This window comes from Aptenodytes patagonicus, chromosome 3, assembly GCF_965638725.1.
Source record: "Aptenodytes patagonicus chromosome 3, bAptPat1.pri.cur, whole genome shotgun sequence".
In the NCBI taxonomy this organism is placed as follows: domain Eukaryota; kingdom Metazoa; phylum Chordata; class Aves; order Sphenisciformes; family Spheniscidae; genus Aptenodytes; species Aptenodytes patagonicus.
The window spans coordinates 27,565,402-27,826,077 of NC_134951.1; the positions used below are offsets into that span (position 1 = coordinate 27,565,402).

Genomic DNA, 260,676 nt, shown 5'->3' on the forward strand with positions numbered 1-260,676 from the left:
AAATATCAAAAACTGAAGAGAGCATTTAAATGGTTCTGGATTAAGGCAACTGAGAATGTATGAAAGCAGGGAAAAGCCAGAGACTGGAATATGAGAAAATTGAACCCAATTGGAAATGCAGAGGAAGTTACCAAAGGGATTCAACAACAAAGGTAATGGGGGACAGATAAGACAATTTTATGGCAGCATTTTGGAGACTGGATTCTAAAAGGCAAGAAATTGCTGTAACATGGGACCACAATAGGTCCATGTAGTAAGGGTAATGAAGAATGTAGGGATATTTTTATGGGTAATCAAGTGTAACACATAACTCAAATGTTTTGGCAGAGTTTACTTTGCAATTAAATTACGATTCTCATACATGCTAGGGAAGCTTGAGTATTGCCTTCAAGCAGATATAAAAGCACATATTTTATTTGTTGTGAATCTTAAACATTAAGATTTTATTTAACAATTAACTTAACCGTTAACCTTTTCATTATTCAGAGAAAAAATACTACTTTCCAATTTACTTTTAAAAAATGCCAGGAATGCAAGTGACGGGTCCACAATTAATATGAATATGTGTGTGCATCCGAAATTTCTAAGGACTGCCCTAAAAAGCATTTGACAATCAAGCAACCATGTAACTGAAGGCTTGCATGAGGCAAGTAGATTACAAGAAGATATACAACACTATACTCCGAGGAAATGACTCATAAGTAGTCCATAAGCAATATTACAATAAAAGAATATCAATTAGTGAGCAAGATCAAAACTCATTCACACAGAAAAATAAGTTTACTGAGTAACTTACACCAGTCTAGTGGGTTATCTGTTTGTATATATCTACTTTAATGAAAAACTAACATCTCTACCTTTTCTTTCTCCTTTATGAGGGACAAACACAGCTACAGATCTTTCTGCAATAGAATTTTTTGAGGGCCCAGCATAAGGAGCAAATGCCCGAGAGAGAGGTGGGAGTCCACAGTGGCTCATCACTACAACACAGAGAAATAATGAGGTGGATCAAGAGAATACAGAAAGAAGGTAAGAGAGCTTGCAGCTTCTAAATAGGCAGTATCACAGGCAGTGGCAATGTGAGACGGAGAGGAGATAATAAGTAAAGCAGAAGACCCCATAGCAGCATTCAGAGGTCTTGAATAAACTGTTAACAAACTGCGCAAAAGGCAGAAGCATGAACATATGAGGAGGGAGGATGCTAAATAAATAGTAAAATAATGTAGGCAAAAAATGCAGAAAAGATATGGTTTAAGATCTACTTATCAAGGCACAAAGAAAGCAATATGAAAAGAAAGCACATTATATTTCATTAGGAGTAAGCTGAGGGAAAATATAGATCAATTATTTAAGAGGGAGTGTGAATAAATAATGAATAATACTAATAAAGTCAAAATATTTACTGCCTTTTCGGTGTGAGCCTTTGGACAAAAAGATTAATAGCAACCATGCGTGTAACACAAACTTTATAATAGGGTAGCTCAGGCCAGCAGAGGAAAGAACAGGTTACAGAATACTTAGAACAATGAGACATATTCAAGACAGTAAATGGGATGGATTTCAATCCACAGTTTTAAAGGAAGGAGCAAAAGTGATCCCTGAATCATTTGCAATTAATTGTCTAAGAGAACTCAAGGGGAGAGAGACAGAGGTGACAGTAAACACTGGAAGACTGGAGAACAGTAAATACAGTCTTTTTTCTTCAGAATGAGGAAAAAGTAGAACTGTACATAATGAACCCAGAAAGTTGTTGTGGAAAAGTATTAAACAATCATTTCATTAGCCCCTGAAGGAAATATGATAGGAAACATCTCAAAAATAAGTATAAAAGCATACCCTGTCAAAATCATCTCATCTTCTTTGTCAGTATAGAGTCAACAGGGAAAGCAAAAGATATTTCATATCTTTACTACGCAAATGCACCACAGCTAAAATTATCTTACAATAGTGAAAAGACTGGACAAAAAAAAAACCTGATCAAAGTGTAGCATTCAGTAGTTTCTGGCTATCTTTGGAGGCTCTACCTATCAAATTCTTTTATAGGCTTGTTCTGGGTTTTCACTAATAGCTTGAATGCTGGAGGAGAAAGCACATAAAATATCTGCACTAACAGCAAGCTGTGTAAGTAGGAAGCACTTTAGGATAGGCAACTACCTTCAGAATTGTTTTCCTCAATTGAAGAAACAATCTGAAGTTAGTAAGATAAAATAAAACTAAAAAGAAAAAAAACCAGAAAATGGGGACTAACTTGGCTAGGAAGAAGCTCTACAGAAAACCTTGAGGCTAATAATGTGTTGTACGTATAATAGGAGGCTAAAAGTAGTTCAATATTTTAATCTAATGTAAAACAGTCATGCCATTGTAAGAAAGAGTCTTGCTCTCCTGCTGCCACATCCTCCTCCCTTTTGCCATGGAAAAACACTGGTATAGCTATCCTGTAAATCATATCAAAGAAGCAACGCAGGTGACAAATTTTTTTGGCAGATTAGTTTTCAGCTCAGAGGAGAGAGCTGTGGACATACACAGATGAAGGCTGCAGCAGGACTGACTTATTCTTAGTTAAAGTTTATTCACATTTTAAGCTGGGTTCACAATGTGACACTTTTTGAAAAAAGTGATGTGGGATGTCCTGAGAGGAACACTGGATGTAGGATACCAGAGACAGAAAGGCATCTGCTCTCCAGCCCTCCACTGCAGTTCAGGAAAGCACAGGATGGCCCATCTAAGAAAGAGGCAGATGATATGGAAGGACTCCAGAGGAGTGCAGTGAAGATAAGAGTCTTTGAAAGGACTGAGGATCTTCTAGTGTTGATGGGGTTGGGGCTTGTTGTAGTTTAACCCCAGATGGCAGCTGAGCACCACACAGCCACTCACTCACTCCCCCCCGGTGGGATCGGGGAGAGAATTGGAAGGGTAAAAGTGAGAAAACTTGTGGGTTGAGATAAAGTCAGTATAATAGGTGAAGCAAAAGCTGCGCACGCAAGCAAAGCAAAACAAGGAATTCATTCACTGCTTCCCATGGGCAGGCAGGTGTTCAGCCATCTCCAGGAAAGCAGGGCTCCATCACACGTAACCGTTATTTGGGAAGACAAATGCCATCACTCTGAACGTCACCCCCTTCTTTCTTCTTCCCCCAGCTTTATATGCTGAGCATGACATCACATGGTATGGAATATCCCTTTGGTCAGTTGGGGTCAGCTGTCCCAGCTGTGTCCCCTCCCAACTTCTTGTGCACCCCCAGCCTACTCGCTGGTGGGGTGGGGTGAGGAGCAGAAAAGGCCTTGACTCTGCGTAAGCGCTGCTCAGCGATAACCAAAACATCCCTGTATTATCAACACTGTTTCCAGCACAAATCCAAAACATAGCCCCATACTAGCTACTGTGAAGAAAATTAACTCTATCCCAGCCAAAACCAGCACAGACTGGATCAGCATCTTACAGTCTTGGTATGCTGGATCCTGTTTCAAGTTCCTCAGGTTCCTTCTAGGCATGTATTTTATAATTTTAAAATGGTTTGGGGTTTTTTGAAAAAATACCTTCATTTTTTAATTTACAAAAACTATATACATGCTTTATCATGTCCTGTTATCTCCATTCTGTGTAACTCAGCAATGTCCACCAACTGTCCAGGCAGCTATGAGTTACATTCTAGTAGTCTGTAGAAATAACTTAATCTTATATATGCTTCTTCATTTCCTGAATGCTTTTGCAAAGGTTTCACATAAAAAACCTAATCACTTTAATACAGAATTTAAGCTATTTTCAAATCAGGCTGGTTTTAAGTGTTTTTAACAACAGAGGTGCTGGCAAAAGTTCCATAACTAAGATCTGAAAATGACAGACTTTAACAGCAGAGTTACCAGAAAGCTTCAGGGAAGACAGTGGTATGGACAGAATCGTGACATTTTGACTTTTGCAGGTGCTAAGAGTAGATTCAAAAGTCTGGTGAAACAATGGCTCCAAAATTCCACTGAAAGGTAGTCTGCTGCCACCGAATAAACTTCTTGGGTAAAAAATCACTAGCAGCTGCCTGGAAAGATTTTTCTGTGAAACCTGTGTAATTAACTTTTAGTTTGCTGTTCTTAGTCCTTTTGTGGGACGTATGGGAAAGACAAAAAGAAGGAGAAGGCCTTTGACATGGTCCGCCACAACATCCTTCTCTCTAAACTGGAGAGGTATGGATTTGATGGGTGGACTGTCCGATGGGTGAGGAATTGGTTAGATGGTCGCATCCAGCGGGTAGTGGTCAACAGCTCAATGTCCAGATAGAGATCAGTGATGAGTGGCGTCCCACAGGGGTCCATATTGGGACTGGTACTGTTTAATATCTTCATCAATGACATAGACAGTGAGATCAAGTGCACCCTCAGCAAGTTTGCAGATGACACCAAGCTGAGTGGTGCGGTTGACACGCCAGAGGGACGGGATGCCATCCAGAGAGACCTGGACAAGCTCAAGAAGTGGGCCTGTGTAAACCTCATGAGGTTTAACAAGACTAAGTGCAAGGTCCTCCACATGGGTCAGGGCAACCCCCGGTATCAATCCAGGCTGGGGGATGAAGGGATTGAGAGCAGCCCTGCCGAGAAGGACTTGGGGGTGCTGGTGGATGAAAAGCTGGACATGAGCCAGCAATGTGCGCTCGCAGCCCAGAAGGCCAACTGTATCCTGGGCTGCATCCAAAGAAGCGTGGCCAGCAGGTCGAGGGAGGTGATTCTGCCCCTCTGCTCTGCTCTGGTGAGACCCCACCTGGAGTACTGCGTCCAGCTCTGGAGCCCTCAGCACAGGAAAGACATGGACCTGTTGGAGCGGGTCCAGAAGAGGGCCACAAAAATGATCAGGGGGATGGAACAGCTCTCCTCTGAAAAAAGGCTGAGGGAGTTGGGGTTGTTCAGCCTAGAGAAGAGAAGGCTTTGGGGAGACCTTCTTGCAGCCTATCAGTACTTCAAGGGGGCTTATAAGAAAGATGGGGACAGACTTTTTAGTAGGGCCTCTAGCGATAGGACAAGGGGTAATGATTCTACGCTAAAGGGGGGTAGATATAGACTAGATCTAAGGAAGAAATTTTTTACGTTGAGGGTGGTGAAACACTGGCAGAGGTTGCCCAGAGAGGTGGTGGATGCCCCATCCCTGGAAACATTCAAGGTCAGGTTGGACGGGGCTCTGAGCAACCTGATCTAGTTGAAGATGTCCCTGCCCATGGCAGGGGGGTTGGACTAGATGACCTTTAAAGGTCCTTTCCAACCCAAAGTATTCTATGATTCTATGATTCTATGAGAATGCTATAGGGCCTCCTAGGGCTGAGATGTGGCAGGGAGGGCTGGGAGGAACAGTTTGGGGTCTTGGGAACAGCCATCCTGTCATCTCTTCATGCATACTGTAAAAACTGGATTGATTCACGTAAGGAACACATACAAGTTACCGATGAATCTGAAGTGAAAATGAAGTGGTTGCCTGCTATGGAAGAGATTCCCTTCAAATGCCACTGTTTTAACAGTACATGGACACTAAGGTTCGGGTATGCCTAAGACTAAAGTACAATCTTTTCATACTTCATAATGAAGAGACTGAAAAATGTTTAAATTAATGATGTGACATACATTTATCTCACACGATTACCATGCCATCTCAGCAGTTAGTGTGTGGAGAGTGCAGTAAATGATGCTTGTTCTGGCCTGCAAATCTATTGTTAACCTTCTTAGTGTCTCAAAGAAATCCCTTCTTTTTTTAAGAGACTATTGCAGTTTTAAATTCAAACAGAAAAAAAATAGTTATTCCTTGCTGGTTTCACTTCAAATAATGATTTAGGCCACTGTAAACATAGAAAATGCCTATCATTTCCTCTAATCCTCAAAGAATATTCATTTTAAATGTTGGGTTTGCTCTTTTGGAGACTCATCACTGTAAAAGCCTGTCCTTTAAGAACTGCCTACATGGGGAACACATTATTATGCATCTTAGCTGAGTCTTGATAGAGTCCAGTGATGTCTATTTGGTACTTTGCTATAGAATATGCAGAAAATGCGTATGAAACAATAATCTAATACTTGAGTCTTTTATGCCAGTCTGCATGCAGCAATTCTAGACTAGGTTGCTACCAGTCCTGGTTCCAATTTCACACTTTAATTTACCTCCACTAAGATCCAAAGTTTGGCATAGCAGGGTGGAAAGAAAACATGGTGTCCTGGTTTTGGCTGGGATGGAGTTCTTCCTAGTAGCTGGTACAGTGCTGTGTTTTGGATTTAGCATGAGAACCATGTGATAACACACCGATGTTTTAGTTGTTGCTAAGCAGTGTTTATACTAAGTCAAGGACTTTTCAGCTTCCCATACTCTGCCAGCGAAGAGGTGCACAAGAGGCTGGGAGGGAGTATAGCCAGGACAGCTGACCCAAACTGGCCAAAGGGATATTCCGTACCATATGACATCACGCTCAGTACATAAGCTGGGGGGAGTTGGCCAGGGGGCAGCGACCGCTGCTCAGAGACTGGCTGGGCATCGGTCAACAGGTGGTAGGCAATTGCTATTCTTCTATTGTTGTTGTTGTTGTTGTTGTTGTTGTTGTTGTTATTATTACTATTTTACTTTATTTTATTTCAATTATTAAACTGTTCTTATCTCAACCCACGAGTTTTCTCACTTTTACTCTTCCAATTCTCTCCCCCATCCCACCGGGGGGGACTGAGCGAGTGGCTGTGTGGTGCTTAGTTGCCAGCTGAGGTTAAACCATGACACATGGTTTCCCAAATTCGTTGCTTCAAGCATCCTTACCTCACAGAGATTAACAGATTTGCAGAACAATATAACTTTTACTTTGACCCAGCTGTTTTCAAATGAACTAATTCATTCCTCAGTAATCCTTGGCATTTTTCATTTTATTTGTTTTACAGCTAATAGCAATTTTTCCCCTCCTTACACTTTTGGATAGGTACTAAGTAAGTTTGTATTTTTCTGGTGTATGCAAGAACCAGCAATTCATCTCTGATAACAAATGATCAACCTCAGTTTATCATGTTAAATATTTTATTGGATCTTGCTATCTTCTAAATTTCTTTGCTAAGTGTATAGAACTGATTTCAAACTTTTAGTGCTTACATAAGACACCAAAAAATAGAAGAAATCATAAATTTGCACGATACTCCAGATGTATGGAATGAATGGACTGTGAAGTCCCAGGAGTACAGAATTCTAGTTTTGATCATCCTTAATTGCTTTCTATTTTATTTTCCTTAAACTTTAAAAAATAAAATAAAAATCTACTAACATTGGCCTTGGAAATGTCCTCTATGGATCATACAAAAATTCTGAAATTTTCTAAAATTTTAAGATAGTGCCATACGCCCACTATAGCCAATGACTTTTCCTAATAAATTTGAATTCAACTTTTCACAGCATCAGTAACCACTTCTTCTGGGGTGGTAAGCAATCAAGGCTTTCACATAAAATGTGTCAGAAGTCATAAGTAAATGGACGCCTAGCTTTGCCAGTTAGTGTTTATTATACCTTTTAGCATGAGGGAGACTGTGAGGTGGTTCAGAAATGTTCAAATCAATTGCAAACCTCTCTGGTTATCAGCTGAAAGAAGCTCTTACTGTCCTTTCCTCTTACATACTCTGCTAAAGAAAAAAAAATGTTCCATACTCCCACCCTTTGGCTAATTTTAAAAGACAACATGCCATAATGGAATTACTTCTCTACTCATTATCTCAGCATCCCACTTCAGCATAACATAGTTATGTTCAACTTAACTGGCTTTGATGGCTAAAATTCTGGGAAATCTGTACTCTCTTTTGTGAGGGGAAAAAAAAAGGAAAGGAAAAAAAAAAGAAAAGAAATGCTTATGATCTTCCCTAAGGAAAAGAGACAGAAAAATAGTGAATCACATCTTCCACTTCACTACAAAGTGCAGCGGATAAGTATATTTCAAGGGTTCGGTCTCCAATTCCCATTTCTGTAATTTTAACTTCGAAGTACAGGAAAAGTAACTTCAGCGATGCCAAATGTAAAATGTGTGCTCAGTCATGGAAGACAGTTCAATGCTTTTTCGGCTATTGTTGACAACTCTGCAACAAGCTATTCTGTTGGCAACTGTTAGGGCTGGATCAATAATTATCTTTCTACTAATGCTTTGCTTAGATGGAAGCAGAATGAAGAGTCATTCTTGCCTCTTCAATGAAGAAAACAGTGAAACAAATTGAAGGAAAAACAGAAATTTTATTAATCATAAATATTTATCATGCTGTTGATTACCATAGTACTGTCGAGTATTATAATAGTATTAAATCTTTTCACTGGAGGGTCGCTGGGATTTTGGAGAGATGTTGATAGGGAGAAAGGCCTCTCACTCTTTTCCACCACAAAATCTCTTCCTGCCCGGATGATCTCACTGGGGGAGCCCTCTCTCTGAGGGTAAAGGAAGCCACATGAAGGGAGCTACAGAGCGAGGTGCTGGCGGACCCCAGAAACCCCCCCCTCCTGCCATGAGCACCAACCCCTCCGTGAGACCTCGTTAGTGGGACAGCTCTGCTCTGCCATTTTGTGCTGGCGCTTTCTCTCAGTAGGGGCAGGGAAGAGAGCTGGGAAAACAGAGGGGGAAGAAAGAGGTGAAAGCACAACATGGCGGCTAATAACTATTTCACACTAAAGGAAGGTTGTCTTGGATCTGTGCAGGTAGTTCACAGGTTCACTCTCCCTTTAGTAAAGGGAGTGTGAGTGATTTTGAGTTAGCAGTTCTGCACCATTTCTCTGTGACTGCTCTCAGCTGAGCTGGAAAAAGCAAAATGTAGTTCAAATGCTCATGAGTTTGAAATGCTGTCCAGTTCCCGAGGGCAGTAATGGGCCTGACTGTCCCTGCCCAAAACCCCAGGGCTCCCCCACCCTGCCCATGGCCCAGGACCCCATTTCAGCCCCCCCGGGGCCGTCAGCCTCTGCCCCAGTGCTGGCTAAGCAAGACCCATCTCCAGCTCTCCACAGCCCTGCTCTGCCCACCCATGGGCCCACATCCCACCCCGGCCCCAGCCGGCCCCAGGGAGACGCCCAATGCCTGGGGCTGTGACTGCCCTGGTGCCCCCCAGCTGCCCTGCTCCTGGCTGGGACAGTGGGATGGGCCCCGGCTGCCGGACCCTACCTGTACTGACGAGGTCTCCATTGACTCCCAAGGGAACTTAGAGACCTTTACCTCACAGGTATGTGGACAGCTGCATTGCAGGCACCTAAATGCAGATGTCTCAATCCAAAGCTACCTCCCATCCCTGGAGGTCATTCCAAGAAAATGTCGGGTATAAGGCTTCCTGGACAAAAAGTAGCTTCGACACAGACTTCTGAATCATTCAGCAAGATGAGTAACACAACCCTGTCAATCAGTTTTGTATCTTCTAAAAATCCATAAAAGTTTATTAAACTTGTGAAAGGCAATAGTTGCTCTCTAATTCCAGCAGAGGCTTTGTTGCTCTGAAGTGACCAGCAAGAATACTGGAGCAGATGTATCTTAGAGATACAGCTGAAGTAATAAATGGATAATGATGACTTTTGTGTGATCTCCCATGTTTTCCGGCAAGTTTCTGCAATGTTCTTCTTTTAAGACTATAAGAGTCCTGTATTTCAGTTGATACTGTTTGTGTTCCTTTGCATGGAATTAGTTTATAAAATAATGATCTTATCTGGGTGCCACAGCCTGCTCTCAAAATGCATTGACTCTTGGGCAGAAATAGACCTAACATATAGTCTACAATCTGCATGACAAGGGCTTTGCTAGCATTTTATTAGGAATAGATAAAAGACAGCATTGACAATTTTCAGTCTGACATGTCACCCTTTTTCTTGTGTAGAATAGTAATTGTACCACTATAATCAACTGGTGTGGTCTTATATTCCCAAATGGATACAAATCACAGTTTATGCCCGTGAATAAATGCTGCAGCACCATAATTAAGAGGAGCAAGAGGCAATGCCTTTATGGTCTGGTGAGTGGTAACTTGAGCTGATGTACAGCTTTTTGATTTCTTCTGAAGATGGTGCTGCTGCTAGCACTTGAATTGTTTCTGCCTTTTTTTTTTCCTCAATTGCCCTCTGTAGAAGGTTAATAGTAGGTTTAGAATGCCAAAGTTTTCTAGCCAGTGAATCACAATTTCAGATTTGTCAGTCAGTGATGTGAAACCAGCTGCTATTTAAAGTGGAACACTTACACTTCCCCCCCGCCTCACTCCACAGATGCTCCTCAGTTGTATGAAGAAATTGATCATTTTGTCTCTTCTGCAAGTCTTCAGAATGTCACTAATTTCTTATTTACCACAAATTTTTCATCTTGCGTAAGTTACACTGTAGAAGCGTTACAGCTACCCTATATGCTCTGCACTGATCTCACAGCTGGATAATGAAAGAATAAATTATATCCAGCACAGAATTAAAATTCATAAGTATGGAACTTGTCATAAACATGAAACTGCATCCTGTCTGTAAATATCCTGTAATGATGCTGTGAATTAGTATACTTAAGTTATTTCCAGGTTAAAAATTCATTACTCCTGCTATGAAGAACAACTTACAGACAGATTAGTAAAACCAAGCTGATTTCACAATTATTATTTTCTTCTGACAGTCATGCTATTTATGTTTTGTGTTTCCCTCGGCCTAGACAACTTTTATTACCAAATGTCAGCCCGAAGCAGCTGCAGAGAGTCAGCAGCTCAGATTTGCATTGGTTTCTTTACATCTTCTGGGGTTTTTCTGCTCTCTGCTGCACATTACAAATATTTGCATAAAGGAGAAAGATTAAGTTTTAGACATTTTGATCATCCTCAGGAGAAGTCACTGTGAACAGGATTTGGCCAAAACCTTTCTATTCTCAGACCAAAGAGGGAAAAGCCTGTCACTACAAAATACTGACATTTTTAAGCCTGCTTGCTCATCTTTTTTTTCACCCTCATCATTACGATACTACATCATATATGCTCCTCTGATCTCCAGGTTCCTTCTGCCCACAGATAATACTACATTCAGCTTCTGATAAGTCATTGTATCAGTGTGGAATACGGTCATAGTTCAGCAGCTGCAAAAGTGTTATTTTTATAAGTAATGGAAACACAGCTACTTTAAAATAAGATCTGACCACAAAAAGAGCCATCATTTAACTGGTTAATTGAGGAAAATGTGAAAATGTGTTCCCAAAATTCTAATTAAAAAATGATGGCTTTTAGTTAGCTTCTTCATGCTTCAGAAACTTATAACCAGTTGCTCAGCCTGAAATAAGTCTCTGCACTGTGTGAGGAAAAAAAGATCTTGTAAGCGGTAAGATCCATGTACTGTGTTTCAAATGTTGCTACCTCTTACCTTGTGTTCCAAACTGTGTACCAGTAGCAAGTAGTTGAAGCCCATTATAGGTCCCTTCCAACTGAAATATTCTATTCTGTTCTGTTCTGTTCTGTTCATCAGCTTAGAGATTTTAAAGTATCTTTCCAAATAGAGTCCAGATTTCAAGGATCCACTGTTGATGCCCTGCAAGTCAATAGAAGAGCTAGAGAATATACATTTCTGTCTTACATCCATCACTGTGGTACCTAATATCGTAAGAAAAATATCATAGTTAAAATTTCTAATTCAACCTGAAGACATCTTTGCTAAATTTTAAATGCTTAACAATGCCAAATAACAGGAAATTGAACTTCTCCCCCTTTCATGCAAAATTAACTCTGATAAAGGCTAGTTAAAAAATAATCAAACTAGTATTAGCCACTTCCCACTGCATAATTATATATTCTGTTTATTGAGACCGACACATCTTTGAGCTCTGAATAAAATGTTATTTATACATAATACTAGCACAGGAATATAATTTGCCCCAGCTAAAGATCATTTGGTATAAAAAGAGTTAGGCTAGTCATTTCATGAAGCTTGAGAATTTCCAAAAAAAGTCCTACATACTTTTTAAAAGTGAATAGAACCACCAGATACATCAAAGTAGTATTTGAGCAAGATAAAACAAGTATCTGATTTCTTTTTACACCTGGCATAGATTAATTCAGTGCAGGAATCCTTGTCACTGGTATTGATGAGGGATAGATATCCAAAAGCCATTGGATTGATTCTCCATTTTAGAATCAGCATTTATGGTGTTTTTTCATTATTTCTTAAGTTTTCCAATTTGGACTAGTAAGGAAGTATTATTAAAAATAGACTTTTGGAGAAACTCTTACCTGTATATCATCTTTTTTTTTTTTTTCCCCCCATCCTCATAGACCCTCAAAGTACAGAGGTAGATGAAATAGCCAAGAATAAAGTTTTCTGAACCTTAAGAATGTTTTGTCTGGATCTGATTCAAGGTTAGGACTGATTCTTATTTCATACAAATGAGTTCATTCCTCTCAATATACCATGTCTGGCAATGTAATACACATCCTAATGGAGACACATACTTTAAAAATATTGACGTGTAAATTAGTAATACACTCTACATAAATAGTTACTGTGGGGAGGGGGAGGGAATATTATGTATCACCTACCAGAAGAATCTGAGATACGGTATGAAGAACATGTGGCTGATCTGCAATGATTTATTAATACTCTATATTGCCTAGTTGTGGGATGGTATGGCTGTATTAGCTTGTTAGAATGTTTACTATACACATATGTTGATTTACTTTTATAAGAGAGTAGTTAGAAAACTGCCAAGAAGGCAAAATAAAGATTCTCAATAAATATCCTGCTGGTAAACATTTCAAAGGCACTATGAAACAATACCTGAATTATTAAGCTATTCCAGGGACCAGCCAGGTCATTTCTTTTGCTAAGACTAAGAGCAATAAGATTAGAACAGTAACATGGTAAAACAGTCACTCTAGAAGGAGGAGGGAAGCTTTATAATGCAAGATTAAACTTCGAGCTTCTGACAGTGATAAAAAGAGGCAAAATCTCTAGACAAAAACTTTCTACTAAGCATTTTAGCTCCACTGAGGATATAACTGTCCATAATTAGCTTTTTCATGGTTAAATTAACACTGTGAAAGGTGTTGAATCCTGACCTTATTTGGTACAGACACTGAAGAAAAAATATCACATCTAAACTCCCCTTTACAAATCAAAGCCATTTTTAAATGAAGGTCAAACACATGAGTACATGCAGACAATGGCTTTTGGAATGCATTTTGTTCTTTCTGGCTTAAGTGATCACTAAGACTGATGACCAGTAAAAACAAATTGCACTGCAATATGAAAGGAGACACATTTTTTCTGGTTTTGCATTGTTACTTTTTTCCCTCCCTGCTATTTGTATTACACTCTCCAAAGCTTAAAAAGGAAAACTGCGGTCATGGATTTAATGTCTTTCCATGTTCAGACTTCCCCCTTTGTGAAGCAGATTGCCAAACAACATTACTGCCCTCAAACTTTGATACGATGGAACTGAATTTTATTGAGTTAGCGTTCATAAGATTTTTTTCTCAACACACAGAAGTTCTAACAAATGCCTGGACCACAGTTAAAATACAGGGATAGGAGCCACTCAAAATCCTGTAATTAGCAGCCACAGCATCTCTGTACACAGGTAATGTCAAAGGAATCAGAAGCAAGCAAACATGAAATAGTAAAAACAAGTGGCTTCAGTGACAAGTAATCAGCATCACAATAGGGAATATGCAGGAAACAAACAGAATTAATTTTGAAAGCTCCAGTCCTTTAGACCAGCAAAACTATCCACACACTTCTGCATACGCTTACATTTACGTGTGTGAGGAGTAGCAAGTTGACTAGAAAAGTGCTGAAAGTTAAAGAAAACTTGCAAACATTTCCAGGAGCTGCACTGATGTTCCAGTGATAACAACATCAAACAAGCATGCAGATTCTGGGAATAAAGTCTGGCACAGTTAGCATGGGTACACTTCAAATCAGAAGGAGTCTTTACTAAGTGCATAGGGACAGAAAACCAGGTTCAGTAATAGTAGAGTCAAAACAAAGGAAATTAAAAGACCTAATACTCTACAGTGACTTTCTGAAGTGCTGTGTAGCACTGTCACGGGAGGTAGGCACAACCCTGTGTAAAAGAAGAACAGAAAGGCAAAAAAAGTCCCAAACACCAAAGTATTGCTTAGTAAGGAAGTCATTCTGGCCAGAGAGCAGAAATCAAAGCTCTATGAAGGCAACCAACATGAAAGTAGCAGATAGGTCATGAGGTGTCAAAATATGTACATTAATTAAACAGTTTGTAAGCTTGAGAGAAAAACGGGTATGGAAAAGATATATCCAAAAGTCCTTTGGGATTTTATAGGAGACTACAGTATTCTTATCTCTGTCAAAATTAGTGCTGCTGGTTTCACAAGCAAACAAATAGTAGGAAACTCACACTGATGACAACTTCATTAGAGTAGGGTCTCATCACTGAGAACAAGAGGGACTTTGACTGCAAAAGCAGTATCATCTGAAAGCATATGAATAAGGTAATTTAAAACTCAAAGGGAGATACCTGAAAGGTTCAACTGAGACTGTCATGCAGTATTTCAGCAGCTTTCTGTACTGCATATTGTACTGACCTGCATTAACTTTGGTTTTTACTTTGTCCTGTATGATTTCTCCTGAGGAAGCATGACACACATGCAGAATAAGCAGTTGTTTCTATATGAAAAAACTGAGCAAGGTCACCCCATACTGTGTTGAAAGAGGCATTAATGGCATCTCAGTGTCTTCCAATAACAAACCCATTTATGTATGTCATCACAGTAAAGTACTACAGTCACAGCACTACAGCAAAATTAATCAATATGCAATGTACTGGACTCCGGGCAAAATTTTAGTGCTGTTTTTAAAGGTACATTGTGGTATGTTTTGGCAAATGATAACTTGCTAAAGGTAGCCTGAAACCATAACAACAGGATAAGCACGCTTGCTTAATTTTCTTTTCAAAAGACTAAAGTATAAAATAGAAAAACATCTATCATGCTTTACCTAAGCAACAATATCCTTTTGCGGATGACAAAATACATGGAAGGTGTTTCTTAAACTTAAGTTGCCTGCAGTCAAATATACATAGAAAATGAATTGTCTGCAACTTGCTCACAAAGGGAATAATTTCCATTAGGTTAGCCTAATGTGATGCCCCTGTTGACTTACAGGTTATACTTTAAAAATATCTCCTATTTCTTGAACTAATTTCAGGCTTTTGAATATAAGCACATAGTGGGAGCAAGTGTGAGGACATTGGCTAGAGGACACAGCAACTTTTTCCAGGAATGCCACTTTTTAGTAAAACTGTATGGGACCCAAACAGGACGTGTGTTCAGGGTAGACTGAGTATTTGATCCCAGTCTGACCATGCATGTAGATATAGTGCATATAAATATATGTTTTCCCTTTCTTTTCTGTCCTATTAAATTGTCTTTATCTCAACTGTTGTGGTTTAACCCGGCAGGCAGCTAAACACCACACAGCTGTCTGCTCACTACCCACCCCAGTGGGATGGGGGAGAGAATCAAGAAAAAAAAAAAGAGTAAAATTCATGGGTTGAGATAAAGACAGTTTAGTAGGACAGAAAAGGAAGGGAAAATAATAATAATAATAATAATAATAATAATAATAATAATAATAATAATAATAATAATAATAATAGAATATACAAAATAAGTGATGCACAATGCAATTGCTCACCACCTGCCAACCGATGCCCAGCCAGTTCCCAGGCAGCAGTCACTGCTCCCCCGGCCAACTCCCCCCCCAGTTTATGTACTGAGCATGACGTCACATGGTATGGAATATCCCTTTGGCCAGTTTGGGTCAGCTGTCCTGGCTGTGCCCCCTCCCAGCTTCTCACTGGCAGGGCACAGGAAGCTGAAAAGCCCTTGACTAGTGTAAGCACTTCTTAGCAACAACTAAAACATCGGTGTGTTATCAACATTGTTCTCATACTAAATCCAAAACACAGCACCGTACCAGCTACTAGGAAGAAAATTAACTCTATCCCAGCCAAAACCAGGACATCAACCCACGAGTTTTACCTTTTTTATTTCAATTCTCTTCCCCCATCCCACTGGGGGGGGGAATGAGCGAACAGCTGTGTGGTCTTTGGCTGCCTGCCGGGTTAAACCACAACAATAGTATATATATAAATATGCACTATATTACATTTAAATATGACACTAGTCCTATTGAAACAATGGAGTTATCAGTGCGCCTAATCACTTTACTGTACTGGACACAGAGTAATCCTTTTTTTCCCAATAGTTGACATCCTCCTGCTATTTTCTGAGGGCCAAATGCAACATATCTGGAGGTACATAGAGTTCTTCTGCTAGAGCACTTGCTTCACATTTAGCTTTATCCTACCTTTTGTACGGGTAGCTCATGCTATAAATTTCTTTAGCAGGCATGAGAAGTGTTGCACAATTCAAATTCCTCATGTCCCATTCCCCTTTTCTCTAAATGCCTAGAGGAATCCTACTGGTTTTCATCAGGTTTAGACCAGGATGCCTCAGGACACCCTGTTTCTGTCACACAGCCCCATGCAGTTTTTGAATGGGCATTGATAAGCATGTGTTTTACTGAAAGACACCAGGCCTTTGCTTCAAGTTCAGTATCATACTTACACCCTTTGAGTAAGTATGACTTACTAACTTATTCACTGACAATTACTGATTTATTCACTGATAATTACCCCTCATGAGATGCTCTGCAGTAATTTGCTATCTTCCAATCTTCCTCTTTCCCCTTTTCCTACTCCCAGGAGTTTGTTTGGGTTCCCACACTCTCTGTATGATATCCAAAACTATTCTCCCAGAGCCCTAGGATATCTGTCTAGTCCTGAGCCATAGGAAAGGCAGGTATCTCTCCCAACATTAGACTGGAGAGTCAGGGCTTCAGGAGACAACTCAATCCACACAGAATCCAGGTTCTGGGATCTTCCCTGGGACTGGGTAAAGAGGCTATTCAGTTTAGGTCTCTGGCTTCAGTAATTACTATAAATAGTATGTTAGGTGACACCACTACCATTAAAAAACAAGCACACAAACAAACAAATTTCTTTTTGAAAGAATAATGGCAGATATCTATTGACAAGGCATTGTAGTTGAGAACTGGAACAGAGAGAAAAACTTGGCTTTTTTTGAATGCTGAAAAAGGATGTCAGCAAGAACTGTGCTTTAGGGAGACACTGATACCTTTGGGTAGGATGTTGGGGTTTTTTGTCCATTGCTTAGTATTCCCCGCACACTTAACTGGAGACAGAAGCCTAAGTCTGGGATGCAGATTCCTTTCAGGAAGCCACAATAGCCTCTGATTTCCGACGCACTTAGGTCTTTTATTTGGTTAAATCCCTACCTGTAGACACTATCATGAAAATTGTCCAAAATAGAAAGGCAAATAACCTCTATTTTGTCCTTGTTTATGTGAAAAAGAGGGGTTTTATCTTACTCAATTGTATTTTATTAATTCAAAATCTGAAGCAGCAGTTTTACCCTGTCACTTTATGTGTCATGTACACTGGACACAGCACATTTAAACACCTTCAGGGGTTTATTGGCTGATAAGCAACAATGTCAATATAGTCATGATACTCTTCACAATTTAAATTCACTTAAACTTGGGAAATAAAGGCAGGCAAAGAACATGAAATGGGAGCAATTAAAACAGCAGGCAAACAAGTAGCAGACTCTACTTAGGGGGAGCTGCCAGGCTGCTTTCTCTTGCTTTCTGCACTTTCCTTTCTTCAAGGACTACTGACTTATTATCTAGGCAGCTTCTCTCATTGTGTCAACAAGCTCACTTAGCTTTTCAGGGCTTTCATCCTCTCTTCAGCAAAACACTAGCATTTTTTACTCATTAAATGTTCAAGGACTAGTAACTTAAGCACAGTTTTTCTGTTTAAACAACAGAAACTGGGTCCCCAGCTAAATTTCAAAATCTGACTAATAAAGAGATAAAGGATTCACCTTTATCAAACAAAAGGTTTGTTTGACCATTAGGGAATAGAGAAAAAAGTTAAGAATCTAAGCTAAAGGTACATGAAAGGAAGGGAAAAGATGGAAGAAAAGAGGAGGGAGGTAAGAGAAACATAACCTTTGCAAATGTTCTGGGTTCTTTCTAAAGCACAGTATAAAGCACTGTATTCATTTGGGCCCCATCAGTTTGAATAACCCAACTGTGATCAAAATGATTATTCACAAGAATTAAGTCAAATGCACACAGAAGTGTTTGCAGCATAAGAGCTGTTGTTGCAACAAGATGACAGAAATTACTAGCCAGAGTCAAGAAAAGCACGGCTTCAGCAACTGTTTGAATTTTTAAAAGGAAAATTTGTACTGCAGTAACTAGTGAGGAATCAATATTTTCCTCACTGAATCCTTCCTTTGTAATTTTGCATGTGTTATATCACTAATATTTCCTTTTAACACAATAAATGGTGAAAACTTTCAACTGTAATTTTAATGTCATTGACTCTCTCATAACGGGGGGGAGAAACGTCAAATACTAGTTCACAAAAAAATTAATAAACCTGCAGCCAAAATCATTAAGACAAACATTGCAGGCTGACAAATTCCACAAAGAAAAGATGTGATATCCTGCTCTCCTCGAGACAACAACTGCAATGGCAAGGTCACTAAAAGTGCCTCTGAGTGGCTTAAGAAATATGTAATCAATAACTTTTAAATTTAATATTAAATTTAAAGTGAAAACACTGAGGGATCTAGAGAAAAGCAGTACTGTGGTTTAGTAATTTGGAATAAAGTAATAAATTGTGAAGAAGCATTTGGACTAAGTATACTCCTAACATCAGCATAAGCACATTCTTTGAGTATACTAAGATTAACATTGTCAGACTAAAACATCATCACTCTGGCAATGGAATATAAATGGTTTCTCTCCAGCAGGGTTCTTTAAGTGATAAACCCATCTCTCATCAGAATAGATACGTTACTTTTAGTCTTTAAAATAAAGACATTGATCCAAAAAAAATGTTGAGATCTTTAAGTGCACAAAGAACACTGGACTATTAAATTACATGGTGCAGAAGGGGTTGTTGCAAGCTTGTGCCATGAGATAATTAGTTTTACTTCCATCTCCTTCAAATTCATTTTAAAATTAAGGTGTTCGGTTCTGAATTTCTGCCAAACACTGCGACAAAACATAGGCTGCAGCTGAAGCATCAGGAAAGAGAGAGAGGGAGCTGGGAGCCATCAGCAAAGCAGAAGAACATTATACTGTGATGGTGAAAAATTGAAGTAGGAGATAGCATATAAAAAGAAGAAAACATAATGGTTGTTATACAGAGCCCTGGGATAGAGCCATTCCACATCTAGCAGAATAAAAAGGAAAAAGAGGAGGGAAGAATTTGGTCAACAATCTAATGATGGTCTCAAAGATTTTAACATAGCCTTGCTAAGGCTACAAACAGTTGCCAAAGCAGCAGCAAAATATGGTTCAGCAGCACAGAATATGAATTATGGCACTGACTGGAAGGTCTGATTCAGAGATGCATATGCCATGAGAAATAAGTAACTACAATGAGAAAGAAGAGAAATAGGACCTCCAGGAGAGTATAAACAATGTCTCAGCAATGATCTGAAAATGAGAAAAATGGTGGTTTTCTCTTTCCTCATTGGTGCGGAAAGGATCTGTCCCATTTACAGATATAGAACGCAAAACAAATCAAAGACAACAGACAGCACATAACATCAGAAAAGTTAGCCTACAGGTGGCTTGCCACTGCTCGGTACCCACTGGTGTAAGAGCTATGTTGACACAAATTCCTAACAGTCACAAGACAACATCCCAAAGTCAACAGAGGGAATTTGTAGTCATTAGTTCGTTATGCTTGTAGTCAGGGTCAGAAAAGAATGAAGACTAAATGGACATTGAAAATTGAGCAGCCCTTTCGCTCTTGCGGCAGTATGTGTGAATGAAGAATGCAGCACGTAAACAAAAGCAATAAGAAGAATCCAGCACTCCTGTTGACTGCAAGATTCTCACTTGTGCATAATGCAAGATGGATGGTCGGGCAAGCACCCTGCAAAATACGGCATTTTTATTTTATTTTACAAATTTATTTTAAAAGGTTTGCAAAGGACTAGGTTGTAGGAAGATTAACAAATACCAGCTACCAACACCAAAGTCATCTCATCAGCACGCAATTGAAGGATAAAAGTGTCATTCTTACTGAATCTTACTAGGAGGTAGAGAGCTGTAAGGTCCTTGAAGGATTTTATATTTAGATCCAGCAAAGGACTTGCAGGAAGGCCAGTTAAATATCACAAACATTTGTGCTGAGAACAGACCCCAGAGCTAGTGAATGACAGACTGGCTCCCCCATGCAGCCTACACTGAGCAGGACTCACTCTTCTCTTGGTTGTTCACAGGGGCACTTGATGGCTCCACAGCACTGGAGATGGTGCTCATCTGGGGTAGGGAACCCTAAATTCAGTGTCTTTCTTATCTGACTGTCCTACTGTCTTACCAAAAGTACTTGTTGCGTGTACATGCTTCTTTTATCTGTGAGGGCAGTCACATCAAAAAGAAGCTAAAGCGAAACAACAGTGCACAGTATCACTGCAGGGAATGGTAGGAGGGAAAGAGAGACTGCACCCTAGGGGATGAACTGGAAGGTGTGGGCTCTTTCACTTAGCAGTTTTTCAGTTTGGGGGGGGTAGTTTTGGGGTTTTTTCCAATAAAATTTGGGAAAAAATCAAATAATAAAAATCTAATTATAAACACTTCTGCCAGGATATAGGACATGTGGAGTTAGTGCCCTCTCCAAAGCAACAGAAAATTAAGGGTCACGTTAGTGGGCTGGCACTCTAATCATGAAGCTATCGCATGAGGTGGGCACTGCTACCCATATGCTGATAGTGCGTGGCATAAAGACTTTGCAAATGCCTATCAAACCAGGTCCTTTGAGGACTTTGCAATCAGTTCAACCCATTTCTGGATCCTAATCACACTTAGCCTTAAGGTACATACTGACCTGCTCAGCACAGTGCAGTTCTACACGTGCTCAGAAGATGAACGGTCAGTGCCTAAAGAACTACAGGTATGAGGATAGAACACACAGTGCATTTAAAACTTAGTAGGAACTGTATCTTACAGCAAGAACAAACATGTTGCAAATGCATAGTAACACAGCCTGGGTTACTGCAGAATTAAAGAAGTCATCAGCCAGTTCATTTTCTTTGTTTTGTTATAAATTGCCCCAAAACCTTTAACATCAGCACTTCAAAAAAAGTAGGCTTATAAAGCAAATTTTGAGTGTTGATTAAGTTAAATAAAATCATCAAGCAAGTGTGTGTCTTCTCTAAAAGAACATAGAAATAAATAAAAATTATATAAATATATATAAAACAAAGCAGATGGCTGCACAAAAGACTGATCCCAAAGAGTGAGACCTGCTTTTGTAAGTCATACATTGCAGGGCACACAAACCAAGATGGAATTTAGAGGGAATGTGTTCTCCAGTTCAGGTGAAGAAACATAATGAAAACTATTTTACCTGGGTCAAACAATGTCTGCACTTTAACATCCAGAGCAACAAGCATCAGAACTCAAATGGAATCAGTTGTGTCTTGAAATAGATTACTTGCATGTTCCTACAGATATGGTTACTATTAACAAATGGAAGTGTAGGATTTCATGAGCTGTCAAAAGTACATATATCTTGTCAGAAGATCTTGAAGGTGACCTAAGCAAAACTTATCTGTTCTTTTCAGAAAGTATAAGTGAGAACAGATTCCAGAATCATATCTTCAGCTACAGAATAAAGTAAAAAATTAAAGTATTAGCCTAGTCAATGTTTGTTTACAGCACTAATGTTCATGTCTCATTTATATTATTATCAATTTATTATCATTATCAATTAATCAGAGAAGCATAAAATCATAGAATAGTTTGGGTTGGAAGGGACCTTTAAAGGTCATCTAGTCCAACCCCCCTGCCATGGGCAGGGACATCTTCAACTAGATCAGGTTGCTCAGAGCCCCGTCCAACCTGACCTTGAAGGTTTCCAGGGATGGGGCATCCACCACCTCTCTGGGCAACCTCTGCCAGTGCCTCACCACCCTCAGCGTAAACAATTTCTTCCTTAGATCTAGTCTCAATCTACCCCCCTTTAGTTTAAAGCCATTCCCCCTTGTCCTGTTGCAACAGACCCTGCTAAAAAGTTTGCCTCCATCTTTTTTTTATAGCCCCCTTGAAGTACTGATAGGCTGCAATAAGGTCTCCCCAAAGCCTTCTCTTCTCTAGGCTGAACAACCCCAACTCTCTCAGCCTTTCTTCATAGGAGAGCTGTTCCATCCCCCTGATCATTTTTGTGACCATCCTCTGGACCCGCTCCAACAGGTCCATGTCTTTCCTGTGCTGAGGGCTCCAGAGCTGGACGCAGTACTCCAGGTGGGGTCTCACCAGAGCAGAGCAGAGGGGCAGAATCACCTCCCTCGACCTGCTGGCCACGCTTCTTTGGATGCAGCCCAGGATACAGTTGGCCTTCTGGGCTGCGAGCGCACATTGCTGGCTCATGTCCAGCTTTTCATCCACCAGCACCCCCAAGTCCTTCTCGGCAGGGCTGCTCTCAATCCCTCCATCCCCCAGCCTGGATTGATACTGGGTGTTGCCCCGACCCAGGAGCAGGACCTTGCACTTGGCCTTGTTAAACCTCACGAGGTTCACACGGGCCCAGTTCTCAAGCTTGTCCAGGTCCCTCTGCATGGCATCCCATCCCTCTGGCGTGTCGACTGCACCACTCAGCTTGGTGTCATCTGCAAACTTGCTGAGGGTGCACTCGATCCCACTGTCTATGGCATTGATGAAGATATTAATCAGTACCAGTCCCAATACGGACCCCTGCGGGACGCCACTCGTCACCAATCTCCATCTGGACATTGAGCCGTTGACCACTACCCTCTGGATGCAACCATCTAACCAATTCCTCACCCACCGGACAGTCCACCCATCAAATCCATACCTCTCCAGTTTAGAGAGAAGGATGTTGTGGGGGACCGTGTCAAAGGCCTTACAGAGGTCCAGACAGACAACATCTGTAGCCCTTCCTGTGTCCACTGATGTAGTCACTCCATCATAGAAGGCCACTAGGTTAGTCAGGCAGGACTTGCCCTTGGTGAAGCCATGCTGGCTGTCTCAAATCACCTCCCTGTCCTCCATGTGCCTTAGCATAGCTTCCAGGAGGATCTGTTCCATCATCTTCCCAGGCACAGACGTGACACTGACTGGCCTGTAGTTCCCCGGGTCTTCCTTATTTCCGTTTTTAAAAATGGGAGTTATGTTTCCCCTTTTCCAGTCAGTGGGAACTTCACCGGACTGCCACGACTTCTCAAATACGATGGATAGTGGCTTAGCAACTTCATCCGCCAGTTCCTTCAGGACCCACGGTTGGATCTCATTGGGTCCCATGGACTTGTGCACCTTCAGGTGCTTTAGATGGTCTTAACCTGATGTTCCACCACAGTGGGCGGCTCTTCATTCTCCCAGTCCCCGCCTTTGCCTTCTGTGGCGGTGAGGCTCAAGCACTTGCCAGTGAAGACCGAGGCAAAAAAGTCGTTGAGTACCTCTGCCTTCTCCATGTCCCGGGTAACCAGGTCTCCCATTTTGTTCTGGAGAGGGCCCACATTTTCCCTCATCTTCCTTTTATCCCTGACATACCTACAGAATCTTTTCTTGTTGCCCTTGATGTCCCTGGCCAGATTTAATTCTATCAGGGCTTTAGCTTTCCTAACCTGATCCCTGGCTGCTCGGACAATTTCCCTGTATTCCTCCCAGGCTACCTGTCCTTGCTTCCACCCTCTGTAGGCTTCCTTTTTGTGTTTGAGTTTGTCCAGGAGCTCCTTGTTCGTCCCTGCAGGCCTCCTGGCGTTTTTGCCGGACTTCCTCTTTGTTGGGATGCATCGCTCCTGAGCTTGGAGGAGGTGATCCTTGAATATTAACCAGCTTTCTTGGGCCCCTCTTCCCTCCAGGGCTTTGGCCCATGGCACTCTGCCAAGCAGATCCCTGAAGAAGCCAAAGTCTGCTCTCCTGAAGGCCAGGGTAGTGAGCTTGCTATGCGCCCTCCTCGGTGCCCTCAGGATCTTGAACTCCACCATTTCATGGTCACTGCAGCCCAGGCTGCCCTTGAGCTTCACATTCCCCACCAGCCCTTCCTTGTTGGTGAGAACAAGGTCCAGCGTAGCACCTCTCCTCGTTGGCTCCTCTACCACTTGGAGAAGGAAGTTATCATTGACGCATTCCAGGAACCTCCCAGACTGCTTATGCCCTGCTGTGTTGTCCCTCCAACAGATGTCGGGGTGGTTGAAGTCCCCCATGAGGACCAGGGCTTGTGAGTGTGAGGCTGCTCCTGTCTGTAGAGGGCCTCATCCACTCGGTCTTCCTGGTCAGGTGGCCTGTAGCAGACCCCCACCGTAATGTCACCTGTCCCTGCCTTCCCTTTAGTTCTGACCCATAAGCTCTCGGTTGGCCTCTCATTCACCCCCAGGCAGAGCTCCGTGCACTCCAGCTGGTCACTGACATAGAAGGTGACACCCCCTCCTCGTCTCCCCTGCCTGTCCTTCCTAAAGAGCCTGTATCCCTCCATCCCAACACTCCAATCATAGGAGCCATCCCACCACGTCTCCGTGATGCCAATAAGGTCACAGCCCTGCAGGCGTGCGCACATCTCTAACTCCTCTTGTTAATTCCCCAGGCTACGTGCGTTTGCACAGAGGCATTTAAGTTGGGCCCCCGATGAAGCTGTCTTACTGGCTGGAGTTCCTTTGTGCTGCTCTTCAGGCGCTCTCCTGCTGACCTGTGATCCTTCTCCAGGCTCTGGGCATCTATTGCTGGCCCTGGCATCAAACTGGTAGGGGTGGGATGGATTGAGGTTCCCGTCCCCCGGCATCTCTAGTTTAAATCCCTCTTCAGCAGCTTGGCAAGCCTATGACTGAAGATGCTCTTCCCCTTCTCTGACAGATGGACCCTGTCAGCCCCCAGTAGACCAGGTTTCTCAAAGCGAGTCCCATCATCTAAGTAGCCGAACCCCTGGCTGTGGCACTAGTCCCGTAACCATTTGTTGACTCACCAGATTCGACTGTCCCTTTCAAACCCCTTCCCTTTGACCGGCAGGATTGATGAAAAAACTACCTGCGCTCCCAAGTCCCTTCCCACCCCTCCCAGGGCTCTGTAGTCCTTCTTGATAGTCCTCAGACTGCTCCTGGCTGTGTCACTGGTGCCCACGTGAAACAGCAGCAGCAGATAATAGTCAGTGGACTGTACGAGGCTTGGTAGACTCTCGGTGACATCCCTGATGCGAGCCCCCGGTAAGCAGCACACCTCTCCAGAGAGTGCGTCCGGTCAGCAAATGGGTGCCTCCGTACCTCTCAGAAGAGAGTCGCCTACTACTATCACCCGTCGCCTTTTCTTAGTTGCACTGGTTGTTATATGGGGGCAGATCGGGCTGCATTACTCAGCTCCAGCGCTTCTCCTGGTGTGACAGGACTTTCCTCTTCGGCCTGCAGAGTGGTGAAGCAGTTCTGCAAGGGCACCTCAGGCTTCGGGGCAAGTCTCTTCCTCCTGTTGGTCCTTGCCTTTGCAACTGTCCATTCTTCTGCGTTCTTGGCCCCCTGGCTCCCTTCTGCATGTGCCACTGGGGGAGTTTTTGGTTGTTTGGCCGTGGGCTGCAGGTCCACTGCAGACTGCACTTGGAACCAGCTATCTAGCTCCTTCTCTGCCTCCCTGATGTTACGCAGTCCTCTCACCGCCTCCTGCAGCTCAGCCACCTGCTGCAGGAGGTCCTCGACCTGGGCAATATAGTAATATTATTATTATCATTGTTGTTGCTATAGTTATTATCACTTATTCTGAAAAAGCACTGGAAAATTTGGCCTCACAATATGTATACAATTCTGTCCTAAATTATTGCTTGGAGAAACAGGACTGTGTATGTTGATACCATATGAAACACAAGCAATGCGCATTCTGCAAGTAGGGTGTTCAACCTGACTCGAAGCAATAATCTTAAAAAAGGATACTTCAGAGCTAAAGAAGGAATTATCTAAATGTGAAAACTTTATTTTACTACATGCAGGGGCACAAATCAAAATTAAATAAAATTTAAATTGTATTAAAAATGCCTTTTGTGAAAACAAGCTCTAATAAGAAACTGGGCAGCTGATTTTTAGGGTAGAATTTATCTTCCATAAGTTTAAATATCTACAGAGTGGACATTTACATCTGAGCTTCTCACCCTGGCCTTCCCATATAATCGATGTAAAGCAACAGGCACATTCAAGGAGTCATTCATCTGATCTACTTCCAACGTGTACTGTAGGATAACATACATCACACCTGGGGAGGCCTATTTCTCTGCAATGACTGTAGAGGGAGCTTCAGGTGACTAATTCACGAAGTACTATAGGTATCTACATTTGTTCAGATTAAACCTACTCTAAATGTGTTCTTGAAGAGGAATATGATGTATTTTAATGCAAAGAGAATTATGCAGAAAAAGAAGAACATATTGAGGAAGTAGGTTAGAAGAAGAATTTAAATTTCCAGGATCAGTTGCTAAGAAATTACCATAATAAAATCTCCCATAAGTTCTGAACTATGTCTCGTTATATTATAAAAAATCAACTTTAAAAATGAACTTATTAGCTTATGCTGGCAGCCATGACCTGGTAAAATGTATGGAGACAACCTGGAATGGTAAGTCAGAATCCATAAGGATTAACCACTGTACATACATCCAGGTATGAGAAATAAAGACCACATACCAGAAAGGGCAGGGACACTTGCTTCTTTGAAGACTGTGTAAAGAAAGGCTTTTACATTGCTAAAGATATCAAACGCATTCTTTGACTTTCCCCAGCTCTGTTAGGCCAGCATAAACAAATCCTGAACCTTTCTATAATATAAATATAAATTTTAGTGAAGTACTTCAGGACAAGACAAATAAATTTGTACATGAATGGTACACATGTATTTAGTAAAAGGTAGGCAGTGCATGAATGCCTGTTGGTTAGGATCTATTCATCTGCTGCGGGTGGGACATTCATTTAGCGGGTAAGGAGGAGCTATGAGGACAGCCAAGCAGTGGAGGAAGTTGCCCAGAGGAGTTGTGCTATCTCTGGTTTTGGAGGTTTTCAAGACTTGATGGGACTAAATAAACTTTCACAGTCCCTTCCAACCTATATGATTCTATGATTCTGTGTGCATGTTTGTCTCTCAAATACACACACATATATAAAACTATTCTGATTTATAAATTGTGCCAACATAAATTTCTGATTTTCAAGGAACAATGCATAGTACAAATCTTCTAAATGAAACAGGGATAAAAATGTAATCAACTATGGCTAAATGAATATTAAAACTCTCTCTGACACTGTACCTTTCCTTTTCTCTAAAAGTGATATTGCCAAAAAGGACTAAAACATCATGCCACCATGCTTCTGTTGCACGTCCACACACAAAGTCAAAATAGAAGACATTTCAACTACTTACAAGCTGTGAGTAATCTCTATTTCTGTTCTTCAGAGAGCTGGTCCTCAAGCCAGAATTTAATTTATAGCTACTTTTATTGGAACTACCAAAATTTTATAAGAATTGTCCTGATTAGGTTTATTTCTCTTCTACTTACTTCTTTTAGGTTATCTTTCTTGCCATTTTTCCAAAAGGACAGAAAATGCAAGGAAAAATCCATATCCAATTTACATTCCTGTATACAACTGCTACTTACTCAAAAGGTAAAATCTTGAGCTCAGGCTAATTAGTCATCTGAAGACTATAAAAAAAGAATATAAAACACAAGTCTTGTAAGTACACTAAAAATTTGCCAGTAACTTCGTTCAAGAGTAGCAACATTTTGTTTTGTAAAGTTTATAGATTATACATAGACAAAATCTAACACACTTGTCTATATTTCATTTGGCAGTCTAGGATTAATGAAACATATAATGCTTTTCTCGATTTGAAAACAGGTATATAGTGTAAATAATTATATGGAATGACAGCAATGAAATTAAAGTATATCTTTAAACATACTTGATCAATTAAGGGTTTTTATGAGAACAGTAGTAACAGTAGTGGGTTTTGGGGTTTTTTAAGTGTGTATAATTTCACGGATCATTGCTCTGTACTAACAAATAGTAAGTCATAAAATTCTGTAAACTCATAGAAAGGAATTTGCATTTTATCATTGGAGTTGGGAATATTTTCTGTGGGATCTGATTCTGACTTCATACCGCCCACTACCACTGTAGTTAAACTAACTTCACTGGTATTGCTCTTGATATTTTTCAGTATGCTAACAAAATCAGCTCCTAAACAATTGCATTCATGGTGGTCCAGTAGTCAAATCTGAGAGCCAGATTCCACTGACCATTTATTTCAAAGGTAAAAATCTTTCTGAGGCAACTGGTTTAACATTTACTCCAGCTTAACCCCTACAGATAATTTTGATCATTGTGGGTAGAATTCCTCCACTTCATTTTAGATTTCTGAGAAGTAATCCAGGTGTCTAAACATGGGTGTCTAGAGCCATTTTAGATCGTCTAGGATATCTAAGCCACCTACATGGAGTTAGCAGGAATGACGCAGAATCTACTGGAGACCCATATCTTTCCTTACTAGCAACTGGAGAAGGGGATATCCTGCACCCTTGAGGTGACATTCAACACCTAAGTTTAGGCAACAGAATTCCATTTTGAAAAATATGTATTAGTATTACCATTAGCACTGGTATTATTTAAGTCTGAACTAGTTTCATTAGTCATTAGAACTAGTCCCTTCATAGTGAATGGGAAGTAAACTCTTCAGGATATAATTCTTATTAATTATTTTGCATATCTACACCCAGGTCAAACAACATACTGGAAGCAGTCATTTCTTTGCACTAAGTATAAAGGAAACCCTGGTAATTGCCTGGCCTTCTGTACTTTCAATCACTTTTACATCTACTGAACATATAACAACTTAATGCATTATGATATATACGTATGAATCATATATCATATGATTCAAATAACTTGCTTTCTTCTACCTAATCTAAATGGCCTGGCCATTAGTTACTATGGCACTGCATGGTGAACATAGAGGAAAAGAGTAGAGAGGTAGTTAAGAGATGTCTGCTTTACACTGATAGCACACTTGAAGAGACAGAGAGAAGATTCATAACAACGATGAAGGATGTATTTATTCTGCTTCACCATGTGTTACACAGAAGCATAATCACAATGATATTACCAACATAAAATCCATCAACAAATGCATGGTATCTCCAGGTGCAGAGTAAATGCAAGAGTGTGATACATGAGACAACTGATAGTCTCAAGTGTACCTCTCAAAAGGGGTTATTCTGCTCCTAGATGAACCATTTGTGATCACATGCTGTTTTGTAAATGGTTTACATTGAAAGATTTGTAGATTAGCATTTTAATACAAGACACTTTTTCCATCAAAGACCTTCATTCAAATCTTGGTTTAAATAAGTTGCGTTTGGTATGTCACCCTAAACCTCTGTGGATAGCGACTACATCACGTGCTAGAAAATTGCCACCACTGGCAATCCAACAAGGGAAGTCAAGCTCTGCTGATGAGTCAGGGATGAGGTTCGGTGAGATAAAATGAACAGTACAGGCTCAGCTCAGGACACTGATTCCATTCTGCCATCAGATGTACATTATTGATCTCAGCAGTTTGAAAGAAGAGCATGTATTTGATGTAGCTGGCAGCAGCCTTCCAGTTAAATTGCTCTTCAGCTGGCAGACTATTCTGTGAGCTTTGCTACAGAGCAGATCAGTAAATGCACACGTTTTTTGTATTTCTCACAGTAGCTAAGACAGTGAGTAATCTGAACAACTATTTAAACATTTTCAGTCACTGCCTTAAACAGGTGTAAATGGAGCCTGCATGCGTGGATCTCGCTGTTTGCCAATGAATGGTCAGGAAGAATTCACCGCACCAAGTGTGGTCTTCCGTTCAGTCCAACAAGATGTGTCAGAGAACATGCTATAGAGAAAATCAGTGAGTCCATCACAGATTCGGGCCTAAAGTGCTCAGGAAAAAAGTCTTTGGGGATGGCATATTATTGATATGTGATATACTTTGGCCCAGATGGTTCATAAATAGATTTCCACTGTTAAAGATGCAGTCTTCTTCCTTTCTTTTTCTTGTCAATCAAGGAAATTAAGGAGAAGAAAGGGGAGAAGACAGAGACAAGAAAGCTTTTCCTAAAAATGTAGAAATGTAAAATATTGCCAGAAAAGGATTATGAAAGAGGTATATCTAAAACTTAAAGATACTTCTGTGCATCTATTTGTACCTGCTCCTTACAAAACCACTCCTGCCTCACATGTTGTTAATATAGTATGTGTAAAGAAATTAAAGCATGGGCTTGTATGAAATTATCCCATTATTCCCTAAAAGAATTCCCAGCTGAGGTCTGAAGAATGAGATCACAAACAGCTAAAATCTGAGGGAAAGCTGAGAGGAGGGAAATACAAGGGCTATGCGGAAAAGGTATTTGTCCAAGGAGAGACGGAGAGGGTGAAGAGGCTGAGAAGAAAAGCAGCAGTTAGGAGTAGCCTCTGAGAAGCAAAAGCCCAAAAGACAGAAATAGCTCTTAGAAAAGGGAATGGGAGCCCAGCCAGGAGGAGGAACAGCACTTGTACAAACTCTCTAATGAGGGCATACTTCAGGTGTCTATAAGAGATTTTCTAGCAGGAAGAGCTTACTGGATAGAGAAGGAATCCATTGATGGAGACAAATACAGGTAGTGTCAAATGAATCTCCAGGGCATAACACTACCGCTCCTACAAAGAACTCCCTTTGAAGTTGTAGGTACATTTGTTAACACAGCCTACCTGGCTATCTGAGCAGAGACCAATGGCGTTTTTTGTGTATATATAACATCCCACACAGGGGCCCTGATCACTAGGTAGACCCTCTCAGTGTTAACATGATACCAGCGATAACTAACAGGATCAAATGCAGTCAGCAACTGAATGGCAGGAGAAAGGGGGGGACGAGATGGCTGTACAGACATTCTCCATCCAAGCACACCATAACAAAGAAGGACTAAATGGGAGGAGTTTTACTGTCGCCCCTTACAGCTCCTTCCTGGTCCAGGAAAGCCACACCTAAACAACAGCAAATGTTATTGCAATAGCAGAAGGGTTTTTCCCACCCACTTCACCTGTTGGGTAGGAATTAGCACAGTGATGTGCCACATGTTTCTAAGTGCTCATAAGATGATTATAAATATAAGAAAGTAAACAGCATGATTATGTCATAAATCACTGTACTTTGCAGAAAAGCAAGCTGAACTCAGATAACTTAGGAGCCAATTTTCATGTATGCTTACCACTGTAAGTATATGTGCTTTCAATTGTTCCTCTGCAGAAGGCTGAAACCTTCACAAGCAGGGTCTAAAAGTTTGGGCTATTCTGATTATATCATTTCCAAATTTGTTGTGCAGCCACTGCTGTTAACTGGCTGACATGATGCATGACCCCACCGGATGATAATAGCTCAGCATGCTGCATGAAGCCCACTTGAACTGTTCTGGCAAGAACAAGTGAGTCATTAATTATCCCACAGCTGAATCTATTGAAGACTTATTAACACTAATTCACAAGAAAGGGGCTTGTTTGATTCCCAGCAGGGATGGAGAAGCTGAATTAGACTGTTATTAAAATGCACCAAATATTAAGGCAGTACTTCCCAAAGTAATGCGATTTTAAAGTGATATTAGTAATATCATCTGAAATATCCTTGACTTCTCTATAAATATTACTATTGCATTACTATGCAATTACTGTTCATTGCCAAACCAAACTTTCCTTAACTATGACATTTAGAATAACCTTTAGAGCACCAAAAATTATCTGAACTTATTCCAGTTATTCACAGCCAAAAGCTAAGTCTGCCTGTTAGGATTTCTTTAATGGTTATTTTAGATATTCAAACTGATTACCATATAGAAATCTGTCATGAATTAATTCAGAAGGAATTAAAGAACATGTGCAAAGTAATTCAAGGAATGATCAAATACTTACAAAAATTACTATCACTGGCAATTTAAAAATTGCTGTCATAGGAAACCAGAAAGTAGAACTGATATTAATTATATTGACGATAGTTAAGAATTTTTCTGGACTATGGAAACCAACAGTAAATAAAAGCTCTAGGCTGAAACTGCAAACAGAAGCTGGAAATATATTTTGTATTCCTTTAGGAAGTTTAAAAACCCAACAAAACACTACAAAGTTATGTTTACTTGTATATTTGCATAAAAATAGCAGTTTCCATTCTAGTTGCACCTGTTTCATCTGTGTAAATCTACACGCAGGCATTATTTTGAGATAAAAGCACCTTTAAATGGTTTTTTATTCAATAAAAATGAATCAACAAGAATGATATAGCAACTTGGAAGTCTATAATGAGCTACATTTTCAATTATTTGAAAATATATCTTTAGACTATTAATTTAAAATACATTTTTAAATATTTAATAATAAAAATACCTTAATTTTACTTTGAAAATTAGTCATTGCTTAAACAAACTTTACACTTTTAACTTAAATATTCCCTGCCATGATTCTTTAATACAGTCTGGTGCCTGTTGGCATGTGTTGAGAACAGCTGGAGCGTCTAAAATAGTTAGCTGAAAGTTGCGGTCCTGAAAACCGTGTGGATGATGCACAGTCATAAAATTGCAAAATCCTAAAGAATTGTCTATGCACCTCACGTTTTAATTAAAAGTTTCCTGAATTATTTTTCTGGCCATGATCTTTAGCATTTCATTCAGTCTTATGAACAGCCTGGTACAAAGCTCATGCCTGACAATGAAGCATTCCTTTGGCTATATTCATTAACAAAGTATTCTCAGGGTGTACTTAAATGTAGTTTAGGAATAGAGTATCTATCTATATACAGTGCATTTTTTTTTCTTCTTCAAAATCCTGAAGAAAAAAATGGTCCCCAGAAGAGGATGGGATTCAGACACTTAAACCCTTCTGGTTTCTCATACTTCTTGTGCTCCTTCAGAGAAGCATTAGCCTACTAAGCACACCATTTCCTGGAATCCTGTCCTGCGATGCCTAACCCCTGCCCTGCTCCGCTCAGGGAGCCTTCATGCCTGACACACAGCTCTGGGGTCCACTTCAGGGAGCAGGCTAAAAGTCAAGCTCTTCAAAACTCACTGACTCAGTTCTTTTTGTTTTTAAGTCAGATCATTTGCCTGACAAAAGGAAAATGTTCATTGTAGGATGAAATAACTTTGTCATTTGAATGACAGTTTTCTTCGTATCCAGACAGAAAAGATTTCATAAAGATTTTTATCATACCAAAAATGTGGACAAACACTGCAGTTGGCAGCTGGATTGACATAATGCTGTATTATGGTACGTGGAGTCAATACTCTGTAACACTCAAAGCACTATTTATATAGTGGAAGGCTGTGGTTCTCTAAGAGAGACAGAATGATCACTTTTTAAATGTGAATAAATGGTTAGAGAACAACAAAGCTTTCTCGGAGCTGTTAGGAGAGCCTCATAATAAAGTGATTATGTCTGGTTGTCTATTATAAAATCTTCCTGTTACTGAACCACTTTTAATATTTCCTACTGGAGCTGCACACTCAGGATCTGCAAGCATTTCCAAAAGTGGCCATGAATTTTCAAACTGATTATAGCAACCTGACAGAAACGTTTTTAAAAGCTTGACCCAGCAAAGTGCTGAGCAGTTTTCTAAGGTGTTGGACAGCCTCAAACACAATTGTTTTTAGGGAGAGCTGTGGCTACTCACTGAATTTTAGGAATACTCAGCATTTTGCAAGATTTAACTCTGAAGATCCTAACTGAAAGTCAATGAGAGTTAGTTTCCTAAAACTCAGCACCTGTAAGATATTTCAGTACTTGAAATCAATGGCATCAGCTCCCTAAGTGCCTTTGAAGCTCAGAGTTTTCATTTTGCAGAGTGCAGTGCCATGATGCCTGGCTCCAGCATAAGTGTCCATAATATCTGAAGGATATACTGATGGATCTGCATGTCTGCCATCTTCTGCAACATATCTATAACTGCCAAGGAAACAATAAGTTGGGGGGCGGGGGGGGGGGTGGGGGGGGTGGAACAGCCCTTAGTAATAAGCCCAGACAATTAATCTTTTATGCGTGCCATTTGTAGAAGAGATATCACCATTTTGCAGTGTTAAAGGAAAGTAGAATGGAAAAAAGGAAATAAAGTTGACATTGAAAGATGTTAGAGAAACAGTTTGGCTGTTAGTCTGATTGCCTCTGATCAACTGCCGTGCCCCACACCGAGACACCAAGAGCACTGGCCTTGCTGGAGCCCCAGCCCTGGCGGGGCTGCCCTCCTCAGCTGTGTCTTTGTGGAGAACCTGTTCAGGAGCAAGAAGCAGACAGAAGCCAGCTGAAGTTATGAGTTTGCAATGTTTTTTCTCTTTACAAAAGCAGAGTTTAGCACTACAGTTTTGGATTAATTTGGGGAAGGCATTTTGTCATGCAATTAAAATGCAATTAGACCACTGTCCTTTTGCAATATTGATTTTATTTATACTCTGCTGCTTAAGTCAAATTGTTTTAATATGGTCTCTCTCTTGACTCTTTCTCCAAATAATACTTTTTATTACCACATGTATTTTAGAAGACATTTAATCTCATTTTAAATAAAAGGAAAAGAAAAAGTGAGTATAACCATTTATGCAGTAAAACTAATCAAGGTACAATCAGGATGACCTCAATAGCTATATTAGGAGCATATCAAGTGTTGTCCTACATGGTTACATGTGGTTTGTTTCTGTCCCCCAAATCTTAGCATCTGGACAAAAATGAACATAGTCTATGCTCTCAGCAAATAAAACCCAGAGCACTCAAAAACAGCAGAAATGCTTGGACATTCACTCCAGAGCAAAGGATTGAAGCTATGGTTCCACCTGCCCTACCTCGTCAGCCCGTAGAGCATGGTACTCACTGTGAAGGGTTGTGGCAGCTGTCACTGCTCTGTTCTTTCCTTTGCATTTGATTTCAGACAATGCTTCCATCAGCTGCCACAAGAGCTTCTCTTCACACAATGTATAGCAACCTGGAAAAGTTGTAAAGTTATTGATAAGTTTATTGATAAGTATTTGTGAGCTTAGGTCTCAGCTGAAGATGATGAGTCAAATGAACCATAATGGGTGAATCTCATTGCTTTATAATCCCAGCCTATGACCAGTGATATCTAGGTCTGCTACATACGCTTGGGATTCACCACACAAATCTCACCAGCTCAAGCTATACCTCACCTTGCAGCCTCAAGTGGTTAGGAATTAGGGCAGGAAAGAACTCAAAACTTCAGTCTAATTGTCTGAACTTTGACCTCAGCTAGCTCCACTTCCCTTTCACTTTTAAAAGCAGGAACAAATTTTTCTAATCAATTTAGAGATACTATTGAGGATTTCCATTCTCTAGTATAAATAATTCATGGTGGAGCACGTAGTTGTGTACTGAAGTAATATCCTTAATACGTCCACTTCTATTCATCCTTTTTTCATATGTACAGTTCAAAATATTTATGTAATACAAAGACAACTAAAAAAAAATCCAACTGCATACATTTCCAGTTTACCTCAGTACGTGATAGTCTTTAAATAAGCATACATACTTTGTATATACAACTAAGCTAAGCTAAATCTGAAAAGCTTACTGGTTTGGGAAAAACAGAACAATTTTTATTGCTCTCTCTTATTTTTTTGAAATTATTTGAACAAAGCAGTTCTCTTGTTGGTATTTATTTATACAGTGTCCAAAAGTGTGCTATCTGCTCTTCAGTTGCTTGTCAATATGTTTGTTTATTTAAAAATCAATCTTTTCACCATTACTGTTGATGACAGATTTTGTACACGTAATAGTGTAGTTTTAATGTTGCTTATGTATTTTTCAGGAAAAAAACAGCCATCTCGTATTGTTGTAACCACCTTAGTGTCATCTTCTACATAAAGTATTTTTAATAAAACATGTCTTAAGGGTGGTTTGAATCACATGGGATCAGCAGGCAGTTCACTGTGATGCCTGTGAAGAGATATCTAGTACACATTGATTTTAACTTCTGCAGTAATAAACACAGTAAAGATCCTGACTGTTAAAAGCCAGGATACAACAGAAAAAAAAAAAAGAAAATAAAGTTTAAAAACTAGTTATAGATTTTTCAAGGGTAGAGTTCCTTGTTTCTGGCATCAAACACATTCCACCATCCAAAGAAGTTTCACTCCTACTTTACCTGTCAGCAAAAATCATGTCTAATGGCTTCTACAGACTCAGGTAGCAAATGTAAGACTCTGCGTTCCTAAACAAGCACGTCACATTACAAGAAGGAGTAGAGAGCCTTGATCAAGCAGTGACTGAGGCTGAGGTAGCTGCAGAGAAACCGAAAGGAAAAAAGCAGAAACAGAGAAACAGGAGTGAAAATTCAAGGAAATAAAATGTTCATCCATCTGAATGGTGTTGGTGTTAAATGAAAGGAGAATATCTTCAGAAATGCCCTTGGTAGATGGATCCCCATGCTTTAAATAAAGCCATAAAACATATTACACAGTGAAAAGTGTTGAGGGGGCAGCTGAAGCAGCAAACTATTCCCAATGTTGCTCATGAGAAATATATTTTCAGAATTGAACACAGAAGGCTCAAAATGTTACACATGCCTTTTTGTATTAGCAAGTGATATCTGGTGTTAGATTTACCCCTAAACTATGTCAAAAAAATTCACAGATTTTTTGAAGGATTACCTGATAAAATCCTAACTGATAACAAAGACAAATTCTGCAGGGAGCTAGAAGTCACATAGCACAACACTCCGAAAACTGGTCTAATAGAATATATTTATCTCAGGCATAATATGAGCTGTGGAAGCCGATAATCAGGCCACCAAATTAGATGCCAGGATTACAGCTGCCAATCCCTAACCATCAAAGACTGCAAATATTGGCCTTTGTCTGTAGTACCACCTAGTGTCAAAAACTCATCTCTGAGCTGAAAAGAACTGGATTGAACTCCAGCTATTCTCCTTTATTTCCTCGCTCCAAAACAACACCAGACTATGCAGGAACGGTGCCCAGAGGGCCTCTTTCATGATGGCGAGCCCAAGGAAGGGTCTTTCATACTTTTGTTTGCTTTATGGAAACAGAATTTTGGGCCTAAAAGTAGTTTGCATTTTTGGCACATCAGACGAAAATTCCCCCAATATTATGCACAATTTTAAGCACGGTTAATTTTTTCCACAGTATAAAGCAGCAGAAATTATGTAGGGCTTCTCTGCACTGGAAGTGAGAGAAACCCTACAGTGAGCTAGGCTGTGGTGGCACAGTCCACGCACTGTTTTGCATTTGTGGGCAAGCCCCAAAGTGGGATCAGAGAACTCTCAAAGAGAGGCACTCTGCCTGCATGCCAAGGGAGTCCTCGTGAAGAACAAAACAGAGCCAGCAACACGCTGAAAATTCATCCTCCTGCTCTCCATGTGTTAATTGGCCCGTGTACATTTTCTTTCAAAAACAAAATGTTCTCCTGGAGATCCCAGGTTCCCAGATTGCCTAGGGAGGTGGCCACGTGGGGAGCCTGCCTCCTCCCTGCCTATCTGGCAGGGAAGTCTGCGCAGCACAGGAGCAGGCGAGCTGGGCAGCCCAGGAGCCAAAGCGCCTGCCTGCCTGCCTGCCTGCCAAAGCTGGGCACCCAGCAGTCCCTCCAGAGCTGGGAGCTCCCAGGCAGCTGGCAGGCTGCAGGAGCAGGGCAGCCCCGTGTCCCTGGAGCCCCAGGGCCGGAGGAGCGGGAAGCAGAGGAAGCTGGACTTGGTGGCCACCCACTCTGGGGGCTGCCAAGGAGTTGGGCAGCTCCTGAGCCTGGCAGCTGGGAACCAGTCAGGCGGGCAAGGTGGCAGGTTGCACCTCACCCAACCTAACCAAGACTTTTTGGATCTCTCCCCACAAAACCTTTCTAATGGAAACCGGTTTTGCCCCAGAATTTCTTACCTGCTTTATGTGGGACTTCCCAAAGCACGGTATCTAGAAGAAAAGTTCATAAAGTGACTGTGGGCACAGAAAGCTCACAACATGAATTCAAATTAAGCTAGAACAGATACAGCAAATGTGAAAGAATACACAGCAGGCACATCTACTAAACCAGAACGGGTATGTCGACTGTGAACTCCCTGGAGATACAGCCAGCCTATGTACGTGGGCCTCTAGTTACAATTCCTGTGACTAATGAGTAACTGCCATGGCAGCTTCATGTAGAGTTTGTAGATTTACTTATAAATTTAATACAAGAGCAGGCCAGAGAAACAAGATGAAGATTAAATGTATAACAAAAATTTGTAGCAACATCAGCTAATTGCATAGCTGAGGCAGGAGGTGTTAATTACAATTATAGATGAGCCAGCTAGTAATTCACATTAGTGAGCATAGAGCAATTATCAACCTGCTGGTTTTCTTGCTACTCATAATATACATGTTTTCCCATTTTTGATGGAACATAATAGTTGTGTTGAACAATGTAACAGAACAGTAATGGATATAATGCCTATTTAGGTAACCTACAGCTGTGATGTGCAATATTATCACAAAGATATTCTGTTTCATTTGGAATAAGTCACTATCCAGAGAGCTAAGTATTTCTACTGCTAGACTTGAGTAGAAAAAACGTCATGGGCATTTCACAGATGGACAGACACACTTTGTTTTTTGCATTAGGATTCGCAAATACAAATTAACCTTGACTGGACTTGAGGCAAAAGTACAGTTTAAATTATGCACTAGTAAAAAATTAAATCTAAGAGTATCAACATCAGTATATCTGTTTCTAAGTGATAAATTGGAAGAATTTCGCTAACATTCAATTGAAGAAATATAGTCTCCGAGCCTGGCAAATATATTATTCCTATGAGCTTCCAACTGACTTGTTTAACATGGCTCACCCAGGAAAGACTATGTCATCATTGTGTTAGCAGCCTTATCATATAACACATCATCGTATGGGGTACTAGAAAGAAGGCATTAAAGACAAGGTGACCTTCTCAGGAATAGGTCACAAGAGGGCTTTGTGCTTACAAGCCATACCCATGCTCTTTACCATGCATCAATTACAGTGGCAAGGCACTGGATGCACTGTTAGTGTACAGCTTCCCAGGGGAAGGCAGAATGCTAGTATAGCTCAAAAGTCCTGTAGATAGGGGACTGGCAAAATTATCCATTCTCCATTTACAGGAAGGCATGGCGCTTTACAGCTAGCCTGGCTATTTTACTCTGCCAATGGTTTGTGCTTTGCACTATGTACACACTACAGTGAAAAACCTTTTCAGGCAAAGGGGAGTTACTCATCTCCAACCAGACTTCTTTGGGATGAACTCTGCACATTCATACTTACAGCATGCTCCACTGGTATGTTCCTGGCAGTGCCTTGCCCTCAATCACTCAAGCCTTAAATGTTAAAAAACACTAGTTACTTCATACTGAAGCAGAACGAGTCACATTTTGAACATGTAACACTGTCATTTCACATGCTTTCCATATATTTATGCCATTAGTTCAGTCACACTGAAATTCAATACAAGGATATCAAGCAACTATGCAATTTTTGTCTGAAAATTAGTATCTTTCTGAGCAGATGTTTATCAATTAACAGGTACAACTGGGATATTATAACTAAGCTACACATTTTCTGCTTGTTTAATAATAGCTGAAGCTGAATTCAGTATTGTATGTGTATTGAGAGAAAATGAAATTCTTCCTAGGTTAATGTACAAAACAAAACTTCACAACATTAGCAACATAATTTTCTTACTATTCATGGTTTGAAGTATTTGTAAACTTCAATAGAAGGAATAATGGCTAGAACCAACTAAATATTTTTAACAAATTCCATGACTGTTTGCTCAAATTTTAGAAGAAATTTGTTTTGAGTTGCATCTGCACCACTTCTGTGTTTCATTTCTGGATTACATTCAGCAAAACCACCTGCCCAGCAGAAGATTTGTGTATTAAATAAGTCAACATAGCTGCTATTTTGAGAGCTTAGCTGAGATATAAAGGGAGCATACCCTTCATACTTTCTATGCAGCAATAAATATACCTAGAAATATGATATATCTATATGTGCTTCTTCCTCCAAGTATATATAGGTTATTACCCATCTTAATCTGGGATTTTTTGATCAGCGTGATTGAAAGGAACTGATCAAATAGTTCTGACATTATGTATCATCCTGGAATTCCTAGGTCCCTGAAGGTCTTACAGTGGAATGGGGATCACATTAGTGCTATAAGCTGCTAAATACTTATGGACAACTGTTAAATATCCAGCAAGATCTTGATACCAAAATTTTCTGTGAACTTGAAAAATGATTGTTCATAGACACACTGTGTGTTTTTCTCTCAAGAAATTTCCAGATGGGGCACTAGCATTTTCAAACCTTTGAGTCTAAATGTGTTTCAAAGCACATTTCCATCATCTTTGTGCTGAAATTCTCAGGATCTCTATGATGGTGCCAGGACTCGTGTGACGCCAGAGCAGAGGGCTACAAATGGATTATGATTTTCATCTCCACCTCTTCCCTCTCTAACACTCAGAATTAGCAATGTTTTTACTTTCTTTGTGGTTGTTGAAAGAGAATTTTCTCGACAATAACTATAACTGCATACGTCTCAAGCATTGTAGATACTATATTCTTAACCCAAGAAATAATTTCAAGTGTAACCTCACTCTATCAACCCCCATAAGTCAAACCCCTCTACATTACATTTCACCTCAGATGAGTGATCTGTTAGAGAATGTGAGTGAAATTCAAGTACCGTTGTTGCTAGAGATGGTAAAGGCATGGAGACCCTGGGCTACTAAAGCAAAACCTCATTGCTGCCTGAGTACCACTTTCACTGGAGACAGATGAAGACAGAGGAGTTGTCTTACTCTTAGGTAACCCCAGGTAACTCAAGCTTGCACTAAAGACAAGTCTGAAGTTTAGAGGTACATGAGAAAGGTCCTGGCTGGCCAGAGGAAGAAAACTGGAAATTTGCCAAGTGTAACAGCTCTCTCAGGATAACTAAACAGGTATTCAACACACTTAAATACTGAAGAAGAGGACTTCATGGAGTTTAAGTGTGAAGTGCTCTTCCTATGTGAGTCACTGGAAAATTCTTCACTGACTTCAGTAGAAGCAATATTTTTATCATCTTTTGTACTCATGCTTGATATAGATGCACCTACATGTTCTACAGAGACTCACGAACAACTAAAATATAAGGAAACTTTCAAATTTTAAATGTTATTAAGACAAAATAGAATAAACTTTAGAAGTAATACTTTGGGATATTTGTTATTGATAATCAAGCATCAGAGATGATCAAATATAAATAGAGTTTAGAGATTAGTATTAGCTATAGCTCAGATGTAAGTATCTTCCTCTGTATCTGAGCATCATCACTGCCGGTCACTGGAAATCAAACCCCACATCGATATATGTAACACAGGAATCATTTGTTACTTTTTCCTTGCTGCCTGTTCAGGTAGGAGTTACAGCTTCCAAGGTATTTTATAGTGAATGAGGTTAACTTTAGCATCCTTGGACTACTCCCTCCCTTGAAGAAATTATGATGCTTATAACTATGCCAGCTGAGCACTTTTTGACTGGAAAGCTTCTGAAGCAGTCACCACACTGACAATGCTGCACTCACTCCTGTGTGAAGTGCTGTAGGACTTATTTTTATAGGAAAAATCCAAAATAGATTTTAAACTATATATTCAGAAAAAGATAATAGATAGAGAATCCAGTCCTGCAAAAGAATCAGCCAGGTTTCACTTTTGTTTGTAGCTGCGCTGCAATCACCAAATACTATCACAATGCGAGTCAGATATATTGTTCCTTTAGCTGATTTTAATTACTACTAATACTTCTCTTCAATAACCTTACTTAACTAAATCTAACATTTATAAACATTTTCACTAATAACAATGAAAAACTAATGCATATAGCTTTGCGTACAAGAAACAATGAAATTTTTCAAACAAAATTATTTCTTGCACATAATGATTTACACAGACAGCATTGCATCAGGACTGTCTTTGTAAGCATAAGATCTAGCAGAATGGAGATTTGATCTTAAGCACAGATATCATCTTTTATAGTTATTTATTTTTAATAAAATAATTCAGAAGATGCACTGAATTAAAAAATAGATGCAAATATAACAATATGCCTTTTGTAATCTAATTGTCATCACTACTCCTAAAGCCTGGTTTAGAGGAGTTCATGAGCACTGAACATCAGTTTCTAGTAATATACCCAGGCAGAAATACCTTGGTGTCTAAACAATAAGTTCCTTCTCAATTCAAGCTTGCTTTCTTGCTCCAAACCTTGTCATCCACCAAAAAATTCCTCATCCTCAAGCACAACTTGGACTTTCTTTGGGTTCCAGACACACAACCATATGAGCTGCTACTAGCCTGTCCACCCCAGCCATGAGTTCCTTAATGACATTCCCAACAGCTTCTTGTTCCCCTGTCTTTCAGTCCTGTGTAAACTTTTGCCTCCTGTTCCCCTGAAGCTGACAGGCACTTCATATTGCTGTGTTCTGTTCCCAGTTCTATTTAGCTTTGCAGACCACCAGATAGTCCTAATTCTACCCAGGTGAGGATGTGGCCCCAAACACAGCTTTTAAGACCACAATACTCACATCCTAGCATGTACGTGGAAGGAAATAGTTTAAGAACCATGAGTCTGATACATAATTGTAATGCCATCCTAGGACAACAACTAAGTAGACCATCTAATGGGTCCTTAGTTTGACCATATAGCACAAACTCTTTGAGGAACTTCTGGAGGAAAAAAGCAGTAATGGAGCCAATGAAGAAAAGCTAGTTCTCCATAATAGACAAATTCCTAAAAGCTTTCCATTCTGTGTGTTGCTGTGATTCAGTTCCAGAAATTCTAGACATAAATTCCAGAGCAAGCGTAGATGTCATCAGAGGGTGATGTGTGAGAAGCGAGAGAGTGCAGAGTCATAGGGGAACATTCACACAGGCTCTGAGTCATAACACATGGGTAGCTTTCACTTGTGAACATCACACAAATACTGGCAAAATTATTGTTGCTTTTTTAAATTATTGTTGCTTTTTTGGGGGTAGGAAGACATTCATTGTTAAGGATAGGTCCAGTGTAATTCTCATGCTGTGACATCACAGATGACCCCAACCTGTGGGAGATGATAGTCATCATTTGTATTTTGTTTGTCTAGGCACAGTTGCGTTTGGCTTAGCATTGCTAAATGTTATAAAAAGAAGTAGTCCAATAGCAAGAATCTATACCATACCTGAGGAGTGATTTGAGGTAGCTGAAACACTGAGCACAACTCACTTCCAAACAGGAATTGCCTGTGTTGGGGAATTTTTATGGTACCCCTTGAGGCGAATTAAACACGTCTGTGCTTAAATAGAAAAGAAAAATTTAATGAACAATGCATTGGGCAGAGTCCTACCACAGTACACGGTTCTACGTGGAATCTGCAAAGATGCGTCACAAGCAGATTCCTTATATACACCTGTACCAGTACCAATCCCAAAAGCGGTTGCATGGGGCATCTCAGCCTGCCAGGGGCCCATCCCCCAGCCCAGCTCTGCTGCCCAAAGGTGGCCCTGAGCTTGGGCCCCTGAGCGTTCCCATTCCAGGATGGCTACAAGACAATGCTGAGGCTGTTTCTTATCACCAAGGGAAACTTCACTCCCTTGCAAGGAGTCCGTTCTGTCTCTGGCATTCCTGCTTCCAGCCAGTTTAACCCCGTCTTGCAGTTGGACCTTCTTGCCCTCCATGCCCTTCACCTGGATGTGCTAGGAAGGCAGACTCTGAGACACAAAGCAAAACTCTAGGTAACCCCTTCTAATTCTGACTCTCTGCTTTATTTAGTTCATTTGTACTAGAACTCAAATTTAGCATTCCTAGAAGACATCTGTGGAAGATTGAAATCAAGCTCAATGTAAACATAAAGCATAAAAATACCATACAAAAATGGTCTGAATATCATCATAATAGCATTCACTCAAATCAGAAGACCCGCTGTCTTCTAAACCTAGAAGATACAAACAAGAAACAAATTAAAGCTGGCCAGAAACCTGTATAGCTATAATCAGACCATGCAGAACACGCTTCCTGTGTAAGCATAAAAAGGTTTTGACATTTTGAATCTATGTCTTGACATAGGAGTAGTACTGCAAGCACATATCAAGCAGGCACAGCAGGTCAGTGCTGTTTAGATGAATGGAAAAAGAGGAACACAAAATGCATTACGGAGAAAATTAGGGCAGAATACACCAGAATGCTTTTAAAGAAATTAGTAGGAAAAAAAACCTGATCACAAGACAACAAAAGAGGTAATTTTAAGACTTATTTGTATCTCCTAGTCACAAAATACAGCACAAACTCAAGAGTTACTAACCAGCCTCTTGGAGCCCTTGGTGGTTGAGGTTACAAGTGCATCCCTGTAGTGATCCTGCCCAGAAGACCACTGTACCTTGAGGAATTAGTGATCCAAATAACAGTTAACCTGAGTGGGTGTGGGCCTGTGCTGTGCTATCGTGTACACAGAGCCTGGCCTTCAGGTTATCCCTTGGCCACAGGATAACCTCATTGTAACAGAGGAGCCTGTGGGCAGCTCCCACGCAGTACCAGCAATTACACCACCTGCCTGACCTTGCCTTTATCTAACAGTGCAGCAAGAAGTTCTCATGTGAACATCCTTTTTGTCTGACTGTAGAAATTATGAATAAAATTGTTTTCTTTTAAGAAAACCCTGTAAGATCTCAGATGACCAAAAAGGAGTAACCTTTCCACGGATGCGATCCACACAGTGTGCTGTGCCCTGGTTGGAGACCTGTTTGATGCCGTGCAACTAGAGGCTCCCAGCATCTGAAAGGACATAAGATTATCTACGTTATCCTCTTTTCCTTTATAGTGTTAACACCAAAAAATGGGATCTTAAGTGATACTTTACAGACTTCTGGTGCAAAACAATACCACACTTTCTTTCTATAGCCTGTGGTAGGAAAGTAGGACTGTTTTTCATTTGTCTAAGTTTATGGGCCTTCATTTTGCTTCATTTTCAAACCTCCTAAAATGTACCAGAAGCTAGTTACTGGAATAAGTCAGGTGTTAAGGGAGACAGTGGTCATCGGTGTTTTCTGAGCATCCAAGCTTCAGTTTTGCCAGCACTAGGAAATAGAAATGTCATTTTGTTTTAGCTCCTTGGCACTTATGATCACAGCATGTCCAATTGCTGTCAGAAAGACAGGCAACTGAAAAGCCCTGACACACTCTAGTACAGGCATCCATCATTATGTCACCTTTCGCTTTCACCTTTTATTAAAAACTAAATTAGAAGACTGACTTAAATGTTATTAAATTTGGTCAAAAGCTAACCTCTGGCCACAGATCTTGCATGCAAATTTTGAAGTAGAAAGAACAATTTCTAAAGATTTCTTAGGATAAGACATGGAAGGTAGGCTTATAATGAAAAACTACTACCCCTCTTCAGTAAGTGACAGTGGTGTGAAGCATTATTAACAGCTCTATTTATACTATGGGGAAAAAGTAGACCAAAAAAAGAAGATGCAGGAAATTTCAAATAAAAGCTAACATGAGTTTTGTACCTAGGATAGCTATTTCACTCCAAAAATTTAAAACTTGAAGTTAAAAGTGGCTGCTAAAATAGGTATTCTTTTGATATAAGACAGGGTGAGAGAAAAGATCTAAAGTAAAACATATATTCAGATTTTCTGGAGCTTACCATGGTATCATTTTCACTATTAATAACTATTCAGAGATGCACAGGACAGTCACTGAACCCCTAAGCACTTGACTGAGTGTGCAGAAGAGCATAAACACCATGTCTCAAGTTATTCTCTTTCCTTCTCTCCTAGTTCATGGGAGAAAGAAAATGAGATCTACTCTGGACCATCATCAGTAGCAGACTATTAGCCCTTGAGATATTTGCTCAGCCGTTCCAGGTAGGGCTTTGCAGCCAGAGATAAGACTCTGACTTGTAAGACAGAGCCCCTGCCCCTACTGCTGTGCTTACAATACTGAAGTAAAACTCCATGACCATTAGTGTAAGTCCAATTGTTTGGCCCAGGTAGTTTAACAAAGCAGGTCTGAAAGAAAGGCTTTTTTTTTTTTTTATTTTACACATTTCCTTATAGAAAAGTCTGACTGTGACATAAAACACTCAGACTGTTTCAGAAACAGCTTCCATCAATCATTGGTGTTTGGTGGGGAGCGTTTTTTCGCAGCTTTTTTTTTAATTATTAGTTTTAAAAATAAATAGAAATTTCACTTTTAAAAAAAAACTTAAAAGCCCTAGAAATCAAAACACTTGTGCTCCTGACTCTTTTCTGATGCTCTGCAAAATCAGTGAGAAAGGCAGTAACAGAATGGACGCCATCACATCTCTCTGGGGTGTGCGTCATCTAACCAAAGGAAGAATGGAAAATCTGCAGACTGGTTATTTTCCTTGTACTCATGGTGTAGTTACATGTTTACGTATGTGGTTAACTGTCACATTTGACTAACACACTGGTTAGTTAACCACGCTTTTACATGCAAAGTTACCTGTACTTTGAAGTGGGCTACTGGACCACAGCCTAAGGTTCTGTACCTTTAAATTAAAGCAGAGTAGGGATCAGGTGTGCCCTGGAGATGACAGCCATTACCCAGTACCAAGAAATCACTTTGATGTGCTAGCAATAAAAGTTAATAATAAAGAACCGAAAAATGATCTTTTCACTAATATGCTCTCCTTCCAAATAATTAAATCCACTTTTTTTGAAACAAAAAGAAAAAATTTTATCTACAAAAATTAAGCCAGCATTTGTAGGCGCTCATTAGTTTTCCTCAATCCCTGGAAGCATACAAAGTTTAATGACCTATGAAACATTAGGCAACAGGAAAAGTTGAAAGACGAAGTCCATGTTGGTCTTCGTTATTCCCATCTCCTTCAATATAATGCACACACTTTATGTAAAATAATTAATAGTGACTACTTCCTCCAAAGGTCCTAATGACAGCAAGAGAAAAGGCTTGCTATTGTCTTATGTTGCTATAAGTAACTGTTCAATCTATAAGCAATTCTAAAAATGGTCTGCTTAGAGGAACTGCTCCTACCATCTAGTAGTGTGTACTATGCACAGGTCCTGCCCCTATCTGGAATGCTACAAATCAGATATGAGGCTAAGAAATGTGCTTTTTTTCTAAATTGAGCACACAAAGCAACTAAAGTCACTGAAGGCAATCTATATTGTCCTTGTGCTATCACAGAGAGCACTTTCAAAATGACCCATTCAGAAAGCTAATGTTCCCTATAGTACAGGGAAGAGAAAATATAATGAATTGGAACCCTATAAAACATTCTGATAAATATCTCATTTATTAGACCACTTCAGCAGGATCAATCTTATCAGAAATCAGACTGCTTTCAGAATTGGCTGGAACTGCCATTACCTGGCCACCAAGCAGTGAGAAACAGACTATGTTCATTTAAGCATAAAGCGTCCATCAGCTTCTCTGTATTTACTATAAATATGACCTGAGCTTTCCAAGAGAGCTTCAACCATTGTTTCACTAAGAAAAGAGCAAACAGAAGATAGATTCTCATACGGCTGGTGATACTACTGAAGGACCTGTTATGTGGCATGCTGCTTGGCCTGTAATGTGTGATAAGCAGCTTCTTTTTACAGCAGCAATGCCTCCAGATTATGTTTTAGGACAGGTTTTTTCTTGCTGAAGGCTGCTCTGTTTTGCAGACTCTGTACCATCATAGCTACCATCATAGCTATACTGGCACAACTGCATCGGAAACCAATCCCCTTCCAAAGGAGACACAAAAACTATGTCCACATTAGCAACTCTTTAAGACAACAGGAGAAGATCTGCAGAGTGAAACAGTTAGTGGTAGGGACTGGATATCCATGGCTTTATATTGGACTTGCCTTAATCTGGTCCCATTGCCCAAATGCTCATTTGCAGCTGGATCTTATCTTCCTGGTTTTATTTCATCTAAAATCCAATTCGTGTGTACTAAGGCCACACCACAGTGTGAGCTGAAGAAAGCAATTGCGGCATGTCAGGAGATTCACTTTGAAAGTTCACTCCTGATCTGAAATGAAATACTATTGTCCATATGCCCAGGATGTAAAAACAGAAGTTTTCCTGCTGGTGTAAATTTACTTCCTCTCTAAATAACGTAAAGTCCATTACGTTCTTTTCTGCTCATACAAGATCTGAGATTTTTCACGCCCATATTCAAAGCCAACTCACTTGTACTGGCAAAAGTCTATTTCCTAAACGTGGTATACGAGTAACATCAAAGGCAAATGAGCACAAAGTATTTCTAAACATGAGACAAAGATTCCTGCATGTATATTGCTCTTGTAAAAATGATAGATACATTCATCATGCCATAGACAAGCAGAGTTGCTGACACTTAATGCCATCTCTGTATTTTCTGAATTTATTAACATTATGTAAAATGCAGCATCAACCATTCAATGTATAAAATTTTTATTTGTTGGACATTCAGGAGAAAAAATGCATAGAGAACACAAAGCCTCTATATGTATGCGTATGTACATAATCCTTTAAACTATGGTTTGCACACCAACTATCATTAATTTTAGAAGTCATCCAGTCATATTCTTCCACAAAACTTTGAGAGTTAAGAGGAAGCTCACATGTACACGAGAATGATAAATGTATTCCTCTGCCTCACAGATATTATTTATATTCACCAGTGCAGTGCCCATCATTTTTATGTAATGCAATGCATTGTAATGACTTCTAAGTAAATAAATACTTTAAAATAAAATAAATCAGAGAACTTCAGGCAAGAGCTTTTTGGAATTTTTCAGTGAAACTTTTATTGTTTGGGAGAGCCCATTTATCAAATGTTTTTGTGGGATTAGCATGAATGCACTTACTGGGAAAGACTTCTGTTACCTAATATGCTAGAAATACAGAAAGAAATGCAGGCAACAGAAGCACTTGCAATCACAGGACGTCTTTCTATGTAGCAGACTCTTAGGAGCCCTTCTTTCTCATGATACTTTTTTTCTGTGGGTGGTACTTTTCTTATATTTGCAATTAACTGTTTGTTAGTCTAGAGAGAAAGAAAGGCTATCACACATATACTAGAGCAGTGGTCTCCAAACTGTTTTGATTGTGCACCCCTATCAGTAAAAAATTTGTGAACACATATACCCAATATATCTTTATTTATTTATAAATTATATACATTTACTCCTGTACTAATATATTACATATATTATAAAACATGCACAAAAATAGAAATTAAAAAGTATGAGATAAAGATAAAATAAACACGATTTTTAATTTTTTTTTTATTTATTAATGGTACAAAAAATATTTTCTTCCTGCACCCCAATGGATTGTCTCGAGCACCCCTGAGATGTGCGCACACCCTACTTTGGAGACCACTGAGCTAGAGTACTCATCTCGAAGGCACGAATCCAACTCCCTCATCTAAATCTAAAAGGGCAGGGACTTGCTTTCCCACAGAAACTTCTTCCAAGGAGCCTTGACTTTTCTATGACAGTTAAGATGGTAGTACCACATTCCTTTTGTCCAAATTCTTCTCTCACACCACTGGAAGGAACATGTGTTGTCATTTCAGCTATCATGAGTCTTGATCATTTGCAAGACAACTCACTAGATTTTCAGTATGAAGTAGTAATGACGTCTATATTCAGTAAAACTGCCATTATGCAACAGAATGACTCAAAAAGAGTTATGTCTGTACTTCTGTAAGAGCATCAGAGTTACTCTCAAATTATTATTACCCAGCCACCTTTTATACATACTCAAATAACTCTCAAACATAGATGATCATTCTTAAAGTTGCACACAAGAGAGCTTATTCAGTCTTGTTTAAACTCAGACATAATTGCTTAATACCCATTTCAAAGTCCCAAACAGAAAGTCCCCAAAAGCACACCAGTCTTTCTTTACTGGATGCCTGTCTCTGCTTGCCTGATTTCCTAGATGCTCCATTCAAGTCACTAATACATCTGCCTTTTCCAGAGAGATATGCACCTCTCTTTTCCCTAATGGGCCATTGATAACCAGGTTTTGCACGCGGGAACCCAATCTCTACCCATCCTATGGGAAGCCTGAAAAATTAGTTGCAGTCAGCAATACAACTAATTTCATCTGCTGTGATGGTAGATTGTACACCATTTGTATAATGACTAGCTGTTAGAGAACTCACCCAATGGTTAGAAAATAGAGCAGCCTGAGGTCATCCCAGGAGATGTGGGATTAACCATCTGGCTTTCAGTTATTGTGAGGTGGAAGATATGCCATCTGCCTTCAAAACTGATCTGCTGAAAACAGAAAATAGTCAGAAGGTGGGCCAGGCTAGGCCTGCTCTCTAATGGCTAGACAATTCATGGAACAAAGGCATTTAAAACTCTGAAAATGGTCTGGAGCCATGACTCAGAAGTCTCTTTTTAACTAACAAGTGTTCTCACTACTACAACCAGACTTACCCCTGCTGGGTCTTTATCTGGTCCTGTGATACTTTTCATTATGTAAGTGTTCAAGATGCAAGCGAAGGCATGGAAAGTTCATTTATTCATATTGGAAAAGAAAATAATGCTACTTTTAGTCAGTAAATTTTAAGTCATGCAATACATGAATACGAAAAATTACTGATGAGACCATAACTATAGCTACTTTTTTAATACATCATTGTGAAATCCCAGATATGATGCAAAGTCATAATTTAATCATGGCAGTAATAACATTACCTTTGGTAATCAATTAACACAATGAATTTTACATTGCTGATATAAAATCATTAATATATCTTGTCATTCCAGTGCATCAGCAAGTAGTTCATTTTGCTGTAAAGTAGAGTCATCCTATTGTACCAGCTAAGAGGAAGGCTGATCCAGGGCTGTATTGTTCATATGGGATTCTTGCTCCCAATGGAGAGACTGGTTCCAGTCAGGTACTGAGTACCCTGCCTCCCTCTTAGGTACGTAAAATTGTAGAGTTTTAGCTTGAAATACAGAAAAATGGTGCTATTTAGAAATTAAATTCTGCTTCACACAAGTTCACATTGCTTTTACAACTGCCTTTTCTGAACATTTGGGTAAGCAAAGCTTCATCTATATAAATGCCCACAGAAAGCCATTTCTGCATCCATAAAATCCATGTATTTTAGTTTGGTGCCAAAACAATAATTGTCTTCAGTGGAATTAGAAGTGGATACTGTTTATATGCTTCAGAGTGAATCAGAAACAGTAAGATAGGGTTTGGCTGACCAGTCATAGCTTGCATATGATTCTAGTCCTACGCAAACTGATATGATCACCTGCTCTTTGACCACTCTGAAATGTGAAGAATTATGTTGAAAAACATTGGCATGTACAACGGATAAGTCATGAACAGGCGAACTGTGCCCTGTTTGCCCTCCCAGAACTCCCAATAATAAATAATCCAGAATTCATTCTCTGCCACAGAATCTTGTCTAGAGTATTATCATGCAGAAACCCCTGGAGAAGTATTTTTAGAACAAGGATGACTTTGGATTACACTTCTTCCATACCTGACTTCCTGAGGCCCCAGGAGAGTACAAGAAGAGATGGCTAATGGCCAGTTGTATCACACAGCTCTCCCTATCCAAAAGCACTTAATAAACATAAATCAATCACTTCTGACACCAACAGAGTGTAGCAGTATACAGGCCAAATTTGGGGAAAACATTTAAGTGTCTGTATATTGTCTATCTACAATATTGCAATTAACCTCATTATATTCATATATATGGATACTTACATTAATTTGCATATGAAGCTCTTGCTTATCCTGCTTGCATTCATTCTATGCATTTATTCAATGTAACTCATTCATCATTCACTGAACACTCAGTTTCAATACATAAAAGCTTTCTTCCACTGACACAATATGCATGTATGTTTTCTTGCCACAACTGCCTCCAACCGCTTACCCCATTCACTCCACCTCTCGCATCCACATGCCCCTTGAAGCCAGTCTCTGTCTCTGATCTTCCTCATGCCTGTCTCTGATCCTCCTTAAGTAACTAAAGTTCTGATTCCTTCCTCCCCAAGGGCTATGGGGCAGACAATGAACATGGGATTTCCAAACACTGGAGGCAGGAAGGACCAGCAAGAAGGAAATCAAAAACATGCAAAGGATTCAGAAGATCATGGAAAGGAAGAGCGTGCAGCAGGTGAACTGCAAAGTATCAAGGATAATCAGGAGTTTATTTTCTAAGCATACAAATTTTCAGAAATAAAAAGTTATGTATTAGTTGCTTTCAGAGTAGATCTCTCGGACTATTCAAAATACATATACATATAGATTCCTTTCTTCAGGGCAGGAAGCAGATTTGCTTTACATTCTGTGAAGCTCAAAGAAATCCTCAGTGCTGAGAAAACAAAAGTACCTATTGACACAATTGTGTCTAGCTGGTCTCTAGGCTTGGTTTCACTGACTGCAGTAGCAGCCTTTACTGAAGAACTGCTAAGAATTCTAAACGTAAGACAAACCCCTGGTTTGCCAAAAATGAACATGGAGGGAACAGGGAAAACAAAGACAGCAGGCACAAGCAGCAGACCACTGCTTTAGCCCTCTCCTGAGCACTCAGAAAGACAGCTAATAACTTTGCCAGTACACCTCAAGCCTAGACTTGAAAACGTCCATAGCCCCTGTATTATGTGAGTGCAGATACTGGTGACAGTTTTTTGAACCTGTTCAGGGATATGTCTCCTAATACGGTCTCCTCAAACTTTCATGGTTAAAATGTTCCATAATACTAAAGTCAGAATATGTTACATGTTATTTCCATTTGTAATGTCGAAGTTACACAATAAACCAAAATGACATTTTTCTGTTTTAAAATATTTCTCCAGTAGCAAGCCACAGATCTGCTATAGTAACTGGCACTGCAATTTTTTTTTTTTTTTTAGATCCATTTGCAGAAAATTAAATATGTGTTTTATATCCACTTTTACGCTTAACATAACAGCAGCTACATCAAAAAGTTAGTATAGCTCTGGTCCAAGCTTTCATAGGTTATTCTCCAGATGACTGAACCAAGTTCCACAGAAATGTTTTCAAATAAATATAAACATTTATTTAAAGTAGTTACTCACAGGACAGGGTTTTTTTTTTCCCCCAGAAATATTACCTGCAGTCTGTTTCTGGAAGCAACACCTTTGCTTTAAGTGGTTTCTGTAGCGTTTGCAAACTCTTCAGACATACAGTCCACTGAGAATACAACTGAAACTGCATGTTGTCTCACCCTATACCAGTTTGTAATATTGCCTACAAACAAAAGTAAAAGCCAGACCAATTATGGCTTGAACACTACCAGTGTCACACTGATAACTGACTACCCTTCTTCATTCCTGTATTTTTCTAACACCTCAAGCATGGGATATGCTTCCCTTTCAAGCTCCAGCCTGTTCCTGACCTAACAGCTCTCATACAGTTTGGAAATTATAACTCTCACCTCCATTTGTTCCATGAGGTCAGCCTCCACTGTCCACTTACTCAATTTTCTAACAACATTTTCACCTTGTCCCATGCCAAATTCATGTAGAATTTTCACTAAGCATTTGCAAAGACTTTCTTTCTCCTCCTTCAAGTCACTTGTTGAAACTTTGATTTACAGCTAAGAACACTGTCAATCATGCTAACCAATATTTCATTGTGTCTTTATGCTCACCCATTTTAAGCATCCTTTCTCCTATCCTGTGCACAGACTGTAAATTGCTTAGGAAGTATTTTTTTGATCTGGGTTTGTAAACTACCTGACACGCAGATTATGACTAGCATTCCTATGTGCAGATAGGAGATAAAAAATAGTAATTTTTCTGAGGAACATCAAGAAGAGAGGCATTTGTAGGAGAAGAGCAGTACTTCATAACGCCCCACCAAGGCTTTTGATCAGTATCTACCCAGAAAGAAGAATGCCATCCACTAAGCTGGTAATACAGATGAGTCATTAAAAGTCTTTTTACGGTAATCATTTGACTTAGGTCAGGCAAATCTACATAATATGAAGGGGAAAAAAGTTCAAGATAGCAAGGCAGAAGAAACAAAGGAATGGAAAGGTATTTTAAAAACAATTATTTTGTTTATCTAACACAGAGCTACACCATAAGAATCTGAATTTTTCCACAATGGTTATCCCACATTCACATCAAATGACTTGGAACATTAAGAGCTCATTTAATACAGTCATTGTTTACAGTGTTTAAAAATTCATGAACTCACTGTATAAGCCCACTTGCTGAGATTCATGCTAAATATTCTTCCCTGAAAACAGCGCCACACCTGCATAAAAGAAAATTGGGTATAAATTGGGAAAAAAAGGTGCAAAAAATTATGTGCAGAACTATTTCTGTACAATATTACCTGTCTCAGCTTGCACTGAAGAAAATACTATAATTAAATAACTATGGAGCTTACCAGAGCAATTTATTTTATAACATTAATGTGTATCAGCCATATGGTGGTACAAAACAAGAAGCAGGATGTGCCACAATGCTTACTTCCCATGAGTCTTAGTTTGCATGTATGCTATACAGATTGTTCTACAGAAATAATAGAATAGATTCGTTGTTTGTTTGCTTTTTTTCTAAATGGAGCACTCTAAATATCAAGCATTCTTTACAGAAAGCATAAAGTTAAAATAATATTTGAGGGCAGCATTAGAGAGGAATGATCAATGGGAAGAATAACAGTTTTTGTCTTTTATTTATTATGGTAGCATTTGGGGACCCCACACTTGGACCAGAAAACCATTGTGCTTGGAACTGTGCAAGAATATAAAAAAAAAAAAAAAAGAGAAGAAAACATTGCTGATCCTGTACTAAACCCCAACTTCATCGTGACTTGATTTTGATTTTATAACACGTAGGTATACTGAGCTTTGTACTCCACTCTGAATGCAAAGCACAGATGCGCTTTGTAGTCAAGTGCATTTTTTTTGCTTTATTCAAGCTATAATAGGAAAGGTCTGCTTATACGTACAAGCACTTCCAAAAGGTTTAGATAAAAGCATCTCTCTTAGGTAATTCATAATACTTTTTACACAACAAGATGAAGATGAAAGAAGTTTGCTTCCTAAAATTGAGACAGAACATCAAGAAAGCATGTAGATATGGTTCTGTATGCAACCTGAACAATTTTTCAATATTAAAAGTCATGAAAATCTTGAAAATCTCTGTTACATTAAAAATATCAGGGTATGTCAACAGTCTTTATTTGGAACACATTATTACAAGAAATTCCAGCTGTGGTGGACCTTTAACTTTGTGATGATATAGCAAAAATATTGAAAAAATAATGGTATGGCACCAACCTCAATGTATTATTGTCTACAGACATCAAATTTGTTAAATACAAATAAGCCTCGGGTTTGCATGATGGCAGAAATATTTAAGAAAAGAAGAATGTAAACATATGAGGTAAGATAGTCATTGTGTTAGACTGAAAAAGTCCTCCAGAAGTTTCATCAGGAACGCTGTTTGCTAAAACATCTGCCAAAATGAGAGGCTTCATCTCCTTGGAGCTTTGCCTACTCTATGCCTGAATGACTCCAGGAAAACAAGATTCTCTGCTTAACTATCTCAGAGAGCAGAAAGCATGCAAAAAAGTTATTTTAATTACCACCCAATAAAAATTAATATTCAATTTTGTTGAGGTTTTCTTCATGCTCGCAATACTCTGATGGCAAATACTACTCTGTCTTATGTACCAAATGTCTTCTTTTTCTTGCCTGTATAAATATTATGTTCAGTCTGGCCACAAAGAGGAACTGGCATTAACTTCAGTAAATAACTTACCACCAATAAAATAGTTGCTTTCTGGAATTTGGCAGAGCAAAACATTGAAAACATAATCCTCTGCAGTGGTCATAACCTGAATCAGAAAGCACCATACAGATGTAAACATACATGCTAAATTTATGGCATGTTTATCATTTTATTCACACGCTCAGCATAGGAAACCATGCACAGTTGTTCAGTTCCCTCTTGTATGTGATCGGGCAAAACTATAAACCTGAACTTGTGATATTATGCATTATTTTAATGATCATGTTAACAGAGTTATGATTAGGACATTATTTAACTCAATACAATCTGTCCACTTGCCTACACACTAACTGGGGGGGAAAGGTAGAAGTAATTGTGGTGAAAAGTACCACAGATAAAAGGAGAATGCAAAACTACTTCAAAATCATGGAAGTTCCAATAGTCACATGTTATTGCTTCTGAGTTATTGATTTCCAAAAGCAGCGTTTGTGATGCATGATGCTGCAATACCGTCTCCTTGAGGGTTAGGAGATTGGTTATTAGTTTTCTGGTTAAATCAACCAGTCAAGTCTGCAAACAGCAAATCTTTCTTTCTTGCTGCTAGTCTCCCTTGTCACCTTATCTTGCCACATTTCCCTTTCCCCTCCTAGCCAGCAGCTATTTGAATAGCATACTATTGCGAATGCCAGTGAGGGTTGTTTTAAACTTTTCCAAAGGTGTTTCTCATTTTTCTTTTGCTGGTCAAACAAGTTAATTTGCAAATTTCTAATAAACAATTTAAGCAAGATGGGAGAATAATTGAAAAAAGAAATCAAGTGCTAATAGTGTGATTAGTTCTGATACACAGTATTCAAGACAAACCAATTTCTTTCTTCACACTCTGTGGGACTGATTGGATATACAGAAGGTTAAGATACCAATATGGTTGTTTTGGTCAAGACTCTTCCTTTGGAGCTGGTAATGACACTCACTGATACATTCCCAACATCAGCTGGGATGGCTCCCAAGGTATCAGCAAAAAGGTTGCGACACACTCTCTGCTGGCCTCATTCCACTAGCAAATGGGAGTTTCTGTCACACAGCTTTCTCCCTAGTATGAAACCCAAATGAAGCTGTGGTAGCAGTGCTTCTTAGCAAGGTACTTCTCTGGGGTACAGGAAAAGGCAATTTTTGCCTTATGAATATGCTATAGCGTCTTTTCCAAACTGAGTTCTTTAGGTTTAGTTGAGAATGCCTCCAATGTCTATCCACTGTGCTTCTTTAGGTGCCATGGTCCAAGGCAGGAGGAGAAGGCATATGGAGGCACAGCAGAACCCTCTTCTCACCCAGAAAGCCATCTCCGATGGCTCCCCCTTTGCACATGGATAAAGAGAGGCAGAATGGCTGGATCACTTATAGTTGCATACTTTGACAAAATTATCCAGGCAATGAAGCCTCTAAGAAATGTGTGGACAACAGTGGATAAGTTAATCTTTTGGATGAATCAAAGCTATACATTATAAGCTGCTCAGTGAATGCAAACTGAATGCAGGCTGAATACAAGCTGAATGGTCAGTGAATACATCAGTTAGTTAAATGAGTTTCACTTGAAATGCATATTCCTCAACTGACCTATCAGTATCAAAGAATTTTGTGAATGGTTTTCTTAAACCTCTTGTGAAAGTATTGCTTCCTATTTCGGATTACTTCTCATCCCTGATTTACATCTTCTGTAGTTGCTAACCAAAATAACTCTGGGGAGTTTTAAATATTGCAAAGATGTTTTTAATTCAGAATTACCAGTGTCTCTCTTTCCTTGCCTCTTTTGCTGTAAGACTCTTTCACTGTCATGTATCAAATATCTGTTGTGACCATTTACACAAAAACTGCATTAGCTATTGCTTTCATTTGCCCTTCATTTTCCTGTACTTCACGAATTTACAAGGACAGATGTGTTAGGGAGCAGGCAAAGGCATATATCTGGCATATCTATTTCTCTTTGGCTCATGTTAGGAGTGGGGAGCCAGGAACTCAGTGATAAGCATTAAAAATACTGCATCTGAAAGATCATTTTTTGAAAGCAGAAAATTAAAAACTTCAGCTGGAGTTGTGAAGCTTTTGAATGGGTGTCAGAAATCGGACCATACAGCCCTCACTAGTACTTTATTTTATTTTGCTCTTTCTAAAGATATGCTGCTCAATCCATCCTCCCATGCACAATCACACACACACACACACAAAAATGTATTCTAGCCCAATGATGGAGTAAATCCCATGGCTAAAAAACCCAATATACAGCTGTGAGCAAGTAATAAAGCTACCTGCCAGCTCAGCTGTAAAGGCATGTAGGGGAGTTTTTTTCATCCCTCTGGAACAATGTGAATAGTGTTGTGAGTGCTACCTGTGGAGTTTTATCACATAAAGCAAAATGCCCGTGTTGTGTTGCAACATTTCATCAGTGTCTCATCACTCTTTATTGGATATGTAATGACAGTTCAAAACTGCATGGCAATCTTCCTTTGAAATATGATGATGTCAGGAAGCCTGACACCATGTTAGTTCCTCCCTCCTTTTAAACCAAAAGCCCAGTCCTGCAGAAATTTCATGTGAAAAATTCCGAATCCAAAGCAAGGGTTTTGTCAAAAAATGCTGATTCACTGAAATAAAAATATTTTGTACAAGCATCTTGGTTTCAGCTGTTTAAAAGGATTCCAAAGGAGGATCTCGCCAGTGCACTGTACAATGGCACTAATACTCACCTTTCTCTACTGGAAATACTTTACCAGATACATCCTTGGGTTACCTGCCCTTTTCACTGACTTGCCCTATTGTCACACCCCGGCTGACCCAGATCATTCTCCTTTGTTGTCACTTCCAACTGATCAGCTCCCAGCTTCTGGAAGAAATTCTTGTTATTAGTCCCTAAATGCATGACCTGGCACTTTTCATTATTAAATGTAATACTATTCTATTACTGCAGTCCTTGAGGTCATCCAATTTCTTCTTTGTATTGATAATACTTCCCAAATTCTGTCATCAGCAAATTTCATTACCACATTCCTACTACTTCTGCCAAGATCATTAATTAAACTATTATATGAGATCAACCTCCAAAACCAATCCTTGAGGAAGCCTATAGGAAATCTCTTTCCATCACAATTCTTCTATCAACCAACGTGTTGTCATATTGTCTTTAGCCAGTTCTCCCCTCAGCTCCTGTATTTCTATCCATTTTCACTATTCTTCATTTTAAACAATATCTTCCCAAATGGTGGTGTGCTGAATGCTCAGATGAAGATCAGACAGAATGTATTGAATTTCCATTACTTTCCAAATCATCTATGAGTGATAAAGAGCTTTACATTGGCATGGCTCATAGTCAGGACTCTTAAACTGGTTAGTTGGCAAACCTAGTATGATTTATGTTCACATAACAAACACTAGGACAGTAGGGAAATTTCAGAAGAATAAATATGTGATCATCTCAGGTAATGTCTTTAAAGAAATAAATGTTTTAGGCATCTGAATAACCAGGTTGTCATCAAAACCAAGCGAAATTGTGGAGAAACCCAGAAATGCTGATAAAGGATTTCTCCAAAAACTTAAGATAGGAATACAATTAATGTCAGGAATTTTGATTTTATGGAATACAGATCTCATCAAACAAAAGTGATTTCATTCTTTCGTAAGACTGATGAATGGAATTATAAACAATATATAGACTTGGAAAGCACTTGATGTGCACTGCACTACACTGTGATTAATAAATGGTAAATAGGTTAAAAGCTACTATGGATAGTATATACACTGAATCTTGGGCTCACCTTGGAGTCACACAAAAGGATGCGCACTGCCCTTTCTGGTCTGTATTATACATTGTACCCGCCAGCAAAGCCACCCAGGTTATGGGGCAGCTTTTCTTTTCTTTTTTTTTTTTTTTTTTTATATTTCAGGGAGTGGAATCAGAGAAATGAAGAGAGATGAAGTAGCACGCAAAAATGCGAGAAAGCATTGTTATCTGGAAACTTTTAATACTCAAAGCTTGCATATGCAAGTGAGCTTGAAATACCTTTTGAAAATGTATGAACTTATTAAGCAAGCAAAGTCAGATTCATCCTGGAAATTCAAGAGAGCCTCTGAAGTGGAGCTGGACCATCCCTGTGATCAAGCTAAAAGACTGACAGACAAGGAAGGCTGAGAACTTGGACCCAAGGGAAATCTGGTTAACAACCAGTATAAGATGCTACGTTACTGAAATATCTTCAAGAACTGTTGTCACTGAAAAGTTTTCCATTGACTGGGAGTGTTTTTCAGGCAGTCCCAAAGGAACTGATTCAAGGCGCGATACTATTCAACATTTTCATCAGCAAGCTAGTTAAAAATTATTACACATGACGATACAGTTAGTAGAGTGATAAATAATGATAAGGAAAAGGAATCATGCAGAACAATCTGTCTCACTTGCTAAGTTTGGCCTCTATTTAAACAGCATATAATTTTGTAATGCAAAATGCAAAGTTATATTTGTAGAAAACAAGAATAGACGTAAAACCTACAAGTATGGCAGACTGTGTCCTGAAAAGCAGTGACTGAAAAGCATCTAAGAATCATAGTAGACTAGCATAAACTCCTGGTGCATTGCTATCATTGTGCTCTATAGAGTACCAGTGAGAGTATCCAAGGAGATTGCATCTAGGTCTAGGAGTTACGTCTAGAAAAAGCTGTTGAAAATTCAGCAGCATAGAAAAGAACACAGAATAATTTGAGGGTTGTAGAAAATGCCTTTCAGTGAGGGACAAAATACATCCATCCAGTTTTATCAAAAAGATGAAGCTATGAGATGATTACAGAATATAAGTGCATTTGCAGGGAGAAAACACCAGGTCCTAAGGCTGTTTAATCTAGCAGGAGAGAGCAAAGCAGGAACCAGTGGCTTGGAGTTGAATCCACAGATATTCATGTGAAACCTAAGGCACAAAATTTCAGTGATGAGCATGTGTAACCATTGAATTTTCCCATTATTGACAAAAAGCTTCAGTTACAGATTTGATCTATTTTCAAAAAATGTGCCTTAGAAAAACAATGTGAAATGCAATGACCTGTTATGAGCAACTAGATGATCTAGCAATTTTGGCCTTAAATTTATGCGTGTCAAACAAATGACAACATAATCTCTCCATCATCTGTCAGACATCCTCTGTATTTCTTAGACTTTACCAAAAAAGACTATGTAAATATTTTTTGTATTTAAGAAATATTATTAGTGTCACTTTCATCTTTCTCCAGCAGTAAAATAAATCCTCTAATAACAGGAGTATAACTGTGCAGACATCTAAAGAAGAGTGAAAAGATCACTAACACATTGTAGAAATGTAATAATTAAATATAAATTGCTTTTTCACACATAATATGACAAGTGCAAGGTCTGATATTTCAGCAATGGCATGACTGATAGAAAGTACTGCACACATTCCATTTCCTTTCCAATGATCTGCCCTGCCAATGGTATACAGCTCCCATTTCTACACCGATGGATCACGAAATACTGGATCTTAATCCTGTCACTGGTACATTACAGAATATTGCCTTTCCTGGGCTTCAGGCCATATTGAAAGAAATTCAGCATTTGTGGTGGAAGCAGGAAGAGTGAAATATTTCTCTAGCAAGATTTTTTTTTTCCCTGCTTTTCAAAAGAGAAGGTGCATCTTAAAACTAATCAGTAGCTTAGAATGTTAAAAGAAATCCCAGCAGAACTTTATTGGCCAAGTGGAGTAACAGAAATATCAGATGGATATTACAACCACGTCATCATCTGTGGTATATGGAAGACTTACGAAAATATGTGTTTAGACCTTAAAAGAAAGCCAGTGGAAACATCTGAAGTGCAAATGAAGTACAGAATTACTATTGATAGCAACATTTAGAATAGAATAGAATAGAATAGAATAGAATAGAATAGAATAGAATAGAATAGAATAGAATAGACTATTTCAGTTGGAAGGGACCTACAATCTTCATCTAGTCCAACTGCCTGACCACTTCAGGACTGACCAAAAATTAAAGCAAATTATTAAGAGCATCGTCCAAATGCCTCTTAAACACTGACAGGCTTGGGGCATTGACCACCTCTCTAGGAAGCCTGTTCCAGTGTCTGACCACCCTCTCGGTAAAGAAATGCTTCCTAATGTCCAGTCTAAACCTCCCCTGGCGCAGCTTTGAACCATTCCCACGTATCCTGTCACTGGATACCAGGGAGACGAGCTCAGCACCTCCCTCTCCACTTCCCCTCCTCAGGAAGCCGTAGAGAGCAATGAGGTCGCCCCTCAGCCTCCTTTTCTCCACACTAGACAAACCTAAGGTCCTTAGCTGCTCCTCATAGGACATTCCTTCCAGCCCTTCCACCAGCTTTGTTGCCCTCCTCTGGATGCATTCAAGGACCTTCACATCCTTCTTAAATTGTGGGCCCCAGAACTGCGCACAGTACTCCAGGGGAGGCCGCACCAATGCTGAATACAGCGGGATAATCACCTCTTTTGACCGGCTGGTTGTACTGTGTTTGATGCACCCCATCATATTTGTTATATGATGCAAAAAATTACATAGATTGTGTCATTTATGCCAGATGTGGGATGGATATTCATACAAGTTATTTAGAAAAAATGCAACAGATTATGATGGGATCCACTCCTGAGGGGGATGGCAGACAAACTTAACACAAAGGACTGCCTTACTAATCTTCTCTTGAAAATCCTTAGTTCAGTCCTTGACACTGTACTTACAAGGACAGATAATGTTTGGAAGCAAATGACATGAACGCTTATTTGCAAAGTCACTCTAGGAAGCTAGAACTAGTTGTGGAAAGCACTTGCCACTGGTTAGAGGTCTTCAGGACTCATGTTCAAGGAATACTTTATACCAAATATTAATACTCCACAAAAAAGCATATGTGCCTCGAGCTTCTGTTGGAATGGATTAAAAGACATTAAGACACTGTAAAAACTTACAGATGTACTTTTACGTTTCTCATGAAAATTCCTCTTCAATTAAATGCTTTATAATGGATAAATGAAAGGCTATTTTTGTTTCTTTTTCTAAAGTTAATGTTTGGGGTTTTTTCTGACAGGTTCACGTGCACAAAGATTAGCAGGGTCTGTATCAAAGGCATATAGCAAACTTAACAGCAAAAGATACTTTTGGGGAAAACTGAAAATGAAAGGGGGGGGGAGGAGAGACAGAGAAAGGGAAAGGGGAAGGGAAGACTCCCCAGCGGCCAACTGAGAAGAGAAGTGATGGGAGTTCCCAGGCAAGCGTCCTCCCCTAGGAGGTGTCCAGCAACTTGGTTGAAAGTTTACAGAGCTGCAAGTGAAAAGCGGACAACAGAAATGGAAAGAGAAGGCCCTTAGCACTACAAAGGCTAAGGGACCTAAGGCACTATGCGACATCACCAACACATGCCAACATTAAATTCTAGGAAAAAAAAATCTCAGTAATTGTGAGGAGCAACAGAATTTGAACTCAAAGAAAGATTCTTGGGTTTATCAATTAATTCAACAATTCCAGTCATTGGAGGAAAATGTGTCTTTTCATTTGGCTTCTCAGGTGCTAATCAATTCTTAATTATCTTTAACCGTATTGACCTGCTCCCACTGTTTGTGCCATATAGATTAATGAATGACATTCTAAAGAACACAGTATCACACTTGGAGAGCAAGGGATTCATGTATTATTCACTCTACATAAATATATACTGTTACCCCTTTTTGACCTAAGCAGTTAGCCAAACTTTGGGGCTGGCAGGTTTTTTGTGTGAGGAGACGCTGATAATGCAATCTTGTTTATTTACATCAACATTAAAAAAATACAAAATCCTTTTTCTGTGAAGACAGAAAGAAATAAGCCTCTTAGTTTACAGCTCTGCCCCGGAGTTCTCGGTCCAAAAAGCTGCTTTTCTTAGGACCACATTCCCAAGAATGGTTCAGGCTATACCTGGTGCTTCCTTGGTAGCGCCCCTCTTTTCTCCTCCCAGTTTTCTGCCTTAATAACAGCCCAAAAAACCTCACCAGCCCTTCATCTGCTTTTCTTTCATACCCAGAAATATGTACCCAGGTTTGGGACTGAGGCTGCAGTCTAGTTCTTTGAAGAACTAACTGCTTTTTTTCCCAGTGGTTGTGCTCCTCTCTCTCTTGATGCAGAAACAACACATTTGGAGGAGGTGAAGGGCTTGAGAGGTCAAAGCACAAAACATAAGAGGGAAAATGCTGTTATGTAGGCAGCGTAGGGAAGAGGACAGAAGAAGTCACTGTACATAAACAGAGAAACACATGCCTCAGGAAAACCCAGGAAAGAAAGAAAATAGACTTGAAGAGATGAAACTGAAACTGGAGAATTATTTGAGCACTAACCTATGTTCACAAGCTTTTTCTCCCATGGTCCCCACAGCCAAGTGCAACAAGCTTGTGGAAGACAATCCCTCCCAATATGCTATATTGAAAAAAAAAAAAATCCTAGTTTTGTTTGTAATGCTGAGAAAAAGGGGAAGGATATTCTGAATTTGTACTTTGTTCAGCTGAAGATGGAAGTGCCCTTCTGTTTTCTGCTGTCATTTTCCTAAGCTAACCTAATTTCTCTTGATCAGAGACTGAGTGATTTATTCTGGCTTCTGCCAAATGTCATGGCAGCCAACAATCTGTCAGAGCCTACCCTCGCCTCTTCCATGCTCTGCTATTCCTATGAGGGCAGTTGGGACAGGTGCTTGGAGAAGGGTATTCTGACTTTATGGAAGGGAAAGGTTGAGGTCCTTAGGTCACTTTTTTTTTCTACAGCTTTAATGGTTTCATACCAAACAGGAATCTGGCTTCAGAATTATGATGGATGAGTCCTTTGTCTGACTCGCTGATCTGGACAGAAGTGAGATAAGTGAGAACTGGCCTAGCATGTTAAACCAAGGTCTGTAAAACAAAGAAGCATTTTTTTTTCTGTTGATGTAAGAAAGAAGGTTACATGGAGACACACCAGATACACAGAAGACTCAACGATATACCCATAAACGTGCACAGAATGAAAACAACCCCTGCACGCAGAAGCCAAAAAAAAACCCTGTCTGACCTTTACACTCATTTAGAGACTGTTTTGATAGATGAGGTGGGATTTGAGCGGGTACTCAAATTCAGTGCATATCCTCTCCTGACGTCTACTCTAAAAGCACAGTTACTCTAGTTCTCCTGCACAGAGTACAAGAGCAATAACAACTTTCAAAGACTGCCAGGTAATAATATCGTGCCAGGAGACATGTCACAAATAAACACTGAATTGAAAGAGCATTTGTAGCGCCTTGGTATATCAAGCATTGAACCAAGTACTTCTTACAATTTAGAAGTTTAATCCTGAACTGTATATATTTTCAGAATTTAATACTTTGAAAGGGATAAATCCCTCATGAACTATTGCCTTATTCAAAACCTCGGACTTTTCCAAGGATAGATACATATCTTAGTGTGTGGCAACATGAACGGTGATAGCACAGTTTACAAATCCCTCTCCAAAGCAGAGATTCTATACCTTACTATGAATTTTCCAATGTTTTAAGTATTTTCAGATATTCAGATATATTCAGATATTCTGCACCATACAGTCAAACTCTTTACAGGAATATGTGTGCTTATGTAACTGTAGCTGCATCAGGGCCCATATGCTTGCTTTACTGCATGGGAGCACGAATGTGCTATTTTAATTCTCTCTTTACTGTTTTCATGTAAAGAACAACATTTTCCCCTTCTGGTCCATGACTAATACATAACTAAAGTTACTATAACCTGGAGAGAAGTGAAAGCCAGGGGGAAGATGAGGATGTGTCCAGGGGAAAACATGAAGGAGGAGGTTCTTGCACTCTGCTGCTAAGTGCAGCATGAGTGGAGGCCTGTATCAAGGACCTCTACACAAACAGATGCAGGGTGGGAAATGTCAAGAGGAATTACAAGTTCTTGCATATCTGTAGAGAAGTGATATCACTGGGATAGAGAAATGGGGTGGGACAGCTCACATGACTAAGTGCTGCAATGGCTTTTTGTCCAATTTTTTTACATCAGAGGACAGACCAACACGGGCGACACTGTGGTATGATTCTGTTACATATCACCTGATCAGGAATACGAGAAAATGAAAGCTTCTTTAGACACATCACTTTCACATGCCCTGGTACACATGGGGACTTCAGCCACTCTGATATCTGCTGCGAGGACATATAGCTGGGTGCAAACAATCTGGAAGATTTCTGGAGTGTGTTGACAAGAAGTTGAGTTTCTCCTGACGAAGGGGATCAACTGACTAGGGAGATGCTCTGCTGGACCTATTACTCTCACATAACTAAGAATTGGCCAAGGATGTGAAGGTCAAGGGCAGCCTGGGCTGCACTGACCTTAAGATTATGGAGTTTGAAATTCTGAGAAAAGTGAGCAAGACAAACAGTAGAATCACAACCCTAGACCTAAGGACACCAAATTTCAGCTTGTCAGGAATCTGCTTGGCAGGATCCCATGGGAGGCATTTTCAAACAAAAACTGAAAACTTGGGGAAGCAGCTACTTACTTTTTGAAATACTTACGCATTTATGCAACTTCTATTATGCGATGTCAATACTTTCACTATAGTGATAATAGTACAGAGTAGAGATAGAATCATTAATCACCATCTACTCAGCTCTTCAAAAATGTGAGCTGAAATTAGAAGACTATAGAATCATAGAATCATGAATCATAGAATCATTTAGGTTGGAAAAGACTTTTAAGATCATCGAGTCCAACCATTAACCTAACACTGCCAAGTCCACCACTAAACCATGTCCCTAAGCACCACATCTACACATCTTTTAAATACCTCCAGGGATGGTCACTCAATCACTTCCCTGGGCAGCCTGTTCCAATGCTTGACAACCCTTTCTGTGAAGAAGTTTTTCCTAATATCCAACTGAAACCTCCCCTCGTGCAACTTGAGACCATTTCCCTTTGTCCTACTGCTTGTTACTTGGGAGAAGAGCCCAAGACCCGCCTCGCTACAACCTCCTTTCAGGTAGTTGTAGAGAGCAATGAGGTCTCCCCTCAGCCTCCTCTTCTCCAGGCTAAACAACCCCAGTTCCCTCAGCCGCTCCTCAGAAGACTTGTTCTCCAGACCCCTCACCAGCTTCGTTGCCCTTCTCTGGCCACGCTCCAGCACCTCAACGTCCTTCTTGTAGTGAGGGGCCCAAAACTGAACACGGTATTCAAGGTGCGGCCTCACCAGGGCCGAGTACAGGGGCACAATCACTTCCCTACTCCTGCTGGCCACACTATTTCTGATACAAGCCAGGACGCCATTGGACATCTTGACCACCTGGGCACACTGCCGCTTCATGTTCAGCCATCTATCGACAAATACCCCCAGGTCCTTTTCCGACAGGCAGCTTTCCAGCCACTCTTCCCCAAGCCTGTAGTGTTGCATGGGGTTGTTGTAACAACGTGAAAGACCCGGCACTTGGCCTTGTTGAACCTCATACAGTTGGCCTCGGCCCATCGATCCAGCCTGTCCAGGTCCCTCTGCAGAGCCTTCCTACCCTCGAGCAGATCAACACTCCCGCCCAGCTTGGTGTCATCTGCAAACTTACTGAGGGTGCACTCGATCCCCTTGTCCAGATCCTTGATAAAGATATTAAACAGAACTGGCCCCAATACTGAGCGCTGGGGAACACAGCTTGTCATCGGCTGCCAACTGGATTTAGCTCCATTCACTACAACTCTTTGGGCCCGGCCAGCCAGCCAGTTTTTGACCCAGCGCAGAGTACACCTGTCTAAGCCGTGAGCCGCCAGCTTCTCTAGGAGAATGCTGTGGGAAACAGTGTCAAAGGCTTTACTAAAGTCTAGGTAGACCACATCCACAGCCTTTCCCTCATCCACTAAGCGGGTCACCTTGTCATAGAAGGAGATCAGGTTAGTCATGCAGGACCTGCTAGAGTCTAAATATGAAGACTAAGTGGTGCTTAACATTTGCATAAGATATGTAATATAGGCAATATAGACAATATTGATTATATAATGTATATACTTATTACAATGAACATCTAATATATACGACAATTTAAAAAAATCCATGTGTCATAGTTGGGCCCTAAATATATATAGAGTCATGTATACCAAGGTGGGTAGGCTGTTAAGAAGATATAACACCTGTAAGTGTTCATCAAAGTGAATTTTGGGTTTTCAAGATTTTTGAAAGTATAGCCCTTGTTAAAGTATAGATTAGGAAACCTAATCTCAAATAAGCAAGTATGGACAGAGGGTGGGGCAGGCTATACAGGAGTCACAAGACTTTAAGCAAGGAATGTTACTTCTCTAGGCTTGTTGCATACAGTAGAGGGAGAACATTTTTCTCTAGAAGGCACCTCAGAGCAAACTAAATTAGGCTGCTACTCTGAAGTATTTCATAAAGGGACCTCTACCAAATACTGAGGAAGCCTTGACAAATTAGCCTCCTGTGCCTGAAGTTAGTCATTGTAAATACCCCCCGATGTCCTGCTTTATACTATGTCTTTATATAATAGTAGATCAAATAATTGGACTGACATAAAAACATGGCAAAAGTACTTGTGCAGATAAGGAAGGCTTCTTTGATGTAAATTTGAATTTTGAACTTTAGGAGATGCATGATGATATTAAACTAAATCAGAAAGAATCCCTGTGGTTGGGAAGACAAAGATAAAAGCAGAACATGGATTTATTCTGTGTCCATTTCTCTCTCTCTGACCATTAGTTGGAATCCTAAACTAACGAGTAAAGGAAAAAAACTAATGTTAATATTTCAATATTAACGTTTTCTTACTTTAAAAAAGTAGTCTTTTTTTCTTACCTTTATTTACCATTTAATCATTCCATTTGTGTAGGGAACGTTTAGACCCTCATTCTAGGATACTTACGAAGACAAGAAATATATATTTAATATTTGCTTGGGTACAAACTGCAGGATCAGATTCCTTGTAAGTCAGAACTTAAAGCAGAAAAAAAAAATTTCTGCTAGACTGTAAGACAAGTTAGCCAAACATCTAATGAAACTTGTTTACACAGCACTATAATAAAAATACAGATGTTATGTGTGTGCATCCTAAGCACGTCACATCACCAGTCTAAAACATTTTATATCACCCTGAAGGTCCTTCAGACAACAGTTTGAAGCCAATTTTTTGCTTACTCTGTTGGTTTTTTTTTTCCTATTTATATGCCTTGAATATGTACAAGGTTAACTTTGAAAGAGGCGATGCATTCCCTCTGTGCTTTCCATATTGGGAAAGATATTTTGGATATGTATCTGTTTTATCTTTATTTGGAAGGATTTCACAAATAGATTGTTTTATACTTCTCTTCATGATCAAAAGAGAAAAAGACCTGGATAAGCCATGATCAAAAGAAATTTAAAAACAATCCCATAATAATTCATTTGAGCATAAATAAATAAATAAATGCAAGTCAGATAAGACTGAACAGACAGATGGCAAATAAAAATCATAAATAAATAACAATAAACTTATGACTGTGCATAAGACCTTTCATGCAGTACAAAGAATCTACAAAGACAAAATCAGTAGCAAATAGTGTTTTTACACTTTCTATGTAAAATAAATTTTTCTGCTTAGAATTGAAAAGATGTTTAGTAAAGATATCTTGTTTCTGCAATTTTGCATGGACTATTGCATATCTATTATAGCTTGATATGCATAACAATTTTTACAAAGGAAAACCATCAGAATAACCAGCATCCATGTGACAGGAATGTCCTTGGATTCAAAAAAGAAAGGCAAAAAAAAGAAATGTTGAAATGCCAGTATCCTTAGTGCAACATCTGGTATAAAAACATGGAAATGAAAATATTGGTAAGTGTTTAAGCTCAACAATTGATTCAGTATTGAATACTGTTTCAAAGGTTGTGCCTTTGTCTTTAGGAAGTATGACAGTGCAGTAGATTTCAAACCTGTAAAGATTTAGGGATACTTTTTTAGTAATTGTACTGAATTCCATGGAATTTTCAGGATAGAAAAATTATTTTGCTTATTATGCATGCTCTCAGGCAATTACAATGCTGTAAATATTCAGTGATTTATCACTGGGGTAGACCAATAATTAAGTCAATCAACATGAGATAACAAACTCATTGTCCAGTATTTACTTACTATTTTAAATAATCTCTAATATGCCCTAGACAATCACCATATTATGACATGGAATTCACTCAACACCAAATAGAGGATGACTTACTCATGTAAGAGGTGAATTTAAAAGCTTTGTGAGAAAAAACCTCTATGGATTCTTTCTAAAATCAATGGAGAAAAGAAAGTTCTCAAGTGAAAAAACAGAGCAGTTTAATCAGGGTCCAACTCTGAACCATCCATAGAAAGAGCCTTTCAATTAGCTATAACGAAAGCCTAGGGAAACTAGGGAAAGATAGGTGTTACGAACACCCTCCTCTGTCAGTATAAGCTTGGAACTATGGCTGCTGAATGGCTATTACAGCTTAGGGTGCAAAACCTTAAATTCATTAACATTAGGTCTGAAAAAGAGGGGAAAAAAGAACCCTAAGGTTATATCCAAATGGATTAAAGTAGAATGTAGATTAAAGTAGAATTCTTATTAAAAAGAATAAATGGTTACTCACACCTTCTAGTCCTGAACTTCAAAATAATGACTAGGGAACGCACTTCCTAGGATGTCCCAAGTGATTTATAGCTTTATCATTCTTTTCCAATATTAGTATTACCACTGAACCCTGAGGCCAGTGTCAGACTGTTCAACAGATAATGTCCAACATCTTCAGTTTAAAGACAAGGAAGACAAGTAACATTAGAGTGGGGGATAGAAGCCTAAAGTCATATACATGTATGCTGAATTACTTATCTACATCTGGCAATTTCTTGCATTTTTATAGATAAGATTGGTGGGACTGCTTGTTATTCAGGTTGGTTGACATTTCCCACTATAGTATTCTGCATTTAGCTGCATACAATCTTGCAAAATTTTATCAGTTTCAACTGAAACTTTTTAGTTCAGAGGCCAAACTCCTTGGGAAAATCTTTGTCAAGCTGATTCAGCTCCTCCTGAGGGTAAATATAGGGTAAGTCATATTGTAAACTCAAGGGAAAAATATTCTGAGGGCTATTTGCCCTGTAAAGATCTGGTACTCAAATGCTTTGCCTCAAGGCATGTTTCTAAAATGTGCCTTATTTAACTTCATGCAAATATATCTAAAATTGTCCAGGTTGGAAATCTCAGGATGTTGCCATTTACACATGCTCTGTACAAACTTTTGATCTTAACAGCTTTGGCTTGGTGTAGGTGCTTTCTTTGCTGGGCGAGCCTGCTTCAGCCAGTGCAGAGTAACACTTTCTACACAGCTGCTGGTTTGGATGGCTGTGGGCCATAAGGAGTCCAGGAGCAAATTCTGTACATCTGTACACAAAGCGGGAGTGCTCTCCTCTGTGTTCACTGAGCACTGAGGAACTGTGGACGTTCAAAACTGGAAAAGAAACAAGCTGAGCCTAAATGGGTATGAGAGAGTGAATTAGGGCCAAAAAAAACCTCACCTGAGGGAAGGCAGTACAGAATTGGAACTAGGACTGCTGTGGGTAACTACAACCTCACAACAGTAGAAACTAGAAAGTGAAACCACAACTGGGTTGGCAAAGACACAGCAAGACCGAGAGAAAAACAAGAGCCGGGGGAACAGGATGCAAGTAGGTACAAGGAAAGAACCAGAGGGGTTAGTGAACAAAATTAGCTGGCAAGGCATTGGGGCTGAGATTGGGAAGGGAACTGGAAAGGGCATGTGTGAGGTGGTGGGACAGATCTCAGGAAGAGATGGGGTACTGGAGGGAACCAGGGCAAGGCACGTACCATGCCGTGGGTGTAGGAATGCAGGCACAGGAGGAACAGGAAGACCAGTTGAGAAGCAAAGACAGACAGATCTGTGACTAACCAAAGAAACTGGGGAAAAGATCGGGTCTGACTGGAACAGAAGATTAAGAGTGGGGTAGAGAGCACGGCAGAAGTCTGGAGTGAGGGGAGCAGTTGGATAATGCCCTGCTGCATCCTATCACCACGGAAAAGGTGGAAGAAGAGTTCTGGGTAAAGCCTACCTGGTCAGTTGAACAGTCTCCTAGTTATTAAATAAATTACTTAATAAAGAAGTCATCTGATCACCAGGTAATGTAGTCAAGTGGCCAGAGAAGGAATGCCTGTTCTTTATGTGCTAATTTCAAAGCTCTAAGCACAATATCTCAGATTCTCAACTTGTAAAAAAATGCTGGACCCCAGTGCCAAGATAGGGGTCTGTAAGACTGAAATTCACTTTAGTCTCCACATCCGGCAGTGACAAATGACCAGTATGGCTAGAAAAACTTAATGTACTACTTAATCACAAATTACTATAAACCATTACTGTGGGGTCACTGCGGAAAAGATGATATAAGTTTGAGTTTGATTGATTTATGAACATGATTACTTGACATGGTCATGGGTAAAAACACGAAGCGGCCTTAGTAGCAGCTTGAAAAATTCTGTATTTCTATCTTCTGCTTTTAGTAAAATTATACAGAACTACACTTTTCCTTTGGAAAATAACACACTTCTCAAGCACATGCAGCAATACAGTAGCATTTTCTCATTTTCCTGTTTTATACTGGGGTTGTATTTATCTTTCAGTATGATAAATAACAAGTTCTGTACAACTCTGCACATTAAATGATGCCAGAGCATAAAAGTGGCAATGCTGCTTCATATTACAAGAATATAAATAGATACAATGTACGATACTTCAGAGTATTTTCAGGAACTTTAGATTTTATTATTGATATGTAAATAAGTGGCAACACATGACAAAGATAAGGCAGTTTTCAGTGCTATAAAATTTATACAGACTAAATTATTTTCATATATACGTGAGTGAGAGGAGGAAGATGCAGATCAAACAGATCAAACACATTACCATAACTTTCTACATGCCCTAAGATACCTACACTGACACAGTAACTTTCGTTCACTTGTTCAAAACATTTCAGCCTTCTGACAAAACAACTGAGAAATGCATTCCAAATTTCTCTTTAAGATTTTCTTTCTAACCCTCCAAAAGACTTTCTTATCTTTCTACTATGTAAAAAAAAAAAGGGTTTTGTGCATTACTAAGACAATAACATGAAGCTCTGGCCCTTTCTACTGCCTTCCATCAGTCTCTTTGAATATCCTATAGGTTTTCATCTTGGCTGTTAATATTGCCACTAAATACCATACCTAGCAAAATCTGAGAAAGTAAGCACAACCTCCCAAGTCATAACATGAATTTCATATAACATATAATCAGGAGCACATGGTAAATTATCAGAAAACAGAAAAAATCTGTTCTCTCATCTTACAACGGCCTGCATTTTAGGAGATACCTGGAGTTACATAATTTTAAATTGCAGTTGTGATTGTCAAGTTGATGGCATCCTTTTGAATTTGCTATTTCACTTAAAGATAGTTTAAGTTTTGGGCTTCATTCAGATGTTGTCACTGTTGCAGGATTCTTCCTCTCTTTGTGGCTGTCATTGCAACAAGGATTGCTTTTAAAAAAGTCACATAATAAATATGCTAAAACCCCTTAGAGTAAATCCTTTTAAATACGTTTTAAATGTATTTTAAAAGGAACACTACAAAGTATTATACTTATGTTACAATACATATTACCCTTCTAAGCACTCAATTTACAATAATAAAAGGCTGTAATGTTTTGCAAAGCAATTGTTCTGTCTTTGCTAAACTACAACCTTAATTGTAACTCAGCAAATGTTTCTAGGCATCTGTAACAAACATTATGAACAGGATAATTCCAATTACAGGTTTTTTTCTAGACATTATATCTCCTTCTCTAGTTCACCTGTCTTGCAGCCCCGACAATTCCAAAGCAGAGGAGCACCATCTAGTTGTTTCTATACCAAAGCTGCTGCCCTTTTCTTTAAAAGTATGTACTGGTTTTGATAGTATTCTTTTTAGACATTAACAATAAGATGTTAAACAATCATAATTGCTTTAGGTATATTTAAGCATGAACTCCCTTTGTACTGTTTAATGTTTATTTCTACATGAATGCAAGAAGATATTCAAACAAGGAAGAACTTAGCATATTAGATTTGCTTGGCTCTACTGTGTGTGTTTGCAAGTAGGATTTGGTGGCTAGACAGAGGACACCTCGGCATCACGCATCGGCTGGAATGATCTCAGGAATTCCTTTGTCCTGTTCTCAGAGATGCGAGCGAGACCTGCTAGCACAGGCAGCCTGTCAAAGTCCTCAGGAAAGGAGAAAGTAGCAGATGTATGAGATACAGCCTGCTAATATGGGATGCATCCCCATGGCTCTTCAGCTTTTCCTAAAGGAAACACCTATCACTCAGGTGGGTTTAGCTTTTTCACTTTTACATTTAACTGTAATATTTTTTTACAGTGTTTGGGGCAACACAATCAGGATTTTTAGTCCTAATTTTAGCAGCATTCTCCTTATTGAATACAGCATAGGTATTTTATGCAGACTGCAAAAAAGTGCAGAGTCAGGATCTTTGTTATAATCAGCTCACCCGCAGACTAATACTGCAGACTATCCACTAAAAAATTAAAATGGGTAATTTTACCTATGAATTCTATAGTTCATCAGCATGCTTCCATGCAGCATATGTATTAGTACCAGAAGAAAAGAAGTACTTGGCAAAAACATAATACCTAAAGAGATCTATATAAGTCTGCCTATAAAAGGGTCTGGCAGGAGAACGAAGAAGGTCATTGTATCATTTTTACAGTTTCCCAAGTGAAAATTATCCTCATCCTGAAAAACTTCCTAAGGCTGCATATCCGAAGGCACCTGGAAACCTACACTACATTCTAGACATTAATTTAAGAAATCCAAAAAGACTGCAATACACAGAAGAAAAACTATCTTGTCATAGGCGTATTTCTTTGCCCTCGGCTGTTAAAAAAAACCAAATAACATCTCCAAGTTACAAACTAAACAGGTTCAATCGTTGGACTGGGATGAATAAAATCAGCAGTGTATTGACCTGTTCTCAGATACAACAGTATCCAAAGGTGGAGAATTGTGCACAGGCCTATAGACTTAATGAGGGAGTTGCTATGGGACAGCAAGGAAAAGCATAAAGCACATTTTTATATGTCTTCAGTGTTACGGTAGGGCTTGTAAAGAATTATTAATTTGATGAAGAAAAAAGGGGACTAAAGAGCTTGAGAAACAACACTCTAAGTGATTCAAGGTAGAATTTTGTCTTAACCTGTTATATAAGTCACTTTATAAAATTTGGTACCCTGGGAAACAGATGGATGCTACAAATTCAATTCTTTGAAAGAACTGTTAGAAGCAGCTTTCTATAACTCCTAATGAGGTCAAGGTTTAATATGAAATGAGCTAAAGCATTCTAATATTGGAAAAGAACATTTAAAGTTAAAATCACCAAAATGTATTTTCATGAACTAGTGCTAATGGTAGGAATGTTGCCCTTCTTTGGCTTTGCTTCTCTAGGAACCACTAAGCTAGAGAGACTGCAGAGTTTGAAAGAAAAAAATCCTTTAAAACAGCAGATGCCATCTCATTTTCTATTTGGATCCTGGAACCCTGCTGAACTTTCATAATCTGGATCCTAAAAATTATCCTGACCTGTCAGATAAGTACAAATAAAAATAAATAAACAAACCCAATAATAATAAACACAAATATAGAAGAGCTGGTAATTTCACATTTAGGAAAGTTAAAATACTCAATACATTTTATAGAACGGTATTAGGACCATTGTGCCAACATCTACTATGCTGCTTAAATCACAGCCTGGTAACCCTGAACTAGTTAAAAAGAGCCAGAAAAATACACAGAGGAAATACTTCAATGTCTATATCAGTCAGCTACCCCCACTGGAAGTGGAACAGTGTGTCAGAATATTAAAACAAAGCCACTGGCAAATCTCCAAGATAACAGCTGTACCATATCTAGCAAAGTCATACATCATAACAAACAATCTCTGTAGGAACAGAGACCATCTAAATAAAACCAAAAATGGTCCCGATTCTCTGCTTCTTGGGAAGATCTCAAATGTTAGCCAACACTTTGCTAGGTTGCTTTTGATGATCAGCCCAGCCATGGTGCCCCAGATCACTATTTGCTTTCTGCATCCATGCAGCAAGTTCTTTGACCATCTGACTTTAACCCTAAGGAGTGGGGTGTCCTTGTACAAGCAAACTCTTCCACAGATATCTGTAAGATGCAGATATCTGTAAGATTGCAGATGCAATAGGCCTTCCTATTGCTTTGTCAACCCCTTTTTGTCCATACTACACAAATTAGTTGATTCACCTCACTGTCCCAGATGCTGCTGCCTTTCACCAACCGCACTGACCACATTGTGTCACTATGTGAAAAAAGAGGTCATTTGTGAGACTGGCGAAAGTCAAGAAAGAGTCTGAGCCCAAAAAGAGCTTTATCTAGAGAGAAGCAAAATCCAGCACAGTAATGTCCCATTTTATCCCACTCCCAGTCTTTATTCACAGTGAAAGGTAAGAATTGTCCCATGCATCTCCAACGGGGTGTTAATTCCACATCTACTGCTGAGCTGAAGAATGAATATCAACCTTGTTGCAGGCAAGAGAAAACTACAGTACAGACATCTCAAGCACTCAGAAATGCCACAGATACTGGAAAAACTTTCAAGCCTACTCTGTGGGCAGCAGGTTCATATCATGGGACCAAGGTTGTATTTGTTTTGAGGAGGAGAGCTGTCACTCCAGAAGAACTATGAGAGAACAGAAAGAGCGTAGTGTTGAGCTGTGCCTAGGGCTGCAGTTTTCTACCTAAGCTATGGGTACACTTACCACAAGTGTCTCACTTTTTGTTCACATGACACGGACTGCTGCAAGCTGCTGTTTACTCTTGGGTCCACAGAAGCAGCCTGGGCAAGGAGAATGAATGCTCTAGAACTGACCTCCTCCCTCCCACACCTTCCTCTTCCAATGTCCCAGTGAGCTACTGGCCAAGAACCAAGAGGCAGGAATCTGCAGAGGAACTGGCGTTCCCGTAGCTGCTGTTCCTGGTCCAAAATGAAGTTTCCGGGCTTTTCTTTTTTCATTTGTTTTTCAAGAGGGAAAAGGCAGGACAATGGCAAGGTCAAAAGAGCAGCAAGGGACGTGTTATGACAGTGTGTCAAAGCAAAGTACACTCAGAATTCTGGCAATGGGGGATAGTCAGTTCTACTCTGTTAGGGAGTAACACTAAAATTTTTGGTTGATTTCTGGGTTTGGGTGGGGGTCTGTACAAATTCTCCGTTAGCTTGGCTTACTGCTACATGTTCGTTTAAGGAAAGATTCAGTTTAGACATAAAGTAGCCGATACAGTGAGCAGAGACTGACCTCTTTCAGGTGAGAGAGGTGGTGTTGCTGGTGGGCAGGAAGCATCAAGGACATCATTGGTGGTGCCAGGCAATATTAGCACATGCAATTTAATACTTTTCCTTTCCGGTACTGAGGAAAGTCCTTTTTTCTCTCCTTTGTGTAATAGGAATTTAGATGAAAACTCATGCAGTCAGTAAGTAGTGGTTTTGCTTTGTAAATGCAGTTTGCCAATTTGGTAAGTGTACTACATGGCTGATGATTCTAGTAATATTTTTTTCCCTGAGGATTTTTCTTTTTTTAATGTTTATGAACAAGTGTAGTAGCCAACAGTCATTGCCAAAGACTTGCTTCCTTACTAACAATCTTACCTGGACCTCAGCCATGTTCCTTCCCTGCTACTCTCTCATTTTTCTGAAACCATCTTGCTCTCTCTGCTTCCTCCTTCTCTGTTGCAAATACTGTTGATGGGAGAGGAAAGTGCTCTCTCCTTAAAGAATATGTACAACTCCATCCTGTTTACTCCACGTTCAGCCTGACCTCCTGGTCAAAACAGCAGAGCTGCACCATTTTATCACAATAAATTACAGCCTCTTGAAACAATGAAACTTGAGTTGAAATGTTTCTGCTGAGTATAACAGGACATAAGGGCACCTAGAAAAAAGCAATGAACAAACATTAACTAATTAATTCTTATAGCATCCCTATGCTACAGGGAAGTAGGAATGATTAAATCAGACTGAGAAAACAGATGCATCTCCTGACATCTTGAAAATATATCATTGCAGGTTTCTCACATTAAAAAGTAAAAATGTTCACATGAACTCCCCCCACATTACCTTGTTGGTACCTGTTTATATTCTGAAATGAAACCCTTTGGTCATTATCTATGAATCACTTTGGTTACCCTTGAATTTAGCAAATAATATCTTTATCTCTGTTGATCAGATAGCCTACTTTCAGAGCAGGAGAGCAAGAGCAATATTCCTATGATGTAAAATAAAACTATTGCAAAAATTGCTAGCTGTGCTTTCTTTTTAGTTTCTAGGTGACTTCTGAAACTCAACTGAGATATTGAAAAGTTATGCAAGAATAGTTTTAAAAAATTAAGAAACTGCTTTCCCTGCAGCATTTCGGATTAATGATGCTCCTGATTTTCTCTTTGTAACCAGAAGCATTGATCAGCTTTGATTCATGTAAAGATCATCTTCTGGTGTGCTTCTTTCTTGTGATGTGATGGATATAATCTAATTTTCTAAAACTCAATATGCTTGTTTAACTAGCAGAAGTTTTTTTTTTCTTGATTCTTGCTCCCCCCCCCCCCCCCCCCCAAATTATGCACATTTCCTGTCTTCACCAATCAAACATAACTTTTGCAGCAAAACATGCCATATCCTGGCTTCATAGTTTGGGTGTAGTGATCCTGATGTTATGATCACAGACAGGTCTGGGACAAGGACACGATTTTCCTTTTTCTCTCTGAGGCCAGATATGAATAAAGTCCTGAATTTTTTTATCATACAACGTAGGGTCACAGTCTCAAAAAAAGCAAGGATCACCACTGAATAATGCAAAGAAGAGAGGCCATGTATAACACAGCTGTCAAAAATGAGGCTGTAGTTCATAATATGCTGTCTTTAACAATGAAGCACACTTAAGAAGTTTCTCATCCTCAAGAGCTCCTTCTGGCCCCTCCTACTCGCTCTGAATCAGATCACTAAAATTAAATAACATTGTTCAAAAAAATAGGTCTTGGAGGAGAAGACATTGCCTTTAACCTGAATGCAGCCAACAATGCAGCATGAATATCTAACAGCTTACTGCCACTAAGAGGGGACAGCAAACAACAATGGTATTACCATGTGTGTATGGAAGGGATAATTTCTTAAGCCTGTTTCACCTTCAAAGATATCATGGTTTTATCATGGTTGTACTGCATGAAAATTGTGTGCCCAACTACTTAAGATCTCTGCATTTAAAACAAGAGGAGCCAAATGTTATCCTTGGTGTTGTCGTGAAGTTCAAAATGCCCCTGACATTTATCATACTGAGAATTACGATGAGCGCAATTTGTAGTAGACTTGTTAAACTGTTGGAAAGCATACATCATCCCAGTAATATTTTCTCCATGCTTCTAATAAGACGTACGCATACTGGATCCAACATTCTCCCCTTATAGGGAGAGAAAAAGACATAGACCTCACTCAAAAAGACATAAGCCTCACTCATCCTATTGCTTCTCCTGAGCTTTGCTAATCCTGAAGTTTCTCTCTGTAAGAACACTTTGTCTCTTCCTCAGCCTCAAGAGACATTCAAATCCTTTTTATAACCCAATATATTGCCAGTAAACACTCCTTGTTCCAACAGGAAGGCAAAGCAGATTAATTCCACACCACTGAGTATATTCCTAGAGCATGAATCCTTTTACAATCCCATTTGAGACTTTATATACTACTTTTTATTCAAGCAAGTATAGTGATGCAACTTTTTTCCTAATAATATATCCACTTCCTTTTTGCCTGACACAATTTTGCTGCTATCTGCAAGTCCTACATGAGTGCAATGAACTATTTCTTTGCCCCAATGTTCTGCCATTTTTGAGAATGTTTAGGCCTAATTTTTCCAAACCAATTAACAGTTTTAGATGCTCAATCCAAACTTCTCTACATGACTTGTTTCAGAGGAAGGCAGATGATATTTTCTAAGACTATCAGCAACTTACCAAGATAAAAGAAGTTAACGTAGGCCATGCAATGAATTTGTCATTCCACTGTAACAATTCATGTACATACTTTGCCTCTTGTAAACATTTTCTCACTAGTCAGTGAGAAAGGGTAATCATTCATTCATTTGCTTCTAGGTAAGAGCAGTTACTTTTTGGCAGTTATTGGACAAGCTGTTGTGCTGTAAATTAACAGATGAATTCCATAGTGACTTCTCTATAGGCCTGTACTTTAACAACAAAAATGTTCTATACAGTGGCCACACTGAAATTTAGGCACCCAAAATTATCACAAAAAGTCTAATCACGGGTCTGGAGCCCACATGCCCAGACTGCTTGTACTGTCAGACATATCCCCATGAGTCTCAGGCCTTAATTTCTAGCCGACAAAAAAGGATGTGAAAACTTCAATTAGATGAACAGAAATCAGTTTCAGAAATATTATGTAGCGGTGCTGGGCTGCATGAAAGAATAACTTTTTAACTTTACCAACAGGCATATGGAAATGTAACGTATGTGTGGCAAATTAACATGATACAGCAAGAACAAGGTAATCTTTTAGTTCTGGTGGTGTCTGGCTTTGTGTTACACAATGTATCAGAACTGCATTATGTGACAGAATACAGAAACTAAAGTAGCTAGATAACCACCTCAAAATAATCTCATTCTTGGACTTCATCCCAAACGATCTTTGCTCTAAAACTTTGGGATACCTTATAAAAGTCAAGTAACAGTCCTGTTATCAGTCAGTGGCTTTCGGTATTTTCCAGTCTGTAGATCTCTACAGCTTTTCCAGTAGATCTATATGTCACTTTAAATTTTCTCATCCATTAGATTATTGCATAACAAATACTGTTCATACAGCAAATCCCTAAGAAGTGATCTAACTATCTGTAGCCCACAGGGTTGAAACACTGTCATAATAAATATGATTCATGTAAGTGTTCTGCAAGCATTATGTAATGACACATCACTCTTAACTGGGGAGCACCCTTTTACCTTGGTTCATTGTTTTGAACAGTCTGACAGAGTTGCTTACTTTTCTGATACATTTTGTTGTATTCTGATGATCCAAATACATTCTGTCTGCCTTGCTGAAAGAGAAATTTGAATCCAACTTCAAAAAGCTGAAAAGTAAATGGGTTAATCTTTAGCGCTCCCAAGTCTCCCATCTCCCATTTATCCTCTTCCTTATAATCCATTTCTGAATTTTATTCCATTTCATATTAGATGGGCCATATTCATTACTGGCTTCACTAGAACTACATAAAAGATTAGTTTGATCCCTGATGACTAAAAAACATATGATGAGCAATAGAAACAAGCAAAAGGGGTTTGCTCTACTTGAACATAAATGGACGTTTATCTAACATTTGTCATTTGTCCTTTTGCTGCTTGTCTATAGTCTGCTTGCACATGTGTCAGTACTGAGAGTTACACTTAGTTCCGTTGTGCTTCTTCCATCCAATTAGTTATAACAGATCAACTAAGCAGAGCTAGACGCATGCAAAAAACTTTTTGCAGCTCTTATTCTAGATACTGTTTAAACATATTTGAAGAGCAGGAGGGAAATGGAAAAGCAGAATGAAAAAAAAAAAAAACAAAAACAAACAAACAACTTTCCAGATCAATCATTTTATTAGAATGTACAGCACAAAAAGGCATTAGATAATGAGAACTCCAGTTGACTCTATCAATATTTTTTATAAATGCTGCACTAAAAACTAAGTGCTCAATAACATCCTGGGAGACAGCATTCCCAATGGTGATCTGTTCATTGGTGTGCTGCCCCCAGGCTTATCTCTAGCAAGCCTGGTTTTATCCCTTTCCCCCTTCAAATCTAGTTTAAAGCTCTTTCAATGAGCCCTGCTAACTCCTGAGCAAAGATCCTTTCCCCGCTTTGAGACAGGCGTACCCCGTCTGTCGCCAGCAGGCCTGGTGTCGTGTACACTGACCCATGATCAAAAAACCCAAAATTCTGCCGGTGACACCAGGCTTGGAGCCAGGTATTGATCTGCTGGCTCTTCCCGTTTCTTCCCTCATCATTCCCTGCAACTGGTAGGGTAGAGGAGAACATTACTTGTGCTCCTGATCCCTTAACCAGTCGTCCCAAGGCCCTGAAGTCTCTATTGATTGCCCTTGGACATCTCATTACAACTTCATCACTGCCTATGAAAAATCAATAATGGATAGTAATCTGAGGGCCACACCAGGGTAGGAAGTTTTCTCGTCACATCTTTAACCCAGGCCCCAGGGAGGCAGCAGACCTTTTCTCCTCTAAAAGATCAGGTTGCAGGTGGTTTTGTTCCAAGTGGTTTTGCTCCACCTTTAGAACACTGGCCTGGTCTACAACACGAGGTGAAAGATGTATTGGACTGCTGTGAGGGTGCGCTTCCACAGCAGCTTACACTGGTCCAAGTCAGATGTGCTTCAGCCACTCCCTCAATCATGTGGCCCTGTCCCCTGCTTCGCACAGGCACTGTTGCTCAGAAGGCATGCGGTGACCTAGTTCAGGGAGGTGATCTAGCTAAAAGTTCATAGAATTAAAGAATAAATCTGGTTGGAAGGGATCTTGGGAGTTTGTCTAGTCAAAACAGCAGCATATAAATGATCAGACTTTGTTTTCCACAATATTTTACTAGATGTTTAGCTAGATATTTTTGGTTTGTTTCCTTTATTGAAAGGAAGTAACTCCTTTATCATAAGGATTGAGTTTGAACTGAGGCAATGTTTGCTTGGGTCTTTGTGCACTCAGCTCTTGAAAACCTCCAAGAACTGATATTCTACAACGTCTCTGGGCAACCTGCTCCATTGCTTGGCTGCCCAGCTCCCTCAATCTCTCCTCAAAGGACACATGCTCCAGCCATCCTGATGGCCCTTCACTGAATTTGCTCCAGTTTACCCATGTCTTTCTTGTACAGGAAGAACCCAAACCGGACTGCATTACTGCCAGAGGTCCTTCCTGCCCAGGTGTAGGACTTTGGGTATATCCTTGTTGAATTTAATGAGATTCCCATCGGCCCATTCAGGTCCCTCTGAATGGCAGTCTTACACTCAGGAATACCGACCCCACCCCCCAGTTGGAGTCATTCACAAACTTAATGCATTCCTTTCTTACAGCATCAAGGCTCTCACAATTGGAACTTAAACATAAAAATATGTATTCTGGGTCAGAGTTTACCTAACCCAGAAACCTGTCTCAGATAGAGTCTCAACCTATTTATGGCTTCAGGATTTCCTGAACTAGACATAGTTGTGATATATTTAGTAGTCCCCAGTACATTTTCCTTCCAGTCTCCATCTGAATTCTGTGACTGCTTTTGTCATCCACAACACCTGGCTGCCAGGAGTTCCTACAGTTCAAGTTTCTCTTGTGTGGAAAAACCCACTTTTTATTGTTTGTTCTGAATCTGCCTTCTGCTAATTTCTTTTGATGCCCCTGCTTCTTTATTGGGAACAGAGAGTGAACAGCCACTCCCCAGTCGCCCTCTCCAGGCCACTCATCATTCTATTGTATTATATTCCCCCCTCAGTTGGCTGTTTCCCAGTCCATTTCGAGGTCCATTTAATCATACAGAATCTTTTCCATACCTTTGATCACTCCAGTCACGCTTCTCTGAACCTGAACTCTCCTATACCCTACTTAACTTGGGAGACAAGATCTGCTGACAGGATGTGGGCAAACTATAGTTGCACGTGTAGTAGCGTTCCTTGTTTTGCTGTCTATTCCTGAAGACACAGTACCAGAGGGCTCCTTTCCTGTGTGTACCACTTCATCCATAAGACATGTCAGAAGATCTAGTTGGCAAGTAAAGTACTTTAGATGCCTTCAAACGAGCTTGGTCATTCATGTCAGGGAGATAGAAGAAGTTCACACTTATCATTGTTCTCTTTGCTATGTGCACTGTTTCAGGAGCTGTCAGCTGCAGCAAATGTGCATCAGTGCCTTTCCTGCCTCAGTTCACAGCCTGAACTCCAAACTTACCCTACCATCGCTTTTCCCGAGACTCACATAAACTGTGGAGCTCAGAGCAGGAGATGGAAACCTCTTAAATTGCTCTCACATGTATCACCAAGACCTGCCTGAACACACGCAATGGGACAGTGTTTTTAAACAGTATCTTTTGAGCTGCTTTGCCAAGTGAGACTAGGATCATGAAGCATTTTGAATACCCTTCCTTAATGCTGTCTTCCATAGTCCGGATCTGCATCTCCACAAAGAGTTGTATGAAAAGCAAGCAGCCTGTGGTTAGTAGTCCATTTCTGCACTGCTTGGGAAAATCTCAAACCTTCAGCACAGAATTTTAGTACAGAGGTCAGATAAACTGGCTTTCCCACCCCTCCCGAGCTGCAGTCATAGCCTGAACTGCAGGCAGTGAAAACTGTTCAGAGGGCAGATGCATAAGCCTTCTGCACCAGCATGAACAACACAGACACCGCTTATTAGCATGTTGTTGAGTCATGCTCTAAATTACATGATGGGCTGTTATTTTTCAGCATGGTGCTGTGTTTTTCTTCCGTGACAGGCCTTTGGGGTCACAGTATGTCAAAGACACTGTCTTACTGGGTGAGTTAGAACTTACAAGGGTAGGTCTCTATCCTATTATCAGTGTTTCACAAACTCAAAATAAAGCTAGTGCTGTGTCAGCAGATTAGCTGTGGATCTAAAAGGGGTGATTTCTTAAATTACAGGGTAGAAAGAGAAAATAAAATTGGTGTCACTACCTCAGTTGAAAGAAAAAAAATTAACTGCTTTTTCCTTTCCTGAAGAAGGCCTCATACTTAGTACATATAATTTTCTTGATCATGAACATCAGCATCAGAAAATGAACAGTCATCTCACTGATGAGAACATTCAACAATTTTGTAAGACTACATGATCCATAATATTACTCTTTCTTTGTGACAAGAAATAAATGTCCCTCATAATTTTTTCCACATTCCATCAAACACAAATAAGGAGTGAGACTATCAGTAAAGGTTTTTGACAATGATAAATACACATCCATCTGACAAGTTTATGCAACTTTTTTTCCCAATATTGCTCACAAAGATCCTTTGGCTACTAAAAATCCTCTAATTTTTTTTGTTTGCTTGTTTTATTAATATATACTAATACGCCACATAATATATACTAAAAGAAATGGAAAATATGAGATAAGAATTTCCCCCTGTCTGTTTAGATTGAATTACTCTGCAAAACAGAAAAGCCTTCATTGTTCTGTGGAACAGAAGCGGAAAGCTAAAACATGCCTTTTTAAGCATCAGTCAAAGGAGGAAAACAGGAAAACAAGCAGGCCACTGTTGGCAACTCAGGAGGCATTCTGCTTGTGGAGAAGCAATGAGACTAGAATGCCTCTGAGACTACTGAGGCATGACTCCTATATCTTATTTACAACAGTTCAACACAAACTACTGCCAGCATGTGTGTCAGATTACTATGTGATACGAAAAATGGCAGCGTCAAGAGTTTCCTTTCATGAGTATAGCCCCAATTTTGAGCTATATTAGCACCACTTTCAGCTGGTTTCCCGTGTGTCATCAAAATTCAGTTCTAACTAGCTGGGAGTGGCCATTCCTGGGCTCAAAGATGTCTTCCTGGTGCTAACTGGTCAGGAACAATTTTACTGACTTTTATACCAACTAGGATAAGAGAAAGGAAAAGGCATTTAGGGGCAATGTATGGCATAGGGAAGGGACAAAAATTGTCAACTGCATAAATTAGGATTCCTGAGATCACGCTACCATATACCTCTTTTTCATAAGAAAATTGTTTTCTAGACAAAGGTAACAAAGATCAAATCTATGTTGCTTTAATAAACCATTTGATATGTGTTAAGTTATTACTGCATATGAAGAAGGGGGTTTGTTGAAGAAGTCCTAAGTGGGGAAAGTAGATAGGGATAAGACGGGTCACAGCAGAGGGAGAACTAAAGAAGATTCTAATGGAGATCCTGAATGAGCAGTTAAGACCCAGTCGTAGCTCCAGTTAAGTCTTAGATTCAGTTAAGATCCCATCTTACTTACTATTCTAATTATGAGCTTGGAAATAAAGAAAGTGTGTGCTAATGAAATTTGCAGATGGCCTGAACAGAGGCTTTATTAAAAGAGGCAGACCGGAATATAGAAACAATTGGATGAGCTCACATATTGGAATGCAATGAAATTAGAAACTAATAAACAAGCAGCTACAATGTTGGAGCTCATCAGCTGGAAACATTAGTCTATCACAGAATAATTATGTGGCCCTGAGAAAAGGCACATACGATCCTAGGGTGGATTATGTAAAGTATATCCAGAAGTCCAGTATTAACATCATGGTACATGGCAGCTGAAACACTGTACAATTTTGTATGCTACTTAAGAAAGCGACATTCAAACTGAAACAGGCACAGACAAGAACTGTTAGGGTTACCGAGAAAATGAGGAGTCTACTTTGTCAGACGAGACTATGATAGCTGATGTGGACAATCAGAGCTGGGGCTTCCTCCATGAACGCAACATGCAAGTTTGCACCTCCTCCAAGCATTTTTTCCCATCTCTGCATCTGTAATGGTCAAGTAGCATTGTAGAGAATGTAACTCCAAATGTGTTCTGGTATACAAGCATTCAGGCATTAAATATACAGATTGACTGACTGGCATTTACGACTTCAGGAGAAGTAATGCACCCCAACTTTTTAAGTTTATCTGGGACTCAGACTCATGACTCACACTTGGAAATTAAAGAATGAAGAAAAATATAAAAGGCTGAAACTGTTGTTTGTCCAAATTGGAAACAGGCCCATAAGGCCAACCAACCAACAAAACAAACACTTCCCAATAATACACAAAACTAGACTATACTTTATAACAAACCTTCTTAATTGTTGTAGGTATCTTTCACATGCTTAATGTCAAGTCTTAGGGAGTAACTCATAGCCCACCATCCAAACTCTGTTTCTGAGAAATTAACCTTGTCCCTGTGTTACAGCCTTACAAAATACCATCCCAAAGATCCCTTCCAATTTGTATAAATCAATTAAGGACTGCCTGAGAGGGAATCTTTTGAATTATCAAAGAAATACTTGAGAATACAGCTTTTTATATTTTACTTAATTTTGGAAAACTACTGCATTGTAGGGGTTTTTTTTAGTTTTTCAAGATTGTCTGGATGCCTGGGAAATGTTTAGGTGTTCATAGAACTATTGCTTCTTTGGAACTATTACTTCTTTTTGATTAGAAGGTCAAGTGAAATGTAACTTTCACTAGTGCTTTCTTTTTCAACATAACATAACCTGTAAAACCCTTTCTTCCCAGTGCAGCATTCTATAACCTGTATGTCCTAGTAAGTACTGACTGTACAGAAACCATGTCAGTCTTACAGTTTGTGCTATATTCCTAGCTTTATAGACACCATGAAATTGCATATCATCAAGCCAAACAAGCCTATTAAGAGGGTACTTACATTAAGTTTACTTCCACCCCATTTGTTGTCATTTTCAGGAGTTCATTATGTCACGAAAGCTGAAACAGCCTCATAGAATCATAGAATCATAGAATCATTGAGGTTGGAAAAGACCTCTAAGATCATCGAGTCCAACCGTCAACCCAACACCACCATGCCCACTAAACCATGTCCCTAAGCACCTCATCTACACGTCTTTTAAATACCTCCAGGGATGGGGACTCCACCACTTCCCTGGGCAGCCTGTTCCAATCTTTAACCACTCTTTCAGTAAAGACATTTTTCCTCACATCCAATCTAAACCTCCCCTGCCGCAACTTGAGGCCATTTCCTCTCGTCCTATCGCTAGTTACTTGGGAGAAGAGACCGACACCCACCTCGCTACAACCTCCTTTCAGGTAGTTGTAGAGAGCGATGAGGTCTCCCCTCAGCCTCCTCTTCTCCAGGCTAAACAACCCCAGTTCCCTCAGCCGCTCCTCAGAAGACTTGCTCTCCAGACCCTTCACCAGCTTCGTTGCCCTTCTCTGGACATGCTCCAGCACCTCAATGTCCTTCTTGTAGTGTGGGGCCCAAAACTGAACACAGTATTCGAGGTGCGGCCTCACCAGGGCCGAGTACAGGGGCACGATCACTTCCCTACTCCTGCTGGCCACACTAGTTCTGATACAGGCCAGGATGCCATTGGCCTTCTTGGCCACCTGGGCACACTGCCGGCTCATGTTCAGCCGGCTGTCAACCAGCACCCCCAGGTCCTTTTCCAACAGGCAGCTTTCCAGCCACTCTTCCCCAAGCCTGTAGCGCTGCATGGGGTTGTTGTGGCCAAAGTGCAGGACCCGGCACTTGACCTTGTTGAACCTCATACAGTTGGCCTGGGCCCATCGATCCAGCCTGTCCAGGTCCCTCTGCAGAGCCTTCCTACCCTCGCGCAGATCAACACTCCCGCCCAGCTTGGTGTCGTCTGCAAACTTACTGAGGGTGCACTCGATCCCCTCATCCAGATCATCGATAAAGATATGGAACAAGACCGTGTATTCAAACTGGTAAAATAACAGCTGCAAAAATATATTGCTGCTTTCTGTAAGTACTACAGGACAATAAATGCTAAGAAGGAACTGACAACAAGACAATATTGGCACAAGAACAGACAGCTATTAACTGCCAGTGGAATTTTGAAGTTTTGTCACCATCCAAGAATGAAGTTCTTGTAAAGCTTGAAGTAACTGTGAGGTCAAAACTTCAACAGTTTAAGACAAAACTGTAAATTCACAAGATACTTTCGGCATTGTATGTATTTGTCTCTGTAATAAAAAAAGTGGGTATCCCAAGTCCAGTGTTCCCGTGAGTAGTCCTAGTCTGCTCCAACAATGAGTTGTACCAGCTTCTTGCAGCCCCTACTCTTCATTGTCTCTACCGCTGTAGAATCAGAACATACAGGTATAACTGTACATTTCAGCATATTTCCCTTTAGAGTCTATAAAACCTGCTACTACTTTTCAGTTAAAGGCTCAAACACAGCCTGTGGTTTTTTTACTGAAGGTCTTCAGTCTTGTATGCTAGATTAAGTATTATGCCCGGACACATGTGTACAGATTGATGGATTTTAATTATCCTGAATTTTTCCTCTCTCCGGATTTTACTTTTATTAAAACTGCTGGCTGTAGGATCCTGTTGTTTGTGTCAGCTTTGGTTATGTGGATTGAGTTGAATTATCCCACTGACACAGCTGGAAACTATTCACAAAAACATGTAGTTTGCATGGATATGGTGAAGATAGTACCACCGTTTTCTTAGGGTGGTACTATCTCAGCTGCCTCACATTAGACAGTTTCCTATCCCATACGAATAAAAAGAGAATGTGTGGGTGTGTCCAATTTTGAACTGATGTTATTTATACATGCTTAACAGTTAGATCTGCTTGCTAATTTCCTGAACACCCCAGTTTCATTATGTGTGTTTCCAAACTCCAGCTGAAAGCCCACAGCTACTTATTCTACCCATAATCACTAATTTAGAAATGGTTCTGAATCTAAGGAAGCACTAACTCAGTGACAAGACTCCCATTAATTTCACGGGGGCCAGAGTTTCAGAGATTAAATGCTGCCTCTTCGATGTTATCATTCCTATATCCCCATACACGACAGAGCTCTCACCGAACAGAAGGTTATCTCCAACCGCATTGAGAACTGAATCTGTCTGACAGCGTACATTTAAATCTGCCCTACCTCTGCTTCTGGAATTGCCTTCAGACCAATGGTGTTCATAGACAGAGCATTAAGACTAGACTCCCTTTTCCTTGAGTCATGGTTAGGAACCTTTGTAAAAATATTTCATTATTGCCTAGCAAAGAGCTATGTAACATACTCACAGAAGCACAAAGGATAACTAAATACATACAAACACATATACATAGATTGATTGGTCACTTTATTCACATATTGAATACATAGGTGAGAGGAAGTCTGTCACAGGTTCAGAAGATGGAGCACCCAAGAGGTTGTGCTCAACACATGCCATAGATCTAGGGTCATATTAATGCCCTGGAAATTAAACAAACTGTATCAAAGCTAAAATATTATATACTAGAATAAGATATCTTAAATAGCATTGGTATAGCCATCTGCTTGGTAGACTCCTAGGGGTCAAGATTTAACTTTTGAACTTGACCATGAAAGTAAGAATGGGCATAATGGACCACACCAAAGCCTTTTTAGGTCAGCACTGTCTCTCCAGTGGGAGACGACTGAAGAAAGAACGAAAGAAAAGAAAAACCCAAAGTGTTCACTATACGTTCTCAGAGTCCAGCAATCTGCAATTCAAGGCTTTACTGACGCAAAGGCGGTTTTGTCCATTTTTTATAGTCCTAAGATGGATTTCACGAATTTGCTGAATTTGCTTCTAGAAACCACATGGTTTGCCAGCACTCTGAATGCACTTCCACAGCCTGATGAGGCGCAATGTGGAAACATCTCTTCCGAGAAGACCCCATCTGCTAGTTTCATTTGGTGCCTGCTAGTTCTCGTTGGGAACGCACCACTCTGCGTTCACCTTCTCCACACGCTCATGATTTTAGAGACCTCTAGCACATCTGCCTTCCGCCATTCCTCTTCCAGGCTGACAAGTCTTTGTCTAAATAGCCACTTCTCATATGGAAATCATGCAGCATCCTTGTTTTGCATCTCTACCATTTTTCCATTTCTGCTGCGTTATTTTCAGATGAAGAAATGAGGATTGCACACGGAAGATTTCAGAACAGCACCAATTTATACAACCATATAGCAATGCCTGTGCTTCTGAGCTGTGCGAGTTGCATAATACAGCTGTGCAGCATCATTTTCCTTTAAAAAAGATATGGTCCTCCTTTCTCATTGTAAATCTCCTTGTACTCACTAATCCCATTATTTTATTATAAATTTTATCAGTTTTTCCTGGGGAAGACATCAGGTTTTCTCTCTCTTCCCTCTGGTATCACATTTCCTACACTCCAGTCTTCTAGCACCAAAGCCATTTCACCTAAGGGTGAGCTTACTATAGTTAATAGTACAATTGCCCTCAAGTAATTTTGGATGCTTCGGTAAATACTGCCTGGCCGTGCCCGTTTGCTAATCCCCATTTTGTTGGCTTTCTCCGTTATTTTTTTCACTTCACACACTGCAGTGTGAGCCACCAGAGAGACCAGAGGACACTGGTTCTCTAATGCACCTTCCTACAAAGTCAAATTATTCAGAGAAGCCTCCCAAAAACTCCTCATAGTGAACAGGGACGCAGAAAAGCGTTCACTTATGGTTTGGCTTTTCCAAACACTGTTTTCAGCAGCATTTGGCTGTCCCGAGACTCCCCCGGCACTACGCCTGGCTGGAGCTGGCTAGACAGCGCACACGCGTCTCTAAAAAGGACTTCAGGACGCCAGAACTACTTTGCGTCCTTCACTTCTGCGGCCACGACACCGACGACGCTCGACCGCCGTCCCTCACACCTCCAGCCAGGCCCTGCCCGCGGGCTCCCCCTCACCCGCCAGGACGGCTCAACCGCCACTGAACCGACTCGCCCCTCCGCACCGCCGCGGGCGAGCGGGCCCTGCACCTCCGCCGGCGGCGGCCGGGCGCAACGCGCAGGCGCGGCGGGGGCCGGGCGCAGCGCGCAGGCCCGGTGGCGGTGCGTGGGGGCGGGTTTGAACGGTGGCGGGTAGCGGAGCCTCTCGGTGTTGGGCCGCGCCGCTAATGGAGCCCGTCCTGAAAGGTACCGGCTTTTCCGCTGCGCGGGGGCAGGGCCGGCGGCTGTGCTGCGCGTCTCCCGGCGCGGCTGAGGGGAGCCGCCGGGCTGGAGCGGGTCCGTTTTAAAGCGCCGCCCTGGCACCCTGTCATCTTGCGGCCCTTTCCCCGGTGCTTCCCGGCGGGGCTGCCGGCGGACAGCGGCCGGGCCTGGCGGGGCTGGGGCCGCGGCCGCTCTGTGGGCTCCGGCTCGTGTTGGCCGCTCGCCTCCATCCTCGCCAGGGATCTCTCCCGGCGGCGGCCCGGCGCCGAGTCCGGGATGGGACCTAGCCCTCGACCGTGTGGCGTGGCTCCCCCCGCGGGTGGGAAGCCTTCCCGTGGGCGCGGGAGGGGGGTGGAACTGGGAGGGCTTCGCTGCGGGGCTGCTGCGGCTAATCGCGAATCCTCCCGAAACAGGCGGCGGGGCCTGGCGGCCGGGCTGTCCCCGGCCTGTCCCGGTGGGACGCGGATTGTGGCCCGCCGCAGGCCCGGTGGGGGTGTGTGGCCGCTGGGGTGGGCAGGGCTGGAAACAAGGAGGGCCCCTCGGCCAGGAGAGGGAACGACTGCCCCTTGGGGTGGCTCCCGGTACGCCACCGCCCCCCTCTGCCGCCGCCACCCCGCTCTGCCGCCACGCATCGGTGTCTGGCTCGGTCTTCCTGTCCTGGTCGGTCATGGCTTGATCCCGTCTGGTTTCTTCTACACCTTTCTAAATTTCTGCCTCGCTAGGTGGCCTTCTGATGTTTATTTTCCCCACTGTAACCGCCTTCTCTGAGATCTTGTAGCATGAGTTGCCCTTCACAAGAACGGAGCTCTACTCAGAGCTCTTCTAGTTCAAAAAAGCTCCAAACCCTCCCTCATTTTCCTTTCCATCCACTGTAGAAGAACTACAAAGAGCCTTGTCTTTTGTTGCAGTATATTTGATTAGCTAAAATTGGCTAATTATTGTAAAATACACCTTTGATCCTACTGCAGGTGCATGCAGCTTTGAAGTAATGTTCCTCTAAGTTCCTAGTTTGACCTTCACTGAAATGCTCTAACCTGTTTTTCTGGGAGAATTGTAACTATGAAGATTCTAAAATATTTGATGTAAGAGGAAGGTATTGTTTTTTCGAATGCGAGTGCAATATTTTTCACAATAGAGCAATGAAGAAAAAAAGCAACTGGCAAAAGCTGCCCTGGTCCAGTAGTAGAATGAACACAATTAAAAGCGCATTGGAGTAGAGTTGTCTTAAGTTCCCATGTATATCTGAAGTCATAGTACTGATAATAAGATTTTTCCCTGTGGTTTGGCTAAGGAGGTGTTTTATGTTCCATATTTCTCTTGTATGTTAAAAGTATTTCTAGCAATTATAAAAATGTTAATCTTTATAAAAGTACTACTGTTGGAGTGTTATTCTGGCTTTCATTTAGAAAGAAGACAGATGACACTACATAATAATGAATCAGAGGGACATACGTAGTAACTAAGATACTTAAGCAATGCTTGCCAAGGATGACCCTTTTAAAGTGACCCTTTCAATTTTATTCATGAGTTCTGAGAGTTGTCTGGCCTGCAGTTTGTGTAAAGTTGGTTTTGGTGAACCGGCGTTCCTCCAGTTTTCTGGAACTTTCCTGATTCATCATTCAGAATGGGCAATTGGTATGGCCGATGGAGCTGTAGGTCACTTTAGTGCCCGTCCTAAGTAAAATTAATGAAGGGATTGTTATGAGTTTGATTTGCTTATCCCTCCATGTCATTACATCTGGGTTTGTTTAAAGACCTTCTCAACCAAGGCTGACTTCATTCCTTGAAGAGATTATTAATCTGGTTCATAAAGGAAGCTACTTTAAATGCGATATAACTAAAGTTATGTAAGCAGCTGACATGAAATTGTATTAGCCCCTGTGATATGTACTCAATTTGGGGTGATTCAGTATAAATAAGGTGGAATTTTAAGTCAATTGGAAATGGTTAAGTAAGATTTCTGCAGAGTTTTGGGGGGTTTGGGGAAGGAATAATTCCATTACATTTATTTAATTATATTCTGTAATTTGTGTTACATCAACTTGTCCAAAAATTTTTTATTAACCTGAAGATTAGCAGTGATCAATGATAAGGGTAAGCAGTCACATAAAGATACTGCATTGCTTGTTAAGCTGGTAGTGTGCTTTAAATAGACCAAGTGAAAAGTTGTGTAATTAGTGGCCAACTTCTAAGTTTGTTCCATTACAACTAATTTAAGGGACAGAAATACTCTAGAAAGAACATTCTGCTGCTAACATGTGATACTTTGATTATTAAAAGCTATACTTGCTACCAAATACAATATGTAGAAAGGCAAAATTTTGTTGGAAAGGCAGTTTAACCAGTTTTACCGTAGTATATACTTCATCAGCTGTTTGTTGTTTTTTCTCTTCTGATCCAGATATATCTGCATTTGTGGAAGTTTGGTCATCTAACAGAACAGAAAATTACTCGAAAACCTTTGAACAGCAACTTCTTGATATGGGAGCAAAAGTAAGGAAACTATTTTGGAATATATAGAATAGGAAAGCTCTTAATTACAAACCAGCTTGCTTGTTCTGCTTGTCATGTATATTTCTTCACAGTATGAGTTTTTAAAGTGCAGGAAGGAAGATAATCACAGACCTGAGAATAGACAAATGTGCTGTAAAATTCTTATTATTGACAGATGGGAAATGCATTTAAAGTTTCCCTATATCTATAAACCTCTTTGTACGTTAATATGGTAGCATGCATTTGTTGTGAAGTATTGGGCTTGCCACATGCTGTGGGCAAACCAAATCTAAGTGCTGAAAACCTGTAGTTTACATGTACCTTGTGTTGTTTTGTTTTCTTTAACTTGTAGGCAGCTGCTCTGTTGTTACTACAATATTTTCTAACCCAAGGACCATGACATTTCATTCTTCCATTGACTCTCCTACAAATGTGGTTCAACTCCAGAAAGTGCTAGTAAAAATATATCTAAGAGACATCTAACGTCTCAGTGATTTTTTTCCATATCAAGTATAGTTGACTTGTAGGTGCAAAATATGTTTAATTGACAGCTGTGAAATTTCAATCAAAGACCAAAGTCAAACTGTCATCTTCCCTTCTTACACATTATTACCAGTTAATGGAGATTTTTACAGCCCACATCATGCTCTAAATAACACTTGCATGAACTCCCCGTGCTTTTTAAGTGGCCATGTTTAGGTTTATCTTACTGTAATTTAGGAAGTTTTGCTAATCTCCCCAAAGCCTCCCTTTCTGTATGAATTTAGCTGAGATAGTGTGACAGAACAGTAGAAAAACTGGTTTTATTATGAAAGGAAATGCAACTCTCCATAAATAAATTGAGTAAGAAATATTTCTTGTTCTTTTGTGCTGTACGATCAGATCTATGGAATTCTGATGATGTTAGGCTTTTCTCACAGAAAATATGACAAAGCATAAGGCTTCAAAATTCCTCAAGTTGATCAAAAAGTAGCTGGATATGGTGAAGGGTATAGGTAGATGATACAGATGAGCCTATTTAGCAGATCGCTATGACTGAAAAGGGGTGGCCCTGCCTCTTCACTATTCCAGACACTTCCTTCCCTTTTATTGGGCTGAGCACATGATAGTAAACTGCCTTGGCTCACTCTGTCAGGAAAGAAAATTCTAAATTAGTTTTTCACTACATTGTTGATTGAGACATCTCAAGCTAAGGTCAGGTGAGCAGCAGAGGACGTCCAGGGTAAGGGAGGAGACAGGAGAGGTGAGAGGGAGGTTTAAGGTGGTGCTCGTCCATAATTTGGAGGCAAAGCTATATCAAGCATCTGTCTCCTTAGGACGTGGGCTGTGAGCCGGATACTAGCATAAGCGAGTAAGCAATTGTATCTGGAGTCATAACTTATTCTGAAAGAGATTCATTGGTCCTGTATACCTAGATACTTAAATATCATGGTTTTTTGTCTTCCAAGAAGCAATAAATCAGCTTGCCACTAGAAATTTTTTGAAAAGCTGAATAGTTTTCTTAAAGCCAAATGTAAATCCAACATGTTGGGAGCCAAGTATAGTGATGCAATTGAGAGCACACCAGAAAGCTACACAGCTATTTCCATTTGGCTGTGCTGAGAAGATGCTGCTGTAAAATATGAATTCTACTGATCTCACCATGTCAACATTCACAACAACTGAAAAAAGTTTTGTGTAGGATGTTTAGTCTCCACAAAAGGAAACTTTGGTTGTGAAGAATGGAGTATCTAGAATTAAAAACGTTATCACTTAGTTGTCAGTAAAGGCTGATAACTGAAGATTTGGTCAGTTGTACAATGCAATGAAAATGTCAGGTATGATATTTGTTGTACTGACTTAAGTTTTCTGTATTTCTCACTTTTTAAAGTGTTCTCATATAATTTTTTTTTTAGTAGCTTCAGCCTTCCCTCAAAACTAAGTGATCTTTATTGATGAGAATTAGTTTAAAGGATGAGATTAGCTGTACTCTTTAAGCCTGTGAGTTCTTTGCTAAATAAAAAAATGTAATTTGGCATTTCTTTGGATAGTGGCAACTACTTTCTGTACTGGGTGTTGCATAAGAAATTATGTTGGGCTACATAAACAAAAATGTTGTAAGATTAGTGATACAGCTAGAGTAGGGAGATGAAAATGATAACTTAGAGAAAAGAAGTTTGAAAACAAAAGGCTACTTTAGCCAGTTGCATTGGCTTGACTAATGAGACTTGAGTTTTGATTGCTTGAGGCTTCTTGCGAAGACGAAAAGATCAAAAGAGTCCTTGGCATAATGTTTAGAATAAGTTTTTACACTAATGGTTTATACATTAAAAACAGACTCCACTAGGTAGTTTCATTAGCATTTTCTGATTATCAGACTTAAAGATGAGCTCTCTGTGTACTTCTGCAGGTTTCAAAAACTTTGAACAAGCATGTGACCCATGTAGTCTTCAAAGACGGACGTTTGGCTACATGGAGAAAAGCACAGAAGATGGGTGTAAAAATAGTTTCTGTACTCTGGGTGGAGAAGTGAGTACTCGTGAATATAATGAATGTGATCCATTCCAGAGATAATGGATTCTAGTATTGTTTTGTTTAAAAACTTAAGTATAGTACCTGTTTTTTTAATGTACTTGAAATAGTGATAAATCTATGAGTAAATTATAACTTTCCTATGACATTATTCCTATTATTAAGCATGTTACTTGCATAAAAAGGTAAAATGTTAACTCTTGAAAAATGAGTGTGTTGAAGTAGTTGCATAGTACGTTTGTCAACCATTCAGTGCTCACTCCTTTGCTCTCAGATGGCATGCATAGGCAGTGAAGACCAGATATTTACGTTGAGTAGAATTCTTCTATTTTCATATGAAAAAGCACATTTCATTAGGGACATAGTACTGTTTCTCTACTTAACTCCTGTAGCCAGAATATATCCTAGCAAGAAAGAAAAAGATCCATATGTAGCCTGGCTTTTAAGACACTTGGCAGGTTCAGAACAGCACTGCTTGAAGATTCTCAACTACCATACAGAAAAAGTTAAATTTAAAAAAAAAAAACAAACAAATTTCAGCTGTGCAGCCAGTCCATGAGAATTTACTAGTCCATAGCTGCTTCTCTGAGTTTACAAAGTGGTTGTGAGGCCTAACTTAGATTTCAGATGAAGTGTAAAAACACTTACAGTGTTTAAGAATATGCATGTGTTAAACACTCCAATCGATAAATTGCTGTGATGATGGAAATCAGAATATAAGTCAAGTAAAGAGGCCCTTTCCTATACCAATTGTAATATGCATGGAAAAGTAGAAGTCTGCTAAGTGCAAAAGTCAAAAAGAAAAAAAGGGGGGGAGGGGCAAAACTCAGCTCTGCAGCCACTTAAATGTGGGCCAGTACAACTGTAAAACTTGTGATGCAAGTCTGTTAAAAAAAAAATCCTGCTTCTGCAGAACTGCATGAGTTTCTTTTTTGGCTAAGAATATTGGATATAGAAGTTACAGGTGCACAACCTAGCCAGCTTTAACACCAAGGAAGAAATACGTTAAGTTCTCAAAAATGAGAGTGATGCAAAAATTTTATTTATGTGAATATATCTTTCTGTGACCTGGTGCTATCTGAGTGTGTGAGAATGGTGGTCATTTCAGTAGGAATCTTTGGTTATAAAATTAAATATGCTCTTCAGATGGCTAAGTGTATAAATACAGAATCTGAAACCTTAGTCACAGGAACTATGAACTATTTGAGGACTTGGATGTGCTATAGTAAAAAGGATCCCAGAAAAGACCAGGTGGGTAGCATCTGCAGTAGAAGAAGAATGAGAGCGCCTTACAGGGGAGAATCTACGAAGTGTCATACAGAAATGCTGTCTCTGTAATAGCAGTTCCACCCCAAGAGCCTCCTCTGCGATACTGGAAGGTATTGAGTGGATGAACACTGTAGAAAGCTCAGACACAGAGACAGCTGGATATGTGATACTGTAGGGGACAGCATGGAGCTTTGAGATCCAGGTGTAAAAGCCTCAAGAAACTTTAACTGTTGCTGGATTCCAGCAACAAAGGAAGAGTCAGGAGAAAGGTTCTGGAGGGAAAACTTAAGCTGGTTGGTAGGGAAGAGAAGGCTAGCATCTTCCCTGTATTTTTTGAAGTGTTACTAGGATCATGCTCTGGACAAGGCAAGGTCTTGCTATATGGCTTAGAAGATGAGGTTCATTGGAGCTGGGGAAGTCATCGGAAACAGAAGTGTGTTTTATTGCGGGGGACACACACACCCCCAAGCTGTGAGTTATGATTGAACTTCTCTGTAATCTTTTTCTTCTGCCTTTTAGTTTAAAATTAATGCCAAAAGGTACACAAGAACATACAACTTAGATTGACGTATATTCTAGGAAGAATTCATATGAATATTATATCCTTGAGCAAAGTATAGGTCAGGAGCAGTAGAAGCTTACATAAGAGATAGTAATGAATAGTGTTACTACTCATAAGGTTATTCAAATGAGGCACAGACAATACAAAATTAAAATGAATCTCTGCTAGCATACATGCTAAATATTTTTGTAATAAGATGAGGGAACTAGAGTGCCTGACTTTAAATTATATGCCTAGTATATCAATACCTCAGAAATTTGGTAGGCAGAAGACAGTCTTTTGAACCCCAGGACAATGTAAACAGGAATGACTGAATAGTCTGTGCCAGTAAAATAGTGGTCCTGTATGAATGGAAGCTTATTTTGAAACTGATAACTGTGTAAGCGAATAATGCAGAGTTCATATGAGTTGAAGTTTTAGCGTTACTAAAAAAAGATAGCTTGATTAACCAGCTGGTCCGTTCAATAGCGAGTAGAACGTTCTTAGAATGGTCAGAAATGCTGTGAAATATCATTTCAGGAAATGTAATGGTAAAGGGGAACTTTCTAGTGTAGACTGGGGATTGGGTGACTCCTGTTGGAGTGCGGTGTGAAGACAAATAGTTTAGGTATTGCTTGGTCTTAATTGGTTTGTGGCTGGTTATTCAAATTATTTCAGAGAACCTTCCTGTACGTATGGCCACAGTATAAAATCAGTGTTCATACTGGAACAGCAAAACCCAAGAAGTTCTGTGACAGTGCTCAACTTCAAAAAGGAGTCAACTTGAAATGGGAGAAGTTCTGTTAAGAAGCTTAAGACAGGGAAGGGAATAAAATTCTTGCTGGTTGTCGTGGTTTAACCTCAGTCGGCAACTGAGCACCACGCAGCCGCTCGCTCACTCCCCCCCCGGTGGGATGGGGGAGAGAATCGGAAGGGTAAAAGCGAGAAAACTCATGGGTTGAGATAAAGACAGTTTAATAAGTAAAGCAAAAGCCGTGCATGCAAGCAAAGCAAAACAAGGAATTCATTCACTACTTCCCATGGGCAGGCAGGTGTTCAGCCATCTCCAGGAAAGCAGGGCTCCATCATGCGTAACGGTTACTTGGGAAGACAAATGCCATCACTTCGAATGTCCCCCCCCTTCCTTCTTCTTCCCCAGCTTTATGTACTGAGCATGACATCACATGGTATGGAATATCCCTTTGGCCAGTTGGGGTCAGCTGTCCTGGCTGTGCCCCCTCCCAGCTTCTTGTGCACCTCCAGCCTTCTGAGTCGGTAGAGCATGGGAAGCTGAAAAGTCCTTGACTAGTGTAAGTACTACCTAGCAACAACTAAAACATCGGTGTGTTATCAACTTTGTTCTCACCCTAAATCCAAAACACAGCACTGTACCAGCTACTAGGAAGGAAATTAACTCTATCCCTGCTGAAACCAGGACACTGGTGTCAAGGAGACTATTTAAAGCATAAGTCCTCTAAAGTGTATCAGAAGGAAGATGGTCATCACATTGTGTGAGGGGAAAATTAATTGATAGAATTGCTAAAATCTGTGTCCACATTAAGAACACGTAATACTTCCAAATCAAACCCATAACTGGGAAACTCTACCTGTGTATTCTTAGTACGGTAACTCACTCATGTCACAAATAAGATAGATATCGGTACAAAACCCCAGAGGGAAGAGGGGCCCAAGAAAGCTGGGTAATATTCAAGGATCACCTCCTTCAAGCTCAGGAGCGATGCATCCCAACAAAGAGGAAGTCAGGCAAAAATGCCAGGAGGCCTGCAGGGACGAACAAGGAGCTCCTGGACAAACTCGAACACAAAAAGGAAGCCTACAGAGGGTGGAAGCAAGGACAGGTAGCCTGGGAGGAATACAGAGAAATTATCCGAGCAGCCAGGGATCAGGTTAGGAAAGCTAAAGCCCTGATAGAATTAAATCTGGCCAGGGACATCAAGGGCAACAAGAAAAGCTTCTGTAGGTACGCTGGGGATAAAAGGAAGACAAGGGAAAACGTGGGCCCTCTCCGGAATGAAATGGGAGACCTGGTTACCCGGGACACGGAGAAGGCAGAGGTACTCAATGACTTTTTTGCCTCGGTCTTCACTGGCAAGTGCTTGAGCCTCACTGCCCAAGCTGCAGAAGGCAAAGGCAGGGACTGGGAGAATGAAGAGCCGCCCACTGTGGGAGAAGATCAGGTTTGAGACCATCTAAGGCACCTGAAGGTGCACAAGTCCATGGGACCCAATGAGATCCATCTGTGGGTCCTGAAGGAACTGGCGGATGAAGTTGCTAAGCCACTATCCATCGTATCTGAGAAGTCGTGGCAGTCCGGTGAAGTTCCCACTGACTGGAAAAGGGGAAACATAACTCCCATTTTTAAAAAGGGAAAAAGGAAGACCCCGGGACCTCCAGACCAGTCAGTGTCACGTCTGTGTTTGGGAAGATCATGGAACAGATCCTCCTGGAAGCTCTGCTAAGCCACATGGAGGACAGGGAGGTGATTTGAGACAGCCAGCATGGCTTCACCAAGGGGAAGTCCTGCCTGACCAACCTAGTGGCCTTCTATGATGGAGTGGCTACATCAGTGGACACAGGAAGGGCTACAGATGTCGTCTGTCCGGACCTCTGTAAGGCCTTTGACACGGTCCCCCACAACATCCTTCTCTCTAAACTGGAGAGGTATGGATTTGATGGGTGGACTGTCCGGTGGGTGAGGAATTGGTTAGATGGTCGCATCCAGAGGGTAGTGGTCAACGGCTCAATGTCCAGATGGAGATTGGTGACGAGTGGCATCCCGCAGGGGTCCGTATTGGCACCGGTACTGTTCAATATCTTCATCGATGCCATAGACAGTAGGATCGAGTGCACCCTCAGCAAGTTTGCAGATGACACCAAGCTGAGTGGTGCGGTCGACACGCCAGAGGGACAGGATGCCATCCAGAGAGACCTGGACAAGCTTGAGAAGTGGGCCTGTGTGAACCTCCTGAGGTTTACAAGGCTAAGTGCAAGGTCCTGCACCTGGGTCGGGGCAACCCCCAGTATCAATCCAGGCTGGGGGATGAAGGGATTGAGAGCAGCCCTGCCGAGAAGGACTTGGGGGTCCTGGTGGATGAAAAGCTGGACGTGAGCCAGCAATGTGCGCTCGCAGCCCAGAAGGCCAACTGTATCCTGGGCTGCATCCAAAGAAGCGTGGCCAGCAGGTCGAGGGAGGTGATTCTGCCCCTCTACTCCGCTCTGGTGAGACCCCACCTGGAGTACTGCGTCCAGCTCTGGAGCCCTCAGCACAGGAAAGACATGGACCTGTTGGAGCGGGTCCGGAAGAGGGCCACAAAAATGATCAGGGGGATGGAACACCTCTCCTGTGAAGAAAGGCTGAGAGAGTTGGGGTTGTTCAGCCTAGAGAAGAGAAGGCTTCAGGGAGACCTTATTGCAGCCTATCAGTACTTCAAGGGGGCTTATAAAAAAGCTGGCGGCAGACTTTTGAGCAGGGCCTGTTGTGACAGGACAAGGGGGAATGGCTTTAAACTAAAGGGGGGTAGATTGAGACTAGATCTAAGGAAGACATTTTTTACGCTGAGGGTGGTGAAGCACTGGCACAGGTTGCCCCGAGAGGTGGTGGATGCCCGATCCCTGGAAACCTTCAAGGTCAGGTTGGACGGGGCTCTGAGCAACCTGATGTAGTTGAAGATGTCACTGCCCATGGCAGGGGGGTTGGACTAGGTGACCTTTAAAGGTTCCTTCCAACCCAAACTATTCTATGGTTCTATAAATCATTTACATTGAGATTTGTCTGCAAAGTAAAAAATTCTTATAAGGTATTTAATGGCCAAATTTTCTTCTGTTTAGCTTCTCTGTATCAATGAAATCTCTGAATTAATGTAAATTAATGTAGTTTACATCTGTGCTCATTATTATCCAGAATTTAGTAATAGCCACGGAAGGCCAGCATGTTGAATATCATCTCTATTTGATGCTCCAGAGAACTCTAAACTTCGTTTGACATGTAGTGGTTCGGCACTTTATTCAAAATTGAGTTACTAAACATTAGATTATAATTCTGTGGATACAAACTTTATAACAGTTAGATCACTAGGTGTCACTAGAATCACAGTTTTGAATGACTTCTGGGGGAATTCTAGTGTAGTCTATTAAGGTTCTATACTCTTTCCCATAATTGGTTTTATTGTTTATTGTTTGAGAATAAAACTGTATTTACCTATTTTGCTGAAAAGAACTTTATGTATTAATAACCAAATTCTGGTCTCAACATCATCCTTAGTGTTCACAAATGCAGTAGATTGTATCATATTCCAAGATAACATTAGTGCTACAGTTCTCAAGTCAGTCTTTGACTATGAAAAGAGAGGAAAAACTAGGGGTATGGTATCAGTTGGATTTTTGGCTTTGTAATTAAAAAAGTTTGCATAAACATAGATTGCTTCTCAATAAGGTGCTGGTTTTAGCATTGCATATACAAAGAGAAGGCAGAAAACTAAGACTAATGGGTAAGATGTAAAAGCCAGGATCAGATGAAGCCTTCTTCCTCATTTGCCTGAATAGAAAAATTTCCTTCCCTCCCCCGCCATGACATTCCATAGATTGTAGCTGGGAGTTTACTGTCATCACAGTGACCAAGCTAAGGTTAAGTTCACTAACTAATGAACAAGGAAAGCCTACAGTCCTCACAGAAGTCAGGGCAAGTTTGAGGTTCATGAGAATCTGGCCAGAAGGATTTAATACAGTGATTTTTTTGAATGCATGGAAAATAACATATGAGCGAGAATCTTTGAGTTTCAGAACAGCAATTTAGAGGCCATCATTAGGACAAAAAAAAATTGTATCATGTCCTATATTTGATGTGTAATAGATTTTTTTTTTTTTTAGCCTTACAGTAGTTATGTTAAAGATACACACTTAGGAAGAGTTGGTGTTTCATTATTACAGGGCTCAGACAACTCTTTTTGCAATAAAGGTTCTCATTCTTAAAAAAAAAAAAAAAAAAAAAACAAAAAAACAAAGCAAAACAAAACAAAAACCCAAAACCCCAAACCTGCTGTAATTTATTTTACAGGTGTCGAGAAACTGGAGTACATGTTGATGAATCCTTATTTCCTGCAGTAGACACTAATGAAGGATTACCACTACTGATCAAAAAAGTGAGTATGTGATTCTTTTTTTTTTTTTTTTTTTTTAAATAGGCCTACAGTAGTAAGCTTTAAAGTTTGAACTTGACTTTCTGATCTCAGGCATTTGAAATGGTTATTTTCAGAACATTCTGTAAACTACCTATCCATCTGAGTAGGTTTTTAAAGGTAGGCTATGGCTGTGATGATGTGACATCTTACCTGAAGAAAGGATAATAAAAGTGGAGTTTTTGTATTGGTGAATAAAGAAACAAAGATTTAAATTAAAATCACGTAATGATTAACTAATCAAAAAAACATGACTGTAATGTGGCATATGTTTCACTGAGTTGCAATAAAATCCTGGTATTTTAAAAAAACAAAAATCTTTCAAGCCTTAGCTTTGCTACAAGCAAAAAAGAAGACATGGTGACTTAGTCTCCTTTTTATTAAAATCTAACCTAAAAAAATCTGTTATGTTCTTTCTTATTTCATATTAAAGTTCACTTTGGAAAACGTTAACTTTACAATTATCTGTGACTCTCAAGGAGGTGATAATAAGTAGCATAGAGTTAAACACTGATAATAAATACTGTGATAAAGTGGTAGGCAAATAGGAAGTGTAGTTACTTCTGGCAGTTTTATACCGTATAATTAATAGTTTTGTGTGTCTTGTAGCACAAATGTATGCAGCCAAAAGACTTTGTTGAAAAAACTCCAGAAAATGATAGAAAGCTGCAGAGAAGACTGGACCAGATGGCTAAAGAATTAGCTGTACAAAAGATAGCAATTAATGCTGGTAAGAACTACTTTGGACTAAGATTCAAATATCTTAAGTTATTTCTTTAAAGCATTTGATGGGTTTTTGGTTTTGTTACTTTTATGCATCTCACCATGAGAAATAAAGTTGACTTACTTTTTACAGAGTTCTTTGCAAGTTTGTGGTATTAAGGTATCTGTAACGATGTTAAGTATAAGGAACCTAATTGCTTCAAGTTTTTTTGGGAAAAAAAAAAAGAAACTTCACCTGAAGCTGTTATAGCATGTAAATATTAACGTGCAAATGCGATTTCTCTGTGTAGAAACTGATGTACCAGTTTTACTATTTGAAGACAATGGTTCACTTGTATACAGCCCAGTTAATAAGATCAAAGATCAATGCTGTGCAATGGAAAGAAGAATAAAGGAGATGAAGGAAAAAAGAGAAAATATTTCTCCTACTGGTAAGAAGTTACATTTTACTTAGCCATTTGTGCATGTTCATGGATATCATCTTTATTGCTGAATTTTTGGTGCACTTGTCTTGCTCCGGCCTTCAGAATTTTTTTCATGTCTTACTTGATCGCATGTCCTCCCTTCTTCCCAGGTTTTGAGTAGGTGCAAATGCTTTAGCTTTTAGTTTCTTTCTATCAAAGGGCACAAGAAGCCATGGAAGACAATGATTGCAAAAAGGAATTTCTTAATTACTGGACTGCTCAAGAGGACTAATGTTTAAGCTAGACTTTCTAAACTTGTAAATTGATATTATCACAACTTGATTAAACTTTACAGGGAGACTCTAAATCTTATTTCCTGTTAAATTTTAATGTGAATGCTGTACTTGACAAAGATTGTAATGTTATTACTCCCAGGCCAACAGTTTAAAAAGGAGTCCAAAATTGATGAGAAATCTGTCCGGGTACTGAGGAACAGGATTTAAAAAAAATAAATTCATTTGAATGACCTAATTGAATAAATCTAGTTGACTTCAAAATGTAGATCCTGGTGAATTAAATCTAGATTGCAGTTTTCAAATTATTTTTTAGTGTCTGCATTACCTTACTGGGTAGGTATTGAGGTCTAAGTCATTAGGTTTTGTCAGTTATTATAAAAACTGTTGAAATGTGGAACATATTTGGGGGGGGGGGAAATCTGTAGTATTTGAAGTTTTAAGAACTCTATGTCAACTAGACTGTCAGTTTATAGTTTCAAAAATAATTGTGGGAGGAAAGTGAACAACCAGTGACACATGGATGGAAAAATTAAATCTTATTTATTTTAGCATGGCTTGTATTTGTTTTCTCTTTGAGTTTTAAGGTAATACCTTCAAATGTTTTGAAAAGCATTTCTGCTATATCAAGGCTTTGCTGCTAATTGCAGGATTTGACAGATTCTTTAGTAAAATGCCTCAACTGGCTTAGAAATGTCTATAATATTTTCTAAATGGTTTGCCATCATTCTTTAGTTTCAGAAAAATGTGGTGCTGAGTTATCTAGAAAAAAATTGCTTAAAATTGTAGAATATCTAACAGGTTTTTTGTTAGTATGTAAATTTGAGATACTGTTGAGCTGTCTATAATTATTTATATGGTTATAGTTAGTTGACAAAGCAATGACTTGTCTCAGGATTGAGCTGTTTTGAAATAAGAATAGATGATGTGGAAATCTGTATGTTTGCAAACAGGGCTAACTAGCTTATTATTTACAAATTCCTAGCTTCGCAAATGTCTCAAGTACCTCCAAGTAGTTCACCAGGAGACTGCCTGCTGTCTACTTGTGTCTTAACTAATTCAGAAGATGCATTGTTACCAGGTAACTAACACAACTTTAGATATTACAGAAATTAAAAATAATACATGGCCTGTTTATCTTATTTTGGAAAGTACAGTGTACTGAAATGGGAACTGAATATATTTGCTCTATCATTTATATTTAAAGCTGAATTATTTTAGTTTTTCTTAACTGGCAAAGTACGTAGAAGAACTCAAGGAAAGGAATCACATTGGGTAAATGCTCTGCCTTACTGCTGTGTTGCTTGCCTCACTTCCCCCTCTTTCCTCACACCATTCCCCATTAATGGCTTCTTGTCCTGGCATGGTGTCAGTCTTCTCTGCTCTTACAGTGATCTTGTATAGAATACAGAGTGCACACTGAACAGCGTGATATGGGAAGCGAAAAAGAGAACTGAGTGAGAGAGGGAGACCTCAGAGAACTGAAATGTCTTCCAAATTTTCAATCGAAAAACTTGATTTTAAATGCAAATCTAGCATGTTCTCTAGCTTAAGTATTCAGTGATCAAAGAAATAACAAGAGTAAAAATAAATCAGCTTTTAAAATGTTTTATGGTTGCAGATGAATTCAAGTTGTTTCTTATCAAGATTCTTAATTCTCATAAAGTTAGGGGTTTGTTCCTGCGTTTTGGCATAGTAGCAGGATGTCAGGGAGAAGATTATTGTGAAGGCTGTTGAGCTATGTCAGTGGGCATCTTAACAGCATTAATCATGTATTGCAGTGGGTATCTACTTCAGACCTCTTCTTCTGTCAGTCACATGAGGAAAAAGCTGAAGTCAGATGCTTGTGTTTGATCTCAGTAGAAAAGTAAGGAGAAGACAGTCTTTAGAATTCATAATGAAGTCCACTTGAGTGGTCTGCCTACTCTCCGTTCTACCCCAACAGTAAGCTATACCTCATGCTGTTTTCAAGTGTTGTATTTTTTTGACATAATACAGGAATTCTGTCCTGCTGGCTTACATGAGAACAGAGTTGGGATCTTGTGGCCTGAGACAGCTTGGTACGTCTTCATGCAATGTTAGGGAGAAGTAATAGCTTAATACTGGAAGTAGCATAGCTGTGCCAACAAACTTTTTTATTTTGGTAAATTAGTTGTGTGCTGATGAGGTTGAACATCGTGATTTGAGAGCTTTACTTTGAGTATGTCCCTGCAACATTACCACTGCACAATGTAATTTTATATTAAGAATAGACCTCCACATCCCATGACAATATTCAGTGTAGCTTCCATCTCTGATGCTCTGTGATGGTGACTCTTTTGTTTGTGCTTGTGAGATACGTGAGAGTATGTTGGTTAATAATGGTTAAAACAGTTCAAGAATCCAGTTTAATTTGAGGATTGAAGTTAAGTCTTTTTCAATTGTCAATATGGGAGTCCGATCATGTCATGTGAAAACTTCTTTTTTCCATCTCCGTATATTTCATTTTTCTGAATTTAGCTAGCTACACCATATGTTTGAAAATATTATTTCTATTTAGTAAGCAAATAACATCAAGACTTTCCCTAAAACCTACAGGAGCGCTTACAGAAGGAGTATTGCTGAAACTTTGCACTCAACATGTATTTAAACAAAAGGATCTATTGCAAGAATCAGATTGTATAACAACTGGATTTTTAAAGATGTATTCTGAATAATCAAAGGTACTAGCCTGTTTCAGAGGAATTTACTGTGAAGAGTTATGAATGGATTCTGTATATCACCTCCCCCAAAATCATTTCATAAGAATAGCTGCAAGAAATGATATATTTTCCACATTCTAATTATTTTTAATACATTGTGTTGATATATGTGGTATGATACTATGATGTTGTATTTAATTTCATCATGGCTGCAAAAACTACAAGGTGGTGGTAATGCTGTGGTAGTAAAAATGATTATTGAGTTTCCAGTATTACTTATAGCTAGTTTTATCAGTGTAAAATCATGCTGGTTTTTTCCACAAATGGAAGAGTGAAAGGGAGTTTCTCTGCTGCTTTGTTTCAAGAAAGCAGAACAGGACTTATGGATACTTATTACCGCATAAGGAGACATGATAGCTAAAGCTATTGTAGCTTCTTGTCAACATAGAACGTGCTTTGTTTCTAATCCATTTTCTATTTAGTTTTTGATGACTTGCCATATAATATCCAGAGAAGTGCCTAAATCCTTCTTTTCTTCTTTCAGTAATTTCACATCTGTTTTAGTAAGAGATTTGGTACTCTCTCTGTTCTGTTAAATACACTTATATTGCCACTTCTCATATTTTGCAGGAGAACAAATGGAAGAGTGCTTGAACTCAAGTTATGATTATCTTTGGGGAACTGGTATATTAAAGAGAGAGAAAACAGAGGTAGTAAAACACACCTGCGATACTTGGACTGATATTAGTGTATCCATGAGTGCATCGGTGAATTCTCCCTCACATAGCTATGAGCAGGAGAGCTTAACACCAAAACAACATAGCAGAAGAAGCTCAAGAAAGAAACAGATTTTACAGCACGCTTTGGATCATAAATTGTCTTTAGAAAAGAAAGACCTAAAAAGGTTTCCAAAGAAAAATCAGAAGGATGAAAATAGCATGATTACTTCAGTTGCAAACGAAAGCTCTCTTCTTCAAATCAAGGGCTTGGGTCATATTACTCCTTCCAAAAAAATAGTCAAGTTAAATACTGTTCCTACTTTGATTGGCAGTCTCTCTAATTCACCTATGAGCAGTGAAGACTTTAATACATGTTCATTGGATAGAAGCTTCCCTGTTGACAGAAATGATTGTATTCTTGAAGACAAGAAGAGGAAGAAACTACAAACAGTATCTAGTTTGAAACTGGCTACCTCAGAACTGGGTGCATCAGGGTGTAAAGAGTTCTTGCAAGCAGCTACTACATATAGCAAGTCTTTTTGCGCTGAAGAGGCTTCTTATGAAGACTTCTTTTCATCATCTAATTTGAATGAAAATGAAGTACAAGTACGAGTACCAAAGGAATCACAGAATCCTCCTGAAGTTTGTTGCAAAGACTCTTTTACAAGCATGGACTCCCTTGATGTGAGTTTCTGTAAGTCACATACTTCCAAGAAAAGTAGGAAAAAATCTATTCCAGCAAATGATGTTTCAGTAAAGAAAAATTTCAAACCAGCTGAACATCCTGGAAGTGTGCCATTAAACTGTATGTCAGATGGCGAAAAAGCTGACACTGCAGAAGCTCTAGATTCTGATGATGTGAATAGGCTGCCTCAACATGCTCTTGAAAAATCCTACAGAACCAATGTGAATTACTGTACTCGCACTACTGGTAAGTCGCTACATAGAGCTGGAAAGTGAAAAGATATCATACTGCATTAGATACACTCATGCAACTAAATTGCAAAATGAACTGCCATTCCCAAGGGAAAAATATTTCAGAGTTACACCAAAAGAAGAAAGTGCTACAGTACTGATTTTATTTTTGAGTAAAATAAATGAGTGCATAGGATCCAAAAGAACACCCTTTTTTTCCCCCATACATTACAAACACAAAGAAGTCACCAAGAGATAAGGAAACTGTGCTCACAAAATGCAACAAAAGTACGTGAGCCTTCTTTTTCCCCTGATGCTTGGTATTCTGTAAACTTTCTGCTGCTATTCAGAATCTGTTTAAGAAACCAAGGTCTTTCTGGTTCAAATGTTATGGTGCTTTTTTAAATTGTTTATAAGTAACTCCTCATCATAGGGTCCCTTGTTCAAATTATTTTTATTTCACTAGTTAAAATTGCTACCTTAGATTAATTGCAGTTAAGGGCATAAAATCTCTAGTGGAAAAGAAATATTTGAGCTAGCAATTTCTAACTTGTGCTATGATGAAGATTGAATAAGACATCTGATTGCATGTGCAAGAGTTCCAATGTAAGCATCTCTTTCAACCATGGCTTTTTTTATATCGAACAGATCTTAGTTTTTAATAATAATTTTAAGATTATTTTTTTATATTTGAGTGTTTTCAAGTTGGTTTAGCCTAAGTTATTTCAATGTAAATGTATACTAGAATATTGAATCTTGGGAACTTCCCTGAAAAATGCTCCTAACCTGCATTGGGGTAATCACTTTCAGATTTTGATATTTTGAGCTGTTTGTCAAGCTTTATATAGGGTTAAATATTTGTAATTACAATTGTATATTTTAGTCATTTGTTTTCCCTAGAAAATTCTGCAGCAGTGCATCAATGAATTACATAAAATTAATTATTAACTTAAAGGGCTCAACAAACTTGGTATCAGATTTATGAAATCATCCAGTGGAAATGTTGAAGGGTGACTGTGCTTTTATCTGTGGATAATAAGTTGCTGAACTGTGAGCTGCTATTTTGGGTTCGTTACATCTGTATTTTAATACCTGGAGTGCATCATTGTAACACAGTTAAAAAAAAAAAAGTTGATGCAGGTGTACATTATAGAAGTAAAAATCTACACACATAAATGTATGAACCCACAGTATGTGTTTTTTGCCATGTGGCAATGTACTAGAAGATGATCCTTAAATTATGTATTTCTTAATGTCAAAGAACAGTCTGGTTTTCATTAAACAATCATGAAAACAAATGGGGGAGGGAGAAAATGTTTACTGCTTTTAAACTTAGGTATGCCAGTTAATTTTAGAGGTAATTCTAACTTTTAAATTCTAGTGATTAAATTATGATCAATGTTCTAGCCTGTTATGCTTTTATTTTCTCGCTGGACAACTTGTTTAAGATAACAGATTTTGGAGGAGAGGAAAAAGGAACAGTATTCAGCAAACAAAAGTTATCTGATGTTTACACTTTTTATCCTTTTTGTTAGGAACTTCTGAAAGTCTCAATTTCTGTTTCTAGTGATTTTAATAATATTTGTGATTTATCAGTGATGGCCATTTTCCCAATTATAATGTATTCAGCTTCATGCATCTGTTGTGTAGTCAAGTAGAACCTCAAGTTTGACAGCTCAAATGAGCTCACTTAAAAATGGAAGGAATCAATAATGAAAGATGAGTTGTATTTTCCCTAATGCAAGTTCTATGGAAGAAAATTAAAATCTTGTTTTAAACGTAACTACTGTGATACTGTATGATGGAATAATTGATTTTTATTAAATACAGGTTTAATATTTCCTTTTTTCTTTCTTGAATGTAAGTTATTTCGTGTCCCTGTTAATTAGTAAATAAATAGTAAATTGCTTTGTTTTTCTGTATGTTGTATGTGATTTGAAAACTGGTAAATACAGTATATTATTTTTAAAAGCTAAAGAATTCTTTTCACTCATATATACAGTTAGGAGTAATCAAATATATACAGATATGATTAAATTTTATATGGATATTTTAAATATCAAACATTTTTCTTGCCCATTTTTTTTCCTTGTGTTTTTAGGTCAGTGGCACCCTTACTCAGTGTCTTTAATGACAAGAAATAAGGTTTGATAAGCCTTCTTTCCACAGACTACTTGGAACATTTGATTAGAAGTATAACATGCAGGCTAATCTGAAACTAACTTTTCAAGTCCTAATGCTTATGTTGTAGCAAACTTCAGGTTCCTTTGTAGGGTACACTCAAGGCTGTCCAGTTGTTCTGCTGAACAGCGCAGGCATAAACATGGCTATTTATTTTCATCTTACTCCAAGTCATGAATCAAGTACAGAACTGTCACAGATACAAGAGTTGAAATTAATTAGGCGTTACAAGAATATTAAAAGATGCTTTCCTATTCAGATTCACTTTTTCTTTCTCAGCTTTGTTTCTGGAGATGAAATAAACTTTCTATCCTGATTAAACCAGCCATACCTGATAAATTACAGTGCTTTATAATCAATAAGTGCTGTGTAACTGGGTTTTGTGTATCAGTGCCTAAATTTTTAGCAGTTACAAAGTGAGGAAAATGGTGGCTTTTCTCTGTCATGAATATAAGTTTATGGAAATGCCATAATACTATCTTTTGTGAAAATTAATGATCTATGTCACTGGGAGAGTCTAAGAACTTCTTTGTCATTCATGCTGTAAACTGCTTTACTTTGAAATCCAGTCTATCGGCTTATAACTTTTTTAGTAGGGCTGATGCTAGGGTAAGTTAGCAGTTGAATCACATGGTTTAGAATGCCAATACTTGCTCAGATTTGATTAATTCCTATGACTTTTCATCTGAAAGCTACAACAACAAATAATATTGGGCAAGGAATGCAAGAGTACTCTCTTCTAAGCTTTTATCATCCTAAAATAATTTAGAAATTTGAACTGGGACTTAGCATTATTTCCAGTCTTAAAAATAAACTTAAGGCTTATCTGAGTGAATTACAGATACTTATGGTGAATGTGGGAAGCAAATATTATCTTAGTTGGCCAAAAGACATAAACTGAGACCCATTATAGTGTAATTAATGTAGTTCAATGTTAAGATGGGGAATCTGGAATATTATTCTCTTATTTGAATGATGAAGCTTAATTTAGATGAATGAGTTTTACCTGAGGTGCTAGGTGCTTAATGCTGCTAAAATATTGTTGGTCTTTAAAAACACACATGTGAAAACTTCCTTAGATTTGATGTGCCTTTTTTTTTCCTTCAGTTTTGGAAGAAGAAAAGCTCAACAAAAATACTGTATTATGTCCTCTCTTGACATTTAATTATGTCCTTTTAAAAAATAAATGAGGGATGAAGAAGAAAGCTATTTCTTGCTTGATTCCTTGTTCTGTTTATCTTCACAAAAAGTTTAATTGAAACTAATTATTAAAACAAAAAAGGACAAATATTTCTGAATAGAGGAACAGGTTGAGGATTATTTTGATGTAGTCAAATTTACAAAGCCTGATGACACTTGTCCTAGAGCACATAACAAGCTAGATAAAATTGTTTTAAACCATTAACAGGTTCTCAAAGAGAACCTGGTGGGCACACAAGCTTTCAGAAGACTTGAAATTGTGTTCTGAATAGCAAAAACTTGGTATTTGTCCATGCTGGAATAATAACTACAATAATAATAACAACACAAGTTATTAAATATTCTGTGCATATGTACCTGAAGGATTACTAATGATGGCAAATTCAGACTTACTTTCTTCATAGTTGCGGTAAATAACTCTGTGGATAAATACAAAATAGTAGATATGATACAGCTTAATTTCAGTGACACTTCGTTATGAGAACACTATACTATAGATAAAATTTTTATTAGATAGACATGATTGATTTGATTGAACAAAAACTAGCTTATTGTGCCTAATCATTACTTTGCTTTTTAACTCGAAGGAAATATCAAATGGAATTTTGAAGATAATATTCTGGTTCAAAACTTCTCACTGGTGATAAATGATCATGAATGAGTAGAAGATTAAATTGCAAATTGAAGTCACTCTAATTTGTTATAATACTGCAGAGGGCTATCAGAATTGTTGATTTTGATATCAGTCATTGAGCAATATTTTAGAACAGAATTCAGGGGATCTAATGAACCATAGTGGCATGACTTAGCTGTGTATTTGAACTAAATTTAGGGATAACTAACAGTGGATGGAATTGCTTCAAAAAGTTCTGTCAACCTTATCTGAAATACCCTAGGAAAGGCTACTAAAGACGAAAACTCCTTACTTGTGACTGAGCAACTGCTTTAAAAAGAAGCAATCGGGGAAAAACAGACAATAGACAGTGAAGCTTGAGACCAACAGGATGGAAAAGCTGGAAAGTGCTTGAGAAGTCCTGATAGTCAGAAGAGAAGAAGTAGGAACTGGATTGCAAAGAATAGTCCTCATATATCATAGAATCATTGAGGTTGGAAAAGACCTCTAAGATCGAGTCCAACCGTCAACCCAACACCACCATGCCCACTAAACCATGTCCCTAAGCGCCTCATCTACACGTCTTTTAAATACCTCCAGGGATGGGGACTCCACCACTTCCCTGGGCAGCCTGTTCCAATGTTTCACCACTCTTTCAGTAAAGACATTTTTCCTTACATCCAATCTAAACCTCCCCTGGCGCAACTTGAGGCCATTTCCTCTCGTCCTGTCGCTTGTTACTTGGGAGAAGAGACCGACACCCACCTCGCTACAACCTCCTTTCAGGTAGTTGTAGAGAGCGATGCGGTCTCCCCTCAGCCTCCTTTTCTGCAGGCTAAACAACCCCAGTTCCCTCAGCTGCTCCTCATAAGACTTGTTCTCCAGACCCTTCACCAGCTTCGTTGCCCTTCTCTGGACACGCTCCAGCACCTCGACGTCCTTCTTGTAGTGAGGGGCCCAAAACTGAACACAGTATTCGAGGTGCGGCCTCACCAGGGCCGAGTACAGGGGCACGATCACTTCCCTACTCCTGCTGGCCACACTATTTGTGATACAGGCCAGGATGCCATTGGCCTTCTTGGCCGCCTGGGCACACTGCCGGCTCATGTTCAGCCGGCTGTCGACCAACACCCCCAGGTCCTTCTCTGCCGGGCAGCTTTCCAGCCACTCTTCCCCAAGCCTGTAGCGCTGCATGGGGTTGTTGTGGCCGAAGTGCAGGACCCGGCACTTGGCCTTGTGGAACCTCATACAGTTGGCCTCGGCCTATTGATCCAAGCCTGTCCAGGTCCCTCTGCAGAGCCTTCCTACCCTCGCGCAGATCAACGCTCCCGCCCAACTTGGTGTCGTCTGCAAACTTACTGAGGGTGCACTCAATCCCCTCATCCAGATCATTGATAAAGATATTGAACAAGACCGGCCCCAGTACTGAGCCCTGGGGAACACCGCTCGTGACCGGCCGCCAACTGGATGTAACTCCATTCACCACAACTCTCTGGGCCCGGCCGTCCAGCCAGTTTTTGACCCAGCGCAGAGTACACCTGTCTAAGCCGCGATATGTAATGCATAAGATCCCCAAGCTGATAATCAGAGGAAGTGATGGACTTCGTCCCCTGTTCCTGCTTTCCTGTAAATATGAAGAACCAACAGGAGTGAACCATACCTGGAAAGAGGTCCAAGCATACAGGTCTTGAGACTTTAATCGCAAGTGGGACAAGAACTGTGGAGCTTGAGCATTCAGGCGAAGAGTGGCAAAAGGAGTATTACACCACTTCTCACTGCTCCCCAACCTACCCGTCCAAAAAAAAACCCAAAACAGTGGATTGTCTATTACAATGACTGAAATAACTTACTGGAAATTAACAGAGACATGTCTTGCTTTACACCCACCTGCTTGAGGTAAAGCAATGGAGTAGATGATCTCCTGACATCCTTTGCAGTCCTGTGGTTGTTGGGGGTTTTTTAAGACTCAAAATACATGTTTAAAAATTGTTTTCCATGTAAAAGGAGTTAAATTTAAATTTCTTAGCTTTTTTTTATTGTATGGCAAGATCTTTTCTACTTGCCATCAGTCTTGCTCAGTGATTGAAGATGATGGGCCTCAGTGCAATACTAAATAAAATTAACATAGTTAAGAAATTAGTTCTCCCTTTGTTAGATGAAACTTTGTATTTAAATATTGAGTTTAAATTAACGATTGTACCTGAAAGCCAGGTTTACTTGTATTACACAAAAATTACTGTAATACTGTGTAAATTCACGTGAAACTTGCAACTTTAGTGTGAAGAAGTCATTAAATTTTGACTAGTTTAAAGGTAATAATTTTAAAACTAATCGGTAATGAAAAATATTTGTCATCATTTTTTGTGTTGTAATTTGTTGTTGTTGTTCTGTCATCTCAAGGATTAAGAGTTTAAGTAGCTGCCAGAGGACAAACAAATGATTCTTAGTTATATATGAAGTCAGACTAGTAAATATGGATAGTACCCTTCAGTATTTTCCAAAAGTAATCAGAAGCAGCTTATTTGGGAGGTGCTGAATTTAGGCCACTTTAATCACTAATTATTAAACTTTCTTTAACTGGTCTCATGCATTTCTTTGAAATGAAAAATTAATGAATGTCCTAAAGTAGACTCCATTGAATTAAATTTTGGAAAATGATCTACTTAAATCTTCAGTAATTAAAACTTCATTGATCAAAAGATAGATCAAAGTTTTTCATCTTATGCAAGCAAGCTAATTTCTCAAATGATTCGTAAGTTTATTATTTACTGCTTATAAAAGTCATCCTGACAGTGTTGAAGAATTAAATATATGTTAAACCACAAAATACATGATGAAAAATACTGCTTTTTGGCAGCCACATTAGAGTACATTCTTATGGATGGTGCCTTTTTATAAATAATGGGACTGATAAGCCTGCATGCACACGCAATCCTTGCCTGCTAACAGCTTGCTAGATTTGCTTGCAAAGTGTTTGAAAACATGTTTCGGACCTTCAGGTCATTTCAGATAAACACAGTGTGTACTGAAAGCATTGACATTCAATAAGAAAGTGCAAATCTAGCCACCACTGCTTCAAATACTTCTGTATTCAGAGAACCTGCAAATTTTGTAATAAATAGAAAGCAATTTAGCTGATTCTCTACTTGTAGTTAATATATAGTTTTCAAAATATTGGAAATTGGGAGTTTTACAACTAGTTTATTTACAAGATCAGATACTGAAAGATGAAGTCAGATGCTTGAGTGTCATTCTTTTTCTATAACTGAAATACAATGGAAAAATAACTGGTACAAATTATTAACTTAGATATCTTAATTGTACGTAGCTCTATGTGCTATGATAAAATAATTGGTGGCAGTTCCATTTCACAAGATTGCATTTTTCATTTCAAGTTTCTAAATTTGGTTTCTAGGTGATGAAAATGAAGTTTCAGAGTGTCATGTTACTGATGGCTCTTGCAAAGTTTTTAATGAACAAAAGAATGAGCACAATGGGGGGTTAAGAAAAGCTAGAAGACTCCAAAAGGTCAGTTTAACTGGACATATTGTTTGTTAAGCTTTTTCTTTTTCTTGGAGAATCACTGAGTGCCTTTGTATGTACAAAAAAGAAATGCATTCTCTATGCACTATCAATTTAGAAGCTTTTCTGAATCTCACTTTCCTTGAAATGTTATGCAAATGGTGTTCAAAGACAGTATGTATAACCATGGAACTCAGCTTTCTGTGGCAGAGTCCGTGCCAAGTTGACATCGTAAAGGAGGTTGGTAAGCCAGCTCAAACTGATTTAGTTGAAAAGCCGCTGAAGTAACCTGAAAAGATGCCTATCCTTTTTGGAGGAGTTAGTTACTAAATGGGGTAGGGTTTGTTGTTTGTTTTATAGTGGATCATCCCCAGTGGATGTCTCTGCGGGATAAAGACATGCAATATTTTCTTCTAGGTTCAGGTAAAGCTAAATTTCTTAACTTACTATTTGAGCTCAGTTTCGATGTTAAAAAAAGTGAGAGGATTGGGTCAGCACTGAATCTTTTTTTAGGTGTTTTTCCCGTATAAAAGTTTTTTCTAAGTAAATATAAAACTGATCAGGAAAATAAATAGTAGTTCTTTTCATCGGTAAGTAACAAGTCATACAATTAAAATGAGCCCTGAATTGTTTTGAGAATGGGAAGTCCTAAAGCACTAAAAGATGTCTGAGGTAATTAATTTTATGAAATAAATTAGACAGGTGTTTCATTGGTAGCTATTGGAGTTTCAAAGAGATTGATCACAGATTTTGATCCTCTTTTATGTAAAAGTTCTGGGCAGGTGCAATTACTAGGCTGTTCAACCTTTTAAACATCCTGAAGATGGGATATTAATCTCCATGGAGCAATGATCTTCTTTGGGTTAAAATTATTATTTGACTTTTTGCCTACATCTTACTGCTTGTTACTTTTCTTAAGTATTTGTTCACTTTCTTTTCCTAAATATATACATATATATTATTTGTATAACTAATAACTAAGTATTATGTAGAATGTATAAATCAACTTCACTCTAGATCTATGTCCTATAGAAACACTATAAGATGGTCTACTTTTTAGGCTAAAGCATCTGTCCAGAACAGTTTCATTTCCTGCCGCAGAAATCTGACTAAAGCTGCTAAATGTATATCCACAAACTATAGTCAATGGCTCTTCCTAAGGCTATCTGCAGAAATGGTGCTTGGAGATTTATCAGGTTTGTTTGTACTGATTCCTCCTCCTGTGTAATTACGCTACAAGAGCATTATACAGTAGTGCTAGTTTTGATTCATTTCTCTTAAGAAAAGATCCCAACATAACTATTACATACTGAAGAGAAACAAAAAACAGTATGAAGTTCTTTTTTATTGCTTCTCTTTTTCAAACCTGGCCTTGCAGTCAAAGGTGGTATCTTTGAATGGTTCTGCTTGGTGTCTGCTTGCAAAGCATGCTCTGTGAGGTGTTTAACAGTAGCAAAAGCTAAGTAGTAGCTGGAGAAAATTCCTATTCAGTGTTTTGAGATGGCTTCTTTCATCCATCCATTTCAGCCGGGTGACAATACAATTTGACTCAAATATCAGTAAAATAGCAGCACATACTTTCTTTCATGTCTTGAATGCTTTTCTAAATAACTTTAAAGGTTTCCGGTTGCAGTTTGACTGTGCAAATTCATACAGAGACAATGTTGAGGGGTTTTTTATTGAAAAGTAAAAGGAACTTCACAAAAGGATTTTATGTGGTTTAACCAGACAGTCTGGCAACCAGACTGTTGCACTGAAAAGTTTTACTTCATATTTTCCTCAAGCAATTGTCTGTTAATATATATTAAATATTTGTGAATATGTCTATTCAAGATCTATTTTCCATTGTTTGTATGCATACATACATGCAAAATTTATAAAGCCAATGTTGGGGATCCCTAGGAAATTCTTAGCGAAGCAATTTTAAGAGGATATTGTTTTGAACAAAATTAGACTGTCTGGATTTTTGTAAAGAATTAAGTTGCAAAGCTTCTCTAGTACCAGTCACAATATGTTCTTGAAGCTTTTTAAAAACAACCAAACATTATAATTAAAACATTTTAATAAACACTTTTTTCCAATGGCTGCAGCTTAAACATTGCAACATTTTGCTAATGTTTGACAACGTGAAAGTGAAGTTAAGTTAGAAAATTTTAGTTTGTTTTCTTTGCCCGAAACAAAAAGTGTATGAGAGAAATAGCACAAATATTTTAAAAAATATTATTTTATTGAATCATAGTATTATGAAGAATTTTCTAATGTTTATTTAAATCTTAAAAGAAAGCTTATGTTAAAAATCCAAGTGCAAAAGAAATGCCATTTCCTAGCTATTTTAATGGACTAACGTTTCTAGAGATGTGACTATGTGAATCTCCAGACCTTTCATATCTAAAAAAGAAAAAAAGACAAAAACTTTAAATGATAGTCATTGTAGAGTATATGCAGTTTTGTACTGAGTAGTTCCAATATGAGGCTTCAGATCATATTGCTGGTGTTCTGGGAATCTGTTGTAAATGTAATCTGTTAAATTCGTTGCTTAGCTCTAAGTCTCTTAATTGGGGAAGCAATGCAAATTGCAGTTAGTTTTTTCCATAGAAAAAGAGTTTGAAATCGAATACCTTTTTAAAAACATTTTAGATGTTTGCTGAATGTAATTCCTAGGCAATGTCTGAACTGAAGCTTTTTAGAGTACTTTAGTTATAACTCATTCACTACAGTGTAAACTACAGTGAACACTACGATTAAAACTCATTGGCTACAGTGAATGCATGTCAGTAGGCGTTTGGAGTTCACTCTGTGATGGTAAATATTAAAAAAGCCATACAAAAATACCTTTAGGAAATATGACTAGGCATGTTAACATTATTTACTTCCATGGTTATTTGAATTTGTCATTTGTAGTTTTTTAATTTAATATAAATCAAGCTGTAGATTCTGTATTTGTCTGCTGTGCTGTTGTGTTATGCATTTGTTTTCTTCAAAACCTCATGGATGTTGAGTTTCTTGTATTTTGTTTTAGCTGAAGTTAAAATCAAGAATGACTTTGTTCAGGTACTTTTATATCACAATTTTAGATTAGAAGTACTCATTTTTTCTTTCTTTATCTATACTATTTATATAGGCATGCTTATTGTACTCTTTAACATGGAAGACTTCTAATCAAAGTTATCTAAAATTGTACTGTCAACTAACAGAAGCCATGAAGACAGAGCAGTTTTTAATGGCAGCTGCAGGCATGTTGGGGAAATGTAAGATTTTTCAGGAATCTTTAATGGCTTCGGGAACAAGCTTTTTGGATTTAAAACCATACCACCACCCCAAAAACCCCAGGAGTTTTGGTGTGTTGTACATATTCAAATGCAGTGCATAAAGATAGATTTATAAAACTGGCCTATAGGTTTGAACTTCTTAGTTTTAAGACATGACAACCCATAATTGAGGATAGTTCTAGATTCTTCTCATTCAGAGTTGGTATGAAGCAAGGATGAACACTGTGGATTAATGCCTATGAATGTCAGCAGGTGGCTTCCCTGGTCTAGAAATCTAAGTTGATGATACTGGATTGCAGGGATAAAATAATCCCTTTATGCATTGTGATGCATTTTTCAATTATTCCATGGAATTGAATACATAGTTCTTTGTTGCTTTGCATAGGGAGGACGAAGTGAAATAACTAAAAATCATAAAGCCAAAAACATATTCAAACACGTTAGTTACAGCGGTGTTAATCTGTTGGTGTGAGGGTTGAGTGCTCATTTCATTGCTTAATGTCACAAAAATGTTTACATTTATCACAACACCTGTTGCATGTCACAAATGTAAACATTTTGCACTTTAAACAGATCAGAGAGAGACTCATTATGAATAACCAGTTAACTGCCATTTTTATTCAAATAAAAAGTTGTTTCATATTTTTAGAGGGATATGAGATGTGATAGTTGTTTTTTTTTTTTTAAAGGATCTAACAGTATCACATCACTAGAAATGAAATTGGAATTAATTTAACACTCAAAAAACCCCTTAAAATATTGTCTTCTGAGTGGATAGAATAAACTCTTCAACCATGTGAGAAAAAACAGTTAAGCATCATGAGGGATAATTAAAACCATATTTTTGCAGAGAAGACAGTATGGACTTAACTGAAATTCCTTCAGTTTTGTTTTTAAACAGATTCATCTTGGCTTGTATTTCTGTAGCTCTTGGATTTGGGTGAAGGTAAAGTTATCAACACTAAATTTAAGAGTTTTTTGAGAGAAGAGAAAATTTTTACAAAGAGTCTAAGCTCATGCTGTGGAACAACTAGTGTGAAGCAGGCCATCGTTAGATCCTGTTATCAAAATCCTTTTTGAAAATATTTTATTCATGGCAAAACAAATTTTAATATCCTGAAAAATCTGTAACTATAAAACATGAAGCATCTTGCCAGACATTCAGAAAAATAACTTTATGTCTATATTTGGTATGTGCATTTGCAAACTGTCTTAAACAGATTGTATCGGTTTAGGGGACAACATCTTTTTATGTTTTCCTTCCAATTTTGATTTTGTAGTTGCTTTGAATAGGTACATATTTTAAACACTGATACTTGAAGCGTTACTGACTTTGAGCCGCAAATGAATATTAAACTAGTGTGAATTAGAAGAGGTGGAAGCATGCAAGCTCATTTACGGTTAACAGTGAAGAAACTGGAACTATCTACATGTTTATGGCCTGGGGGAAATGGGGGTGGTGGACAAGTGGTCATTGAAAGTTATTCAAATTGATTGTTTCTGGGTGTAGCGATGAGACGAGTGACTGAAGCTACAAATTATAAGAGTGTTGCATGGTACCACTGAGAAACTTTTATGGTATTGACCAAATGTCTGGTGGTGTGATTTTATGCATATCTGATTTGATCCTAGAATGTTTCTTGTTTACAAGTTGTCTGTCTTACATGAAGTAATCTTCTGAGTGTTTGACCAGCTCTAGCTGATGACAACTGAATAGTTGATTATTGTTTAACTGTAGTTATCTAGCTGACTCAACATAAAGTTGAAGAAACACGTTGTTGGGAAACAAGCTTTTGAGCAGACTACATTGTGGGACAAGTAACTTTGAAAGCGTCAGTGATAAAAGGATCTAATGTTATACATCACTGCAGAAAATTTGCTTCCTTGGAGTGTCTGAAATATGCCACTGAATGAGACATTGAAATCCAACAAGAAAGTTTATTTTTACTGGCAAGACACAGCTTACGCTGTTGCTATATCCAAAATAAAGCTGTGGTCATTTGTTTGTTCCAAATGTCCACGTTTTGTAATAATATTAGCAATTGAGAACAAAATGTCATATCAATAAATAGCGTTAGTATTTGTTTCCTATAAATGGAATATGCCAATACGCATTTGATAAAATACTTTTCCTTCTTTTGGTATAAAGTTAAGTAATGCAAAAATCTAAGAACTTCATATTGGCCTAATGGATTTAAAAAATATTGAATGTTGTAAGAGTGATGTATAGGAAAAACTAAAATGAGTATCAGCAAGCTTAATATGAGATGGGCTTAAATTACTGAAAAATATTCTTAGTAAACATTTGAAAAGCAGAGTCTTGAAATACTGCCAGTGACTTAGTACTTACTGGTAATGCTTAAGCTTTTCAGAGGATAGTACTGTAAAGGATGCCTATGTATCCCATGGTTTGAGACAGTTTTATAAGTCCTGCTGTGTGTTTAATCTCATGAGTATTTTCACTCAACCTTTGCAAGGCAGTTCTGGTTCTGGACTTTGTCTAGCTAGTGAATTTGTCCCCCGCACTTCTCCCACATGTAGCTGAGGGCTTCCAGAACAGAAGCCATACTCTCGGCATCTGCTGCTGCACTTACAGTGCGTGCTTTGGGCCGTGTTTTCATTATCACCACTTGGGGATGCTACCATTCCTGCCAGGAGGATCTCCTGTAGATGGAACTAGTGGGCTGATTCATGGCCTTGGGTCCCTAGAAATCATTCTCTTTATGATGGGTTTCATGCTAGCTATTCTGGACTACCTACTGAAGTGCTGTGGTCTATTTCTTAACTCAAAAACAGTGTCTTTTCAAGTCAGTACCTTTCTATGGCAAAAGGCACAATGTTCTCTCAACTCAAGTTTAGAGTGTTTCCTGTTGTCCCAGGGACACTTGTATCTGCTGTTCACACTCTAGTATGGGTTGCTGTTTGGAACACTGGAAATATGTGCCGTGACAGTGATAGAGGAGGTGGTTGACTTTGCAGTTTGTCATCTTAGCAGGCAGAGTAGTTAAGATTCAGGAGTTGAATTCACCCAAGTTTTTATATAAAATTGTCACAAAATTTCTGTTTGGTCAACAGATTAACATACTGGTTCTTTTTCAGAACCTTATTCAAGAAATAGTGGCTTAAGTATATGGAGAGTTTTGATTTTTGTCTGCATTTAAGAATTTAATTTGATTTTCTTAATTTAAGAGTTAAGAAAAAAAAATTCACTGTTTCTCCCCCCCCCCGAAGATTGGTAGGTATGGTGATTTTTGGTCCAGAGACTATTTATGAGGTCTTACGTAAAGTTAGAACATATTTTTTATTATTACTTTTAGGCAAGTAGGAAATTGCTCGAGAGCTATCCATGGTGAACAGTAGATAGGGATAAGCACCAAGAATAAAATCCTAGAATCCCAAGTTATTCAAAGTACATCTATATCATCTCCATCCTTTTATTTAAAAGTCTATGGCATTCTTGCATTTGATGGTGGAAGGGAGACTTAGGTGCAAGAAACAGATGCAACTCTTTCTGGCTCAGAGCATGAGGGGAACAGTGCATAAACATTGTGTAAGAAGTGAGACCATACAGCCCGTGCTTGAAACATACATACCTCACTGCTGAAGATCTGTATGTATGCTGTAACTTAACTCTCGTTGCTGGTAAATCACAATTCTTTTCTAGTTTTGGGGTACATTGTTACATTTAACACTGAGGTCATAACCGTCATGCCGGAAAACCAAACAATCCACTGGACTGCAGCTGGTTTGGCAAAGAATCAGTGTAAAACTGAAACTATTTTCCCTCTTGGCATCAGAAACCACCAGGAGGAAAAGCAACTGCTGGTTAGATCCTCTTTTTTTGGGAAATGTAACTCTTGGAAAAATGAACGCCCTACATAAACCTACTGGTATCTGGCATGACTCTATAGGCCGGAAATCCTTTCGTTGATGGAACTGCGCCTCACAGCGCTTGAAAATTGTTGAAAATCAATCTGAACAAATTACTTCCTAAACTCCATTTCATCAGCATTTGACACGTCTTCATTAACAATTTTTTAAAATAATTTAACAAATACCACCATTCTTTTCTACATTGAAATTAAACATTTTATGGATTAGTGGTGTGATCTTTGTAGAATTGAATTATGAGCTCACAAAGAAGTCTGCATGGAACAGGAATATAAATATGCAATCAGCTAAATAGGAAAAGATTTTGCACCATATTGCTGCTTAATAGATGTACTACTTCCTACTAGTATAATCAGAAATGCTGAGAACAGTGGCTGTTGATCATAAGTACTCACTACAAAAATCTTTTCTGAAAGAACTGTGTGCATGTATGATGAATTCATAATCCTTCAAGATCCTAAAAATAAAAAGTGTTGGGTTTTTTTAAATTATTCTACCCTTCATAATATTGCTGTTGCACCTCAAAGCCTGAAATAAGTATTGTTCAGTTGTTTACCATATTGTCTAGAGGGCAGTAAAGCTTTAACTCAGGTTGTTGACTATCATCAGTTACAATCTTGTCAGCAGGGTATTTACTGAAGTTTACAGTCTTGTATCTTAACAGAAACCTAACATAAATCCAGGCTTGACTTTTTTGGGCTGCAAACGTGTTCAGGAGTATGTTCACCTGAAATTCCACACATTGCTGCATAGTTGGCAATCTCCAGAAGACTTCAACTATCCAAATTAACCTCACGGTGTTAATAATTGTGCAAACCCAGTATTTAGCAGTTGGGGTGATGCAAAATGGTTCTTTCCCTCTTAAAATGGTTCCATCCCTAGAGCCTGTGCAATGGAAGTGTGTCTCTCTGTGCCTCAGTTGCTTCTTCCCAATGTATGACACATTGCGAGCAGTGTTAACTGAGCCACTGACGTCTGCAATGAAGTAGCTGAGGCAGACATCTTTTCTAATGAACCTTCCATGGTAGGTGGCAACCATCATTACCAAAAATTGAATGGATGGCTGATGAGGGCTTAAAAATTAAACCATTAATTTCACTGAAGCTACTCTACTGTTGCCTGCTACCCTCGTGGCTTGGTTTTTATCTCAGTTAGGGCATAGTGTATCTCAGCTGAAGATTTATGAAGTGCTTTTAGTTGGTCATAAGTCAGCTGTCCAAAGAAATGGTTCACTTCATTGGATCATTATGAAAGCATAAACAGTTTTTAATGTCTGAACAGATGAAACAGTCACTCCTACATTATGCTTAATTTTTTGTTGAAATTCTTTACAAGAAGGATACAAACTATTTTTGTTAACCTTGGTGAAGCTGGGGAGTGGGGGGAAAAGTTCATGTTGTTTAAAATTTCAGCAGAAAAAAATTAACTGTGCCTGACTTTCTCACAGATCATTTGGGAAGGTGAGTATACATTGGGCATTATTTGGTGCTAATGACAGAATTAATTTATGCCTTAGTGTGGTCTTTAAAATGTTTCTGCTTGCATGTATGAGTTTTCCCCATAACATAGTATTGCCCCATGATAGCCCTTGTTCCTCTTCCTCCCGGCTTGTGACTTTTTTGGGGTGAGGGAGTGTCCTTCCTTCACCTGAGCTTTCATTTTCTGTTAGAATCTAAACTATAAAGTAGCTTTCTCCTCCCTTTAGCATCCCACTTCTTGAGATTCACTTCTGTCACATTGGCAGTCTCTCCCTCTCTGTCTCCTCAGGTCTAGAGGTGAAACTTTCCTAGTAAAAGAAAGTTGAGAACTGGGCTGCTTCTTTTCCTGAGCGATGCTGACCGGGAAGCCAACCCCTAATTTGTACCTGTTGGAAAGGCTTGGGCTTCCCATCAGAATGGGAATCACTGCTGCCTGTGCGTATTGGCTTTTTTCATGTCATGTTGATTGACTTGGAAATCTTTGGTTGCAGTCAAAGGGGTGGTAAGTAGCATCTGCTCTCCCCTTAATCTTTGTCTGTCCTACCAGAAAAAGTCAGTTTCTAGCTTTGCTAATGATCACAGCCAGAGAAACCTGTCCTTTGAAGTTGCAGAATGCTGTGAAAGCTGTCCCTTGCTGCAGAGTTTTGTATCCCACATGGTTGAATTTTTTTTTTTTTAAATATAGTTGTTAGCTATTATGGTTGCATGTGGAAAACTGAAAATGTCAGTAAGTTGTAAACTGTGACACTGCTAGCCTGAAAAGTCTGAAGCTATTCATCATCCTTAATCTTGCCAACAGAAGTTCTAGGGGTTCCTATGTCTGTGATTACAGGATTTCTCATTTTTTTCTCATCTTTGGCAGTGAAGGAAAGCTTCAGGCACCTGTCATGTCATCTTATTTTTCTGTCTTCTTATAGCCTGCTTTGTTTTTTCATCTTTCCTCATGGTAGCATTGGTTTAGTTAGGATGGGTGTATTTTTCACATCTTTCTAAGACCAAAGCAGAGGTACTATATTTGGTCAGAAAATTACAGTCAAAATTGAGTTTGCGGCCAGAGGAAACTGGAAAAATGTCAGTATCAAAGGACTGATAAGAGGAGAAAGGCCAGCCAGAAAGTAAATTACAGCTTTGAATAATTGCTGTTTAAAACTACTGAATTGTAATCATTCATTACAATTACCAATTATTTTCAGCTATAAGCCACAATTACTTAAATAGAATAAATTAATGTAGCACAATTTATAGAATGTTTCTAAAAACGGCCTTAAAGTTTTGGATCCTCATTACAACCTTCCTAGATAAAAGCAGAGTGAAATTAACCTGACTCTTGAATATTCCCATGCTACACATGGTTCTGTTTTTTGGCTCATGTACTAGTGGGACTGAAGATTGTTACTTCTGAAATACAGCTGTAAAGATCAAAAGTGAGTATACAAGTTCTGAACCAATTTCAGAACCATCTGATGGACCTACAATAGCCAGGGAAAAAAGGGATTGGAAGAGTACAAAGCAGATAGCAGAATAGTCTTGTACTCTTCCTTACACTTTATTTGCACATGCATGCACTACTTTCCCCTGCCTCTCTCCTGCCCCCCAAAAAGCCCTTTATCCTTGGTATATTGGCCAAACCACATAGGGTAAGTATCTTGTTGAGTCCTGAAGGTCTTTTTTTCCTCCATCACAGCATACGTCTGAGTTTGTGAGTACACTGAAGCTTATTTCTTTCAGAACTTCAGTCAAATTTAAGGCATAAGAGGAGCATTTGGACTAAGTAATATACCATTCAAAAGTGGTATTTATTGGTTGAAATCCTTTCTTGAAAAATATCAGGCCTAGGTTCTTGACCCAAAGACAAAATGAGATCTAATATACTTAGGCTGGAATTTAACCAGTCATAAATGTAAAACTATTCCTATCGAGTCAATTCTTAGCATGAATGCACTTTTTTCTTGAGAACTGGCCTGGAAAAACAAATTTTATGGTCACATTTGAATTCATTTGTCACTTATGAAAAACAACTCATGACATTCTTAAGGAAACAAAATTTGAGTTCACCTTTTTGAAAAGCAGGTTGTACAAAACAGGACTTTTCTCTTATTGTCCTTCAGCTCCAAGAAACACCTGCTCAAACTTAGAAAGAAAGAATACATTTTGAGGTTGGATGCCTTTTTTGTGGTGTAGGTCAGTTAGCATACAGGAAGTATCACGTCGTCTTTTAAGTACCGGGAAGATTTACAAATACTATTTCCTTTGAGCTACTGAAATGCGTGTTTTATATTTCGGATGACTTAAAAAAATCTTGTTGGCAGACTCTAAATAAATACTTAATGCGACTGTGCTTCTAAGAAGTATATAAAGGAAAGCTGAAGCATGTCGTTTATAACAGCCTGTATTCCAGACCTAAAAAATAATTCAGAAAGAAGTGTGTTCTGATTTAGAATAGAGATATGCAACTCTTCAGGATTCAGAGATTAATGATAAATAAAAGGACCAGTTAACTTAATACCACCTTTTCCAGTGTTTTATTAATAATAATCCTGCTACAAATGTGCATTAGAACTCATAGTGATGCTCACCAGATGTCTTTTTGCTGGTCAGAAAAGAAAATGCTAACTCAAAAAAATTTTTTGCAATAAAAGCAACACGTAAAATAAAACAGACACAAAGAGCATAGAAGAAAAATTGCATAGCAAGGGGGGGGAAGCAATTAACTTGAAAAATGTACAACTGAAAATTAAAACATAGTTTGGCTAAGTTTTCTGCTTGGTAACTGTAATTAAAGAGGACTGCTTGTCTTACTGAAGCAATAAAACAACATGTTTTCTGCTTAGCGAATGACCTCTAACTTGCAAAAATATGCAGTTCTGAATGAAAATGAAATAATAGTTTGGAAGAAGTTAAATTTATTCCAGTTTCTACCTTTTGTATGCATCCTTCTGCATTCCTGAGTCTGAATCACTTCAAAGAGCACTGACAGAACACTTGCCCAGAATACTCACTGTACCATCTTGTATGCAATGTGTTGTAGCATAAAAGCTACAATTCAAAAGCTGACTTTGCAGGGTAATGTCAGGACAGACTGCAGGTTTCCCAATTTGTGTGGATCCAGTATTTTCACTTCCCTATAGATAAGGTATTAAGGAACTGTTAACAAACATTTCTGCTCTGAAGCTGAAGAAGCAGCTGCAGGATCTCAAGCTGCTCTGGCCTTGGTTTATAGTAATGCTTTTTTTTAACCCGTTTGGCAAAAGTAGTGGTCTGATTAGTAATACTTCCATGACATTTCATTTATAAAAAGTTGTGAGGAAGGGTATTTTTCTGCACATTCTGAACAGGCTCATCAGGATCTGGCTTTGGAGCTAGTACTATACAAGGGCCCCAAGAACCTAGTGCAATTCTTTTGTGTGGATGTAACTCCAGACTTTTAGCCAAAGAGCTTCATTCTGATGGCAGCGAGGCTTGACTTCAGATACTGAAGGAGAACATCATGACGATGCTGAAGTATACATATTTGACATAGATGAGGTTTTCAGCCCAGAAAGATTGGACAGAGAAGAGTAAAACCTTGCTTTTAAGCCATGTTTTGTGCCTTCCCAGACTGTCACATCCCAGGATCCTTTAATGTTCAGGAGTTTACACAAATCCAACAACGTGTATTAAGACAGTATGAGGTATGTCCTCACTATTGTATAAAGTGGCCCCGTGTCCGATTTCAATCATCTGCCCTAACCTGTGCAGTAGAGTGCCTAATATTGCAATCCTTCTGCCACAAGAACCTTTACTCAATGTCTTACTAGATGTTTTTTGAGTGTATATACTCAAATTTTGAGTTTATATTACTTAATATTTAATACTAATTATATGAATGTTATGGTAGATATATTTAATATATATTGTTGCATTGTTATTATTTGTGCTCAAACTCTTTGCATATAAAACAAATGTGGAATTGAAGCTGTGAAGTTCTTGGAACTTCCAAGAGCAATTAAATGTGACTGCTTATTTGTAGTTGAAAGTAATGCAGTAGAAAGTCTTTTGGCTAAGAATACAACAAATTTTGATTACAGATAAGTGCATATTTTCTTTTCAACTGTCAGGCTAGCAGTAGGCTAAGACATCATTGGTAAGTATTGCTGGCAATAAGTTAGAATTTGGAAACTTATATTTCAAAAAATACTGCATAGAATTTCTCTCAAAGAAATATTTCAATATAAAAGTTTCATCCTTTCCTCATTTGAAGTTTTATTCCATTCTATTATTGTTTTTACATTTTCACATTGTATATATTTTCAGTTCTGAAGTATTGTATAGCTTACATAATGTTGTCTGAGTACATGTTTATCATGAATTTAAAAAATTATTGAATGTGCTACATTATATTGCTTCTGAAGACTTGAATAGTATCTGGGGTTTATGTTTTTCAAATTTACCCAACCACAGAATGAAATTACCATGTGCATGTTGAAAAGACTACTTCTTATGTTATCTTTAATATCTAGCTTGTCAATGGTATCTAAATAGTGTTTTATTTATGCAAAGATTGTTCCTATAATGAACAGTCATGGTGCACACTATTAGTCTACAGTCTATTAGTCTACAGAGATAACTCCAAAGAACTCCATTCTTAAATGTGACAAATTGCTTGAACACTTAATGGAGACCAGTTCTGTACTGATAAGAGAGGACGGATGGAGTTGCATAAGAGTGTGTTCTCTCTTCTGTTCTGTGATTCATTACTGGGTAAAATGAGTTGCCCTCGAGTCCTTTTTGGCCTGTGCTACCAGCTGTAATCCAATTCAAAATGTTTTTGTAGTCTCAGCTCAATACATTACTCAAAGGAAACTGAATTTTAGCAGAGACTTTGGGAGCTTACTGCTTGTGGTTGTGGTAATAGATTGGGGGGGCAGAAATGGGAATGATTATTTCTTATGGAGCAGTAGTTGCCTAGAGAAGTAATTTGAAAATCATATATTGATTTTGAAAATTAGGAGGAGTTGTTTGAAATCATTGTATACAAGTCAGTCAATCTACTTTTTCTACAAAACTAAAATGTTTATGTAAATATACTTGTGCATGTTCACGTAGCTACAAGTAATTCTTAGCTAAGATTTTCAAAACCTCTTACATATATTTTGTGATGACCATGTTATGTTCAGTTATGTATTTCTCTGATACTGCTAAAATTCATATTCTGTCCTACCTTTGTACATGATGGAGACTTTTATGGTCATTGCTAATGAGCAAAGGATACTTCTTCCTCTTCTGACTTCTATAATACTAATTCTTAAAAAGCTTGTTTAAAGTCTGTATGGGGCAAACACTCCTACTTTGCACATAAGCTACGGAGGGTATTGCAGGGGAAGGAAGGGTGCTTTTTAAGGTGTCTCAGAATTGCTGGTCTGATTGCTGTACTCTTTGAGTATACCTTGTGTGTTATATTACTCGGACAGCTTTTCACTAGACAAGATTTAAGAGTGTAAGAATGTTTACTTAAAAACCTGGACTTAAAACACTGAAGTTGTGCCCCCTCAAAAAAGCTACACTATCAAAATAAAATTATTAAAATTATACTTTACAATAAATATGTAAATTGTTTCTGCAGCATCTCAGCCAGTTTCTGCCTTTCTTTTGGAAGAAACTGGAGTAATTTTAAACTACAGGTTTTCTTTGTTGAAGGTAAGCTGCTTTTTCCTTTCCACCTGATCAGAAGGAAAAGGCAGAAGACAAATACTATGCTTTTTTCTGTGGCATCCCAGGCTGGAAATCCTTTGCTTTTTGTTTTTACTAATGGAAACTTGCATTCCTGTCTTCTGCTGTATTGGATGCTTTGATACCAGACATGATGAAGGGTTTTCCTTCATTCCTTGTCCTCAAAATTTAATATTTCTAGTATATATGTTAATTAGTACAGCCTCTTCGCCAGGTGATACTGTAATTATGAAGTAGTTTAGTCCTTTTAATGGAACAGTTTCTAAGTTAAGGTTTTTTTCAAAGGGGAAATCTTTTCAGATTTTTGATGTTTTCTTGTCTCTTTCACATCTCTAGCCAACAAGGACACTAGTTATGACGAGTATGTCTTCTGAGTAAGTATTAAACATTTTGACTCTTTAGTCAGCACACCATTTAAACTTGAATGTTGATAATCTTTTTATGCCTATAGGGGCATAAATGGCCATATATGGGCTGTATGTGCTGTATGTTAAAATACTTTATTTCATTCTGTATTCTAGCTAGCAACGACATATACATGTATGTATGTGTGTCTATATACAGTGTGTGTGTATGTTTGTGTTGCTGTGGTGCAGACTGAAGTAGTTGTTCCATAGGTGAGCTCAACAGGGTTTCAGAGCAATGAAACTAAAATCTTAAGCAAGTTTTGAATTTTTCTGAAGGAAGCATAAAAAGGAATTTTATGTAGTAAATGGTTCAGACTTTCAGCCCAAGACTTAGCTTTTCCCCCATACATTTTAATTCTTTCTATTTAAAAAGTCATAGTCTGAAACATCAGTTCAAAATGTTTTCTTTCATATAAATAGTTGCTGAAGAAATACCAGTTGTAGGCTTTTTAGCCACTTAGTTTCAAAACATTAGAAGCAGCTGCCACTGCATATTTTGGGGGAGAGTTAATAATTTTCTGGCATGGTCTTATCGTTCTCTTAAAAGTCTTACAGCATAAAGAACATCCAACAAAAACACAGTTCCATATTTTATACTACACTTGCTTACAGTTTTTTTAATTCTTTTTCAAAACTAAGGATATTTCTACTACCCATAAATCTGTTTCAGGTTTGAAGTAATTATATCTTGACAGTTACATAGATACAAATACTCAGAAACAGCTCTTAGTGGCTATCTTTTAGAAGCATTTTGTAAATGGTTGTCAATAGCTATTAACAAGTATACTAATATATGTCAGAAACATAAAATGGAATTAATACTTTTCTTGTATTTAATGTGACTGGATGCTAGTAACACCAAGACTGTAAAATGCACTTCGCAAGTCATGCAATACAGGATCACTGTGGGGGAGGTAGAGATAATAGCTACAGTGCAGATAGGAGTAGTGGAAAACAGAGGCAGTGATCTGCCTAGAAGAGAACAAATCCTGGCAGAGCTGCGGAAAAAGTTCTTTTGTTGAAAGAGGTCATTAATATATTATTTCTTTAATGTTGCTTTTATGTTGATTTTTCCCACTAGCCAATTACTATTTCATTAAATAAAAATGTCTGGTGATAACAATTGCTTTTCTTCAGAACTTCTTCATTGAGATCGTGCTTTTGGCTGTCTACAGTTGTAGGCATTCATCAACCTGTAAATGGGTGAAGGGAAAAGGACTGCTTCTGAAAGAACTGAAGAACAGAAAACAGTCCTCCAAAGTGTACAACTCAATGGCCAAAAGCCAATTCTACTACCCAGTAGCTACAGCCTCAAAAGTGGTTCATTAGAATTTAAATTTAAAGATCATGAGTTCAGTGGTTTTATGGCATTGGGTTTTGAGATTATATTAAATGCTGCTCGCTGATTCACTGCCAGCAGCTACACGTTTTTCTGAATCACAAGTTTTGTGATTGTCACAGATCAGTGAAATTTTGCTGTAAATTTGCATCTGTCAGTTTTTGCAGCTGACTGAAGTATAAACTAGTGAGTTTTCACTGTAATTTATAAGATATCTTAGATTCAATTCTTGGACAACAGGACTTTTCCCTCACATTGTAAGGAATTTTAGGTAGACACAAGAAAGAAGAAAAGCTTCAGGTAGAGCATGGAAATGCATCCCCTGAGCATGGAGTCTAGGCAGGGCCAGCCCCTGTGGGTTGCAGTGTTGCAAAAACATTCCCTTGTAGGCTATGTCAAGTTAAAACTCATCAAATGAAAAGGGAATAGTAAATATTCCAGTACCATTCAAGGCAATATAGCCAAGGCCAGAATTCATACTAACCAGTGTCTGGAGTGAGGCAGTTAAGTCAGTGGTTTGATTTTTTTTTTTTTTTTAATTATCTTTTTTTAAGTGTCTCCACATAAAATATCACCTTTTGACTTGTGTGACGTTAATTTGCTACATTGTTTGCTGTTACTATTCATTTATTTGTTTGAAACTTCTTAAAAAAATAGATTGTTGCATTTTCTGTGAAGAATTTTTTGCAGGTTATGTTAGAGTTCCTCTAAGAAGTGTCTGCTTTAGCTGGGGTATTTGGAGAGCTTTAACCGAGTTACTTTCTGTGGAGTGAAATGTAGTGAGAATGAAAGTAACCCTAGAGACTTCTGGGGATGTTCTGAGTGTGCTTGCATTATGTCAGTGATTAACTTCAATACCTGAGAAGATCACCATTGTGATAGATGCGCCTGTGTTCAAGGTTGTGCTTAACTGTTTTATCTTGCGTAGCATGCTGTGGACATTTCCAAGTCAACTGAGGGAGCAGAGAGGGCACTGGAACTGGGCTTTCATTTACAGATATTTAATGATCATTTGTAATAATGATTTATAATAATAAACATTAATAAGAACAGTAAATTGTTCTCATGCAACAGCTTTTCTCTAGTGATACCAAGATTTCACTGTTCTTACAATTATATATTTGTGGGCTTCAGTGTAGCTATGTAGAGAACTCAAATTAGAATTCCAGTTATAGGTGGCAATTCTGGATTTTATATTTAATTATAATTGTATTTAAGGATAAGAGAATTTTTAATTGAAATATTGGCTCATATGTATAGGTAGCAAGCCAGAACTTTAGGACTTTCAGACACAGCATTTTATTCAGATGCTGAAAATCTGGTGCTTCCTAATGAAAACCTCTTAAGAGTGCTGTGTCTAAATGTTTACATTTCCTGGTAATACTTTTCTGATAGTACTACAAAAGCAACAAAGAATTAGGCTCTGTTGTACTAGGCATTGTACACAAACAATATGTTAGATAATTCCTGACTCAAAAGCTTCTATTTAAACAGACAAGATAGATGTTGGGAACAAAAGAGCTTTGATGTGCAAGTAGATATGATTGTGTGATGACAGAAAAGGGTCTGTTTGGACTCTGTGGGAAGGCTAATGAATTCAGAGCTAGCAAATGGGTAGAGGCTCAGTGAGAAAAGGATAAGAAATGATTAGGGAGGAAAGAAGTGAGATGAATTTGAGTTAATTTGTGTTGTGTGTATATGCTTCTATAATTCTGCATAGCCATTCAACATTGTATGTTTTTTTTCCTTTTCTTCTTTTTAGGAAACAAAATATAGTAATTCAGGTGGTGAATAAACTTGGAGACTTTTTGTTCTCAGATGATGTATGTGAAACAACAAGTCATGTAGTTACAGGGAGTCCTCGTCGTACCTTGAATGTTATGCTGGGAATTGCTCGTGGGTGTTGGATTGTTTCTTATGAATGGGTAAGAAATATTTTTAAATTTTACTACAGAATAAGTTAGTATTTTGTATAGCTGAAATATCAACCATATAACAATGTTTGTGTCCATGCTATGTACAGTGGTGCAATATTCAGATATTCAGGCTTACCTGGAGTTAGCTCAATTAGAGGAAACTTGCCTGTGTGAAGCTCTGTTACCATGACTTAGTCTTTCAGTACTTCATCTAACCAAAGTATTCCTGTATTGTACCTCAGTATGTATTTTAGAAATGCCTGAAGTCTTATCTCACGGATGAGAAACTCATGTCACAGGCATTATTTTTGGACAGATTGAAGCCTAAACAAACCATTTCTGCTCAACATTAGCCAAGTCACATTATTCAGATTGAATTTTTTATATACTGATTTAGTATACTGCTGTGTTCCGAAACATGTATTGTGTTCAGCATTGTAAAAATGAAGGGGAATTGTTAGATATTTTGCTGCATAGTGGGAAAACTGTAAAATAGAAAAAAAAAAAATAAGGAAAGCTATTTGTAGATGAGTAGTTTGGAGACTTTGTAATTCATAGAAATGGTTCCCAGACATCCAGATCAAATAATCACTGTATACCTTCAAAATTTCTTGTGGACTACCACATAAAGTTACCAGACTGTTACTGTAAAGACAAGATAATAATGAATTGCTGTACTGGGTCCAGCTGGGATGGAGTTAATTTTCTTCATCGTAGCCTGTATGGTGTTTTGTTTTGGACTGGTGACCAAAACGGTGGTGATAACCCACCAGCGTTTTAGCTATTGTTCAACAGTGCTTACACAGCGTCAAGGTGTTCTCTGTTTTTCAGTCAGCGCCCCCCAGCAAGTAGGCTGGGGGTGCACAGGAAGTTGGGAGGGGACTCAGCTGGGACAGCTGACCCCAACTGATGAAAGAGTTTTTCCATATCATATGACATCATGCTCAGCTGTAAAACAGGGAGGGGTTTTTCCAAAGCAGCCATTGCTTGGAGACTGGCTGGGTATCAATCTGCTGATGGGAATAATTACTTTTACATCATTTGGGGTTTTTCTAACTTTTTTTTTCCCTTCACTTATTAACTGTCTTTATCTTAACCCACAAGGTGGGTTTTTTTCCTTGCTTTCACCCTTCCAGTTCTCTCCTCCATCCTGCTGGGGCGGGGAGTGAGTAGTGACCGGGTGAGGAGCTTACCTGTCAGCCCGGGCTTAAACTACCTCAATTGCTCACTGTGATAATAGAGATTAACCACTCAATCTGACATTGCAGATGACATTTTTTCAGCTTTCCTCATGTTTCCAGAGCTATAAAATATAGCTGTTGGAATTTATATGGAAATAGCTCTTCATCTTATACAGAAAAGGGTTGTAGAATAACTTTAAATTTCTTGGTTTCCTTTTTCTTATAAATACTTTAAAATTTAGTTGTTGGGCTGAAAACAAAATAAACTCCTGTTGCCTTTTTGTTTTCAAGATGTCTGGCACTTACCAGTGTGAAACTTGTCCTACATGATATACATGTAGTTATCTGAAGAAGCTGTTGTGGTATACTTTGGAGTTTTCAGAAGTTCTTGGCGATTAATTTCCCTTGGAAAAAAGGGGTTTGCATCTTTGGTCACCTTAATGATCCAGTAATGTGCCTTTGGCAAAAAAGACCAATAGCATCCTTGGCTGCATTAAAAGGAACATATTTGAGCGGGGGGTTTGAACAAGACAGTCTCCACAGGTCCATTCTGGCCTCAACTATTACATGATTCTATGCGTCTATGAATGAAATACATTGAAATATCTGTCCCACACTTGGCTTTGTATGGAGTTTTAAACAAGTAACAACATATTTGCTGTAAGTTACTTTCTCATAACAGGGTCGACAAAGATGAAAGCTGTGTATTTCCTTGAGAAAAAGCTTCAAATAACTACTAAAATAGCTAAAGATGTAGATAACTACTACAAAACTCCACTAAAATAGTTTCCTATCTTTGTACATAAGGCAGTATTTGGACGATCGGTATTCTGGCAATTGCTGTCCTGGAATTTCATTGCCCATTTTATGCACTGCGCTTCTATGAACCAATCCATGGTGAAAATATCAACACATGCTCTTCATAGACCAGTATTGACTAGTAGCAATGCCAAATTTTCTCCTGCTGTCTTACTGTCTATCTTCTAGACTCATCACAGGATCATCCATATCCCTCATATAATACCAATAAGTTAAATGGAATTGTTCCAAGGATTAGTTTGTTCCTGTAAGTATTACTGGATCAAATGCTGAAGCTGTCTTCGCTCATTTTATTGAGCTGCTATTTAGAAAAATTTCTAAAGTTACTAGGAAAGCCACATGAGAAGGAACTAGAGAAAAACTTCAGAATTCAGTTCTCCAAATCACAAGTTTGTTCAATCTTATAGTATCTGCTTATCTGTGAATATTGCTATTTTTCATTTTCTTAGAACTGTGCTTAAATCTTTCACTGAGACCAGGTACAACTTTGTCCATAAATGTCTAATCCCTCAAGTAATTAAGTCCTTTATTTCACTGAAAGAAAATATTGCTTTGAACTTTAAAAAAAAAAAAAAATCTTAATCTGGTTAAAGCTATGCATCTTATCACGTAAGAGCATTATTGTCTTATTTCTAATTGTGTCACTGGCATAATTTTGCCATCTTTTTACCCAAATTCATTAACTGAATACTTTAACTAGAGAAGAGAAAGCTGAAGTCTTACTTAACCATCACGAAGAATTCTGTAGAAAATTAGTCAGGAGAATTTCATTTAAGCAAAATAATCTTTTCCTTTTATTAATGCTACAATACTGAATCCTTTAAATGCCTTTCTGTAATGTAGTCAATCCTACCATAAGTACTTTCATTGGTAAAATACTTCAAATTGGATAATTAAAATAATCAATCAGTCTGGAGAAAACAGTAGTACCTTTTAAACAAGGTATTAATTTTGAGCAGTGATGATTGTCTTTTGGAAGATGTTTCTCAACGTTTTAGGAAGCTGAAATATTATTTACCTCTGCCTTTTGACTTATAACATGGAGAGATAATTTAGGCTGCAATACTTTTTTCTTCTTCTGAGAAAAACTTTAAATGATATTTTTAAAGATGGATGTTAGAGAAATATCAAATTTACCATTAGACATTTAATCTTCATAGCACTCCTTTTACATATTTCAAGATGAGTTATTTAAGTACAAATACCATATGATCATTCAGTGAGCTAGCTGGATGGGTAAGAGGCCTTAAATAATGACTAGTCAAACAGTGTGTTTTCAGACCCTTGAGAACCTGATGTTTGACATAAATTTTCCTATATAGTGTGAATAAAAGAACATAGCTGATACAGATATGCAAAGGAGATCTTTGCACCAAGGCTAACCTTATAGCTGCATAACCTGGAGGACACTTGCTGGAGCTCCATGCCATACAGGTTGCCTGCTACTGAATTAGATAAAACAGTCCATACTTGAGGATGCAGTAACAGAAGATTGATCAACTTGATTCTAGAGCCCAAAGCCAAAGGAAAACTATGCTTTTCCCACTCTCCTCTTGCCTCCCTATTTCCTCCTTTCTTGGGTCCTCCATGACCAGCAAGAATGCATTCTACTAGAATCTGATACATTCTTAATATCTCAATGTTGTCAGCTGTATTTTCCTAACTTTGATATTCCTATATCCAGCATTCATGCTTGATCCATACTGTACTGCTTTATCATTACATTTTAAGCTAAATCTTTTGTACCTGCGCATTTGAAAACTTCTAGATAGCTCTTTCTTCTCAATATAAACACTTTTATATTCTGAAGTATTTCAGCGTTTCTGAGTCCTTTTCCACATTCTAAGGAACTGTTGAATATGAAGATATTACTAACTTAACAAAAAAAAGTAGTTTACTCAAGAATAATATCGCAAATCATAACTTGTTTTTGTCCTACATGAATTTGAAGCATATTTTTTAGTGTTTCTATGAAAATATACTAGCTGAAAATTTGTCTCTGCCAAAGTCAGAAGCAAACTTTCAGTGACTTAGAATGGAGAGCTCTTGCCTTTGTGTTCATGAAAACTGAATGTTTTAGTGAGCAGTGACCTAATTATTTACTGCAGGACCTGTTCATGAACTCTGTATCTATCTTCTTTTTATCTAGGAAAGTAGACATGATGCCTTTGTACTCAATTCCAGAACCATGATAGACAAGCATTAATACATCTTTTGTTAAGATAAACAAAATCCATTTCTAAACAAAATTCTGTAAATACTACAAGGACTGATAGAGGTTGTTACTGTAAAATTGGCCTGGAAAATGAAATGGGATTACTTAATCATAACTAATCTTTTGGGTTTATGTTTTAATCTATTTGGGTTGTTTGCCAGTTACTCTTGGTACAAACATCATTTTGGTACTATAAGGACATGATGTACACATTATACAGCATGGTACATCTGTTACTGCTCAAAATTATTTGCAAAGAAATTATTTTCATGCAGCATGTCTTTTAGAATTGTATTAGAAGTTACAGTTTCCTTGGTTCGGTTAAAGTTGATTTATACTGTGATTAAAAGAGAAATGGCTTGGATTAACAAGTTTCTTTTATTTGCAATAAATATATACAGCTATAAGTATAAAGCTAACAGATTTCAATATTCTTATTGTAAATTTTAAGAAGTAACTGTAAAAAATATTCACAGGTACCACCTTAAAATTTGTAATTTAAAATCCTAAGTTGCAGTCTTAACTGTGTGTTTTTAAGAAGTTACTGTACTTTTCTTGGCTAAACACAGCAATGCATTATTACGTTTTGAGTATTTTTTTAAAGGTCATTGATTTATTAATGTGCTTAGCTCATTTTTAGGTTTGGTATGATATAGTATCTATAGAAATTATTTTCTTTTTTTGTACGGCTGTTGCATTTTCAAATATTTGGTTGTGCGTTTTCTAAAAGTAAACATAATATTCTTTGGATTTTTTTTAATAAAGTTCAACAATAAGTTTGAAGATGTGTTGCTTTTCATTATCAACAAAAAAATCACTGTTCAATTCCAATAGCCTGCAAAATTGGACATCTCCCCTCCCCTCACAAGTAAAATACCACTTGCCACATCACGCAAAGCACCAGCTTTTGTAGCCGTTCATAGAAGAGGTTGCTGGTTCCCCTGAAAGTCGTCAAGCATAAACTACTTTGGACTAAAGACTATAGAACTTGTTTTTGATAACAAAATTAGTTTCTAAATTCAGTTTGCAATTTACTTCTTGTAGCAACAGATTTGGGGCAAAAGAGCCCTTTACAGAAAGTTATTTTCCTACATACAATTAGGCCATTTTATAAGATTTACATTACTAGTTTATAATCAATCTGTTCAGCTTAGAATCTTGTTTAGTTAGTGAGCTGTAACACTGTGAAGGATAACTTTATCATGCTTGATATCTATTATGCCAACTTTTTTCTCGGGAACATCTCATAGCACTGCTTCCCAAATTTTATGAGATAAAGTTTTATAACTTAAATTAAAACTAATAATATATGGATTTGTATGGCATCTTCCAAAAGAATAAAAAAATACAGAATATTTCAGTTAATTGTGAATCAAGCATGGGAATAATTTCACGCACTGATGAAATTCAGCTTGTTCTAAGGTGAATAATGACAACAGTTTAATGGTGCATGGCTGTGCTAACAGTAAGAAACAGACATCATCTATTTGAAATGGCTAGAGAACTATTTAGGGAAATTGTGACTGCCAGAGGTAGAATTATCCTAAACAAGGGGATTTACTTTCTAATAAATTCCATATATCCCATTTTGGGGGTATATGTACACTTCTTGTTCACTTAATAACTACCTGTTGCTGTAGGAGCAGCAGGGTATTGGGGAGTTGCTGTGGTTTTTAAGGTTGCGTGTATGAATTGTGCTGTCTCTCACTAGTGGGTAACAATGCTTTTTGTGACTTGTATTTAAGGTGTGCCAAATGGCAACTACAGGAAGCATGTTGCAAAGCTCAAAGATCTGTAAAGGGGAAAGCTGTTGAATTGTGTGACAGTGGACAAACTTGGCAAAGAACATACCAGTCTTTTACCTGTACGAGAAGCTTTATGGCTCAGCTCACAGTGATGAAGCCAATGAGGAAAATTAACTCCTCTTCCATCAGAATGTGCTTCAGAATTTAGACTATCTAGAAATCAGTAGGAAAAAGCCCTTTATACTACTCAAGGGCAGAGCCATGGTAGGAACTTCAGTCTTTTTCCATTTTCCCATAAAGACGACGCTTTTACCGCTGGAGGGATAGTCTGTGAACACTCTTTGTGAGGCTTTTAATATTACAGTCTACCAGCTGCAGCTTACAATGATAAATTGTTTTGAAGAATGGTTTAGAAAATCAACCCAGGAAAAATGCTGGATGGAGTAGTTTTGGGAAAGTTTTATCAAAAAAAAAAAAAAAAAATTAAAAATGGTGTATTTCAGAAACTGAAAATATAACCATTTCAAGTAGGGTTTTTTTCTGTTAACCATTTTGTGATGGCTCTGATGCGAACAGAAGCCTGAAAGTAGTCCAAAGTGTTAGGATTGCTAGTCTCCAAGCATCATATTGATCCAGCATTTCAGACCTCAGTTGAACACAAATGATTGTGTATTTTCCAGGCAGTCAGTACTCCGCATTGTTAGCAACCTTTTTTTATGCTCTAGAATGTGACGTTCGTAGAGAAGGATACTGAAGAGAATGAAACTGAGCTTTTCTTCTTTGCAGGCTGATGTATATAATCCACATTACATATATAAAATAGTTGCATAATCCCTGTCAGTAGTAGGGGCTGATACTGGTCCAATATTGTTTAACATCTTCATTTATGATCTGGACGATGGGTAAGGGTGCACCCTCAGCAAGTTTGCCGATGTTACAAAACTGTGAGGAGTGTTTGATACACCAGATGGGTGTTCCCATTCAGAGGGACCTTGACAAGGCTGGAGAAATGGGCCAGCAGGAACCTCATGAAGTTTAATGATTAACTGAACCAAGAGAACAGAACTGATATGACTTCCCTTTTCAAATCTTTACTCTAATTTTATATATTGTGATGCAAAAAGTTGACTTTTTCTAATATCCTCACAAGGTTTTAAAATTTAATGTAGCTATCCATAGAAATATGATTTTGGTATTTTAATGGTTTGTTTCAGTTGTAAAATTTGTATCTTTCTGATTGCTTGATTTTTCAGCGAATCATTTGGTTTGGGTAATGAAATATCAAACCGCAATATTGCAACTGCACTGTTACTTCTAATTACACATTCAAAGAGTTTGCTATTTTAGAAATTGTAAGAGTTCTACTTACCGCTTAATTTATTTTAGGTTCTGTGGTCTTTGGAATTGGGCCATTGGATCTCAGAGGAACCATATGAGCTTTCATCCAACTTCCCTGCAGCTCCTGTAAGTTTAATGGCCCTTTAAGCTTGTGAACTTTCTTTTGTTTATCTGGAAAATGATTGGCCCTCTAAATAGGTTTTGTGAACAAGAAGGCCTACTAGAAAAAATATTTTTTTAAAGTAAATACTGTAAGGAGTTGTTTTCTCCTTCATCCACTACTTTTTGAAGTGTGTGCAAAAACTTTGGTATGCATGGAAAATGCAAGAAATTGATTCACCAATTAACATCTGAATAAATTAGCTTCTTATTTAAGTATAAATGTCCTTTAATTTATTTGTGGCATATTTTATTTCTATCTGTGCTTGTATATAAACTGGAGAGGCATGTTATCGCCTAACGGAAAGATTATTCAGGTCATGGACTAAATATTTTCAGTCCAGAAATGACTTTGGCAATGGAAAATTACTGTGGGCTCCTAAAACTACCAAGTAGGTAAAATGAAGCATTTTTCCTGCCTTTAATGATCATTCTCAAGTACTGAATTGTGAACTAGTGCAAAAGTGTGTATGTGGGGGCATGATGTATCTGTGCAGACCCAAGTGTATCTGCACTCTGTGTTGTAATTGATTAAACAGTCATTTTATTTTGGTTTTAAAACAAGTAGAATTCTAGAAGGTTACTAGTCAATCACTCTAACAGTTTTGCCAAAAAAGGTTTCACAATTTCTCTTATATTGTAGCAGCTAGTTAAATATATCATACAGGCTTTGAAGAAAGAACGTTTAATGGGGTTTGAACTTTATTTTTACTATAATATTATTAACTGTTAAGAACTTATTTTTAACATTCTTTCTAAATCTATAATTTATGTAAATTTAAATGTTCGAGATTAAGACTTTATTTCGTAAGTTGTATGTTGTCAAAGTGTAGGGAAACTGTAAGTTATTCTGAAATAAGCCCAAAGAAATTAATCATCCGTTATAATGTAGTATTTTTTCTAAAAGGAGATTTTTTTTTTTAGATAGCAAACACATTAAGAATGGTAAAACAATGTGAAAAATAAGTAAGAAGCATGTTCTTTTTTTCCCCGCTTTTCTGCATTTGTACGAAAAAAAGAACACAGTACTTCAGATTAAGCTGGTTTGAGTTTTCTGTTTCTTCTCTCAACCTTGTTTAATAACCAAGTATGCCATCAGTAACAACTTACATGGCATTCTTTGGAAGTGATTCCTGCTGGGATTGTTTTTTAAACTGTTTACAGTTTTTATTCCTAAAGCAGAAGTGAGGGGGGCTTGAGAGATGGTGAGAAGATAAAATTGAGGGAGATTATGGTTGTGCTGAGAACCTGAGTCGCTTCTGTTTGCAGTGTGCTCCTCTTGCAGAGGAACAAAGTCAGTGTCCAAGGTGATATTTCCATCACCTTTCCAATCATTCCCTTCTTGAGTCATTCTGGTTTCTTAATGTAACAGATCTCTTATTTTTAAAGATACGATTATTACTTGATCAAGAATGTTGTTTACATTCCCGTTCTTTTCTTGTTATCTCTTCTGCTTCCTAAGAAGTATTTAGAAAAAATGGAAGTGCATTCTAGTTTTATATACCATTTATTTGATTAGAGGTAGGAATTAAAAGAAGGGGTTGTCTTGCTGTTATGTTTTAATTGTTTGTACCAAGTCCAAAGCAGTTGTTGCAGCCTTCTTTTTCCTATTATTGCATTCCTTCAGAAACATCCTCCTCTCACTTAACTTTGGTGTTTGCAGTTTAAGCCATGCAATCTCATTTAGATAAAATGTCATTTAAAAACATATTCACCCTAAAATTTTACATTCATGTTGATAAATTACTCCATTTTCCCCAAAAATGAAAGTCTCATTAAACAATTGATCCATTCAATGTCTACATCAATATCTTCGATCACTTTCCCGGAATAGTCATCAAAAAGCCTTAAGCTTTATAAAGACTTTTTTCCAGCAAATGAAAACCAGCCATGCAATATTTAATTATTCTTGTCATATAGCGTTTTCTTACTAAAATAATGAAGGTTAATGTAAACCAGAAGTTAGCACTATTTTCCTTTGCCAGGTTGAGCATTTATACTGTGCCAGATTCCATTGTGGTTTTTAAGAAGCATTTTATTTTTTTTTCGATTATTGGGCTGGTTATGCTTACTATCTCAAATATTGGGAGTATTTTCTTTAGTTGTCTGATTAAATGCAGTGAAGCAGGAAATACAATAATCTAGACTCAGTATTTCTATTAAATTTCACAGAATCATAAAATATTTTAGATTAGAAGGGACCTTTCAAGGTTGTCTAGTTCAACACTGTGATCCAAGGGACTTGTCCAGTCCACCCTCATGGTAATAAATGAATAAATTAAAAAGAAAATCTGATTTCCCCAATTCCAACTTGTGTTTGCTGCCTCTTGTCCCCATCTCTTGTCCCACTGCAGTGCACCACCAAGAAGGGTCTGGCTCTGTCTTCTCTGTGTCTTCGATCAGGCAGTTGTAGACAGCAGTAAGGTCTCCCCTTCCCCTTCTCTTCTCCAGGCTGAAAAAGGCCAGCTCTTTCAGCCTCTCTTGGTATGTCATGTGTTTCTTGGTATGTCTAGCTCCTTTACTAGCTTGGTGGCCCTCTGCTAGACTTGCTCTTTAAGACATTTCTTGGAAATTCATGAAAGCAATTTTGTGAAGTATTTTTCTTTTAGTTTGGGATATGTTTATCCTTACAAGTTTGCTAGGAGAAACAATAAAATACTTGAACAGTAATCTTAAATACATTCAGATTTTTTTTATGCAACTCTTCAGATGATGACTGTTAATTTACATTCATTAGGTTTATTTAAAATCAGATCATGAAGTAATATTAAAAGTATTTTTTGTCTCTGCTACCCTTTAGTAATGCTGACACATTTTCAGTGAGGAATGGTGGTGGTGTGAGTGGTGGGGTACTCTGACGGCAGCTTTAATGACTGTCAGTATGAAATGAAGAGTTGTCCTGATTTCGTCTGGGATAGAGTTAATTTTCTTCCTAGTAGCTGGCACAGTGCTGTGTTTTGGATTTAGGATGAGAACAATGTTGATAACACACCAATGTTTTAGTTGTTGCTAAGTAGTGCTTACACTAGTCAAGGGCTTTTCAGCTTCTCATGCCCTGCCAGCGAGAAGCTGGGAGGGGGCACAGCCAGGACAGCTGACCCAAACTGGCCAAAGGGATATTCCACACCATGTGACATCATGCTCAGTATATAAACTGGGGGGAGTTGGCCTAGGCATCGGTTGGCGGGTCGTGAGCAATTGCATCGTGCATTACTTGCTTTGTATATTCTTCTATTATTATTATTATTGTTGTTGTTGTTGTTGTTATTGTTGTTGTTATTATTGTTACTATTTTACTTTATTTTATTTCAATTATTAAACTGTTCTCATCTCAGCCCATGAGTTTTCTCACTTCTACTCATCCAATTCTCTCCCCCATCCCACCGGGGCAGGGGCGGGGAGTGAGCGAACGGCTGTGTGGTGCTCAGTTGCTAGCTGAGGTTAAACCACGACAAGAGTTTTCTTCCATCTTTCTCAAAATCATTTACTATTTTTAAGATACAATACCTTTTGTTAAGTAAGCCTCCAGAGATGTTGTGTCTGGGGGTTTTGTTTTGTTTTGGTATGAGATATGTTCTTGTCTTGTAACTAATTCAGTCATCTGCTGAAATTAAAAATTTACAAAATTATTACTTTAAGGCAAAGACTAAGCATGAGAATTTAAAACTAAAGTTAATTTGGGGAAAAATCTGCACAAAATTATTTTGTGTGATTTATGAAGAAATATCTTCTCAATCTGAACTATAGTGTACAATACACAATTTTAAAACATATAGTAATAAAAAAAAAAAAAAGCAAAAATCACCCAGTAGAGTAATTTATTCACATTGCGTCATACATTGAGGGCCCACCTACAGAGAATTTCTAGGGAGAAGCCCTAACCTTACTGAAAAAAAACCCAACAGTATGACCTTAGATAACTTTCAGATTTTTTTTCCTGTTTTTAAAATGTAGTAATTTGTATCTTAATTCATGAGCATAAATTTAATTGTATCAAAGAACATGCATATGTTTTTTAGTTAGGTTATTTTTACAAAACGTATAGATGTACTACAGCACCAGGTGATAACTGATTGTCATAGACAACCGGACATTTGGTGTCAATGCCGTTGTCTCGGTTTATAAAATACTGATCAGTTATTTTACAGGTAAATGACAAGGAAAGGAAAAAAGTGCAATCTTCATAAAAACATAAACAAACACATACTATATTGTAATTTGCAGGGATTTTTGTAACTTAAAGATAGTGACTGTAATAAGTACAAACTGAAAGAAATTGTGATCTTTGTACACAGTATTTCCCAAGAATAAATGCAAAGTAATTAAATGCTATTTGTCCTCTGTTAAATAAAGTAATACAGGCTATTGGAAAAAATCCCTGAATAAGTGTAAGAAGTTTTTTAGGAGACTATGGGGGGAAAGAATGTATTCTTTAACTGCAATATTGAGCTAATTACAGGACAGTATTTTTTTTTATGTACATAAAAGTCAAACATGACACAGAGAGATAAATAGTTCTAGATCTAGTTAAGTGTTTTATATTAGAGTAATGTTTAAAGTTCAGTGATGAGGCAAAATGCATATTCCTAAAACTATTTTAGGTATTTTTCACAGTTCCAGTTATTTACTAACACATCATAACATAAATGATCAGTAAAACAGAGTCCTTAAGTTGTCTGACAGTTTCTTGGATGTTCTTTTTATTCGGTTGTTTGGCCAAATCACTGTTATACCAGGTTGATGCTTTAACTTTGTGTCTGGTTGAATAATATGAGCTTTAGCTGATCAAGGCTATTGCAATTCAGAAATTCTACTGAACTGATCCCTTCAGAACACTAGCGCATGATTTCTGGGCTTGAAAATGAGACAAGTTGCAGATGTGTGTTTATATGCTCAGCAAATGAAGTCTTTGAAGACTATACAATACATAATTCACATAATGCAAAAGCATTTAGAAATCTGCCGGTCGAATCATCATAGTCGTGGCTTTGAGAGAGTATCCTGAGCCTTTCCAGTAGTACCACTTGATACCGTTGAACTTGTTGTTGTTCTGTCGTAATGGATAATACATTCCATTGAGGTTAGAAGGACCACATGCATCAAACCACCATCCTGTAAGACAGAAAACAAAGAAAAACATCAGCAGATGAAAATGTCAGCCTAGGTAATTTTCATAATAGCATATAAGGACACTTTGTTGTCCTGAAATGAAAAAGAAATCTAAAACCAGGTTTTCATTCCTATGATTTGGAAGTGCTGGTATAAAATACATCCCTCAAACTCAGCAAAGAAATGTATTTACGTATTCACTATATATTCTTGAAGCTTATGTAATACACAGTAGTTTAAAATTGAGAAGGGAAGGCCTTCAGTCAAGCTTAATTTATTATCGATATCAAACATTATTGTTGACAGTCGGTAGAACTTGACTTGAACTATAATGATATTGAGTCTTCTTTGGTTTTTATCTACTCTTTGGTAAATTCCTGTTCTTCACAGATTTAAACTCCTTTCTTAATTGTTTTTAGAGGATTAATTCAGTTATCTGTTTCAGTTCTCTGTGCAGATTAGTTCAAAACCTCTGTGCTGAAACTTGGTAAGAAGGAAAAGGAGAAAAAAACAGCCCAAATTTATTTTGTATCCTCGTGGTCCTGACCTGTTAGTGGGTCATAAGGAAAATTTATTTTTATTAATAAGATAATATTTTTATACTTCTGTTATGATGGCGATAATGTGTGTGTTCTGTTTTGCAGGGCAGTAATCCAATTATCCTTTTGGATAAACTGAAGCTGTCTTTTGTCTTACAACTTGTGCTATAGGGAAACAAACCATTGCTTAAGAAATTATAGGAAGAGAAGTCAAATTTACAAAGCATGTGTTTACATTTCAGAATGTGAAATTCTAGACTGACAAATTATAGAATGGTTTGTATGGTTCAAGATAAAAATACCACCTAAAACTCCAATAACTAGTGAACAATCATTAGAAAAATGTAGATATCTCATATATGTGATGTATCTTAAATTTATGTATTGCCATTTCGTAATTATATTGAAATATGGAATTAAGTATTTGTACCCTTCTGTGGCATGTACAGGATACAGCAGCTTTTGGAGGTTTCTTCTCTCTGGATTGTTAGGGAACAGGTTTGTGCCTAAAGAATCAGGAGCCATTTCACCGACCAACTGAATCTCTAAAGCAAGTTTTTGTTTTGATCTCTGGGACTATGTTATCTCCATCCTTGGAAGAATCTGCTGTCGCTCTGGTTAGTTCCACAATTACAGGCTTTCTTATACCCCAACTTGAGAGACTGGGGTTTTTTTCTCCAGTTTTAACTTTTCTTGTTTTACTTTAACCTTTGTCCAATGATAAAATATTTCATTTGGAGTCACCGTACTAGCGTTTCTATCTGTGAGTTTTGGACTTCTTCAATAGTCAAAATTTACTGTCAAAATTATCACTATTTATCTCACAGACAATTTCAGTGCCAATAAAAATAGGAAGACTGAGAAACAAAAAAACATTCCTACCTCCTGTTAGCATTTGTGAACATTTGCAAATACATTTGTCATTGTCTGCATCCTTTGTGCTAAAATCATTTCCTGGTTGGCTTATACTACTTATTTTGCCTGCTGTCCCAGTGAGTCCTTTAAGGTAGATCCTGTAGAAGTGAGGAATGGAAAAACAATTATTATGTGGAAGTTAATGGTAGCTGATCTGCAAAATAATGATGGAACAGTTTGCAATAAATATCCTGTTCAAATAGTTCGGTTCTCTTCTAGCCAATGTACTGTTGTAAGCTGTTTTGCAGCATAATGTTTGCATATGAGCGGAAATGGTCAGCACAATATTCTAATGAACAGCCTCCACATTTGTAGAGATGACTGTTTTGTTCATGTCATATTAGAAGAAAATGAGAGGAGGTAGATAATAACTCCTGGAATTTTTCATATATATCATGCATTTCTTAATACTGTAAGTACATTGTGTGCAATTTTTTTTTTTTTAATCAAGTTCAAAAGTTTAAACCAAAACTTTTTTGATTCCTATTTTGCTGTTAGCACAACATGGCAATGTAGCATTACAACTTTGCATCTATGAGAGATAATAGCATTACCTGGACTACTAATTACCAACTAATAACTGGTATTTTAGGAGTTTCTCAATATTTCCCTTTCCGCTTTCTTAATTACTTTTGCTTTTCACATCCTTCATAGATTTATTAGTGTTAAATCATAGAATCATTTAGGTTGGAAAAGACCCTTAAGATCATCAAGTCCAACTGTTAACCTAACACTGCCAAATCCACCACTAAACCATGACCCTAAGCACCACATCTACACGCCTTTTAAATACCTCCAGGGATGGGGACTCAACCACTTCCCTGGGCAGCCTGTTCCAATGCTTTGGACAACCATTTCGGTGAAGAAATTTTTCCTAATATCCAATCTAAACCTCCCCTGGCACAACTTGAGGCCATTTCCTCTTGTCCTATCGCTAGTTACTTGGGAGAAGAGACCAACACCCACCTCGCTACAACCTCCTTTCAGGTAGTTGTAGAGAGCGATGAGGTCTCCCCTCAGCCTCCTTTCTCCAGGCTAAACAACCCCAGTTCCCTCAGCCGCTCCTTGTAAGACTTGTTCTCCAGACCCCTCACCAGCTTCGTTGCCCTTCTCTGGACACGCTCCAGCACCTCGACGTCCTTCTTGTAGTGAGGGGCCCAAAACTGAACACAGTATTCGAGGTGCGGCCTCACCAGGGCCGAGTACAGGGGCACGATCACTTCCCTACTCCTGCTGGCCACACTATTTCTGATACAGGCCAGGATGCCATTGGCCTTCTTGGCCGCCTGGGCACACTGCCGGCTCATGTTCAGCCGGCTGTCGACCAGCACCCCCAGGTCCTTTTCCGACAGGCAGCTTTCCAGCCACTCTTCCCCAAGCCTGTAGCGCTGCATGGGGTTGTTGTGGCCGAAGTGCAGGACCCGGCACTTGGCCTTGTTGAACCTCATACAGTTGGCCTGGGCCCATCGATCCAGCCTGTCCAGGTCCCTCTGCAGAGCCCTCCTACCCTCGAGCAGATCAACACTCCCACCCAACTTGGTGTCGTCTGCAAACTTACTGAGGGTGCACTCGATCCCCTCATCCAGATCATTGATAAAGATATTGAACAAAACAGAGGTATTTCAGTTTGCTTCAATTCCCTGGCAAGGTAATCTTTCAGTGAGGCTGCTACTGTTTCAATCTGCTTACACAGGTGCAGATGCAGTCTCAGTGGAGAGAGACACAGGGCACTGAACTGGAGAGGCCATTACACAGCTATTACCGTGTTATGCTGAATTGGAAGGACTTGAAACCTCTGCTCCAACAGTATCTCTTTGGTGATTGCGTTTCTGTATCAAATAGCTCATCCTTCTCAGAGGTATTCTGTTTGTTTAAGGAGATGATCTAACTCTGAGGAGAACTAACTTGTCCCCAGACCAGTCTTCATCTTGCATGTAATTCTCTGCTTATAATAGAAGTTGTCTTTGGTAGTTTAACAGATTATTTTAACCCATTTTGTATTCCCTATTTGAAAATATTAAGGATAAATTAATTTTTATTCATTTAGGTTTCAAAAGATCAGCTCATTACAGATTTTCTCAAAAATCTCTTTCAAAAAGTTAAATATTCTGGTTTTTCTTAAGGTGAGTTCAAAATTCTGTAAGCCAATTTCTAACATAAATTGTATTAAAGGTTCCAAGTATAATGTATGAACCTAGGCTTGATTTTCAAATATAATTTGAAGTCTAATGTAAGCAGAGTATTATTCATTTATCATTATTATTATTCATTTTTTAAAAGTATGGCTTAGTATAACAGAAGATGCGAGGCAGTGGATGTAAATTGAAATGAGAGGTTCTGACTGGATATCAGGAAAGCTTTTTTCACCATGAGGACAGACAAGCAGTGGAACAGGTTGTGCAGTCTCCACCTTTGGAGGTTATCAAGACCCAACTGCATAAAGCCCTGAGCAACATGGCCTGACCTCATAGCTTTGACGTCAGGAAGTTTGACTCAAATGAAGTCTATTTTGATCTCAATTTTTCTATGAATCTATGAAATTTCAGTTTTATGACCCAACTCATAACCTTTCCAGCATTCAGAATGTATTAATGTTTTTAATGTAATGAAAGTTGCTCTTAACTGAATACTTAGTTTTTCTTCTTCTTCATAATGTTAAATATATTCTTTAATCTACTGCATTCTATGATGCATTCCATGTTTGGTTGCATTTTAAAATAAAGTATCCATTTACAGACAACCATCTTAGTTTTCAGTAATTATTTTTTAATATTGTAAGTGGACAAGGGTAATGACCCATTTTGCAAAGGTTGCCTTTATAAGTATTTTAAACCATTACTTTAAAAAAATCTCTGCTGTAGATTCTGACTGTTTCCAAATGAAAAAATATTTGCTTTGGAGTTGAGACAACTGTATACTACTAAGGCATTAATATCTAACGCTTTGGGGGAGGGAGATTCTGATAGTTTTGGATTGCTTTGCATATAAGACTTGAGTTGAAGTAACAGCATCAGTTCTCTCGAGTGTCAGACTGACCTTGTTTACAACAAATAGTTGCTAGAAATCTTGGAGAAATTAATCTAAATTTAGGCAATTTTTCTGTCCAGTCACCTAAGCTCCCTGAATCTGTAAGATTTTTATAAAGAAACACTTCCTGGACCATGCAGTAGGAAAGCATCTGTTATACTGTAGAGTCTCTGGTTTCTTCTATAACCAGTCAAACAATATCTACTGCATTTACAGAAAGCCTGGAGAATGAAGTATGAACTGCCCATATATTTCAGCTGTGGCTGATACTGTTTCAAAACATGTAACACTATGATACTATTTAAAATGTATAATGCTATGATAATATTTATTTATATATGAAGTGTTTATTTAAAATGTATGTTGTTTCCTATTTTAACCAAATATGTAAGAAGAAATTGTGAAGCTTTACATTTTACAGAACGATGGCAGCATAAGTAATAGGTCCATTAAAGTCTGGTGTTTAAATTGACAAGTTTGTAGAGCATGAGACGGGACATTTGCTGTTAGCTTCATTTTCACAGGTAGGAGTGTTATTCTTTGAGAATCCAAGCCAGTGAGTCACGGAAGGAGAAGGTAGCATTACCTCAGTGTGCTCTTCATGATGACAGAACAGCTCCTACTAGCCACTGACTTAAGTAGAAAATCTTCTTGCAGTACTGTTCATTTTAGTCATCCACCCTCCAGAAATGTATTTATTGCCTGGAATCAGGATTTGATAGCAACTGCAGACAGGTTCCTATTGCCCTGAATATTGTGCATTGCCATCTGCTGTATTGGCAAGCGTATACCATACCATACCATCTCTTCATCTTTGTGCATCCTGTGTGTTACACTCACCCAGTGTGCACTATTAAAATATACAATGTCTCCGTTGGGAAAAAATTTATTATTAAGACTGTTTTAAGCAATAGGTGAAAAATGGAGCAAACAATTTTCTGAGTGAATTGAAAAAACATATTTGTATGAAATAAGATCATGCATCTACACAGTCTAGAATGATTATTATCAGATCTTTTTTTATCCAGATCTGATTTTTCTGCTTACCTGTATTTTTGTTCTTCACTTGCTAGAGAGAAGTGTTCATACAATGAATACGCCTCATTTCCTTCCCAGTCTTTCAGGTGTATTTTAAGAACGTAACGCTTCTGATTAGTCAGTTGAGAAACAAACTCATTTCCCAGCCAGTACTCCCCAGCAGGATCACCAAATCCCTGTAATTCAAGTTGTATATTTAAATAGCTTTGTTTTGTTTTTTCTTTGTGTTTGAAATGATCACTTTATCAGTTTTTAAGTTTAATAGTTTTCAATCTGTCAACTAAGAATTTTACTGTGTCTGTGAGGGTTATAGATCTGTAATATTTCAAAAAGTTGATTTCAGCAAAGACAAACTCAGGAATCTGAAATAGTGAATCAATATTACTTAGTAGATTTGGAGCAGTTTCTACTGTTGCCACTAGAAACAAATATAAATAACTCAAAAAATGTGGACATATCATGGAACGGTTGATTGAAGAAAAGTGAGGTTTCTCTTTAAAAACAAACATCACACTTGCAAGTCTGCTTAGGCAAACAACTTACACTACTCTGATATTTCCTAAATGAACATCTAAGGACAAAGACAACTTCTAAAACCTGCTTACATTCTAAGGATGCTATTAATATAACTTTATTATATCAGATTTCAGATAATAACTAATATTAAGGCTTCAGAAAACATTGTTTACCATCTTGTACTCTTTCCATGTCCGGTGAAAGTCCACACTGCCATCTTCACGTCTCTGAATAATGGTCCAACCTCCTCCACCAGTCTCCATGTCACAGTAGGCCTACCAGAGTAAGCATGTAACAGCGTAAGGGCATGCAGTCATGGGAAAACAAAAATACAAAGCATGTACTTTGCATAATTCTATACAGTTGTATGTTTTAAAGTGTACAAGTGCAAAATGTGTATTAACCTAAAAATGTTGTTTTCCATAGCTTTCATACAAATCAGTTGTGGTTGTCCACAAACAAATGTGATTCCTCAGTATGTATCACGCTTAACAGAATACAAATGACACCTTAAAAATAGCTGATAGCTGGTGTTAAAGGAAGAAAAAAAAATGAATGTAGCTTCTGATTCTATACTTCGCTCTTGCACTGATATTTTTGTGAGTTTCCTGATGAAATACTTCTTCTGAAAGACATTTTCATTTCTCCAGCTTTTTTGTGAGAGATCCATTCAAATTTCCCATGGTTTGTCAGAGTTAAATTCAGGCAGTGAGCAATCTGAAATATGTTTTTATTTCCACTGGCATTGTCCAATACCTTTGCAGATGGTCTGTCCCCAAAATTAAATCTAGGTGTAGAATTATTATTCTCTGAAAGTTAAATCTTGAAGCCATGTTGTTGTATATACAGACTGCAATGAATATCTTACATTCTAGAACAAAAAAGTAACGACTATAGATGTTTCCAAATATTCATAAATCATCTTTGACTTTACCAAGTTATTGCTAAACATTTGAAAGGATTGACATGTAATAGGCAGTTCACTGAACTCAGTTTTAGAATATCCAATAAATGCATCCTGGCACAATAAAATTCAAGTTTATAGGTGACTTGTTCAGCCAAACTCCTTCTAGATTAAAACAGAAAGTGACTGAGTTAAATAGAATTCTAGTGTATGTTCACTGCAGTGTCAGAGATAAAAGGTATTACTGGGGGTGCCAATATACTGGGGAGATGCTGATGGAAAAAAAATCTTTTGAAAATTTAGAGGCAATTTTGGAGTGATGTTTGGGAGACATAGGGGATAAAATAACAAGAAAATCTTGTGAATATGTGACTATTTAGGACCATTTTTCTTGAGAAAGGATTTAAAACTTGCATCTAATTCTGCTTTTCTGAAACTAGCAGAACTTAAAATGTACATGTGTAAAGTCAGTGGAGCTAAGCTGGTGTAAAACAGTATAATGAAAGTCAAACTGAAATCAGTATCTACTTAAATTGCATGTTAGTACTGATACTAACTTTAAGAAAAATCTTAAATTTCTTGTACAAATATTCCTGTTTGGAGAATTCACAGTTAATGCTCTAGGCGCTCTCATTTGGAAGTTTGCGGGTTTTTTTACCACTTTCGGCCAAGATACTGAAGTTCTGAGTCTTCTTCAGAACTATTTCACATCTTTGTGAAGTTACAGTTTGAGTATTAAACTACATTAACTGCTAATCTGTATTCTAGATCTTTCATCAATTAAGTGAAGTTGCATCTTCCCATTTACAGTAGTGGAGCCAAAATTTGGCTTCTTACACTTTGATAGGATATTTCATCTGTACAGATTAATTAAAAAAACCAAAAAAACAAAAACCACACACAAAACCAAAGCACCACCTAGACCTAAGCGTTTCATTATGAATTTGGATGTTTCCTTCTTTGTTTAAAAAATCTCTTAGTGGTCTTCCTTCTTACCTAACTTATTACTGCTGCTTCTCACAATGTGCCTATAAATGCCCCAAATCATGACTGAATGACACTGAAGCTGTATGTCTCTTTCATCCTCTTCTATGGGAGATTGTCTTATCAGTGTTAGCAGTTAGCAGATTTGAGTTCTTTGAACTGTTAGACATCCTCGAAATTACTTGAAAAAGTATGACTTCAGAGAAGCCAGAGTTTCCTTCTGTCCTGTGGCAGTGTTTTGTGTCATTTTAGGAAGTAAAGTGTGCTCCTTACTAAGTTTTCAATATAGTTGGCTCTTTTAGGATATGCATGTATTTCTCTGTATGTGTATTGTACCTATGTTACAGACACACACACACATATTTCTCTAAATCAAGCAGGGTATTTACAATGCAAGCAGTGCCATATATATTGTTCAAAGGCATCAGACTTTTGAAGGGAAGGCAAGCCCTTAGACCTGCAAGTATTAAACACATCAGTGTTTCAATAGACTGTAACACATTGGAAATCCAGTGCAGATACTGTATTTTAAGGTTGTATCTAGAGTCTTTGTTCAACATCAGAGAATTGTAAGACATTCAATTGGAGATTTTTAGGAAAGATAAAAGAAAGAAGAAAAAGAGTTGGATTAGGGATTACTTGTTAAAGTATGTCATGTGAACGGAATTTAACTGAAAACAGCAACTTTAATTTGTACTGCTATACGCAATTCCTTGCACCTCAAAGCCTGTTTTTTGTTTGTTTTTACTAACCTCTGTATTTAATGACTGGTAAAGATATGGTAATAGTATAGAAATTAAATTTAGTAAAAATATTTTTTTTTATTTTTATAAATAAAAGACTGAAGATAAGGTATTGTAAAAGATGATCAATCTGTTTTAGTAAGCTAACTCATGTGATGTGTAATGCATAAGTGAAAATTAATTTCCACAGGAAGCTATGAAGAGGGATACTAGGGATAGGCTAAAGCAGATGCAGATACTTTTATTAAGCATCTCTGCGAGTTAAAATGCTGATTTAACAATGGTCAAGTATCATTGGTTGTAGAGAAAGTTGTTGACTCTGAAGCTTCACCCCACTGAAAGGACAGTATAAGCAGACAGACTGAGAATAGAACTGTTTCACCCTTCTCCAAAACATGTAGTTTTTCACTACTTAAAGAGGCTGGGTATTAATTTACATGGGCCACTGGTCCAGTCTCATATTGCTATTGTTGACGTTAATTGATGTTTTTGAATGTTACATACAAGTTCCTTGAGGTCTATCATCTAAATTTCACTTCAGCTGGAATTGTTACTTTGAAGTTGCCTTAAAATAGCACTCTATTTAGTTCTAATGAGATTAAAATATTCTCAAACAGTGAATGACTGTGAATCTTACGTAAAATATTCCTGTTATAGCCAGTATCCATTTTGTATGTGAATGGTAAGACATCATAAGCTTTTATAGACACTATAGACTCTTTGGGATAAATGCTGGGGTACTGCAAATTTGTTCCCAAAGGGAGAAGCAATTTAGTAGGAACTGAAACACATAATAAGAAATTGGAGAAATCCATAAAAATCTCATGTAGATTTTTCTTACCAGTAACGATTTTATAAATTTTATGTAAATTTGGGATTATAACTTTTCCACAACAAAAAATTTTATGTCAGTCATCTGTAAGTGCTTCTAAAGGATGCCAGTTTTTGGCCTTGGAAAGGGAAATCCTCTTCTTTCTTGGGTGGAGAGTGTGGCACAGGCAAAGGGAATGTACTGGCTACACCATCTCCTTCTAGTGTCATAGTAACTGTTTTAACAGGTGAAAAGATTATTGTTGTTTGAGCTTTCAGTGTATGGCTTCTAACTGTTGTACTTCGTGGTGGCACACTTGCTCCCTTGAACTAAAAAGTGAAAATTCTTTTTACCACCTATTAAGTAAGCATCATACAGTGAAATGTTTTGCTTTCAGGCTTGACTGGCAATGCAGAACCCTACCTTTCAAGCCCTCACACATGCAGCTGTGCTCATGAAATCATTCCTTTGCTTTCCAGATCATTTCCCTAGAAATCAATTATCTGACTAAACAAGATGAAAATACTTACTGTAAAACTAGGAACTTCAAATCTACATGCACACTTGATTTTTAATTTGGGAAAAATAAAGTCAATGAAGAAAAATGGCAGTAAAGATTACAGAAAGAAAATTAATGAAATAAAAGTTGATCTATTTTTATTTCTTTTACTAAAAATACTTAAGTGAATTATGTATATTCATAAGTAATTTTAAGGATGGAGATAGGCTATTCAGTAAAATGAAGATTAAGGAAAGGATTTGCTTAGTTTAAAATAAACACAATAAATTGCTATGTCAGTCTGCAGAGGGAACAATTTCTTCATGATATATATGAAAGATGAGGGGAGAGGAAGCATTTATTTGGACTATAACTTCTTTTTTAAAAATATCTTCATTATCCAGTAAAATGATATGCATATGAGGCTTTCTCTAACACTCATTACTAGAACAGAACTCTTCTGACCTTTCAGCCTAGCCTAGGTTTTATATTCAAAAGGAAGAAATGTAACATTTCATAAAACTAGTAAAAATAGATACCAAGATTAGGCAGGCAGCAGGAGTCTTCAAACAGATGCCAAAAAGAATAAAGAGATTAGCCTCTCAAATTACAGCAAATTGGCAGGGGAATATTTGATTTATCTTGTGAACTGCTTCAGTACTCACAGTTCTAGCAGCTGTAGCACTGTGAGAGTTAAGGTCAGCTGTTTATATTTTTCACCTTCAGCTGAAGATCAGCGCTGTATTTTTGAAAATGCTGTAAGGTACCTGTAACCAGAAGTTGTCCCTTTTCCAGTGATTATAAGCACGTAAGCTGTGAGCCATCGATTTGATGTCTTCACTGTCTAGGAAGCTGAATTTCAGAGCAAGTAGTTTTTCTTCTTTTTTCTTGTACGTTAGGATATTTGGGGTATAAGTGTTTTCAGACCTACCTTCTGAATGGTAAGGCTCTGGCTGAGTTATCAGGATGAAGATCCACTACAGTTTTTACACCAAAGCAAGTGCGCTTGCCACATCTGTGCAGTTTTCCTTTGCACCACTTTTGGCTGTTGTCTGAACACTTTTGAGTCATGATGCTCAATGATTTTGTATTCTGCTATCTCTAGCTCCTAGAGATGTGACTAGATAAGAATTGCGGTCTTAGTTTCCTTGTTCTGGAAAAAATAACTACGTGTGTGGTTTATAATGTAATTTAACCTAATACCAGTTACCAGTGAAAAAGACAGATGATGAGACTTCTAAAATTCACCAAAAAAACCCCTCCTCATCTGATTTCTTACTGTATCGGAGAAGCTACACATATGCTCTACAAATAAGCTCTTTAATGCTTGGGGTTGGAAACAATTTGTGTATTTTAGATGTAAGGTCCATGGCATGGGCTCCTTTTGAAATGACTAGCTAGTTTTTCTGGATGATCACTTTTTAGGAAAGTTATGCAAAACCATTTTTGTTGGTAAATTCAAACGCCCAAATCACTTTCTGCAAGACAGTTTTGGTTAAAAAGGCCTTGGCTTAGAATAAGTGTTGGTTCTGGGATGAAAATTCAGCTCAGCGGTGGTGGAAATGGGGAAGAGCATAGCCACTGCTTCAGCCACTATTTTAAGATTTGGGGCATGTTGGTAATAGTTGTGGTAACGGTTGAGCTAATACGTTAGGGTCATCCAGACTCAACTATTCTGCCTGGTTAAGACCAGGAGGTTAATCGGTTCAGGTAACTGCTGTAAACATGAAGCCATTGACTTTTCATGGGTTTGCCTCTGCCATTTTTCCTTGTGTCAGCAGTCTTTTGCTGTTTTTCCTCAGTGTTTTTAAAAGGACTTAGCTTTTGTCCTGGTGCAGAACAGGAAAGCTTGAAAGCTTGAAAATATTAATGGAATGAAATAATTGTTTTCCTCTCAGCTCTCGTATGCAAGTCTTTAGTTTTGGATTATGATGGGAGACAAATTAGTAAAGTGGGATCGGTTACAGATTACACAGAAGTTGTTTATAAGCCTGTTGGGAGGTCAGAAGGTGTTACAAGAGGAAAAGACAAAAACATAAACAGCAGTGCAGCACTTTTGGCAAATAAAAAAGGTCATTCTGTTTCCTGGTCCGAGTGGCCATCTACATCATAAACAGTTGAAAATGGTGTAACATGTTGATTATCCCTAAACCTTCACTTCCCTTGACAACTCCTCTTACGCCATTTGTATTTATATAAAAAATCTGCATCAGATTAAAACTTTTTAGTCTTTTACTTTTCATGTCATATAGTAAGTAAAACCTTCACTGTCTTTTTAAGTGTCTTTTTTGTTCTATCAGAAGTGGGCAGAATAATACTAAAATTCTTTAATATTATTAAATTAATTACTAATTTAATTAAATTATTACATTTTAACTACTTTTTTTAACCTAGTCAATTACCAAAATGGGTATTTTTGTTAGGTGTTTTAAGCCCCCATGTTCAAATGTAAAGCATTTAATATTTTGTAGTCTAGGAAATTTGCGATTGTACTTTTTTTTCAGAGATAGAATATTCTGGTAGGTTTTAGTTTTGTAGAAATGTGCGTTGCTCTGGCTCCTCAGATCATATAAATTGCCTAAACATTTATGGCTTTGAAAATGCAGTGGTAAAGTTTGACATAAATTTTCATTCTGTAATATGGCATGCACTTGTGTCTGCTTTTAGAAAATATGCATGCTCTTTATATTATATTTTATAGTAAAATTAAAACCAAAGGTAAAAGCTTGAGACAAGTAATATTAAGAGATTCAAGGAATGTAACCCTTCCTGCGATGTTGAACAAAGACTGCTGCAATCCGTTACTTTAGAGATGCAGTAGCTTGCATCTCCTTTAGCATTTAAAATTGTGATTGTAGATACCTATGCTATTTAAATACCATTCTGCTTCATGTGTAATAAAACACTTTATTGCATTTTATGTAACTAATTTTCTTGTGAAACAGATGTATGAATATAAACTAGACTATTCCAAAGGAAAACCAGCCTCTTTTTTTTCTTTTTCAAAGAGAAGCAGACTGCAGATATCATCGTTTCTCTAGATGGTATCTGCAAAAATTGCAGATTTTATGTATTGTATTTTATAGATCTTACCCAAACAAATTGCTTATTTCCTTTAGTTGAGAGCTTTGTAAGGGTGAAGATCACAAAGTCTGGCTTGGGCTAGATGAAGTTCTGGCGCTTCAAAGACTAGTGACTGGTGAACTTAATTTCTAAACCTTTGCTATCAAAACTTGGAAAAAAAAATGCTTTCTGTGTCAGAGTTTTAGCAATTGCTTTTCCACATGTGCCCTCATTTTTCTCTGCTTTTGTACATTTTCTGTTAGGTTTTTTTTCCTCAAGTATTTCTGATATAATAAAGTAGAGCCTTGGGAATTCCATAAAATACTTCCTTTTTTGTAAGGAAATGTCTATAATATGAAATTATAAAATAAAAACATTAGAAAATTATTTAGTGTTTGTCTAAGAAATATATTAAGCATTTTTGTTTATATTTGAACATCCCTTAGCCTCCTCAGTCTGCTGTGTCTGAAAAGTTGGAAACAAGCAAACATTCATCATTTGAGCCTCACTCCTCAGAATGCTCACTGCAGGTTTGGGGTCTTTATCCTCACAATCCACCTGGGACTTTCTCTCTTTCAGATTTTATTGTTTCAACTGATTTATATTGTCTGAAGCTTTATCACTTTATTTATTTCAGTAGGTGGAGCATCTCTGTCAGGCATCCAGTGTGTCATCCACTGAGTGCCATTTTTAGCTCAAGGTCTCTTCTATAGAGGTATGGTGTATTGCTTTAACTTAAATTGACGTTCAAGTTCATTTCAATTAAACACATAGGGGAAAAAATACCCATAGAGGAACTTAAACTGATCTAGTGAAACCACTGCAAACTCTCACCTTTTATTTAAATCAGAGCGGTATTTTCCAGGAAAGTCCTCAATGTTACCCAGTGTCAGTTGTGCTGATCTAATCGCTAATCTAATTGTTACACAAATGCCCTTAAAACTCTATGCAACAAAGAACTGGAACGAATACATGAGTCCAGTACTAGTAGATTGCTTACATGAGTACACATCCATGAGTACTCTTCCATGCCCCTGATTTTACCTCCTTTTGCCGCCTGAAGGGACTTGGGCAAATGAAGGAACTAAGAACTTAGAGGAGACAGGAGATTGCTGATCATGCAGAGCAACTGTGTTGGAGTTAAGAGATTTTACAAAGAAATTACAGTACTATATTGCTTTAATTGTGTTAATTATGTGGAAACAAAGAATGGAATTCTGGCACGCTGAAGTGAACAACAAAATGCTCGTTCATTTCAACTGAGCCAAGATTTCACCTGAAGGACTTTCTTTTTCCTGTAAGATACTCAGATCTATAAGTGATGAAATGCATATAAAAAAACATGGTAAGTAATAAACTTCACTATTAACTAGCCTTTAAAATAGCATATTTACCAGATCAAATATCTTTTTAACACACAGTATGCCTAGGTAGCACTTTATAGCCATCCTACCTTCTTTTCCTGTGCAGTGTTTGGAACTGTTAAAGTGTAGATTCCACTTGTTGTCAGTCCAGATTTGAAAGCTTCAGCACAGTCTTTGAAGCTGATTTGCTCCTCCTTAGCTATGAAGTTGTTCTTAGCTGCTAAAAATACAATAGAAATTGAAGGCATTAAGAGGAGATGGATAAAAGTTACTAAGAAGCAATCAATGCTGTAATCAGCTTAAAGCTTTGCAGTTCCGAAAAATATGCCTGGTCCTGAAAGAAATGACAGATCAAGGTATTAATTATGTGTGGTGTTACTTTATATTATTTAGAGACGTTATTCTGATATGAGTGTCGTTGCCTGATAGGTTGAAAAGTGATAACACATTAATATGTTAAATAAGAAAACTTAGGATATAGCATCTCATTCAGTTAAACAGTTTCTGCTTCCATTCATTGCCTTTGCTGGACTCTTACATGCATTACAACCTCTCCATGCATTAACTGCTTTTAAAAACATATCTTACTAGCAACTGATTATATTAATAATGACCTTTGGCCAGTACTCTAAAATTGTGAAATCTAACATAAAAGTTACGAAATCTTTTATAATACAGCTGACTGGAATAACTACTCTTACAAAGTTTTAGCTTGCCCCTGTGCTGAGCAGGAACAACTTTGTATGTACCAAGCTGAAGCTTGGTAGCTCAGCTCAACCCACTAAGGAAACATCCCTTCTGGAATTCATTTGTTTAAAAAATACATTTTAATATGCCTAAGCCTTCTTGTTTTACAGAACAATCTAAGGCTCATCTTTTTGTTCAGTGGAGGCTGGAATTTCCTGGCATTTCGCCTGCTGACTGGTATTTCATATTTGACCCTTTTGGGGTTGGTTCTGTGTATTTTCCCTTTTAATTTAATCTAACAAGCACAGCCAGTTAGTACAGTTTTAGGTGCCATATAAATATATGCTTATATTACAGTTGCTTATTATGTTCTTTCTAGCTTGCTTATTTGTTATTTACCAGTTTACATGCTTTGCCTTAAATGTAAAAATAACACGTTCAGTGTTTTAATTGCTTTTCCACACTCTATTGTTTGTATACTGCCTTAGAAGCTTTCCCTGCTAATTTTGTCTTTTTGGCAAACATTCATTATTTTTTCCACTCTGGGTTTAACAGTGTTGTAGCCAACATGACTTTGACTTGTTTACTTATTTGTGCACTAGCATAGCAGATAACATCAGCAGGAACATGTACAGCCTTGGTAATGGTATTTAAGGGGTAGTGTCGGTTATTAAGACAAAAAACTTGTCTTAATTTTACTTTGTTTAGAAAAACCTACAACATCATTATTTTGGACACTACTGAAGGAAGGACTTCTGAACTCCCTTTTCCTTTTTTGTGATACAACTTACAGTAATGTAGCATACTCCATCTATACTGTCTTTTAAGTTGTAATGACAGCTATTTTAAAATTTTCCTAGTATTTAATTTAAATCCTTTTTTCTGAGGTTCTATACGCTTGTGTATTTCCAGCCCTGAGAACTTTACAGGCAAACATGCCAGACTCTTTACTCTTTTATATAGAACAGCTGTACCTTCTTTATTTGTCAAAGTTCTGTATCAGACAGGAAATTCAAGGTAAGGAATTTGTTCATTTGTTTAAATGCTGTTTAGCCATAACCTCCAGCTTATGGTTTGTGGGGGGTTTTATGGAGCATGTGAATCTGCATAAATTTGGAAGCTATGCTTGGTGGCTATGATTTGTTGCAGCGCTGTCAGGCGTTTAGGGGTGAGGTTATTGCCTATAAAATTTGCTAGGCTGAGGGATTTTTAGGATGAATAGGGAAGCTTCAGTGAAAGACTGAAGGACTTTTGGGAGTATCTGCTGCCCTGGGCTGGTGCTTTCTGTTGTTTGGGGCATACATGGGCGCTAAAAACTGGGCCAGTGCTGACTCCTTTGCCTTTAATAGCCACTATAACTTGTCCTTTCTTTGATCAACTCTATGTGCATAGAGCAATGAGAGGTGGCAGAAGCAACCTTTGCGAGCCAGGAAGAAAAGCGACAGGCCTACATCATGCAGTCTAACCTAGATATATGGTCAAGGGAGTGTGTACTGACAGATGAATGAATGCCATGTGAGATGAATGACATTTGGCATCTCTGTATTTTGTCGAACCACTAGAGAAGTGGGCAGGCAAACCAATATAAACCACAGAAGATGAGCAAAATGTTGAAAAGAAACCACATAAATGTTGTGGTTGTTCCCTGCCTCCCCCGACCCTAAAAAATAGGTTAGTTAACTCAGATGCAGCATTGAAGGGGAAAAAAAAAATACTTTTTGAAAAGCAGAAGTGTGGGGAAACTGCTTGTAAGACTTTATAGGTAGTAATATACACAAATTAGGGAATGTCACTCAAATGATATAAACATGTCTGCTTTTACTTACAGTTTGGTGTAGATATCATAGTAAGCAAGTTATGAACAGTCTCCATCAGATCATGTTGCTGTTTTTGCAGAACTGAGTTGTTTACTGTAGCTGTAACTAACTGTTTTTCTAGTTCTTCTATAATAGAATTCTGTCTGGCTACTAGGACTTGAAGCTGATCTTTTTCATCTTTTATTGACTTCAGCTGAAGTGTGTGCTTGTCTTCCATCTCAAGAACTCTTTTTTCTAGAAAGCTAAATAAAAGATTACAATTAGGCTCCTCAGAAACAATTTTGAGCTGATGTCAAGAGAATCAAGCCTGTTGCAGAAGTTCCTTTCTTCATAAGTACTCAACTTCATTCTCTGATGCCATGCATGCAGTAGAAAGCTAAATGAAAGCTGAGTTTAGTTTGATATATATGCTTTAATTTATTATATAACTAATTAGTACATTAATAAACAACATTATAGAGTATAGTCTGTATCGCAGGCTTTTAAAGTGCAACAACTGGGTGTTTGATAATTCAACATTATGAAAGGAAAGATATAGTTTGGTCCTGAAAAAAGGATAGTAGTGCTAGAAGTACAGGGAGTACAAAATGGATTTAGACCCAAAGTAACCATTACTTATGAAGATGAAGTGTCTTGAATACCATTCTCTCAGACTTTAGGCATAATAGTGAAGGATTTCATATTTTTATCCTATTAAAAGATGAAACTCATTAAAAGATGATCCTTGGAACTTTTCAAACGTCCTGTATCATAATAAAATATATTCTTAACAGAAATTAATGTTATGGCATTAAGACAGGGAAACCTGCAAATAGTTACTTGAAGATGTGTTATCCATCTCCAGTTCTGGAGCTGGTGTAAGTAGGTGACTGGCTGGAAAATTATTTCATTGGCAATTGTTCTGATGCAGACTCTGAGAAAGTTGATGTTAAAAGATGCATGGCCGGAAGGGAGAAGTTCACCTAAAATCCATTACCATTATTGAAAAAAATCCTGAACCTTATAATTATGTTTCAAGCAGATTAACTCAATGTCAGATAGTCTTTTGTTAGGTGAGAAACAATGCTTTCGTGTTTACGTGGGTTTTACAAGTCTGCTGAGTTCAACACAAAAAAAGTGACATTTTAAAATTCAGTATTTACTTTGCTTTCCATTTGATAAGAATGCTTGTTTTTATTAAGCTGGTAGATAAAATCTTTAGGGAGCATATATAAATGTAGTAGAGTAGTGAACAAAAATGTCAAAACATGTCTCCTGTTTTTTTTAAGCTAATTCTTTCAAAATAAAAAGCACTTTGCACATATGGTTCTCATTGAAAAACACGGCTTTGAAGGAGAAAACTTACTGTTATTGCTGCTTTTAGATGTCTCTGTAAAATATTTATTGCCAAAAGTAAAATAAGACCCTGGTGATATGAAAATGAAACTAGCTGAAAAAAGGTGTGAGCCTTTGGACAACAGCCGAGTACAGAAATGGACAGGAGTAATAGTTGGTTATCAGTCTGAATTTCAAAAGACTGACTAGTAAGGAACATTGAATATGAGTAGTATTTGACTCTTCTGATCAGGTTAGAAAAAAGTTGTGGCAATGACCTGATTGTGTATTAGGATAGCTATGTACTACATGGAAATAACATTTTAGAGATGTGGTTGCACTGGGTTAGTTTGAGTCAGGCTACATAAGCCATAACTTCATCTGGAAAAGTCTAAAGAAGAATATGAATTGGCTACAACTGAAGTACTGAGAAGTATTTCAGTTTTAACCTTAAGTTCCCCATATAAAGGAAAACTTTAGATAGTGAAGAATTATATATAAACAGAACACAAGAAGAATAAACCTGCATGATTCTCTAGGCCTTAAATAGTATGACCTTTGTAATGAGCATAGCTGGGTGTGGGGAGCTTCTGTACAAGGCCTTATTTTCCTACCTGAGTACATTTGTTTCTAAAACCATTAGAAAGGCACTTCAGGGAATAGCTTTTTACTGGGTTTATAGGCAAACTTACCTGTTTTTTTCTTGTAATTTAGTTATCTCGTTGGTCTGATCTGAAATCTGTCTTTCTAGTTTGTTTGTTGAAAGAGAGTGTTCCAAAAGCTGAAGTTCAAGTCTGGTTGTCTGGTTTAATACCTAAATAAAATTTATAAAAATATTTGAAAATCAAGAGACTTCTTTTAAATATATTGTAATTTCTTCATGTTGTGAAATCATGCAAATCTCTACTTAAGCCTATAATTAAAAAAATATTTTTGAACACTTAATTTGGGCACAAATGCTCATAGAATTAGAATGAAGAATACAGAGTTGCACTAATTTTGTTGTTACACTAACATGTCATTGGGAATATTTCAGTAGTATGCTACATTTCTGACCAATGGCTGAGAGTTACTGTGTACTTTAGTTTTGCTGTCATACCTTCCCCTCTGTTACGATATTCTTATTTCATTACCGGAACTATTATGGTTGTTGTTCAGAGAATAATTTGAGTTGTTTTCTCAATCTGGTGTAGAAATAAAGTATTTTGCATCTCTCTCACTGGTTGAAATCTTGGCCCAGTCCTGAAATCACTAGGTAGTTTTAGCTATTTTCCTTAATCCCAGATTATATTTTAAAGTGTATATCATGTGACCACACTTCTGTCAACTTATTCCTTGCATTTTAATGTTACCTTTTCTATATGTATTGTTTACTGTCTAAATTTATTTGCATCTTTAAATGAAGAAATGCAGATATTAAGAAACATGGAAGATACTTTTTGGTTTGTATCAGATTGCATTACTTGAGGCATGTTTTCTAGAAATATTTTCTCATTGTTTTAGAACAGCTTTTTTTACTTCAGCAGAATTTGGCTTTCATTGGCAGGAAGAATTGATTACTCATGTCCTTCATGTTCAACAGTCATTCAGGACATGATTTCACACTTAAGTGTAATTGAAAACTATTGCCAAAAGTAAGTGTCCTTGAGAGAGCAATTGTTTGGTTAATTTCCTTATGTTGTTAATTAAGCCCTTAACCCAGTCATCAGTAATTTCAAGCAGAGAAGGAAAGTTACAGTGATGATTTTCTTCCTCTAAGCAGAAAATGATTAAATAATTTCCATAAAGACGTTACTCTGAATGAATAAATACATTCTCTCAACATGTGCAAAATACTGGGCTCCTGAATAATACAATCAGAAAGTTGAATGCGGCACACCTGTGAGTTACGAACTATCAGGTTATCAAAGAGTTCACAAAGGCTTGTTTTAGGTTAAAAAATGTAATTGAATCCTTGGATGAATTATACAGATAGTAAAATGTCTAACAAGGATTTTAGGTTTTGCATGCTATTTACATTATATAAAATGTTACATGCTACATACTATATTCAGTCTTTCTTTTGAAAGTTATAAATCTGAATTTTCCTACCATATTAGCAAAACTACAAATACACACCTTTCTACATGGATTGGGCTTGTCCTTAGAACATATTAAAATCTGCATTCTATTTCACAGAATGTCTTATTGTAGTTAATGCTTTTCCATTAACACAATAAATAAACCCATTACATTTTTTTGTTTGAAATCATTTAGAGAACAGTATGTACAGTAGGCAAGTTTACTTCTGTGTGAATATACTTTTCTACTAGCCTCCTTCTAATTCCTTTTTTTGTGATTCATCTCTTGTTTATTTATCCCTCTGATAAATAACAATACTACAGTGCATTGTGCTGGAAATGAACTGTTATCCCACTTCTAGTGTCTGTGAAAACGTTCATTAAAAAGATGCATTTTTATTGATAAAACATTTTTAAAAATACCAAAAAAATTAAATGTAAAAAAGCAATTAGCCTGGTAAGTAGAACAAAGGCAAAGTTTGAAGGAACCCTCCTTTAGCTAAGATCTGGTGGTGAGAGGAGAATAATCAACAGAGATATACAACAAGGGTTGTATAAAAGCATCCTAGTACCCAATTGATGCTTGGATATACTCTACTATTTTTAAGTACATTATCTTTAAAGATTAATATAACAATTGTCTTGCTGGACATACTTCAAATCCTGCTTTAATGGAAATCTTTCAAGTGACAACAGGGAGCTTGAGATGGAACTAAGTATTACCAAATACTAATGTTTCCTTAAGCTGGGTAGAGCTGTTGATTATGATTGATTTCTAATTGTTGAGCTGAATAGTCTAACACTAAACTGTGTTAAATGTATAGTTGTAGGTGTTTGGGACGCAGAAGCATTTTTAGGCTGAAATTCATTACTTACTTGTGCTTCAACATCTGTTAATTTGCGGGTCTGTTCAGCTGTTTGATTTAGTAAGTTTGTGCCTATTTCAATCATTACTGCAGTCTGGTTCTGCACTGCAGTTTGCTGGATCTCTACCATTTCTTTCTTCATACTGTCTTGGATGTAATTCTCAAGCTACATGGGAAAGGAAAGAGAGAAGACAGTTGCATTCTTTAAATGTTGGAAGGGGGGGTAGTACAGTAAGTCTGCTGGCTGCCTTGCTAAACAAATTTGTTCCTTGTCTGTTATACATTTATGTGAAGTTTCCCAACGTTAAGCTCTGTGAGAGGAAGGGCAAATATGACAAGGAATGTGTGGCCACCCATTTTCTAAAGGCAGGAACAGAGATTTGCAGGAGGTAGGTAGAAGGCGCAGCGGTGAGAATGCTTGTAGGCACTTGGAAGTTTTTCTGCCTTAGTGCTCCCACCATTGTAACCATCAGAGGAGCTTCACCAGCTTTGGCAGCGATGGGAATTTTTTAGAAGACAAAAGCTTATGAGTTTAGTCATCTTCCTGTATCTAGACTTAAATATTTTGAAAAGCATTTTTCATCACATGGCTAGAAGTCAGAGAAAGAGGTCAGATGTCATTTAACACTGTTATGTGCACATTTTTATCAGAGAGAATTTCAAATAAAGACATGAAACAGTAGGAAAACCTATAAATACTTTAAATACTTAATATTTAGGAATGCAAAAACTGGTTTAAATACTTGATTCCAAAGTAATTTCTATGTCTAAACTAATAAGGCTTTTTTTGGTAATCATTTTATGAGAGTACACTGCTTTCAAGGAAAGCAACGAGAAAATTAGTAGCAAGGAGCAAATTCAGTCAACCTTTCATGAAGTCTTTCTGTCCACGTCTGGATTATCCAAAAGCAGTCTGATTTTTCTCCATGCTTCCTTAATATCATTTTCTCAATAACTTTGCAAATATTTCATATTTCTTTCATGAGTCATTTTTTATGTTTGAACTCTCCATTAAAAAATCCTAGCTACGTGATTTCTTTTTTTTTTGTTGACTGAGGACATTTCTAGAAATTTCTAGAATCAAACTTCCACTTCACTCCAACGTTGTTCTAGCAAGACAACCATAATCATTTTTGAGCTTCATGCTGTACCTACAAAAAGGATACTAGCTAGGAACAAATAGCTAGTGTCATTAAGCACAAATTATAAACCACCACCAATTCCTAATCTAAGGAAAATGGTGAAACAGGTTGATATCTTGATTATATATATTTTTTTAAGATTATTTTGAGAATACTGTCTTGATATGAATAATGGCTTGTAGTGAGGAGGAGCTTTGAACATTATTGTATGGCAATTTTCCACAGCAGTGAGGAAAAAGCAGCTTATGATTTAATATTCTACCAAACCACTGTTCAGATATAGCCATTCTGCTTCTGATCAGCTAAAAATCAATGGCCAGATCTATCAAGTTGGAATGTTTCCTCCTTAAATATTACTTCAGCAAGGACTGGATTTTTTATTTCTGACTTCACAGTTGTTTTGTAAAAGTGACAAATGAAGAAAATAGGGTGTAGTAAGAAGTTAAAACCTCTACAACTGGAAGTATATTCTTAGTTTGAATTAAGCATTATTTCTTTTCGTCCAGTGTGACCAAACTTTCAAAGTAGTATTTGTGCGTTCACTCCATTCTCCCCATGCAGCTGGTAAACTGCAATGCACAACAGAGATTTCAGATCTGGCACAAGCTTTGACCCACTTCTGCTATACTACTGCATAAGTGTACTTCTTCCCAGATGTACCACAAGGATTTAAAAGTAGCCTTTAGACAGCCTTTAGGTGTTCTTTGCGTAATAATATTTTTGAAAACTAAAAGTGAGCATGCAATCAACTGGGTTTTGGTATGATAATTTAACATGGGTATCTTAAATTGCCATCACACTCTGGCAATTAGAGTTCTTCCCTATTCACAGGATCAGTTCTTAAAGTGATCCTTAAGTTACCTTACCTCTTCCTCCTGGATATTCCTCTCCCCCACCCAGACACAAATCTAATTTGACCAAACATGTTGGAAATTTTTAAAACTTTAGTGACATCTTTTAGGTCAGCTGCTTTTCTGTTGAAGTAAGATCAGTGGCTTTTAACTGTAGTAATGGTAAGACCTCTTTGGTCCTTGTTGATTGGGCTATGAGATGTCGGAGCATAGTGATCATTTAATTTAAAAAGTAGTGCAAGATGGTATTTAGTGCACCATAGTCCAAGGAGATGTGCAAAATTCTGAAGGCTTTTATAGAGATAAAAATAAGTAATTTTTCGCTAAAGTTAGATGCTGCTCCATGAAGGCCAAGAACAACAATTAATGTGTCCCTCTGAAAAGGCTAGATATCTGGGGATTAAACAATTTATATGAGTCCAAATTAACTTTAGCAACTGAAGCTGGAGAACTGGACATCATTATAGAAAACTTGGAAAAGACCTTTGCTCAAATGCACCTCTGTTAAAAGAAAATTGAGATCTCCAGAATGCATTTTATTTGCCTCAGTACCACAGTACCTCATTACCAAAGTATTGTAATGCCTTTATAAAGATCAAGGATATGGCCTCACCTGGCAGACTCAATGCACATCTGCAGTTAGAAGGGACATTGGGGAAAAAAAAGGACATACAGAGAAAAAAACAGAGTGAGACATCTCAGGTATTGGAGAGCTACCATATGAGAAAGCATTGAAAATATTGCGTCTTTTTTAATTTAGAAAAAAGGCGTACAAAAAAAAGAAAGAAGGCAATAAATAGATGAACAAAGAAAGATTAATCAAGAGCTTTGATTCTTTCATAAAATAACTGTGGATATTAAACCTAATTCTTCAAGGTTGGTTCCTGGTTCACTAGACAGAGATCAGAATGAGAATCTGAGCAAAGTCATCTCTGCAAATAGGATTACAGAACTGCATGACTTCTTTGAAAATCTTATCGCTGAGTTATTCCAAAACACACTACTAGAAAATGAGTTAATTCTGGGCTTAAAGGTAAGGTAAACACTTTATGGTAGGCTTAGGCAATTGCCCAGTTAAAACACACAGCTGTAAGGTTGCTCTGATTACAGTACGCAAAACCTGTGATTACAATTTAAGGCATCTGGTGGTTCTGGTTGCCAGATTTTTATACCCCTTGTCACTGTGCTTGCAACCTTAGAAAGCAGTTTTGTTTGGACACACAGATCTGCATTTTCATAATTTATCTTATTTTAATATCTGTAAGTATAAGCCTATCTCCAAGTATCTAACCTCTTTCAAATAATATCTCATTCATGTGATGTATTCTAAATCATTGAAGTATTCTCTTGACTCCAGTTTAACAGTTTGCCTTCACATGTTTTTCAACTTTAAAATATTAAATAAGTAACTTAGGGAATACGGTATTTGTGCTTACTTGAAAGCATAAATATGAACATCAAAAGGGATTTATTTTAAGATTTAAAGCCAGTTTCATGATCTGGCTCATTTATTCTAATTTAGAGTAACATGAAGCATCAAAATGATATTGACGTATTAAGTGGCTTTGGAGCTTCTTGTGGGTTTTTTCCCCTAAAAATCCTACACAGCATGATTACATAAACCTCTTCTGTTCTTTCCTTCATATTCACTAATCCTTTCCCACTTTTGTGCATTCTCTGCATGTACACATCATAAAATCTCTTTTCCTGACCTGAACCAAGATATGCACTCATCTCTCTGCTTATATTCCCCTCTCTCTTCATCATACAACGCAAAACTGTAGAAAGTAGGACTTTTTACAACTACATTTCATAATTTTTTTTTAGTGGCAGGTGCTTACTTTCATCTTCCTTCAAAGATTAATAAAAAAATTACTTTCATCCAAAATGCCCATCATCTCCCACTGACCTTAGCGAGAGCAGAACACGTTCCCGTTGCATACTCTCGGAAAGCAAGGCTCTTGGATTTCCTTGAGAGGGGGGGTGGAAGATCTTTTTCAATATAGACTCCAGTTAAGGCAGCCGAGGCTGAGCTTCATCGACAACACTGAGGATTAGAAGCCATTTTGCAAGACTGCAGTTCTTTGTGACACACTTTTTTGCAGAGTACTATTCATCAGCTCCTGCCAAGGAGCCTCCTTCCTTTATAAGCAGTAGCACGCTCAGAATTTCTGAAGCGGGGACAATGGCTTGGGGCATTTACAAGAGGGAGGGGAACAGGGATTAAATGCTTCAGTCCCCATCCATGAGTTCGGAAGCTTGGCAGTTTGGTTTGTACAGCACGTCTGTCTTCTCCAATATTTTGCTCAAATTTAGAAGGTGCAGCAGGGATTATTTGCCAGATTTCTCCTTTGCCACATGGCTAGTTATGGGAAGATAATTTTTAATCTCTTTTTAATTCAGTTAATAGCTGGCATATAAGACTTGTGTTGATGTATGTTAACCTTGATTACATGATGGTTATTTTGGACAAAGTAATTGTCAAAACCTAATAGCTGACTATTAGTGATGCATCTTCTTTCAGAAATTCTGCTTTTGAGGGAGCAAGTCAATCAATGAATCTTATTTTAAGGAAATTGCAGGGGAGAGGGAAAGAGGTATTAATACATTCAGATTTGAAAGAAGGAAGAGTTAGTTGATAGCATTTCAGTCATTCTTCATGGGATTTTTTGTGTAAGACTTTGGCTGGCATGTATTCTTGAAGAAAATAAAAAAAAAAATGAAAGCACAGATGGGAAAAAGCATGTCTTAAAGTATGCTTAAATTGCAAAAACAGCTGGGAAAATTGAAAAAAATAATTCCACAATTAAGGTTTTTAATAGAGTTATGGTGATGCATTTTTAGAGAGACAAAATTCTCTAAGGTCATCAATTTGGGGCTGTCATGCTTTATTACTTCACATCATATAAAATCATAAAATTTGATGAAAATACTTCAGCTAAGTTGCCAAAAGAACGAGGACAGATCAATCATATTAGAGCACATTCCAAAACATTGCTTTTATAGCCAAGATTGTCTTTTTTTAAGCCAGCTTTAAATTGGCAAGAAAGAAAAGACAACATGTAGAGTATGCGTTAAAAGAAATTTGTTTTCTAACTATTGGCAGAGATAGTATTAATCCTTTATGAAGGGTTGCCAATACTTATTTAAATGAAGAGCCCTCCTGATTGCTATTGCATAGTTTGTGTCCATATTACAGAACAATTTTCCAAAGAATCAATAACTTAAAGTGTCTACAAAATGCACAAATAACTTATCGTTTTTTCATTTAAAATTATAAATGAGGTCTTGCTTTTGTTCTTTGCTGCCAAATGGTTAGTCTATACTAATTAAACGGTCGTGTTCCTGGCAGCTATATGAATACATACAACCCTCCTTTGCCAAATGCTACCCCGTATAAATGGTACAAATAGTATTGGCTGCTAGTTTCATTTTATAGAGTTTATCAGTTATTGGAGCAGTCTTTCCAAATAAAGTTTGGTGATTTTCTTAATGTTTATAATCTGATTCTGTCAACCGTAACATTTATTTTGAGAGAGAGGGGTAATGTTAATCATGAGTTTCTACATAGTGCTGTGTCCCCTAGAAGTAGGTAGATGGCTGGAGCTGCATGATCCTTTGTATCCACCCCTAAGATCATCAGAATCTATCAAGATCTTTTTTTGTTGAATCAAATATTGATTACTAGACTAAGAAATTTACCACTTTCAGGAAATTCATCTATAAGTTTGATAAAATTCCAAAAACAACGTTTTTACGCTTTCTCACAACTTGTCTACTGAAATCTGAAGATAATCTTTATTCTTACAATAAAGCATCCATTCTAAAACTATACCTGCTAGGAGAAATAGCAAAGAGGTCAAAGTTTATCTGCAGTCGTATCTCTATAGCCACGTATTTAGATCAGGAGATTCATTGCATGAAAAATGTCATTAGCCCCATGAACTCATCAGCTGCTATGTGTGATATATTGTATGATATATTGCATTTGGGTGGTTCATTCTATCTAACAGCTGATTGCTGGCCAAATGGAGAGGTCATACACCTCCATGCCCCAGTCACATGTTCCTGCTCCCTTCCTTGCACGGGCTCTCACATTTGTTGTTGGACTTTTGACTAAGCCTGCAGGCACTAACCTAAAAGAAAACAAGGGACAATTTCCTGTCAAGTTTGTGGATTATTGATCTCTCCTAGATGTCAAAACTGTTACTAAGATAACTGTGGCTGTTGACAGTGTAGAAAAGTTATTTTAAGAAGTAACATGATTTAAAATTATATGCTAGAGTTTGAAATACAAACTTTGCCTAATATTCTCCTAAAGATATCAGTCCATATGATGGTAATTATCTTCTTCTGACTACAGTGACAACTGATTGTTCTCCTGCCATTAATTTGAAGTTTTAGATCCTTCATATTCTGGCAGCGGCAGTCTGATAAATGTGGAATAATTTAACTAAAACTAGCTTTCTTCATATTTTGAAGGCGGAAAACCAAAGAATATGCATAAGGTTTCCATGAGAAACAGCTATTTCTATTCAGACATTGATTGTGCTTAGTAATTAATTTACAAAATAGTTCAAAAGAACTTGCAAAAGTATTGAACAGGTTGTATTACAACACATATTGCATGCTTAGTCATTTAATGTAGATACAGAGAAAATTACAGGGATAATCACAGAATCATAGAATCTTGCAAAAGACCTTTAAGATCATGAAGTCCAACCATTAACCTAACACTGCCAAGTCCACCACTAAACCATGACCCTAAGCACCACATCTACACGCCTTTTAAATACCTCCAGGGATGGGGACTCAACCACTTCCCTGGGCAGCCTGTTCTAATGCCTGACAACCCTTGCTGTGAAGTTTTTCCTCATGTCCAATCGAAATCTCCCCTGGCACAACTTGAGGCCATTTCCTCTCGTCCTATCACTTGTTACTTCGGAGAAAAGACCAACACCCACCTCGCTACAACCTCCTTTCAGGTAGTTGTAGAGAGCGATGAGGTCTCCCCTCAGCCTCCTTTCTCCAGGCTAAACAACCCCAGTTCCCTCAGCCACTCCTCGTAAGACTTGTTCTCCAGACCCCTCACCAGCCTCATTGCCCTTCTCTGGACACGCTCCAGCACCTCGACGTCCTTCTTGTAGTGAGGGGCCCAAAACTGAACACAGTATTCGAGGTGCGGCCTCACCAGTGCCGAGGACAGGGGCACGATCACTTCCCTACTCCTGCTGGCCACACTAGTTCTGATACAAGCCAGGATGCCATTGGCCTTCTTGGCCACCTGGGCACACTGCCGGCTCATGTTCAGCTGGCTGTCGACCAACATCCCAAGGTCCTTTTCCGACGGGCAATTTTCCAGCCTGTAGCGCTGCATGGGGTTGTTGTGACCCAAGTGCAGGACCCAGCACTTAGCCTTGTGGAACCTCATACAACTGGCCTCGGCCCATCAATCCAGCCTGTCCAAATCCCTCTGTAGAGCCTTCTACCCTCAAGCAGATCAACACTTCCGCCCAACTTGGTGTCATCTGCAAACTTACTGAGCAAACTTACTTATAAGCAAACTTACTCATAAGCAAACTTACTTTAGTGGCTGGAAAGCTGCCTGGCGGATAAGGACCTGGAGGTGCTGGTTGACAGCCGGCTGAACATGAGCCGGCAGTGTGCCCAGGCGGCCAAGAAGGCCAATGGCATCCTGGCCTGTAACAGAAAGAGTGTGGCCAGCAGGAGTAGGGAAGTGATCGTGCCCCTGTACTCGGCACTGGTGAGGCTGCACCTCGAATACTGTGTTCAGTTTTGGGCCCCTCACTACAAGAAGGACGTCGAGGTGCTGGAGCGTGTCCAGAGAAGGGCCACGAGGTTGGTGAGGGGTCTGGAGAACAAGTCTTATGAGGAGCGGCTGAGGGAACTGGGGTTGTTTAGCCTGGAGAAAAGGAGGCTGAGGGGAGACCGCATCGCTCTCTACAACTACCTGAAAGGAGGTTGTAGCGAGGTGGGTGTTGGTCTCTTCTCCCAAGTAACTAGTGATAGGACGAGAGGAAATGGCCTCAAGTTGCGCCAGGGGAGGTTTAGATTGGATGTGAGGAAAAATGTCTTTACTGAAAGAGTGGTGAAACATTGGAACAGGCTGCCCAGGGAAGTGGTTGAGTCACCATCCCTGGAGGTATTTAAAAGACGTGTAGATGAGGCGCTTAGGGACATGGTTTAGTGGGTGGTGGTGTTGGGTTGACGGTTGGACTCGATGATCTTAGAGGTCTTTTCCAACCTCAATGATTCTATGATTCTATGAGGGTGCACTCGATCCCCTTGTCCAGATCCTCGATAAAGATATTAAACAGAACTGGCCCCAATACTGAGCCCTGGGGAACACCACTTGTGACCAGCCACCAACTGGATTTAATTCCATTCACCACAACTCTTTGGGCCCCGCCATCCAGCCAGTTGTTTACCCAGGGAAGAGTATGCCCGTCCAAGCCATGAGCAGCCAGTTTCTCCAGGAGAATGCTGTGCGAAATGGTGTCAAAGGCTTTACTAAAGTCCAGGTAGACCACATCCACAGCCTTTCCCTCATCCACTAAGCGGGTCACCTTATCATAGAAGGAGATCAGGTTGGTCAAGCAGGACCTGCCTTTCATAAATCCATGCTGACTGGGCCTGATTGCCTGGTTGTCCTGTACGTGCCATGTGATGGCGCTCAAGATGATCTGCTCCATAACCTTCCCCAGCACCAAGGACAGACTGACAGGCCTGTAGTTCCCCGGATGCTCCTTCTGGCCCTTCTTCTAGAGGGGCGTCACATTTGGTAACTTCCAGTCAGCTGGGACCTCCCTGGTAAGCCAGGACTGCTGATAAATGATGGAAAGTAGCTTGGCGAGCACTTCTGTCAGCTCCCTCAGTACCCTTGGGTGGATCCCATCCGGCCCCATAGACTTGTGTGTGTCTACATTGTGTAGTAGGTTGCTAACCATTTCTCCTTGGATTATGGGGGCTTCATTCTGCTCCCTGTCCCTGTCTTCCAGCTCAGGGGGCTGGGTACCCAGAGAACAACTGGTCTTACTGTTAAAGACTGAGGCAAAAAAGGCAGTAAGTACCTCCGCCTTTTTCTCGCTCTTTGTCACTATGTTTCCCCCCACATCCAATAAAGGATGGAGATTCTCCTTAGCCCCCTTTTGTTGCTAATGTATTTATAGAAACATTTTTCATTGTCTTTTATGGCAGTAGCCAGATTAAGTTCTAGTTGGGCTTTGGCCCTTCTAATTTCCTCCCTGCATAACCTCATGATATCCTTGTAGTCCTCCTGAGTTACCTGTCCCTTCTTCCAAAGGTAATGAACTTTTTTTTTCCTGACTTTCAGCCAAAAGTTCTCTGTTCAGCCTGGCCGGTCTTCTTCCCCGCCAGCTCATCTTTCAGCACATGGGGACAGCCTGCTCCTGTGCCTTTAAGATTTCCTTCTTGAAGAATGTCCAGCCTTCCTGGACTCCTTTGCCCTTCAGGACTGCCCCCCAAGGGACTCTGTCAACCAGGTTCCTAAACAGGCCAGAGTCTGCCCTCCGGAAGTCCAAGGTAGCAGTTCTGCTGACCCCCCCTCCTTACTTCTCCAAGAATCAAAACCTCTATTGTTTTGTGATCGCTATGCCCAAGACATCCTCCAACCATCACATCACCCACAAGTCCTTCTCTGTTTACAAACAACAGGTCCAGCAGGGCACCTTCCCTAGTTGGCTCACTCACCAGCTGTGTCAGGAAGTTATCTATCTTCCACACACTCCAGAAACCTCCTAGACTGTTTCCTCTCGGCTGTATTGTATTTCCAGCAGACATCTGGTAAGTTGAAGTCCCCCACGAGAACAAGGGCTAGTGATTGTGAGACTTCTTCCAGCTGCTTATAGAATACTTCTGCCTCTTCATCCTGGTTGGATGGTCTATAATAGACTCCCACCATGATATCTGCCTTGTTGGCCTTCCCCCTGATTCTTACCCATAAACACTCAACCCTATCATCACCATCATTAAGCTCTAGACAATCAAGACACTCCCTAACATACAGGGCTACCCCACCACCTCTCCTTCCTTGCCTATCCCTTCTGAAGAGTCTATAGCCATCCATTGCAGCACTCCAGTTGTGCGAATCATCCCACCATGTTTCCGTGATGGCAACTATTGATGGCAACTATATCATAGTTTTCCTGCTGCACAATGGCTTCCAGCTCCTCCTGTTTGTTGCCCATGCTGTATGCATTGGTGTAGATGCACTTCAGTTGGGCTATTGATCCTGCCACCTTTCTGGGGGGGAGAAGCCTTAACTCCTACGTGACCATTCTCAGGCACTTCCGCGGTTTCCAGCACATCCATAACCCCTGTGTCCTTGCTGCCGCATGGATCTCCATCCCCTACCTCCACTGAGACAGCAGACCGAAGGACCTCGCTAGCACACTGTCCCTCAAATATTGGCGTGCTGCCCCCAGGCTTATCTCTAGCAAGCCTGGTTTTATCCCTTTCCCCCTTCAAATCTAGTTTAAAGCTCTTTCAATGAGCCCTGCTAACTCCTGAGCAAAGATCCTTTTCCCCCTTTGAGACAGGCGTACCCCGTCTGTCGCCAGCAGGCCTGGTGTCGTGTACACCGACACATGATCAAAAAACCCAAAATTCTGCTGGTGACACCAGGCTTGGAGCCAGGTATTGATCTGCTGGCTCTTCCCGTTTCTTCCCTCATCATTCCCTGCAACTGAAAGGATAGAGGAGAACACTACTTGTGCTGTCTGTAGTGACATGTCTGTTGTGTTTTTTCCTCTACTTTTTGTTTTGAATTTCCAGAAGTGGAGTAGATCCAGTAGAAAACCTAGCAACAGAAAATACAACATTTACAGCTAGGCATTTTTTAAATATGCATTGAAGCTACAGTGTTTGACATCTATTAAGCTGTCAAAAGCTTTTTGACTTATTATTCTTGCATCCCTACTAAAAATGTCCTGTGCTTTTTTCAAAAATTATCTTTGTGAATTTAAACCAAAGGAACTTAATCAGCCCTTCCAATACCTGTGGTCATCATCCTGACGTTTTGTTCCCTAAGATGTTAAGTTTGTACACAAAAGTGAGCAAGATGGAAAATGAACTTAAGCATCCATAATCAATTTTGTTTAGTTCTAGTGACAGGGCAAAATAAGAAAACCACTGATGAGCCTCATCAGTTCTTTTTCTGAATAGTTTTTCAGAGTACAGATGACACCTTCCTACTTCTCATAGTCCAGATGTCTTCAGTTATCTTTAACCCAATAATGCTTGGTCTTAGTTGCCTGCCCTTGTTTCAGAGTGGCAGTGTTCTTCAGATTGTGGCCATGTCTGGTTTCTTCATGAGTCATCTGAAGTAGAATTTAGTCCATAATTTGAAACATTTTTTTCAAATTTTGTGCCAATGTGCAACTGTGACATTGTCAAAGGTCATCCACATACACCACAGAATCCTTAAATTTCCGATTCATAGATACATTTTTGTATATAAAGACAGAAAATACAGTTTTGTCAAAGACTATTTTAACAGACTTCACTTTCACTTAAACTACTAAATATGTAAATTGTTTATCTGTGGTACAATTGAAGTCTGCACACTAGGAAAGTTTTTTTGGGAGGAGACCATCTTCTTGGATCCTATTGAACATGGGTAACAGTGAAATGTAAGGCAGTCTTTATAAAAAGAAGAAAACTGTCATTAAATATATTAACACAACAATTTCATCACAGCAATTCATATAGGCAATATGAAGCATTTTACCTACATATATATGCCACACATGCTGCTTAATGCGCATGTATGTAGTGAATGGAGCACAATATTGCCAGGCTCTCCATGTGTGCTTATATTTATATTTCTGCATCGCTGCAATGTATTGGTGTTATGAAGACAAAATACTGTAAAAATGTAAATTTCTCAGACAGTTTTGTTCTCTTTAAAATAGCTTTTCATACTTGTTTTCACAGTCTATCAACGTTGCTACTGCTTAAAGTTAGAATAAAAATGGAAGAATCACTGTCCCTTCCAAGATCCATTTATCTTGACAGACCTAAGGGAACACATTTTTAAGGGCATTGCATCAATCCCCATCAATCAGACCTCAAGCTATTTTAAATTAGCTTCTAATAAAGTATTTTTCTATGTTTTCTGAAAGTCAGTTATCAATTTTAGTAGCTTGTAACTTTTGGAAAAAATTAGTACGCTGCAGAAGAAAAAAGCGATCATGTCTGGAATAGAGACTTTTTAAATTGCTTTCCCCCCCCCCCCCCCCCGGGCAGGAAATCCCTATGGACTATGTGTTGTTTCTCAAGGGAGGGAAAAAAATCTTTTGGGAATTTATATGGGAATGCTTGAGATGTCTCTACACTAGTAGCTTCTTACATGCCCCATCGAGCATGTCTGCCTGTCCAGACCTCCAGCTAAGATTTTTCTCTTATCTCATTTTTCTGTCAGCAAACGGAAGGTGAAAGTAACCTCATAAATGAATACTAGCTGAAAGTGAGCTGTGATTTATTGGAAAATATTCAAGCTAAAACTGTGTAATAAAATACTAAAGGTTTAAATGCTAACTCTTAAAATAGTAAATACAGACTTGAAAGTAAATTATACGCAGGAGATGGTTCAGTTAATGCCACTTGTGCACTAAATGAAAGCTTACCAACTTATTCTCATGTCTGACTATATCTCATTTAGAGGAAGCTGTTTGTTATGCTTTTATAATTTACACTTTCTAGCAGAAGGAAAAAATTCTCCCCTTCATTGGAAATAATCTACTTGAATAAAAACCAAATGTTTCATGAATATAACATGAAACTAAATGCATGAAATGCCTTCATTGTCTGCGCAAATATTTATGAAGAATGACTTTCACTCTGTGTTCTTGACTGGAAGTATTTTGTTCCTAATACTAAAAGGTATTACAGCATGATCATACTTTCTACTGTATGTTTTGAACTAACTACAAAAGTTACAATCAAAATGATGACCTAGAAAAATCAAAAGAGTGCATAGGAAAAGGAAAGAGACTTTGAGAGCTGAAACTATCCCAAAGGCTCTCTTAGAGTTGAGCTCCCACGATTCCAGACACTGAGCTTGTTTTGTATGTGTCATATCGCACTAGTGCTTTCCTAATTGCGCATGCATTTTCACATGGTTTGTCACTTGGAGGATGACATAGGTTCTTTATACTATATACGATGCATGTACTTTATATGGTGCACAGATGCGCATTTTTTTAAGAGATGTAAATAAAAGACTTGCAAGAGATTGCAAATGAAAAATATTCTTGAGATTTAAAAAAAAATGTTGCTACTAGAAACTAAATAGGAGCCTTGACAAATCTTTGAATAGTCTGAGTTTATATATGGGTAAGGAAATCATGTAAAAGCAAAATTTAAGAACGGTATCTTCAGAACTAAAACCAACTATATGGTGGTTAACCATTCTCATTAAGAGTTAAGGATATTCATTAAGGCAGTAATCTAAGATTCTGAATCACCGTTTTTCAAGATCACAGCTAAGTGGTATTTCTCTTAGAAATCAGGGAAAGAATTCATAAAGTTCCCATTAGTCTAAAAATAAAGAATAAATAAATAAATAGTCTGAGTCATGAATGGCATTTTGCCGAAGTTCAGTAGCACTGAAGCCAGGAAGACAAGAAGCCAATGATGCTTCTGCCATTCACTGAAATGAATATAAATATTCCTCATTATGTGCAACAAGCCACCAACATTCAAAATTAGGATTTCTTATTTATGAACAGTATAAGAAATACTGCTAATTGATACTTGATTTTTAAATACTAGGTTATAGCTTTGGGCTATAATTTCACAAATTGAATATTCAAACTTTTTGGAGACAAGCCTACATGTTTTCAGTCCTATTTTGTACTTGCATGCTACCATCAGTGAATCGGGACTTTACCAGACTGGTATAAAGATGAGATTCTGCCTTAAAAAGCCCACATTTGAATAAACACATGCTAAGATCCCAGATCTAAAGTAATCCTTTTCCATTTGCGTATTTTTTTTCCGTTGCACTGAGCAACAGGCAGCTGAAATAAAAGCTGATGGTAGGGGTACTTAAGACATTTTTCGTGAAAGACATTGGCTATGTAGCCTTACAAACTTTATGAAATTTTTAGCAAATTTGTATCTATCTGGCACAGATTTTTCTTAATATAAAACTGTTTCTCTTTTTTCTCTCAACTTACAGTATCAAGTTAATTTTGTTATGAATTCATCTTTCAACAGGACAGCCTATTTTACAGAATAGCTCATGATGTGGCGGAGCAAATCATAGTGCAATTTTTTGAGGAAATTTGAAGCAAAATCCTCTTTTCAAAATATGTTATTGTGGAAGTGAAAAAGAGCTAGGCATTCACAGTTCATTCTCAGCATTGCTTTCTAGGGAAGCAGTCATCTTGCATTCCACTTCCAACCAGAAGGAAGAATGATTCGGAGTTCAAGGATCAAACTAGTTAGGAAGCTGTGGAACACAATTAGTCCCTTTTGTAAGCTATAAAACTGGGTGTCTCCTGTTTCAAAGCTGTGTTCACAGAGCATCTTTCAGCATGAAAAATCATTAGAATTTTTTTTTAAACTTCACAAATAAAGGAAACTGAAAGCATTTTGAGTAGTTCTTAAACTTTGCAACATACTAGCTTCTAAATATAGTTTATGGAGCTTTTATAAGATTTTTTTCTTGAAGAAGAAGCCTCAATGATGATGCTACCAAGAGAGAACCAGTCATTTGAGCTGAAGGCCTGCCAATTTTTGACTGCTCAAGACTTTGAGACAGTACACGTCAGCTGCTGATTTCAGTTTTGAAGGACTGAATTTCTCTACTAAAAACTCACGCACTGATTTTCCTGTACATTTGAGGGGGGAAAAAAAAGGTAATTTCCTCTCTTAAGTGCTATAGTTCTTTTTTTAAGACATGCTGCATGTTTCTCTCCACTGTTTCCATTGCTAATAAGCTAGACGGACAGGGGAGGTGGTGTGTCTGAAAAGCTGCTACATTTTCATTACCAGTCTGAAAATTCCTCCCTTGCCAGACCAGACCTGTCAGAGAACTTCCCTGAGGTTTCCAAAACACTGGGCGCGGGAAGCAGGACTCCAAAACCAAAATGGACTTGACTGTGACTACAGAAAGCACTAAGTGCTGCCTTAAGTAAGGGAAGCTCAGGTGATCACCTCTGCCTAGTTAAAAAACTGACCATCTTGATATGTTCTTGTCAAATGCCACTTGTTTATTTCCCTTTGCTGTTCCATTAGCACAGTTAAGAGTCTTTAAAGCAAAAGCTTCTGAGGAATTCCATGCTTGAAAGATAAAGCAGGAAGCTACTGTGTTAAGAGTGGACAAACACAAATATTTGGAATTAAGATCAGCACGTATAGGCAGCACATCGCAGAAACAAAATGTAGTTGTGTGATGCAGAAAAAAAAAATTTTTAAATTATGTAATCCTGATAAAAAATATATTCTTTGCCTCAATAGCAAGGATTATCCATCTAAAAGCAGTTAGTTTAGTTTGTTGGAACAGAACCAAGAAGAAGTGTCTTTCCATCCATTGCTTCCAAAAGTTCCTCTTTGTCTCTGGTACCCCGCAGAGCACTCAGGCAGTGATGGCAAGTCACCTCTCAAGCCGAGTTCCAGTCAGTGCTCCTGAAAGCCTGAAGCCAGGCAGCTGCCAGTTGGTGCCCTTCTAGGAAGACCTGAAACTGGAGCCAGATCCTCTCAAAGCAAACGAAGCTATTGGCATTGAATATAATAGAAGAGGAGGAAATGTCAGCAAAAATGGCTAAGAACCAAAGCTATGCACTATAGGATGGGTATTTTATGGGAGGAAACTGTCCCTGTCTGTCAAGATCTGATGGGATGGGCCACTGAAGAGGGAGACTTTTAAATGCAGTTTCAAGAGACTCCCTTGGATGCAAGACTCTGCTCTCAAGATGAGTAACTACATCTAGCAACGGAGAAAGTACAATGTCATTGATACTGCATGCAGCTAGCCAGAAAAAGCAGCTGTCTTAAGACCCAGGAGAGTATGCATGTAGGTGGGGGTTAAAAAGAAATTTAACAGTGAGGACAAAATAATGCAGAACTGAGAATCCTGAATGACAAGGGACATAGAGAAAAGGGAGTTCAGACTGGACAGCCAGGAAGCTGAATGGTCTTAATGAAGGGAAAGAAGAAGGAAAAAAAAAAAAAGGAACTGAATCTGTGTGAGTAGAATTTTAAAAATGGATGTGTCAGGGATAGGAATTCATAAAGGCAATGAGCTGCAAAAGGGGGCTGGAAGACTGACCTTAAAGCAGGCTGAGGGAAGGAACTGTCTGGTTGGCCTGAAGGTTAAAAAACATTGTGAAGTTGGAAGGAAATTCACTGAGGAAAATGGTGAGTGAGAAAGACTTGACTGGATGAGACTCCTGGGAAATGTTACTCCCACATGGACTTGAGAGGGACAAGAAAAGGAAAATGTGTATTTCCTTGTGATTAAAATTGTCACTCTTTTTTCTATTCCAATAGCATCCTTAGTAGTTAGACGTAGTCCACATGAAGTAAGCCTTAAAGCACGTCTGATTTACCGGTTTACTCCATTATCAAATTCAAATAGTTCAACAAAAAAAGTTTCACCTTTTGAGTCAAATGAGTTTTTAGATACATCAGATGAAATCTCAGTTTCACTAAGAAGTCAGTGGGAATTTTTCTACTTGCTTAGAGCGGAGCTAGGTTTTTGTATGCTGTCCTCAGAGCCTTTTTAAAATAATAAAGTTTACCATAACAAAGAAGCTGAACTCAAGACAGGGATAAGTTTTCTCTAGATGTAAGTCAAATAAACTTATGTGTCAGGGGAAAAAATTAGGATATTATTAACTATATTTAAACTTTCTTCCGTAGCTGGTAAACTGTAGTTGTCAGAATCCTTGCTTGTATGTGGCAAGATTTCAACAGGGTCAGACTGTTTATATTTGTTGCAGTTTATACTCCTTCTAAGGGTTAGGTTATTAGTCTTGGGGTTTACCTTTAGTTATTTGAACTTCGTTTCATCATGTCAGAGTAGTTTTCAGAAAACACTCCCAGTAAGGCTCCAGTAGCAGTTACAACAAGGTTTTTTTAATTTACTATTACTTTATAGGCAATCATTATATCTGACAGAAAATCTGGCATCAGGATGGAAGTCTGACATAAGTGAAAAACACAGGCATAGTTAATATGGTCAAAGTTCAGACCTCACACAAGGAAGTTTAGTTTTATTTAAGTCAATTCCTTAGAAGCAGAATAATACAAGATTTTGTCTGTTTTTAGTCATCCACTTAAGCTGTCTTTTGCCTACTTTATCCATTTTTTTAAAGTTGTATTAAGAACCTGGAAGTTGATGTTCCCTTTGAATAGCTGAACTACCCTATTTATACAAAAGCTTTCTGAAAAGGAAAGCAAAAACATGGGAATTGTTTCATTAAGTCTTCACTAGGGAATTTTCTTGAATATTGAACTGTCTGAATGGACAGGATATTTGTTAATGCAATAGGAAAGTATGGCAAGCTTGTTTTCCATTGCTACATGTATTTCAGTCTTGATGTGCAGCTTTTTCGATGTCTGAATGTTGACTTTTTGCACAGCTGAGATTGTCAGTCAACAGCTGATACTGTGGAAAAATGAGGCTACTGCTTCTTGACCAATTGGCACATTCTCCTTAAGGGGCTGGTTTATATCTCACTTTGAAACTGTGGGCGTGAACTACTACCTTGCAGGCAGTTACACCTTGCAAATATAAATTGGGGAGAAAATTGTTGTACAGAAGCAGCTGTACAGAACATAGTGTTGTATAACATATAAGGAAGTATATGAAGTGTCTTAGTTTGATCTCTACAAGTTCTTTGGAGGAAGATAAAATGATTTTTAGGTGCCAGCTATCAAAATCAAACCTCTCGGTTTACTCAAATACCTCAGGGTAAGACTATACATCAGGTCATATGATGAAAGGCAGGCCTCCAGTACACTGACGTCATATCATATGTAGGGGAGCTGCTGGTGGGGTAAGGGCTATGGCTATTGCCCAGGAAATGCCCTTTCCACTAAGCTGGGTGTCTCCCCATTCCAACACCCTGACAGAATGGAACAAAAGAGGCTTTTTCCTTCCAGGATCACAGACGTCAGGTGCAGGCCTGACCCAAAAAGCAAGCATAGCGATGAAGCTGATATCGTGAGTATGCGAGGTGAATGACTCTTAATGCTTCCAGCATGAGAATGAACAGGTCTGCAAAGCTGTTGTTTGGACGGGGTTTAAATACGCTGCTCAGTCATTTTTATACTAGAGATTTGAAGAAGATCCTACCATTTTTAAATGGATACAATTTTTCTTTCTCGAAAGATGAGAACTTTTAGCTTATCTCCCTGTCAAAAAGTTCTATTAAGCGGAGTAATAATTGCAGATCAAACGTTTGCCTAGTGTGTTTTCATGTGGTTTTGACAAACACTTTATTCAAAAAGCATACTAAAACATTGCTTCTGAAGTAGCTCAAATGATGACAGTTGTGTGATTGATTATGCTGTACCACACCAGAATGCTTTAATACGCTAGTTTTGACTTACTGAATTACTCTGGTCCTCGTGTATGCTTTAGCACAGCTTTTGAAATGCATGTAGCTATTTTCAATTTCTTGATAATTACATTATTAAAAGGTACTACAAGTCTAAAAATTGAATGCCTCAAAGAATTTCAGTTGCTAACATTGAGAGCTGTAATATATCAAGCAAGGCTTTTTTTTACTCCTTCTGGTAACTTATATGTCGTAGCTAGCTATTCAATAAAATAGTCTGTTAAGCTCTCAGCTGTGTCACCACAACACACTGATTTTAATCCCTGACCAAAATCAATGATAGAAAGTTGATATGTTGTTCCCCAGATGTCTATCCCTGCTGAAACCAGGACACCAGAGGATAAAGGTACACTATATAGTTTCCTTTTTTTTAAGCTCTGTCATGATGTTTGAGACCTGAATACAAATACAAAACTGGAAAGATTATTTTTTCCCTACAGTATTAAAGGGAGTTTGAGCAAAGTTAGGACACTATATGCCGCCTGAGTTTAACAGGAATCTCTAGAGACAGCTGAATTGGAAAGAAAGTTGCTGTCATCTAAGAATTCTGAAGTATTAACTCATCTAGAGAGGGAAGTGTTTCACTCCTGACACCTTTTGTGAGTAATGTAACTGTGAAGAATACTAGATTTCCATCCATACTAACAGAGAGAGAAGTTAACAGAGAGAAGGTTGCATATTCCATCAGCCTTCTCTTTTTAGCAGTAAGACCTTGTAATGACCTCAGTAGGCTCCTGGAAGATTATTAGATAAACTGATAAAGCTTTGTATAGGCAGTATAAAGACAGCAGAAAAGTTCCTGTAGCTTCCCTCCCTCTGTCCAGACTAAGCCATAATGTGCTGGAAGTTGGAATGATAACAGATGTCTCCTAATCATACAAATTGCAGGATACATTTGCTGAGCTTTGTAAACAACATCTTAATTTTAGGGTTAACCTGTTCCACAAAGATAAAAACCAATAGGATTTTCAGTAATTATTTGGAACGTAGTAAGCATTTTTTAAAAAAAAAGGCATTTAAGGGGTAGTAATGTATTTTCCTAGGCAGCATGAAAACTGACACAGTGAGTGTTTGCAGAACTATTTAGGTGTGGGATTTTTTTTATACAAAACATGGATCTGGATTTTGTAACCTGAAGAATTCTTTAACATTTCCTCTGAGCTTGGTTTACTTGGAATAGACTTTAAGTTCACCAAACAGTATTTCATTTATTCTCACTAGAGAATAAATACAATTCTTTTTTCCTCTGCCCCATTTCCTAGAGATATGTCTGTTAAAGGAAATGAAATGATCACAGTATTTCCAGTTGTAAAGCACTTTTTAACTTTTTGTGTGTGTGTGTGAGGTTATTTGGTTTAATTTGTTCCACTGTGGAATGTGCTGTATCTCTAAGACATTTCTAATTATTAATTACTGTGCCATATCTTTTTTTTTCCCCAGATGCTTAGCCCGATGAAATTATCCAATGCTCCTATTATTTTTTTTCACCTATAATTTATATTTGGCTAGTCTGAGAAATTCAAAGAATAAAATGACAGATAAAATTGTCTGTGCTTATTTCAGAAACTTCTTATTCAGTGCCATAGAAACTTTCCTTTTCTTGAAGGTTATATTGATACTTATGGTCCACTGACAAATTGTTTTCTTACAGGTTTAGCTGTTATTACCAGTGAGAGATTTCCTAGTGAGAGCATTTGGACTACCAAAATATTTTCTGTGTGTGATATCCTTGTTTCATATACTAGTACATACATGAAATATTTTTTTATTCAAGAGACATTGTCTCCCATTCTCCCTTCTGCAGTCTGTACCGGTATCCTCAAGGCTCCCATCAGTATCTTATTGCTAACTAGATGCCAGAACCTTTTTTCTCTGAAGTACAACTTGCATCTTCTGTTCCAGGAAGAATTTTTTTATGATAAGGGTGATGAGACACTGGAAGAGGTTGCCCAGAGAAGTTGTGGATGTCCCATCATTGGAAGCGTTCAAGGTCAGGTTGGACAGGGCTTTGAGCAACCTGATCTAGTGGAAGATCTCCCTGCCTACAGAAGGGGGACTGGACTTGATGATCTTTCAAGGTCCCTTCCAACCCAAACCATTCTGTGATTCTATGAATCTGTCAGGATGTGGGAATGGGGAGACACCAAACTCGGTGGAAAGGCCATCAGTCCCGATTTGACTCTTGTGCCTAAGCTGTTTTAACAAGTGGGAAGCATAATGTTTATCTATATATTTGTATCACATTTGCAGCCTAGTCCACTTTTCTACTTTCTACCTATTGTCTTTTGATTCTGAGGCTTACAAACTTTAGTGCCAAAGTATTATGCCAGGATGAGGGCAGTCCAGCATGCTAGCTTTCGCAACTTCTTCAGCAATGCTGATAAATCTGCCTCTTCAAGGGGCGTTTCTTTTAAGTTTTCCATTCCTCTATTTCTCTCTCTTCCAGGCTGAAGAGACAGACTGAACGTACTCTAGGGAGCTAATTAAGATAGACTGAGTCATCTGATGAAACTCTGTGTTTGCTAAGCTCCAGAGAAGGATCCGAGAGTGGCACCTCTCTGTTGTAGACCTTAATCTAAGGTCTGACGCTATGTCTTCTAAATCAGTTGGCAGCATTTTGCATGTCTAGCCCTATAATAATGGTAATGGTGGAGGAAGACAGTCTTACTTTGCCCCCGTCCTGGCTTTCAGCCAAAGCTATGTAAAATCCCATGAAATAACAGATGCAACAGGAGGTTCTTGCATTAAAGTATGCAAAAAGTTGTTAAATAAATAGTGGTTTACTAAGCTGCCTTGGTTTACCGTAAGAAGTACCGTAAATCAAATAACGTATAATGTGGTGTATTTTCAAAAACACAAATACCGTCGTATGAAAAGGACAGTATAATACAGTCACTGAAGATACTAGATGTCATATTTTGAAGGTTAGAAACGGGTATATGTGTCTTCTGGGCAAAATTCCGTTCTAAGCAATACATACGTGATAGCCTCTTTCTTGTGATTAGGAATCAAGCAAATGATACCAGTTGTTTCCCTTGGTAAATTATGGGGAGATGCACATTATTGAATTTGTTCATAATTAACAACAAAAAAGGAGTGGTAACAGGATAATTGTCTGTAAAAGAAACACCTTTCTGAACCTCAGTCTCTCTGCAAAAGTTTCTAAGATATTCTAAAGGTTATGCTGTTAAGTTTTGTATGTTAAGTGGGTATGCAAACAAAAAGGACTGGAAACTGTCAACTCAAGCATCTCCAGGCTCATTTCCTATATGTCCACTTGAAGAAAGAGAAAAAAGAAGAAAAATAAAGCACTTGATGTCAATAATTAATGGAGAAAGTCTCCCAATGTGCTGTTTGGATCAAAGGTGCTAAGTTTATGATCATATTAATAACAAAGTACATGAAAATATATCTTGAATGCTAGTAAGAGACTGGTTCCGTAAAACAAGCCTCTGTTTATCACATTTTTTACTGGTAACATCTTGGAGATGGCAAGCTCTCAACTTCAATTTTGTCTTGTAGATCTGTGCAAGCAAATCTCTAGTCCTCTTTGTTGATTTTGTACAATTTCATACCTGTATCACCAATTTGGTATTTGTGGAATGATGCAGAAATAGTCTTTACAATATAGTTTTGAAACACATGCAAAAAAAGTGTCATTTCAAATCCTTTCACAGAAATTTACCTACAGAAGATATAACAATAAACTGCATAGTCAGATCATTTAAAGTAGCGTGGAAACTTTATCCCGTAACATGTACTAATCTGAAAGTAAAAAAGCATTTTCTTTTGGGTCCTGCCACTACTCCTTTGCTTAGCAAATACATAGCTGATAGACAGAAACAAGCACTTTTCACAATAAGTGAAAACAGATGCATTACTTAAGAAAGGAATGCAGCTCTTGATTCAGAGTCAGAATCATCTCTTGCATACTTCAAAATCCAAGACTGTACAATGTATTTGTCCTTGTCCATTGTGTGCAGATGTTTTTGGATGACAGCACATCAGAATCTCTTTTCATATTTGAGATACAAAGTTCAGTACAAGTATGACAATAATCATAACCTTTAATTGGTAATTACTCATCAAGTAGTATAAGCATTCATTCCCGTACATCTTAAAACATCTGATTTTGTTGTGCTTAGAGAAGAAATACATTTCAAATTGACAAAGGGGTTTTTAGCTTCCAGGATAATATGACAAGGAAAAACGAATCTCAGTTCAGAGTAGCCAAAGATACTGCATCTCTATCAGCAAAGTGTCCCCCTCCCAGTCTGCTGGGATGGTTCAGGATGAAGTTCTGGCCTTAGGCTTAAATGTTGACTCTTGGCACAGACTTTTATTTTCTAGTCTTTTGATCTGCTGATAAACTACAAATAAATTACCTATATTCCATACGCTATAATCAATTTGATCATACATTGTTTTCAAATGTTTGTAACAGGAAAGACCAAGAAAGTATGACCTGTTTCTTTTACACTATTGCTTTGAACAAAGTCCTATCTCCTGAGTCATAGGATCTAGTTTATGTACTAAGAAGTAAATTCAAGTTAGCAGTCAGTTATTTCAATGTCTTAATACCTGAAAAAAAATGCAGTTCCTTGAGTAGAAATGCCGTGATCCAAATGGTAAAGCTGCCATTAATTCAGATAGAGATTTGTTTAATTGTGGAACTTACAGGAATTGCCTTTCTTCTAGGAATATCTGAAAACCTGATGTTGTTTTTATATAAAAAAATTCCAAATTATAATAGCCAACATACATGTCTACATTTAAAATTTCCAGTCTTGTCTCTCAGCTGTATACCAATCTGCTATCCTCTCAAATTAATTGAAAATCTTATTATTGAGAGGTTTGTTCTCCCTGCCCACACGAGCATTAAAAAAAAATCTTACACTTCCATATACAAATTGATCCCAAGGTAGGGAAAGTCTAAGAAGAAAGTTCATTTCAGGCATATTGCTGCACAGTTGATCTAGGGTTTTGGCCTTTGCTCTACAGCATCGCTTACTACTAACCACTGGATTAGGTGGAATAGTGGTTTGTTCTAGTATGTCATCTGAACGCTTAAACATAATCTACTTTTGAAAAGACATTCCAGTTTTATGTATGGTGTGTACAGTAGTGACATAAGGCATTAATACAGTTCAGACCAAAAAAAATGTGTTTTCATGAAGCAGCGATTTGTAGCAATCATAGAACAAAGTCTTCTGCTCCCTATGCAGGAGGAGATCAGAAAAGAACCTGGACCTACGTAACTCATTTTCTTCCCATTGTGTTTGTCCATTAACCAGATGAAGCGCACACTTCCCATGCTGTTCCATTCATACAGCCTAGCGTTCATTCAGAAACAGAATGTTTCCTTTAGTTGATGGATTAAAGTCAGGAGGGGGGGAGGGGTGTAAAAATGTTTTGGGATGTGCAATACTTCAGGAACAACGTTTAAAGGTTAATTCACGCTAAAAGTTTGTAATGTATTTTTTTTACACAACTTCAGAACAAAACAGGTGCTGCCTCTTAAATGCGCAAAAATAACTTTTTTAAAAAGCAAGACCTAAAGCAGTTTTTTGTGCAATTGCTGAGAAGTTAATGTCAGGTTATTTTTTAAATCAATCTTATATTACACTTTCAATATGGTATAAAGACTAAGTGAACAATTTTTTTTTTGCCATGCCTTGACTAATCTAGTATTATATTTTGGTAAGTTGAAATATGAACCTAGGAACGTGTATTAGTGACCTTAAAAAACCAGCAAGTAAACTGTAAGCAACTTTAAAGGTTATTGTTTGCTTTTCATCTTCACTTGCAGACCAGGTGTCTCTAGCAAAGCAAATCTGAGGAAAAGCTACTTTTGTTGGAGTCTCTTTGTGAATAAAACAGATGACATAAAGAGCAGGTGTTAAAATAGTGAAAAAGGCAAACAGCAGTTATTTTACAAACAGCAGTTATTTTACAGGATGTTTAGATGTGGAACAGCTACAAAAAAATCAGGCTATTCTAAAGTGTCTTATTTGGAAATCTTTGCTCAAATAAAAGAAACATTTCTCTGTCTTGTAAAATAGAATTTGCCTTTTGATCCCCCAAAGAATGGGTTAGATATACTTATCCTATTCCTCTTGTAACTGATTTCCCAGGGACTGACAGGAAAAAGCATAGTTTTTACTAAATAAGGATGCTGGAATTTGCTTACTGGTTTGTGTTTACCTGATGCCACTTACGATACTGTGTTTGCCTACTTAAGTGGCATTTAGCACTGGAGTCCTGTGTGTGATTTTACTATTTACATTAGGAAATTGCTTAGCAGCTGGGTAGATTAGACTGTTTTACTTTGTGTGTTTTTCATCCTGCATTGCACATCTGTTAATGTTGGTCTTAACATTACAATAGTGAGCATTGTAAATTAATGTGTATGTTTGCCTGTGAGATTAAAAAAATGAAAGCTACTGAACTGACATTATTTGGATGTCTAAATTAAGCATCCTAAACCCATAAAGACAGATTTAGAGGCCCACACTGCAGCCTTCAAGTGTATGCATTTTGGATTTAAGCATCAAGGTTCATTTTCAGGTAGATGACAACACTGTGCTTTGAAGTGTGACTTCTGTTTCTAACACACACAAATTCTCTATCAGGTTCCTTTGATTGGCTCATGCTAGTTCTGTAACACTGTAACTGATGAGAGAAGTGAACCCTAATGCAAAATTATGTTATAATCATGTAAGCATAGAATAAAGAATTGGCTACTCAGAGAATTGTGAATTCTGTCCATTCGCAACAAATATTTCTTTATGAAAAAAACACTTATGACATCACTTGAACACTTATTTGGAGATACTATGTCAACTGCTCAGTTAAGTCCTCAAAATATTTATTGCTTAGAAGACAGGCATCTTGGTATGAAACATAAACACTCATAAATTTACTATGCAATTAAACTACACTATCAGACCTTTTCAGGTACCAGTGAAATAAAGGTTTATTAAATCCAAATCTATTGAACTGTATAGCACTTAGAATCAAGTGAGTTTCTATTAAAATGTGGAATAGTGATCGGGTTTATTCTCCAGTAATATTAAGAATATATGCAGCATAATTTTTTTTTCTGCTGTTCAAGGTATGATTTTACAAATGTTGCCACTTTGGCCATAAACACGTCATTTTCCCTTCCTTACAATGGAGTTGCATTAAAGGAAGCTATGTGGCATCTGCAACACCTTTTCCAGAATATTTTTCCCTTGAATATTGTATATTTGAGTGGAAATGTTATAGGCTGTGAAAGATATCCGCTAATGAACTTTCTTGAAATTCTATCACTTCACTAGGCTAATTTCACTGCAAGTCAGACTTGCAGTTTTTGCTTAGAATTACAGTTCTTTATCAGTGGAGCTGACATGTTCATTTCTGCATGCAAGTTTTGAAATCGTGTTTCAAGTACCATTCTTCAAACACGCTTCACATAAAGGTACATTCTATATTCTTTAAATAGAGATAAAATAGCCCTTGTCAGTTAATTATAAATTAGTAGGTGGTTCTTTCATGTCAGAAATTTCAGACGTGCTCGCAGTCTGCCTGCATATGTAGTGACTGTTTGTCCAAGGAACTCAAATGTAATGACAAACTTTAAAGCACAAGCTCTGCAGAACAGTGCAGTTCTCTGTTCCTTCCTAGTCAGTAAAATTGTGTTCTCAGACTTCAAAACAACTTTTTGATTGAAAGGTAATTCAGAAATTTGGTTTAGATAATGCATTTTGTGAATTTTGAAACCGTTGGAAGAAAAAAAACAACCCACAATGAAATCGGTAAGAGGATGCTGTAAACAAGATTTTTAGAATAGAAATGATATTATCCTACCTTCATTAGCCACTGAGTGTTGTTTTCCATGATGTTTTCAAGTAGTTGCAGTCTTTGAACTGAATCGTCATAATCTAAAGGTGCATCCCTTTGCACTGCGTTGGACACGTAAGAAGTAGAAGATCGGCAGTTGTCCGTCTCGGGCAAAAGGAAGGTATAGCTGCATGACCCATGCTGGACCTGGTACTGCTTCTTGCCTATCGTCTCCATGCTCTTACTAAAGGAGTTGTATCCTGAAGCTAAGAAAACACTGCAGCCCAAAAAGAAGTAAACAGTCAGCTGCATTTTAATTCCTGCGGTAACCCAGCAAACCTAGAGTGCTCTGGCGCGCTAGCGGGAGCCCAGACCTAGTTAACCTGCGCTGAAATCGAGCGCTCTGCTGCCATGTGCCGCCTGGAGGAGGGCTGGGCTTTTTTACTGTCCCGGTTGCAAACTGGAAGCGTGCCGTCTTCTCCCCAGCCGCCGTGCCCGGAGCTGTCAGATGCGGGAAGCAAAAGCGGCCCCCTGGAAGCTGCGGGAGCCGGCCCCGCTCGGCCCGCAAGCCGCGAGGCTTTCTTCTCCTCGCCCGCGTCAAGGTTTTACGGCCTCGGCACCCGAATCAATCACTTTCCTTCCCTTATATGATAAGTTGATAAGAGCAGGCAGACATGTGGAGCGGAGCTGCTCCTCCCTCCCGGCCTCGCCAGTGCCTTCCTGCCGGGGGGGGTCATTTGCAAAGCGCGCTGCGGGGAGCGCGCTCGCCCGGGCGCGGGGCGGCGCGGAGCGGAGCGGGGCTGCGCGGGGCGGCGCGGAGCGAGAGGAAAGCCCGGGGCGGAGCCGGCGGCAGCAGGACCCCTGCGAATTCCTGCAGCACGGCTCCAATTAAGAATTTCCTAGACAGAGCAATCAGTTCCGATAGCCTCCAACTATGCTTGTAAATTGTTTGTGGGGGTGATCATTTTCAAACACTGACCAAAAAAAAAGAGGTCCTGGGCTTGTTTGTTCTTCTTAACGATTTTTTTTTTTTTAAATGTGCTGAACCGAGATGTAATTTCGTTTGTGTTTAGTGCATTGTATAATTACAGAGAAGGACACTGTCCTAAGCATACAAAAGCAGGCTTGGGCACGTCCTTTCAAAGAGAACAAGAGAGGGGTTTTAATTAAAAGGTTTCAGTTGAACACAGACTTTGTGTTTTACTGAATCTCTGAGATGAATACTCATTTTTAGGCATGTCTTTCAAGAGTTAAGCGTTTTCAAGCTTTTTTTTTTTTTAAAGGCTTTTTTGTCTGTATTAAATGGCTAACTTTGGAAGTGCTAACATTAGCAAGAGTTACAAATCACAAGTCAGCTGGGACTGGAAGAGGGAATAACTATCCAGACGCAGTGGCAGTAAGGCATGCCTCAGGAAGTGGCATGGCTGAATAGCAGTTACCCGGTCAGCTCTCGCTAGTCCAATTCCGTGCCCTTGGAAGTGGGAAATACCTGTAAAAGGTGAGGGAAAAATCTAATAAGTATTTGAAATGTATACGTAAGAGTAAAAAGGAACTTTCCCCTACTTCCCACTCCCATGTTCTCTGCAATGATGAGTGGTCTTGAAAAAGCGGAAAATTACTAAGCAATTTACCAAACCCTGGGAAAGAGTTGATTCCACTGAAATTTTGGAAAAGTTTACTTCGTGTTTTAGAAAATGTCTTCTTGAGACCAGCACCATAGGATACTGACTCCTGAAGACAAACTGCCTGAGAGTTTTGCTAGGTCTGGATCTGGAAGGTATGGATTTTTCTTAATTAAAATAAACAAAGGGAATGCCATGCTAGTCAAACTAACATGAATTACAGACCAAAGTTTCTCTTATACGAGGAAAATCCCAGCGTGCCTCGGGATCTCTTAGGACAGACTTTCTTACACAACTTGCTATATTTCATATAGTGTATTAATGTGGCTTTTAGTTTTTAAATCATGGAAGTTGTGTTCAGGGCTTGTCAAAAATTGTTGTAGCGGCTAAAATGCATGCCTTACATTGTTGGAAGCTGTTGGGATTTCTTTACATACTACATAGTATCCTCTGGAAAGGAAAAACTCTAGAATTCAATTCTGGAGACTTCCAGAAAGGTTCTAATTATATTTGGACTGTGACCTGTGGAACCAATTTGTCGGATTTTTTTTTCCTGTGGAGTATGCATCTGCCATTGTTCATCCTTCCAGCCAGAGGAAATGGAGGAATATGTTTGGAACTTGGGATACAGTCAAGATTATTTTCTACAAAATGTACATTTTTTGAGGGTTTGGCATATAAATTGTGCGTTCTCCATCCCTTCAACTTCGTATTGCAATAGCAAAACAAATTAATGTAACAGCTACCTGCATTGTTAATGAAGTTTCAGAAGCTTTTTGTATACTGATTTCTACTTTTCAATGTATTGAAGTCTTTGAAAGAATGTTTAATTCCATGTGAATAGCAGTCTTCTGCAAGGTAGTTGAGAAACCTACTCTTATCCAATGAAGACGGCATGTAGGATTAGATTTATACACTAGACTGTGTGAAGCATTTCTAGGTATCTAAGCAGGCATTCAAATTCAACGTTTTCCGTTATTTGAGTATTTTTAACTAATTTGCTAAGTTAAATAAGAATTTCCTATTATGACTTGTACTTGTCCTTAAATTGGTCTGTTCCCTGCTTTCTTTTCCTCTCACAACTAGCCCAAAAAATACAGGGCCCTCAATAGAGTACTGCTGAAAATAAGATTGCTCCAGCCCTGAAAGTATCTGTCTCCTAATGAGGAAGAACTGGAGGATAATCTTAATTTTTCTGATTATAGTTTCATGGATTTTTTTAATCCTTTAGCTACATATTAAAGGTAAAGATGAGACTGACTAGTGTAGTCTTTTAGAAGTTTTCTTTTTAATTATTAGACCTCTACTCAAGGGACTGTACGTATACAAAAGACAAGATTTAAGGGATGCTGAGAATTCATTAGACAGGATCTCCATGAGAGGCTTGATTAAATCAATTGTATTTGAATTGCTATGAAACTTGCCATCTGTATGCTACACTAGTGAGTCAGATCACCAGTGTAACCTGGCAGCTCAGTTTTGCTGGGTTTTTGAGGAGACTGGAGTGTCTCTAAAGGTTTGAACTGGAGTCTGTTTTCCTTTAGGAAAGGCCGATGCATGACCCAGGAGGCCCTTGAGCCGTAATGGGGCCAGGAACAAAACTGAACTTGGAGGCTGCCTAACAAGGCTTGCTGTATCTTGGAACCTCCGCTAGGGAGAACTGGTTGTATGAATACTGGAAAGAGAAACTAGTTCACCTTGTACTGTTTTTTTGGCTGGGTTTGTTTTTTTGTGGTGGTGGTTTGTTTTTTTTTTTTTTGAATGAATGAGTGAATGGCCAGTTGCTATGGCAACTGTCAGAAGTTCACGGAAAAGGTATGTAAAGTGCAGGTATTATTGTGAGAAGTGACAGCAAATAATTACTAATGGAAGACCCTCACCAGCACAGCAGGCACCACCAGTTAGCTAGTCTGCTGTGCTTCTCTCTAGCTTTTGGAGTAACAGCTTGAGGTTCACCATGATAATGTTTTCCCCAACTTTTCCTTGATAATTCCAGGCTGTAGGGGCAATAACTGGAATACAACCCCCAACACACACACATAACTGAGGGAGGATTTTGCTGTTTCCCCATCTGGGTCCAATGGACTCATACTGCTTTAATGAAGTGCTCTTTCCCACTGCCCAGGAAAGTTAGTGAGCGTTCACCTTGCCAACAAAATAAATATACATCCCTTTAACCCTTCACTACAGGATAGTGCCGTATTTGGTGCATCTTTTGGAGGATCACATTTGATTGTGATCCTTCACCCTTTCTATCCCTTTGGGAGCAGCTTTCCCAGCTCTGGAGGAGGAAGTGGTCTTCTCTGCCTCCCCAGGGAGTCAAAGCCAGTCAGAGTTCAGGGGGAAAGAAAGTAGTAACAGCTAAATTTAGAAAACTGGTGTGAAAAGTAAGGCAAGTTAAGTACATTTTTGTCCTTGAAAACTGAGGAGGAGGAAGGAAGATGCTTGAATACAGCCTTTTTACTGAGCCTCAGAGGCATAATAACAAGTCTGCCTGCAGGGCAGGGCTTATTCCAGAAAAGCTGAATGACAGAGAAGATTTGTCTCCCCTCAGTTATGAGAGGAACATCTCATTGTTAGACATGTTGAAATAGGAAGGAATTTAAATAATTTGGCATGGAATCTTATATATGCCAGTATAAAATTGAGTAAAAAGTTATAATTCAGAGCAGTTGCTTCCTCTCAATGTTTTTTTTCATGTTCATTGTTTTCTTCATCTTTTATTTCTGCTGTCGATATGGAGTGGCATGTTTGCATTCATGATACATTTATTCTGCAAACTGAAATATAGCTGCTTAGCCTGTGATCTCCTGCTTGCTTTATAGCTGAGTGTATATAGTATTTGACATAAAATAGCAAATAGTGGCTTGGTATATTTAAAGTACAAATTAGATCGTTCCCTTTTCAGAAAGAAGATACCCACTCTACAGAACTCACCTTATAAGAAGGGCTGAAATGTATATTTTGTCAAAACTAAACATTTAGAACGTTTTGCCAGATGTGTTGCAGGCAATTTCCTTTCCTGGGAAACAGTAAATTCCCTTACTCAGCCAATCCTGTTTTTATTCCATACAGCATATGACTGAGCTGCTTTGAGAGAGATGCCTGAATACCACTAACATTATCTTTCCAATTATCATTTTACTGACAGCTGCACAGCTTCTGTTTGACAGGCAAATACAGAGATCTTGTGAGATCTCTGATAGAAAAGGAAGCATAAAAGTTTTTGAGGTAATGTAAGAAAATGTTGACTTGGCTTTAGTCTGCTATCTGCAGACTTTGCCACCTAAAACTTGCAAGATGTTGATTTAGTAAATAAGCAAGTTCTCATTTCAGCAGTTTTCTTGTTTTAGCAAGGGAAAATACGTAATGAAATATGTGCAAAATGAAGGCAGAACAATGTAAACAAGTAGTTGTTCGTGCTGCATTCTTATAGGGATATTTGATCCCTATAAGCATATGTAAATGAAAATGCTGTAGTGTAAGAATATGGAACTTCAAAATCAAATCTGAGATGAAAAATTATCTGAAACTTGGAATAAGTTAATGAAGTATTTTCTATATTTCTGGTATTTATATTCCTCACATTTTGTCACTCAGTGTTAAGTCCCTACCTTTGGTTCCTGGTACTTTAATATTAGTTTATGGTAGTTCCATTTGCTGGCTTCAAAATACTTTCTTTCACTGGGAGTATTTTAGCATGTTTCTCAGGAACAAATGTCAACAAGGACAAGACTCATGAACTCGTAACTTAAAAAAACAGGGAACAGGATCTTGGAGCATACTAGATTTTTAGTCTGCTGAAAATCTTATCTGTTTTGAGATCTTACACTCTCTTTGAAAGAGAGGAATGCCAGATTATTATGTTTTCCGATAAGCCAAAACAAATTGTTTTCATGAAGACCCATAGTTCAGTTCTTTAGCACTTCTAAAATTAGTGGCAGTATCTTACTAATCGTTCCTCCTTTCCCCACCATTTGCCTATTATCCTTTTTATTTGGTCTGAACTTCACCGGTCTCTCACGACTTCTTTAACAAAATCTCAGGATTCTGCTCACTTTCTCAGCTGCTGCTTATTTCTAATCACTCAGAACATCTGGTGTGACATCTTGTGAATTCATAGTCATCTTTATGTTCCATCTCTGACGTTCCCTCATGTCTCCTTTGAGCGCCCTTCCTTTCAAGGGAGGGCATTCACCCAGTAATTCTCATATTGTACTTTTGCTGAAGGGACAAGAGGTCAATAATCGATCCACTGAAAATTTCAGCTACCACTCTGTCTTGGTGACACAGTCTGTTTGTTCCCATCTTGCCTTGTAACATCCAATCCATCATTTCAGTACACAGTATTTTTCCTAGATGTCACGCCATTAGTGGAAGCATAATGCGGCCAAAAACAGACTTTGTATCTTCCCTTGGAAGTGCTTGCACGCTAGCCCCTTTTTCTCTTTCACAGTTGATACTGCCACCATCCTTCACTGCATTTAAATCTATAATCTGCAAGTTATGTTTATATCTGTTTGTTTCTTTGGTATTTTATTCTTTCCCTTTTTTGATGCTATGCTTTCATTAACGTCTCTAAAATTCCTGTGTTGATCCTCATCATCAACACATTGAATTTTGTAACATACACTGTCTGGCTCCTTGATAACGTTTGAAATGTGACTTGCTTGTGAAGCTTATTATATTAGTTCTGCCTCTCTTAGTAAATTACATTCGACTTTATTTTCATAAGAATTGTTAGGCAACTGTCAGAGCTTCACGCAAGTAGACTATCTACTTAATTGCTTCTAAATTGTTTTCATTTTTGGAAGCTCTAAATTCAGCACCTCTCCTACCAAATATCATAGAATCATAGAATAGTTTGGGTTGGAAGGGACCTTTAAAGGTCATCTAGTCCAACCCCCCTGCCGTGGGCAGGGACATCTTCAACTGGATCAGGTTGCTCAGAGCCCTGTCCAACTTGCCCTTGAATGTTTCCAGGGATGGGGCATCCACCACCTCTCTGGGCAACCTGTGCCAGTGTTTCACCACCCTCAGCGTAAAAAATGTCTTCCTTAGATCTAGTCTCAATCTACCCCCCTTTAGTTTAAAGCCATTCCCCCTTGTCCTGTCGCAACAGGCCCTGCTAAAAAGTCTGCCGCCAGCTTTTTTATAAGCCCCCTTTAAGCACTGATAGGCTGCAAGAAGGTCTCCCCAAAGCCGCCTCTTCTCTAGGCTGAACAACCCCAACTCTCTCAGCCTTTCTTCAGAGGAGAGGTGCTCCATCCCCCTGATCATTTTTGTGGCCCTCTTCTGGACCCGCTCCAACAGGTCCGTGACTTTCTTATGCTGAGGGCTCCAGAGCTGGACGCAGTACTGCAGGTGGGGTCTCACCAGAGCAGAGCAGAGGGGCAGAATCACCTCCCTTGACCTGCTGGCCACGCTTCTTTGGATGCAGCCCAGGATACAGTTGGCCTTCTGGGCTGCGAGCGCACATTGCTGGCTCATGTCCAGCTTTTCATCCACCAGTACCCCCAAGTCCTTCTCGGCAGGGCTGCTCTCAATCCCTTCATCCCCCAGCCTGGATTGATACCGGGGGTTGTCCCGACCCAGGTGCAGGACCTTGCACTTGGCCTTGTTAAACCTCATGAGGTTCACACAGGCCCACTTCTCCAGCTTGTCCAGGTCCCTCTGGATGGCATCCCATCCCTCTGGCGTGTCGACTGCACCACTCAGCTTGGTGTCATCTGCAAACTTGCTGAGGGTGCACTCGATCCCACTGTCTATGTCATTGATGAAGATATTGAACAGTACCGGTCCCAATACGGACCCCTGCGGGACACCACTCATCACCAATCTCCATCTGGACATTGAGCCGTTGACCACTACCCTCTGGATGCGTCCATCTAACCAATTCCCCACCCACCGGACAGTCCACCCATCAAATCCATGCCTCTCCAGTTGAGAGAGAAGGATGTTGTGGGGGACCGTGTCAAAGGCCTTACAGAGGTCCAGATAGACGACATCTGTAGCCCTTCCCATGTCCACTGATGTAGTCACTCCATCAAATATGTCAGCTTCATTGCTTACCTTGTAGGCACTGACTGGATTGGCTTTCTTGGACTGCCTTGGCTAAACTTGGGATGTCTTTTCTCAATTAATCTGACATTTAACGTGACCATGTTTTCCACTTATAGACTTATTTTGATATCCCACTTTTGTTACATAATATCTGCTCAAGGCTTTTTGACTGAGATTATATTAACATTAAAAGAAATTACATATTTTTATATATACATACTTATATCTGTGTATATGTATATGCTTAGTATGTTGTAGATGCCACTGTACTAAAATATAATTGGTCATGTTAATTTAGATTGGGTCTTTATGATATCACATCTTGAGCAATATTAATAACATGAATGAACGTTTTTTGAAATTCCTGTCATTATCACTTCCACATGCCAAAACCTTCTTAAAAGCAAAATGCTTCTTAGTTTTTACTGTTTCATTACTTTTATAGTGATTTCCTTTATCAGTCCAAATTTTCAAGGGATATCTAAAGTAGAATACACAAATATCTATAAAATTATAATCTACAAATATTGTATGCAGATATCTAAGAAGATTCTCACAGTGTTAACTTCCTGTTTGTAGGACAGATGGTAGTTTCTTTCACTGTGAGCATTTTTTAATAATGAATGTTATTTTAATCTTTGAAAGATGAATCATCCATGTACAGAAGTAGGAAGTGGGTCCCAGGATTATGAAGAATAGTTGCTATATGTCCTTCCTCCTTAACATTTTTGTATTGTTTGGCCATAGTGCCCAAAGGCTGTGCTCATTCTCTTCAGAGTTACATGATGACAGCAAACTTTAGCTGGTAACAAGTGTAATTACATCTTAAATAGCATGAGTTCAAAATTAACATGGAAATTACAGCTAATGGTAAGAATCCTACAATTGGACTGCTGAATATCTTTGACAGTCTTAAGTGCTGTGCCCCGTCTATCTCCCATACTGGGCAAAACATAATACAGCACATGTTTAAACAGGTTACCATCAGTTTGAAACTGAATGAAATAACTTGTGTGCTCATGTGTAGCAACTAGCTCTAGCAAGGCCTTTAAAACTTGTTTTTCAAAATTGTTTCCATAGAACATGCATATTTACTCTTCATTATTGAATTATATGTGGAAAAAAAACACGTATTCTTGCTCTATATGCTCATATACTGTTTATATGCTCTTTGAAAAATGTCTTTTTAATTACTGTTTTGTGCATTTGGACAATTTAAACCTAAAATCTGTATGTAAGGTTTTGACTTTTGTTGTATTATGTGAATGTCGTATTATGTTGATGTGAAAAGGCAGCAGACTCTGAAAGAATCCAGAAGGCTTTTGGGAAATGAGAAGTCCGCCTTACTGACTTCTTAAAGAAAAATGCATATGCCGTTTGTTTAAAGGAATGTATTTTTAAAATGTCTAAGCAGTTGACAGTAATCTAGCCTTACAAATCACCCCAGTCCCTGTGATTTAAACCCTTCCTCTTGTAAGCAGTCATTCAGGTTAACGGAAGGTTCTCTCATCTGGTAATAGCACACTTATTTGATAATAACAGCATGTCATACTTCCGAAGAGCATGTTCAAGTTAAGAATCTGAATTCAAAGATAAACTGATGTCAAAGAGAGAATGAAAAGGAAGTGAGAAACTGTGTAAGAGGAATAAACAAAGCTTTCAGAGAGAGAGAGGACATTTATGGCAACAGTAAGGTACCTAGTTCCTGACATCTGTTTCCCTCAAGAAAAAAATACAGTACATACGCTAACCTTTTTATGGAGAGTGCAAGAAAAATATTTGCAGCATATTTTCATATATTCATATTTGTTGAACTGTATTATGGATGTGTAATTTGAAGAGAACGGAGTGACTGCAAACTATTTTTGCACTCCATAAAGATAAATCTTTGCTTTTTTCAATACTAATAAACATAGTGCAGTAATAGTTCTCAAAAACAGTGCCCACCCTTTTGCTGTTTCTGCCACAAAAACTGGGCATTGTTTTTATCGTTGGTCTTACTCCTGTACAAGGAAAGGAAGGAATTAAACTATTTTTTTCCCTGGTTAATGAAGCATCAGAATCTGTGATGGAACAGAAGAAGGATTACCTGCATACTGATACTAAGATTAGGGCTCCTTTGAGCTTGGACTCCTTGCCTCCATACAACCATCTAGTGAAACTCCTATTGCTGTGTAAATATTAACATAAGTACCTCACTGGCTGAGTAAAAGTCTGTTCTTTGTCTCTCCAAATAAATAATTTGCTGGAAAGATAATCCTCCATCTTCAGTGGAATGTGTACAGAAGATCAAATCTCTTATGAGTATTGTATCATTTAAATGGTATCTTTTATTCCCAGCACAAACCAATTAGAAAGTCCTCTTACTTGTCTTTCACTTTACCTAAATCTGAATTATTACTTGAGTAGTTTCACTACACAGAGAAAATTCAGATCTTTGAAAATCTTTATTTTGTCCCACTAGAAGTACATGTAAATGAAATTCAGAGACTGTCGTTGGTGATGTCTGTATTGTTTGAACGTGAATCCCCATTCAGGCTAGCCACAGCCAGACTGACTTATATTTACAAATCCTATCAAATCGTTCAGTCTTAGCTTACTAGCTTAATTTTAAACTTGATTATAGAAGGTCTTGCTTGTAGTTGTGTGTTCTCACTTGATTTTTAAATCAATATCTTCAGTCAAATCTGTGATCAAATTCTATTTTAAATAACTAATAAGGCTTCACCTTTAGTGTTAAATGATATGTTATCAGTTGTTACTGCTTCAGCTGTAGCCTGTGGGATGTTATTAATAGCAATGTCCAGTGAATAGCATTTTTCTTGAACATAAATAACTTTATATCTAATTCATCAAATTAATGATCAGCTGATGTTACTGTACTAATTTCTGCCTTCCTTTGCCTGTTCGCCCATTCAAGTATCATTTCTAAGAACAAAAATGCATACATTAAAGTTAAAAATATTTACTAGATGATGCCATGACAATTAGAAGAATATCTCCCAACTTGGCCAGCTTAGAATATTTTCCTCTTCTGTTAATGAAGATTGTATCCTTGCGTAGGGTGTCAAGGTGGCCTTCTTTGATTAAATACAAAGATCAGGTCACCCAAGGCTTCCTTGTAGAGTCAGAGAGATTTCTCTCTGTTGATCAGAAGGGGACTCTTGAGTAACAAGCTCCGATGAAAGCGCCTGAAGTTAGGTGAAATGAATGTCATGAAGTTCACTAGACAGTACAAATGCTGGCTTCATGCTTATTATAAAAATCTTGTTGCTGTAAACTGCATGGGAAGGACAGGAGCCTTTTCCAAACCACTTTTCTGCAGAAGGTGATGAAAACTGAGCATAAACCCACCTGTTTTCTTGCCTGGAACCCCATTGCAGCCCTACCTTATAGATGGCGGGGAAGGATGGGCTAGCGAGGGACTGAGTTTTCAGCCAGCTGTGAAGTATTCCAGGCGGGACTACAGCAGGCAGGGAAACAGTTAGGAGTCATGGCCTAAACTTTGTTTTAATTTTATACCAAGTATAAAGAAATATTTTCTGAGGCTAAGATCTATGAGGCTGTAGAAAAGCCTCTCATGAAAAGCGGTAGAATCCCTGTTGCACGAGTAATTTAATATAGATGGGCAAAACACTGAAATATGTAAAGGAAAATTCTGTACTGGCAGCAGTAAGAATTAAATGACCTAATAAGCTTTTTCATCTCTTAATTTCTCTCATTAAACCTCATCACTTTGCTGAAAGAAAGAAAAATGTTTATGTTGGACCTCCATGTGAAAAGTGCTTATAGAAAAAATATCCCTCTTCAGATGATAAAAACATAATTAATATATTTGAAATAATTCTTGCATTTTCTCACAGCCATGAAATTAAACCTGTCAGCCACAAGCTAATATTAATGCCTGCAAAATGCTAAACACAATTATTGCAGTATAATGCAGCAGTGGTTTTATTATTGGAAATTATTATGGGGTTAGATTTCATTGCAATATTGGAACAACTTCATTTTATATTATTAATTCTACCAGTGACATGCAAAAGAATATAGTTAATCCTATTACTAAAAGCATTAGAGTGAGACTGTGCTTCATAGACTATTATTGCCCACATACGAACCTGCTTCGCTAACTGAGAAATTTACGTCCAGACAAAATATTCTCAACTATCAATGGCTTAATTGCTACTTTCATTTTCAGATTTAAAAAAAAAATACTTATGTAAACATGTTTACAATAAATAATTTTAAAATGCACTTCATAGACATCATCAACATAACAAGCCACAAAGTTTACATCAAAATCAGACTGCTCTTTGTTTTTATTAACTTGAGACAGATCCGTTTCGGACTTGTAAAACCTCTGTTTTGGAACATTTATTCTATGTGAAGCAGGCTCCTTTGTATTTATATATTTTACCTTGCTGGTTCTGCAATACAGTGGAGAAAATCTGCACTCACCTACCTCTTACCTAACTCTGCTGGCCCACAATTTTAGACTGCAGTGCACCCGATAAAGAAAAATAACACATACTTTTAAGATAGTGATTTCAATAAACTGATAGCCTGGAGGACTAAGAAAAAAGTGATGCTTTAAGGGAAAACTGTGGGCCTCTCATTTAGAAGTCTTTTCTAGTATCAGTCAGAACCTTTCTGATGTGTCTAGCATGCACAATGGTCAGAAGCTGCTGAAGTAAACAAAATGTGGGTCTGTTCTCCATTATTATAATTTGCAGATACCCTGTGCCTGCTCACAGAGGATGGCCCAAGGCTTTTAAAGCTGTTAATGACATGAACAGTGGCCAAGAACTGTCTTTATTTGAAATACAAGTGTATTTTAAAAGTAAACCATAACATGTGAATCCTCGACCAGCTGCCATTTGCATTAACTTTACACAGTGAGGATTTTTTTTAAAGATACAGATTTCTCACCAAACATTCACTGGACTAGTTAAAAAATTGGAAGTATTTTCAAGAGGTGTCACCAGTAGTTAAAATATTGGCTTTCCTGGCTGGTCCAAATGAGAATCAGACTTTACAGTAAGTGAAACTTGGTTCCCTCTCATTGATTTCTCAATGTTCATAAATTCATGAAATGCTCCTTCATCAAATTCTATCTCTTTGCTGGCTCTACCATGTCAGAATGAGGCATCTGTTTCCAAAAAATGAAGTGGCAGATGGTTTAGTAAGTATTGCCCCATATTACAGCTGGGGGAATGAAGTACACAAGTCTATGGGGCCAGATGGGATCCACCCAAGGGTACTGAGGGAGCTGGCAGAAGTGTTCACCAAGCCACTTTCCATCATTTATCAGCAGTCCTGGCTTACCAGGGAGGTCCCAGCTGACTGGAAGTTAGTTAGCAAATGTGACACCCATCTACAAGAAGGGCCAGAAGGAGCATCCGGGGAACTACAGGCCTGTCAGTCTGACCTCGATGCTGGGGAAGGTTATGGAGCAGATCATCTTGAGCGCCATCACATGGCACATACAGGACAACCAGGCGATCAGGCCCAGTCAGCATGGATTTATGAAAGGCAGGTCCTGCTTGACCAACCTGATCTCCTTCTATGACAAGGTGACCCGCTTAGTGGATGAGGGAAAGGCTGTGGATGTGGTCTACCTGGACTTTAGTAAAGCCTTTGACACCATTTCGCACAGCATTCTCCTGGAGAAACTGGCTGCTCATGGCTTGGACGGGCATACTCTTCCCTGGGTAAACAACTGGCTGGATGGCGGGGCCCAAAGAGTTGTGGTGAATGGAATTAAATCCAGTTGGTGGCTGGTCACAAGTGGTGTTCCCCAGGGCTCAGTATTGGGGCCAGTTCTGTTTAATGTCTTTATCAAGGATCTGGATGAGGGGATCGAGTGCACCCTCAGTAAGTTTGCAGATGACACCAAGTTGGGCGGGAGTGTTGATCTGCTTGAGGGTAGGAAGGCCCTACAGAGGGATCTAGACAGGCTGGATCGATGGGCCGAGGCCAACTGTATGAGAATCAACACGGCCAAGTGCCGGGTCCTGCACTTGGGCCACAACAACCCCATGCAGCGCTACAGGCTTGGGGATGAGTGGCTAGAAAGCTGCCTGTCGGAAAAGGTGGTGCTTAGGGACATGGTTTAGTGGTGGATTTGGCAGTGTTAGGTTAATGGTTGGACTTGATGTTCTTAAAGGTCTTTTCCAACCTAAATGATTCTATGATTCTATAATTTTAATGAACAGAAGACAAACGGAAATGAAGGTATTCAGGATATAGAAATAAGGGAGGGAGGGTTTCTTATCTTGTCTTTTTTTTTTCCCCTAGTTAATCTTCTTTTATAAAAGTAGAGTTATGAGTCCTAAATACTAAGTGTTGGAATTCAGGACAGTTTGGGACTGTGTAACAGCTCTGCACATGGACATCAAATACACTGTAGTTGGTACTGCTGCTGTACATGCAGGTTTTATCCATGTATGCCCTGTGTCATTTTTCCAGTTTACTAGGCATCTGAAAAACAGCCTGGTTTCTATGAAAATATGTGGAAAGCCATGCCCCATATGCTTTTCATATGAGACACAAGACTTGACTGTGTAATACAGGACATCCCCTGTTATGTGGGACATCTGCCAAATCCAGCAGAAAGAAAAGATACAGGCAAGAGAACAAAACCAGAGGAATAAATGATTCCTAAATCCTTATTCTGTTTATTATGTTTATTAATGTTTATATTCTGCTCTGGTCTCAGCTGTTACAGCCCACTTCTAACGTCTCTGAGCTGGAATAGTCATATATTCTGTGCTTTCTAGTCTATTGAATGCTTTATGATATAAAACTTTAAAATGTTTAATGTTCATAAGAGAATGACAGTCAGATTTTCAAAGGTAATATGTGATACAGGCTTCGAGTCTTCCAAAAATCCTAGTGTCCCTTTGCATCTTTAGGTAACAATGTATCTCTGATCCATAAGCATGCATAAGCATAACAGCCTTTTAATACTTATGTGCATGAGTATTTGAAAGCTGAACTGCAGCTATTAAAAATTTTCTTGACAGTTTTGGGGTAAAAAACAAATGTTACCTTGTTTGGGGGCATAGCAGCATTGCCAGTGCTTGTGTTACTCAGCCATTTTGGTCTGTTACAACCTGGATTGTGAACTAATTAGATTAAGAAAAAATGATAGTATAAATTTAGGGAAAATAATTCTTTTCATCGTGGTTACAGAAGCATGAAAATGTTACCCTGCAAAATGGCAATAGAAGGTGGCAAATAAATAAAAACCATAGTTTTGTTTTTAGCATGACTTTGGAAGCCAGAATCCTGATTTCTGGGTAGTTCCGTTAGCAGTCCTGAACATGTAAATCCCACTGAAAGTCTCATTGTAAGACCTTTCTTTCACATTTCCAAAGTTGGTCATGTAAAAATTGATAATATTATACAGATTTGACTTTGCTTTTGAGACTTTTTTCTTCTGTCTGATGGAGTGACTACATCAGCGGACATGGGAAGGGCTACAGATGTCGTCTGTCTGGACCTCTGTAAGGCCTTTGACACGGTCCCCCACAACATCCTTCTCTCTCAACTGGAGAGGCATGGATTTGATGGGTGGACTGTCTGGTGGGTGAGGAATTGGTTAGATGGTTGCATCCAGAGGGTAGTGGTCAACGGCTCAATGTCCAGATGGAGACTGGTGACGAGTGACGTCCTGCGGGGGTCCATATTGGGACCGGTACTGTTCAATATCTTCATCAATGACATAGACAGTGGGATCGAGTGCACCCTCAGCAAGTTTGCAGATGACACCAAGCTGAGTGGTGCAGTCGACACGCCAGAGGGATGGGATGCCATCCAGAGGGACCTGGACAAGTTCGAGAAGTGGGCCTGTGTGAACCTCATGAGGTTTAACAAGGCCAAGTGCAAGGTCCTGCACCTGGGTCGGGACAACCCCCGGTATCAATCCAGGCTGGGGGATGAAGGGATTGAGAGCAGCCCTGCCGAGAAGGACTTGGGGGTACTGGTGGATGAAAAGCTGGACATGAGCCAGCAATGTGCGCTCGCAGCCCAGAAGGCCAACTGTATCCTGGGCTGCATCCAAAGAAGCGTGGCCAGCAGGTCGAGGGAGGGGATTCTGCCCCTCTGCTCTGCTCTGGTGAGACCCCACCTGCAGTACTGCGTCCAGCTCTGGAGCCCTCAGCATAAGAAAGTCACGGACCTGTTGGAGCGGGTCCAGAAGAGGGCCGCAAAAATGATCAGGGGGATGGAACACCTCTCCTCTGAAGAAAGGCTGAGAGAGTTGGGGTTGTTCAGCCTAGAGAAGAGGCGGCTTTGGGGAGACCTTATTGCAGCCTATCAGTACTAAAAGGGGGCTTGTAAAAAAGATGGGGACAAACTTTTTAGCAGGGCCTTTTGCGACAGGACAAGGGGGAATGGCTTTAAACTAAAGGGGGGTAGATTGAGACTAGATCTAAGGAAGAAATTTTTTTATGCTGAGGGTGGTGAAACACTGGCACAGGTTGCCCAGAGAGGTGGTGGATGCCCCATCCCTGGAAACCTTCAAGGTCAGGTTGGACAGGGCTCTGAGCAACCTGATCCAGTTGAAGATGTCCCTGCCCACGGCAGGGGGGTTGGACTAGATGAGCTTTAGAGGTCCCTTCCAACCCAAACTTTTCTATGATTCTATGATATTTATATATCTAATACAGCCCCTCTTTATTGGCATGTATGTGTTTATTGTACCTAATGAGAAGCAAGTCCTCTCAGTACCGTTGATACTGTTGACAACTTCAAATTATATTGGAATTGGATGTCCTGCCTACAGGAGCACAATACAATCCACAGTTGCATACAGGTGTCACTTACTAAAACTTACCGTGGTGGCTGTAGGTAGAAATTTTATAATGTGCAAGCTAATGCATATGGAGTTTTTTCTAAGCACTTCAACTCCCCGTCTCACAGAAGGAATCCTGAGAAATATTTACCTTCATTTATCGTGTTTTCAGTGTTATGTATGTTACTAGAGATGGCAGAAACCACCTACTTGGCATCGTGTCACTTTGAATACTAGGTCAAAGAAGGTGCCACCAGGCCATCACTTTCTGCAAGTCATATGCTGCTTCTCTGTCTAATATTCTACTGCTGTTAGTTTGTCTGTGTTAGTCTGTGAAACTCAAATAATCCCTATATTCATTTGCTACATTTCTACAGACAAGAAAGAAAGGAACCTTTATATATTCAGGATGAGAATGCAAATGACTATTTTTATTTAATAAAGACAGATTGTTGAGCCTGGCACTAATTTTATCCTTTATTACCAGTGAAGACATGAGAACTTGAAGTACATCCTGCTTCCATACCAGGGAAATTGGCTCAAACTGGAAGGAGGAAGATATAGCGTAGTTTTTTGTGGACTGTGTCCTTTAAATGTTAGTTTACAAAGACATTCTGAGTCAAAAGGCCAATTTTATCCAAAAGATGTTTTTAAGACATACATAGCGTATTCAGATAAAGCAGCCAAGACAAAACAGTTTCAGAAACCTGTTGGACTTCATGGATGCACCTGATTATTGCTCAGGAGCCCATTCTGGGAAGGATGCCCACCTACCTGTGTGGCTTCTGGCTGATGTACTTGATTTATGCACTTAAGCACATGATCATGTCCTGTAAGGACTTACAAAGAGCACGTGACACCCAACTAGCTGCTAAAAAGACCTCTGTTTTAGCTACATAGATAATTCTCCAGGATAAAAATCAGTGTCTGTAATTTGTTTTTACCACTTTGTAGTCCCTGGTTACAGCACGATGGACTTGTAGATCTCACTAATAGGATCCCGATGTCTTGCTACACTTTGTTCACAAAAACTTTTCATCGGTTACTTTGCTTGTAATTTTAATATATGCCACCAGTTTCCTCTCTGCATTCGACTGGTTTGGACTAACATGGAAATGAAAAATGAGTGAATGTAAATTTTTTGCTAAACGAAGGCGCTAAGTGTTGACAGGATGGCTGACTCCAGCCCAGAATTTTCTCTGCATATAAACATAAAATACATTTCATAAACCAAAACTGCAGTTTTTGTTTGTTTGCTTTTGGGTTTTGTTCCAAGTTTCTTGAGAGGACACGATCCTTAAATAAGAAGAATCACTAGGATGTGTTTCCATAAACTTATATGGGCAATACTGTGATAACAAAGCACCAGAAGAGCAAGCAAAACCTGGAGTAAGGAAGCTGAAATTAATGCATAGATATTAAAAAGAACAGAGCTGGGCCCAGTCTTCTTTGCAGCCAGTATTCATTGCTAGGAAGAAATAGAGGTTTATATTGTTCTGTTGATATAGTTTTGGTAGATTTCCGGCTTGCTGTAATTGTAACACATTCTACTTTTAGATTATTGTCTGAACTGTAACCTCGCACTTCTAGAAAATCAGCATTTGGGGAAGCTGTGTTATCATATGAAAACACAACCAAAGTTTTATTTTGGTCTTTTTTCCACGGTAGCAAAAGTCTGGTTAAGTTTATGTGCCTTTGTCTTTTTTTTCTCTGCTTGTGATGTTACACTGTGATTGTGTTTGCCTGTATGATTCATTACAAGCCTGCTGGCAGATGGTCACGTACACTTTGCAAGAGAGCTTGATGCTAATAATAATCAGCTTTTAGCTTTTATATTTTTTTTTCCTAGGGTAAGTAATGTATGTTATCCTAATGCCTAGAAAATCATGGTTGTTTTCAGTCACTGCCATCTACATACTTTTATCCTTCAGTAAAAAAGGTTTCTCTGAACATGCTCAGCATTTCATGTGTGAAAGCTAAATTGCATGTATGGATGGTAGCGACAGAAGAATTAGTATTCCGTCTTTCTTATATAAACAAGGTGGAAGAATAAGTGTTTCATGAGACCAGTATGTGCTAGAAAACCTCCTGGCTCCTGCATATGAATGATTTTTTGTTGGTTAAGCCATTGGAGCCCCACAGGGGCTATATAGCTAAAGCTTCAGAAATCCTGCTTTGTCTCACTTGATCCCCACACTTATTACGGTAGAAGGAAATTGTTTATGTGTATTTTATTGCATAACAGTAAATCAAGCTTATATGCAGTGTTTATCTGTAATGGTTAAAATGCTGACAGTCCAAAATACATTCCATTTATTTAAATGGTGAAATAGTAAAGAACTACTTCTATGTAGCACAGTAAAATGTGTATATCAAGTAACGTTGTTTAATAAGAGGAAAAATGTGTTGAATTATGTGCTCTTATCATTATAATATGACACAGACATATTTCATGGTTTTTTTAATACCAAGACTAACATGTATTTAACAGTAGTTCTAGATGGAATAGCTGAAGAAGCCACAATATGGTGGAACTTCATGGGGACTGTTTATAGCTATCTTTATGTTAGAAAAGGAAAATTTCTAGTCTAGCGGTTTTCGTGGAGACAGCTGTTGAGATGCTCTTGTTGGCTTTTGCTTATCATAATTGTAGTACACTATATCCAGGCAATAAAATTCGTTATAAATCTGACTCCCTCAAAACACAATGTCATGCAATGGTTCCAACAAAAGTGAATCTTAGTCATTTAATTAAAATTCCCTTATTTTTAACAAATTCCTTGCTCTGTTTCTTCATTTAGTGATAAGCAAAAGCATGTATTGCAACTCTACGTATGTTCTCACAAGAGCATATGACACTAAAGTCCATGACAAGGTCTCTACAGTGTAGGATCGTGGCCTACAGACCTGCTAAGGTATTTTTCTGAATGTAATTCTCAGTTACAGAATCTTATTCATCTCCTGAAAGCATTAGAAAGTACATTTTAGCTGATACAACTCATCTTCTCAGACTTTCATAAGTGTTTCTAAGGTATGGTCTTAACTGTTGCATTCTTCCTCCAAAATCGAGGCTGAAGTAATTCGCAGCTAATATGAAGAAAATACTCCACGAGCCTGTGCCATATTCTGTCCTGCTAGTCTTAGTTTCACTGATATAAAAGTTGTAATAGGCTCGTTTGATTCCTAGCTCCCATACCTTTGCTCCAACCACACGAAAAAAAAAGTCAATTTTAAAATATATTCCTAAGATAGTTGCAGAACCAAATTCCAACTTCAGCTGATTTAGTTTGCAGTGGTTTTGATTTATTGTGCTTGTGAGTATATGTATGTATATATAGACATACTGCTGTTCTTGTTCTTACTATTTTGTGATTTATTACGTGTTGATGAGATTCTGTTGTAGACCTTGCAGGCTTTTTCAAAGACAAGAAGTTCCATTGTCATGTTTTTCTTCCAATGATTTATGTCTTGTGTATTGAAGTTATTTATCAGAACTATTTAACAGATCATCTAAATTCATAATTTTTAAAAACACTGTTATTTAATATTTGCCTAAAGTTGGTCCCAGAGGCTGCAATCAAAAAAGGGCCTCACTTTGCTAGTAGGCATATTACTATTATAATGGTAGTATTTCTTCATTGTTTTCCACTGAACATAAAACCAGACATTGCATCTTAACGCATTGTACAAATCCAACCCAAAAGATAGTGTCTGCCCCAGGGACCTTTTGATCTACAGAAGAATATTTCCATCCTTTTTTTTCCTGATCTGGCTGAAAGGTCACACTTTACACATATTCCATTTTACCAAATTTATTTGTGGCCGGAGGCTCTATCAACTTCATTTCAAGCAGAAGACTCTGCCAATAGTTGACATGAGGGACTTTTATCTGTGGAGCTGATTCCGGGCAGCCTCATTCTGCTGACCTCCAATAGTCTTTGCTGCATGGCATGGCTGTTTTTAAAGCTATTGTAGAGAGAGAGGTTTAATGGGAGTATGTTTGCCCAAGGGAGGGGAGTTTATGGGTAATCTGAACGGGGTGGAATTTTGTTGGCTGTTTTAACAGTAACTGTTAATTGGTATCCTTTAAACAAACACATTTTGGACAATCTAGGGAAAAAGTGTAAAAATTCTGTTTAATACTGACTTCCTAGAATAAAAGGAAATAAACATTTAAGAATCAACTTAAAAGGTTCCTTGCTAGCATGTTAAAACTGAAAAACTTCTCTTAAAACTTTAGAGGTCTATCAACAGTTTTGCCCAACCTCAGGGATTCCCACCTGAATTGAGGTAAGTTTTAAGTGCCTGAAAGAGCTGCAGTTTCAACACAAAGCGAGGTCAAACTTTACAGGTTTTATTGAGTATTATTGTTGAAATTCTGGGTTTAGTCTAACATGAAGGAGGTAGAAAAACGTGTATGTCGATTAAGACGTTTTGCATAAAACTTTATCATTTGAAATTACGTAGTTGAGTTGATTGTGGCTTAGAAGAAAAACTATAAAATAGGAACGGCATAAATAATGGAAAGCTCTGTTTGTCCCATCCCATTGAGCTTTTGGTGTGGCTCAGCACATGCTTATAAAACAAAAGATGTGCCTTCTCGAAGCAGTAGCGTAGTGTGATCCTGTCATATTCTCTGTGCTCTGTGGATTGGGCTGGTTGTTGCTTAGGTAGGAGATGCCTGAAGGAGATACATTGGTTCATCTGACATGCGATTAGACAATGTTTTTTCTTGGGTTTTTCTGTTTTTTCTGGAGGTTGATGAGATCATTTCTCAAATGTAGGATTTTCTTTCAGGATTAACTGGACTATATCTATTTTCATGCTGTCTTTGGAGGATGTTGCAGATGTGGTAGTGGCTATTTCTGTGATCAGAAGTCTTCAGCATCCTCTACTGGCTTCAACCATTTACAGTGCAAGTTTCTTCTACTGCATTCCAGATTTGTCTAGAACACATCCCTGAGCAGCCAACTGGGGTTTTAACTGCATTTGCCGGACAACTTACCTTTGGTTTATAAGCAAAACAAGCAGTGCTCTCCACAAAGATATAATGTGCACATGGACACCTTTTAGTAATAGTGAATGTACTTATCCAAAATGGCATTTGTTTGGTTAATTATAACTCCTGTTATAATGTCATTTTAAGTTTGAACTTCTGCCTTGGTGAATCAGCACTTCCAATTCTGCAGTTAAATAAATTTAGGAAAGTAACCACATATGTTGTAATATATAGGCTGCATTGTACTTAACCAGACAATTATGTTATGTTGTGTTTGCAGGTCTGGTGTTTAACTTTTTGTGGGAAGTTGTCTTTCTCATGGTAATTGCAAATGAAGTAGACAGAGGTCTTTCATCTGTAATCTAAACATTAGCAAAAACTGTAAAAATTAAGGAAAGAGGGCATTGTAAAGGATTGTAAAGGATTCTTATTACTCTGATCTTATAGATCATGCTGAGGAAAACACAGGATCATTTCCATTAAAAAAAAAAAGATTTTCAAATTATATGTTAAAGGATCTAGCAAGTTATAATAGTAGGTGAATTTTGCTGCAGAATAGTGTATTTCAAGTATTCTGGTGTTCTAAAAATGTTTTTGAATCCCTTCACACAGATGGTATTATGTTTGTATGGCATTAGGGGAATTGATTATTACCTTTAATAGCTTTTATGAGACACTATTAGTGAAAAGCCTGTTACCTGTGTTTCATCTCAGAGAACTGCATGCCATAATTAAATGCACTTCAAAAGCCAAATTAAACTGAATGAACAAAGTAACCAGTAAGGATCTTGAGCATTCATTCTTACCATGATGAATGGTGCTTGTTTTTCTCTTTTTAATTAGAATGTTTCTACATTTGCCAAAGAAAATGTTGGAATGCGGACAAAAACTGAAATTATAGGAACAGGGCTTGATGTAATAGCTTATTTGTAAAGGAAACACAACTTGTTTGGTATTTTATTGAAACAGGAAGTTCAGAACCTCAGTACACACAAGCACAACAAATTCTCAGGTGCTAGTTGAGTCATCTGTTGTTGGAAGTAGTCTCATAGAAGGTTTCCCCTTGATTTAGTTTTAATCTTCAATTAACAAAGGGAAGGAAATTACATACAGATTTAGTTTTAGATTATGTGCAAAGCTCTCTGTTGCTTTTTAGCTGTCACCCTGATGTGCATGCTTTGTGAGTATATCATGTTGGCACAACCGGAGTGTGTCCGAGTGAATATATTCAGCTTTTAATGAGCAAAAGAAACCTGATGTATTACATTTATGAAATAACGTAAGGCTTGCTTAATCAAAGTACTCTGATTTTTTTCCTCCTTCTAGTCATCTCATACCTGATTTCAGCTTTACTGCAAGCCATAGAAGTAATCACCTGTGATAACGTGATGGTAAAACTACTGTTTTAAGTTTAGTATTGGATTATTTATTTTTTAATTGTCCTGCTTGTTTGTAATAATAGGTCTGTTATACAGCAGAGCAGAGCATGATGATACCATGCAGTTTTGTTTATCTGTCATATCTTTAAAAGGCACCTGGGAGTTTGTGTGTGTATCTTCTCTGTAGAAGACTTAGCTTTTGCCCTCTTTCAAAGGTCTGTATGACACTGGCCTTCTTTGAATGAGAAGGATTTTATTGAATTCCCTCCAAATCCCGTCATTACTGTTCCTCTGTTTAACCCCAGGAGTACTCCAGTGTTGTGCAGCGAGTTCTCCTTTCCCCCACCAGCGGTCTGAGCAACGATGGCTTTGTAGTACCAGTACCCAGTACTGGTCCATAGCATAAGGATAAGTGCATTAGCACTTTAATCAATGTCATTTTAAGAAAAAATTCCATGGGTAGCATTAGAACTATCGTGTCAGCTCCTAAATTTTAAAGTGAATATAATTTCAAAATAAAAACAGACACATGATCCAGTGAGTGTGCAGGACATTTTTAAACCTTTGCCCTTATGCAGGGCTAGCTAGATTAGATTCTTTTTTCCCCATCCTCTGAGTAGTGTATATAGTTTAGTATAGTACGTATGCACACAACCAGTACCTTCTGTTACATCATGGTAGTTTGTATTGTTATAGGGCTAAAGCTGTATTCCTGATATGCCCACCTTATTCCCACTGATTTTAGTGGGAATTCTGGATTCGGACAGAGCCAGAGATGGTAAATATTTATTTACAGACTTTCACTAGAAAACTAGTGTGTAGGAGAGGAGTTACTGAGCATTTGCATTTTATCTAAGCTATCCAGTTGTTTGACTAGAGAATAACTAGTAATTTTGCTTGAAGACCACAACTGTTTCTGTGCTTCAGAATATTTATCCTGCATCTAAGCTCAAATACCCAGTTGCTCATATTTTATATGCAATACTTGCTGCGTATCCTTTGGTTTTCGAATTGCAACTGCTTGCTTATGCAATGACAACCTCATGAAAAGGCTTTCTGCTCTCACTAAAGCACTTCAGGTAAAATCCAGATAGGCTAAAAAGTAGTAGCCTCTCTGTCCTGCATCGTACCTAGATGAAGAGCAGTCGGAATATAGGAAAGGAACTCAGAAAGGAGGACAGGGTCAGCAGTTTGACCCTACAAACTTTACCCAGCTAGCATGAGAAGTCGCTGAAAGTCCACTACCATAATAAGTCTGCCTAATTCTCTGTATTTAACCATGTCATAGCTGGTGATCTTAAAACAAAACCAAATTCCAGATGGAATTTATAACAATGTTTTTTTAAAAAAAAGTTTTTAACAAGATCATCATTACATTTGCAGTAAACAGAAGTGGACTTTTCTGTGAATCCATGATTCACTTCTCAGTGAATCTTCCTGCCACTTTAGATTTGCACTTTAATAGCCCCACCTGTAAAGTCACACATTTATTTTATCTTCATCAAGATAGTTCCTGCAAGACCAAATGCAAATATCAGATAAGTCAAATGAATATTGCTCCGTTATCTTTGTAACTGAAAAAAATTAAATTAGAAATAAGTGATAGAAAAGAAAAAAGTGGAAAAGTTATCACATCTCGAAATCCCAAATGCATTTGAAATCCTAATCATGAGTAAGATTATATTCTAAATGAGACTTATGTTCTAAAATGGCTTCTTCTTACTTGCAGCAACAACTGAGATCCAATGCTAGACTTTTGTTTTCCTCCAGCATTTGATAAGGTTACTGACACAGTGTCTACTTTGCCTCCTGTAGACTCTTGAGAAGAAAGCAGTGAGGTAATATTCTGTAAATGTGTTTGGTGTATCAGCTCACAAGCTGATAAGCGTCAACTCCTCAAAACAGATACTGGAACCAGTTATTTTTAGAGGGGCATCATCTGGTACCATGCACAACTTATCATTGTGGTTTGTGAATTATTTTTTCACTTTGTTAAAATAAAGCCATTTCAAAGGCTTGCCATTAACTTGAAAAATTCTCTGGTTAAAAAAAAAAAAAAAAAGAAAGCAGAAGAGCAGAGAGAATAAATTTGGTGTCAGGTACTGTGCCTTTACCCTAGCAACTTTCATAGCTTTAAAATTACTCTGTATTCACAACATAAATAGTTCTCCCTCAGCTATACAGAAGACCATCCCAGCTTGCTGTCACAATGTAGTCAACATTCTTTCTTCTGTAATCTTACATTATCGTCATGCTAAAAAGTACAAGAGTTCATGAAAAGAATCGTCAAATAGAAAATGCTGATCGTGTCCTTTGTTTAGCACCTATGAAGAAAGCGGTGCTCTCAGAGAAACTTTTCTTGAGTAATTGTTATTTAAAAACACGATTGACAAAAAGCACCTGGTCAAACATTTAAACACTTGGGTTTTTTTGCTGTGTGTGCTGGCAGCTCTACTTGCTATTCTTAGTGCTGAAGGATTAAATGTCTTTGCTTTCCATACTTCCTATGGGATCTTTTCTTCCAATTTGTGACATAAATTAAGTGAAGAAGAGATGTTATTACACATAAAGAAGTATTGCTGCCAAGGAGTACTAATCAGGGAAATTGTAGACCAGAAGTGATTGTGGTAGTAGTTCTATCAGGAGGTTCTGAAAGCAACCTGAACCTGGTCTAGTTTTGCAGTTGGCGGCATTCCACAGCAGTGGCGTCCAGTTGAGTGATGCCAGGTAATCTCTTTCAGTGGGCTTATTTCAGTAGTTCTCAGACAATGTTAAGGATTTTTCGCTGTTGAATATCGATGTAATTTCAACTGACTCTTTAGTTTGTATTTTAAAAACCAAGCATTCCCTGCTACTTATCGTTGTAGTGCATGTGTTTCACTGTAAGTACGGAGGATTACATATAACTTCTGAATGCAACTCTCAGGGTTTCTGCTGTGCTCAGTCATTACCATGCATCTTTTTTAAACGATTTAAGAAAAAAACAGCTTTTAATTATACCTTACTTTTTCATTAATATGTGGTCTGTTATGTTGTAATACATTGGGTGCTGAACAAAAGCATTTTATATTTTTGTTGATGAGGGAATACTTTAGGCTGTCCTACTTAGAGGGTACTTTTTTCCTCTGTTGATACTAAAAAAAAATTAAAAGAACAAAGCAACTTTTTAAAAAAGTAATTTGCTGATGCCTGTTTTTTTAAAGCCAAGTCTGTTTTATTTGTCTCGCTGCAGCATATCAAAAAAAGATTGAGAAAAGTCAATCCTAAGAAATTTGAAGGAAAACGAACTCACTGTGTTCAAGCTTTGACATACTTCATAAAGCTGTTGAAAACCAAACCATGAAAGCCAGATTTATGAGCTTTTTTAAAGTTATTTGTAGATTCCCAAGACAATTGTGTTCCCATCACTTACTGTAGCCTTTAAAACTCAAATGACGCTTAAAAATATTCATGTTTGGCACACACTGAGTTACTGCTGGGCGTTGCAATGGCATTCAGCTAAAACTAAAGAGTAGAGAGAAGAATGTACGCTGCCTTCGCTTAAATCATTTCAGTCTGTTGAGGTAGAGCAAAAGGACTCACATCATATTCCTATTTTAAAGATAAAACTAGGAATTCTTTTAACGTTATGATTACTTTTATTGTGGGTTAATACAACTGTTTGGGGAAAGAGCCTTTTGGGAGCATCTGTGTAACCCTTCACATCTGCCAGGCTTTTTTCCTTTCAACAAGATCACTCATTTTGTTATTACTGGAATAGAAAGCCCTTTTATTTATCAAAGCATTATTCATCTGCACTTTGCCAGGTATAGCAAATCTGTTGACAGCACTGGATTTATCATTTACTGTTAAAGGCGAATGGAAGGATTCCCCACATCCCTAAGCCAGCAAAACAAATGTCATTCTTGAAGCTCACTGCACAATATCCTGTGTTGATTAAAAAAGAAAGTTGGACTGTCCAAAATGATTCAGTATCTAAAAAGTCTAAGGTAGCTGAAATGAGGTTATAATTTTTAATGTATTTTATGCAAATACTGGGCTTCCATGCCTTGTATCTTCATTATATGTAGTATTTAACCATGGGGAATATCAAGTTATTTTCCATGAACTGCAGCACATTATTAGGTCGTGGAATTTCTGTTTCAGTGCAGCCTTTCACCAGTGAAATATACTTAGCTGGAAATGTATTATTTCAGTCCACGTATATGCAGATGTGTTTATTCCCATATGATTAAACATTGGATTTACTTCATTAATACTTCATTCCTTAAGCTACTCCGCTGAAATTAATCACCTATTCATAGATTAGGTACTGGTCTCATGCAATAGGTACTAGTCTGTTTAAAAAAAAACCCAACAAACAATTGGCCTTATGTGGGTTGGGAGAGTTCAGTAAGCCTAGAGGATACTATATATAAAATACGGGTAAATGGTTGGAATATGAGGGGATAAATGCCAAGATGCAACTAATGTTCCTCCTTCCTGTTGCCATGTGAGAATGAACTATGAGATAACAATAAGGGCAAGTTGCAACTGTTATCATTAAAAAAATAGGCTAAATTTAGTTGAGGTCATTATTTTTGTGCATGTAATAATTCTATTTGAAAGAAGCATGCCATACCTATATCACTACCCCATTACATCTGCCAGAAGTGACTTCATGCTCACTTGTGCCTGCGTCCATAAGCCAGTAATGCAGATGAATGGAAAGGGATCTGCAGAGTGCATGAGCTAGTGCCGAGAGCACCATGCACACAACACATGCTTCGGGGCTCTGGGATCGTTCCCGTCTGCTCCCCTGAACTGAGCACATCTTCTGGCTGTATTTCATCCAAAAGGAGTACAGTCTGTGCCCTTGATGGCTGCTCCACAGTGGGAAACAAAAGTACGCTCAATAGAAATGACCAAGAGATTAGTTTCAAAAGTGCACTCCCAGCTTGAACTAAACCAGTGAGAATGTAAGTATCTTTTCTGCTGAAGGTCTTGTGAGGATATATCCAGCAAGAATAGATCTTTGTCAGCTGTGAGGAAAAACATGTCCATGTGCGTATTGCATAGCTTTTAAAGTCACAGATAATTGTCTAAAGCAAATTATTTGGAGGCTGAGATTTTCTTGGTTTGTACGTTGGCTCAACTGTGTTTGTTCAACTGTCAGCTGAGTTAAGGGAAAAGATTTCTGATTTTACTTCATTTATTTTTCATTTTGAGACATATGAACTTTAAAAACTGAGTTAGATGGAGAGTCCCACCAATAGAGCCAGTTACAAAATGGTGGATTCAACATGGCTCACGTAGATCTGCTGCACAGATGATCTGTATATGCTCAAATCAGCTTTGTCATACACGTAACGAGGCCATCACACCTAGGAATTCCTACGCACACGTAGGAATCATTGGCATAAAACGTACAACTATCCCATCCATATACTGCATTTGTTGTCTAGGATTTTGCTAAGCTACCAGGCTGGAAAATCTGATTAACCGTGACCTAAAGTAGTGGAACTGTAGATTGACTCTGTCCATTTTTTAATTACCAAGCTGTCTTCATCTCAACCCATGAGCTTTCTCCTTTCTGACTCTCCCCTCCATCCCACTGAGGTGGGGGGGAGCAAGCGGCTGTGCGGTGCTTAGCTGCCTACCGGGGTTAAACCACAACAGACTGGAATTAAAATAACCATGAGAGATATAAGGAGTGATCAGAAATAGGTATGATGGAGTTCAGTAAGGACAAGTGCAAAGTAGGGAGAAATAATCACCTGCAGAAACACAAGATGAGATTGACAATGCGCTATTTCTGCCAAAAGGGCAACTGAGTATTTTAGAGGATCCGAAACAGTATGTCACCTATGTCATACTCTGATAAAAGAAGCAGGCGTACTAGGATGTGTTAACAGGAATGCTATACATAAGAGACATGAATTGTTTGCAGCGTGCAGAGCAGTGGTGGGGCCTGAGCTGGAGTACTGTGTCTAGCTTTGGGCACTGCACTTCAGGAAAGATGTGGATCCATTGGAGGGAATCCAGGGGAGAATAACAAAATGATCAGAGGTCTACAAAATATGACCCATGAGCAAAGACTGGAAGAACTGTGTTTGTTTAGTCTAGAGAATAGAAGACTGAGGGGAGACATGATAACAGTCTTCAAATATTTAAAAGGTTGTTGCAAATAGGAAGAGAATAAATTGTTTTCCGTGTCCCTTGGCACTAGGACAAGAAGTAACGGGCTCAAAATGCAGCAGAGGCAATTTGGTTATATTATTAAGAAAAGCTTTCTAACTGCAAGAGAAGATAAGCACTGGACTAGATTGTGTATGGAGGTGGAGAATTGCTGTCTTCGAATTTTACTGGGATTCTTGGGGGCTTGTCACATGTAGTATATGTAACCCTCATGGTACGCCAGTGATGCAGGGCACAGAGTTGTATGTGCCACACTCGTATACCGCTTCGGAGAGATGCATGGCGCAGTGCTGCTTTACTGATATTCGGGTGAGGAAAACACCTCCCAATTATAATTGGTAATTATTTGCAGAATTTTGACATAAATTTGCAATTGCAATTTGCAGTCTTATCACTGCCTGGTAGTCACTTGGGTTTAATTCTCTTGAGGTAAGACAAAAACAAGGATGGACAAGCTCTTGAGGTATTTCTGAAGCAAGGTTTAAATTTCTAATCCTGAAAAAATGCTTCCTTCATTAGCTAATCTGTAATGAAAGGATTTTTTAAATTTCAAAAAGAATTGGTTTGTGTTGAAACCAAATGCAAATATATTTAATTCAGAATCTTTACAGTTATGGCAAAGTGACCAGATCTTACAATCTTAGCAGAGTGGTTTTAAGTCATGTATATTGGAAATACAGCTCCTTGATTTAGAAGTCATACTTATCCGCCAAAGGGAAAAGACTTATTGTTTTACCCGAATTTGTTTTTTATTAATCTATCGTTGATAATGTTGATATTACATAGTATTTAAAAATAGTTCTACCTCTGGAAAACAAGGAAATTAAACTAAAAATAAGTGAATTTGTTATCTTTTTTCCTGTAAAAAATTGCTATGCCGGAAAAAATGGTTCAAACATCTCCCAGTATAATTTTGAATATCCGCCAAACAGTAGATTTATTTGCCAAACATTTTCATACAGTATTCCCACTGGGACTCAGTCTTTCAGAGAATAAATTGGTGAAATTAACTTTTCTTATCAGTCTATGGGATTTGAGAGAAGCAAGGTTGTCTGCCAACATGCTGTGGAAAGAAACAATATCAGCTAAATTGTCTGGATTCAAGCGTTCTTCCCTTCACCCTCATCTTGGCCAGGAAACACTTACATGAAGGACTATACAGAGGAGGGGAAGAAACTGTTTTCTGAAGAATTTTCCAGATAGTATAGTCTTGACTCTATGCCATTTCTCCTTCTTTTACTTTCCTTTTTATTTTTCAAGACCAGACATTGAAAGTTTCCTTTTTCTGGACCAAATTTTCCACTCTATCTCCCTCTGCTTCTGGCTCCCGGCTCAGTGCACCATTTGTCTTCTACCGCACAAACGTATACCAAGTTTGTCTGTACGAAAATCTCCATTTGTGGGCATGTGCTGGGGTGCTGATGTAGCCTTATCAAGCGTTCAAAAAGTACGTTCTCACTTGTCTGTCTGAAGGCTTACGCTTCTCTAATTTGACAGAAAGGGAGCTTCTATTTTAGCCAAATGATATTGCTAACCAATGGGAAAACATTGTTTCAATAAATATTCAGAAATAGGGATGCAATATGTGTAAATAATGTACATGAATGTTGCAAGTTGAGTTTTGCTCTGAGAATGAAAAACATCCCTAGCAATAACAAATGCATTTCATGCCAAAGAGTGAAATAAGGTTCTGGGTGCTGTTGAGCTAATAGCGTGGTAGGACAGCTTGAACCAGTTGGGGTCCTGCATCGGTATGATGTTCCATTAACTTAGATAAGATTCTTCAAAGCTGAGGATCTGTTGCTTTGTGAAACAGCTTGCTGAAGGAAGTTGTTTCCAGCTCTTAACATGCTCTTTTATACTGGAGAGCACCAATTTATTTATCTAGTACAGCATTTCAGTGTAATTTTTAAAGCTTTTAGTGAATACTATTTCAATTTTAGGATTCTCAATGTGTTAAAAAAATGTCAGCAAACTGCTAAAATAAATTATAAGAAATCAAACTAAAATGATGAGCTTTTGATTTAAGTAGAAAATATATGTCACACATTGTTCCTACAAAAATAGAGTCGCTGTTTGGTTAGTTACTTCTATTCTCCTATCAAACCTGATATTTAGAAAGGTGAAAAAGAGAGCATTTCTTTTTTGTCCTGCAGGAGTACTGCATTGTTAACACAAACTTCCTTGATCCCTGTAGGGTCCTGCAGATTCTGCAAATTCCTCACTGCAGGATAACTGTACTTCCAGAAGTCTGCACGCTGCAACACGCTCCTTTTTATCAGAAGCAGACTGATGCTCCACTTGTGTGGATGGGTGTGAGCCCTTGATCTTTACATGTACATGGGGTTCCACATATGTGTTTTTCTTTCAAGTTTTTACTAAATGATGGACTGTCTGAAAATGCATATAACCATGCAAGTGTAATGTTTCCTAACGGTGTTGTAGCTTTGAGTGCATTCTTCACGAGGTCTTTGTACAGAATTACAGTAACTGAAAATGTAAACATTACTTGGCCTATATGGTATATATACCATATATATATCCATACTGAAATCATACGAATATTAAAATCTTAGAGCTTAGTATTTCCCCAGCAACATCACCCAACTATATTAAATGAATATGCTATTTTATGTGTCTCTTTTTGTTAAATTTGTACATTATCAAACCATAAAGTCTGGTTTTTTGGTTTTATCAATTTTATGCTTTTCTGCAATATAATAGTTGCAGAGCAGTGAGCTAATGCATAAGACTTCAACAGTCAGATCCTTCTCTTTTTAGTGAAAAGGAGCAATTTCTCATCAACTTCAAATGAAATAATACTTGGTCTTTGGATAGATATAAAATATACAATCTTCTCTCTTTGAACTTATCTCTGCAATTTTATCTTCTGCTGCTTGCATTTACTAAAATGTATTTATTGTTTTTGCAAGTAACAGTAACCAAGATATAATTACAGCTTTCCGTAAGTTCAGTAAATACTTCGTTAAAAATAGCCTTTTCAAATAGGTGTTGGTAAGGTTTCCAATCCTATATTAAATGGTATGTACTCAAATAGTAATGATAAAATAAATCATAAGTTTATTTTAGTAGATTTATTTCTCTCTGGTGAATAATTGAAATTAAGAATAAAGATTTACCATAATGCATACATTGATTGTGTAATGCATGCACAAATTTTCAGACGTATAATTATTACAGATGGCTACATTGTATATATTTTTGAAGCCAGGACTTCACATTTTCAATCCTAGCCTACAAATACAATTTATATTAATTGTAATAACTCATAACCATATTGTCCATTTAGATTTTGTGAAGTATTATTATTCTAATAGCATTTTAGACTGGAAATTTCTTCATGTGCTATTTTCTGGAAGTACACTGAAAATTGTGTGCTGTATATAGGACATTAGCAGTTTCAACGCTGAAAAATTTCCAAGTACATCCAGAAGAATTATTTTCTTACATTTTCTATTGCATGAATTCAGGTATCGGCTCAGAGATAATACCTTTGTGGGACTGGATGGCTATCTCCTGAGCCTCATGAAAAGATCACATCCTTGGACTTTTATGGGGTTTTGTGTTTGTTCCCGCACCCCACCCAGCAGGAGCTATTTTCCTAAAGTTCTAGGCAAAGCTGCGAAGTTTGGGGCTTTTTATAATATATGCTTTTTTGGCTTGTGGGGATTGAAAATCAGTCACAGGAGGGACAATAGTTGGTGAAATATTTTTTGTGGGGGTTTTTTATAATGAAGAAAGGCTCTATTTCTTTATCATACATTTTCCTTAAGTTTTACTTCTGTCAAGAATGATTTTTTTTTTTTCCTTTCAAAACTTCGGTTCAAACAAACATCTAAATTAATGGTACATTTATGAGAAATGCACGCATACAAGAGGCATCTTCCTGCTGTTCATCCAGCTAGTGAAAGAATGAGGTTAACACTTAGGATCTTACCAAAAAGAGTAAATAGATGCTTTTATAACATTTTGTTTTTCTGTCCATCTGCTAACGAATGTAATTAGAAAGGAAAATTGGTGCTGTCTGTTATGATAGGGACTGACACAATTATAACCGTAACTACCGCCTGATACATACACAATTTGTGGAAATAGTCACTTTTGGGGTCTGATATTTTCCCAGGCTTGGTCTCTGCTGAGGAATTACTCATTTATTTGTAAAAGCTTACGCGAAATGTGTATGGTTTCAAAGGGCTGGGAACACCCCTGGAGTGCCGCGAAGGCTTTGATGTTGCAAAGGCAGCTGAGTCAATTCAGGGGTAAGAGCTAGATTGTGCCCTCTCATCCCACTGCCAAACCCTGTGTGGTCAGCTAGCTGCCTTTTCAGCAACTGGCTAGTGGCGTTTCTTTCAGGTTAGTGGTCCAGAAAGCAAAGTTAACCTTTCAGACTACTCTCTGAGCTCTGAACGTTAATGCTATGATTTCCCTAGCTCTAAGACCAGTGCGTGAACCCAGTGCACTTGAGCAAATCCAAGCACAGTCAGGAAAGCTGTGGTGGTGGTGGTGGTGATCCAGACGAAGGAAACGTAAAGATGACATTCCATGCAGAAGCTTTCCGTTGACGATGCCACCGAGATGTACTGTGTTCTTACCATGTCCTCCTCTCAAATGCACTGATAATACACACAGCTGGAATTTTAAAGGCAGTTTAAGAAAATCCTCTCTATAGCATGTCAGCGTTTCACTTTCCTGGGTTCCTTTAATACGTACTAAACTTATAAAGCATGCTATTTGTGGACATCAGGTGAGGAGGGTGCTCAAAATTTGGATTTCCTGATTTGATGGTTAGCTGTGTACACATTTGCTTTTAATATTAATTTAATCTAACAGTTCTTTCTATATGAAGATGTATCATATGAATGAGTTTTCATTACAGTGGCAGCAAATTAATCCTTTCAGGGGAAATGTTTGAGGAAGTGGGAATACAATTAGCCCTTTTAAATCATATTCCCTAACATATGTGAAATAGCAGGTTGCAACAATTTATATTTGGTGCCTTCTATCTAACACAAGTCCTATTGCATGTTTAAGATAACAGCTTCTCAATCCTAGTAATTTTCATCTTTAAAATCTTAAGAGTTCCAGGTTGACAAAAACAGTGTAACTTCTGCCTTTCCAAGTTAAATCTGATTTATTTTAGATAAACTAGCATTAAAGTCTCTTGGTAATTGTCTGTCTTCTATCAGTTGCAGCTGATTTGTCCCAATAAACAATTCCAGAGAGCTCTGTGTCAGATCAACTAAGATAGCATTGCATCTGTCATGAGGCTGTTCTGAGGCTGATGTGAAGGGATTGTTACTTTTCACTATAGTGCATTCTTTAATTTGTTGACCTTGCTTACCACAAGCACTTTTGTGGTTTCTTAATTGCAGTTTTTTAATTCATTAAAATGAATTATTGCAGTCCTAGTAATACCAAAATCACGACACTGCTCTGTACATCAGAGATTGCAAAGTGGTTTATGTTCTTGAGCTAGTCCCATTTTAAGACACTGATCGTGGCCTCAAAGCCTTACAAGAGCCATCAGCTAGTGATACTCTTAGCAAATTCCAAATCTGATACCATACAATGATTAGTTCTCTGTATTTCATGACATCAAGATGCCCAGCAGACAGGTATTCATAGAAGAGCATTCTGCTCAGATGGAGGTAGGCAGTACCCTACCGAGTCCAAAACCAGATCTTCTGCACATGTGTAAAGTATTGGGTGCCAACTTATGTACAGGAAGGGCCATCAGATATATTCACTGAGCTTGGTTCCTCCAAAATCTGCAATATAACTCTGCTTTGATACTGAAAATTATTTAGCAGCTGTTTGACTTCCATGAGACAGGACTAGGTGCCATGTCATTCATAAACCTAAGTTCACAGAAGAATAGAAAATAAAGTGTATTTCTTGGATTGTGCTTGAGTCTTTTTGGCCTGCTTCATCCATAGCAGTCACTGTCTTTATAACTTGCTGAACTCAGAACACAAAGAATCGGGAGAGCAGCCAAGGAATTAACAATCACAGAAAGTTGGATTATTTATTGATGGAGGAGATCTCAAAATTCAGATTGGGATTGACTTGTCCAAGAATAGCAGAGGACAGTGGCACAGAACCACTGAGCTATGAAGTCTCCTGTTAGCATGGGCTTCACGCTTTGTGGGTGCTTCATCTAGCTAATTGATCAGAAGTGCTAAGGGAATTCATTTTGACTTTTATCTAGGGATATGTGAACATGCCATGGAACTGTTCGGCTTTATAAACCCCTGTAAACCAGGTGAAGACTCTTACTTTGGCTGCACATCTGCCAAGCACATAGATTATGGAGTTAAATTCTTAAGTGCCTATGGTTTCACAGCAGGTTTGTGCGAGGACTGGAGGAAGGAATCCACTCAACAAGTAACTTCTTCCACTGTTCCAGTTACACCTCCTCACCGACCACAGTTCCACATTCAGCCGTCTCATATAAACCAGATATATACAGAGCGACCTTTTCTCTATGTAATGTGCTCGTGTTGATCATCTGTATGAAAAATTCCAAGCATCGCATAATATGAAACATTTATTTTTGTTCTCATCTTACTATTAAGTCCAGTCTCATTATAAATTTTCCAAACTTTGACAAGAGATACAGAATCAGACATGTTACATACATTAATTTGGCAGGCCAATGGCAACCTCTCACTAAGAAATACAATCTTGCTTTCTTTTTTTTATTTTAGTATGAAAACTTTATATTGCATACCGTGGTGTGTACACTTGTATGCACTGCTTTTATGCACATTCTAGCTAAAGGAGATAGCTTTAATTGCTGAACCACTGTCCTGCTTGGTATATACAGAGAAGAAAATTTGCCTCATATAGATCAAGCAGGTTTTTATTATAATGATCAAGTGTTACAGGCTGCACAGCATTCACAACGGACTTTTTTTGTTTCTGTAGAGACAAAAGAGTTTACATGAAATGGTTTGCTCTGAGTTCTGGTACATTTGTGTCACTTCATACACCTGAGACAAAACGCAGTTCGTATCTGTGGAGCACAGGAGGGAAAAAGAGGTCCTAAAGTAGTTTAAACCTTGAATCAGATATGTTTGTAAAGCTCCCTGATACAAACTGATAAGCACTATATATTGTAAAGGCTTTCATGGTTTGTATTTGTACTGCAAGACTATAATTATTTAATATCCTTTAATATTTCTGTGTGATGGCCAGTGTTATAAATGTAAGAATGTAAGATTATGGTGAGAAGTAATACTGTCAAGTACTTTAAGTTTTATAGGTGAACCGTCTGACCTATAACGAAATAGTCCCAACTCTGGTTTGGGAACTGTATTTATCAAGTGCAGCAAACTCTTTGTATAGTTTACCCAAGAGTTTCTGATACACCTGAAAAAGTAAAGTTCATCCTCATATACTATAATTATTTTTTTCTGAATTAACGAAGACAAGGATTAGTTTTACTTTGAGTGGAAATGCAACACATTGGTTAATTAATTTCCTTGTTTCCTCAAATACAGATCTGCAGACTTCAGCGTCACCTATCAACAGGAAAATACCAGCAGAATCTCTTTTCAAACCAGCCTGTCATGTTTGTATCTCCTACCAGTCAGCCACCCTGCAAAAAACTAATTGAACTTATACAGCTGTCAGGAGGGAAAATATGTAAAGTCTTACGTCAGGCAAAAATCTGTATAGGAAAAAACCCAGGAAAGAAGTACCGGGAAATAAAAAGTTTATCAGAAAAATGGGTATTAGGTAAGACACTAAATTTCAACTCATATAAAATATTGTGGAATATGTATTCAAAAATTGACTGTAAATAGTTCACTAAACTGAGGTTATGGAGGGAAGAAAATGGAACAGACTGCTACAGTTAGGTTTTCAGGAAGGTTGTCTCCATGGTGAGGACTTTCTCTTACAACTAAGACTGCTTTATGATGGTCCTGGTACTCACCGTTGTAATTTCAGCCAAAGATTTTCAAATTTATCTTTTGTATGATTGTTTCATTTAGAGCAAACTAAATTATGGGGAAACCCCTGTAGGATAATTGCTTTTTAAAATCGCATGTACTTAGATGTAGTAAGAAAGATTTTTAACTGGTAAAAACTGGCACAGCACTACTGAAATATGGTAATTGGCACCCTCTGATAATCTGTCCTGAATTATATATCTGAAAGATGTACAACTTGCAAAAAGTTTCTTTTTAAAATCTGTTGTTAAGTTTCTAAGAGTTGCTAGTCCATCGCTTTTCCATTAAGGACACCACAGTTCTAACGGTTACCTGTTTGCAGGGAATCAGATGTAAAATTGCAATATCCTCACGCTCAAAGAAGAGCTTTTGATAATCTATGTAGGATTCTCAGCTTCCAGCCTGACACTCTTCCTTCTTCAGACAAGATAAGGGTATTTTCCAAAAAGGGACCTTTTGCATACTAGAAAAAATAAGATTACATTTTCGTCATACACTATGTCAGACTCCTCTAGATAGTGCCTCACTCAGACTCTAGCAATAAATGTACTACATGAGTTGATGTTATACGAGACTAGCCAAGCAAGTCCCAATCTCTCAACCGATAACGCTATCAGATCATAATGACTTCAAACCTGAAAGAAAATACCACTAAAGAAGAAAGGAAAAGTGAGCCATAAGGGAAAAATACTCATCTAAATGCAAATGTTATTTGACGCTTTCCTAAAGTGTAAGATAAAATTGTGAAGATTTGAGAGAGAGGCATAAGAAGGAGGCAGAGTTTATTGTGCCTTTCTCTGGCTTCAAAGTGACCAGATGAGGTTTGTGCAAGACTAAAAATATGAGTAGTAAATTAAACACAGAAGTTTCACATAGTGGTACTCCAGTCACAAATTCCAGATGAACAAAGGTAATGATCTAAAGTGGCATGCAACTCATGTGGCACGTCCCACTCTTTTCCTGGTCTGATGGAGTTCTGCCTCACCCCAGGTCCACTATCTCATGAGCTTACTGCAGCTGGACAGGCCACGCTCAGCCCATCGGTGGGCTGAAGGAATTGTGTATCCGACTGCTAATGAAAGAGGATTCCGAATTCTTTGTGCCCGTTACAAATTTCTCAGTTCTCTTTTGCAGTCTGATGGTGCCTTTTCTAATTGTTATGTCCTGCTCACGAGGCACAGTTATGCAAGCTCTGGCTAATGGATTTTAAATGATGAATCATCAAAACTCGGAAAAAAGAAGTATTTCTATATGATACTTTAAGGGAAGGATACATGCCTTTGAAGCTCAGCCCCTTTCTCAGCAACTGTTTACATAATAGTATGAACAGTGTCACCTATAAATTGCCATCTTAATCAAATAAATCAAATCAGATCTGAAGTTTTGTCTTATCTTTGACACTTCACTGTTGCAATCCAGTTGGTTGTGGCTATCTGCTTTCTGCTGTTAAAACTGACTGCCAATTAATTCACTCAAGGCTGACTACAATAAAAAGCATATAGGTAGATAATGCGGCACCTTTTCTAAACTTAAATAAATGATAAGTTCTTGCGGTATTATCATTTGACTGCTTTTTTTTTTAGGGTCCTTCTCTCTCTAGGTTCTCAGCTCCACCAAACTGTTCTATACCAGAAATTGCTCTGAAGTACATTGTTGCTTTATAATCTGTTTCTTGTGCATTTTATCTTAATCCTGGGTTTTTTATTTCTTTTAGATTCAATCACTCAGCATACAATATGTCCCATGGAAAACTACATTTTTCAGCTGTGAGCTAACTCAAGAGCTTCCATATGGTTTTAAGGAAACAAGCCTAGTTTGGATTCCACAAAAAAAGGAGCTGTGAATAAAATTTCTAAGAAAACGCAATATTTATAAATACAGGGAATGTTTTCTACATTTTTATTACTTGTGTAAGTGTTCATCTTGTGAAATCTTTGGGTTTTTATAATAAAGTACTTCCCTAATAACAGTCATCTTGCTTTTATTTATTTGTTGAGGACCTTTGGACCTAAAAGTTGAATGATCATTATTCACTTGGAGGAAGTGGAAAGATATTTTCTAATCTCCAGGCGAAGCTGATCATGTTACAGTGCCATTAAAAGATGTGCATGCAGTGTGGGTGAGCGTGCCTGAGCTAGCTCTGGTGTAGTCAGCAGGAGCTGTGCTACCAGTGCAGATGCGTGGATTCTGTAGGCTCCTCTGTTCCGAGTGCCTCTGCGGACAGCTTCAGCCCATGTTGCCACATCTTCATGACCATTGCTAATTACATTTCTTTGGTAAAAGGATAAGGTTGCCCATCGTGCTCAACTCACACTGCTGGTGTAAACTTGCACTTCTAAATTGAGTTTTCAAAAGTAATTGAAACTCGGTGATTATGCTCAGATGCATAGTTAAGATATTAGTTTATTTCAATACCTTTAATTGAATTTCAAACTGTGTCTACCTTACATCTAGGCTGAAACCATAAACAGTTACTGATCCTGAGTCAAATGAATTAAGACAACACATCATGCAAGTGCTAAAATCTGTTGAAAATGGAACCTATCATTAAATCCTTTAGGTGTGATTGAAAAATGTATGCAAATGTCTTAAATTCCTCTTCAACCTGTGGTTTTGTTTTTAGCAGGTACAAAGTAAGATTTGTATGTAAAGTATGTTGTGTAACACATCTATAATGTACAACCTCCTTTAAATATCTGCAAGGTCCATCAAAATGATATATCATCATCATAGAGAATAATGTATTATCAAGTAACTTAATGGCAGCTCATAACTCACGCCTTCCAAACTCAATGCTCCCCTCAGAGTACTGTCAGTGTAAGGCAATGGAAACCCTGTACTAAAAATAATGATTTCAAGTTAATATTATGGAACAATCAAGGTACAATGGTTTACAAATGTTGCCATTCTATTGCATTGTTCTAACTTCTTGGGCTTTTTAAGGGATTTGGATGTACAATTTCTGTAAACTTGAGGATTATACAATTTTTTCTTCAAAACAATTTCGGCAGTATCTGGACGGCAGGCTGTTTCAGGCACAAATTGCATTTGTATCGTTGCTCTGTAAAATGTTAAACATACTTCTTAATGGAAAAGCTCCAAGTTATGATTATTTTATGGAAAATTAAACTGACTTTATTTTCAGAAACACTGAGCACCTGTAACTCAAAAGGTTAAGATCTCATTTTCAAGTATCTAAGCGCTATATAGCTGGTTTTAGTATATAAACTAGAAAATGTAATTTATTGAGGTCTTTTCCTTGCTTAGTTTTCTGACATGCACATTTTTAACAACATCTTAAAATTGGTATGTTTGATACAAAAATTGGTAGTCAGGTCTGTCTACAAACTGTACTGTTTATAATCGAAACTATTTACCTATTTAGTGCAGAGCACTGGTAACACGGTATCACTCTTCACCCTTGACCTTATGAGCCCCTTTATTAAGAAACTAGTTGCCACGTACTATAGACTCAAACACAAATACTTAAATAGGTTGTGACATGTGAACATATGGTTCCCAGTAAATAACAGAATAATTTGTTTGAATTATATTGCTTAACTTTGAATATTATGACCTCCTAGTTTATTTTGTAATCATTTCCTAAGTGTACTACCCATAAAAATCTGTCACTATTAATTTAGATAATATAACATTCCAAATCAGTTTTCTTATAAATCTTCCTAAGATTAATTTCAGCTATTTAAATTGTAAATTCTGGGATCAATTTGTTGGTCTTTATTAGTCACACGTGGAACAGACTTGACAATAAAAAGTCTAATATACTTTTTTCTAAATTACAATGTTTCAGATAAAACAATCTGTCAATTTAGATAATTTCGTCTTAAATTATCTGGTTTGATAGAAATCCCTATCTATTGGCTGTTTTGCAAAATTTGTAGTACACAGGTAAATATAGCCAGCAGGCAATTAAATGCCTAATTTTGGTCTCACGTTATGGGCAATAGGAGTGCTGTCCATCCATACTGACTATTGCTTTGTAATAGTACGGAGCAAATACAGGAGAGGTTAGAATTAAATCCAAAGACTAGCATGTTGTACAGGCAGTAAAAAAGAAATAGTTTCATGTTTATAGCCTGGAGTCTTTCACACGAACAGCTTCTGACCTACGTACCCTAGTGTGGGTTCTCAACCACCTCAGCGTTGGAAGGAAGGCGCATTTCTACCCAAGACCTCAACAGGAAAAGACACCAACTCTGGTCATCCCCTCAGTAAACCAACACGGGAGGGGGAATGATGAAAACTTGTCAAATGATTCATTTGTCAGAAGAAATCCACCAACTGAAGAAACACTTGTACTTGATACCAAGGTCCTAAGGGTGGTAACACACAGAAGAAAAGGCACAAAACCCAGCAACGTGAAGCATCATTGATTCATGGGTAGTTTTGAGTTATCAGTGCTACGATCTTTGCGACGTACAGTGCTTAATTGACATTCTGCCATAGTACGGCACAGCCGCGCTGTCTCCTCTACAAAATGGTACCGTGCTTACCTTATCAGGAAATTACTTTTTTTTTTTTAATTTCTTTTTTTTGCTCTCAATCTTTTTTTGTGGGGGAGAGGTTGTCTTAACCTTACCTTTTTTATCCTGCATGAATATTTTTGCCATTCATTTGTGAAAACGACTTAGCTCAGCTGCTGTCTCTCCTTCTCAGAGAGCTCCTACACCCCTGCTAGAGGCTGTCTCTAACAAAATCACATTAGCATGATTAAAGATCTTTCTAACTTAGCTTAATTTGATTAGGAATCTGTTTAAACCAAAATAAATTGAAAAGCCAAAATAAGTATTATTCCTTTCTGAGATTCACATTGCCCGAGTTAATTCTTAAAAGTAGTTTAACTCCCAGCATAGGTCCTATTTTAACTCATTTCACTTGCATCGGTGGTATAGGTGGTATCACTCGGATGCACAGACCACCACCATGCCTTCCCTCTTTCCTCTTCCAGAAATAAGAAGAGGTTTTGCCATACTTCGCATAATTTACTGGGGACTCATATTGGCAAATGTGGAAATACTGAGGACAAACAGAGGCATGACCTTGAAGAATGTGTTGCTTAAGTTGCAGAATGGCAGCAAAATCAGTGTCCTCTTCAAACAGTATATCCTTAAAAATAAATTAGGATCTAAAACAATTTCTTTATAGTTACAGTGACTAATAATGTGAGATTGGCTAAGGATGTGTTTGAAAGCGAGACTGCCAGAAACTTGTAAGGTGGGCGGATTATACGTCTCTTTTTTCCCCCTTTCATGTTTTTGTAATCAGTTTTAGATTGCAACTGCATTTGGGTTGTGTATATCTAGTGAGTAAAAAACCTCTAAATATTCATGGTGATCCTAGTGTATGAGCCATCTGGTACTGACTTATTAAACTACAAATTTGTTGAGTTGATTTTATGTTTCTGGATATTTTCCTGACTCAACTATAGGCAACTTTTTGGAGATTGTTACTTTTTAAATAAAAATAACTGGTAAAAACTATTGCATCACTTGATTTTCTGTTTACAGTTCCACTATAATAAACTTCTGTTATCTTAATTGATCTGAAGAATGTAATTTAGGCATGACTGCATTATGTGGTGAAGTGTTATCAGCACATTCAGCGCTAGGAAGCTGCAAGCACACACATGCAGTTTTTGGTGAAACCTATAACCAGCTTAGGGACTGTAAGGCAAAGGTGCTTTTAATTAGCATTTCTAAGCAGGAACCGTGGCTTTGTGGAGCTGTGTTTCTAACGCTTCTAGAGCATAAAATGGAGGTATCCCAGGAACATCTAGAAAGCCGATTAAACTAATTTTTTCCTCAAGAGCAACACACAACCCTGGAGGAAAAAAAAAAAAGGAATATTTGCTCAGACTGAAAACTGGAAAGCATGAAAAAGTCTGTGTCTGTGCCAGCAGTCTGACTTCTTTAATGACAGATCTAATAACAGAAAACCAAATGGCTGTAGTCCTATTGCATTAAGCAGAGTTTTATTTCTGATCTCCTTTTATTGCTGTATTTCAGAATGAGCTCTTTGCATGATATGACCAAATGGTGGGCTCTGGAAGAGCATCACCCTTACTACAGCATCGTGCAGCAGCTGACAATAAGGTGGTTTAAAACTGCCAGTAGTAAATTAATAACAGCTGGTGTTTAGGTTATCAGCACAGGTGTCTGCTAAGAGCTTTTGCTGGAAGCTGGCAAAGCAGAGTTTTTCTTCTGTTGATACAGATGTGAAACAACCCTCCAAGCACCCAGGAGTGGTTCAGACTCCTGCGCAGGGCTGAGGTGTTGATAGGTGGCAGCCAGGTGTAACGTAGGACTGCAGGTTTCTTTGAACTGCCGGAGTCAGCATCTGTCAGAGGGATTGGCAGTGATTCGTGGCATAGTGCTGGAGGCGCAGCCTCCCAGCCTGCCAACAGGTCCACACCTTCCTCGCCCCTGGGAATGCCAAGGTCACGCTAGCTGAACCTTCATATGACTTCTTGTGTTGTTTGCCTAGTAGCTTCTGTTGTCTGGAAAGCACCTGAACTATCACAAGAGACAGAACCGCCCTGTGGTGTTTATTTTCCAAGGAGATTTATCAGTGCCCAAAATGTCTTTCATGTTGTTCTCTGATACATAAAAAAAAATCTGCAGTTACATGTAAGGTGGCAAAAGGATTGGTACTGCCTGTCCAGACAGGTTTGAAGTTTGCTTTTTCCTTCTTCATGACAGGTTTTATGGAACTATACAGTTAGGACTTCTAAGAGAGAGAAAAATTAGGTCTTTAGGGAGGAGTGTGCAGAGGGAGGTGCTTTCACAATATTATCACTGTGACATGATCTTTTAACAACAGGCAAAGCAACTGAAACTTGGAAACTCTTCTATAAGTAGTTACCTTCTGCAATACATAGGTCTCTTAAGACCCTGCTTTTTCAGAACTTTGGATAATTAAAGAAATACACTTTCAAAATTGCAGGAGAACATAGCTTTACAGTTGAGAACTGTTACAGAGATGATCTCACATCTATATTACAGTGCAGGATATTTACACACAAAAATCAAAAGAATGCAGCCTGGAGCACAGTGTAAGTAAGGATGAATTAGCCTTGTCAAAGATGGAAAAACTTCCTTGATAAGGATATCCCAGACCTTGCTACTAGGCAGTGAAGTACTGTCTGCAGAGGAACAGAAACAAGCAAATCCTTTCACTCAAATCAAGAAGAGGCACAACTTTTATATTATACAGTGACTGAGCATCATCATCTTTTCCTCCTTCATATTCTTCCAAAATAACTATTTCCTGTACAGTGCCTACAGATTTCATAGTCTTGTGTCAATCAAGTTCATGAAACATAGTCTGTCTGACTTGACCCTCCTCTCTAAAGCATAAATATTTTCCTCAGCCAGGCACTGGAAACTTCAAGATGTATCCTTCCCTCTCTGCCAGAACTGCTTCCAAGCCCAGAATTATAGTTTTCTTCTTGACTGCTGTTACCTTTCCCTCAGTCAACACTTTCAATATCAGTTCCTTTTGTCCACCAAACTCCTGTTCCTAAGACTATTTGTGCAGTTCTTTGCCATCTTCCCTATTTTAGTCACTACTTGTTTCACTCTTCCAGTTCATCAAACAAAACCTTCCTTTGTTTTCTAAGCTCTCATCACTGTAGTCTCACCCTCCCTATCAGATCAGACATCTACCTACTTTTTGATTCTCACTTTTGTTTCATTACAGAATACCAGCCAAAAGTATTAAATCTTGGGGGGAGAGAATGGCATGGGATGGTTAATAAGCATTTTCATACTTCTCGTTTCAGACTTCCCTTATACAAGTTACTGTGGAAATCCATTGTGCAGTTCTCCATCCTCTCTGCGTCCTACTTATCATAGAATCATAGAATAGCTTGGGTTGGAAGGGACCTTTAAAGGTCATCTAGTCCAATCCCCCTGCCATAGGCAGGGACGTCTTCAACTGGATCAGGTTGCTCAGAGTCCCGTCCAACCTGACCTTGAATGTTTCCAGGGATGGGGCATCCACCACCTCTCTGGGCAACCTCTGCCAGTGCTTCACCACCCTCAGCGTAAACAATTTCTTCCTTAGATCTAGTCTCAATCTACCCTCTTTTCATTTAAAGCCATTCCCCCCTTGTCCTGTCACAACAGGCCCTGCTAAAAAGCTTGCCGACATCTTTTCTATAGGCCCCCTTTAAGTACTGATAGGCTGCAAGAAGGTCTCCCCAAAGCCTTCTCTCCTCTAGGCTGAACAACCCCAACTCTCTCAGCCTTTCTTTACAGGAGAGGTGTTCCATCCCTCTGATCATTTTTGTGGCCCTCTTCTGGACCCGCTCCAACAGGTCCGTGTCTTTCCTGTGCTGAGGGCTCCAGAGCTGGACGCAGTACTCCAGGTGGGGTCTCACCAGAGCAGAGCAGAGGGGCAGAATCACCTCCCTTGACCTGCTGGCCACGCTTCTTTGGATGCAGCCCAGGATACAGTTGGCCTTCTGGGCTGCGAGCACACATTGCTGGCTCATGTCCAGCTTTTCATCCACCAGTACCCCCAAGTCCTTCTCGGCAGGGCTGCTCTCAATCCCTTCATCCCCCAGCCTGGATTGATACCGGGGGTTGCCCTGACCTACGTGCAGGACTTTGCACTTGGCCTTGTTAAACCTCACGAGGTTCACACAGGCCCACTTCTCGAGCTTGTCCAGGTCTCTCTGGATGGCATCTCGTCCCTCTGGCGTGCTGACTGCACCACTCAGCTTGCTGTCATCTGCAAACTTGCTGAGGGTGCACTCGATCCCACTGTCTATGGCATCGATGAAGATATTGAACAGTACCGGTCCCAATATGGACCCCTGCAGGACGCCACTCGTCACCAGTCTCCATCTGGACATTGAGCCGTTGACCACTACCCTCTGGATGCGACCATCTAACCAATTCCTCACCCACCGGACAGTCCACCCATCAAATCCATACCTCTGCAGTTTAGAGAGAAGGATGTTGTGGGGGACCGTGTCAAAGGCCTTACAGAGGTCCAGACAGACGACATCTGTAGCCCTTCCTGTGTCCACTGATGTAGCCACTCCATCATAGAAGGCCACTAGGTTAGTCAGGCAGGACTTGCCCTTGGTGAAGCCATGCTGGCTGCCTCAAATCACCTCCCTGTCCTCCACGTGCCTTAGCAGAGCTTCCAGGAGGATCTGTTCCATGATCTTCCCAGGCACAGAGGTGACACTGACTGGCCTGGAGGTCCCGGGGTCTTCCTTTTTCCCTTTTTAAAAATGGGGGTGATGTTTCCCCTTTTCCAGTCAGTGGGAACTTCACCGGACTGCCACGACTTCTCAGATACGATGGATAGTGGCTTAGCAACTTCATCCGCCAGTTCCTTCAGGACCCGCGGATGGATCTCATTGGGTCCCATGGACTTGTGCACCTTCAGGTGCCTTAGATGGTCTCGAACCTGATCTTCTCCCACAGTGGGCGGCTCTTCATTCTCCCAGTCCCTTTGCTTTCTGCGGCTTGGGTGGTGAGGCTCGAGCACTTGCCAGTGAAGACCGAGGCAAAAAAGTCATTGAGTACCTCCACCTCCTCCATGTCCCGGGTAACCAGGTCTCCTGTTTTGTGCTGGAGAGGGCCCACATTTTCCCTAGGGTTCCTTTTATCCCCAGCATACCTACAGAAGCTTTTCTTGTTGCCCTTGATGTCCCTGGCCAGATTTAATTCTATCAGGGCTTTAGCTTTCCTAACCTGATCCCTGGCTGCTCGGACAATTTCTCTGTATTCCTCCCAGGCTACCTGTCCTTGCTTCCACCCCCTGTAGGCTTCCTTTTTGTGTTTGAGTTTGTCCAGGAGCTCCTTGTTCGTCCCTGCAGGCCTCCTGGCGTTTTTGCCGGACTTCCTCTTTGTTGGGATGCATCGCTCCTGAGCTTGAAGGAGGTGATCCTTGAATATTAACCAGCTTTCTTGGGCCCCTCTTCCCTCCAGGGCTTTGTCCCATGGCACTCTGCCAAGCAGATCCCTGAAGAGGCCAAAGCCTGCTCTCCTGAAGGCCAGGGTAGTGAGCTTGCTGTGCACCCTCCTCAGTGCCCTAAGGATCTTGAACTCCACTGTTTCATGATCACTGCAGCCCAGGCTGCCCTTGAGCTTCACATTCCCCACCAGCCCCTCCTTGTTGGTGAGAACAAGGTCCAGCGTAGCACCTCTCCTTGTTGGCTCCTCTACCACTTGGAGAAGGAAGTTATCATCGACGCATTCCAGGAACCTCCCGGATTGCTTATGCCCTGCCCTACTTCAAAGCCCTCCTCTTCTTTACCACTTGTAGTATACTGCAACTACCTGGTTAGGGGTAGGCAGGTAGAAAGCTATACTCTGAGCTTCTGATGGGCCAAGAACTGTATATTTGCTGTTGTATTTAGATGATGTTACTCTGGTCCATCTGTTCCAGCCCTCTGGTTCATCTGCCTCCTTCGCATGTTCCCAGATGAAGCTCTCCAGCACATTGATGCATTTGTGAGTGGAAAAGTGCCTGGGACCATCAGACTCTACCTTCCCATAAAAATGGAAGAAGAGTCATAACAGAAGAGATTCCCATTGTATTAAGGTAAGACATGGGATATGAACCTTGCACAACCCTGTGCCTATTTTCAACAGGAAATACTCTAACATGTTATCCCAGAAAGGCTGTGTAGACTCAGATTGTATGCAACACACATGATATGCTTGAGCCTTACATTACTTTCTTTCAAATCAAGTAAGCCTGATTTTTCTTTAGATCATTTTTAGTTGTTGACTTGGTTACAAGTATGGGGAAAGGTAAAGGAAAAGCACTTTCCAGATTTTCTGCTCTGGAATGAAACATTCCAGCTCATTCATTCACGAATCAGAAGTTCAGTCAGGGGAAGTTTTGCTAAGTAGTCCCTGGGATCCAGAGAAAAGCCTAAAACCAAGATGAATTGTTATGTATGCAGTACAGAAGATGGCATGACTTTAATGTTCTGTGCAACGTCCATTGGTAAAAGTAATTCATTAATGTGCCTAACTAAACCAACATCCAAAATTCTGCATTATACTCTTTAAATGTTAAGTTGAGCAAACCCAGCTCTGGGAGGGGTAAAGGTTTTAGTTCAAGAAATGAACAAATATGGACCTGCTCTGATTATAGCCTTATGTGTCAATTCAAATGAAAATCAAGACACTTGGAAACAGTACTACAAGCTTGCAGATACTTGACCTCTGTGAAGAGCCTGACTGGTCACTCTGCCACTTTTAATGTGCACTTAAAGAAATCTGGTGCTCTTCCTCCCCCCACTGATCACTGAATGTTTCTGAATAACTTGAAATTCACACCCACTTGAAATGCTGACTTGGGAATACACTTTTTTGGACACATGCTTCATCATATTTCAGCTGTACACAAAGATAAGCATTTTAGAAGTTTGGAGGCAGAGCATTTCCTCCTACAGAAGAGAATTTATATTTTCCCTGACATTGCCCAGGCAACACAGGCTTGAATAAAAAATTGACGCTAAAAGCAGAGTTCTCTAGTCTGGGAATCAACACTGTTATTTTATTCCCAGCTACATTCAGTATCCTACTTGACGAAGAGAAGAATGTCCTTCATAAGTGCAGGGATGTTGAACATATTTTGATGACCCATATAAAAGCTATTAGAGGGCATGAAGATGCAAATAAAAGAATCTGGAGTTATAGAATGATCCAACTTGAGGTTCACTTTTCCCTGACTTTATCCAGCCTTTTCTTTTTCTGTGCTTTCTTGTCTTTTTTTTTTTTCCCCCTCTGTTATTAATAGTGGTATTTCTGGTCTATTATATTTAAAAAAATGTTGTATGAGAGACTGAAACCCATATTCTCTAAACAGTACTCTCCTGAACAGTATCATAGCCATTGAGCTACAGAATCAGAGCTCCTCTTCTGCCTTCCCATTTGAAATCTTTTGTGTACCTAAAACAGCAGTGGTGAGCCACACACAAACTAGGAAACTATAGAAATCTCATGGGAGAATATGAGCTTGAATCTGCCCAGGCTAACAAGGGCTTTGTACCCAAGTCTTCAGTTCTCTAGATGCCTTTATGAAGGTTACTCATAGCATCTACTTCACTATCTGACATGCAATTTAGAGCATCTACATTAGAAGCCTAGGTGAGCATGAAGACAGCAGAAGCAGGAAGACCCCTAATACAAGTTGTCTGAATATCCAACTGAAGTTTTCCAGGAGATTATGTCATTAATGGAGAGGTGTGTACCTCTGAAAGCTTCCTCTCATGCCTAAATTAGATAGCTGAAGGTACAAGTAACTCTGATCTCCCTGTATCTAAACATATACAGTACATGTTGAAAGGGCTCAGAGGGGCAGCAAATTCAAACCTACATGTGCACATTGAATTCAAGAAAGGTTCCTTACTTCATGCCCAACTAGCAGCATCTTCCTTTGCATTTCCAAGCATGCAGGTATGCAGTTCTGATCTCCCTGTATCTAAACGGATACAGTACCTCTTGAAAAGGCTCAGAGAGGGGCAGTAAATTCAAACCTACAAAGTGATCTCCATGTGAGAAGTGATTACATAGACTGGGATTCTCCTGCCTGGAAAAGAGATGGCTGAGAGGGCAATGTTGGTCTTCACACAAAACATAATCAAGCTATGGAACTTAGTGGATGTTAAAAGTTTATATGGATTTAAAAACAGCTGGACACATTCAAATCAGAATAATCTGGCTCAGGAAGTTCCTGAGCTAGGAATTGTTGGAGGCTGGACAACTCTGCTGAATGGCATGGTGACTCCCTCGATCTTGATGGGACCAATTCCAGGTGCTTTCTGGCCCTTTTGCTGCCAGGCAGCAGTTATACAAGATATTATGCACCTTGCAAAACTAGTTGGAAGTGATGGGAATAATGACCAATCGTTTGCAACACTGCAGGGAGACAACATCCTTCCTGACATCTGGTCAGGGCAGCAGATATGATGTGCGTTGCATCAGTGGCTATGGCACAGTTCAAGGAAGCTAATGACAGCCAAGTCTGCTATGGCTTCGTCTGTGACTGTCACCCTGAAATAGTGTGGGTTGAATCTTATGAGTACCGTACTGCCTAACCATCATCTTTCCAACCCTGGAGGTGGAAGTCAGCATCCAAATAATATTGGCAATCTTACGTTTGTAGTCCCATCATTACTGCACCAAATAAGAGGTGCCTTCCCTTTCTTGAAGTTCTTCCTACACTGCTGAAAGACCATGCCTTCCCATAGCAGCAGCACAAACCTGTCACTCTTCATGGACCAGAGACTATGAAATGGATATATAACCATAGGAAATGACTAGGAAAGTAGTCAGCTCTGCCTGCTCCAACTCTCCTGGCACAGATGCCATGAGCTGTTCCTTGTGGCATGCAGTGGGTAGGAAAGCTTGCTCACTTTGCAAGGACTCCCAATACAGTTGCCAACCATCTCCATGCCTGTAGTTGGAAATGGATCTGTGCTGCTGCCACAACAACAGCGGTCCCAGAGAAAGCTGAAAATGGCATATTGCTCTCACCATGCTGAGATGCCAACAGCAGCCTGGCTCAGCAGTGATGTGCCATGGCACCTTCTGCAATGCTGTTCCTTGTGGTGGCTGATTTGAGAAACGTCTTTTCACAGGAGCTGCCCAAACTTACCCGTAGCGTAAGCCATTCCACAGCACACGGGGCAGCGGTCGGCTGGGCGCAGTGCAGTCCTGCAATACGACCAAGAAGCATCTGGCTGAGAAATCACTCTTGGGTGCTTTTTTAATTATTTGCTGTTCACTGGAAATGTGTTCCTTACAGCTGTGCCTCTACTGCCAAGTGCTCAGATTCAGTGCTCCAGATCATGAAATCGCACCCCTAATGAATCAGCTTTGGAAAGAACAGTTTTCCTGTCTGCATTGCTTCTTAGTTATTCACACATACACCTTCCTAGCAATGGCTAGGAATCATTCAGTACTTGAAGTAATTATATCATACTTCTTTTTTCCTTCCTTGGAGCCATTTTCTTAGTAGCTCAACGGTAGCTACTGACTAATACTACTCCTTGTATCTAAAATAATACCAGAATTCTTTCCAATTAATCAAAGAGTGTTCCAGGTATCTTTAGGAAGCAAAAATGTTTGAAATTATCAATAAATAACAAAGCCACACTTGATCTCAACTTGGTAACTTTTTGCCTTTGTATTTTTGGCAGAATTAGCTTTAGTTACTGAGGTAAGAAAATCTCTGCTTTTTGCAAGTCAGGAACAAGTGCTCTGCTCTGTCATAACTAATACAATTTACTCACATCAGTGGTCTTATCTTTTCTCCAATTCTATCTTAGTAGCTGGACTCTGTAAAACCAGCAATTCACTAAGATGATTACTACTTTACTCTATAGCAAGACAGAATTCTTAAGCCACCTTCCAAATGCAGACTTTCAACTTCTAATGCAGAGAAAAAATTGTGTACAAATGTATGATCCCAAGATATACAAGGAAAGTACAAATACAGGGGTCTCTCAGGAAAACTGGACGGTGCAAATCGTGTGGGAAAATGCTAAGAGCTTCAGGTCATGGCTGACATTTAAACTCAACACCTCTGCTTCTGCGTTGCTATTACTGGTAGTCAGTGACGTTAAACACTGCTTTGCTGTGGGTTTGATATTGAGATAATTTGTACAATGAGCTACTGAATACAGCTACATTTACAGACTTAATAAACTCTTCCTGCAGAATATCAATATGGGTACCTAGAAGCAATGTTCCCTTTTAACTAGCAGAGTTATGCTTTTTTTGTATGACCTGCGCAAGGACAGTACTAATACCTGCCTCTTTACAAGTCTTTTCTATCCCATTATTATTGCCCACGAGTCAGGTAACTGAATACCTGAAAACTGATAGCTAAATTTTGGAAGTTAGAAAATTCCAAAAGAAACTAGTGAGGTGATTTTCCTCCACACTTTATTTCTGTTGCACCAGAGCGGGTCAGAGGTGCTTCATCCTTAGTGATCACGTGTGGTCTCCTCCTTAATAAGGGGAAAGAACAACATTTGAACTGGATCAGCACAGGCTCTGTCAGTCCACCACTCCTTTAAAACAGTCTGGTGGTCTGGTTTATGGATAAATGATGCTATTTATTTTCCGTACAGTTTTTTAAATATGTTACTGTAAAACATTTTTCTATCTTTTACAGAAAGAAAATGAGGTCAGCTCTTGATGAATTTGAGGTTTGGAAAAAAGGGGGCAGAGATGCAAACAGAGAGGAAGAGTAAGTTTGAAAATATCCTTTAAAAATACTCAGCATTGTCTTAGAGAATACTTGAGTAATATACATATGGTTGCTAATAAGGCTGTAAATGGCTGCATTACTGCCAATAAAAGATGCCATCTGGTAGGTCTGCCTATTAAAACACAGGTTCGTCTGCAGCCTTTTATGTCTACTTTTTCTTGCTGCAGGAGGTTGCTGAATCATCAAAAGAATCATGGCAGTGTTAATAAAATGATTTATGAAGTTATCAAAATGCCAGTTGTGATAAATTAGATCCTAAACTCAAGCAAACTTGTCAAACCAACTTTACCCCAACTTTGGTCATCAGCCCTTCATAGCATGAAGGGTAGTAAAAGCACACGTGCATCAAGTCAAGCTCTGATGGCTTTCTTCTTTCAACAGTGAAGGCTGAGGTCTGCCCTGGGGGAGTTATTCTGCATCTACATCAGCATGTGATTGCAATGTCATCTGTGAAACCTGTTACACCTGAAGGGAGAGGCGGGGGGGAAGGATACCTTACTGCAAAGGGTATTTTTTACCCCAAGAAACCTCTTTGTCCACTCCATTGTGGGTCGCTACAGAAACGCAGCCAAGTTGGGGGAAGTAGGGTAAGATAACGGAAGAACAGGCAGGTAGTTTGTACATGCACACATCCACCCCATGTTTGTAGTCACAGAGATTGCAGGCACAAGGTATGACAACCTAGACACCAAATGCAAACATGCTTGTCCCAAGGGCTGGAAGGACCAACAAAAGCACTAGCAAGCAGAAATCCATTTTAGGTAAGAGGTTATCGCCTACCCAATTAGTGGCATCACCACGCAGCAGCGCTTTGCTGACCCTAAAACGATGGCAAACTGCAAATCATACAAGGTTTAAAGACACTGGCACAAATTTCAGCATTAGGCAGGACCAAGGAGAAGCTTGGCTTAGAGCAAAAATAATAGACAACTCCCATTTGAAATGAGACATTTAAATCCACTATTCAAAGAACAAAAAGTGGGTTTTTCTGAAGATACTAAAAGATGCCTCTTTCAATACTTGAAATAATCCATTTATCAATGATACTAATTGAAAGATAGTCTAGTCAGGCAGAGTTAAAAGTGTTGGAAGATAGGAGAGGGGGTTTTTTAATAATAATAGTAATACTTTATGAGGTTTGGGGCTGGGGATTTTTAAAGAGACAGAGTTGATTTTGCAGACTATCAATGAAGCACAGCAGTGGAAAAGCTCGCATCACTGTGATTTCATGTTTGACATTATGCAGGTTACAGTAGGAAAAGCTTCCCCTTAAATGTTTAGTTACGTTAACAGTGTTATTTTATACGATATTTTTGTACTAATGAGCTGCATTTCAATGTCTTTCTCAGGTTGTACAGGACATTTATGTTTAGATGTCAGTTTGCATCTGCTGATTGTGTTCAACTGTCAGTAGATTGGTAAAGAGATATTCCTACAGACATCTTTAATTACTACTTAGGCTTGTTCCAGACAATTCTGACAAAAGCCTGAAAAGTTTGAGAGATGATTTATTTTTGAAATGTAGTCAGTTACCAAGGTGCTGTGAGGATGGGGTGCCCCGGCCAGTCCAAGGAGCCATCCCTGCAGCCCAGCCCGCTGCCTTCCACACGCAGGCAATCCCAGCTGCTGGAGCTTCAGAGGGCAGCCCGCCACTAAGCACAGCTGGGAACGTGCAAAATAATGCACCCAGTGATACCCAGCTCCTGCTGATGCCTGGGGGAGCTCACTGAAGAAAGGGCTCATGCACGGACTTCCAAGGATTTAAAGCATGAAGAGATTCGATACACCAAAACAGGTAAAGATAGCGGCTCTAGCGTAGTGGCAGCTGGCATGGGTTTCCCTAACAGCCAGTACGAATAAGCCTGTGGCAGTAGGAGACACTAACTTGCTGTCAACAGCCACAGCTGAAGAGCAAGCGTGCAGGTCCCGACCACTCTTCAGCACCGGGCGAAGTCGGCAGGTGCTCAGGGGCAGCCTCGGCCACCACGGGGCCCTGCGCAGGAAGGAGCCCTTTCCTGTTTTCACAACATGGCGTGTGTGTTTCGCCAAATTAGTGTCTTTGCCTCATCTTTGATTTCTCCTAGTTTCCATCAATCTCCGCCAGCCCCATCCCGTGCTCAAAAGTCCCGTTTAATGTAACCGGTGGGTAAAAAGCATATGCAGCTTTTTCAATAAGATTTCTGACTTCACCCTTTTAACCCAAAGAATAACTATAAATAGTTTATAATGTCTGGGATTTCCACAGCCTAAGTGCAGCTATAAATAGTTCTAAACATTTTCCCACTTCATGCTTTTGAAAAGAACATTCTCCACTTCCTTTCTTGGAGAACCCCTGGGAATAACGCTAGATCACAGCTCAGAAAATATGTATATTAGGAGAGTTTAGCAAAACAGAGCTAACAAAGTTGCTAACAGCAGCTCTCAAACTAATTTCGTGTAAGGAAAGGGTCAGGCGCCCTTTGCAACAAGTTCATATTCATAATTCACCCCAGGACGCTCAAGCCAGCCATTTGCGGTATGTCTCTATTCACTCAGCCCGTCAGGGTATTTTGGGGGGTTGTTTGTTTTTGCACGGAATTCGTTGTTCTCCAAGCTTGACAGGCAATGGCAGGATTTATTTGTATTTACTTGAAGTACGTGTGTGTTCAGCGTTTGGTATTTTAAACACTAAGCAGGACACGTCCTTTCGACTTATTTTTATGCATGACTTCAGCAGCCTCCTGGAGACGCCCGTCCGCACCGAACCACCGAGCCCCAGCCCAGCGGCCCGGCCGGGGCGGGAAGGGCCCCTACAAGAAGATCCCCGGCTCCGCGGAGCCCCTTCCCGCGCAGGCTGCGGGCGGGGAGGCGCGGGCAACGCTCCGCGGAGCGGCGGCGGCTGCCCGACGGCTGCCCGACGGCTGCCCGCCCTGCCCGCACTGCCCGACGGCTGCCCGACGGCTGCCCGCCCTGCCCACACTGCCCGCCTTGCCCGCACTGCCCGACGGCTGCCCGCCCTGCCCGCCCTGCCCGCACTGCCCGACGGCTGCCCGCCCTGCCTGCACTGCCCGACGGCTGCCCGACGGCTGCCCGACGGCTGCCCGCCCTGCCCGACGGCTGCCCGACGGCTGCCCGACGGCTGCCCGCCCTGCCCGCCCTGCCCGACGGCTGCCCGCCCTGCCCGCACTGCCCGACGGCTGCCCGCCCTGCCCGCCCTGCTCGACGGCTGCCCGACGGCTGCCCGCCCTGCGCCCCCTGCCCGCGCTGCGCCCCCTGCCGGCCCGCGGGGCGCGGCGGCTGCTGCCTTGCCTGCCCGGCCGCAAGAGCCGCCGCCGCCGCATCCTGCAAGGCGGGCACAGCGAGAGACGGCGAAAGCGAATAGGAATTGCCTTTCTGCGAAGAGTGAGGTGGTTTTGAAACCAGCTAGGAACAGGAAAGCTGGCCAGCCTGCAGCTCGGGAGCGGATGTTTCCGAATGAGAAGGAAAAAAGGGGGGGAAAAAAGCCTGACCTAATGGCAAATTATGTCCTTCTGCCATTCTGTCCTTCATTTCCTCCATGTTGCCTTTTTTTATCTTGCCTTGTCCCCGCAGTCCTTTCACTTAAAAAGCTCTAAAACCTCCGATATCTATTCTACCCTTGATGTGAAGATATTTGAAGTTGATGATCAGAAAAGACTGGAATTTATCACTACAAAGGATGATAAATTATTTTCTCAGTGACAGCAGATCATGTGTCTCCTAATGAACAGGTATTTGCCAGATGCAGCTACGTGGAATGGCTTCACACAAAAAATTTAGGAAGTGCAGACCAGTAGAACAGCTCAGTTTAGAGACCCAGACCATTTATTCTGAGTGGCCCAGAAAAACGTTCGTGTGAAAACAGAAAATCCCATTATGCTATTATATCTTTTCAAAATACAGAGCAGTTTGTGGAGACCATTTTATGCATGGCTTACGTGTATACAAAAATCTAGATGAGCAGTAATGAAAGACCAGATTCAAAACAAACATTTTTAAATTGGGCCTAGGAACTGGCAGGCATGTTGAGTTCCTAATATTAGATGGCAATGACTTCTGTAAACAAGGAGCATGAGAAGAGAAAGCCCTAACCCCGTAAGACTCCGGCAACTCAAGAGAACCTCCATAGTGCAGGGTGTAAAGTACGTGACGGCTAATACTAAGAGCACAGTGAAATGGTTTAGCATAGATAAAATCAAGCTGAGATGCCTCCAGGAATTCAAATTTGCTTTCTTTTGATGCTTTAATTCAAAATAGTTTTAAATGTGTATCTATGCAGTGGCAAAGTTGTATACATAATGAATGCAAATTGTCTGTGATGTAGGCAAAACCAAGATGCCGATTCCTTAAAAAGAGCCAAAGCTTCCACAAGTATTACTACCGCAGCCTGTTCATTGATTTGTTACATGGTATGCAAACTTATGCACCCACTTAAATGCTCAAGCACTGAACGAAGTAAAGCTCACTTCAAAAATACCTCCTTTTTTCATTGAGTCCATTTTAGTTGGTCCAGACAAAAAAGTTGTGGAGATAATGGAAAATTCCTCATAACAGAGAAGACCTGACTGTGCACGGGAACAGAGAGCTCTCTGCACGGCCACCTCTCACAACATTCTTGAAGACTTTGGTAGTTGGACATTGTGGAGGGGACTGGATTTTTTTTTTCTTGAATCCATTGCAGACAGAATGTGGAAACATAACAAACCTTTGTATCACAGCTGATCAACCAAAAAGAAATCATCAAATCAGTGAGTGCTTTGTAGTCCACTTAAAAACACTCCACTCATCACAGATTACCTCCATATTAAGCTAATTGTGAGACCAGAGAAGCAATGGCTCCATGGCTAATGCTAAAAGACAAGCCTGATCTCTCGATCAGGGAGAGTAGGTAGTGGCCAGCACGTACCCTCATTCAGGGTATTTTTGAATCAGAATTGAGATGCCTATACCAGCAGACCAGTAAAATGATTCTGCTGTTATGACAGTAGGAACATAAGCCCCAAACAAAGCTAGAGAAATAACCACAACTTTGAGACACTACACTCCTCCCACCTTGGAAAGAGCACTGAGAATGCACCAAGCAGTAGGTTGCACTTGCAGTTACGTGGGATAATCCCAGAAACTTCTGTTAAGCCAAAAAATAAAAATTGTTATAGTTTGTCTTATTGTCACAAAGTACTCTGTAAGCACTCGTGCTCCTCGGCCCAGTTTCTTTTCCTTCCAATCTTGTTTTTCAAGTGGAACTCCTTTACCAGTAAGCATTCATTTAAATAGTCATAGTATGAGCCACAGCCTCTGAACTGGCAATTTCATTCATCTCCCTTCTGTGCAGTGTTTTTGTTTTGCATGTCCCTATCTCTGTAGGGTATAATGCAATTCACTCTAATGGATTCAACTCAAAATGCTGCTCCCATTTGGCGTGGAGCAAGTTCTTACAGAACCCAAAAGCCAAACGCATGTTTTCCAAACAGAAGTAATATGTTGAGAGCGCTTGGTTCAAGGAGAAGCCTTAACACTATTCTAGGTAAGCTCTACTATGCAGCTGAATGTGGAAGTAAGCTGAACTAGGAAAGAGTTAAATGATCAAGCTGAAATGTTATTTAAATATCATGAATTAAAAGCTCCAGCCTAGCTGCAAAGAATAAAAAAGGGCACAAGCTTGGCAATGTTCCTAAGGCAGTAAAAGCAATGTTTAGAGAGAAAGAAATCTTTGTCTGAATGCAAAAAGGAAACTCAAATTGGCAAAATGGAGCAAGGAAAATGTATCTGGGTGACAGCAAACTGACAGAATACAAATCTCCCTCAATACAAGGAGAATCTGCATGAGTTTCAGCATGGCCACTGTCAAAGACCTCATAATATAGTCAAGGTGAAACCCCAGCAATTTCATAGTTTATTTTTAAAACTGCATTTAACTTGGAATTGTTTCTGTCACATCTCACTCTCCTCTGTTTCCCACTCCGAGGGAGGAAGGTCGGTCACTTCTTTGCTCATCTATGTTATAAGAAATGCTGTTTGAGAACTCAAATTCTCTCCCATTGGCACCAGTGGGGCTTTTGCTGATGATTTCAGTAAAATGGGAACATAGACACCAGCCCCCCTGGAAAATCTGCAGCAGTGGAAAGGAACCTAAACGTCTCACCTCTTCAAAGGAAACCATTAGCCAGGGAAGTGTGATTACACTGAGGTGGTGCGATTGCTGACTGTCACAAAAAAGGGTGGTCCCACCGCCTCCTCTGCAGGGAACCCAATCCAGCATGGGCACATTGAGATAGATCAGTTTGCTGATTTGGGGGAATGATTACCCTTTGTTTCTTGTTTCGATGGGTTAGTTTTCTGTGGAGTCACCTGCTTGATCAGGTTCAACTTGTGGTTGCATGACATCTAAATCCCACCTCAGGGAAACAGTGTGTGAGCACAGGGCTGCGGGGAGCGGGCCCACTCCATGAAGTTGGGTATACTGTGAAATTGCCTCATGAGAAAAGTATGATCAGAAGCCTTAGTGCCGGACTGTGAAGGACTAGGATGAGAGTTTCTACAGGGTGCAATTAATGAGATTGCTGGCAATCCCATTTTCCTAAATGGCAAGTCTATCATTGAAAACTGGGTGGGGAAAATTAATTCAATTTCTTGGAGGTTTGTATTGCTTCAGAGTGCATTCCTCCTCCCACCTCACCCTGGCAGAAAGAAAGTCTCCACGAAAGACTGTGGAGGAGGGATGTGTGCTGCCCTGGAGCTGCAAAGTCCTTTAAACCTGCTCGACTGGGTAGACGGGGCAGGGAGGCGAGGTGAGCCCTGTCAGTCAGCACGGTGGCTGACGTGATGATCTATCCGACTCCACAAACCCCATGGAAAGGTTGCTCTGTCCGTGTTTTTTCAATGGGTTTACTCTGCCCGCCACGTCCTTGCCACCCAACTCACAGTGTCACTAGCAGGGGAGGACTAATTGAGCTACAGCAAATCTCATCACTTCCCACAGCCCCTTCCCGCCTGAGCCGGGCACTCAGAGCTTCAACCCAATGGGGGGAAAAGGGACATTGCTCACCCAGTGTGAATACAATCAAAACATGTCATGGTACTTCTAATGAAACCCTACTTAAAATGATTGCCTCCGTAGAATTGCCTGTAAGGAAAAAACCCAGAATAACTCAGTGAGCATCTAGTTCAATTCACCATTGTTGTCTATGACCAACGCCAAACACATCTGAGAAAAGGCCATCACTGACATAAATTCCTGCAATCATATGAACAAGTAGAAATTTCTTCCTGACGGTACCTGGGATTTGGCCAACAATACATTAATAGCCTTTGTAATTTTCTCGTAGGTAGTGTAACCACAGAGGCTCTCTACGCTGAAATAATTAGCACTTGGGAGATTCCCTAAACAAGTTCCCATGAGAAAAGGTTTTCTGGGAAAGGTTTCAGGACTCTGGTAAATTGCTCAGGCTAGAATATAGTGACATTATTCCTTGCAGTGACAGAAAGTAAGAAATCACGAGATAATACTGGAAATGGATCCTTTCAGCTGGAAATGGCATATTAGAGGATCTGCTAATATTTGTTTCTTTCTTTCTATTTTCAAAGCCAAGCTGGATGTATGGTGCCTATCTGCTGTGCTGGTACTGACTGATGAAACATTTTGGAAATTATCTGCTCACATACCTATATGCTTATTACAAGAGAAGGATGGAAATTTAACTGTATTCAGCACTTTTATAGCCAGTTTTTTTCTTATGAACCTAACTTTAGTTTTACAGGACTGGATTCTGTGGAACTAAGGAGTACACTTGTGCTGCTGCATGGGAAATGTCTTGTTTTTAATGAGTTGCCAACTTAATGACCTGTGGGATTTCAAAGTTCCTTTTTGGTTTTAAAGGAAATGATTAATATATATTCTGTCTTTAATTATGGCGCTATAATTGCGTGAAAGGAATTCCATTCATTCTTTTCTTCATTTAAATGTTTTACATTTGTGAACATTAGACAACATATTCTCCTAAAAGGTCCATCTGTAAAAGAGATGTATAATATTATTCACTTTCAAACTGGAGAGTAATGAGAATAATGGTACTCCTCAGTTTTGGGGCAGAATATTTTGATTCTTACTTTAAAAGGATACACAAGTTGTTTAAATGATTGCTTGACTAAAATAAGGTGGATTTATATAGAAATAAATGCCTGGCTTCAAATATCTATTAATGTAATACTGTCCCTTATTTTTTACAACAAAAAATATTTTATAAAGCAGGAAATCTCGTGTATATTTTTGTTGATACTGTAATTGGCTACTATAGCCCACTAGCAAATGTCCTAGGATAAATTTGGATAAGTGGTAGTTATACTTCAGAACGCAAATCTTAATCCTACTGTTCTGCCTGCATAATCTAAGGATTTTCTACTTCTGAAAATGATTTGTGACTTCTTTCTCCTGTTTTTGCCCCAAGTAATCGGGAGATTAAGTTTCTGGGTTTGTAAGAGCTTACGTATGCGCCACATACAAATCCCATCCCTGTGACTCAGACATTTTGATCCCTTGGTTTTCAGCCAGACATTTTTCAACAACCTGTGAACCTTTGGAAATAAACTCTTTGATCTGACTATCCCTTATACCTATGGAGAGCTTGATTTTGAAAAAAACTTGGTTTAGAAAAACCTTTTAGTGTACACTAAAAGGTTTAGACGCAGATGCAGAACACCCTTCTCCCACTACCTACTCAGCTTTCCTGTAGCCAGCACCACACCAGGCACCACACCAGGTGCCCATCACCAGGGATCCCTAATTTGCTTTCCCAGATAGTTTGGCCTCGGGACCAAGATCCACTCCTTGACATGGGTCACAAGGACAACATAGACTTAACTTACGAGACTGGAAACCTTTCCTTTCGCATATGTCTAAAAACTGTGTTTCTCTGAGCTTTTGAATAGTCCCCGGTCCTTTAGAAAAACATGTGAGACCCGTATTTGCTAATGTAACTCACAGCTGCTCATATGCACCCCTCCATCCTTCCAGAGACAACTGGCTCTTCCCTCAGCAGCAGCACCACCAAAAAAAGGAACGCAGACTAGGAAAGGACTACCTGGGTCATCAAATCCCAGTTGTCTGCTATCTCAAGACCATGTCATATAATCCATTTACAAAGTTATCAAGCTCAGTCTTAAAACTACTTAAGCTTTGATGCCTTGCTACACCTGTTGGGAAGCTCTCATTTCCAAGATATAAGCTTCTATCATCTAACAGAAATACCTAGTATTAATCCTTCAGTGCATGGATTTGCATTTTGCACAGTTACATTTAATCCCACTTCCATTTCTCCAGTTCTTATCTGCCCTGTTAACCTTCGGTGTTTTGCCTTTACAGAGCTGCATTGGGAAAGACTGAAGTTTAAGAAATTTATTTGATACAAAAGAACTGCGTTATCATGCTGCTGATAAACAGAAAATGCTCTACTATCCTAGCAAGGTTACAGTGACCTTGCTTGTTAGTTCAGAAAGGAAAATATGCACGCTCGTTCTGTTAAATGAGTGTGCCGGCATCTTCTGCTAGAAGTGAAGTGCAAAGTTAAATTGCAATAATATATCACCACAGGATTACGAATGGAAGCGTTGAGGTCATTTTCACAAATTGCGTAGCCAAAAATAATCCCACTATATTAACCAATATAATTATAATGTAGTATATTAATGTAAGAATCAGTATGGTTATGAAATACTTAGAAAAAGAACTGGCAAAGCAGGTAACAGATAAAAACATAAGTAAGGCTAATTTCCTGCAGCTTTCCCTCAGCCGTGTTTTTGGAAACTCTGCCTCTAGCTTAACTGTCAGCCATGTCAAAATGAACAAGATAAGCAACTTAGAAAAACAGGAATGATAACTTTATTTCTCTTTAAGCAGGCCCATAGCTTTGAAAATAATTTCGTTGTGTCCACCAGCACACCCCAGGCGCTAGTCCGATGGGCCATTGCCATTATGGGCAGATGTTCCTACCTCCTCTGTCCTCACCCAGCTACTCAGCTTTGTGCCATTAGGAAATAACAATAGCACAGACCTACTTTTTTGTGGCAAAGTCCTTACAGAAAACATTTAACAGTATCGGGCTCAAGACCAGTCTTTGAGGAACTCTGCTTTCACCCTAGTTCTCTTTTCTCTTTAGCCAGTTCCTCACCTTGCCTACAGTTCTAACGGTAAACTTCAGGTTCTCCCCCTTAATTAATAATTTTGGCACTGTATCAGGTCCTCTACAGAAGCTGACAACTCTATTGCATTTTTTCAGTTACCTTACTAAAGAAAGATACCAAGTTTGTCTGGCATGAACTACTGCTGCCAAATGCAATTTACATTTTACCGTCTTTTACAGCAACTTTAGTCTCTTTAATCATTTTTTCCATCAAAAATAGATTTTAAAGTCCTGTGAAGTCAGACTGACAAGCTATCCAGAATTCCTTTCCTAAATATAGTGCCATGTATTGACATAATTGAAATCTTGCAAGCTGCAGGATCAATGTTATCTGTTTTCTTCATGCACACAGCACATTCTGCCTACCCTCAGTAGACCATGAAAGCACTGTTGGTGGATGAGCAGTAATTTAAAAAGTCAATAAATTCCTCCATCAGGCATTTCAAGTAGGTTAATGAGAAATGAATAAATTTTATATTGCCCAAAGTAGAATTGGATAACTCCACTTATTTGCATTTACTCTAGATTATATTGCCAATCACTGTTGTACCTGTATAGCAGCTCCCTGCAGGCCCCTGTGGAGAAAGAACATAATTTCTGCAGTGTGTGATAATGATTTCCAGCTATGTTTCTAACTTCTCTTCTCCAGAACTTTGAAGATACTTGAAATGATTATGTCTGAGAGGAGGAGCTACGTGTATCTCACAAAGAATAGGTCTACAGCATATTATGTCCTCGGTTTTACAGGCCACAGTATATGTGGGAGATTGTCCTTCCTTATACTGCAGCCACCTTTGAGAGAAAAACACTGCTCTTTCTTTTCTTTTTTTTTTACATATTGTTCCCTTTAGAATGTCTTCTCGGGTAGAATACCAGTGGTCTTGGGTGTTCACGCATGGCTTATCACTTTGATTCCAGTGGTCTTGGGTGTTCACACATGGTTTATCACTTTGATTCCCCCTTTCTGGCTGCTTGGTTCTTATCTCTCCAAGAGAAAGCATTTGTAAAACATGAAATAATTCTTCTGCTCTGGTCTTTTTAGGGGACGTTTTCAAACTTGGGCTGTAAGAAGGAGTTAACAACATGGGGAGAGTCAAGAAAAAAGTAGTATGAGAAGAGATTTAGAAATTGTGGCATAGAAATAAAAGATTGAAGAAAATAGATTTGTTTGCTCCAGGATAAAGAAGACTGAAGAAACTTCAGGGAAGAAGTCTGGTAAAAGATGTAAGACTAACTAGGTATGTTTGAGCTTTTCTTAATGCAGGGGGCCTGAAGCTGATAATCTCTTGAAATCTGTCAGTTTTGCATTTCAATGCTTTTGTCTCAAAACAGAAAGTCATTACCAATGTCACCGACAGACATTTTGGGCCTGGCGATTTCACCATCAGTGCCTTTGAGCATTGAGATGGTTGTTTCCATACATATATCTGTATATAAACTGTTTTATTTTTCTCTTCTTTAGTAGCTCCTTGCAGGATACAGAGATCAAGATGGCCTATAGCCAAAGAGGGGGCAACTCTCTACCCTGTTACATCTATTCATTCACAAATTACAGGTGAACATATGTAGAATTGTAAGTTTGCGTGTGTGCATCTTCTATGAAGTCATTGACTGCTGTATGTCTCCAATTATTCCTTTGGCGATGAACAGAGATTAGTTTTGCTGACGCTGGATATATTATTAAAATACTATGTATATTACCCTTTTTCTTTGGTGTTACAATGTCAGGTAAGACCATCACCTTCCCTTGACAGAGTAAGGGTATCACCTGCCCTTTACAGGAAGAGGGAGTGGGTAGAGTGAAGATCAGCCAGCTACTTCCAGCTCTGTTCTTACACCAGGGTCCCATCCGTAGGCGAATGGCTTGAGCAATGTGTCTAGTGTTCTGAAACTGGAAACTGTGACTAAAGTATTGTGGGAGGCAGTGAAAGGATTAACTGTAACTGCTGTGTTGGTCTTCTTTCTACACGGTTTATTGCTTCTTAAATAGAGGGCTATACGTCTCCTTGTCTTATGCAATGTACCTGCATTAAAGCAAAAGGCAGTCGTGCTCTGAAAAGCTGAATAGAGAAGGGTAACTTCGTTTTGCAGAAGACTGTGTTATTTCAGAATATGGTTTCTTTCTGTTGGGAACAATCCCCTATTTAGAAAAAAAGGCGTGAAACTGCGGCTCCGGGGAACTGGAGGTGGACTGCCCCAAAGCCATGAGCAATGGGAGTCCCCACGCAGCAGGCTGCCCCACAGCTGTGGACACTGAGAGCTCCAGCTATCAAGGAAGAATGAGCCTGCAAGCCCTGAGAGCCACGGCTCCCGGCACTTCCCAGATCTCTGCCAAGGAACCAGGTCAGCAAGCTGTCAGGAAGCTGGGTAGGGTTCTCATTGAAACACTAGATTTTGATGAGTCAGCAAATGCTCAATTAAAAACATGTCAGAATTTTTCCAACCAGCTCTGCTCACAATCTAAACAAATAAAGGGTGTGGGGAGGAAATACTGTCCTTATTTTACACCAGAGGGACTGAGGCACAGAGATATGAAGTAACTTATGCCAGGTGCTATAGAAAGTCTGCAGTCAGGAGGCAAACTTAGATTCCATGCCGTCCCTTAATCACAAGAGTATCCTTCCTCTAAACTTAATTAATTTGCCATTACAATGACCTTATGAGATAAGCATTACTTTCATTTTATAAATGGGAAACCAAAATAACTTGTACAACAGCAGATAGGAAGCCTATATCTGAGCCAGGACTTGAACCCAATGTTCCTAAAGCTGCTAAGTGTTAGCAGCAAGCCTACCTGCTTCTTTCATGGTCAAGGTACACAGACAATATACAGTCAGTCTTGGATGACCTTACTTACCTAACCATTCTAATTGCAGCAGTCGTATAGAATCCTACAGCAAAATACTTCTGTGCTACAGTCTTGTTATACTGAAGCCACACAAAAATGCTGGTTTACTATGAAGAAAGCCCTCATACGTGGTTGTGAAAGAACTAGAACTTTAGATAGAAGGAGGTAACCAATGCTTCCCTAAACACCCATATATACAGTTCAACTGGCTTTCCTGGTTCTGCTAAACACGAGCAGCTGTATCTACACCTAAGCACACCACGTAAGTTCTTTTCCCAAGTCTTTTATGATCCCAGGTTTCTTA

The 260,676-nt window shown here is 38.7% G+C and overlaps 2 protein-coding genes across 5 annotated transcripts; one reads left to right on the forward strand and one right to left on the reverse strand.

The window, feature by feature from the left end:
* Positions 1 to 91,577: 91,577 nt before the first annotated feature.
* On the forward strand, positions 91,578 to 234,024 carry MCPH1 (microcephalin 1). Its single transcript, XM_076335437.1, has 14 exons — positions 91,578 to 91,639; positions 94,056 to 94,147; positions 96,537 to 96,655; positions 103,543 to 103,627; positions 104,273 to 104,393; positions 104,677 to 104,817; positions 106,069 to 106,164; positions 108,395 to 108,596; positions 116,803 to 116,920; positions 131,598 to 131,635; positions 134,770 to 134,932; positions 142,270 to 142,347; positions 231,627 to 231,864; positions 233,794 to 234,024. The coding sequence occupies exons 1-14, from the start codon at positions 91,621 to 91,623 to the stop codon at positions 233,847 to 233,849; spliced, it is 1,566 nt and encodes a 521-aa protein (XP_076191552.1). The 5' UTR covers positions 91,578 to 91,620; the 3' UTR covers positions 233,850 to 234,024.
* ANGPT2 (angiopoietin 2) lies at positions 146,182 to 195,777 on the reverse strand. 4 transcript variants are annotated; one of them, XM_076332908.1, is made up of 9 exons: positions 195,094 to 195,775; positions 168,647 to 168,802; positions 166,403 to 166,524; positions 164,406 to 164,638; positions 161,982 to 162,109; positions 153,698 to 153,799; positions 153,018 to 153,184; positions 148,911 to 149,041; positions 146,182 to 147,492 (listed from the first exon to the last, which is right to left on the reverse strand). In XM_076332908.1, the coding sequence occupies exons 1-9, from the start codon at positions 195,376 to 195,378 to the stop codon at positions 147,332 to 147,334; spliced, it is 1,485 nt and encodes a 494-aa protein (XP_076189023.1). In that variant the 5' UTR covers positions 195,379 to 195,775; the 3' UTR covers positions 146,182 to 147,331. The 4 variants fall into 4 exon arrangements, with proteins under 4 accessions (XP_076189023.1, XP_076189022.1, XP_076189025.1 ...); XM_076332907.1 differs by having other exon boundaries at positions 161,982 to 162,112; XM_076332910.1 differs by lacking the exon at positions 168,647 to 168,802 and having other exon boundaries at positions 195,094 to 195,777.
* Positions 234,025 to 260,676: the final 26,652 nt, after the last annotated feature.

Coding starts and splice junctions, on each gene's coding strand:
- MCPH1 (XM_076335437.1), top strand. Junction 94,148..96,536: donor TTCTTGATATGGGAGCAAAA/GTAAGGAAACTA, acceptor GTACTTCTGCAG/GTTTCAAAAACTTTGAACAA. Junction 108,597..116,802: donor AAACAACATAGCAGAAGAAG/CTCAAGAAAGAA, acceptor CTAAATTTGGTT/TCTAGGTGATGAAAATGAAG.
- ANGPT2 (XM_076332907.1), bottom strand. CDS start 195,378: ATGCAGCTGACTGTTTACTTCTTTTTGGGCTGCAGTGTTTTCTTAGCT. Junction 168,803..195,093: donor ACACTCAGTGGCTAATGAAG/GTAGGATAATAT, acceptor TTTCCCATGTAG/CTTGAGAATTACATCCAAGA. Junction 162,113..164,405: donor TATGATATCTACACCAAACT/GTAAGTAAAAGC, acceptor TTGTATTTTTAG/CAGCTAAGAACAACTTCATA.